At 38.5% G+C, this 210,838-nt stretch overlaps 6 protein-coding genes across 11 annotated transcripts; 3 read left to right on the top strand and 3 right to left on the bottom strand.

Annotated features, from left to right (window-relative positions):
* Positions 1-15,086: 15,086 nt before the first annotated feature.
* Positions 15,087-37,161, bottom strand: sars2 (seryl-tRNA synthetase 2, mitochondrial). Of its 2 annotated transcripts, XM_052110428.1 has the most exons (16): positions 36,895-37,161; positions 36,682-36,777; positions 35,105-35,134; positions 34,788-34,928; positions 33,770-33,824; positions 33,431-33,494; positions 33,238-33,343; positions 33,080-33,127; positions 31,764-31,872; positions 31,371-31,416; positions 31,157-31,244; positions 30,888-31,000; positions 16,959-17,052; positions 16,656-16,748; positions 16,002-16,067; positions 15,087-15,723 (listed from the first exon to the last, which is right to left on the bottom strand). In XM_052110428.1, exons 1-16 carry the CDS (start codon positions 37,159-37,161, stop codon positions 15,598-15,600), a joined length of 1,542 nt encoding a protein of 513 aa, XP_051966388.1. In that variant the 3' UTR covers positions 15,087-15,597. The 2 variants fall into 2 exon arrangements, 1 of the variants encoding a protein (XP_051966388.1); XR_007969034.1 differs by lacking the exons at positions 15,087-15,723; positions 16,002-16,067 and adding an exon at positions 17,246-17,377 and having other exon boundaries at positions 16,701-16,748; positions 36,895-37,153.
* Positions 37,162-37,930: 769 nt separating this feature from the next.
* Positions 37,931-48,693, top strand: LOC127631367 (kelch-like protein diablo). Of its 2 annotated transcripts, none has more exons than XM_052109467.1 (5): positions 37,931-38,083; positions 38,808-38,961; positions 39,737-39,815; positions 40,775-41,002; positions 42,557-48,693. In XM_052109467.1, exons 2-5 carry the CDS (start codon positions 38,808-38,810, stop codon positions 44,079-44,081), a joined length of 1,986 nt encoding a protein of 661 aa, XP_051965427.1. In that variant the 5' UTR covers positions 37,931-38,083; the 3' UTR covers positions 44,082-48,693. The 2 variants fall into 2 exon arrangements, with proteins under 2 accessions (XP_051965427.1, XP_051965426.1); XM_052109466.1 differs by having other exon boundaries at positions 37,931-38,365.
* Positions 48,694-54,573: 5,880 nt separating this feature from the next.
* On the bottom strand, positions 54,574-60,747 carry LOC127631651 (F-box only protein 46-like). Its single transcript, XM_052109931.1, has 2 exons — positions 60,354-60,747; positions 54,574-57,756 (listed from the first exon to the last, which is right to left on the bottom strand). Exon 2 carries the CDS (start codon positions 57,637-57,639, stop codon positions 55,627-55,629), a length of 2,013 nt encoding a protein of 670 aa, XP_051965891.1. The 5' UTR covers positions 57,640-57,756; positions 60,354-60,747; the 3' UTR covers positions 54,574-55,626.
* Positions 60,748-65,266: 4,519 nt separating this feature from the next.
* On the top strand, positions 65,267-91,817 carry coq8b (coenzyme Q8B). Its single transcript, XM_052109465.1, has 15 exons — positions 65,267-65,375; positions 66,573-66,751; positions 79,106-79,441; positions 80,775-80,841; positions 80,987-81,058; positions 81,169-81,288; positions 81,452-81,537; positions 82,919-83,059; positions 83,233-83,314; positions 83,395-83,488; positions 83,935-84,076; positions 84,595-84,702; positions 85,034-85,099; positions 88,157-88,243; positions 88,400-91,817. Coding segments are annotated over exons 1-15 (1,878 nt in total). The 5' UTR covers positions 65,267-65,374; the 3' UTR covers positions 88,697-91,817.
* A 6,738-nt stretch (positions 91,818-98,555) lies between these two features.
* On the top strand, positions 98,556-178,538 carry LOC127631781 (numb-like protein). 3 transcript variants are annotated; one of them, XM_052110120.1, is made up of 9 exons: positions 98,556-98,782; positions 158,312-158,462; positions 161,810-161,884; positions 166,182-166,256; positions 170,212-170,352; positions 170,837-171,041; positions 172,203-172,469; positions 174,772-174,948; positions 175,506-178,538. In XM_052110120.1, exons 2-9 carry the CDS (start codon positions 158,337-158,339, stop codon positions 176,330-176,332), a joined length of 1,893 nt encoding a protein of 630 aa, XP_051966080.1. In that variant the 5' UTR covers positions 98,556-98,782; positions 158,312-158,336; the 3' UTR covers positions 176,333-178,538. The 3 variants fall into 3 exon arrangements, with proteins under 3 accessions (XP_051966080.1, XP_051966078.1, XP_051966079.1); XM_052110118.1 differs by lacking the exon at positions 98,556-98,782 and adding an exon at positions 141,304-141,657; XM_052110119.1 differs by lacking the exon at positions 98,556-98,782 and adding an exon at positions 150,488-150,669.
* Positions 178,539-189,222: 10,684 nt separating this feature from the next.
* On the bottom strand, positions 189,223-208,413 carry si:ch211-11n16.2 (zinc finger FYVE domain-containing protein 1). Of its 2 annotated transcripts, none has more exons than XM_052110153.1 (11): positions 208,232-208,413; positions 205,747-206,251; positions 199,241-199,458; positions 198,777-198,883; positions 198,270-198,378; positions 195,768-195,865; positions 194,906-195,023; positions 194,656-194,826; positions 193,535-193,724; positions 192,685-192,783; positions 189,223-190,903 (listed from the first exon to the last, which is right to left on the bottom strand). In XM_052110153.1, the coding sequence occupies exons 1-11, from the start codon at positions 208,343-208,345 to the stop codon at positions 190,671-190,673; spliced, it is 1,962 nt and encodes a 653-aa protein (XP_051966113.1). In that variant the 5' UTR covers positions 208,346-208,413; the 3' UTR covers positions 189,223-190,670. The 2 variants fall into 2 exon arrangements, with proteins under 2 accessions (XP_051966113.1, XP_051966114.1); XM_052110154.1 differs by having other exon boundaries at positions 195,774-195,865.
* Between the last annotated feature and the right edge of the window lie 2,425 nt (positions 208,414-210,838).

Here is a 210,838-nt window from a genome sequence, read left to right as displayed (position 1 = left end):
GGACACAAAGTAGTGCTTTTTGTGGGTTCTGTAGTGCAATTGATAGAGCGCTAGACTTCTATTTTGCCAAATATGGCTATTCAAAGGTTTTGGATTCAGATTGCAGCTTTTGTCATTTTGCTAAGCACACTTGGCCTAAAAATAGCAAGGCTATCTGACAACCAAAACACTTTCCTCAAACAAACTCCTTCATGCTGTCAGTAGCACGACCTATTACTCGATACTATGACCTCTCTTCTGGATGTTTTGCTCCTCACAGTCACAATCCCTGAAAGTTCAGAGAAAGGTGCTGTGGTTTAGTTGGTTAAAGTGCCTGTCTAGTAAACAGGAGATCCTGGGTTCAAATCCCAGCCTTGTCTTTGCATTGTGTTGTTTAACTGAGTAATGAAAAAATTTGGTTTTTCTAAAAGCTGATAGAAAACGGCTACCCAAGACAATATGCAGCACTGATCAAGGGTAAAAGTTAATCCTGTTCTCAAATCTTTTCTTGGATTTTTTTTTAAATTTTACTCTGATATGCGAACACTCTTTTCTAACTGTGTCCTGTGGTTCAGCTGGTCAAGGTACCTTTCTTGCAAACAGGAGATCCTGCTTTCAAATCTTAGCATTGCTTATTTGGCAGTGACTGTTCTCTTTTTTTTTATTTATTTTTTATTATTAAAGAAATATCAGCATACAGAACATAAATTTTTACACATACATAACATACACGTTACTTTCTTAAACATAATTTCTAAAAATAGAAAAAAAACATTAACAAAGCATTAAAGCATTTTTTTTTTTTTTTAAAAAAAAGAGAAATAATTTTCTTTTATAAGGTTATCTCCATATTATATTTCATAAACATTTTCTCTACTTCAATTGTGTACATTCTAAAAAACACATCCTCCTTTCCCGCCAACCTCCAATAGTTACACAGTGTAAACAGGTAGTCCTTCAACATATTTTTATACAAGATCCACACATCTAAACACACATCTTTGGTTTTGGCTACATTTCTTCTTTTCCAGATAGCATTTTTCGCTAGTAAAATTAGTAGATTTATCACACTTTTGTTTTTGCACGTCTCCCCCATTCCTAACATTAAAATTTGTCGCCAGTCCACTTCTTCTGTTTTTTCTCTCAGCTCATTAACAGTTTCTTTTAAAACTTTTAAAAAAGGTCTCAAATTTTCACACAATAAAAACAAATGCAGCAAACCCTCATCTTGTTTTTTACACACCCTACACAGAGCAGTTTGTTCCTTTTTTATTACACACAGCCTAATTTCTGTAAAAATCACATTGTGTCTTGTAAAATAGTCTAAGCATTCCAAATTTGTGCTTAAAATTGGCCCTCTTAAATTTTGCCATATATCTTTCTCTTCCAAGTCTTTAAAATGCCTCAACCACATTTCATTTGAATGCGGCTTTTTAAAAACCTCCTCTCTAAAAACCTGATAAAACATTTTCACATTCCCTAAAATAAAATTCCATTCTTTTATTTTGACTCGTAAAAAACACTTAAACTTTTCCATCTTTCCTTTCACCCCTATTTATTTCATTCAACCACTCTTCTGGTATTGCACCCTTCATCTCCTCGTATTGTTTCCTCACACTCTTTATGTCATACTCCTCCTTGGCTATTTCTAATTCATCAATTATAACTTGCACCGGTAAAAATCCATCCCTTATCTCATATTAAATATCTCTCACTCTTGTAACCCCCAACCTCCCACCATTTTTTAAAAAACATTTCTTTCCTCTTACTCACAATATGTTTATTAAAAAACAGTGGTTGATTTAAATGGTTTCTCATGGTTTCTTTCCAATCTCCTTTCTCTTCTTTATCTATGTATTTTTTGATCACTTTAATTCTCATACTTTTCTACTTTATCTCCACATCAGCTAAACCCATACCTCCTTTATCTATTTGTCCTATCAAAGTATTATATGCAACTCTTGGGTTTTGTTTTTCCCATATAAAATCCAGAACACATCTTTTCAATCTTACTTCCACCCACCTTGGTATTGCATTAACAGATAAAACATACCACAGTTTAGATAGCTTTAGAGTAATTACAATTAAAATTCTCCCCTTCAAACTCAAAGCACTACCTCTCCAGAAAATTAACCTTTTCTCCATTTCCCCCACCAACATTTCCAACATTCTGTCTCTTGCCCCTTTTTCATCTTTTCCTAAAGTAACTCCTAAAATTTTAGTTTCCTGTACCTCTACGAAATTAAAAAACCCCACTAGATTGGGTACTCCACCAAATCTCATATAAACAGTCTTTTCTTCATTAACTTTCGCACCTGTGCCCTTGCTATACGTCTCCACATTCTTCATTGCCTCCTTCACACTTTCCAAATCTTTTACTACTAATGATGTGTCATCTGCATATTGAAAAATCTTTTTATCCTCATATCCTTCTTCTATTTTAATGCCTTGTATACCTTTGTCTTTCCTAATCATTAATCCTAATGGTTCCGCTACTAAAGTGTACAATTGCGCTGAAAGTGGACACCCTTGTCTTATTGACCTCGTGATTTTAAAAGGTTCCGTTAAAAAGCCATTGCACTTCACTCTTGTCATTCGTTAAAATTCTTCCCAAACCCAAATCGCTCTAAAATTGAAAATAAAAAACTGTGCTCTACTCTGTCAAATGCTTTTTCAAAATCTAAATTTATAACGTATCCATTCTTTTCCCCTTCATTTAGATAGATCATCATGTCCCTTATCCCGCTTGTTATATCCGCAATATCTCTCCCCTTTACACCATATGCTTGATTTGTCATTATAATAGAAGGTAAAACTTTTTTTAATCTATTTGCTAAATTCTTGGCTAAAATCTTCATATCTGAATTTAACATTGTTATGGGCCTAAAATTATTTAACATATTTTTACTTCCTTTTCTAAATCAACTTCATCAACCCCATACTCATCCGCTGGTTCAATTCCTTTTTCCTAAAAATTTCTCCATATACTTCCATTAAAATCTCACTTATTTTTTCCTTAAAAACTTGATAAAATTAATTTACTAATCCATCTATGCAGGACTTTTCTTTCCTTCTAACATAGTTATTGCTTGTATAATTTCCTCCTTATTCATTTCTCGATCACATTTTTCTTTATCCTCCTTACTTACTTTAGCTGTAACACAATCTAACAACTCCTTTTTCTCCTTTACATATATTCCTTTAGTTTCAAAAAGCTCCTCATAATACCTTCTCACTTCCTCTAAAATTCCATCTGTGTCCTTTACATTTCCCCCCTTTTGGTTTTTTAATTATTTTATTAACTCTGCTTTTCCTCTTTTTTTTTCCAAACCAAAGAAATATGTTGTACATTTTTCACCTTCAATAGAATTCTTCGGTCATCCACCACAGTTGTTTTCCGTGGTCTTCCGGGTCTTTTGGTGTTGCTGAGCTCATGGGTGCGTTCTTTCTTTTTAAGAATGTTCCAAACAGTTGATTTGGCCACACCTAATGTTTTTGCTATCTCTCTGATGGGTTTGTTTTGATTTTTCAGCCTAATGATGGCTTGCTTCACTGATAGTGACAGCTCTTTGGATCTCATATTGAGAGTTGACAGCAACAGATTCCAAATGCAAATAGCACACTTGAAATGAACTCTGGACCTTTTATCTTCTCCTTGTAAATGGGATAATGAGGGAATAACACACACCTGGCCATGGAACAGCTGAGCAGCCAATTGTCCCATTACTTTTGGTCCCTTAAAAAGTGGGAGGCACATATACAAACTGTTGTAATTCCTACACCATTCACCTGATTTGGATGTAAATACCCTCAAATTAAAGCTGAAAGTCTGCAGTTAAAGCACATCTTGTTCGTTTAATTTAAAATCCATTGTGGTGGTGTATAGAGCCAAAACGATTTGAATTGTGTCGATGTCCCAATATTTATGGTCCTGACTGTACATATTTTAAAATGGTCTTTTCTAAAAAGCTGACAGGATACGGATACTTAAGTAAAAATACTGCACTTCCCTGCTGAAAAATCCAGCTAAAACCAGCCTAAGCTGGTTGGCTTGTCTTAGCTGGTTTAAGCTGGAAGTAGCTGGTTTTAGTCGGTCTCCCAGCCTGGCTTAGCTGGTTTTAGCTGGTCTCCCAGCCTGGACAAGTTGGTGGTCAGCTGGACTCCCAGCCTGGTTTAGCTGGTTTTAGCTGGTCTCCCAGCCTGGCTTAGCTGGTCAAGCTGGTCTCCCAGCCTGGATTAGCTGGTTTTAGCTGGTCTCCCAGCTAACTAAGACCAGCTAAGACCAACACTGACCAGCTAAGATCAGCCTGACCAGCTAAAACCAGCCTGGCCAGCTGAGACCAGCCTGACCAACTAAGACCAGTTAAGCCAGCTAACACACAACGTACCAGTTACGTAATCTTTCTGTACTTTTTGGTAATTTCATGACTTACTAACTGGTAACGTAACTACAACGTAGTTGCCCGTAATATATTCGTAATTTTGTGTGCAATTGTATGACTTGGTGGCAATGAGACTGCAATGTCCCAGGCCCGTAATTTTACCACCTTTCACGTAATAACTCAAGACAAATTGCATTTGTTTGTTTGTTTTTGTTGCTGTAGCAGTTGCATAACACCAAGTGTTGTACATCTGGAAGACAGTTACATTTTACAAAAAGGGGTCATATGAAATAAAATGTTAATAGTAATGTATTCACGCATTCTTTGTTTTGTATCCGTTTGCTTTACAGTCTCAGACGATTAATTATTTGGACATTACATTTTTGAATCCTCCTGCAACAGAATACAAACCACAATTTGGGATCCTGACATGTCAAATTCCTATGCTACGTGGAGGTCCTCTGGATAAAGACAACACACACATATATATTAAACTTTATGAAGGCACTTTATTTAGACCAGGATACACAATTTCTGTATCAAACAGGCTTCTTAAAGGTTGCAATATATTTATCACTTGATATGATCCACATATTAATTTGCTACAGTTGTGTAATGCTTTGTAGTAACTTGTAAAAAAATGGCCAACTTAACCCCCTATTGTCTGACCTAAATTTAGGCAATGTATAGGATCTTCACACGTAAGAGTGCCCACTGACATTTTTTCCATTCCCCCACACATTAACTTTGTGCGGGGGAACAAAGTTGACTTTGACATTAACTGTCAGGGATACAGTAGGCAGTAAGTATACTGTATGATACGACATTTTGAAAAGGAACCACGATGCACAAAATTACTATGTACACTTACATTTTTGACATTAATTCATTAAGGGATACACTTTATGATTGCAGGATCCGTACGTTAATGCGCGCGCGCAGCACAGTCTGAAAAAATTCCCAGTTCTGCCCACTGAACATATTAGAAAATGTTATGAGGATGAATACACAGCGGGAATGGACGAAAATTACGTTTACTTGGTGGAGTTGCGCCAAGGCATCAAAGAGCTGAAAGGGGGGTGGGTGGCCGGCCTATGAGGCCTCCATCATCAAGATAGCAGGTGCCAATTTTTATTATGCTATTTCCAATATAATACTCTTATATTATCATCTATTATTCTGTATACCGCTTGTAGATTTATAACAAAACGTCAGTAAACTATTCATTTCTTTTTTCTTTTTTAGATAACATCAGTTAATAGGTAGTAGGCCTACATAGCGTTATTCTACCTCCTCAGAAAGGGAAAGAACTTTACAAATGAAACTTAAGGAAATTGAAGAACAGCTACCCAAGTCAGACACTGAAGAGAAAGAGTAAACCTTCAATGAATCTCATAGAGGCCGCAGAGATGAGAGAGGAACAGCAGCTAAGAAAAAGGTTAGTGTTGGTCAGAACGTGCGTGTGTGTGTGTGTGTGTACATATATATATTTACATAATTATAATTACATATAATTGTACTTGTTTACAGTCAATGATGTATGTTTAAGGTACACCTCACAGACCTACCAAATGATCTAAAGGTATGGAATGAAAGAACAATTCTACAGCGTGTGATAAATCAGCCGAGAGAAGAGAATACGAATCTAAATAAAGAGAATGAGAGGCTGAAAAATGAAATGCTTGAACGTAAGTACTGTACTAATAAAATTGTATATATATATATATATATATATATATATATATATATGTGTGTGTGTGTGTGTGTGTGTGTGTGTGTGTGTGCTTACACTAACCACAGTTTGGTCTTTCAACTGTTTTTTGTATTGTTTTGTTTGTTTTTTTATTTTATTCAAAATATATTCACATTTAATTTTACTTTCACAGCAATCCCATCTCTCCTTCTGGCTACAGACCACTTAGGGAGGTTAGAATTGTTTACATAATATAAAGCACAGACTAATGACAATGTTCCACATTTCCTTGCCTTTTTAAACTTAAGACCTTTAGAGTTTTTTGGTTGCTCAGTAGTAATATTTCTGCCTATGAAATCAAATGCAGATGTCCCTGAAATAAGATTTAAATCTAATTCATTAATTTGTTTGTCATTATCATTATTGTTGTTGTTGTTGTTGGTGCAGTTCACAATAGCTTGTGGAATCTGTTGCAGATGTTCATGATGTACATTTTACATGTTGTGCATATCTATGAACATATGATATAGATAAAAAACAAAACAAACTTGTGCATTGTACTCAGGACCACGATCACGAACGGATGGATGGGGCGGGGCGCTTGCACTGGGCCCTGCACCATGCTTGTGACGTCCCTGATTGTTCTTGCATCTGAACAAGGAATAGTCTGCTTTCTAAAGGTTTTTCTGATGTACAGTATTAAGTGACTTGTTTCTAATATATGAATTTCTCTCTTACAAATGTCAAAGATTCCATCTCATGTTCCCATCTCACATGCTCATAAAGTAAGTATTTGCTGCTTTTTATGTAATGTCTGCCACATGCTATTATGTCACATACGAAGCATAACTATTAAAATAATGACAGTTTTCTTGAGATCATTAGATAAACTTATATTGTAACAACAATTGTCCAGTACTATTGCTAACATATATCATTTACTGTATTAATTTTAGCCTTTGGAATCAAATGTAGATTTCCTTGATGTAAGTTATGCATTTTTAACTATTGTTTTTATTATAAATATACTTGTACAAGTTAGGAACATTATTCATATGTTTGTGATTTGAACATGACTGTGGTAGATAAAGATTAGTTCACCTAAAATAGATACTTTCATCATTTACTCACCCTTGTGTTGTTTCAAGTTTGTATGACTTTTTTTCTTCAGCATAACAGAAAGATATTTTCTGATGGAGATATGGTGAGTATATGCATATACAGTGCATCTGGAAAGTATTCACAGCGCTTCACTTAGTCCACATTTTGTTATGTTACAGCCTTATTCCAAAATTGATTAAATTAATTATTTTCCTCAAAATTCTACAAACAATACCCCATAGTGACAACGTGAAAGAAGTCTGTATGAAATCTTTGCACATTTACTAAAAATTAAAAATAACAAAATCACATGTATATAAGTATTCACAGCCTTTGCTCAATACTTTGTTGAAGCACCTTTGGCACCAATTACAGCCTCAAGTCTTTTTGAGTATGATACTACAAGCTTGGCACACCTATTTTTAGGCAGTTTCTCCCATTTTTCTTTGCAGGACCTCTCAAGCTCCATCAGGTTGGATGGGGTGCGTCGGTGCACAACCATTTTCAGATCTCTCCAGAGATGTTCAATCGGGATCAAGTCTGGGCTCTGGCTGGGCCACTCAAGGACATTCACAGAGTTGTCCTGTAGCCACTCCTTTGTTATCTTGGCTATGTGCTTAGCGTTGTTGTCCTGTTGGAAGATGAACCTTCACCCCAGTCTGAGGTCCAGAGCACTCTGCATCAAGGATGTATCTGTACATTGCGGCATTCATCTTTCCCTCGATCCTGATTAGTCTCCCAGTTCCTGTCACTGAAAAACATCCCCACAGCATGATGCTGCCACCACCATGCTTCACTGTAGGGATGGTATTGGCCAGATGATGAGCGGAGCCTGGTTTCCTCCAGACATGACCCTTGCCATTCAGGCCAAAGAGTTCAATCTTTGTTTCATCAGACCAGAGAATTTTGTTTGTCATGGTCTGAGAGTCTTTCAGGTGCCTTTTGGCAAACTCCAGGTGGGCTGTCATGTGCCTTTTTCAGAGGATTGGCTTCTGTCTGGCCACTCTACCATACAAGCCTGATTGGTGGAGTGCTGCAGAGATGGTTGTTCTTCTGGAAGGTTCTCCTCTCTCAACAGAGAAACGCTGGAGCTCTGTCAGAGTGACCATCGGGTTCTTGGTCACCTCCCTGACTAAAGCCCTTTTCCCCTGAACGCTCAGTTTGGCGGGGCGGCCATCTCTAGGAAGAGTCCTGGTGGTTCCAAACTTCTATCATTTACGGATGATGGAGGAAACTGTGCTCATTGGGACCTTCAATGCTGCAGAAATGTTTCTGTACCCTTCCCCAGAGCTGTGCCTCGATACAATCCTGTCTCGGATGTCTACAGACAATTCCTTGCACTTCATGGCTTGGTTTGTGCTCTGACATGCACTGTTAACTGTGGGACCTTATATAGACAGGTGTGTGCCTTTCCAAATCATGTCCAATCAACTGAATTTACCACAGGTGGACTCCAATCAAGTTGTAGAAACATCTCAAGGATGATCAGTGGAAACAGGATGCACCTGAGCTTTTGAGTGTCATGGCAAAGGCTGTGAATACTTACGTACATGTGATTTTTGTTTGTTTTCTTTTTTTTTTTTTTTTTTTTACATTTGCAAAGATTTCAAATAACCTTCTTTCATGTTGTCATTATGGGGTATTGTTTGCAGATTTTTAGGAAAATAATGAATTTAATCCATTTTGTAATAAGGTTGTAACATAACATAAAATGTGGAAAAATGAAGCGCTGTGAATACTTTCCGGATGCACTGTAGACATACAGTCCTAGTGCTTAACACATGCACAGAGCACTAGGTAGAACCAGGAAGTTATTTAATTAATCATGATCATTAAGTTGATTGCTGATGTCAAGATTTATAGTAGAGGCATATTTTGGAGGAATGTTTTGGTCTGTTCTCACCCAAAATCATGAAGACATTTGCTTCAGAACACATTTATTAAACTACTGGAGTCTTATGGTTACAATTAAGCTTTTTCTGTCTTTTTCAGAACTTGAAACTCTGATTCACTTGCACATCACATCATACATCCATCAAAATATAAGTCACATGACTTAAAAGCAGTAATGTTTAGATAGTTTGGCAAAGTTCTGATATTCTGATACTTCTACAAAGATTTTATGATGCTCAGTGTTATGTGTATTGTTTTTAATCTATCAATATTCTGCTTCACAGGAGCCAAAGGCTCCATCCAAGTCTTCTCTGTCTGGTTCTGCCAAAGTAAGTATTTTATTTTCACCTTGCAAAAATAAATTGTGCAGTTACATCAGTGTCATTGCTTTGTTAATTCTTAATAAAGTGTGTAAATGTTTGTAGGTAAGCTCTTCTGTCTGTAAACTGTCCGTCTGTAATAACATTTAATTTGATTATTTTTTTGTCATTTTTACTTTTATTAGTGTTGCAGTGATGCTAATTATGTAAGTACTTTAGGTCTGTACATACAGATTTGTTATGCATTTCTTTGATGGATGAAATGGCTGAATAAAAACTTAAGTTGAGTTTTAAATAATTTATTTGAAAATAATGTATATTGTAAATCTCTTTTTATGTGATCACAACCACAGGTGGAGTTAGCACATGGCACAGGTATAACCATTCTAAAGCATCAATGGACTTCTGCCGTGCAGACCCAAACAGCCACTTCAATGGTACATGTTCTTTTAATGGCCTCCTTCCCACTGCAGATTCTGATCCACAGCAATTTGAAAGGTAAACAGTTTCGAAGGCCAGGTCATAGTTTAAAAGTTGCTAAATCTAGCAAAATAATTGTGAAGTTTCCATCAATGCTTAAGCCTGCTCTACGCAGCTGCTTGTTGCCGAAGGTTCGCACACAAATTATGTCATTGCAGCGTTGCTGGGTAAAATCTACAGAGTAGTTTAAAAAAAGGCTAATTCTACCTCTCCTTCATTATTTTCTTTACTGTCCAAAACATACCTATAAAAATATCTTTCAAATCCAGCATATATAGTTATTTTTCTTCAGCTCCACTGTTAAGGTGAACAAAAATATTTGGAAATTTAAAACTAGTTTGAAGACAATGGTGCATGCCCTCTGTACCCTATTCAAATGTTCATGTATCGTGTATTGTCTTTTGTAGGAGGAATGAGTAAAACTGACTGTGGTGCAGAGAGAAGGAATGCCCTTGACAAGGACACCATGGCAGCAATATATGGTAAGTCAATAGTTGCTGTGCGTCATACTGTTTGAGTAGGTACTACATTTGTATTTGAATTTACTTCACAACCATTAAAAATGTATTTTCTACATGAATTAAATTTTGACTTTCAAAAAAAAAAAAAATGTTTAAATACTATGAATTCGGACATACTACCATGTTGGCATACTTTTTTAGAATACTGTATAGTAGATAAGTATTTGATTTTGGATACAGAGTTGGTGAAAGGAAAATTTACTAGAAAAATTCAGTTAAAGGATTAATTCAACCAAAAAATTAAAACTATTTCATAATTTACCCTCATGTTGTTCCAAACCTGTAAGACTTTAGTTCATCTTCAAAAACACAAATGAAGATTTTTTTTTTATTTTTATGAATTCACTTTTTGAAGCGTTAAATCGGTAGTTAAATTGGCGTGGGCTGTCAATGGAGGGACAGAAATCTCTCAAATTTCATTAAAATATCTTAATTTGTGTTTCGAAGATGAACGAAAGTTTTATGGGTTTGGAATAATACGAGGACGAGTAATTAATGACAGAATTTTCATTTTTGGGTGAACCATCCCTTTAAAATATAGCTGTGATTTTTGTCTCTTACAGTGGCAGTGAAGAAGTTTCCCAATGTGTCCAGAGGAGCTTTGGGGTTTGCAGTGAATTCTAAGATGGGGAACTGAGATGGCTTGAAAAAAGTTAATTTTTAGAAATTTAAAGTATGTTCGTTGCTTGATTTTTATTCAAATATGTTACATACATGTTCACATTTTAGACATCATATAAAGATTTTCTTCAAATCTTACATGTGTGTATTTTCTTGTATTGCAATATATGGAGGGCAAAATATATTTTTAAATGCTTTTAAAATATATTTAAAATATATTTTCAAAAATGCCCAAAAAATGTATTTGTAGAAAATGTATTAAGACAAATATTTTAGCAAATATATTTTTTGTATATTTTGAAAAAGACTACAATAGTTTTGGGCAAATGAAGACAGAAATTAGATTGGTACTGCAAGTCCTCCCATATAATATTAATTAAGATTAAAATTACCAACTGGTTACCAACACACAACTATTGATTCACGACATTGCCACAACGTTGCTACGACAAACAGGCATCGTCACAAAGTTACGCTGTGGCGACGAATCCAGGAATTTCACTTTTCCGGTTGTCACGACGTAACCACTTACGTTGCCACGACGAAAGATTCGTAATGTGATTACGTTGCCGTTACGTAATGGTCACATAATTTGGCTAGCTGGGAAAGCCAACACTGACCAGCTAAAACCAGCCTGACCAGCTAAGACCAGCCTGACCAGCTAAAACCAACACTGACCAGCTAAGACCAGCCTGACCAGCTAAAAAAAGTGTTCAAAACCCCTCTAAAACCAGCCTGATAAACCAGCTATGACCAGGCTGGGAGACCAGCCAAAACCAGCCTGACCATCTTAGGCTGGTTTAAGCTGGATTTTTCAGCAGGGTGATCAAGGGTAGAAGTCAATCCTGTTCACAAATCTTCCTCAGCTGCATGCTAAGGCTATTTTGACATGCTAACACTTTTTTCAATAGGTTGCTGTGGCTAAGCTGGTAAAGGTACCTGTCGTGTTCACAGGAGATCCTGGTTTCAAATCTTGGCAGTGCTTATCTGGCAGTGACTGCTCTCAGGCCTCTCCTGAGAACATGATGAGCTGACAGCTATTTTAAACTGCGTTAAATTCTAAAGAGACTCTGTTAAGTAGATTTCCTTGCCACAGACTTTGTAATCTCGCTATCCAATGCGCAATGGATAGTGCATTGGACTTCATGGTTGCAAAATGTGGCCATTCAAAGGTTGTGGGTTCAAGTCCCTCCAGAGTTTTAGCTTTTGTCATTTTGCTAAGCACACTTGGCCAAAAAAATGACAAGGCTATCTGAACACCAAAACACTTTCTCAAACAAACTCCTTCATGCTGTCAGTAGCAAGGCCTATTACTCGATCCTTTTGGTGGTTTTGCTCCTCGGAGTCACCCTCCCAAGAAGACTTAGTAGAGGAAAGTGATGCGGCTTAGTTGGTTGATGCACCTGTCTAGTAAACAGTAGCTCGTGGGTTCAAATCCCAGTTGGCCTTTACAGTGTGTTGTTTAAAAGTGTGCTTTTCTAAGATCAGACAATCGATTACCAAGGTAAAATGCTGCAATGATCAAGGGCGAAAGTTAATTCTGTTTACAAATCTTTCATTGGCTGCATGGTCCCAATGTGGCTGCATCCCTAAATAAAGATCTGGAGAATATTCGCAGGTGGGCAGATACTTGGAAGGTCACGTTCGAACCCAGCAAATGCAAGGCTATGGTTCTGTCGAGAAAGAGGCCTCCATCCCGCCCGGACCTGTTCTATGGGGCAATCAGAATTGACCTCTTTGAGCAGTTGAATATTCTGGGACTATGTATCGATAAGAAGTTGCTATGGACTAATCACCTGTCAAACATCGGCAAGCGTGCTGGACAGTGTCTTGGAGCTCTGCGCAGGTTGGCCAACAAGCTTGATGTCAAAGGTTGGGCCAATGTCTACAAGGCACAAGTCAGGAGTACCTTGGAGTACTCATGCCTTGCCTGGATGAACGCATCAGACCACCCTTGGGCAGCTTGACAACATCCAGAAAAAGGCACTGAAAATCATTGGGGAGGATGAGGTCACTGCCCTAAGGAAATATGCAATCAGTCAGCTCAGCCATCGCAGAACTGTTGCAGCAACAACTGTGCTTTTCAAAATGCACACGGAGAACTGTCCAGAGGATCTCAAAGTTTTGCTACCCCCACCAGATCTCGTTTGCCGAACCACTCGAAGAGCACGACCAAGTCACGCCCTAAAACTCCCCAAGTCTAACACCAAATGCTTGGGAAGGAGCTTTCTTCATTCGGCTGTAACAACTTGGAACTGCCTCCCCTCTACTGTAGTAGGTGAAATCACCTCAAAGAATGTTCAGGCCTTCAAGAAGAGACTAAACAAACATCTCCTTAGCAAAATTAAACTGTAATTTCTTGATGCTTAATGTCACTTATCCCATATTCTTAGTCCTGAGTAGCTGCAGATCACGATAGGCTTTCGGGCCACGAACTGCTAAAGCCTGTATCTGCTAAAGCACAAATAATAAAAAATAAATAAATAAATAAAAAATTCTAAGGGTACTTTGACATGCTAACACTTGTATACAAATAATAATATTAGACATTTTTGCTCTAAAATCCCTTTCGCCACTTGTCTATGATTATGCAAACGAGTCTCATGTGTGAGAAATGTAAGTTTTATTTACACATTTAAGGAATATTACACCTAAAAATGAAAAATCTCTCATTATTTACTCACCCTCATGCCACCGCAGATGTGCATGTATGACTTTCTTTCTTCTGCAGAAGCCAAATTAAGATTTTTTTTAAGAATATTTGTTTGTCTCCAAGTCCTTACAATACAAGTGAATGGGTGCTCCAAAACACACATAAATGCAGCATAAAAGTTATCCATAACCAGTGTTAATTAATATCTTCAGAAGTTATACGATAGGTGTGGGTGAGAAACAGATCAATATTTAAGTCCATTTTTGCTAGAAATATTTTCCCCTGCCCAGTAGGGGGCATATGCATGAAGAATGTGACTCACCAAAAATACAAGAGGAAGAATTAAAGTGAAAGTTAAAGTAAAAGTTGACTTCAATATTGATCTGTTTCTCACCCTCACCTACCAAACTGCTACTGGAGATATTAATTCAAACACTGGAGCAAAATGGATTACTTTTATGCTGACTTGTGTGATTTTTGGAGCTTAAAAATGTTGGCACCCATTCACTTGGATGGCTGTCGCTCAGGTGGTAGAGCAGGTCAGCCACTAATCGCAGGGTTGGTGGTTCCATTTCTGGCCCACATGACTCCTCTTGCCGAAGTGTCCTTGGGCAAGACACTGAACCCCAAGTTGCTCCAAACGGCAGGCTTTGCTTGGCTGCTCTGCCGTCATTAGTGTATGAATGTGAGTGTGAATGGACACAGTGTAAAGCGCTTTGGTAACCGCTAAGGTTAAAAAAGGTGCTATATAAGTGCAGACTACTTGCATTGTATGGCCCAAATGAATTGAGAAATTCTTTAAAAATCTTCACTTGTGTTCAACTGAAGAAAGGCACACACATATGGGATGGCAAAAGGGTGAGTAAATGATGAGAGAATTAAAAATGTTAATTCCCACGATAATAAGAGTCCCTACTGCGCTGGTAAGATTATCCAATCTGATGTTACAGTGGAGTCGCACTGTAACGGTCATAATTGTTACAGCACTTACAGTTATGAAAGTAAACCCTGAGGTTATTTAAAAGAAAATAGGTTTGGACTGACATTAAGGTGAGAAAATAATGAAAAATGTTGTCTGAACTATTTGCTTTAAGTAGTGAACATCATATGAACCATGTTTAAATGCACATGGACCGAATATCTGCACAGGACATATATCAGTGGCAGTTGATGCAGCTCTCAAGCAGAGAATCCCTAGTGTCTGTATTAGTACTGCTGATCCCAGCCTTCTCTTAAGACAAAGAAATGAAACGCCCTCAAATAATCTATCAAACCTAAGAATGGGGAAGATGATTTATACTTCATTTAGTAGCCCATTTTCACAAAAGGGAGTCCATTAAATGGTGTCTGACAAACATTTTAAGTAGTCTTTTACAGCTGGCCTGGTACTAAATGCTTACAATCATGCATATACGGAGAGGCATCTATAGAGGCATTTCAGCTTTGCACAAATTTAGTAAAGAGAGCAAATAGTCATCTTAAATACTTAGCCTTTTAGATAAAAAAATGTTTTCAACATAATTTACATTTATGCATTTGGCAGATGCTTTTATAAGTTTATTTAATGAGTTTGTGTATTCCCTGGGAATCAAACTCCTGACCTTACACTGCAACAGGAACAACATTATCATCATTAAATGTTTTATTATGATAAATACTACATAGAAATCCAGTTTTCTGGGTTTTTTTTTTTTTGTGGCAGCAGCAATGACAACACCTGGTTTTAAATTACACCCAGACAGGAAAAAAAGGCAGAAGTTTAGTCCGTGAAGTCACAGGAAATTCAGACTTGTCACTGACGACATTTTACTGAAAATTTCATACATTTAAATTAAATTAATCTTGATCATTTGGACTGAGAAACTTTATAACAAACACATATTTACATTGCACTCAGTGTTGAGAATACAGCTAAAATAGTACTTCACTTTAGTCTGATATACTATTTCAGAGTTTATTTTGAGGTATGCCGCTTGGGTTGGTTTGGTCCAATATATTTAAGAGGGGTGTATTTAGGTTTTTCTATCACTTCCAACCCGAGGTAGGTCTGCAGGACTTCAGGAACCCAAACTGTCCCCTCCTAGTGAAATAAAAAGAACAATGATCAAATTAATATGCCTGTGGAAAAAAATATGCAAGAATTGCAAAAAAAAGGTCTGCTCGAACTAATTAACACTATTGCAAGAGTAAATAAATACATTTCATTTTAAATAGATTGGTTTTATTTTAAAGGTTTCAGAAGTGTTTCATGCAAGCTTTGAATAAAACAAAGTTTTAATTACACTGTAATTTGACATTGAGTGAGTTGATTATACATTTTCATAATGCAAGCAGTGAGTAGTTCAGATTAAATTCTACCTTATTTTGGTGTGTCTCCAAAATGGCAATAATGGTACGGGGAATAGCACAAGCTGTTGCATTTACCTTAAATAAAAAAAAATGTGTTATAGATTTCTACACAACAATGCTTCTGCTGTTCTTCATTATCTTAAGTAGACTTTTTTTATAATTTAAAATACCAAATACTTTATTTGGTAAAAAATGTCAAAGAGCAGACACATTGCAGGTATCCTTTATAAACATGTGGATCACCATACAGTGGTAAAGATGCTGGCTACCAACCCTGGAGTTCGCTAGTTTTAATCCGAGGGCGTGCTGAGTGACTCCAGTGGAACCAAATTGGCCTGGTTGCTAGGGAGATTAGAGTCACATGGGGTAACCTCCTTGTGATCACTATAATGTGGTTTGTTCTTGGTGGCGAGTTGAGCGTGGATGCCGCAGTGGATGGTGTGAAGTCTCCACATGTGCCATGTCTCCGTGCAACACGCTCAACAAGCCACGTGATTTGCAAACTGACTGTCTCAGACATGGAGACAGTACGTTCTCCGCCACCCGGATTGAGGCGAATCATTACGCAACCATGAGGAATTAAAAAGCACATTGGGAAATGGACATGCCAAATTGGGAGAAAAGGGGGAGAAAAAAAATTAAACTAGCATGTTAGCCACTTACTGTATGTGCATATGTCAGGTTTCCATCATTTCCCTCATAGAGAATATTAAGGCGCCGGCTCTGGTAGTCTGTGCAGTTTGAGGCACTGGAAAGCTGACATAGAGCATATTCAACACATGGACTTAAACGTAGACCCTTATTTCCTTTGTTATCATTTAAAACAAATTAAAATAGTAAATTCATATAATATAGTATAAAGTACAAAGATAAATACAATTTATAACAATAAATACAATATACAATAATAATAATAAACAATTAATTATGCTGACTCTTGACTTTTTGTTTTAAAATAGTTCCAACCTCTCCAAAGCTGCCACGGCCTGGCATCCATGCCTCAATATCATACTTTCTAAAGGCAGGGGGCCCCAGTTCTTGAGTGGGCATATCCAAGACTCTATGGTGGAAATGCTTGTTTGAGTACAGTATTGCAACATTCATGATTCTCAAGACTACAGACCTTTTCACAACAAGAAATAAAAAAGCTCACAAATTGCTGTCCAAGGTCTATTCACATCAAGAACAAAAAAACAAGAACACTCAGTCATTCACAATCTTCAATGCAAGATACAACCTATCGGTCAATATACCTGTAGATTTCAGGGCTCAACAATAAGGATGGACTGCTGGCCCAGAGCTACTGTATGAGGGTTTCAGGCCATTTGATGGAACTGTCCCTTTCCCCATCATGCCAGTTCAGCACGGTCACTAAATGTAGAGCCCTATGATTTTCACAATGCAGATGTAATAAAAATAAATCCATAAATAGAATCCAGTCCTGAAAATAGAATTGACAATAAGTGTAATTCCACAGAATTGTAAGTATTTGGGATAAAATTAATGCAGCGTTTCCCCTGCCATTATATTAGGGGGGGCCTCCCTTGAAGGTCAAGTTAATTAAATTTTCTATATAGCGCCAGATCACAACAGAATTTAAGGTTACCTTTCCTATAGAACAGGTCTATACATTGTTCTTTTATTAAACAAATGAAATAGCCCTTATGTTATTTATCTTATTTACACAACGGCATGCAATTTCTGTCTCTACATGGTCGTGCATTTACAATTCTCCTCTGCTCTATGTATCGTGCACGGCGGAGGTCCACCCCACCTGAAAAGCAGACAAAAATATCTGCATTTTTTAAATGCTCCCAAGGTGGTGAAGATGGCAACACTCGCTCTCCTGCGAGTAGCAGACGGAGTAGCTCTCCTGCTCTGATTCAAAGTACAGAAGAGAGTCCAAGTGCTGCCGCCTTGCCCCTGAAAGCAGCAAAACTCCAGCAACCACTGGAAGACAGGTTTTGATCAAGCTTGGCTGTCAGAGCGGAAATACTCCCCCTGGCTGTACAAGACTGATCTTGGTAAGTAAGTAAATACATACATACATACCATACAATACCATACCTGCATACATACACAGACAGACAGGCCAGACATTTCTGTCCAATAATGGAAATACTGCTGATATTTTTGCAGATAAATTATGGTTTATTTGCTTGCGGCTAAGAATCTCTGAATGCCTGTGTCTTCTCTCTTCAGGCAGGGACTAGGGCAGTCTTAAGCTACAGTGCTTGTGCACACACAGCATGTCAGACAGTAAGAGCCAAGCTCATGTCGCTCTGGAAGGATTATTTAAACATCTCTGCCCCTAATGTTTTTTCGGGATGGTTTCAGTCGGGATTATCTGCTGTAAGTAACAACATGCCATTTCCCATATTGTGTTTGTTTCATGAAGCAATAAAGGAAATGTGGCAAAAAACGCATGTTATTTGAAGACCATAATTTTCGCTTAATTCATGAAACAAATAGAATATGGAAAATAGCACATCGTTATTTACTAGGGCTCGGAATTAACACAGAAATTCAGATTCGATATTGCAACTATATTTCGATATAACTATATTCAATTCGACATATATTGCGATATTGCAATTCTGTAAGTATTGCGATTTGATGTTTTGATACGATATCTTAAAAAGATACAAATAAACTTGAACTCCCTTTTTCTCAGATAGAAATGTCTTACAAGAACGGTTGTGTCTGAAATGACAATTGTATCACTCTGTAATATACAGTAGGCTATAACTTGCAGGTAAAAGGTAGGGATGTGCAAAACTCCAATGTCGTTGCATGTTATTTGCATATGCATCCTGAGAACGTCTGAGATCCTATGCAGTGTTCTCATAGTCAGCACTATTCTTACAAACTGCTCCCAGATGACTGACAGAAAAAAAAAGTGAGAACTCACAATTTGCGCGTGTTCCGCGAGACATGAACAAGCGTGTGTTAGTGCCAAAGAGCAAATTACATTCTGAACAAAAAAGCAAATCAAACATATACATCGATGGCAATTCTTTCATCTGTTCTTCAAAATATAATCAGGTGTGTTTCCTCAAGCATGCATCTTTGTGTCTAACAGAATTTCTTTTTGACAGTAGCAGGTAACTGTGCAAAATCACCCACCACTGTGCATGAATAATACCCTAGCTGTTAGATTAGAAATATTGCGGGGGCGCGACATGTGGTTTTCACCATCCAACAGTTTGATCATCTTTTTTACAGCTAAACTATTTATTAAACAATGTGTCAGATAGAATCTGCAGAGAGACTTCAATCAAAAACTTTTCACAACACCTCTCAAATAAACTTTAGGATTATGCATAATATGAACATTGATCACAGCAGAGGATTTTGACGTCCAACAGTGAGCAAACAGCGCTTTGATGGCTGTAGTAGCAGTTCATTAAAGGACTGGCTTGTTGAGCGCATGGCTTAAAAAGGACTGGCTTGTTGAGCGCATGGCTTGTTGAGCACGTTACCGTGGAGACCTAGCGCATGTGGAGGCTCATGCAATTCCCTGCGGCATCCACACACAACTCACCATGTACCCCACCAAGAGAAACAACCACATTATAGGATGAGACCTGTGACGCTACGTGAGGAGCAGATGTGTGAGCAACAGCTCTGCGCACTTCACAAGTTTAATTATTTTCATGTTATAATCCGGTGAGATTCAATACACCCAGTGTTACATACTTGCTCTTTGAGGTAAACATGGCAAAGAAGTCAATATCCTCAGACTCGATTAAAAGACACTTACGTGTTCATGCTGAGACCTCTGGAGGGCCTGCGGACCGGGGACTCGATTTGGAAGGCACGTCGAATCGATTATCTGGAGTCATCGGAAAGGGAGTTATTCGCTAATCTGCCCATGTCCAAAACAGACTTGGAACACATTTTGGAAAAACTGGAATTTAAAAACATTTTGAGTCAAAAGGAATAACATTCTGATTGTTGGAATTCCGGAGCATAAGGAGGGATGCGATATGGTGAAATTCCTTGACGAGCTCTTCCAGAGTCTGCTCGACATAACAGGCCACAAACTGGAAATTAAGCGAGCTCACAGAGTCCCGGCTCGCAGATCTGGTGATGGAGACAGGCCCTGATCAATTCTGGCCAAATTTCTAAGATAATCCGATAAAGATCATGTGTTGCGCAAGGCGAGGAGAAAAGGAAAGCTTTCTTGGAAGAATCACAATATTTTCTTGTTTTCGGACTTTGCAACAAGACAGAAATGCAATCGGTTCAAGGAATGTAAGAAACTCTTACATCAATGGAAGATCGGCGGAGGCTCTCGAAGGCATACCTTACATAAAGGTGGACCTTTTGAGTTTAGATGGAATGACGGCGGTTGCCGCTGTCGTGCGTGGGGTTAATGCGCAGGTTTGACTTTTATCCTGTTTTTGACACACTATTTTTTTTATTTTATTGATATGTCAAATATTAATAGGAGTAGGTCATCTCTCTCCACATGGAATGTGAATGGGTTTCTTCAAGAAACACATCTTTCCCCGCAGGAAGCTGAAAAATTTGGTAAGATATGGGGTGGATATGTTTTCTTTAGTGCTGGCTCGGATAGGAGTACGGGAGTCATTATATTGATAAATAAACATTTCAACAATTCAAATGTCTTAAATGGAGCAAAGATAAATAAGGAAGGGTCATTGCTGTTAGGAGAAATTCAGGGGCAAAGTCTGATTTTGGCCAATATTTACACACCTAATGCTGATGATCAGGGTTTTTTTTTATAGTTCTTGAAGGGATGTTGCAAGCCACTGGCACCCCTCATAATATAATATTGGGAGGAAACTTTAATCTATTGATGGACCCGGTCCTTGATCATAGTGAAGCAAAAGTGTGTAAGCCCCCAAGAGCAACAGTGACACTTCACAGGATGTGTAAAAATCTTGGTCTTACAGCTATTTGGAGACTTTTGAACCCATCTGGTAGGGATTATATATTTTTTTCATTAGTTCATAAGATTTATTCTAGAATAGATTGTTTTATTTTTATATCCAAGTCCCTCATTTCATCTGTTGTTGATTGCTCAATTGGAAACATCTTAGTTTCAGATAACACCCTGTTGAGATTACAGGTGTTGCAACATATTGAGAAAGGTCAGATATTTGGTGCTTTTGTGTATCTCTTTTAAAAAAATCCCAAATTCCAACAAATGTTAGAGACTGAAATCAATGTCTATATAGAGACCAACTGGTCCTCATTACCCTCTGTGAGCATGACTTGGGTGGTGGTGTAGTGGTCCAAGCACCATAACTGGTAATCAGAAGGATGCTGGTTCAAGCCCCACAGCCACCACCATTGTGTCCTTGAGTAAGGCACTTAACTCCAGTTTGCTCCAGGGGGTTTGTCCCTGTAATAAGTGCACTGTAAGTCGCTTTGGATAAAAGCGTCTGCCAAATGCATAAATGTTAAATGTTAATGTTGTCTCCTCAGAGAATTGATATGATTAATATACAGATATAATACTATTTTGTTGCAGAAGGTATAGTTTTGGCTATTCAGGGCAAGACAGTCATACTTTGAGCTGGGGGACAAAGCAGGGAAGCTTTTGACATGACACAAGCCCCGATCAGTCGGATTCTTTAAAAGGACAAAGATCCAAGCGAGTGCAAAAGTTACCATCCAATTTCAGTGATCCAGCTAGATGTAAAAATTGCCAAACATTTTGGCTAATCAATTAAGTTATGACATCTTATACATATAGATCAGGTGGGGTTTATTCAGGGCCATAGCTCATCTGATAACATTAGGCGTTTCATCAATATCATGTGGTCAGTAGCGAATGATATTGGTCAGTAGGCCAAAAAGGAGTTTGATAAGGTAGAATAGGATTATCTTTTTAAGATTTTGGAAATTAATAGGTTCAGGAGTACTATTATTGGATGAATTAAGTTACTTTATAGACACCCTGTAGCAGCAGTACAAACAAATTGATTAATTTCAGATTATTTTACTCTGGATAGGGGCACTCGGCAGGGTTGACCTCTTTCCCCGTTATTGTTCTGTCTTGCCATTACCATTAGCAGCCGCGATAAGTAGGATGATTTTCCAGGGGTGGTGGTGGGAGGTATGGCACATAAGCTTTTGCTTTAAGCAGATGATATTTTATTATTTGTCAAATAGCTAATTTGTCTGATTTAGTTAAGAGTTCATTTTGACCCTTTAAAAGATTTGAGCGATGTGGACAGATGGGCTTCATTACATTTATCAATGATTGGGAAGGTTAATGTCATTAAAATGAAAGATGGAAGGCTGGGGGACATGTTTTTCAGGAAGTGGGGTAGGTATTTGCGGTTTTGGGGGGGCTCTAGGGGAAGGGATGAGGAGAGACGTTTAGTTCAATTATGCATATTTATTATATATTTTATTGTTTGTGTGTGTGTGTTATTTTATGTGACCACGGGGGTGCTCTTTGGGGGTTAAAAGTTAAATGTTTATTCGGTGTGTATATGTTGCGTTTTTCACTGTTGTGTTATTTTCTTTGAATCAATAAAACATTTTAATTACAAAAAAGAACCACATTATAGCGACCACAAGGACGTTAACCCAACATGACTCTACCCACCCTAGCAACCAGGCCAATTGGTTGCTTAGGAAGCCTGACTGAAGTCACTCAGCACGCCCTGGATTCAAACTTGCGACTCCAGGTGTGGTAGTCAGTGTCTTCACTTGCTGAGCTACCCAGGCCCCCCCAAGAATAGCAATTTGTAACAATCCATTTTTCCCCCCAGCCCTAGTACTTACAGCACAGCAATTAAAAAAAAAGCCCAAACACAATGCATCACAATAAACAGATCTTGAAATAATCCTCACAGAGCAATGTGGCTAAAGATACTATAGTTTAAATGTGAAACGAATATTCTTTTCTATTTTACGAATGGAGATATTTAAAACGTTATAACTCATGACTACTCGATCTGTATGATGTAGGGGTGTTAATGATTAATCGAAAATGCATTCATTTTCATTAATAATTTAATTGATTAAGCTTATCGATTGTCGATTAATTAATTTAATGAAAACTGCATTCAGTAATCATGACAGCAGATATTGATAAGGCTATATAGAGGCTCTCTATACAGTCATCCGCAGCTAGAGGGCACCTGCACTCTGCATGTCATTATCCGGTTCACAGAAGTGCCAACGCACGGATCACAGAACCAGAGAAGCGGTAGCCTATGTTATGTACTGTGTTTACACAGTATGCAATAATTTGACTTAATGTCTAATAAAAAAGTCCAAAGATCCTAAATATCCCATGAACCACAATGTGAAGTTTTAATGAACTCAAACACAAATTACATATCTTTAGCAGGGTTCCCACTCTTTTCAAGCCACAATTTTCCAGGGCATTTCCAGGACATTTTATGCGCCCAACAAGTGTAATATTTAAGCAAAAACACAGTATGTAAGCAGTATGCTCCATGGCATAGTTTGATTATTAATCCCCGTAAAACAGTAATTTAATAAAATAAATACATAGTATGTATGTGCACATCAGAGTGTCTCTGTCATCTCACACACACGTACACATGATTTTCATGATGATTTGTTTTCAGTGTATGAGCGGCCGGCTCTACACATTCATTTTGAAGCGTGCATCACTTGCAGATTATTTATTTATTCAATTAAATCATACACTTTAGATTAATTATCAAACTAAGACAGATCACAATTTTAAACGTACATTCAAACATTAATTTTCATCTAAATACATTGTCATATTCCATGACATTCTGCAGTTTATTGCTAATGCCATTTTTATGACTATATTCCATGTTTTCTGCATACTACATGTTATAACTGCGGAATAAGCTGACTCGGTCAAATCATCATGCTACGAACCCAGTGTGAATTTTTTTTTATTTTTATAAAATCAGTGGTCCGACTGTCATCATTGCCTTAAGTTTATAACTCACAGAGATACAAACTCATGAGGGTCCAAACAGTTGAGACAATCACTAATCCACAGACATGTTTTCTGGGGTTATTTTTTTTATAGAATAAGTCTGTAATTTTAATGGTAGGTTAATTTGAACAGTGAGAGACAGAATAACAACAACAAAATCCAGAAAAACGCATGTCAAAAATGTTATAAATTGAATTGCATTTTAATGAGGGAAATAAGTATTCGACCCCTCTGCAAAACATGACTTAGTACTTGGTGGCAAAACCCATGTTGGCAATCACAGAGGTCAGAATTTTCTTGTAGTTGGCCACCAGGTTTGCACACATCTCAGGAGGGATTTTGTCCCACTCCTCTTTGCAGATCTTCTCCAAGTCATTAAGGTTTCGAGGCTGATGTTTGGCAAATCGAACCTTCAGCTCCCTCCACAGATTTTCTATGGGATTAAGGTCTGGAGACTGGCTAGGCCACTCCAGGACCTTAATGTGCTTCTTCTTGAGCCACTCTTTTGTTGACTTGGCTGTGTGTTTTAGGTCATTGTCATGCTGGAATACCCATCCACGACCCATTTTCAATGCCCTGGCTGAGGGAAGGAGGTTCTCACCCAAGATTTGACAGTACATGGCCCCGTCCATCATCCCTTTGATGCGGTGAAGTTGTCCTGTCCCCTTAGCAGAAAAACACCCCAAAAGCATAATGTTTCCACCTCCATGTTTGATGGTGGGGATGGTGTTCTTGGGGTCATAGGCAGCATTCATCCTCCTCCAAACATGGTGAGTTGAGTTGATGCCAAAGAGCTCGATTTTGTTCTCATCTGACCACAACTCTTTCACCCAGTTCTCCTCTTAATCATTCAGATGTTCATTGGCAAACTTCAGGCGGGCCTGTACATGTGCTTTCTTGAGCAGGGGGACCTTGCGGGCGCTGCAGGATTTCAGTCCTTCACGGCGTAGTGTGTTACCAATTGTTTTCTTGGTGACTATTGTCCCAGCTGCCTTGAGATCATTGACAAGATCCTCCCGTCTTGTAGCCAATTCCAGCCTTGTGTAGATCTACAATCTTGTCCCTGACATCCTTGGACAGCTCTTTGGTCTTGGCCATGGTGGAGAGTTTGGAATCTGATTGATTGATTGCTTCTGTGAACAGGTGACTTTTATATAGGTAACAAAATGAGATTAGGAGCACTCCCTTTAAGAGTGTGCTCCTAATCTCAGCTCGTTACCTGAGAATCTGGTGAAGAACTACGGCACAATGGGCTGTTGGATGTCCCTCAAAGTCCATATCCTTGATGCTCATCTTGATAAATTAAAGCAGAACATGGGAGCGTACTCGGGGGAGCAAGGTGAGCGCTTCCATCAGTATATACTGAACTTTGAACGCAGCTACCAAGTACAATATGTATAATGAGAACATGATGGGAGACTACATTTGGGGGCTGATTTGTGAAAGTGATTTACAGTATAATCGTAAATCTCGAAAAACTACTAACTTCTAAATCGTTTGTAGTCATTGTTGTATTACTTTATCACTTGGATTTGTGTGTTGTTTTTTTCTGACTTTGTGAACGAAAAGGAAATAGGTGAATTTCAAAATATCATTGTCCTGGTCACAAAAGCAAAGTTTGTGGGGAATAATAGCCATTTTCAATACTTTTGAGGCATAAGCAATCAGGAACAAAAATTGTGAAAATTTTCCCAGGAACAAAAATTGTGTTACATAGTGTAAATTGATTAGTTTAGTGACCCCTTCTGGAGATGCAACTAAGTGGCAATGAATGAGAGTCTTATGTGCTATGAGGGAATCATTGAATCATTTGAAATGTTCATGACAGAAATCTGCCAATAGACTTTATATTATTTAAGCATTATAAGAACAAAGCATATCTATAATTTCCATTCAGTTTGTGAACGGAAGCATGACTTTAGAGCCAAAAGACAACAATAATAGTCTAATAATAATGAGCATCAATAACATCCTTACCTTCTACATTATTAAAATTTGCATGTCAAATCTACTGACTTCAGTAGAATGTTTAAGCATTATAAAAACAAAGCAGATGCACTGTATCATTTTCCTACAGTATTGTAAACTGCTGAACACGACTTATCAGAAAAGACAACAATAATAGCATAATCATTTTTAGTTTCAATGATGTCCCTTCATCATTGTAAAGTGCATTTCACATGAGTTGAGTCGAGGCATCAAAGCTCCGCTAAACACCAGCATCAAGAGGCGTTTTGTCCTCCACATTAGGGGGCCTACACACTGACTAGAGTTTATGCTGCGTCAGAGAATGCTGCGAATGCACTGACTTCAAAGGGGATGGTACGTCGGAAGGACGAAGAGGGAAATTATGAGACGTTCAACATCTCCATTAATTTCAATCATTTTAAAATATTGAATGTAGCTTTGTACTCTCAAAGACATCATTTGTGAAGCAAAACGTGTGTGAAAAAACACTTCGTGTGAAGTTGGAGCCAAGGTTGTGCTGACGCATCACTTCATAGACTTCAATGTATTCGGCAGCACTGACACAAGTCATGTGATATCCCCTCAACGTGCAGAAACATCAGTCACTTTTACATATGAATAGCTCTTCTGTCCTTTTCTCTCCATGATGAACAAGGTAGACATGCCGATGCTGAAGTAAATGAACAACATCCCCTCTCGTTCAGTCGGTCGGTCATTCAGTTTGTTTATGAATGAGAAGTTTCACAAATGCCACTTCTTACTTTGCATTTGCCACTGAAGCAAAGCACGAGATTGTAACCAATCGTGAGGGTGTAAGTGCAATTAACTGCTGATGTTGTTTCACAATGCGCAGCCAACAGCAGTGAAAAAAAAAAAAAAACGGATACAAATGTGTATTTCACTCATATTTAGAATCAGATCATTACCATGTTTTTGTGCTTGTAACGGAAACTGTGCTAACAACAGTCAAATGTTATATTAATATTTTCCAGGACAAATAGGAATTTTTCTAATTTTCCATTACTTTTCCATGACTGGAAAACGGCATTGAAAAATTCCATGTTATCCAGGACTCGTGGGAACCCTGTTAAAATAGAAGTTACTACAAACAGTAATTCATTAACAGTATTTCAACAATTCCCAAATTCGAACTGAACATAGCCTAAATATATATAAATACACTGAACTAAGAATATTGCTGAGGAAAATGCCAATACTTGCATTTCTTAAGTGTATTAATTTCAATTATAATTAAACAATAGGCTACATGCACCTCTTATTTGGAGTCCTCCTTGTGCATTTTGCAATATTAATGTTAACAATTAATCAATTAATTATTAATTTCCACGACGATCGATTATGAAAGTGTACATTCATAAAACTGCCAAATCAGACTTCCACTGCGTGCACAATTATTAGGCAAGCGAGTATTCTCATCTTATCATTATTTCTATGAAAATTTTCCAACTCAAAACCACATAAACTTGAATGCTTATTGGCTTCAATCATTTTCAGGTGGTATCTATGAGTAATGAGGGAGGGTGTGGTGAAAGTGACACCTTATATCAAGGTGTGCATAATTATTAGGCAGCTTCATTACCTCAGGTAAAATGGGCCAAAAAAAAGGATTTAACTGACACCGAAAAGTTACAAATAGTAAAATTCCTTTCAGACGGATGCAACACTCTTGAAATAGCTAAACTATTGATGCGTGACCAGCGGACAATCATTTTGTTGCGAATAGTCAACTGTGGCACAAAAAAAATGCATGGAGAAGAAAAGGTACAAATCAACTGCAAAAGACTTGAGAATAATTAAACGTGAAGCTACCAGGAACACGTTATCCTCCAGTGGTTCCATATTCCAGAACTGCAACCTACCTGGAGAGTCCAGAAGTACAAGGTGTCAAGTGCTCAGAGACATGGCCAAGCTCAAAGAAGTCAAACACGACCACTACTGAATAAGATTCACAAGTTGAAGATTGAGCAAAGAAATACCTGAAGACGGATATTTCAAATGTTTTATGGACAGATGAAGAGAGTGACTCTTGATGGACCAGATGGATGGGCTGTGGCTGGATCACTAATGGTCACAGGGCACCACTTCAAGTTAGGCACCAGCAAGGTGTAGGACGGGTACTGGTATGGGCTGCTATCATTAAGGATGAGGTAGGTGGACCTTTTTGAGTTAAAGATGGACTAAAACTCCATACCCAAACCTACTGCCAATTTCTGGAAAGTACATTCTTCAAGCAGTGGTACAGGAAGAAGTCCTCAGCATTCAAGAAGGCCATGATCTTTATGCAGGACAATGCTCCATCACATGCATCCAAGTACTCCACTGCACAGCAAGGGCCTCAAAGATGCCCAAATAATGACTTGGCCCCTTTCCTCACCTGACTTAAATCCTATTGAGAACTCGTGAGCCCTTCTCAAATGTGAGATTTACAGTGAGTGAAGACAAAACACCTCTTTGAACAGCATTTGTGAGGCTGTGGTTGCTGCTTCAGTGAAAGCTGATTGAGAGCAAATCAAGAAACTGATTCCATGGATGGAAGGCTCATAGCACTTACTGAAAAGAAGAATTATTAAGAATCACCGAATATTTTTGAAAGGCCAAAAGTGTGTCTAATTGTCATTTTGTGTTACTTCTTTATTGCACAATTGAGTTGTGCGAAATAGTAGTTTTTGCACTTCAATTTTTGTAGTTTAGTTGCTTAATAATTGCGCACACTAATGGTTACCTAATAATTGTGCATACTTATATATTCCCCTGAGAAAGACCAAACTCACTTTTCCTTTGTTAAATATTCAGGTTTGAGGTTCAATAACATTTTGGATTTACTGAGAGCTTTGTGTTTGTTCAACAATAAAATAAATCCTGAGGAAAACAATTTGTCTATTAATTGTGCACGCAGTGCATGTTGAGTTTTCCTTGAAAAAGGAAAACGCCTGCACGCCACTAGAGGGCAGCACAACCGTTAAAATATAGGAAAACACAATAACAATTGAGAACACAACTGGGTACGTAACACCTTCCTTGTGGTTATTCGGAGTGGGGGTACACGTCAGTTCACTTGTGGCTGATCTGTTAAATTGGGTCAGTGCTAATTGTTCATGAGTTTGGCGTTTAAAGTCGCCCAAAGCCCCTAACGCCACTGAAGACTAGGGGGTTACAGTTCATTTTGAGTGGGGTTTTGGGTCACACAGCCATTGCTCTTTTAACACAGTCAATGGACCACACATGGAATCTAAATCCAAGCGACTCTTGTACCACAACAAGAGAAGCAAAAATGAACCAGGGAATTCCTTCTTCCCAATTGTCGTTCAAGTTCAAGGCAGTAAGCAATCCAGTGCTCGCTGTCTTTCAGGATGGTATGCTTAATGTTAAGATGCTGAAGCACTTGGGAGAAAAGGGAAACATCATAGATCAGCAAAAACCTATTTGTAAACGCTGCTTTCACAATTTTATGATGAAAGGAGGAAACACATCAAACTTAATAAAGCACCTGAAAGACAGACACCCGGATTTATTCAAGCAAATAAAAGCAGGGGAGTTTAAAAACATATTATCATTTGCATTAGGGCTGAAACGAATAGTCGACATTATCGGCAACGTTGAAAATAAAAAAATTGTCGAGAACGTTTTTGGTTGTCTAATAGTCGTTTGATCTCATTCTTGTTGTGGAATAAGTGGAGCCGGAGATCTTTAAAGGAAACATGCGTTACATCTTAAATGTGTAATAGCTTTATTAAAGTTCAAATAATACAGAAGCAGCTCATGTTAATAACTATAAACTCAGAAACTGGCATTTCTGTATGTGGTCGTTGCCTCTTGTAGGAGTTGCGCGAATGTCCCGATCTAAGGGGTAGAGATTGAAAGATTGCTGAGAGAGACTCTGCCTCATCCCACGAGCGCAGACGCTTAATGCAGCTAGATTAGAACGAGATTGAATCATTATATATTTCAATGTGCATTTGCTTATTGTGAATAAAATTTTTATTCATTCTATTGTGCGCTTGTTTATTTAGTTTTTTTTTAGTACTTGGCTAAAAACTTAGTAAAAGTTGAAGCAAATCTTATATAAGTGTTCAAAAATACTTAAGCATACATTGTTCAGTTTTGTTAAAATTAAAAAATTTGATATTTAACTTGAAGTGTTGCTCAATTGTAGTTTTGTTCTTAGTTCAGCTGTTAATTTGTTAACTTTGTTAATAAAAGAGTGTTGTTCAGTAACCTGTTTTTGTGTTTTGCTTTGGTACCGAAAATGGTATCGAGTACCATGTGATTTCACTGGTATTGGTACCGACTACTGCAATTTTGGTACCGTGACAACACTAGGCCAGACAAAACTATTTATAAAGAAAAACTGTAAAACAGTAGTTAATAAGAACCACCAATTAAAACTGCCAAAACAGCAGAAATGAAGCATGCTACAGAAAACAATGTAGCAGTGCAGAAAAAAACAGTAATAAAGATAAACATATGCAAAACTTAATCAAGGACAGATAAGCAAGAAAACTAAGAATAATCATTTTTCATCCCAAAAAGAGAAAGGGATGAGAAACAGAGAAACAAACACAGAAATAAAACTTCAGGGCCAGTTTTTATGCTTTCTCTGTCTATTGTAATCTGAAATGTCTTTTTTGAAGAAAAAAAAAGAAAGAAAGAAAAGAAAATGTATTAAACAGAACTCATTTTCACCCCAGTTGTAAATATGTCTATAGGAATGTATTGTTTCGATTCAAGGTATTGGTGTGAGTAGGCCTCAAAAACCAGTTAAATAAAACTGGATAATAATCTACTTAATTTCATTACAAAATTGTAAGTCTCTACTATTAAAAAAGTTTCTATTAAAATAAAAAAAAATACATTAACGTGACAAAATATAACACTATGTTTTCTGTTGAAAGACATACTTATACTGAGGTTTTAATGTTTTCAATATTACAAATGTGTCACATTGGTGCTTTAAAAAAAATGGCTAGTCATACCTGTAATGAAGCTTCAGGGAAGAGAAAATCTCCTTCTGTAATGTGACAAATTCATCCAACAACTTGGAACTCTCCTCTCCCGTCTCATTTGAAGTTACACCAAACATTTCGACCTGCACGAATGTGAACAAAGTAAATAAAAGTGTACAAGACATACATGTTCAAAGCACAATTATATTTATTACGGTGATTTTTATTCGTCATGCATTATTTTCATGTACTGTATGAATAAATATTTACACCGATGTTGCCACCCGTTTTCTGATTACCTTGTTAAAATGGTGAACTCTGTAAAGCCCCCAGGGCTCTCTACCAGTATCCGTTTCTGCTCGATAGCATGTGCTACTACACACTGTCCTAAAATGTTAAATAAAAAAAGTTTCTTACGTTGAATAACATTTTATGAATGCATCAATCATTCAAACAGTTAATCAACCAACCAACCAAACAACAAACAATCATTCATTTAGGGACTTTTCATACCTGACAGGTACATCTTTCAAATGTACAGCATGATCCATGAAATAACCTGGAGGGTAAAATTCAAAGAAAAAGTTATTTCCTCATCATCAATATATTGGTTATCATGAATTCTTTTTATTTTTTATTTTTGAAAAGCCCTAAATTTCCCATATTTACCTTGGACAGCATATGTTAGACTATAAGTATAATTTTTTGTACTAAATTTGAAATTAAACAGCATTAACTTATTACAATTGGATTATACTGCTCAATACAAGTATAAAAAGAATATGTTATATAATTTATAAGTACTACTTATTTTAAAATCAATGAAATAATATTTACAGTGCTTATGGCAGTATTATATACCTTTTTTTAGTTAACATAGCATCAGAAGTCAATGTCGTTTCTCACCTGCCACTCCCACTTCTCCTGTACCAGCAAGATTAAGGTCAGGAAAGCGAGTAGGGTCCAGAGAATACACCTGCGATTTATGAGCATGAGGCTGCATCCCACAACCCTCCTGAACGAAAGATAAAACAATACCACCATATCAAAGTTTCTTCACAGGGTACTACACAAGGTTTGCTATTCGGTTGTTAAACAGCTTATACCATCATTAAATAAGGTAGTTTTGTAAGATTTTAGAAGACATCTTTCGATTAAGGACAGTTCACCAAAAAATGAAAATGATGTCATGGTTTACTCGCTCTTATGTCAATTCCAAATACATATTACTTTTTATCTGTGAAACACAAAGAGGATGTCAGGCAGAATGTTACAGGATGTAACATTCTGTCACTATATACAATCACTATTCACTTTCCTTGCATTTTGTTTTTCATACATTTGAAGTGAATGGTGACGGTGGCTGTCAGTCTCTAACATTATGCCTTTGAAGTTCCGAAAAGCAAATAAAGTCAACATAGAAGTAATCCATATGACAACAGTGGTTTTATCCATGTCTTCAGAAGAGATATGTTAGGTGTGGGTGAGAAACAGATAAACATTTAAGTCCTTTTTTACTATAAATTTGGGTGCGCCAACAACTCCTTGGCTCCTTAAGTCTACAGCCCCTAACGTCAGTCACTAGTGCACCTCTTGAGGTCAGGAAAGTGAGTTTTATACACATTGCACAGCTATCTATCAGCTGGCTCCCATTACACTGACTTTGAGCTTTTGGAGCTTCAAATTTGCATTGAATAGACCAACAGAGCTGAGATAATTTTCTAAAAATCATAATTTGTGTTCAGCAGAAGAAAGTCATACACAATGGACATCTGGGATCGCATGAGCGTGAGTAAATGATAAGAGCATTTTCATTTTGATGTAACTATTCCTTTAAGAATCTTAATAAACTGCTGTATCAGCAACATCCAGAATAAATGATTTTAGATTACACAACTACAACCACTTTTTGACAGAGCATTGATGTTGATATAATGAGGATCATTAATAATTTGGTTGAATTATGCCCACTTTTAACCAGTTTTAAAAGTTTAACACTCTAAAGAAGAAAGCCATTCCAAATTAAAGGTAACAATAACAAATGAGCTACTAAAAAAATGAGCAATTGTGATAGAGAGCAAGAAAAGTTGTCAAAGTTCACTGAATGTAGATCTCGGTAAAAAGTGGAAGTAGCATTATATAAATATTTGTATACATATTGGAACTTAAAGTGCAAGTTACATGACATTATCAACATGTATAGCAGTTTTAAATGTACTCACAAAAACCACTCCTTTTAATATATCAGGGACAACCATGGGAATAAAGCCCTGTAGAATTATACAAATTCAGAATAAAGCATTAATGCACTGAACTTTCAGGAAGAAACAGTAAAAGTGATTTGTTTTAAGCAGATGGATGAATGGAAAAACATACAAACCCTTCTCTGAAGAAGATCCATTACAAAATTTTGCAAGGCTAACTGAAGTCTAGCCCCTTCCCCTCTCAAATAATATGATCTGTGCCCTGACACATGGGCAAGCCGTCTAAGAGGGAAAAGACAAAAACAAAAACACAAATATAATGAAATAGAGAATTTAATTAAGACAAAAGAGAGAAAGAAAACATCTTACCTTTGTCTTATGATGTCAAGACCCTCTCCAATTTCCAGGTGGCCTTTAGGTTTGAAATCAAATTCTATGGTGGACACATAAAACTATGACCATATTACAAAAAAATCTCAGGCAACACATCACTTCAATGGCAAATTTGCAATACATTTTCATAGTTTTAAAAGAAATAAGTTACACCACTTATTGAACAAAGTTGCTGCAAACTTTATTAAATGAGGACTCCTAAGGTAAAGAGCGAGTGGTGATTGCGGATTCTAACCAAGCTTCAAAATGTATTTTTAACAAACCAGATTAAAGGAGACTTTTAAATGACTTTTGGGTTTATTAGATTTAATTTACCTCGTTTCTCTCCAACCAATTCAACCATCTTTGCCTGGCTCTCATCTCCTATGGGCTTCGAGAAAAGAGAAAAAAATATTACATCCCTGTGTTATAAGCACATTTTGGTTTTCCTGATTTTACAAAGATTAAAACATTGAGAGTCTATTAAGATTTTAATAAGCCAATGCATTGCAGCATACACTTGGTGTACATTAATGAGTACATCTATCTCCCGATCCTGCATGTTTTCAGTACGCATTTTATGCTTTCTTGTTTTGGATTTAATGTCCAGTTAGAAGTAATGGATTGCCATTTCTTATGAGGTGATATTGTTCAATTATTTACTAGAAATACATAATATTATTGTGAATATTAAAGGGATAATTGCTGAAAAATCTCTCCTTTTCCTCACACTCATGCCATCCCAAATGAGTTACTTTTTTTTTCTGCTGAGTACAAAGATTTGAAAGATTTTTAGGTACATACAATGCAAGTAAATGGAGACCAAAACTTTTAAGCTCCAAAAAGCACAATGGCAGCATAATATTAATCCATACAACTCCAGTGGTTAAATACATATCTTCTGAAGTGATATGATGGTGTGGGTGAGAAACAGATCAACATTAAAGTCCTTTTTTACTATACATTTTCCTCCCTGCAATATGCAATGTGAATAGCCAAAAACAAAAGATGAAGAATGTGAAAGTGGAGATTTATAGTAAAAAAGGACTTAAATATTGATCTGTTTCTCACCTACACCTATCATATCACTTCTGAAGACATGGATTTAACCACTGGAGACATGTGGATTACTTTTATGTCCTTTTTGGAGCTTCAAAGTTCTGGTCACCATTCAATCGCATTGTATGAACCTGCAGATCTGAGAAATTCTACTAAAAATCTGCAGAAAACAGTCATAGACATCTGAGATGGCATGAGGGTGAGTAAATTATGAGAGAATTTTCATTTGTGGGTGAACTATCCCTTTTCCCATGATGAAATTTCAGTATATTTTCAAATGTGAGTGTTCACTTACCACACTTGGATGCGTTCTGTTGGGCAGTCTTAGAGCACGACAATAATGTTCTTTCTCCAGCTCACTCTCTTGCAAATACAACTGACTCAGCTTCTCTCTGAGTGCTCTACCTTCCTCTCTAGCAGTCTTGTATTCAACAAGCTGTCAAGCACCAAGCAGGGAAAGAAAGATCATCATATAAATATTCACAAAAAAATTTTAACTCTACATTTATACTTAAGATCGTTTCATTCATTGGAAAATTCATTTTAAATAACTAATTTCTTTAAAAAAAAACTAACAGATGATTCCTCAAATCGAAGAAAGCTAAAACTTACATTAGATAAAGTCGATTTGTCATGTTCATCCTGTAAGAAAAGAAGTGTGAAAAAAATATACACCACCAGAGTTTCATGCAGAAAACATGTGACAAAATCTAGCACAACTTTGTTAGGCACATGTGTAATTGTCAAATAACATCTTTACAGCTTTAACTTTTCCTTCTAACATCAAGGTTTACAATTTATATGTATATTGCATGTATAATTGAAGAGTATATTTCAGGTGCTGTTAGTGGTCACCAAGTTTTCATAGTTGTTACTAACCTTTAAGCTTTTAAATAATATTAGGACATAACTGTATGTATAATAATTAAGCAAGAAACAGAAAATGTTTAAAATTGTTTTAGATTAAGTGTAGCATGTAGCTGAAGGACAATTTTGTCAGTGGCACTGTCAACTATCCACATGTAGTCTTGACTCCAGTATTATTCCTCAATATGTAAATATGTGTTATGGGCCAATGATGGGATGCTACCACCCCTGGAGTTTGCAAGTTCGAATCCCAGAGTGTGCTGAGTGACTCCAGCCAGGTCTCCTAACCATCCAAATTGGCCTGGTTGCTAGGGAAGTTAGAGTCACATGGGGTAACCTCCTCCTGGTCGCTATAATGTGGTTCGCTCTCGCTGGGGCGGCTGGCGAGTTGTGTGTGGATGCTGTGGAAAATAGCTTGAAGCCTCCACACGTGCTATGTCTCCTCAGTAACGCACTCAACAAGCCACGTGATAAGATGTGCAGATTGACGGTCTCAGACGCGGAGGCAGCTGAGATTCGTCCTCCGCCACCTGGATTGAGGCGAGTCACTACGCCACCATGAGGACCAAATTTGGGGGAAAAAATCCGAAAAGAAAAATATTACGGGATGCTAATTTGTTTTCTGGATCTATTAAGTTACTAAAAATATATAAAAAATGCAATTCACACAAAACAACTACTTTAATACTCATCTTCTATGATTAACATGTTTTCAAATACTAAGTTCAAAGTCCTTTTGATATTTTTTTCTGGGCCTTAAAAGTAAAAAATATCACGTGGTGTAACCTTTCGGAGACGGTACAAAAAAAGTACTGAATAACAACCTTTTCTCAGTATGCATTTCTTTTTATTATCTTTATTATTACTACTTTGTCACATTTTTTTGTTTCAAAACATTTATAATAAATTTAATTTAAAATAATTATTTAATATTTGAAAAAAAAAAAATTATCCACCAACCCAAAGTCATTTGGTGCAACCAAAATTCTATCAATTTTGAAATTTTATGAAAAGGCATATTTTATTTAGGTCATATGGAGTAATCACCAACTTCTTGAAAATACAAATATATAATGCTTAAGTCTCATGCAAGGTGCAAGAAAGTATTGTAATGCCCTTTACTTGGCTTTCTATGGTTACATCATTAAACTTTTTAAGTAATTTTATAAATATCTATTACATTTTTATATTTATTCTGGACATTTCTGCAAATTTGACACTAGTGTTTGAAACTAGATTTGTTTTTCTCAGATTTCTCCTTTTTATTACCTCGGACAGCCTTATTTGTTATGTCAATTATCCTTTTCTTACAGTGCTCTTACCACAAGAGCGCGGACTTTGGCACTGATTACATCCTTTCTTTCTTCCAGTTCTGATATTTCTCTCTGCAGCTTCTGAAGTTTCTTCCAGGCGGAGACCTGCAAAGACATTGCATCACACAGATTGGCAGCGATATACAATCTCAATTCTCAATGCAATTAATATTGCCGCAAACTTTGCTGTCACATGGAATGTCATAACAAGTTGAATCTTACTATAATCCCGACGTCAGCTGCCCGCATATCTCCTTTCCGATTCTCCACCTCCGCAACCACTGTGTCCGTGTCCTCGCACACACGCTGCATGTCCAGCTCAGGTTTGTGGCTGTATCCTTCCCGTATATGTTCATAGAGACTACTCCTGATCGGTCGAGTAGAGCAGGATCGACAGGACCACTTAAATTCGCTGCTAATATTTTGTCTAATAGACGTCATCAGAAAAAAGGAGGAAAAGCGTGTAGCTGCCCTCATAGAGGACGCCATGTTGATACAGTTTAAATGTACGGAAGCCGAGAGGATGTATCCTTTATTTTTAAAATAAAAAAAATTCAGACTTGAAAATAAAAATATTTTAATACATTTTATACTTTAATATTTTATTTTTTTTATTATTATTATTATATACGAGTTTGATAGATGTTGATAATATATTCTTGAAAATTACGTTTTTTGTGCGTTTTTTCCTCACGAAGAATAAAAACAATTTGAGCTTGTTATTATTAGCATTAAAAAACAATAGTTTTTAAAATACAACATTTTCATAAGGAATTTGGTTGGCTATTAGCCACAACTGTCATACAAATAAAATAAAACAAAATATGCAACATCTCTGACAGCAGTGTTCGCAGGAGATTCCATATTAATTTATTGTGGTTTTACAGCAATCATTGTTGTAATATTTTGGCGAAACTAATTTACGATTTAATTTTGTGAAAGCCATCAATAGTATTGAAATGTTGGGTTTTGCTTATAAACATCAAATTGTCTGCCTAATATAACACGGAAACGCAAGTAATTCGTTTTTATATTTATTTTATTTGATCAATGTTCAAACTATGAAAAATAACAATACACAGAAAAAATACGTTAAAAATAACATAAATACATAAAATACAGACTTTTAAAATCAATTATTAAACGAGTCTTGTTTCCGAAGCAAATAATTAAGCGTCACATCCGGTAATTCGTGCGCAATGAACAAAGCGGAAGTAAAATGTGTTGTTCCGGCAAGTTAGAACCCCTCCGCTTGCTTGCCTCGCCTCCAGTGGAGCAATGCTTACAGCTATGAGCAATAGTTTATAATACTTACAAACAATAATTAATTTTTTCCCCACTAGTTCTACAGTTTCAACGGCATTCCGGATCACAACCCGTTAATAATGTACATGGAATCGAGGACAACAAGGTGGATATAGCAGGAGTGCATTTGTGTTTATGTGTGCTGATCTGCTAAAGATGGACAACAAACCGTGATGAGCCGGCCAGTTTGCGCTGAAACTACCTAGGAAGGTCAAGGCGCTCCGAGTGGGCCGAAGGGTGTCTGGCAATCTGTACTGTGGTTGCACACTGACAGCCTTGATGCACAAAGTAGAACTCAATAAGCAACAACAATTAAGAAAATATCCACCACTTAGACCTGTACTGCTGGGGTCAACTCAATCTCAGATTTAAATCTTCTCTCGTCATGGTAAAAAAAATCACACGGTGTCCGTTAAGAAAGGGTGTTTTATGCTCCGCCTGTGTTCGTATTATAATTGCGTAAACATTGATGTGTTGATAAAAAAAACTCATATATTGCATAGCTAGTGGTGTGCATTGTCATGTTAGCATTACTGATGTTTACCAAATTGACACTATTCGCTCACTGTCAACAAATATTTTAAGGCAGTATATTTTTTGTATCTTTGAGATCTTTAGTAAAGCAGTGAAAGGAAGCTAATAACAGATTGCAAGTTCAATCCCATAGGCTGGAAACCTGTTGAAATCTCTGTCCAGCTCTGTCATGAAAGTGCTTTAAAATGTAGTGCCTAACTCTGTTGTTCTTAAACTGACCCTGCAATTATTGTACTGTAAGATGCTTTGAAGAGCATCTGCTAAATATCAACTCTAAAGACGATCTGTTTTTACAGATGAATACAATCAGAGGTGGTACAGTTAGCTGGCGACCACAGCCGTGGCAGGATGCAGACAGAGGGGGTGGAGAGCCTCTCTCAGATAGCGACTCGGAAGAAGAGGATTTTCCAGATGACCACTCGACTCCTTTGGGGGAGTATGTGACTCAGGGTGAGAAAAAGTGCTGAATAGTTGTCATACAGATTCTAGAATATTATTTCTTGTTTCCTTTTTACTATTTTTTTATTTTAAAGAGCAGCACTTGACAATCTGTCTTCCATTTCTCCTGTATTTTTTGTTCTGCATACAGTATGTCTTACACTTCAATACAGTTTCCTTGTGCTTTAAAATTTACTGAGAAAGCAAGCAGGCACACATAAAAATCAAAACCCTAATTAATTGTGCTTGCAAAGGCAAGCATAACTATTACTTCTTAGTAATAGTATTAATACTAAGTATTAAACGTTAGTGTGTAGTCCCATACCATTTGTGCTACATTATTGTGCTGTATTATTCTAAATGGAGTGGGTTCCCTCGTGGGGCTGCCATGTTAGAATCACATGACCAGCCTAATGCTACACTCTTTAACTCACTAACCGCTCTGTTATTTGACACTTTCACTCATGGATTATTAATCATGGCTGATTGAGAATAGTGAATTCAGTCTACAAAGACACTTAAAACTGAAAACTATTGATTTTGAATGATGCTGCATCCACACCACTAGGTGTCACTGTAAATACAAGATAACGCAAACAAAAGAAGTTACTGAGTGCACCTTTAAATTCTCACATCCTGTTTTGTCATTATTGGTAAATAACATGTATCACCAAAGATGCAAATGTGTAATTTATAAGAGCATAGTGGAGGCCATATGAATAAAGGATTTTTATGCAACCATGAATCTAACTCCTTTTATTGCTTTCCTTTGTGGCAACTCATTCAGGGTTAAAGCAGCTACTTGATGCTCAGCAGCTGTGTGATGTCACACTATTGGTGGAGGGAAAGAAGTTCATGTGTCACAGGTAGGTTTTATGTTTTCAGCATTGAAAGTTGTCTGATTGTCATGTTTTGCATAAGTTAGCTTTTATTTCCATAGGTGAAATCATTTGAAGTATTTTTATAATGATTAGTGCTTTCACGATTACTTAAATTAAATTCCTGTATTACAAAATTGCTGAATAGACAAATAGAAAAATAAGACTGAAGTGAGACAGTCCACGGACGTGGGTCCGAACTCATAAGGACAAGATCTGTGCAAGAGCACTTCACTTTAGATTTTGAAAAACAATTTAGTTTTGTGTTGCCCTGAAAAACCATAAAATCAGTTCAGCAATGCAACAGCACTTGAAAGCAGACATCTAGTTTTCACAGACCTGCCAGACACAACACTGTAAGTTCACTAGGTAGACTCCATGCTATTTGCGGTGCCATGTGCAGATGCAGGAGAGTAGATGAGTCCTTTGTTGCTGTGCGGGAGTCTCGTGCCCCGCAGAAGCAAAATGAAACGGGCTAAACTGAGGGAGTAACGACTAGTCTTTGGCTTTGTATGTGAAATTATTAACAGTGTTTACTCAAAAAGGAACTGAATATCCAGATGCTTAAGAGCATTTAACATGGTACATGGCAAGTGACAAGCGGTCTGGGCTGTATGTAGCACAAGCACAACAATGCCCGCAACTGCTGCAGCTCAATACAAGAGAGTGAAACATCTTTAGATATTGGTTATAGTTTTGATGTTATTCAATCCTAGAGTACATCAAAACTTGGGCTAATGAACACATTTTAGCCAAACATGACTTTACCTCGACAACATAATGCAATCAGAGTTAAATAATTTTTCAGATTACATGATTAATCATCAGACTAATTGTTATATTACTCCTTTACAAAAATAATCTTTAGTGATAGTCCTAATAATTATGAAAATGTCAAACTGTACTTTGTTCTGTTCTGTCATGTGTGCACTGTTTTTCTTTTTCAGGGTTCTATTAGCAGCAGTCAGTCCATATTTTCGAGCCATGTTTACTAGCCCTCTTGTGGAGTCTCGTCTCGCTGAGATCCGACTGGAGGAAGTGACACCCTCTGTTATGGAGACCGTTATTCACTTTGTTTATACTGGGGAAGCAGATCTTAGTCTTGACACTGCAGAGGATTTATTTGTAGCAGCTAATCGTCTACAAGTGATGCCCTTGCAGGACCTTTGCTCCAGGTATTTAAATACAGCTTTATTGTGATCTTTGCAATGTACAAAATGGGTGGGTGGCATGGCCAAAATGTAACTATACCCCTCAATGTGTGCTTCCTTGTATTGACTTCTTTGGGACACATCCCACTCTGTACATTACTCAATATTTCTTTGTTACTTTCACATGTCAATAACGTGAAGTGGTCATGGCCACTGTAGGCACATGCTGTGGGCTTTGAGACTGGGCAAGCATCAAAGATTTTTAATACACATTATTAAACGCTGTGCCCAAAACACATTATGTGGGTGAGAGTAATGTCAGAGAAATTTTATTGATGTAAATTGTTGCATTAGAACCCATCAGTCAATGGAAACAATTATGTCACAGTGGCAAACTTCATGACCAAATTGTTTTAAATTCAGGACAGTGATGATGCTCATATCACACAAATAAAAGATTGTCATGTATTGAGCTGAGCATGTTCATGTCCATTAAATCATACAATGAACCATAGTGCCAGAAGAGCATGTTTTAACATACAACAAAAAAGACTGCAACTTACGAGTTTCACTACGTCACTCTTCCCACAGTTCAGAAACACTGGAATGGACAGCAGCAATTAATTAATCAGACCACCAAAGACAACAATCTTAAACTGAATGCACAAGGCAAATGTAATGTAAACACGACAGTCATCCCTTAATATACGTTATAACTATAAAACAGACAGAGCATAACACAAGAAGTACATGATTGCCAGGTCACCACTTCATAGCCTCAGACTAACCAGAAACGGTGACTTAGTATCTATGACTAGGATTTTTTATAAACATGTTAACTTGCCTCTACTGGAACACAAAATCAATAAGTCTCTCCATGCAAATTAATATCTAGTTATTTTGTTGTAAATGTCATCTGCTTGTTTAAGCTTCAATAGCCTCTCTTTCTAAATTTGTAATTTAATTTAACTTTGCCAAATCCTTGCTCGATGCTTACACAATATCCATTTTAGTGCTTAATAACACATTAGCTACGTCAACTTGAACCGGTTGACGTAAAACAAAAATCTGATATCGTGACTGAAGGAAGGAGCTTCTGATTGGCTAACTCGTTTAGGTAAGCATGCTTGCCTTAGTCATTTGTAGTAGCGGGCGGGATTCAGTTTGAATGAACATATAATGTTGAATGAAAGGGCAGTAAACAATGCTTTGAATCCAAGTCAGAGAAAGCATAACATAAAGTGCTTATACCTGAGGGTGGCGCCAAAGCGAATAAATGAATAACTGTCTATGCTGCTGAACTGAAATGAAAGATGATGAATTTGAACGAAAACAGTAGTTTATATTAACAATTGTATTTAAATAGTTCATGGTGTCATTTTTCTTTTCTCTTCTGTTAGGTAAGCACTGCTTACCCTGCTTATATGGAAGCCATGTACCTGGCCCACCTCCACATAAACCTGTCACGTTATTAACAGTATAGCAAGTTTATACCGTCATATCGCCCAACCCTATGTACCAACATATTTTTTAAAGCTTATTTGACCAATAATCATATCTTTTTCCCCTGTTTCTTAGGTTCCTTTTTGAACACCTCTCTGTGGAGAATTGCCTGGGTATGTACTCTCTGGCTCGTTCACATCATGATCAGCTTCTTCTTCGGGCTTCTTTGCGACTTGTGGGCCAGCATTTTCCTCGAGTGGCCCGGCAGAGGGATTTCCTCCTGTTGGACCCAGGCACCCTTGGCAGCTTGTTAGAGTCTGACCGATTAGGTGTGGAATCAGAGACGGAGGTTTACGATGCAGCGAGACGCTGGGCAGAATACCAGCCTGCTGATCGGTACAGTCACATGCCCAAATTGTTACGTCATTTACGTCCCGGTCTTTTGGGCCCTAAAGAAAGCCACCGTCTGAACCAAGAACTCGGTCCTCTGGCCAGTACTGAAGGCATGGGAGGACCATTGAGGCCACGAGAAGGCATGTTCGAGAAGAAAATTGTTTGTGTGGATCTTAAACCAAGGGAGGATGAGTCTTTACAGAAAAAAGACTTCACAGTAGATTGCTTTGACCCACGTACAGGAATGTGGGAGAAGTTGTCTGCCTTGGGCTCGTTGCTTTGCCCCGGCTGTACTGCTGTTGGAGGTCGCTTGTTTGTGGCAGGTGGAATTCTGCGGTCAGGTCAAGTATCATCATCGCTGCATGAGTACGATGTCGTGCTAAACCGCTGGATTGCACGGCCATTGCTGGCTGAACCACGTGCAATGTTGGGGCTGCTTGGCTGTGGAGGTTTCTTATACGCTCTGGGTGGATGTAACCGATCAGCATTTCTAGACACATGTGAAAGATTTGACCTTAATACACTCACCTGGGCATCAGGACCTCGTTTGCCATTGCCGCTGCGCTCTTTTGCTTGCGCTGCCCTCCGTGGTCGCCTGTACTTGCTTGGGGGTACCACTTTGGAGCAGAGTAGGGCTGTGGTGCATGCAGGCGTGCTTATATACCACACTGTTACACGGACCTGGAGCCGTGTTGCTCTAGACTCTGGCGCCACCTGCCTGGCTGGAGGAGTAGCAGTACGTGGTGGTGTTTGTGCTATCGGGGGTTACTTGCGTGATGCAGCCAAGTTCCTAGATGGCAACTACACCCAGGCTGAACCACTAGATGCTACAGGACGTGTGTTGTTCTTTCGAGAAGGACGAGGATCGGCAATGGAACGGGAGGTGCCTGTTCCAGCAGACCGAGGGGGTGGTGGTAGCGACCGTGCCCCTAGTCCTGTGGTTTTTCCAGGCTTGCCAAGGCGCATTGCTGCCGGAGGTGTTGCCAGATGGAAGCGCAGGATTTATGTATTGGGTGGCGAGAATGGATCAAGATTTTATGATAGTGTATACTGCTGGAAACCTGGCTGGCGTAGCTGGGTCCAAAGAAGGGAGAAATTACCAGGAGATACAGGAGGAGTTAGCCAGTTTGGATGCACCACTCTAAAGTTCCCCAAAAAACACATTTTGACGCGTCTTCGGGCTGCTCAACAGAAACAGGGAAAGGAAAAAAGACCGATCCGGTCATGCAGAATCATGCGTATCGATAGGACAGGTCAGGAAGTGTAATTTTTAGAAATTGGCATTTCTGTCACCGTGACATGTTTTTGCACCTGATTTTACATCTTCAATATTGGTTGATGTCTTGATGCTCTGTAATCCTTTATTTCATAACTGCAAGCTGAACATATGTTTTCGTTTCTAAATATTGACAAAGAAATGCATAACAAAAACATAGGATATTTGTATGATTTCAGAATGTTTATCTCGTAAAGATGCCAAGATATGTTGCAAGATTTTCAGTGCATTGCTGTGATTCAAAGACTTGCTGATGTTCAAGAGCATTGATAAAAATTCTACACATTTGCCCAAATGTCTGCTTGAAAATTTCACATCATTAAGAATTTGTTCTTGAACCACAACAAAAATCGTTCTCTCTCTCTCTCTCGCTCTCTGTCTGTCTGTAAACTAGCTTAAATTGTAAATTAAATATAGTAAGGAAGATTAATAGAAAAGGGGATTTTTTTTTTTTTTTTGTTTGTTTTTTAATCTCTGTTTTCACTGTGATGCTCAATATACAGTTGAAGTCAGAAGCTTACATACACCTTAGCCAAATACATTTCTCAATACTCAGTTTTTCATAATTACTGACATTTAATCATAGGCAACATTCCCTGTATTTGGGTTGCCTTCCACAAGCTTCTCACAATAAGTTGCTCCATTTCACCAGACAGAACTGGTGTAATTGAGTCCGGTTTTTAGACCTCCTTGCTTGCACATGCTTTTTCAGATCTGCCCACAAATTTTCTGATGGATTGAGGTCAGAGCTTTGTGATGGCCACTCCAATACCTTGACTTTGTTGTCCTTAAGCCAATTTGCCACAACTTTGAAGGTATGCTTGGGGTCATTGTCCATTTAGAAGACACATTTGCGACCAAGCTTTAACTTCCTGGCTGATGTCTTGAGATTTTGCTTCATTATATCCACGTAATTTTCCTTCCTAATGATGCCATCTATTTTGTGAAGTGCACCACTCCCCAACATGATGAACACCCCCACAACATGATGCTGCCACCCCTATGCTTCATGGTTTGGATGGTGATCTTCGGCTTGCAAGCCTCAGTCTTTTACCTCCAAAAAAATTTTTTCATTAGACCATAGGACATTTCTCCAAAAAGTAAGATCTTTGTCCCCACGTGCACTTGCAAACTGTAGTCTGGCTTTATTTTAGCGATTTTGGAGCAGTGGCTTCTTCCTTGCTACCCAGCCTTTCAGGTTATATCAATATAGGACTCGTTTACTGTGGATATAGATACTTGTCTACCTGTGTCCTTCAGTATCTTCACAAGGTCCTTTGCTGTTGTTCTGAGATTGATTTGCACTTTTTGCACCAAACTACGTTCATCTTTAGGAGACAGATTGCACCACTTTCCTGAGCCATATGATGGCTACGTGGTCCCATGATGTTTATACTTGTGTACTATTTTTGGTACAGATGAACGTGGTTCCTTCAAGCATTTGGAAATTGCAGAATCATGCGTATTGATAGGACAGGTCAGGAAGTGTGATTTTTAGAAATTGGCATTTCTGTCACCGTGACATGTTTTTGCACCTAATTTTACATCTTCAATATTGGTTGATGTCTTGATGCTCTGTAATCCTTTATTTCATAACTGCAAGCTGAACATATGTTTTCGTTTCTAAATATTGACAAAGAAATGCATAACAAAAACATAGGATATTTGTATGATTTCAGAATGTTTATCTCGTAAAGATGCCAACTTGCCAAGATAAATTGCGAGATTTTCAGTGCATTGCTGTGATTCAAAGACTTTCTGAGGTTCAAGAGCATTGATAAAAATTCTACACAGATGCCCAAATGTCTGCTTGAAAATTTCACATCATTAAGAATTTGTTCTTGAACCACAACAAAAATCGTTCGCTCTCTCTCGCTCTCTGTCTGTCTGTAAACTAGCTTAAATTGTAAATGAAATATAGTAAGGAAGATTAATAGAAAAGGGGATTTTTTGTTTTTTAATCTCTTTGTTTTCACTGTGATGCTCAATATACAGTTGAAGTCAGAAGCTTACATACACCTTAGCCAAATACATTTCTCAATACTCAGTTTTTCACAATTCCTGACATTTAATCATAGGAAACATTCCCTGTCTTAGGTCAGTTAGGATCACTACTTTTATTTTAAGAATGTGACGTCAGAATAATTGCAGAGAGAATGATATATTTCGGCATTTATTTCTTTCATCACATTCCCAGTGGGTCAGAGGTTTACATACACTGTGTTAATATTTGGTAGCATTGCCTTTAAATTGAAAAACTTGGGTGAAACCTTTTGGGTAGCCTTCCACAAGCTTCTCACAATAAGTTGCTCCATTTCACCAAACAGAACTGGTGTAATTGAGTCCGGTTTTTAGACCTCCTTGCTCGCACATGCCTTTTCAGTTCTGCCCACACATTTTCTGATGGATTGAGGTCAGAGCTTTGTGATGGCCACTCCAATACCTTGACTTTGTTGTCCTTAAGCCAATTTGCCACAACTTTGGAAGTACAACATTTTTGTTTCATCAGACCAGAGGACATTTCTCCAAAAAGTAAGATCTTTGTCCCCACGTGCACTTGCAAACTGTAGTCTGGCTTTATTTTAGCGATTTTGGAGCAGTGGCTTCTTCCTTGCTACCCAGCCTTTCAGGTTATATCAATATAGGACTCGTTTACTGTGGATATAGATACTTGTCTACCTGTGTCCTTCAGCATCTTCACAAGGTCCTTTGCTGTTGTTCTGGGCTTGATTTGCACTTTTTGCACCAAACTACGTTCATCTTTAGGAGACAGATTGCACCACTTTCCTGAGCCATATGATGGCTACGTGGTCCCATGATATTTATACTTGCGTACTATTGTTGGTACAGATGAACGTGGTTCCTTCAAGCATTTGGAAATTGCTCCCAAGATGAACCAGATTGTGGAGGTCCACAGTTTTATTTCTGTGGTCTTGGCTGATTTCTTTTTGCTTGGAATCATGGGGAAAAAATGGCACTGAGTTTGAAGGTTGGCCTTAAAATACTTTCTGGAATTTTCCAAGCTGCTTAAAGGCACAGTTAACTTATTGTATGTAAACTTCTGACCCACTGGAATTGTGATTTAGTCAATTAAAAGTGAAACGATCTGTCTGGAAACAGTTGTTGGAGAAATTACATATGTCATGCACAAAGTAGATGTCCTAAACGACTTGCCAAATCTATAGTTTGCTAATATTAAATATGTGGAGTGGTTAATAAAATTAGTTTTAATGACATCAACCTAAGTGTATGTAAATCTCTGACTTTAACTGTAGACATAGAATGCTACCTTACAAAAATGTACCATGGTAACCATAGTTCCCACCAAAATACCATAGTTACTACAGTGTTGCTGCTTTATTATCATAATAAATTACTATTCAGATTTCATAATCTCTGCTATTTTAATTAACAATGGAAATTACCACAGTATTATTGTAATAGCACTGTAAAGTTTTTGTTTTTTTATTTGTGGAAACCATGTTTACCTTGGTAACATCTTACCATGTTCTTATAATGTTGCTTAGCAGCAGTTATCATGTGGGTCATTTGGATGATTTTTAATCAGATATGCTATGTTGCAAACACTTCTGTAACCCGGAAAATCAGAACTTTTGTTAACAAGGTGAACTAATTATGAAACAATTACAATACCACCCTAATCCAACCTAATTTGATGCTGGAATCTCTCACTCGCACATTGTTTTTATAGATATAAATACTGATCAAAACAGGACTTGCAACACTTGCTCTTGGACTGAAATTTCAGCCTTTATTTCTGAACTAACAAAGAAAAAAACTAAATGAATACAAACAACAAAATGGCTACAAAAAACTTATGTTGCAATCCTTATTTTGTATGACTGCATTTTGTGGTGTCCATCGTTGGATGCTTTTGGAGCATCTATTAAAATTTTTGGCTCTGAATCTTTAGTTATGGGATGTTATTAATTCATGAAGAAGGGCCCAACAAAGTTGCTGGCCACTTGGAGACACAAGGTCACTAGATTGTGTGATCCATCATACCTCCAAAGTTACTCCAAGTGTGATGGTCAGAATATTACTTCTGCTCAACTCAAGGTCCACTGCAGACTTTTGTTGGCCATCGGACGGTGGCCATCCAGGAGCAAAGTTAAATAGCCTTGCCTTAAGGTAGTAGTGACCACAGCAGTATTGTGTGGCTTGCATTTAGCTGTTGTATAGGGTCAGGTTATGTTTCCTAACAGGGTTATTGATGATTTATCTGCAGTCATCCCTATAACACACCTTGTTCAGTCTGCCCTCAGTGATACTGATGAGTAAATATATGTGTAGTGGTTTAATGACATCTTTTGCTGGTCATCTCATCTGAAAGTTTTTAACAAATGATTATAAAAGAAACCAAATGACTGCTTTTTGTATGCTTTCATTGTTTTCTTTTCTCTAAATCATTGTATTTCTATCATATGGCAAAATGATTTTCACAGAGACAAATGGACTCTCAAATTTTCATCCGATGTCAAACAGGTCTGTTTGTTTTAAAAGACCTAAAATTGTCTAATATTGAAAGCTGTTTGAATGGAAAATGATCTGTGCTCTGGTTTGCATTACAATAAATTGCAAGCGGAAGTTTGATGTTTGTTTGTTTGTTTGTTTTTATAAGATACTTTTACATAAAAGTGGTGAGGAAGTGATACTGTTACATACCAAGGTGCTACATTATTACCCAGACTTTACGGACTCAACTGGCCTCTTTAATTAACTCTTGCATTCATGACCTGATCATCCATAGTAGAGTTTATTCCTCTTTTTAGTTTTTCCATTTCAGCAATAATTGTCACTTTTTATACAAGGTCACAACTGAACTACGTTGAACTTTTTTGTGCTACATGGATAAGTAAAAGCAAGCATTCTTTATGAATTATATATTTTGTTCCCGTAAATACTAAACATGCTTTTCAATTTTAAACATTGGTGGCAAACACAAACCTATCAAGCTCATTTATAGGGATGGGACAATTTTTTTTATCATGTACAGTATAACGGCACCCTCGTGTCATTACAAACCCATCTGATTTTCTGTCTTCTGTGGGGATGTTTGGCAAAATGTTGGCATATGTATCCATTAACTTTTATTGCATCTTTTTTTTCTCCTTAAAATGAATGTAAATGGTACATTCTGCCTAACATCTCATTTTGTAAAGTCAGTCATATACGGGTCAAAAATTACATGTACGGCTGATGAAAATTACCTTCATCAGCCTTTTTTCATGTTGGCAAAGATCATGGATTTTACCCTCAAATCCTGTAAAGAGAAAAATATCCTTCAGCCCTGGAGTTGCAAACAAGTCCTGTCATCTCATAAATGAAATCAGCGTTGTGTCTGCCTGTCTTGAAAAAGGGAAAACTGTACAGAGAGTCATGTAACCATCAACAATCCAGCTGACGTCAGTGTGATCATTTTCTATTTTGTGGTGATTATTGCAGTAGGAATGTGGGTTAGTGAAAATGTTTTCGTGTCTGTTGAAGTGATGTAGAATTGTTTATGAATGGTTCAATGAATGTACTTAGACATCTGTTACAAAATTTGGCCGTTGACAATGGTAAAACTGCTTTCAAATTCAATCGAAGCTTTTCACTTTGTCTTAGTCTACGTTTAGGACAAATCGTGGCACAGTAGGGGGTTAGTTACTTCCTTGCAGGTCAGACCATGGTGTGGTGGCCTATGAGCCTTGAATTTTTCATTCTGGTTTTTTTAGAGGTTTGTTTGTCATTTAAAGGGATAGTTCATTCCAAAATGGGAATTCTGCCAACATTAACTCATCATGTTGTTGCAACCTTTATTTCTCCTGTGGAACATGAAAAGTGATGTCAGGCACTTTTATTGTATGGAAAAAAGACACAATGACAATTAATGGTGACAAGGCTATCATTCTGCCAAATAACACTTTTGTTTTCCTCAGAAAGAGTAAGTAAATTACAGAATTTCCATTTTGGGTGAACTATCTCTTTAAATACTGTATACACTGTAAAAATTACCATAATGTTAATGGTAAAAGAATGTAAAAATGCTACAGAAATAAAAAACATTAATTGGTTAACGGGGAGTTACCTTAACATATACAGTAAAAAAAATAAATGGCAATATGTTTAACTAGACAATACATGTAATTTAACAGTAAAAATGTTGTTTAAAACATTTTTTTTAGAAATTCAATTTCATAGTTCCAGAAGGTTAGTATACATATTATTAAATAATATAAGCAGTAGTAAACTGTAAAATATACAGGCATCAAAATGTCATCCTGTAAAGCATGAAACAAAGTCACAATACCCTTTGTATATTTTGCTTGGTCATATTGGTTCCTTCCTTAAACTGGGAAAGAGTAAATTGTATCAACATGATCTAAAGATTTTAATGCTTTATAATACTAAAAATGCAGAGACTATTTAAATGTATTTCAGCTAGAACAACGTAATATGTGCTAACTCATATTTCACCCACACCACACACACAGGTGGGAACTTCTCTTTTTGCGAGCAACATTGGCAGTGGCCAGCTGCAAGTGGAATTGAATATTCGTATAAAATATCATATCCTTCATTATTGTGTCATTTCAGTGAGATCTTGATTCCAGTCATTTATGGATGAGGATGTTTTTAACGCTGTGCTCTGATTTACAGGCATTATTTATTGTTCTGCTGTTGGGCTGGGTGTTTGTCCCTGTTTATTTAACAGAAGGGGTACGTTCATGACCATTATGTTTGTTTGAATAGTAAGGCTTTTACTGTATGTGTTTGAAAGGAGAATTATTATTTATAATTCCCTATCTCTGTTTTTCCTGATAGGTGATTACAATGCAACAGTACCTCCAAAAAAGATTTGGAGGTACTAGAATTAGATTGTAAAGGAAAAGTGAAATGACAGAAAGGTACAAAGGTTTCTGTAAGCATAAATACATATCCATATCAAATACATCACTGTGAACCTTATTGAAGAATTGTAAGTTGCTGATTTTGTACTGTACAAATACCTACACACACCTTCTGTAAATGTTCTCCTTTTTACTGAATTTAAGTTAATATGTTCTCCGGAGCAGTTTTATACAGCAAGCTCTTAGATGGAACATCTGTGTTGCAGTGATTGCCTTCACTCAGCACTCAATCCTGTCACATGTATAAAAAATAAACACACACATTAGCCACCATATCTCCAACCGTCATCTAAGTTGAGAACATTGAAATTTTTTCTACATAGAATTGCCTTTAATAAGAGGTCATATTGTTATGTTGATAATCCATAAATTAAATTTAGCAGATACTGTCCAGACCCTTGTTATCATTGCTGGAGCCCATGTCCTCATGGGATTCTGTAAGTGATTAAATATTAATGTTTTACCAGAACATGTAATTACAATGTACAATTCATGTAAAGTCATACTCCTGTGGTGATATCTAAGTGATATCACTCATTGTGTTCCTTAAGAAACAGTTTAACTCATTCTATTAGTACCAACATAAATTGTACCTACATAAATTATATATAATGATAGATAGTATTCTTAACAACATAAAAACATACCCCAAAAGATGTAAAGCTGTAATAGGTGACTACAAAATATTTTAATATTTTAATTTTAACCAGATACACTAAACAAAACCTCTCATTTGTCAGATGAGGAGGGTTGTGTGGTACCAGCTGTCTGTAAGGAAGTGGTGTTGGTGTAGTGGGCTAAAGCACATAACTGGTAATCAGAAGGTTGCTGGTTCGACCCCCACAGCCACCACCATTGTGTTCTTGAGTAAGGCACTTAACTCCAGGTTGCTCCGGGGGGATTGTCCCTGTAATAAGGGCTCTGTAAGTCGCTTTGGATAAAAGCGTCTGCCAAATGCATAAATGTAAGTGTGTGTGGTACAGAGGTTGGCTACTCCAACATTGCCTAACCCAAACTGGTAGTTTCTGTCATGCCAGCAGGTGAATTACAAAAGATTTTTACTATACTTTTTAACTTTGCAAGTTTTTTTTTTTTTTATAAATGTACAAGTAAACTGAGTAACCCATTCATTTAAATAAGTAAAAGAATAAATACTAACTTTTTAATACTTAATCCATTCTCAACCTTTTTTCCACACTTTTTCAACTCAATCTCTAATTAGGTGTCAGGGATTTAATGGTGGCAGTCATGTTAGCAGCTCTCATGAGTTCCTTAGCATCCATCTTCAACACCAGCAGCAGCTTGTTCACCACGAACATTTTGACTCGTATTCGGCCTCGGGCTAGAGATAAAGAGCTCATGATTTTTGCAAAGTCTTTTCCTATTCATTCTATTTCTTTAATATGTCTTATATCCTGTGAAGCAATTATATACTGAATGACAACCAAGGTCTGCCTGTGAAATAGTGGCAGGTCAAACAGTTTAACTTATAGTGTGCAAATGGCATTATTACAGAAGGCCAGTAAAGCACGGTAAACAGAGCTGAGAGTACTACACTCTTTTTGGCAGCTTAAAGCATAATAAAACCAAAAATGAACATTCTCTCATTATTTACTCACCTAATGCTATCTCACACTCATAACTTTTTTCCTCTGCTTAACACAACAATATTTTTATCTAGATATGATGTGAATATATCCATCCAATGCAAGTCAAATTGAGGACCAACTCTTCCAAGCTCCAAGAAGGGCATAAAGGTGGCACAAAGGTAACCCATCTGACTCATCTGGTTTAGTCCATATCTTTTGAAGCGATATGTTGTGTAACCAGCTTCAAATCATCAAGGAGACAAGATGTTAAGATTTACAGTCAAAAAGGACTTTTTGGTTTGTTCTCAACAAAAACAGATCACATAACTTTAGAAGACATGGATTAAACCATATGAGCGATATGGTTTACCTATATGTCCTTTTTGGAGCTTGGAAGTGTTGGTTCCCATTTTTGCACAGGGGGCTTTCTGAGGCCTAATGGGAGGAATTACATTCACCTCATTCTCTTTGTCAAGCTTCATCGCCTTGTCTTCAGCTTAGGCTATTCAAAAGAAGAAAGGATCATTATGGACTGGAAAGAGTAAGAACGAGGAAGACAAGCACAAAGAAAAGGTTGTAATAGATGAGGATGAAAGTAAGATATAATGCTCAATTATCATTTATTGCAGGAAATCATCTTCTGTAAGAAAGTGTATTTTTGAGAGTAAAATTTCTGGATGCCAATAATATAATCAGTAATATAAAAAGGATATGTTTTGCAATTGTTTTGTTTTACCTGACACACTCATAAAAGGTACAGTTTAAGGTCATCACTGGGGTGGTGTCCTTGTTTTGGGTACATACAGTATTTGTGACCTGAGAATGTTCCTACTCCCTTAAAGATATAAATTAAATAAGTGTCCTGAAATATCTCACCGATCTCTGTGACGGATGTAGACTTTGTAGATAAAAATGTGACCAAAGACATTGACAATCATGTTGTATTTGAAGCAGATTATTGATGCTATGAATGCTTCAGAAAGCTAAAATCGCTTACAGCACCTTTAAGGATACAGAGGAACAAAACATACAAATGTAACTTTTAAGTACACAATAGATCTTTAAAGGTGCTGCTTTTTGCCATTCTGGATCTTTCACGAGCTGTGCCGTTGAATTAGCCGCGCTGCCTCTCTCCAAAACCCTTCACATCAAAGGCATCTTTGTCACTGACAGCAAGCAAAAAAGCGTCACCCCAGGATGGGAAACACAAGTGGCAAAATGGCACCCTCAACTGAAAACAGTTATGAAAAACATGGCATGAATCCTTAATATTTCACTACAACTAAAACACTATGAGAATGCGCAAAATGATTGACAGGCAGAAATCATCAGGACCCACGGACACATTTTTGTTTGCTGTGAGTCTAGAGCTGTCACAGAGAACGGTGAGATATCTCAGGATGCTTAATTCATAAATATCTCTCATAGTAGGAACAATTTTTGCATACCTTTCCATGAAAAAATCACTTACAGTACTTTGAAAGTTAAAATTATGTACCCAAAACAAGTTATACATTTTAACTAGAGGTACCACCATCGTGATGGCCCTTGTAATTTAAACAGTACTCTATGTTCTCAGTGTATTTTGAGATTACTCAAACTGATAAATAATTTGATACTTTGCTTTCTGCCCAAGATGAACATAACTATGAAGATTATTGGCTGGTTTTGTGGCATAAACGACACTCAGGCTCCAGAGCCTACAGAGGAGGAAGTGACATAAGCATCAAAATAATTGCCTGACATAAGTGAACACCCAGTGTGGAAGAATTTAGTCAATGCTAATGCTTTAGTAATGATGTCTGTAGCTGTTTATTGTTGGGGTTTCTATGCATGAGCGAATCCAGTGTCCGTATCAAATAATATCTTTGTAAACTCCTTGAAATCTTCAAATTCTGCCTACTACAGAATCAGTTTATCCAATCATATCCCTATTATGCACATGTGAGTGTTTAGTGGCTCACTGGAAATGCAATTTAGCTAAAAGCCAGGACATGTTACATTTCTATATACACAAAGTAGATTTTGTTCAATACAAAAATTTTAACAGGACTACTCATGAAAATAAATCAAATTCAAAATGTTTGACTGTTGATGTGAAATACTCTGAATACTTAAATGGGGAAGACACAGATGCCAGTTTTAAATAACTTTTATTTACTTTAGAGGCAAAGATTACCAATAGCAGATTGACAGTGAAACCTATAACGGTCTCCCAAATCAGAAGGATCAGCATCAAAGTTTTTGTTTGAAAGATTTCACAGACTGATGGAATGAGCAGAACAAACAGGGTTAAGGCTAGAATCAGGTGTTGAGTTGTCCTGTTCCTTGTTGTTCTCACAGCCATATGAAGCGAACTACTGCTTTGGCAAAGGCTGCCTCCACCAGCAAGCACACAGACAGACTGGCAGACGAAGAGATAGGTAAAAGAAAATGTTTGGTCAGGAAATAAAGGTTGATTTCATAAATAATTTTGAGGGAGAGGAAAAACTTTTGTCAAAGAAAAAATATATTATTCACTCACATTCACACACACACACACACACACACTAACAAGCAGTCAAACTGTTGATTACAAAGTGACATCAGGTATTTGTAAAGTGACATCATTTTGCGTGCTTTCAACCAAAGGGACAGCAAATTAAATGACAAGAACCTCTGAAATTATACTCAAAACAATTCCTGTCTAGCCTGCAGTTTCTTTGCAAGGTTGGGGTCAGCTTCAGAGCTGGTCTTGGAAGATTGCCAAGCCATACGAATTTCTACCCAATTCACAAGTATATGTAAAGATCAGTCCCATGCAGCAGACTACCTCATTTAACCAGCACATGTTTTCATATTTGATAACACTGGTCTGCACAAGGTTGTACTGAGAATTAAGGATGGTGCACTGATAAAAACTGATACTGACAATAATAGCAAGGTTAACAAGCTAAGATAGGAGAGGCGAGCTCAACCATAAATAGTACAGTGGCTTGAGGTTTCAGAAGAGTGAGAGCAGGGAGAGAAATGAGAATCCCCCGACTCAATCCTTTACCTCCCATCGTCTCTTTTGGCACGGGCTTGAACCAGCTCACATGGCTGTACCCAGTTGTTATCATGTAGTCCAACTCGACAGCCAGGCGTGTCCTTGTCTGTGCGCCGACAACACATCCAATAGGAGCGTCCATAAGGCAAGTCATGGTGGTAAGGTTTAGGGTGCCAGCGGCAAAGCGACACATCTCCCCTCTCATACTGCCGCTTGCACTGCTTGCAGGGGTCATCACGGTACAATGGGTCCTGGTTCCAGCGAGAGTCAGTAGCACGTACACCATAGGTCTCAATCAGGGTCTTGAAGTCATGGCAGGTGCATTTGAGGGCTGCTAGCGATCGGGTGGGCAAGTAGCTGAAGATATTAACCATTATGTGATCTGGAAGCAAAAGCATATATTGCCTTGGTTCCAGAAGACGCTGGATCTGAAAGCGAATCTCAAGGAAGTCATGGGAGACATGACGGTAGAGGCGGCACAATGGAGGATCAGAACGATCATCCACAATAGCCAGTGGAGAGTCCGGCCTCTCAACTGTGGCCCCCACAGGCCCGTTGTTGTTTGCACAGTCTAAAGACCGCATCCCACTATTTACCCCTGAGCAACTTTCATCTTCATTAGCTGGTGACTGTATAAAGAACAGCTGGCCAGGTGGCGGGTCCTCTGAGGCATCGGTTGAATTGGCCCCACTGGGCAAAGCAAAACATACAGTCTCTTCTTGAACATTCTCTGTGCTGTCCTTCCCATAGAAGACACATTGGTCCACAGCACCAGTGACCACAACCTCGACATGGAAGCCGGTCACCCGTTCTCGAGCCCCTGCTGCCTTCTCTCCTAAGGCAGGGTCTTGGTTGGGATCTGACATTGTGGTGGGAGACCTGTCGCTGATGCCTTCCCCAAGGGGATCAGCCTTTGATGAGCCAGTCATCAGGGCACCTGGATCTCGAGATGAAGGACTAACCAGCTGGTAGAGGTCACAAGTGATCTTTTCTTTTCCCCTGGCTCCTGCTTGCCCCCCTCCGACCCCACAACTCATAAACATGCATTTGGGGCGGCCAACAGGCTCAGATTGGGTGCGAGGGTCCAGACTCGACACCCGAAAAGCAATCCGTACTTCCCCTCGTCCATGGCTTGGAGCACCACCCACAGACTCTCCAGTGTGAATGTATTCTCTTTCTGAATCATTAAGCTCAGGCTGCAGAGCTGTACTGTCGAGATTTTGCTGCCGCGACTCAAACTGTGCTACAGCCTGAGCAACCCGTCTGGATTCCTGCTGCTGTTGCTGCTGCTGCTGATTAAAGTCACTTTGAGAAGTTGGTGCAGCTGAATGGGGTTCTGAGAGTATTACCACTGGTTTTTGATGGACTGTGTAAGGACTTAAGGTCTGTCCTTGAGCTACCATACCTTGTAGAGCCAAAGCTGTACGCTGTTCTACAAGGGCCACCATTTCAGCCACAGAGAGCAGATCTGTTTCACTAACTCCAACACCATCTTCTGCCAAGTTGGGTTCTAAAGGTACATCAATAGCAACATTTTGAGCTCTATTGGGAGGGTCATATGACGAACAGCGACGACGGCGCTTGGCCTTGGTACAATCGGTAGCCCAGTTTCCCTTCACTTTCATGGCATTCGGCCTGGGAATTCCAGCCCCATTACACTGGTGAGCTACAAAGAAGGCAATTTTTTCCTTGGTGTTGCCTGGTTTGATGACATACCAGGTATCAAGCAGTACCCTGCCATCCTCCATCTGTGCACTGGGAGATGGGGATGCAGGTAGTGGTGGAGCCAGCAGAGTAGAAGATGAAGCTGGTGGGGTGTTTTCAGTGCCAACATCCTCATCTTGCTCATAACTGACTCCATTGGCCTCTATGGTTGTGAGCTCAGCATCATCTGCCTTGCAGTGAGTGGTAGTTGTTCCGCAGTGTATTGTACCATTGCTGTATGGCTTATTCTGGGAGTAGGTGCCAAAGGGGCGTGGGCACCACAGCCGGATGTGGGAAAATGTGTCACGGTTCATTGTAAGCCCATAGGGAGCATACCTGCCTTTATGCTGGGCAGCTACTTTGCACTTCACCACTCATTCTCCCCATTTTGGTCTGCAGGTTCCAGCCAGACATATCACTCCATCTGAGGACTAAAAAAAAAAAAAAAAGAGAGAGAGAATTCAGAATAAATAATTCATATTATACCTGTTCAACTTGATATTTGTTTTTGAAAAGTTTAATTAAATTAAGATACAAGAGTCTGTCAATGAAAAGGATGTCTCTTAGTAACATATATTTAGCTTTCTCTTGTATGTAGTGTTTCTGTGATACATATTTTTACAACCAGAACATTGCTTCATATTAGAATATGTTAATGAAAACAATAATTAAAATGTTTAAATTAAATGTAAAAATTAAAAAAAAGAGAATTTAAGAGGGTAAAAAACACCAACTTCAGATTTCAAATGTTGTTGAAATAGTTTATATAGCATGCCAGCTCCAACACACAGTCAACAAAGTATTGTACAGAATTGTTTGCAAACTTAAAAATATGTGCATACATTTCATGTACAGAACTGCTACTTGAAGATTCAAGCCATTTTTTACAGATCTGAAGACTCATCAGAAACAATATTGCCATTCTAATGCACTTTGGCACAGGGCCAGATATACAAAGTATAAGGTTGCGCTGACAGGCTACAATCAATTATATTAATGAAATGTCAATGGATTTTAATAGTCCACTAAATTGACTAATTATTCCAGCTAATATGAACAGACGTGAGTATGTAACTAGGTGCTGGCTGTAATCTTCTCCACAAGTGTTATCTTAGCCTTTTGTTGAATGTGGTTATGTAAAACACCACATCTGGCAAATCTCACTGCATGCAACACATATGGTACATACAGTTGACTTTATTTCACATCTGAAGCAAATGAGCATTCAAGCCTTTACCATAATCAAATAACACCTGCACACTGCTCTTTCCTTTCTACTGATAACCAGAGGTAAAAAATATAAACTAGCTTCTTACATCAAGTGTTTCAATGTTCCATTGTTTCCAATGTGCATTGCTTTTTAAAATTCAAGTTGCTATTTTAAGCCTGCAACATTTAAAAATCTTTTTTTGAAAGATGACAACATATATTACTGATGCATAGAGAAACAACTTATTTGATAAAACAAGGGAAAAAACAAAACAAAAAACAGCAATAACATTAAACTTCTGGAATAATACAATCATGGACGTGAGTGGTTTTCAATAAATTTCCTTTAATTGATGACACATTCAACTGGTTCAATATAAGTACTATGGGGGGGGGTAACATAAGTACTATGTTATTTTCATAGCAATGGGCAAAAATGTATTTCGTATACAAAGATTTGATGATTGGACCAGTGTCAGAAATGAACTTTTCCATAAAGGGGCAACTGTTGCCCCCTGGATTAAATTTTCAGGGGGATTGTTTACATGTACAAGGGCATTTCTTTCAAAAGATATTAAATCATATTCTGTCGTTCTTTCATTCAAATACTTTAAATTAATCAATTTATTTCATTCATACATACATACATACATACATAAATTCTCAATCTGAAGTACCTCATACCCATAAAACTGGATAAATCAACATCAAATCATATTTTATATGATAATGTGTAGAACTAGGCTTAGAATAGTATAACAATGAGATCTTATTAATAAAATAAAAAAAATTTGCCCCCACATTTTGAATTTCTGGGGCATTCATGCCACAAGCACCCCTTAATTTCTGGCCCTGGACTGCACTACACTACACCTAAAGCTAATCAGAACAAGCAAGTCGATGAGATGATTCACTCGTGTTTATATCCAATATTTTCGGAATAACAATTGTATTAATTGACTAAACAGATAAATTATTAGTTTGGAAATAAAAAAATGGTGCAATTAAAACGGGATCAAACGTTCAGAAACCGCAAATACCAGAATAAAAGTGCACATCTTCACACTATGGGTGATACAGGTCTCACTAACCCTACTGCAGCAAATATCCAGAAAGTCAGATTCTATAAATGGTTCTACTTTTACAATCCAAAACCTTAAAAGAAAAGAGAGGGGGGAAAAACATAAAAAGTGAATAATTTTGAAATGTATTGCATCTGTTAAAATAGTTTTATTTATTTTTTCCAGCTCTCGTCCGGTTCATTTGGCCTGCTGCTCGTCAAGTTGAACCATGACCTGTCTACTTGCAAAAACAAAGACATCATTAGTGTTTTACTTTGATGACTTAAAATTAAAACGTTATCTTAAAACACCAAAGAGCCACAAAAAAAGCGCCTTTAGGTTCGTTTGACTTGGTACAATTAAGCTGACAGAACATTAGCAGCTAGCTACTAGTCAGCTTTAACATCTGAAAACTAACTTCTCTGCTTCAATTTCAATTAACAATCCTGTCAGCCCTAATGATCGGTAGTGAGATAATTTATGCTGTTAGATTTTGCACTAAAGTTACCGTATTGGACGCTAATGTTGTTATATATCTATGCAAATGAGTGATTAGCAACGGTTTAGCTAAATGTAGGTCTACATTTAATGTAAAACCCAGCTTGCTGACGTTCATATGATTTTAAATCACACACTGCAAGTTTCCAGTAACTCGACTGTATTAAATGTTTTCAAACCTTCAACTTGTGATCATCACCAATAACTAATTAGCCAAGCTACAACACTAACAGGTCTGCTAGATTTATGTCTTCTCTTACCTCCTTTTGGGACGAGAACTCCGTTGATTTCGTTCCGACAGCTTTACTGTTATATCCAATATGTGGTTGTATAGTTGAATTTAAACAAACAATCCTCCAGATGTCTTTGTGGGTCTTTAAAAACAGAAATGAAAGCGGAGGTCGCAGAGGTTTTGCAGGTAGTAGGCTGCTAGCATTTGTCAGCTAACTCGATATAGGAGCAATAAATCCCAATATTCGTCTTGCTTTATCAACACTGGTATACGTCGTCTGTGAGCACACTAGTGCGTTGATAAACACTATGCTAAAATTCTCGTCCCTATTCTTTAACTTTAATTTCAATGCCATCTAATCACAATAAAAAATAGTTGGTAGTTCCTCGAATAGCAATTGAGGAAGGCCATTTTGTTGACAAGCAGCTGCAAAACGCTTGTAGCCAATGGGGAGCAAAAGTTGATGGTATGCCCATATATGGATGTTCAGACTCCCCCTCTGTCTCTACACCCATAAAAGTCAAATCTGAGCAACAGACATAAATATAAACCCAATGCATGTTGATGCAGTGTTATTTTAAATGCAGAATTAGGTCCTGTTCACTCTTATGCACAGAAAATATACCCTGCTTACATTATCATTTTTAAGTCTAATAATGTACATAGCCTACTTGTAAAGAGATTTACATAAAACAGTTAATGCACTTACAGCAAGTAATTTCTGCTATACACCGATCAGCCACAACATTCAAATTACCGGCCTAATATTGTGTAGGTCCCCCTCATGCCGATAACCCCGTATCTTGGAATAGCTACTTTCTTTCTTCTCACTGCAATTTTCATCCGAGATGACGATGAGTCTGCATACAGAAAGAAGGTTGAACTGCTGGCTGTCTGGTGCAGTCAAAACAACCTGGAGCTGAACATGCTCAAAACGGTGGAGATGATTGTGGACTTTATGAGGAACACCCCAACATTGTCCCCCCTCACCATTCTAAACAGCACTGTGACAGCAGTGGAGTCATTCAGGTTCCTGGGCACTACCATCTCACAGGACCTGAAGTGGGAGACCCACATTGACTCCATTGTGAAAAAGGCCCAGCAGACGTCGTACTTCCTTCGCCACCTGCCACAGGTGCTGCTGAAACAGTTCTACACAGCAGTCATTGAGTCTGTCCTCTGCACTTCAATAACTGTCTGGTTTGGTGCTGCTACGAAATCAGACATCAGAAGACTACAGAGGACAGTTCAGACTGCTGATAGGATTATACTCTCATCTGACAGTTTTCCCAGGAAAATATAGACTCCTCACATGCACAGGCGTGGTGTGAAAGTTGTGAGGCACTGTGGAAAGGCAAGGTGAAAGTGTGAGCGCGAAGCGTCTGTGTTCCGCAAAAGCCACCGTGTCCTTGAATAATGAATAACTTGCGAATAAGGGCAGCCGGTGGATTTCTGGTGCCCCCTATAGGGTGAGAGGTTTCACAGTTTAAAATGTAATTTGTATTTTAGGTTAGATGAATAGGGAGTTTTGATACTGATGGTACAAGTTCAAAAGCATTTATGACAGGTGTCAAACATTCAGCAGCACCAAATCATTTTCCATATTCATAAGCAGTTTGTAAGTTTCAATCACATTTGCTCGCAGGGTAGAGACCTGTTCTTACATTGTTGCATGATGTTTTTTCAGCAAATGAGCTCAACCTTGCTAACAGTGTCAAATGTGACTTTAAAAAGTGTTCACCGTCCTTTTCTGCATATCGAGGAGCCGTTTTGTGGTCCGTTCTGCATAACACAGCGGCTCATTTTAGCTTATTGCGGCACATTCGGCATGTTTCGTGGCCGATCCACCAGCCCGCTCGTTATACCGATGGCCAGTCTGTCTCTGATCGCCCCGATTAGTGCGTCGGCCCACCAGAAAAATGCCTGGTATGCCAGATTACCAGTCCAGCCCTGTGTTTAATATAAGGGAATTGTTTTACAAAGATAATTGTGTTAAACAGATATATTTTCAAATTATCTTGTGTGAATTTTATTTATGCGTTAGAGAGGGGGTACGCGAAAGGATGTTGAATGTTTGAAGGGGGTACGCCACTGTAAAAAGTTTGGGAACCACTGGGTTAGGGGGTGTCAAATATTATATATGATTGTATAATGTAAAATCACACTTATATATTTTTAATTATTATAAAATATTGAGGTTAAGCACACAAAATAATATTCAAAGATTGATAAATGACGACAAAATTTTCTCGTTGAAAACAATGGATTTTCTAACCGCTTCAATGAGAAGACATCAGGGGGCACATTTGGTGTCATTATGCAGACGTGGATGGCTTCTGCAGGGACTGAGAATGGGTTGGCATAGAGGGAGCGGCTGTAGGCTACTGTACACACATTTTCATTTAAAATTACACAACTGGTTAAGTGCAGTTAGTATTGTGTAATTCTAAACACATTTTTTCAATGTTACATTGTGTGAAAATGATGGTAAAAGTTATTTCTTTTTAATCATTTTGATTTTCTATACTTTGCACACTAAATGTGTTTAACTCTAAACTGTGTTGTCCATATTTGCTGTAAAATGTGACATTTCCTTCAACTTTGAACCTAAATTCTCTGCACTAAAACTGTGTGGTCCATTAATATTAAAACAATTACAATTAATACTAATACACCATTAAAATTATTTACCAAAACATGTGAAAGCCTTACAATATACACTTCAAATTTCCATAAACACATCGGACAGAAACGGTTCTACGCATATCTTCCTCTTGACATGAATCGAACAGCACAATGAGTCATAATCAGTTTGGATCTAGGCTACTCTTAAATAAATGCTGATTAATGTTGATGCATCACAATGTGAAATCAGGCACTCAAGTTTATATTATCATTTTTAATATTTTTTTATTGTTGTACCTGGCTGTCACTGATGTTTGAACATCTATTCACTTTTGAACATAGCACTGGCCCAATTTTGTTTACACTGATTTTGTGGCACTAAATAAACATTTTCACATATAGTAGTTGACATAAAATGTTCTAACTTTAAGCAGCATGTTGCAAAATGAAGAGTTTCTTTTATGTGTCCCGATTTTTTGTCATGGGTGTTATGGCATTCTACTTAGTACTCGAGAGAGAAAGGGGGGCTTTTAGACATTGTATTCAATTAAATTCCATTAAAATGTATTTATAAAGCACTTTAAAAACTACAGTAGACCAAAGTGTTGTACATAAAAGCAAACTTACAAGACATTTACATGAACACAAAAGATAAACTCATAGGGTCTGTTCAGCACACAGTGACCGTTATGACGTTGCAAAGGCTACAGAGAACAAGTGCATCTTTAGACAAGTTTTAAACATATTTATAAGGGTAGAGTAAAAATACATTAGAAGGAAAGAATAATAGTAAAAGGAAAAATAGAAGGAATGTTTAAAATGGTTTAAAATGCAAAGCCCATATATGAAATTAAGCAGTATTGTCTTATTGTAAGGTTCCATTTAGATTATGTGCTGTGCAATTGATTGACAAATACTGAAAGAGGTGTGAAAGCTTGTTCTTTCCAGAGAATGTTTAATGCATCACAACTTGTTTAGGTACAGGAACATTTTTGTTGCTGTTGTCATCTTAAGTAACCAACACACATTTGGTTGTTGGTACTCTTAAATTACATTGTAATTAAATTGTAATAACCACTCAAATATTTATTAGAGTAAAATGTGTAGGATTAATATAATACAGTACAAGCCATCTAATGTTGACATTGGCTGTTTGTATGTGTATGAAAAATGTCATAGGTGAAGAGGGGAACTATGAAATAAAATTGATTAAAAGACAGTGTGAGTTAATGAACACCACAATGGGTAAAATGTTTATTAAAAACTGCCATTAACAACATTAATAAACATTGTTGCATTATTTAATGAATTGTGAATCGATTAATGTACATAATTTGATCCATATATTTTCCATCATCTTCAGTCATATAGCCAATATAGGACACAAAATTACTGATCTTTGTTAATTACGAAGTTATCTCTTTAACTAAAGATACTTCAGTGTATGTGTATGATTCTTCAAATAGAGGAACAACTTGACAACTTCCAAATGACCTGAAATCAAGTTCTGATCTGGACCTTTATTAACCTTTAGTAGGATTTCAGTATATGGTAACATTAAAGGCTACCAAACACATTGAAAATATAATTTCTTAGTTTCTAAAGAAAAAAGTGCAGAGTAAAAATTTCTTTGTGATTTTTAAATTGTATAAATGTATAATGGATGATAATAAATGAATTAATTAAATTGGCTAAATTATACTTTACAAGTAAAATAAATAAACACAGTTAATTAAAAGTTATTATAATCAATAATTTAAGACTAGGATTTTTGCTTTATTATAGAGGGTAATACAAAATACTTCCTAAATAAATAAAAAAAAATCTGAATTAGACAAAAGCACAAAATCTATTCAAGACAAAAAAAAAATCAAGAAAGAAACAAATTATCTTTAAAATCACAAGGAACAGAAAAGTTAATTGATAAAGTATCATCCATATACTTTGAGGTCTTTTGATACTAGGCTACTAATCTATCTGTAATGTCAAATAAAAGTCACTTTGTTCTGCCTGTAGCATTAGCTGCGCTTCGGTCAAAACACACAGCATTCTTGTTTCATAACCTTGCGTAAGTAAGCATGTGGTTTTAAAACCATGCCAGTACAACGCTAACTTCCTCTTGCTGATTGGCTACTGAGCTACATCAGACACGCCTCTTGACAGATCTGATTGGAAAAGATTCTGTGTCTGTCAAACTGATACTATGGCTACCAGATTAAACGTGTTTGGTATCCGTTCATGATTGGTTGTAAGCAGATGCAGCCCACCTGGTTTTGTTATTTGGGAATTTGGTTGGCTGTGGTGGTTGTCAATCATCGGAGCCTTTCCGTGTCCGGTAGTGGTTGTAAAACATTTAGTAGCGTTGTGTAGAGTGGAAAGGACAGGAACGAACAAACGCTCAGAAGGATCAGATCTCTCAACACGAGTAAGTATTTTGCTATTAGATACACCGAGGATGAAAAACTGCTGAACGCATTCTTAAAGACAAGCCTGAAGCTAGCTGTTTTTTTTATTAACAGTGCAGTTGAATGAAACGTCGATATGCTTATGTCATGTCATCATAAATGTATTATCATAATGAGTTATATCATGTCGATCTGACCAACATGATATCATTTTTAATACGAGAATGGTCCATTAATACACATCATGTCAATAAACTGGGACTGAGGGAAACACTAAGGAATATTTCACTCAAACATGAAAATTCTCTCATAATTTACTCACCCTCATGCGATCCCAGATATGATTGACTTTCTTTGTTTTGCTGAACACAAAGGTTTTTAGAAGAATGTGTCGGCTCTGTTGTTCCATACAATGTAAGTGAATGGTGACTAAAATTTTGAAGCTCCAAAAGCACATACAAGGAGCATAAAAGTGTTTTGAAGTGTTACTGAAGCAATCTAATCAGTTTTGGGTGAGAACAGACCAAAATGTAACTCCTTTTTGACTGTACATCTTGCCTTTGCAGTCTCTATGCAGGATCTTGATTTCAAGCTTGATTACTACGTAGTGCATGATGCCTGCACAGAGCACTAGATGTCGCTAGGAAGTGTAAACAAGCTTGAAATCACGATTGCCAAGGAGAATGCTGATGTCAAGATTTATACTGAAAAAGAGGTATATTTTGGTCTGTTCCCACCCAAAAACGATCAGATCGCTTCATAGGAAATGGTTTAAAATGACTGGATTTGTATGGATTATTTAATGCTCCTTTTATGTGCTTTTTGGAGCTTCACATTTTTGGTCACCATTCAGTTGCATTATGTGGATCTACAGAGCTGAGATACTCTTCTAAAAATCTTCATTTGTGTTCTGCAAAGAAAGAAAGTCATATATATCTGGGATGGCACGAGGATGAGTAAATGATGAGAGGATTTACATTTTCGAGTGATCTGTTCCTTTAACTGTGTTTACACTGAAACTAATTGGAGATCATGTCCTAGCAAAATTGTAATGTAAAGTGTAAACTCATGGGAAGCAAAATGAAAATGAGATAAATGTCTAAATCCAGTTATGTCATTGAAATTTGTCAGTTGAGCTGGCTATGTTAGCTGTCATTTTATTTCTGTAATGTAATGATATGATGGTTTGTATTGACCTCTGCTCCTGTGATTTTCAGTGACATTGGCAGAAGTACTCCAGGTGTTGAGGGGGGCTGGCAAAGTGGGCACTGCTTTTGCCACCACTCAGGGTGAACAGCTCAGATTGATGGCCTGCAACTCGACCTTTGGTGCAGGGGTCAAAGCCGCCCAGCAAACAGTCGAGGGTGTGATGGGCACTGTGATGGGAGGAGACGTGGTAAGTAAACCCTGAAAGATTTACTACACTGTACATTTATACTGACCTGCTAAAGTACAATGCAGTAATTATACTTTTTGTTAAAACTGAGGGCCAAACAAGGCCTCAGCCTCATCTTTCCCTGTATGCTGTGTCTCATGAGCGTGCAGGAATACGCATTTGTGTCTCATTCAGTTGGATTCCGTGCGTCTCGTGGAACCACACCACGGATGACACAAGAGCAGCTCTCTCTTGAGAGCACTTAAAGATGAACCGCTTCTCAAGCAATCTGACACGTGCGTCATCTACAGATGCTCGTGCCAAACTCCTGCGAAAATGTTAACGTGGTATAAATGTATTCATTTAATTTTCACTTCAGTATAATGACCGTGTAATGGCAAATATTCCTTGTCATTGTGGGTTCAGTCATGCAGTGTTAATGACACACAGTGACACAGAGGAAGATGCCCACTACTCTATTTCTGTGAAGATGATAAAATGCAAGAAAAATAATCTTAAAGTCCTCCATATAGGGCTTCTGGTTTAATAAGAGAGCCTGAAAATAATGTGTAAAAATATAGCTGCAAGCAGCAATGCGGATTCCTCCTCAAAATGGCAAATCATTTAAAATTGATCAGTAGATGGTTGGGGATAAACCCTCCCAATTAAGGAATTCAAAAAAACATGTCTTTGTCTGAATCCTAAACGAAACATTTTCAATGTACAGGAAAATCCATACCGGACCTTATGGATCCTTGAGGCTTTTTTGTTCCCAATGAGAAATGAGGCATGTACACCAAGTTTCAGAAGAATTGGACAAATGGCGTGGAAATGGTATCACTTTGAAAATATTTTTTGGGGCGTGGCCTGTAGCACCACCTATGGTCGAATGTGGGCCATTCTTGGTTTGTGGGTTCCTGTTGGCCTGTAGTATCAATGTACAAAATTAGAAAATATTTGACCAGAAAATGGGAATTTTGGAGTGGCCTGTAGCGCCCCCTAGGGGCGAATGTGGGCCATTCTTGGTTTGTGGGTTCCTTTTGGCCTGTAGAATCAATGTACCAAATTAGAAAATGTTTGACCAGAAAATGGGACTTTTGGGAATTACCTGTAGCGCCCCCTAATGGCGAATGTTGGCCATTCTTGGTTTGTGGGTTCCTGTTGGCCTGTAGTACCATTGTACCAAATTAGAACATTTTAGACCAGAAAATGGGAATTTCGGCATGGCCTGTAGCGCCCCCTAGGGGTGAATGTTGGCCATTCTTGGTTTGTGGGTTCCTGTTGGCCTGTAGTATCAATGTACCAAATTAGAACATTTTTGACCAGAAAACGGGAATTTCGGCATGGCCTTTAGCGCCCCCTAGTGGCGAATGTCGGCCATTCTTGGTTTGTGGGTTCCTGTTGGCCTGTAGTACCATTGTACCAAATTAGAACATTTTAGACCAGAAAATGGGAATTTCGGCATGGCCTGTAGCGCCCCCTAGGGGCGAATGTTGGCCATTCTTTGCGCAGTACTTCAGAGTGATGTCATCTTGAAGCATGTTAGGTTTGAAAAACCATCAGTCAAAATTACATTTGATTTATTGACACGTATATATTGTTAAAATTTGGACATTTACATAAACACGCCCCTTTCAGCCATTTTGTATCGTATTCATTTTTCCTAAGTAACGTTTTCAAAGACTTCAATTCTACACATGTGTACCAAATTTCAAGTCAATTGGAGCTACGGTTCAGGAGAAGAAGAGTTTTGTAGGTTTTCGCAAATTTTCAACGTACGGAAAAATCCATCATGGCGGAAGTTATGGGTTCTTGAGGCTTTTTTGTTCCCCATGAGAAATGAGGCATGTACACCAAGTTTCAGGAGATTTGGACAAATGGCGTGGAAATGGTATCACTTTGAAAATATTTTTTTTGGGCGTGGCCTGTAGCGCCACCTATGGGCGAATGTTGACCATTCTTGGTTTGGGGGTACCCGTTGGCATGGACTATCAATGTGCCAATTTAGAAAACTTTTGACCAGTGACTTTTTGAGCTATTTGGGCTCAAGGAGAATAATAATAATAATAATAATAATAATAATAAATATAGCTGCAAGCAGCAATGCGGATTCCTCCTCAAAATGGCAAATCATTTCAAATTGATCAGTAGAGGGTTGGGGTTAAACCCTCTCAATGGATGAATCCAAAAAACATGTATTTCTGTCTGAATCCTAAACAAAACATTTTCAGTCTACATGAAAATCCATCATACCTTATGGATCCTTGAGGCGTTTTTGTTCCCAATGAGAAATGAGGCATGTACACCAAGATTCAAAAGAATTGGTTAAATGGCGTGGAAATGGTATCACTTTGAAAATATTTTTTGGGGGCGTGGCCTGTAGCGCCTCCTATGGGCAAATGTGGGTCATTCTTGGTTTGTGGGTTCCTGTTGGCCTGTAGTATCAATGTACAAAATTAGAAAATATTTGACCAGAAAATGGGACTTTTGGGAATTACCTGTAGCGCCCCCTAGGGGTGAATGTTGGCCATTCTTGGTTTGAGGGTTCCTGTTGACCTGTAGTATCAATGTACCAAATTAGAACATTTTTGACCATAAAATGGGAATTTCGGCGTGGCCTCTAGTGCCCCCTAGGGGCGAATGTTGGCCATTCTTTGTTTGTGGGTTCCTGTTGGCCAGTAGTATCAATGTAACATATTAGAAAATTTTTGACCAGAAAACGAAATTTTGGGAGTGGCCTGTAGCGCCCCCTAATGGCGAATGTGGGCCATACTTGGTTTGTGGGTTCCTGTTGGCCTGTAGTATCAATGTACCAAATTATAACTTTTTTGACCAGAAAATGGGAATTTCGGCTTGGCCTCTAGCGCCACCTAGTGGTGAATGTCGGTCATTCTTGGTTTGTGGATTCCTTTTGGCCTGTACTATTAATGTACCAAATTAGAACATTTTTGACCAGAAAATGGGAATTTCGGCATGGCCTGTAGTGCCCCCTAGGGGCGAATGTTGTCCATTCTTGGTTTGAGGGTTCCTGTTGACCTGCAGTATCAATGTACCAAATTAGAACGTTTTTGACCAGAAAACGAAATTTTGGAGTAGCCTGTAGCGCCCCCTAAGGGCGAATGTGGGCCACACTTGGTATGTGGGTTCCTGTTGGCCTGTAGTATCAAAGTACCAAATTAGAAAATTTTTGACCAGAAAATGGGAATTTTGGCTTGTCCTGTAGTGCCCCCTAGTGGCGAATGTCGGTCATTCTTGGTTTGTGGATTCCTGTTGGCCTGTACTATTCTTGTACCGAATTAGAACATTTTTGACCAGAAAATGGGAATTTTGGCTTGTCCTGTAGTGCCCCCTAGTGGCGTATGTCGGTCATTCTTGGTTTGTGGGTTCCTGTTGGCCTGTAGTACCATTGTACCAAATTAGAACATTTTAGACCAGAAAATGGGAATTTCGGAATGGCCTGTAGCCCCTAGGGCGAATGTTGGCCATTCTTTGCACAGTACTTCAGAGTGATGTCATCTTGAAGCATGTTAGGTTTGAAAAACCATCAGTCAAAATTACATTTGATTTATTGACACGTATATATTGTTAAAATTTGGACATTTACATAAACACGCCCCTTTCAGCCATTTTGTATCGTATTCATTTTTCCTAAGTAACGTTTTCAAGGATGTCCATTCTACACATGTGTACCAAATTTCAAGTCAATTGGAGCTACGGTTCAGGAGAAGAAGAGTTTTGTAGGTTTTCGCAAATTTTCAACGTACGGGAAAATCCATCATGGCGGAAGTTATGGGTTCTTGAGGCTTTTTGTTCCCCATGAGGAATGAGGCATGTACACCAAATTTCAGAAGATTTGGACAAATGGCGTGGAAATTGTATCACTTTGAATTTTGTTTTTTTGGGCGTGGCCTGTAGCGCCACCTATGGGCGAATGTGGGCCATTCTTGGTTTGGGGGTACCCGTTGGCATGGAGTATCAATGTGCCAATTTAGAAAATTTTTGACCAGTGACTTTTTGAGCTATTGGGGCTCAAGGAGAAGAAGAATAATAATAATAATAATAATAATAATAATAATAATAATAATAATAAAACCATCAATTACAATAGATTCCCTCCTACGGAGGAATCTAATAATAATAATAATAATAATAAATATAGCTGCAAGCAGCAATGCGGATTCCTCCTCAAAATGGCAAATCATTTAAAATTGATCAGTAGAGGGTTGGGGTTAAACCCTCTCAATGGATGAATCCAAAAACCACGTATTTCTGTCTGAATCCTAAACGAAACATTTTCAGTGTACAGAAAAATCCATCAATACAGACCTTATGGATCCTTGAGGCTTTTTTGTTCCCAATGAGAAATGAGGCATGTACACCAAGTTTCAGAAGAATTCGTTAAATGGCGTGGAAATGGTATCACTTTGAAAATATTTTTTGGGGACGTGGCCTGTAGCGCCTCCTATGGGCAAATGTGGGTCATTCTTGGTTTGTGGGTTCCTGTTGGCCTGTAGTATCAATGTACATAATTAGAAAATATTTGACCAGAAAATGGGACTTTTGGGAATTACCTGTAGCGCCCCCTAGGGGTGAATGTTGGCCATTCTTGGTTTGAGGGTTCCTGTTGACCTGTAGTATCAATGTACCAAATTAGAACATTTTTGACCATAAAATGGGAATTTCGGCGTGGCCTCTAGTGCCCCCTAGGGGCGAATGTTGGCCATTCTTTGTTTGTGGGTTCCTGTTGGCCAGTAGTATCAATGTACCATATTAGAAAATTTTTGACCAGAAAACGAAATTTTGGGAGTGGCCTGTAGCGCCCCCTAATGGCGAATGTGGGCCATACTTGGTTTGTGGGTTCCTGTTGGCCTGTAGTATCAATGTACCAAATTATAACTTTTTTGACCAGAAAATGGGAATTTCGGCTTGGCCTCTAGCGCCACCTAGTGGTGAATGTCGGTCATTCTTGGTTTGTGGATTCCTTTTGGCCTGTACTATTAATGTACCAAATTAGAACATTTTTGACCAGAAAATGGGAATTTCGGCATGGCCTGTAGTGCTCCCTAGGGGCGAATGTTGGCCATTCTTGGTTTGAGGGTTCCTGTTGACCTGCAGTATCAATGTACCAAATTAGAACGTTTTTGACCAGAAAACGAAATTTTGGAGTAGCCTGTAGCGCCCCCTAAGGGCGAATGTGGGCCACACTTGGTATGTGGGTTCCTGTTGGCCTGTAGTATCAAAGTACCAAATTAGAAAATTTTTGACCAGAAAATGGGAATTTTGGCTTGTCCTGTAGTGCCCCCTAGTGGCGAATGTCGGTCATTCTTGGTTTGTGGATTCCTGTTGGCCTGTACTATTCTTGTACCGAATTAGAACATTTTTGACCAGAAAATGGGAATTTTGGCTTGTCCTGTAGTGCCCCCTAGTGGCGTATGTCGGTCATTCTTGGTTTGTGGATTCCTGTTGGCCTGTACTATTAATTTACCAAATTAGAACATTTTTGACCAGAAAATGGGAATTTTGGCATGGCCATTCTTTGCACAGTACTTCAGAGTGATGTCATCTTTAAGCATGTTAGGTTTGAAAAACCATCAGTCAAAATTACATTTGATTTATTGACACGTATATATTGTTAAAATTTGGACATTTACATAAACACGCCCCTTTCAGCCATTTTGTATCGTATTCATTTTTCCTAAGTAACGTTTTCAAGGATGTCCATTCTACACATGTGTACCAAATTTCAAGTCAATTGGAGCTACGGTTCAGGAGAAGAAGAGTTTTGTAGGTTTTCGCAAATTTTCAACGTACGGGAAAATCCATCATGGCGGAAGTTATGGGTTCTTGAGGCTTTTTTGTTCCCCATGAGGAATGAGGCATGTACACCAAATTTCAGAAGATTTGGACAAATGGCGTGGAAATTGTATCACTTTGAATTTTGTTTTTTTGGGCGTGGCCTGTAGCGCCACCTATGGGCGAATGTGGGCCATTCTTGGTTTGGGGGTACCCGTTGGCATGGAGTATCAATGTGCCAATTTAGAAAATTTTTGACCAGTGACTTTTTGAGCTATTGGGGCTCAAGGAGAAGAATAATAATAATAATAATAATAAATATAGCTGCAAGCAGCAATGCGGATTCCTCCTCAAAATGGCAAATCATTTCAAATTGATCAGTAGAGGGTTGGGGTTAAACCCTCTCAATGGATGAATCCAAAAAACATGTATTTCTGTCTGAATCCTAAACGAAACATTTTCAGTCTACAGGAAAATCCATCATACCTTATGGATCCTTGAGGCGTTTTTGTTCCCAATGAGAAATGAGGCATGTACACCAAGATTCAAAAGAATTGGTTAAATGGCGTGGAAATGGTATCACTTTGAAAATATTTTTTGGGGCGTGGCCTGTAGCGCCTCCTATGGGCAAATGTGGGTCATTCTTGGTTTGTGGGTTCCTGTTGGCCTGTAGTATCAATGTACATAATTAGAAAATATTTGACCAGAAAATGGGACTTTTGGGAATTACCTGTAGCGCCCCCTAGGGGTGAATGTTGGCCATTCTTGGTTTGAGGGTTCCTGTTGACCTGTAGTATCAATGTACCAAATTAGAACATTTTTGACCATAAAATGGGAATTTCGGCGTGGCCTCTAGTGCCCCCTAGGGGCGAATGTTGGCCATTCTTTGTTTGTGGGTTCCTGTTGGCCAGTAGTATCAATGTACCATATTAGAAAATTTTTGACCAGAAAACGAAATTTTGGGAGTGGCCTGTAGCGCCCCCTAATGGCGAATGTGGGCCATACTTGGTTTGTGGGTTCCTGTTGGCCTGTAGTATCAATGTACCAAATTATAACTTTTTTGACCAGAAAATGGGAATTTCGGCTTGGCCTCTAGCGCCACCTAGTGGTGAATGTCGGTCATTCTTGGTTTGTGGATTCCTTTTGGCCTGTACTATTAATGTACCAAATTAGAACATTTTTGACCAGAAAATGGGAATTTCGGCATGGCCTGTAGTGCCCCCTAGGGGCGAATGTTGGCCATTCTTGGTTTGAGGGTTCCTGTTGACCTGCAGTATCAATGTACCAAATTAGAACGTTTTTGACCAGAAAACGAAATTTTGGAGTAGCCTGTAGCGCCCCCTAAGGGCGAATGTGGGCCACACTTGGTATGTGGGTTCCTGTTGGCCTGTAGTATCAAAGTACCAAATTAGAAAATTTTTGACCAGAAAATGGGAATTTTGGCTTGTCCTGTAGTGCCCCCTAGTGGCGAATGTCGGTCATTCTTGGTTTGTGGATTCCTGTTGGCCTGTACTATTCTTGTACCGAATTAGAACATTTTTGACCAGAAAATGGGAATTTTGGCTTGTCCTGTAGTGCCCCCTAGTGGCGTATGTCGGTCATTCTTGGTTTGTGGATTCCTGTTGGCCTGTACTATTAATTTACCAAATTAGAACATTTTTGACCAGAAAATGGGAATTTTGGCATGGCCATTCTTTGCACAGTACTTCAGAGTGATGTCATCTTTAAGCATGTTAGGTTTGAAAAACCATCAGTCAAAATTACATTTGATTTATTGACACGTATATATTGTTAAAATTTGGACATTTACATAAACACGCCCCTTTCAGCCATTTTGTATCGTATTCATTTTTCCTAAGTAACGTTTTCAAGGATGTCCATTCTACACATGTGTACCAAATTTCAAGTCAATTGGAGCTACGGTTCAGGAGAAGAAGAGTTTTGTAGGTTTTCGCAAATTTTCAACGTACGGGAAAATCCATCATGGCGGAAGTTATGGGTTCTTGAGGCTTTTTTGTTCCCCATGAGGAATGAGGCATGTACACCAAATTTCAGAAGATTTGGACAAATGGCGTGGAAATTGTATCACTTTGAATTTTGTTTTTTTGGGCGTGGCCTGTAGCGCCACCTATGGGCGAATGTGGGCCATTCTTGGTTTGGGGGTACCCGTTGGCATGGAGTATCAATGTGCCAATTTAGAAAATTTTTGACCAGTGACTTTTTGAGCTATTGGGGCTCAAGGAGAAGAAGAATAATAATAATAATAAATATAGCTGCAAGCAGCAATGTGGATTCCTCCTCAAAATGGCAAATCATTTCAAATTGATCAGTAGAGGGTTGGGGTTAAACCCTCTCAATGGATGAATCCAAAAAACATGTATTTCTGTCTGAATCCTAAACGAAACATTTTCAGTCTACAGGAAAATCCATCATACCTTATGGATCCTTGAGGCGTTTTTGTTCCCAATGAGAAATGAGGCATGTACACCAAGATTCAAAAGAATTGGTTAAATGGCGTGGAAATGGTATCACTTTGAAAATATTTTTTGGGGCGTGGCCTGTAGCGCCTCCTATGGGCAAATGTGGGTCATTCTTGGTTTGTGGGTTCCTGTTGGCCTGTAGTATCAATGTACATAATTAGAAAATATTTGACCAGAAAATGGGACTTTTGGGAATTACCTGTAGCGCCCCCTAGGGGTGAATGTTGGCCATTCTTGGTTTGAGGGTTCCTGTTGACCTGTAGTATCAATGTACCAAATTAGAACATTTTTGACCATAAAATGGGAATTTCGGCGTGGCCTCTAGTGCCCCCTAGGGGCGAATGTTGGCCATTCTTTGTTTGTGGGTTCCTGTTGGCCAGTAGTATCAATGTACCATATTAGAAAATTTTTGACCAGAAAACGAAATTTTGGGAGTGGCCTGTAGCGCCCCTAATGGCGAATGTGGGCCATACTTGGTTTGTGGGTTCCTGTTGGCCTGTAGTATCAATGTACCAAATTATAACTTTTTTGACCAGAAAATGGGAATTTCGGCTTGGCCTCTAGCGCCACCTAGTGGTGAATGTCGGTCATTCTTGGTTTGTGGATTCCTTTTGGCCTGTACTATTAATGTACCAAATTAGAACATTTTTGACCAGAAAATGGGAATTTCGGCATGGCCTGTAGTGCCCCCTAGGGGCGAATGTTGGCCATTCTTGGTTTGAGGGTTCCTGTTGACCTGCAGTATCAATGTACCAAATTAGAACGTTTTTGACCAGAAAACGAAATTTTGGAGTAGCCTGTAGCGCCCCTAAGGGCGAATGTGGGCCACACTTGGTATGTGGGTTCCTGTTGGCCTGTAGTATCAAAGTACCAAATTAGAAAATTTTTGACCAGAAAATGGGAATTTTGGCTTGTCCTGTAGTGCCCCCTAGTGGCGAATGTCGGTCATTCTTGGTTTGTGGATTCCTGTTGGCCTGTACTATTCTTGTACCGAATTAGAACATTTTTGACCAGAAAATGGGAATTTTGGCTTGTCCTGTAGTGCCCCCTAGTGGCGTATGTCGGTCATTCTTGGTTTGTGGATTCCTGTTGGCCTGTACTATTAATTTACCAAATTAGAACATTTTTGACCAGAAAATGGGAATTTTGGCATGGCCATTCTTTGCACAGTACTTCAGAGTGATGTCATCTTTAAGCATGTTAGGTTTGAAAAACCATCAGTCAAAATTACATTTGATTTATTGACACGTATATATTGTTAAAATTTGGACATTTACATAAACACGCCCCTTTCAGCCATTTTGTATCGTATTCATTTTTCCTAAGTAACGTTTTCAAGGATGTCCATTCTACACATGTGTACCAAATTTCAAGTCAATTGGAGCTACGGTTCAGGAGAAGAAGAGTTTTGTAGGTTTTCGCAAATTTTCAACGTACGGGAAAATCCATCATGGCGGAAGTTATGGGTTCTTGAGGCTTTTTTGTTCCCCATGAGGAATGAGGCATGTACACCAAATTTCAGAAGATTTGGACAAATGGCGTGGAAATTGTATCACTTTGAATTTTGTTTTTTGGGCGTGGCCTGTAGCGCCACCTATGGGCGAATGTGGGCCATTCTTGGTTTGGGGGTACCCGTTGGCATGGAGTATCAATGTGCCAATTTAGAAAATTTTTGACCAGTGACTTTTTGAGCTATTGGGGCTCAAGGAGAAGAATAATAATAATAATAATAATAATAATAATAATAATAATAATAATAATAATAAAACCATCAATTACAATAGATTCCCTCCTACGGAGGAATCTAATAATAATAATAATAATAATAATAATAATAATAAAACCATCAATTACAATAGATTCCCTCCTACGGAGGAATCTAATAATAATAATAATAATAATAATAAAACCATCAATTACAATAGATTCCCTCCTACGGAGGAATCTAATAATAAAACCATCAAATACAATAGATTCCCTCCTTACGGAGGAATCTAATTATGAAGAATTTAAGGCAGAAATACTGTATTTTACTGTTGCACAATATAATATAATTTAATATGATAGCTATACAGTTTGGCTGGATTCCAAAAAAAAAAAGGTGTGAAAAAAAAAAATGGATGAAGACTAAATCTGATAAAAAAAAAAAAAAAAAATATATATATATATATATGAGTTATTAAGAAATATTTTGATACTTAAAATGTCATTCATTTTAAAATTTATATTTTATATTTGATTGTCATTCATACATTTTTGAAGCCTGAAAAAGAGATCTTATACCCTTATTTTATCATATGACACAAGCTAAATTTGTATAAATGGCTTGGTTGTGTGCATGAAGTACACGTAGTGACAGTTTGTATGACAATTATTCGTCATAGCCCTAAAACAGGCATTTAATAGTCATTATGGGAATTATTTGTTTGACAGCTAAATCGTCTGCCAAAGTTTATAATCATGACAGCACTAATTTTCATTATTAGGTTCAAACCTTGTGAATATTTATTTAGAAATGTGTTCTCAGTTCCTTCCTGAGCCTAAAAAAATTCTCTCTGTTCAAAAAATGTTATTTTTTTTTTTCTCTTCATAATTTAGATAAAAGTCATTGTCCCTTTCACAAGGCACTTCATTGTAAATAACAATGTATGCATTTATTATTTATGTGTTTTGCGCTTATAGCCTAATGGTTATTTGAAAGGTTTTTTGTTTATTGTGTAGTCTGATTTATATTATCAATAAATTCTTCTATTCGCACTTTGAACATGGATCCAATCTTTATACGTTCTGTAACAAAACTATACACGCATAAATCAAATTATGAAACAAATACGGTACATTCGTGAGTAGTGAAGGGTTTCTTACACAATTATATGGTTTTGAAAAGAAGAATATGTTTAAAACTAATACCACTGTTTAGTATGTTCTCATTATGTAATAATGATAATAAAATGATTCCTTACATTTTCACCAATGAATGGATGATCATGAAAGAGTGCACACATCCCTTACTGTTACTATAGTAAAGGACGTAACCTCTATGCGTGATCATAGGTGTCAGGTTTTAATTATTAGTAGTTTAGCAACTTGATTCATTCACACAAGAAATGACCTCATTACAATATTTAAACATCTTAATTATTTAATCTTAAACATTTGATTTTGATAAACTGGGTGGAAAATGTATTATTGTGATACAATTATATTTAAAAACATATTTTCATAAAAGTCTCTTTCAATCTCATAAAGTATCTCCTGTTATATCTCCATTGCAGTCATAGACAACTTGTTATATTAAAATATATTATTATAATTCAATTTCAACATGAAAGTCTGCACATGACACACAGCAACAAAGCATTTAAAGCATGAGATTACATGTTTACTGATAGTTGCACCTGGTGGCCAATGTTGGTACCACATTCCTTTTTTTGAAGAGAGAAAAAAACATTTTTGAAAAGAGAAAAAAAATTAAGACTTAGGCTCAGGAAGGAACTGAGACACAATTTATTTTTATTTTTTTCACCATGTGGTTCAGGGCTTCCATATTATTCAATAAAATGCTTGCTGTGCTTAAATTCTTTGCCACTTCACAACTCAATATCTGATGAGATAAATCTAGATATTTACAAGCCTGTGACTAATAACAGACATCGATTTGATTTATATGTCACAGACTAATGGTGATTTACTCGCTATGTAGAGGGCTGTATTTGTGAAGTGAAATGTGTGAATCTTGCTTGGGACAATACATCAGGGGTTTAAAGGTACCCCTTTCAATGCCCTTGGCCAAACCAAAATATGGTCTCTTAGACTTTGACAGACCAGGTTTGGTTCAACAATGCTTGGGTTCAGAGAAAAAAGAGTGAGAATATTTTAGAATCCAAAACAATTTTAGTGTTTGTGTAGCGCCCGTGAGAAAAGGGCCTTCCCCAAACTGTTGCCACAAAGTTGGGAGCATGCAAATCTCTAGAATTGGATTGTGACTGTGCATAGCATTAAGATTTGGCTTCACTGTCCTAACCAAAGAAAGGGGTGTCCACTTTGTATTGGCCATGTAGTCTATTTACTTTACTAATTGTGTTTTATTTGACATTATCAGTTACCCAAGACTGAGGAGTTTCCTGACATTGAGAAATGGGAGGAGATGGAACTGGAGGAAGCAGCAAAGTGGGCAGTGGGCTCTGAACTTCCCCCAGACTTTTCCAGCATCGATGAAAGTAATGTTGCAGGGATGTCAGAGATGCCTGCTGGTGCATCAAATGGCACGGTCAAAAGAGCGGTATGGCCTGGTCAGAGCACTCGGTTTTTGCATGTATCAGTCCCTTTTCAACACAATAGGCTTGTTCACGATTCTGTGGTGGCCAGGCTAAGTCCCGAGGACATTAAAAAGGCAAGGGAGGCGAAACGGATCATTGCCAGACCTGTTCGACAGAAGGTGAGGTGAACTAAAATTGAAATATTTTGTCCAGTATGTTAATGATGGAGAGACTTAGTTCAGCAGATAATTTTGTTTGTGTGTTATAGCAATTTTGACAGATAATATATGTTCAGAAAATCTGTACTGGCATTATGAAATGTATTTGACAATTTAAATGTGTAACTGTTAATCTGCTTGTATTAAGCCAGAAAATGAGTAAATATTTTAACATAAAATAATTACACAAATAACAATTTATAAGATGTAGGCCTATAGGACAAACTATTCCCTCACGAGTCACGTAAAAAATAGAATTTTTTCCGTGGGTAAAAATGTTCAGATTCATCGCGATCTTCATTTGAACGAGCTTGATATCCCAAGATTAATATTTTAATCTATGCGCAATCATCCACTACAATGACAGGAAATCACTCGCATTTCCACCAAATTTTACGCTATGTGACAAAAATGTATGTATTTGGCAATTGGCTGGTAATTGTTCAGATTTCAGTCATCAGTGTTTGTGTAGTTTAGTGGTGAAGTGTTCAGCAGCGAGATCCCTTCACTGCAGTTAGCAATTAGCTAGGAGATCATTTCTTTCATATGTAAGCAAAAGGGACATTATAACTGAAATATATCCATATGAATAAATTTTGAATAGAATTAAATCAGATTCGAATCGAGAGCTTGTTAATCAGAATCGAATCGAATTGGGAAATCTGTATCAGTATCATCCCTATTCCCTCGCAATTAGTTTTGCCTTACCTCGCAATGCCTTTATCCATCCCGTACGAAAATTAACCATGGTTTTACTACAGTAACCAAACTTTAACCATGATATTGTTGTAAAAGCATAGCAATCATAATAATAGTAACCAAAAAAAAATCATAATCATTCTGCCTAAAAAACATGGTAATTTAAGTATTACGATAGTAACACCTTGGCTAATTTGTGGTACATGAACCATGTTTTCACTATAGTAAACCTACAGTAACCATGTAAAAAAACTTTTTTACATTAAACATGTGTATTATTTATTTATTTTATTTTTTTTTGGGGGGTGATTTAATTCATTATTTAGTAAAAAAATGTTTTGCATAGTTTTGGTTTCCTGTATTATTACTTTGGTTTTACTATAGTAGCCATAGTTCAACTATGGTTATAGTAGGGTAACCATGGTTAATTTTAGTAAAGGATGAATAAAGGTATTGCAAGGGAACCTATAACTTATTTCAAGGGAATGTAAAACATTTTGTGAGAGAATGCAAACAATAAATTCCCTACCTGTCCTGTAGAAATAGAATCTGAGCTGTCTTTTTTATGATGAGTATGATATTGATTTTTTTGCAGCTTAGTGAGAGAGCCAAAGAACAGAAGGTTCCCGCTACACGGATTAGTCGCCTTGTCAATTTTGGAGGTCAGTGATTTTCAGCTTGAATTTTAGGTCAGTTTTTGAATTGCATTGTTTCTTTTTATTGCAAATGTATTAGGACTGCTGTTGCACAGCATGATAATGTTTTGAATTTCCCTAACTGTAATAACACTGCTGTGTTCTCTTGTAGGATTAGCTGTTGGACTTGGCATGGGAGCCATTGCTGAAGTGGCAAAACAGTCTTTTGGAGGAAAACGCTCAGGTAATGTGTTACGTCTGAACCCACTTTGTGTCATACCCAAAATGAATAGCGATTAGGCCGTTCTCTGAGCATACTCTATTAGTCAAAGTTCTGCTCTTTTTCTCTTTCAGATATGGGGGCTCTTTTAGACTCTCCATTTCTGTCTGAGGCTAATGCAGAGAGAATAGTGAACACCTTGTGTAAGGTTAGAGGAGCGGCTCTCAAGATTGGACAGATGCTAAGTATTCAGGGTATAGAATTCCATTTTGTTTTTAATAATAATTCATTCAGGGCTAGCCAGATGTTTCCTGCCTTTCTGTATGTGACACACACTATTATTTAGAATATTTTCAAGGTTGAGTAGAAAAATCTGTAATGTTGCTAATTACGTAATGTGTCTTATGTCCATTAAAGATAATGCATTCATTAGCCCACAACTGCAGAAAATATTTGAGAGGGTTCGACAAAGTGCAGACTTCATGCCAGCCTGGCAAATGCATGTAAGTTACTATCCTTACTTCTTTTTACTCAAGTCATAATGTTTGTCTTTTGACAATTAAGTCAATATTTCATCATGTCATATTCATTCATTTTAATCAGTTTTACTTTGACTAAAATGGCCTATCATTTTAGTTGACAGAAATAACATATTTAGTTCATAATAATGTGCAAAATGTCAATGTAACAGATAAAGGATGGGCAAGGAGGCGGCAGGAACTGGCAGAACAGTCAACATAAACTTGAATGATATAAATGAACTCAAAACAAACACAGACACACATGCAAAGCGGCCGCGTGCGTCTCTGTCTTGAACTGGCGTCTCCGGCTGCCCCTTATCCCGCTGATCAGCTGATTCAGCGCCGGCCGTACCCCCGTCACGGCCGCCCACGCCCTCCTCCTCGTCACAGTCAAAACCCCCCAAAAAAGCCCAAACTTTAACTAAATATTCCAATATTTTTAAATTATATAAACATGTTTCAAACATGAAATATTATTATGTAAGTCTAAACAACATAAGAAAACTGTCCTGAAAACCTGTAGTAATGAATATACACTGAAGTATTGGCTACTTTTTAGAACTTCCTCTGTTGTGAATTCCTCATATTTAGACAGTTTAGGATACTGCATTACTTGTAGGGAGTTATTAAGAACAAGGCGTGTTGCATATTCTGACTAGTGCATAACTTAGTTCAAGCTCACCTGTTTATTCGTTTCATTTTCTGTGAAGATTTAAGTTGCAATTTTATGTTTATGTTGTGGATGTAGCTGATTAATCTCATTTATGGGATATGTTTGAATTGGGTAATTAACCCTGTAGTAAAGTCCATTGTACAGGCGTTCAACTGGATTCATTTAATAATTTGTTTCTTGATTTTTCTTTCTTAAAAATTAAAGAAAGTAAGAAAGAAATAAGAATGTTAGTGCATTGTCAATATCTTGCAGTATTATTTTTACTCGCCATATTTTTGGCAACTGTATGTTTTACTTAAAACCTTTTCATTTTTGTCATGATGCGTATTTATATTCTTGTCCTCGTTATCTTTGACAAGTTTAACACTGATTGTTGTCTGTGATGAGCATTTTCTTGATTGCTGAACTAATAAAATGGCCTTAACTATCTTGACAAATGAGCACCATGCTGAAAGATTCTTTTTGATAACAAGCTGTTTCAATTTTTTTAAGAGCCATTATGCAGTGAGCTTGAAAGAGAAAAGTGAGAAATGATCATAGACTGTTTCGTCTATGAGCCACAATGGGGCACCAGTGTGCTGCATACAGCTGCTAAATTGTCAGACAGCCGCACTATAACTGAATAATTACCAGATGGTGTTCACTTTGGTATCTCAGTGGCTGATATCTCTCTTGATGGCTCTTGTGCAGAAAGTCCTTCAGGAGGAGTTAGGATCTGGATGGAAAGAGAAGCTGTCATCATTTGAGGAGAAGCCTTTTGCTGCTGCCTCCATTGGCCAAGTGCATCACGGAGTTCTGCTGGATGGACGGGAAGTTGCTATGAAGATACAGGTATTCAAGTGATCTTTTTAATTAAAGAAGAGATTATTTAATGTTAAAATAAATCTTGGTTCAGGAAATGGCACCTGCTTTGCCAGCAGCTAATTAATGACTTTTTGATGCGTTTCAACATAATTACAAAAATTACAATTATTTAGTCTTTTTTTGGTTATTGTCTCACATAGTATCCTGGTGTTGCTGAAAGCATCCATAGTGACATCAACAATCTCATTTCTGTTCTGAAGATGAGTGTGATGCTACCTGATGGTGAGCATTTTGATATTGGAGTTTATATATTCATTACAAGCATGCACATTGATTGGGATATTATTTGTTTTGTTTTTCAGGTTTATTTGCTGACAGTAGTCTCGAGGTTCTGCAGAGGGAGCTTGCATGGGAGTGTGACTACAAGAGAGAGGCAGAGTGTGCAAAACGCTTTAGGTACATACAGTTAGTGAAAGTTTTGTCTGGTGTGTTATTTGAACGTATCAAATTTAATCTAGTCAGTTTTATTGGTTGACTGTTCAAATGTAAATACTGTGTGTTTATATGACAGCATGTTTTAATATTAAAAATTTATTAAACTGAAATTAAAAGGAGATATTGCCAATATTTCCCCTAAATTAAAATTCTGTCATTTACTGACACTCGTGTCGTTACACAAGAGATGTGAGGCTGAATGTTAGCCTCATTCACTTTTGTCACACCATGTTATGTATTATTATATTATTATGTAATATTCTACCTAAAGACTCCTTTTGTTTACCACAGAAAAAAAGTCATTTGGGTTTGAATCAACATAAATTATGACAGAATATTCATTTTTGGGTGAACTGTCCTGTTAACTTTGAAATTGTTCACCATAAGGTATGGATTGTCTTTTATAGGTCCATGCTTAAAGGAGATCCAGTCTTTGAAGTCCCTGAGGTCTTTGATGAGCTGTCATGTCGTCGGGTGATTTCCATGGAACTAGTTAATGGAGTTCCATTGGACCGATGTGTTGATTTGGATGAGGAAACTAGAAATGAGGTGGGATGAACAGTCAAGTGTTAGACATGTTTGTTTTGACTGTTTTGTGTAGTTATTTTGCATCTAGAATGTGAAATATTACTTTTATATATACACATCACATTATTTTGTTGTAGGGATACTGTGGTACCTAATAGTTGACTTTTTAAAGGGATAGTTCACCCAAAATGAAAACGCTCTCATCATTTACCTCATGCCATCCCAGATGTGTTTGACTTACTTTCTTTTGCAGAACACAAAGATTTTTTTAGAAACATTCAAAGCAAAAGATTAACTTATTTATTTATATGATGCAAGAGACGTCATTTTGTTGTTTACAAAAAGTCGCCAAAAACGAGGCAAACGCTTTTATGCATTTTTAAGATTCTTTTAAGATTTCTTTTTTTTTTTTTTTTTGGGCCACCCTCTATAGAATTTTTCCTGGCTTGGAAGTTTATAGGCATTTATTTATCTTTCATTTTGGTTACAGGACAATTACAGTTCTCAATAATTTGTTCTTCCTCCCCTTCATTCTTTAGATATGTTATAACATCCTGCAGTTGTGCCTGAGAGAGCTGTTTGAATTCCGCTTCATGCAGACAGATCCTAACTGGGCCAACTTCTTCTATAATAGTGAACAGAACAAGGTGACCGACCACCAAGACAATGATAACAGAAGTTTCTTTCAAAATATTTTAGCCTTTTATTAAGATTTACACATTTCAATTTCCTTACAAAATTCCATCAAATTGAATTGTGTATTTTATAAGATTACTCAATTGACTGTGATGGAATTTTGTTATGAAATTGAAATACGTGAATCTTATACTTTTTTGTGTGTTGCAAATGTAGATTCTGATAACATATTTTTTCACCTTTCCTTATCGGAGTGGCTATTTGAACCCAGGTACAAATATCTGTAGTCTGGTGGATCAAGACAAATTACACACTTTTATCATTTGTTCTTCATTATACCAGATATTTCTGTTGGACTTTGGAGCCTGTCGAGATTATGCAGAATCATTCACTGATGACTATATAGAGGTGCGTAATATTTTTTTTTGCATTACACGTTATAGTAGTGGGTAGTAAAGCGAGGAAAGGAGAAAATGGCTTTTAAAAGAAAACCCTAATGTTATACTCTCTATTCCTATCCGTAAAGGAAAATTTGATTGGCAAATATAGTATATGGGTATATGAGTACAGTATAACTACAGTGCTGTGAAAAACCTAATTTCTTCTGTTTTTATTTATATCTCATACTAAATCGCTTCAATTAAAATAAAATCTAACATAAAACAAAGGCAGTCTGAGTATTCACAAAATACAGTTTTTAATTAATTAATTAATTATTAATTTTTATTTTTTATTTAATTGTTATTTATTGAGGCAAAAAATGTATCCAGTACCAACTGGGCCTGTTTGAAAAAGTATTTGCCCCCTTAGTTACTAAATCCCTAAATCTATGAAACACCCAGGCCTGATTACTGACAGCCCTGTTCAATCAAAACAACACCTAAATAGAACTTTTGCAGCAGCATGAAGTTGGCTAAAAGGTCTCAGCCCTTAACGCACTATGACAAGGTTGAAAGAAATTCCAGATATGATGAGTGTGGCAGGGCGGAGGGCGGGCCAGGTCATGATTCTACACACCCGGTCCCTTATCAGGCTAATCAAGCCTCCAAGCGGGATAAAGGCCGACTGCGGAGGATTGTGCAGGAGAGAGAGATAGTTAATTGACTAGTCCGTCATGTGTGTGTTTTGTATTTTTGTTTAAGTTTATTATTTATATTATCAAGCCGGTTCTCGCCGCCTCCTTTCCATCGAACTACGTTACAATGAGGAAAAAGGTGATTGAAATACATCAGTTTGGGAAGGGTTACAAAGCTATTTCAAATGCTCTGGGACTCAAAAAAACCAGTGAGAGCCGTTATCTCCAAATTGAGAAAACTTGGCACAGTAGTGAACCTTCCCAGAAGTGGCAGACCTTCCAAAATTCCTCAAGAGCACAGCGACAACTCATCCAGAAGTCACAAAAAAGCCAAGGACAACATCAGTGGAACTGCTGGCCTCTCTCGCATCAGTAAAGGCTCGGTTCATGACTCCACTATCAGAAAGACACTGGCCAAAAATGCCACCCATGGAAGTGTGGCTAGAGGAAAACCACTGCTAACCCAGAAGAACATAAAGGCTTGTATGAATTTAGCAAAAACCCCTTGATGATCCTCAAATCTTTTGTGAGAATGTTCTGTGGACTGATGAATCGAATTGGAACTGTTTGGAAGATGGGTCCTGTTATATCTGGTGTAAATCAAACACAGAATTCAACAAAAAGAACATTATACCTACGGTCAAGCATGGTGGTAGTAGTGTGATGGTGTGGGGATGCTTTGCTGCTTTAGGGCCGGGGTGACTTGCAATAAATGAGGGAAACATGAATTCTGCTGTTTACCAGAAAATCCTAGAGGAGAACATCCGGTCATCAGTCCGTTAGTTGAAGCTCAAGTGCAACTGGATTATGCAGCAAGACAATGATCCAAAGCATAGGAGTAAGTCCACCGCAGAATGGCACTAAAGAAGGTAAATTTAAAGTTTTGGAGTGGCCTAGTCAAAGTTCTGACTTGAACAAGATTGAGATGCTGTGGCAGGACCTTAATGGGCAATTTATGCTCAAACCCTCCAGTGTGGCTGAACTAAAGCAGCTCTGCCAAAATCCCACCACAGCATTGGGAGAGATTTATCTCTGGTTATCGGAAGCGTTTGGTTAAATTTGTTTCTGCTAAAGGTGGCACAACCAGCTATTAAGTTTAAGGGGGCAGTTAGTTTTTCACATGGATGATATAGGTGTTGGATAACTTTTGCTTTAATAAAAAAAAATTATAATAATATATATATATATATATATATATATATATATATATATATATATATATATATATATATATATATATTTATTTTATGTTTACTCAAGTTGCCTTTGTTTTATTTGATATCTCTTTGAAGATCTAAACAATTTAGTAGTGGTGTGAATCTACACTGGCCTCACGCTTCGATTCGATTATGATTCAAATGGTAACGAATCGATTATAAAATGATGCACTATGCATCACGATGCATCTTGTCCTTCAATATCTTTCTTTTTTCAGTTTCTTCAAAATGTATTTTTGACTCTATCCCTTTAAGCTTTTTATTTAACAGCTGTTTTAAAAATCAGAACAAGTCACATTACATAAACTGGCCATTTACATTCGGTATGAGCTGTGAACAAAACATGGAATATCCACAATATTAAATAAATGGTTCTATAGTTTAAACGAATATCTCAGTTTTTCAGTTTCTTATTAAATTAAAACATCACCTACATCTCCTGAACCGCTGCCTCATCATTATTTTCTTCTGTGTTTTCCACCGTTGTGTGCAAATCAGTGCAGTTATGTGTGCGAGCTCGTCTTTCATGTTGTTTGTTGGCTTCTTATCATGAATAAACTCTCCCGTTGCTATGTGCGTGGGTTTGTGAAAGAATTTTGTGATCGTAGTTTCATTCGGGCACAAATGGTCATGTGTTTGATACAGCTGGTATGCAAATAGTTGTGTTTGTGCACATGACTTCAGTGTGTGCACTTAACTCACGTCTTTGTTTTCACATCTGTCTTGGGTGCGCACCACTGCTCTGCCGTGATTTAAACTGAACTGAACTTGAAAATGGATTCAGAATCATTGGAGTATGAATCGTGATGCCTCGCTGAAACAATGTTTTCCAAAAGCTCTACTATTTAGTATGAAAAATACGCAAAAATAGAAGAAATTAGGATGGGCAAATACATTTTCACAGCACTGTATATAGATAGTTTAGTAAAATTCAGGATGGAACCATAAACTTCAGGTGTGGACTCTCTTCCATCACGAATGGCACTTACTATCTATTATTTTATTTAATAAAAATAAAACTTTCTTTGTCTCTTTCTTCTGTGCTAGCTTCTATACTACTCTAGCTAGAAACTTGGCAGTGCGATACTTTACTTTTTTTTTTACTATAGTTGGACAAATGTCTGTTTCTGTAAATAAAACCGTGTAATGAAATGCGTTTTATTGTCATTTAAGGTGGTTCATGCAGCCTCAGTTGGAGACAGAGCTACTGTCCTGCAGAAATCTAAGGACCTGAAGTTCCTTACTGGTTTTGAAGCCAAGGTTTGAGGCTTTGCATGGTGTACTGTTTAAAATGTATCCCCCACAGTTTTCATGTCTGCACACTTTCTATCCACTATTTGTGATTTCCCTCAAGAATAAAAGCTTTTTATTTTCTTCATCACGCTTCCCCTTTAACAAGTGTTATATTCTCTTCAGGCGTTCGAAGATGCACATGTGGAGGCGGTTATGATCCTTGGCGAGGCATTTGCTTCAGACGAGGTGTTTGACTTTGGCACTCAGAGTACCACGCAGCGCATCCAGAACCTGATCCCCGTCATGCTTCAACACCGTCTCACCCCCCCTCCAGAGGAGTCTTACTCTTTACACCGCAAAATGGCTGGCTCATTCCTCATATGTTCCAAGCTAAAGGCCCGCATTTCTTGCCGAAACATGTTTCTTGATATTTACAATGCTTACAAACAACGGCGACAGGAAAAGGGCATTCAGGCCTAAGACTTACAAAAATGCATGTTGAGTTTGGACTATAAAGTGCCATGTTAAAGTGGAAGGCAACTCGATAGTACCATGTCTTGGTGCGTACGTTAATGGGACTGCTCTCGGGAACTCTGTAGTGGTGCGGTGTACTGAATGGTCTTCACTGCTTTACCTCCAAGGACTCGCATACTTTGTGTGTATTATTACAGTGATATTATTGTGCGGTTTATGTGTGAAAATATATTCACTGAAGAAGTTTAAATTAAGATGTTGGATTATAAACGACTGGTTGCCAGAGGTTTATATGTATACCTTTGGTATGCCCTGAAATGTTTCATACTACAGTTGTGCTGGACTGTCTAATGTGCCCATCAATTAAAAAGAAATTATTTCGGTCATTTGGTTTGTCAAACAGGAAACACTTAGAACACACAAACTATTTACATATTCTGAAGCCAGTCACTACAGTGATCGGTGCCCAGCTTTTAAAATTGTGACATTGCTTACAGCGAATACAGCAATTTTGCTCCAGTGGAGAATTGCATCTCAAAATTTGTCCTTGTGATTGTGTGATACAAATCTAACAAGAGAATTAAATGGGATATTAGAATTAGCAAAGTGTCATTTTCAAGGCATATGTCATTGCTGCTTACTGCATTAGCAGTTAGCTTATACTGGTATAAGCATTATACATTCGTAATAACTACATTTATTCATGAATTTGTAATAAATAAAGCTTAGAAAATTTGAAGCTGTTGAAGGTATAAAATTTGGTGTACATATACTGCATTAAAAGCAAAACATGTATGACTTTATCATAACAATAAACAAGACATAAGCTTTTATTCTAACAGCAGCTATACAAACAATAACATCCCAAGTTTTTGGGGATATGTATGTATATGTATAGCATAATGGACGGTATTCTTTAAAGTATCTTGGAGTTCCACATAAATGTCATGATATAAAATATATTACATTCCAAAATACCATGTTATACCTTCTGTTATCATAACTACGGTGTTACTGCCACAATATATTTTGTAAAGATGATAGCACCTGCTTAAAGTGGTCATGACATGCCTTTTTTTTATTATTTTAATATGTTCCTTGAGGTTCACTTATAATCTTAGTTAAGTTTTTTTTTCCTCCACAAAAACAGTCATGCTGTTAATTTGTAAAACATGATGATTGTCCACCCTCATTCTGACCCTTTGTCAGAAACGCTTCACCGCATCTGCTTTATAACGTGTGAGTAAGAGCAGCCGGTGGACTTTCTGGTGCCCCCCTAGGGAGTTGGTGCCCTACGCAGACTGCGTAGTCTGCTTATTGGGAGCGGCGGTACTGCTCATTAAAGCTGCGTTCACACTGCTAGCTACATTGTCTCTGCATGTTGCCAGTGGCTGCAGGTTAGGCCGCTAGTGGTGTGTATGGAGAGTCTAAACAGCACTGTTTCTTTACAATTTAAAATATTAGGATCACGTGAGCTCTAACATCTCTCATATTGGCTGTCGCTCCCAAAAGTCGCTCTTCATTTGCATAAAGTAAAAAAATTCTCAACTTTGTCGCATCGCTGGACACGCCCACATCCGGTCGCCAAATGTCACTGTTGCTCGTGTTGCTGGAAGTCGGCAGCTCTCATTGAAAATGAATGAGATGAGGTCGTTTTGTCGCTGCTTGTAGCTGGCTATGTGAACGCAGCTTATCAGCTACTTTGTTGCTGTATGTCGCTAGTGGTGTGTATAGAGAGTCTAAACAGCACTATTTCTTTACAATTAATTATATTAATAAAGTCACTCTACATTTGCATAAAGTTAAACATTTCTCAACTTTGTCCTATCGCTAGACACGCCCACATCTGGTCGGTAACGGTCACCGTCGCTCGTGTTGCCGGAAGTCGCCAGCTCTCATTAATAATTAATGAGATTGAGGTAGTTTTTTCGCTGCATGTAGCTGGCAGTGTGAATGCAGCTTAACATCTCACTGCTCAACACTACTGGGCAGGCTATGGTAGGTGATAATGTAAAGTAGGCAGATGTGTTGTGGATGAGGTCAGATGCAAGTGTGTACCTCAGTGTGACATCACAATGTGGAGGAAGTAATGAACGAGTAGTTTTTGGCAGCTTGATTTCAACAAATGCTCTTTTTTTCCAGTGAGAAGTTTTGAGTTCTGAAACCTCTTATATGTTAAAAGATTAAAAAAAAAAAAAAAAAAAAAAAATGGATTGGATTGGATTGGATGGATGGCCCATTTAAAGTATTCATGTTTCCTGAACAAATACTTTTTTTAATTTACTGTTTTCAGTTGTTGACCATATATTTATTTGCGAAATTACAATTTGTTTGTAGTCCAATCCTCAACACATTACCTGACTGTGAGCACCATCTCGTTAAATAAATAAATTATATTTTAAAGGTGCACTCAGTATTTTGTTCCTTATTAAAAAATAAAATAAATAAATTGTCATTTTGAAACATGTATAAAATCATGAGCACTCACATGAGATGAAGACTCAAGTCATATCAGTAACCTTAAATGCTGATCTATTTTACAGGGTCCCCACATGGGGGCTGCCATGTTATGATCACATGACCAGCCGAATACTACTTGCTTAATATCAGTAACCGCCTTATTATTAGATGCTTTTATAATCAATCATTGCTGAATATGTATAGTGAATTTCTTCAATCAGTGTAATGGAATTGGTTACTGAAAACCTTTGCATTTAAATGATGTTGCATGAACACCCTTAAGTCCAAGATGACATGGGAAAAATATTACTGAGTGCATCTTTAATAGCAGTAATACTATCTTTGAAAATGCAAGAAAAATACAAGAAACACGCGTTTTCACCTCTAGGTATTTTGTGGTTTCTGTATGGGATGAAATTAGACTCAAAATGTTAAACAAATGCATGCATACTTCAATTTAATAAATGTTGCAAATGTATCTTACAATCCACAGACAAATGCCTTTCAATTTTTGTCTGTGAAAAATGAATGAAAATCAATGTGCATTTGTTGATAAAGTGATGCATGCATTCATTGATATCTACCTGTTTGGTTCATTTGAATTTTGAGACTTTTGTTTAGCTGTTTTTACCATGATTGAATCACACACAAATGACTACCAATTGATAAGTCCTATATTTATTCATAAATGTGTGCATAACTACCTATTAATAAAAAAATTTGTTATGTGTATTTCAACCATCAAAAAAAATGCATTTCAACTTGTATCTGTGAAATGTATCATTAAATAAGTGTGTTGGAATTTGTACAAATGTGAATACAAGTGTTCCTTTTTGTACAAACACATCACAATTTGTGTGTGCAAAAAGGGAGTTGTTCCAAATCAAACACAAATTGTTCTTGTGAAGCATTGGATGTGTATTTGTGGAACAAGCGATACAAACACATTAATTGACATCTATTTGTGTTGATTCATTTGAATTTTGAGACTTCCTTGCCACTGGTTTTGCATTGCACGATCCACACATAACGTTGCATGAGCAAAGCAGCTACCACTAGATGGCAGTCTCATTTTAAAGAAATACCACAAGGTCGGATATGGTTTATTCACACGATCAGTGAGCAAGCAGAGGCTGACATCAGCAGAAATGATCAAAGGTTTGTCTTAATTTCTCTCATATATTACTATGGATAATATCATATTATGTTTAAAAAAATCACGGTTACATTTACTAGTATGATGGCTCATCTTGTTGGCAGCGCGATTACCTGGTTCCCCATTGTTAAGATGTGGAAACATGGGACAGACGGATCTTTTGAACAGAAGGGGAGCGTTAATTAACATATGTCTTTTACATAATTTCATTGTGTAACTAAGGAATGTGGTACATCTCTAGGGGAAAAATAGGGGGCAATAATCTAGGTTTCAAATTGTGATTTATGTTACTACTAAACATCCAAATTTGGGTACAATATTATTGAAAAAATAAAACACTTAAGGATAGTTTACACACAAATTAAAATCCATAAAAAAGGGAGAAAAATACATGCACACTGATCATTTTACAGTTTAATGACAACATTTCGGCTCCGAATGGGTCTTCATCAGGTCAAACGAAATGAAACATTTTCTTTGTTCTGTTTGGGTCAAAACTATTTAATTAAATTGGAATGTGAGCAGTGTGTCATTATTTTTTTCTACACATTTTATATACACACAAACAATGGAATAGAACATCACAGCTTTATGGCATTTTGCTTGAGGTTGCACTATATTTGCTACTGCATGGTGTCGTGTCACTTGTCTGGGACCGATAAATACTTCTAGCCAGGGCAAGAGCAATCTGGACAAATACATTTAAAATAATAAATAACTACACAATATCTGTTTAAAATGTTACACAATGAAACAAGTTTGTTGCCACGAATCCTTGATATGCATTACCAGTTGCACAAAGGTCCTATAACAGTGTCAATCTACAACAAACGGACAGAGGTCAAAGAACTATCACAAAAATAAAACATGACTGATCAGTTAATTATGGACACCCTATAACACTCACAGGTCACTTATATGAACACCAAATAAGATGCGAGTTGACACGTTGGACGGCTTGTATTTAAATCCCTTCCTGCTAAATAATATAAGACTCTTTTAGAAACATTTTCAGTGTGAAGACCTTCTCTTACTATACTGTTACATCATTTCTCAGGGTTCAGTGTCAGATGCTTTTCTTGGACTCATATAAGGCATCAATGCAGAAGAACAGCAGCACAGCTACAAATGCATGCATTAAACATGAATCATGATTAAAGATGATTAGCTAAAGAGAGCACATACTTTATATTAAGATTTATACAACATCTGCTGTTGTAAAAATTGTTTTTCATGTTATGTAAATGTATTTCATAAAATGATTTTACAAATCTATAAATATGAATTTAAAAAACATTTCTTAAAAGTTATAGTGCACCCAAAAATGAAAATTCTCTCATGATTTACTCACCCTCCTGGCATCCCAGATGTGTATGACTTTCTTCTCTTTAACACTTTTGTGTTGTTACAGTCCAGTTCAATGTTATTCATAAGAAATACAAATATTCTGTTAACCTTTCAAATGGTGGGCTTCATTCATGAAACACGAGCAGAACACATTTTTGTATACATTTTCTGATGAAAATTCTCGGATTCATGAACGTTTTAGTATTTTTAAAACATTAGTTTGTCACGATGAAATTTACACCTGCTCCCGACCATGTATAAATCATGTGTAAGACATCCAAATGTGTTGTATTCTTTCAGGTAACCTGCCATGAGTACATTTTCATTGAAGTTAAATTAAATAAGTAATGAAAAAGAATTACTAAAAAAAAAGAAGAAAAAAAGCTTTGTTTACTTTTTAAACCACAACCTATAGGCCTATTTATTTAGAAATGTTTCTTTACTGCTTGAATGTATTTTTTCAAAGTATAACTCTGTTTATCATTTTTCCAGCAGAAGTGAATGATTTTTCTCCAAGAAATTAATACCTTCTAACATGACTGGTTGGACCGTATTTTGTTTTTGTACTCCAGATAATCGATCCATCTCTCGACATCCGACAATCTTGTAACCAACTCAGAGAATTTAGTTTCCATCGCCATAATCATTCGACGTATTACAGCGAGATCCTCCAAGTCTGCAACAAGCTTCGTCAGCTTGCCAGTTGACGCTGGATTTCTCCCACCGCACCATCCAAACTGAGTCCCTAGTCTGCAGGCCCATTAGAGATTTCAGCTTGAGCACATGTCTTTTAATATCTCCAGAGCGCAAGGATTTTGACTTCTTTGCCATATTGACTTCAAAGAACAAATATGTAGCAGGGTGTATCGAATTTCACTGGATTATAACACAAAATAATTAAAAACTAGCAAAGTGTGCAGAGCTCGTCATATACACGTCCGCTCCTCGCATGGCGTCCATGAAAACCCTAAATAATACAATTACAATTTAATTACTTTAATTTGAAATTTAAGATTTGGAACATGGTAGCTGGTTTAAGCTGGTCATAAGCTGGTCCAAGCTGGTCATGAGCTGGTCATGAGCTGGTCAATAGTGTTTGGATTCTACAACATTAAGAACCGTACTCATGCTTTGATGATTATGTCAAAAGTTTCAGTGTGGGTTGCACCAATAAGGATTCAATTAAGCTTGAATTTAGAGCCAATCCAGGGTTTGTTGATCCAAATTGTATTTAAATTTTTGTTGTGTTGCACCACTTAATTTTAAATACGGATTAACAAATCAGAGATTAAGCATTTAACACACGATTAAACATTTAACCCATAATTAAAACCTTCATCTGTGATCAATTTTCCATCCTGATGAATTCTGAACCTATCTGTAGATCGTTAGTACACAGGGCCGATCAAGCAAGTTAAGAAAATATCTCAACAACATGTGCAATGTCACAAGCCTTCAATATGGCAGCATAATTTAAGAAAAAAGGACCACACAGGTCTCGGATCGACCACCTCCCCTCGCATTACGTTGTCGTCAGAAATAAAGAACACATCTCGGCTGCCAACTGAAGCGAGTATGAGAGAGGAGGGAAGGAATAACGAACACTAGTCACTTGTAAGCGCTCTCATTAAATGCCTAATTAACACTCTCCTTCTGTTTTAGATATCAATCTGTCCCATGTCTCTGCATGTAAACAACGGGGAAGCGGGTAATCCCGCTGCCAACAAGATAAGCCGTCCTACTCGCAAATGTAACCGTGATTATTTTTAAACAAGTTTTAAAGTTTAGTGCAACAGAAATATCAGATTCCTTGTTGGCGCAACCAACTGTCAGTCTATAACATTTGTTAAGACAGCAGATTTAAACACTGACTGGTACCAGAAACAATGGCGCAGTCAGTCGGGTGTTGGAATCCTATTAACTAGAATCTACTGACATGTAACACAAACGCACTGTCACTAGGACTTGCACTCTAATATGAGGTTTTTTTTCTCCTTTTAAAATATATTATCCAAGGTTATGAGAGAAATTGAGACAAACCTTTAATCCTATCTGCTGATGTCAGCCTCTGTTTGCTTGAAGTGTGGAGCGCTTGTTTATTGACCGTATGAGTAAACTACAGGACTTTTTCATGGCATTTGTCAATCTCTCCAAAGCCTTGAACACTGTGAATCAAGAGCTACTCTAGGACATCCTAATAAAATTTGGCTGCCCAAAAAATTTGTTTAAACAATCATAGTTCCATGATGGGATGGTGACCCGTGTGGAGGGTTGCACCAATCGATCAGCCACTACGGCGTATCCCTCCTCCTTCCCGGACTTCAGCACCAGTGTAAAGCAGTCAATGGAAAGGAGGAGGCGAGAACCGGCTTTTCAACATAAATAATAGTTTAATAATAAACTGAAACAGAAGACACAAACACACACATGATGGACATGTCCATAAACTATATCTCTCTCCCGCACAATCCTCCGCAGTCAGCCTCTATCCGTCTCGGAGGCTTGATTAGCCTGATAAGGGACCAGGTGTGTATAATCACGACCCGGCCCCGCCCTCTGCCCTGCCACAAACAGATATAACTGTTTAACCTTCAATAACGGCACCACATCTTCACACATTTGCTTAATAATTCGTGATTTGGGTTCTCATTTTGGGTTCTCACTGGAGAAATTTTAGAGTTTATAATTTATATATTTTTCTTATTTTTGAAAGTATCTCTGCTGTGTGTGATGCCATTATGTTTATTGGTTGCCAGTATGTCACAATGACCATTTGATATTGACAACAGTACTATTAATAACTGTTTTTAATTCAAATAAATGTTAACAATTCACAATTAATGTAATTTTAATGTAATTTTGGTAGAAGGTGTAATTTTTTTACATTAGTTAGTGCATTAGGTATCATGAACAATGAACAATATATTTTTACAGCATTTATTAATCATAATGTTAGTTAATACAAATACAATTGTTCATTGTTAGTTCATGTTAGATCATAGTGCATTAATGTGTATTAACTAATACACATAATTATGTGTCCCCAGTGTGTGTAGTCAACCACCAAATATGGTAAAAGACCATCCCCTCATTTCTTTCCTTTGCCCTTCAATAAAAAACAGTGTCTCCGAACAAGCTGCTCAGGATTGCAGCCCCTTATGACATCAAAAGGAGAAAGGTGCTGCCCACGGCTGGCGAAGAGATTCACCCAATTAGCTTAGGTTCACCGTCATTAAAACCTGAGCAAGCATCGCACAGTCCACCATATTCATCTCCTCGCAAGAGCTGTTTGTGCTAACTCGGAATGCTTCATCAATGATGGTCAACACAAGGTTGGATTTGCTTCACAGCTAAGGATCAATGATGGATTGATACAAACTCTCCGTGACCCAACTTCAGATTTGCAAGTCGTAATTTTTGCACTTTTTTTAATGTTTGCAATTTGGCTTTATGAATTTGCTTGTTTGCACGTTGCAAGAAAAAAGGTTGTTGTAAAACACTGTGCTATGTGTGATGGGCATAATCATATAACTGAAGCATATAACTTGCTAAAGTGTGGCAAAGGGCACGTCGGTATTGGCTGATCTTAGTGTTAAAAAATTGGTGATCTGTATTGGCTTCAAATTTCTAGATCGGTGCACCACTACCCGTGTGACCATAGGGGGACAGGAATCAGGGCCCTTTAATATATGCACCAGGGCAAAACAAGGTTGTGTGTTGGTGCCGTTACTCTTCAACATCTTCTTCCTATGTGTCATGAAACTTCTCTGTGATGAGCTGGAAAGCAGTAGTGGGATCACTCTAGACCACGAGGTCATTGAGCTACAGTATGCTGATAACTGTGTGCTTATGGCTCACACCCCAGAAGACCTGCAAACCACCCTTTCTGCTGCTGTAAAGGCCTACAGCAGACTGGGCTTGTCAGTCAACACCACCAAAACTGAGGTGATATTCCAATGGAGGACCAGCCCCTCATCCACTATGCCTGTTTTCACCATAGAACATCGACTTGTTTCACAAATGCACATCCAATGCTTCACAAGAACAATTTGTGTTGGATTTGGAACATCTCCCTTTGGTTGCACACACAAATTGTGATGTGTTTGTACAAAAAGGAACACTTGTATTCACAAATCTGTCTCTATTTGTACAAATTCCAACACATATATTTAATGATAAATTTCACAGATGCAAGTTATAATGCATTTTTTATGGTTGAAATACACATTTGTTATTTTTTTAAATTTTTTTTTTTTTTAAATGAATGGGTAGATATGCAAACATTAATTAATAAATGTAGGTCTTATCCATTGGTAGTTGTTTGTGTGTGAGTCGGCCATGGTAAAAACAGCTAAACAAAAGTCTCAAAATTCAAAAGAATCAAACAGAATCAACACAATTAGACATCTATGAATGAATGCGTCTCTCTTTATCCACAAACGCACATTCAATATTTCACAAGACCATTTTGTGTTTGATTTGGAACATCTTCTTTGGGTTGCACACACAAATTGAATTGTGATACATTTATACAAAAGGGAACATGTGTGCTCACAAATATGTCTCTATTTGTACAAATCCCAGCACATTCGTTTAATTTTTAATTTCACAGACACAAGTTGAAAGGCATTGTAAGTCTATGGATTGTAAGATACATTTGCAATGTTTATCAAATTGGCGGATATGTATGCACGCATTTGTTAATCATTTTGAGTCTAATTTAATCCCATATTGCTGCGGCTTTTGATGCGTCTTCTTCAGACTCTTGAACTTCAGCGGGAAGAGAATATTTGCATAAAGGCTTGTTTGCGCCAATGGGCTCGCTTTGAGGGCGGGGCTAGCGGGTGGAGCCGCGGGAGGAGCGCAGTCTATGCGCCAGTGGCTGCTGCTCAGTGAATAACATACGCAGAGATTATCCAAAATCCATCCATTTCTAACGATTGTTTTCAAAATTTACGACTATAGGAAGCACTTTACTCCACGTGCATTTTAGCGAGCGTGATTGTCGCGAGCCGACCGAACCAGTGCGCGAGATATTCTGATGTAGAATAATCTGAAATTATTTTTCCCACTACATTTTCTGTGGATTACACAAAAGGAGGCACGGGTACTCAGTATCGTTCCATTCGGTAAGTCTCAGTGGCCATCTGTGCTCGCAAAATGCATTTAACTTGAATTATTTATAGTTTTATGTTGTCACTGGAAAGAGCTGAAGTGGTTGAAGATTGCTTGTACATAGATATCTGATACCTGGTTTTATCATGTCTTTTTGACATGCAGATATTTGATCAGTTATACAATAATTAAGTTATTCTATTAGCATCCCTATTAGATACATGTTTTTAGATGACTGTTATTGATCCATAATGGTTAAACTATTTGGTGTTTGTCACTGTCCTTGATCATTTTCAGCAAAATCGTAATCAGCAGATAATGAATAGAATGGAGAAATCATATAATTTATTTTTCTGGGCTCTTATTTGGCTGATATTGACCTTAAATTGTATTGTAAACTCAAAGATTTTGATTTAAAGAAGTGTTTGATCACTGTTATTATGGTAGTACAATATTCATTGAAACTGATCACTTAAAATAGTTAAATCTGCTGGTTGATGGTACTTTAAAGGTGCTAAACCCTAAATCTGTGTGTTTGCAGAACACATTGAGTTAAAGAATTCACATTCAAGAAAGTGCTTATCATTTTATTCTGATTTGATCCCCCGAGGGGTACAGTCATTTTGGGCTGGTGTGAAAGTAATACTTACTTCTGGGGATTGCTGTGAACAACTTTTCTGTGCTGCACTATTTAATCACCTGCCACACTGACTGTTGGGGTTGGTCTGAATGTGTCCATAACAGCTGAATGTTTTTTTTTTGGCTGTCCAGAGTGGGCATACCGTCTGTTCTTGTGTCTGTCTTCTGTGATGCAAGTCTGCAATTGTAATCCAGATAGACACAGCAGCTGAAACTTCAATAGTATGAGGGCAAAGAGCAATCTGGCGGCTGCCAGCCAAGATATGGCACTGAAGAAAGATGTCATTTCCGTTGTAATGATCAGGGTGTGTCTTCTAAACAATGGACTACAATCCCACTCATACAGAGAGTGGTGCTTTAAAAAGACCTTTCCGGTCTTCCTGAGCAATTATTTAATTGAAATGAGTGAACGTGTCTTTTTCCGGAAAGTATGCTTGTAGTCATGTCAGTGTAGAGGGATTTGCGCCTTTTTGCTTCTGTTTGTTTTCAGTATTACAAATATAAAACATTCTTTATACCTTGAGGCCATTTCCTAAATATTCTATGTTGATTAGTGGTGATAATAATGCTTCCTGAGCTTCCTGTTTGACATAAGATGATATATAAAGCAAACTGTTATTCTTGAAGTTGTGACATGCTCATGAAGCATAATGGAAAGTAAGCCTGGCAATGCCACTCTATTAACACTCTATTAATGTGTTGAATTTGAGAAGGAGCATTTAACAATCTGTTTTCCTTTAGAGGCAATATTATTTAGTTTCCCTAATCACCAGTGCTTTTTCCATATATAATGATGTGTGATGTGTGACTTTTGTATATCAAAAATCTCTCTTCAGGTATGTTTATGGAAATTTGTGCATCCAATTTACAATCATTTTTTAGCATCATTTTGTAATATATTTGAGATTTTTATTTTTATTTTATCTAAACCTCTCAAATTGTACAGGATATTGTGACACAAAAAGTACCAAAAAGTAACATGATACTGTATTATCATGGCTTTTTGGACATGATAATGTGGTAAAAATATGCTGGACAAATAACATGATGTTTTGTATAATACCATGTATTTGTGGGCATGTACCATGGTAAAACCAGAGTATTCTTTGAAGTACATTGGAGTACCATGTAATTACAACTGTATATGAATATAGGTGTCATTCAGTACCATGAAATTACCATCTGACCACTTTGAAAACATTTTCAGCCAGAAAAAGGGACTTTGGAAAATGACTCTTTCAGTTTGCTCTGGTACATCTGTGTGGGAAATCATGGGGTAATTTATTGTAATCAAATGAAAGAGTGAATGGCATTCAGCTGTGAAAATCAAAGTAGTTTCACTCAATTTCTAAAGGTCAGCCTTTACAAGCCATGCTCACCTCACATTTGATTCTGCATGAAGAATATCATACCAAATGCACTTGCACATGACTGTTTATAGTATGCATGACCACACTTTAAATGGACTTTACAGTGAAATCCCTAGTGACAGAATGATACAGCTTTTCCCTCTTCTAGTGGTTATAATGGGTGATTTAATGATGCTTTGGCAGTGCATCAGAATTCCTCAAAGTCTTGGATCAAAACTTTTTTTTATTAAATTAAGGACTGTAAAATGGAGATCTAGACTTAAATGCTCCGTCTCAGTTAGATCAGTTCTAAAGCTTACTTAACATTCTGTTATTGACGTAAACCATTTCACAAAGTTTTTTTGGGAGGGGATTTTTTGTTTAAATATTTTGTGGGAAAATATTATGAAAGTATTATTAAAAACCAAAAAGGTATTGATGCAAAAAGCTACATAGGCATTGTTTGAACTCACATTCAGGTCTGGCTCCATAGAATGGAATGCTCACTTTCCAAGATCCATTCAGTTCCTGAACATTACATGATTTTCACTCTGAATTATGTCACATTTCAGATGTAAAATAGATGGCAAATGCTATTTCATGTTTATCTTAAGCACTATGGTACCATCTGAAAAGCCTTTTATTTATGGAAAGTTGTGAGTTGTGTAATAAGAGTGTGTGGACTTGATTCTGGGGGAAAATATGTGGAATGGATTTAAATATGGTAAAATGTGTTGAACTGAAAGTAATACACTCATATTTATTGCTGAAAGCTTTATCAAATTATCCAAAATACTTAATTTAATTGAGCTTTTCATGGAGTTCTGTATACACAGATTCCATGTGGACCTGGTAGTTTAAGAACTGGCTTTCCTTTATGCTGATATCTAAAAAGCAATACATGATGCTGGAGTGTTAAGGCAGGGGCTACAGGGTGGGTGAAAGAATAGGGCAGCTTTTCAGTTATAATCTGAACAGCAGACGATGCTTTACAAGAGCTCACACCCTTTGTATGAGTGCGTCTGTGTGTTTATGTAAGAGAAACGAAGTGAGAGGGCAAGAGAAACATGTATAAATGTGCATCTCTGTTTGTGCCTCAGAGTGCTCCCTTTTATGCACAGCTTCAAAGCCAGCGAGACAGCAATTACAAAATGAAATGAAATTCCCTACTGATTGCAGTTCCTCCATACACTTCAGGAATGAAGTAGCATCTCCTGTTTTCTGCCTTTGTTCTTTGTAGCATCCACATTTAGCATCTACAACCTGAAATGGCAGGGAAACTGCACAGCTCGATTTTTAGCAGATGCATTGCTGTTCAGCCTTCGAGTCTGTCCTAAACACTCTGAAAATACAAGCAAAGCACTTTTCACACACACAAACTGTACAGATTCATGCTGTTTCTCATTCTTGAATGAAAACCTTAGAGGCTGTTTACACCGAACATGCCTTTGCGTCCATCTGCACTTTTTGAAAATGTGTTCTTCAATTAAACCTGTGTTCGCCTGTGTTCTGTTAAATTCGTTCCCCGAGCTTTTTTAGTGTAAAAACAGATTAGTCTGAACTCACCAAACGGAATCAAAAATAATGATTGTACATGACTTCCATGTGGCAACATGTAAATACAATTTTATTCTGCTTTAGTTAAGTCAAAAATGTTATAACATTATCATAATATATTTTTTCACATCATTCAATATCAATATTTTCCACAATATATATTTCATGTTGGACCTTAAGAATGAATGTAAACACAACTTAACTTTATTTAGTCCTGTTTATTTAGAATGTAGGATGTAAACCTACATATAGTGTGTGACATCTTTTCGCCACAATTTCATTGTCTTCAGCGGACATTTGACTGTCCTCATGGACAATCCTTTTGAAGTTTCCAAGAATTCCAACAATGTTCTTCTTCCTGGATTTGGCCCCTCGCGTGTCAGCTACGTAACCCGACATGAAGCAATTGCTGTAGCCCATAATTAGATGTAGCCCATTACATCCACTGAAAGACTTATGTCAAAACATTTGCACACTTGACAGTGATCTTTCTATGGATCATGAAACACGTTTAACTAAATAGTAAATAAATATACAGCAATGGAGATGCTGATGTATTCAGTCAATAGCTGTACTGCATTTTCAGCGCTTGTTCTGTACACAACAATATATTAGCTGGATAACAAGCTAGCTGCCAGCTAGCGGCAACCGAGCCTCATTACTGGTTTGCATGACAGCAGGGCTAGGTAGCTGCTAGCATGATAATACTTCCCAACCGGTTGACTTCATGTGATTCAGTTAGTTAGTTGTGTGTGTATAACTTCAGAACTGCATTTTCTAATTGTAAAACATTGGCTAAATATTAGGGATGGGCATTTTGGCCATTTTGTCTGCTTAAGTACATGTTCCATTCAACTCAGAGAATCATAATAAAATGTGCAAAGGAATGACTTTATATCGGATATCTAACTTAGAAACTCGATCGGAAATCTTCATTAATTTCGTCGAGATGCAGGTGTGTGTGTTATGTCACACAGGGCAGGGAGGTTTAGTCAGATACAATCATTCACTTTCATTAAATAATATCCATTAACGAGTCAACGTTCTTACATTAAATGATAATAAAGCGTGTTTAGCAAACGTTTTACAGAGACAGGTTTTCAAAACGTGGTTAATGACAATCTTTTTGTTTTTATTATTTTAACGATAGCATTGCAGCGTCTTCAACAAACATATCAGTTTGTTTGCCATGAGAATTCTCTGATAATCAATGTAGGCCTACCCCTCAAAGTCACAATGTAATCAATCTCAAAATGTTAAATAAGCTCCGTCTTTGACACATTTGTGTTTAGTTGTGAGGTAATTGTCACTGGATTTATAATTAAGTGAAAAGTCACATCATGCGTGATCACTATCGATCATTGTTTTCATGATCGATCATTGCTGCCGCATCCGAGTACCCCAGTCCTCAAGTACTCGTGCCCATCCCATAGTAAATATGGAAAATTACTTAAAAGTTTATCATCTATATCATTGTAATGTATCTCCCAGCCCTACATTTGACTCAATCAACCTGACTACTTTAGGTTCCGAAAGTAATTTACTTATGTCAAGTAAAAATGTGTGCTGATACTGATTTCCGATTATTTAGAACAGGGGTTCTCAACCTTTTGCAAGCTGGGCCCCCCCAAAGCTGGTTCATTGCAGTTGGGGCCCCAGTGCCCCCCGCCCCGCCCCATGCTTTATTGTTGTTATTATTATTATTATTATTATTATTATTATTATTATTATAATTGGCAGTAGCACCAGACTTCTAATGTGAGCTTGCAGGCATTATTATTATTATTATTATTATGAGTAGTTGTAGGCCTATCATCATTACTAGGCTATTGCTATATAATTATATGAGGTTACATGCTTTATTGTTATTATTATTATTATTATTATTATCATCATCATCAGTAGGCCTATTATCATTACTAGGCTATTGCTATAATTGGGAATTGGCACCAGACCTCAGATATTAATGTATGCTTTATTATTGTTATTATTACTAGGCCTAATAGTAGGCATCCTCTGCATTTTTTACAGAAGCTTGCTGGTAGGTGATGTTAATGTGAGACCTGAGCCTGCTTTGCCTTGCAAAGATCCTCAATTCTTGGCTCAATGTTTGATAAACATAGCCTCAAATCATCCTCGATTTGTGCACAATTGCGGTATTTCGTTTTGAGTGCAGTCATTTTTGAGAATACTGCCTCACACAAATATGTCGAAGCGAAAGGAAGGAGAATCTTCAAGGCGACGTCACAGAGTTCAGGGTATTCCTGCATCAATGCTGCCCAGAATGACGAAAGAGGGCAGGAGCTAAAGATTTCCTTCAGTCTACTGTCACTCTTCAGCTCAATAAGCTGTTCCTGCATATCAACTGATAGCTCGTTTGCTGTGCACACAAACGGATCTCGAACCCACGCAAAAGAGCGATAATCCTCTTTAAAGTACGTCGCAAATTGTTTTCTCATTGCTGACAGGTGCTCAGATGCTGATTGAAATAGGGAGGAGAAATCGTGTGACGTGCCTGCATCAATGATAAAGTCTGCAAGGCTGGGGAACATGTCGCAGTTCCCTCGACTGATGCGGCCATGCCAGAGGTCTAGTTTTTGTGTGAAGGCGTGCACTTTGTCTGCAAGGAGCAAAATATGAGTTTCGCGGCCTTGCAAAGACAGGTTGAAATCAAACAAATGAGCGCCGTTTTCTAAAGTCTATGAGCGCAGCACACACAAATAAACTTAATTGACATACTGCAGTTAAATTTCAAAATGTGGCGTTTTTATATTTATAACATTTGAATACAGTTCAGCAACATACATCACACGACCTGACGACCAAGAGAGCTGACAAGTGACCATCACTTAATTTACCATCCCCTCACGATTGAAAATGTGACACTGATTTCATATGACAGTTCAACAAACAAGTTAATAATATTAAGTCACTTACATTTTAGACGAAATAATGACTGTTTTGGTCTATTTTAGCAGCGAAAATAGATCCGATGAATCCAAACTAAGATCACAGCATAGCCATAGCGCATCTCACACCAATACTCAATCGTGTTTTGAATGATTCAGTGTTGTGAACGAATCGGTTGAGTCAAAGATTCAATGACCCATTCACAAACATCTGTCTCATTCTTGATGAATCGGCCGTTTGAATGAATCGTTTGAATGAACGACTCAATGACTCGCTTAATGAAACCGCTTATCACCTGCATTTGCACTCACTATCGACAAACCAATCAAATTTGTTCAAAACTTTTTTTTTTTAATCAGTCCAAACACATTTACATTTTTATTCAGGAGTTATGTATATACAAAACTATAACTTTTTATGACAGTAGTTTAGTGATAAAAAAAAAATGTGCCCAAAAAAATTTATTTTCCAGTTTTTTTTCCCTTCCATCGTAGCCTACTCGCTCCCCCCCGGGAGAGTGGGGGGCGCGCCGCACCGGTTGAGAACCACTGATTTAGAACAACATCTGCCAATAGGAATGGGCTTTTTTCGATTAATTTTGTATTCGAGTACTCTAACCCACCAAAAACTGGTTCTCAATTACTCGTAAATTAAAGTGCACGTTTTTTTTTTTCATGAACTTTACCAAGAATGGTTTCTAAATAAGCTTTAACAAATTATTCTTTTTGGAAAAAAAATTATTTTAACGAACAATATGTATTATTAAAAATGGAAAACAAAAAGATTAAAAAGTAACAGCAACAATTAACTAAAAGAGTAACTGTAAGCACATTCTTAACTCACATTAACCAAATTCTGAATAGAGCTGTTCAGCCTTGATGACAATTTGTTCGAAGGCTAATTCGCCATGGGTTTCCTCAGGATTTTCCTATGGGGTTTTATAATGGTAGTTTTGGATTAATGAGTAAAATAAGGTCTGTGGTAAACATTACTTAACAAAACATGATTCTTGTGTTTGCCAAGACATTTAGATTTACCTTTAGACTCCCCACAAATACACGTCTAAAAAAGTTTAAGCTATCACATGTCTGTGACTCGGTTAAAGGTGGGCGTGGTTTGTGCTGCTCAATGCCCTTCAGTGTAATGAAACATCTGTGACTCATACCTGATGCTAACATAGACAAATGATGTAGGGTGTGGAAGCTTTTCCCTCTTTGCATTTCCTGGCATTTCCCAGTTTCTATTCCTCCCCTTTCTAAACATTTGTCTGAAGCCTTCAGCTGTTGAGCAGATGTTACAGCTCCTCTCATCTGTGACGGAGGATCCTGCTGGAATGAGGTGAAGGAGGAAAAGTCGGAGGAAACAAGTTTGTAGGATATAAGACCCTAAGCTAATCTCCCAGTTGTAGATGCTGTACACCAATTTTACCTCATTGTAAAAACTGGTAACCTGAAATTGTTACCATTAATCTGTAGTATGTCTTTTAAAATACTCCTGTCCCAGCTTTATAAGCACAACTACAAGTAAGCCATTTGTGGGTTGATTTCCTCGAAAACTAAACACTGTTCTCTGTGGTGCTATGAAAATATTGCTCTGTTTATTTCAGCATCCCGACCGCTGTCACAGCAACATTGACTCATTCAATGGTATGAGTTTAAGGCTGAGAGTACTTTTTGTTTGTTAGATCAATGGCATAAGTGGGGAGTATTCTGGAAAACTGTTAGAAAGCAATGTTTATTTTTACAGTTCCGTTTGGTGATGGTAGTGGTGCAGAAATTTCAGTGCTTTGTGTGTTATCTGAATTAACTGGCATACAATATGAATAAATCAATCTGACTAAATGTCATTTTTAAGTGTTATGGTCCAGTCACTCTAGTTTGTGTTCAATTCATACACATCTGAACATTGGAGAGTGAGAATGCAAACATTTGCATAGACGTTTTGTATTTCACTGCTTACCAAAGTTCAAGTTAGGTGAACTCTAGTCTCAGCTTCAGACAGCACACTCTTACTAGACTGGCCAACTGAAACACAATCGTGTGAAACAAAATCATTTTTAAAAGGTTGGATGATTCGATGAGAGCTTCTGAGAAAGGACAACGTTTTTGGATGTGGATTTGCCACATTTGACCAGATTTGTGATTTCTAATTTTCTAAAGATTCAGAATTTTGTTTGACACTTAGTAGCAAGCAAACAAGACAAGCAGAACTGCATATTCTGCTTTGTAAGGAAGGGATAATGTACAGTCAGCTGGTTGTTATCTAAGGACCTTGATGCGAAGTGAAGGGGACTTGTATCACCCTGAATGGGTTTATTTTGCAATAGCAACCAGCTGACTGTACATTATACCGCTTATTACATGGTTTATAACCAAATAAATGAATACATGGACATATAACATTGATTTGCATTGAAATTATGTCATTTGAAAAGAAAGAAATAGTTGAAAATCTGAAATCAACCTCCGGTTTGCGTCAGAGTTCTGTTGGTGTTTATGTTGTGAAAATGAATCCTCAGGATTCAGCCTATTACAAGACTATTGCCAAATAAACAAATAAATGGACATGAAACCTTATTTTATTAGCTTACTTGTAGAGATCACATAGTGATCTTAGAAGCAGGAGAGACGGCTCGCAGAACCCAGATGAGCGGTCTGATACGTGGATGTGCGGCAAGCAAAATCAGACCACTGGATGGCACCATTGACCAGTCAGAATCAAGTATTCTAGAGAGCTGTGGAATAATAAGTACTAATTACTTTTGAATGGACAGTTTGATAACGAAGTCTACACGCAATTTCTGTAAATGTTCTTCCGAATGTTTATGTATCCTGAAATGTACCCCATTCTGCTAAATTACTGACAAGCGCAATCCCAATCTCATGAATTGCTGACCATTTCCTAATATGTAAGAGTCATGTTCACATTTCCCTGCATTGCGTGAGCAGTCTTATAAATAATGGTTCTGGTCCCATGGAAACCAGGAAGTAATCTCACTCACATAAACAATTGTGAGTGCTATTCGGAGGTTGCATTTTGCTCTAAAATTAAACTTTTACTCCAATGACAGTTAGGTTTAGGGTTGGGATTCAGGATATGGGGTAGAGTTAACAAAATATGCATTCCTGTTTACTGTTCTAAAACATTTACGACTAAATGCAACTGACTAACTCACTTTTGATGCCACCCTGTGGCCATTTACCCTCAACCACAGTTCCAGTTCTCAGTAAACACAGACCAATTTTAGCAGCAGAACTTTTGACCTACTTTCTTCAAATTCTGATATCGACCAGCCTTTATTAGGTATGCGGTATCGGCTCCAATACTGAAGCTTTTAGATGGATCGGTGTCAGTCTGATCCAAAATCCGATATTATGTGTTAGTCATGTTCGTTACTGTCAAGCTCAAAAAATGACATAAAAGCACCATAAAACACAAAGTAGTTTATATGACTTGTGCATTTTATTCAAAGGCACTGAAGAGGTGCGATAGCTCTGGGAATCACAAAATGCTGTGTTTAATTAGTAAATATATAAAATGCACACGCAGCTCCAGCGCGTCAGTGAAGGGTGCTGCTCTGTTGACACACACACACATTCTATTTTTAGCCTTCACAGCGGTACACAATATCTGAGCGATATTCTAAATAGGGGTGCACCGATGTATCGGCCAAACATCGGTATCGGCCGATTTTCACCTTGTTGACTGACATCGGCCTATCGGCAAATATGATGTCCTTCACCGATGGCAGTGACCGATGTTTATCTGTTTATATGTCTTGGTTATTTGCGGATGACTTGGACAACAGTTGCCTACCCAGCTGCAGTTTTGGAGAAGATCCAACAGGTGGTGCTATAATACCACCCACAGCCACTGGCTGGACACGACTCTGGCATGACGTATGAGGGCAATGGATGCGGTGCGCACCTGTGGTTTGTTTTCAAGTGCAAGAACATGTCGGTGGTGATTTTACTGTCTGGCCTGTGATTGAATCTAGTTTAATATGATTTAGCTGTATAGCAGGTGAATATCAGGCTAAAAAGGCTCTTGAAAGTCATTTTTTATTTGTTATTTGTTATTTGAAAGAAGGTTTCATAAATTTGTGTGAGTGTGATGCAGGGCTGAAAGATTTAAAAACAGCTCATTTATTTTTTATAATGAAGATTTCTTTGTTTCACTGGCACAAAAGGGAGATTAAATAACAGCAAAAACAAAATAAACAAACTGTATCACATCGGCCATCGGCCAAATTGTTATTTTAAACATCGGTATCGGTATCGGCCCAGAATCACACAATCGGTGCATCCCTAATTCTAAACTGATATTCAAAAACAACAACACTGGTATTGGATCGGGATCGTTATCAGCCTATACTGAGATTTCTGATATCAGAATCGGATCGGAAGAGAAAAGGTGGTATTGGTGCATCCCTAGCCTTTATTAAGCTAATAGTCAAATTCTGGTTACATGAGAGTGGTTCGACTCTGACCTGCAAATTCGTTTAGCTAAAACAATGTTTGAACAATAGAGGATCTAAACGTCACAAATTGGCCTCTTAGCTCAATACAAATAATACAAACTACAAAGCTGCATGGTTTTCTGTGTATGAAAGTGGAGTATATAGTATTTTTTATTTTTTTTACATTTTGCATTTATTTGTAATTTATTATTTATTAAAAACCCTGGACTGTGACATCATATCCTGTTTCCCATATCGGTTGCAAAGTTCTAAAATCTGTGTGACTACGCTTTCGATAGATAAATAAAAATAGCAATGTATCAACTGCTCATTTTCATTTTTACAGAGTAATTAAGCCCCTATATGAAAACAAAATGTCAAATTGACAAGAAATGAGAATTGTGTGCCCTGGAGCATGCATGCTTCCAGTAATACTAACCATTTGACATTTAGCTGGAACTCACAATGGCTTTCTGGTGCTTTAATGACCACTGATAGCTTCTTGAACTGGAATGACATTCATGCTTTCTGTAGGCTATTATGTGTAATCATTGCCAGGCTGGCTGCATGTTGCCTAGACCAAGATTTTGATTAGCCAATGGACCCATCTATAGAACATGTCTGTCTTGCAGGCCTGGGTTCATCTTACCTGTTTAATGACAGTATGTAGATACACTTTGAGTCTTTTACTTAAGCAATAAAGTTTACAAAATCATCAGAATACATTTCAGGCTCGGTTTAATTTTGTCTTTAGATAGTTTGGTGCATGCTATTTGTACTCGCTTTATTTTTTGCAACTTTTAGATGGAAAGGCACCACTCAAACAATCTAGTTACAATTATAAATAGCAAGAATTCTGTGTAATTCCCAGCAGCTACACAAAATAATTATTTATTATTTTATTCACTACATGACCATTTGTGTTATTCAGTACTTGCGTAAGTAGTTACACTAACACAAACACTACAATATCAATACCTGTTTTAAGATCCTTTTTCTTGTCACCAGTAGACATACCCCACAAACCATTGTCCAGTGTCATTTACAGAGGAAGGAGTTTGTTGATCTGAGAGCCATTTGTTTGATTTTATTTAAACTCAGAACATGTTAACCTCTCAAAGAAGAATTGTGTTCTTCTGCACTTAAAGAAATTTTCAACTCAGAAATCTTGAAATTCAAACATAAAAAGACATTAAAGGTAGAAATTGTACATATGCCATCACCATCTCAAAATTCACTTAATAAATCCCAGTTAGCAGAAGATTTGATTTATTCTCCACCCCTTCTCCACCCCAAAATAACAATATATGGAGCGTAAAAAGCCTGTTTTTACTATGCAAAACCTAATCTGCATGTAATTTACACATGCATGTTGCTGACACGTGATGCTACCGCATTTAACTGTATAAGAAACTAGGAGAATAGACGATAATACAGACTAGGGATGCACAGATCCGATATTGATACGGGTATCAGACCGACGAGACTGATCCAAATACTGCGTGTTAGTCATGTTAGTTACTGTCAAGCTCAAAAAATGTAATAAAAGAACCATTAAAACACAATTAAAGTCATTCATATGACACTGAATTTTATTCAAAGCCACTTGAAGACGTGCAATAGCTCTGTGAATCACAAAAGGCTGTGTTTAATAACGTTAATAATAATTATTCGGAATTATTAATCGGAAGAGATAAAGTGGTATCGGTGCATCCCAAATACAGACTGTAAATGTCACATGTGCCTTGAAGATAGACACTGCTGCCAAAAATCATTTTTTAATCTTTAAAATGTGTAATGAGGTTTTCAGAGAATCTTGACTAGGCTATCGGCAAAGTGAATTCTCACCCCAATGGGAAATTATTTTTGATTTTTGTAAGCATATCTAACCTGCGTTAAATTTAACCTTAAGCAGTTTTGATGCTCAGATCATTTTTAAACTTTTGAATATTCTTTTATAGATCCTTAAGTGTAAGATACCTTTTACTGAACACCAAAAAATATATATTTTGGCAGTGAAAACACTGTTGTCTGACATCGGATCACTCAAAAATAAAACAAGCAAGCTTCCCCCCCCCCCCCATATTCCACTTATAAACCAAAAATACTGTTGGATTTCAATGGATTTTTTTGGAATGGAAACTGTTTTTCCAAGCGATTCGAGACAGGATGAAGTGTGACAGGCAACACATCATTCACAAATATTGTGTAGCTGTGTGCGGCTTTGGTACAGTGTTTCTTCTGACCTATCCAGGCATATCCAGACACCCCACTCACTACCAGTCTCTCCAGTGGTCTGTTTGACTTCTGAATGTGTTTGGCAGTGTCCTGCATTATAAAGTTTGTTATAACAGGCCATTCCACGTCAGTCAGACTCAAGTGTGCATGACAGATTTATCTTTATTCAAATGCCCTCAAAACAGGATGTCTGTATTGTACAACACAATTTGAAGAGAATGGTCTATAGGATCGAAAAATATCATGAGCCAAGTGATCCTGGCTGTCATTAAAAGTACATTTCATACTTATGATGGCACAGAAAAGTCTTTCACTTCCAATATTTATTTTTACAGTTTATATTTTAAAGTATTTTTAATTATGAAAGATTAATGTAGCCTAATATTGGCTAGATAACAATTACTTATTATTTAAGTGCTTAATTTAAGTTTCTATTATGATTTTTATTTTATTAAATGAAAAGCAGAATTTAGAATCAGTCTGTTCAGTTGCCAATTTACAAAAACCAGTAAAACAGACAGTCAAGTGTTTGTGGACAGTTTGCACATATTTAGGCCAAGTTTATTTATTATCAATCCCAGTGGGCATGGGAAAGTTGCTTATGCAAATTTCAATGACCATTTTGTGCATACTCAACATTTATAAATCAGGCCCCTGGTATTAAGATGCATTTCTGGCGATGCGAGCACAATTGTTCAGAGCAAAATACAGGTGTAAATGGGGTCTAAAACATTTTGTGATCGAATAAAAAACCCACAGGAGGTAGTCAAAAACACATGTGACCACATCGCATTTTAGGTGTAAATATCACGTACGTAAATGCGTCCCAGCTGGCAGCGAAGCGCCATACATAACCTGTCAATCAACCGCTGCGCTAAAACAAAAGTTTAAACTTTGCAAGTTACGGTCAGCTTTAAAAGGAAAAAACATCCAAATGGAAAATTTGAAAAAGCAAATACATACACAAGTGCGAGATGTTCACAGATCCTCTTCAGTGTGTCTGATATCAACATGCAGGGACACAGATGAGAAGCACACACATCTGAAGCTCAGCAGGTACTCCACTAAAACAACATTCTGCTCGAAATGTTGCATTTGTGCTTAGATTGAATTTCAACTGCATTTTGGAGAAACAGCACCCTTTTTATGTTGCTTATGACTTTTTGTATGGTTTTATTATGATGGAGTAAAGAACACGGACGAGATGTTAGGCATAAGATTGTCCTCAGTCATCACCACCATTCACTTCCATTGCATCTTTTTTCCATGCACACAATGAATGAATGGTAAATGAGGCTTACATTTTCCTTTTGGCAGAATTTTGGGATCCATCGAGATGCTAATGTCCAGACTATGAGATGAAAGAGAGGGTATAGATAGAGAAGGATAGCATAGCCCTTGGGAGAATGTTGGATTCCTTTTTTTCTTCAATGGTATGCTAAATCACATCTGTCTATGCCTTGCTCTGTTTAGCCTCATGCCCTCAATCAATACATCTTGCGTAGAGCCCATCTCATCTATTATTGCACCGCTTTCTTTCTATCTTGGTCTAGTGGTCTGACTCACTCTCACTTTTTTATCAGTCTGAGTGAGGCTAGAAAATGAAGGTATTAAATTCCAGGAAACTTGACAGGAAAACCTATTGACAAACTTTACTTATTAAGGTTTTTGAAAGTGGAATATCTGTGAATACCTCTTCATCTCTACCAATATCTGAATGCATATGGACATATAAATTACTTTTATCTCACATAATCTAATTATATGGATTTGCAGAATCTAGAAAGTATTTGAATATAGTTTGAACTTGAAGTATGATATTAGTGGTGCACCGATCAGGAAATTTAAGGCAGATACGATCTCCGATTTTTAACAATTACATCGGCCAATACCGATTTTGTCTTAAAGTGCCCTTTGCCACACTTTTGCAAGTTATATGCAGCAGTTATGTTTATGCCCCACACAGTAAAATGACTCATTTTTTAACATTATTTAACAAAATTGCAGTAGTTAACATGAACTAATGAACTTAATGTTAGTTACAAATAGGGATGGGCATCCATCAATAATTTGGTATTCGAATATTTAACCTCATAAAAAACGAATATTCAGAAATTACACCTTTTTATTAAGTGTTACCAAAATTACATGAAAATGACCTTAATTGTGAATTGCTAACATTTATTTGTTTTGAAACCGTTATTAATAGTTCTATTGTCAATATCAAAAGGTCATTGTGACATACTGGTAAGCAGTAAAAACCATGAGAGCATCACACCCAGCAGAGATACTTTCAAAAATAAGGAAACTATATCCATTACAAGCTCTAAAACTGCTACAGTGAGAAATAATTAATATCTATGATTTGTTTACTGTCTTTGGCATCTTGCAACACAAATCACTAATTATTAAGCAAATGGGTTAAGGTGCGGTGCCATTATTGAAGGTTAAACTGTTATATCTTTTATTAGCGGTATTGTGACCAACATTAATCTGATTTAAATTGGGATCCTCACAGAGTAGCGCTGAGATGAGTAACTGATGATGAGAGATTTAGAGCACCTGGAGAGACGCATGTTTGATTGACACGGTGAGCTCTCATGTTAAAGAGAGTTAAGCTAAAAGCGCTCATGATGGCTCAAATAGTCTCTATCGCTCCACACAGCATCTGATTGTCACAACTCACAGTTACATAACTTGTACGCAGATTTGTATTTGCATGTTTATTTGTTGTTTAATTAATTTTTATACCCGCTAGCAGCCTCTTTATCCTCTTCCTGCTCACCGTGCAACAAGTCAGAATAACTACCGTAACGACTCTAGAAAATGGGCAACTTAATATTCATACACATGTAATAACAAAACGGCATATTCATGTGAATTACATCATGTCTGAAAGTTTAAATTTGTAACTGCTTAGAATTGTCAACAATTCACCCTCCAAAGGGGATCAACGATGGTTAGAGTGATTGCTAATAGCTGAATCCTTTGACGATGTGCATTCTGTTATAACTGCCAATTTTAGTTAGAGTACTTAATAGTTTAGAAAAATATTGAAGCTCTGTAGGTCCTTATAATGTAAGTAAATGCGTGCCATCATCCTGTTGGCTGTTTTACGGTCCAAAAGGCATATTTAGACAGCATATAAGTAATCCACTTCAGTTGATCAATTAATGTCTTCTAAAGCAAATCGACAGGTAGTTGTAAGAAATAAAACTTTATTAACTTAAAAAAAATTGCTTCCAGCCAGCAGTCAACACATCAGTGATGTAAGCGCAATGGCGCAAAAGTCAAAAATGTGCGCTTTGTATACAACAGAGGAACGAACACCACGCGAGAGTTAGTTCATTTCAAACATCAATACGGCACTGGGCGGAAGCAACGACTTAAAGTTAATAATGTTTTAATTATCAATTTGTTTCTTACACCAACCTATCGATTTGCTTCAGAAGATATGTTAATATCTTCGACGTTTACTTACATTATAAGGACCTACAGAGTTTCAATATTTTTCTATAACTCTTAATTTGTGTTCTGCTGAAGACAGACAGTCAAACACAACTGGGATGGCATCAGGGTGAGTGAATAATGAGAGAATGTTCATTTTTGGGTGAACTATTACATTAAGTTCAATCCTACCACTGTGTGCCTTGTCTGTGGACTGAAGGACATTTCATAGACAGAAACACACACTGAAATGCACTCACAGTATCAAATCTAAGGTCTAAATGCAAATATTCCAAAGAGAGTTTTCTCTTCAATTTGTTCATATCATAGATGTACATCAAGCTCAAGTACTTTGGCAATCTGCAGAATGTACTCTACTTAATTTCCAAACATTACCATTGTAAAATGGTGCCACACACTTGTATTGTAGTAGACTGAAAACATAATGTAAGGAAATGCCATTTATATATTTAAACGATGCAATGCCAGTCCACCGTTTCCTGCTGTTTTACAGGAAACAGAATAAGAAGATTTGTAATAGGTTAGATGTCTTTCTGGGCCTGTATAGAATATTTCTGTTACTGTGAGTATTTACCTTCTATTATGCAATTATTTGAATCCATAAGAAGAATCATATGGACACTTACTGGTTACGTGTGATGTGGCTTTTAATAGAACCCAGCCTTTCCTGAAAATATACAGCCTTTGCAAGCAGTGAGTGTAGCTGTTGGCTTACGAGCAGACTGCTAGAGCATAGATACTGGGATCAATAGTTTCTCTTTGTAAATATTTCAACAGCTTTTAATGCTGAAATAAAAAGAAGCATCTTTCTGGCTAATCCAGTGACGTACATTATGGATTCAAGGCAGATGCTTTCGGAGTGGGCAAATGCAGAGAATGGACTCAACACAATAGAAATATTTTACTCGCTTTCATTTATTACATGCTCTGAGTGCTTTTGACGTGCCATATACCAAACTTGTTCTCTCTCCATATTGTAATGTATTGAGATTTCTTAATTTCCATCTGTACATGGCATTTAGGGTGGGCCAGAATCTTTGGACTTGTGGTTGCCGATATGGGTTTCTTAGTGGAGAAAGCCGATATCTGGATAGCAGGGTGTTTATTGGCCAAGGATGCATGTTTAATGACTGATGCAGATAATCGTGAAATGCCAGATATTGGGTGTTAATATTAATTAAAAATTATATGAATTTTTCTGGTCAGTTTATTGGTATATTAACAGTGTTTGACTGATATAATTTATTAATGGTCGGTTCAGGGATGATACTTGAACAGCAGGGTGACCAGTAGTCGATATAAGGCTGAATTAACACTTTTACACATTAGCTGCATCCCAATTGCAAACTTCAGTGACATTCTTGGCCATTTTGTTATGTAAGTAGTGTGTTCGCAAGGAGAAGTAGAGTACTATGAGTACTCGGATAATGTACAATCTTCAATCAAAATAACGGAGTTTGGAGTGTTGGACACATCATGCACACAGTGGTCACGACTTAGCGGAAGGGGTGGCGTTACCTGGCCGTGATGCTGGCCTGATAAGACATGTGTAATTAATGGTGAATGTGGAAGCTAGTGAATCTTCTGTGAAGACAACAACTTGCAAAATGCAAGTTGAATGCTTTGCCATCACCCCACGCTTTGTGAATTTGTGTATTATTTGAGATACATGTGTAAGACTGATTTCTGGTTGTGGCGAGCAGGGCGGAGCCGAGCTTCTGGGCATCTGGGCAGAGCGAGGCCAGGAAGATAAGTGGCGAATGACTTTCACCTGCGTGCCACACCGTTCTCGCATTCCAGCGAGGGGCAGCAGGAGTACGTAAGTAGAAGAGATAGCGGCAGACGGGAGAGTGAGATGCGTGAAGCTGTTTGTGTGTAGTGTGTTGAGCTGAAAAGCCAACTGAATTTATGTGTAATGAAGCTGAATAGCAAACCTTTTGTGTACTGCTGAAAAGCGGCCTTATTGTGTGTGACTGAAAGGTGCAACAATATATGTCTACGTGTTTTGTCTGCTAACTGTTCCTTTCTGCTAACTGTTACACCGGTAATGTGCTAAAGCTAGTGGCACATCATGTGCTTCAGCTGAAGTATGGCAAATGCTTACATGTAGTAAAAAAAAAAAATTGTGTTACATTTGAGATGATACTGTACTTAAAAAAATACATTAGATGGCTGAGTGCATAGTGTATTGCTTTAGAGCTAAATGTATAGTGTATTTAGATGTGAAATGTGTTAGGGTAAGAAGACATAGGTACTGTATGGACCCCTCCCCCAAACTCATTGAACCCTACCAACTCCTCCCTTATACAGCTGGCTGTGTTTGGTCAGGGAGTAGACAAACTACAGGGGTGGGGGAGTTAGGGGTTCAGTGGAAGCACAGCTGGTCTGACCTCCGTGCAACCAGCTGCCGTAACAAAGGACCCCTGTCAGGGTTCTAGAAAGGTGGCCTGTCTACCCATCTCTTTTTTGCCTGTCCCATTTCTCTTCTGCCACTCCCCTCCCCCACTCCGACTCCATTGTATCCCTGTAGATCTGTCTCAGCTGTTAGGATCTTTTTATGTTCCTTTCTTTTTGAGTGACCTCCCTTCCACTGAATTAACCCCGCTTAAATCATCCTCATTCACTTTTATTATATGGAAAAGAGGGCCCAGGATATTCTTCAAAAATTCACTTTTTGTGCTCAACAGAAGAAAGGAAGTTATACAGGTTTCAAAGGACATGATGATGAGTAAAGGATGGAGTTGACATTTTTTGATGAACTATCCCTTTAAGGCCAGGTTGTGACATAATGTGGGTATTGAAGCTTTTTGACAAGCTACCTTGAGGGTGGGCCTTGTGTCGGCCTGATGCCACCCAGTACCCATCCCCTGATCCCTATTGTTCCAGCCGTGACAAGTTGCGCATGCCTTGCAATTCACAGCAGTTGTGGTGGTGGCGGGGAGTCTGGGCCGTGGGCCTTTGTAGTTCTGCCATTGTTCCTGACACACGCTTCTGTTTGACAGACGCACGTGCTAACAAAGGCAGCACAGCAAACTTCTGCTGGTTATTTGCTGGGGCCCACTGAAAGATGAGACGCACTGGCCATCTGTGATTCAGAAATTAAAGGCTTGTGTGCCCATTTTGAGCTTAAGTTGTATTTTGACCTGGAATATTCCTTTAAATAGACCCAAAAGATTCTGGGCTTTGTCTTTTTCATACATTCATCAGGAACTAAATCACAAAGGACTTTTTGACATCCCAATTGTTTCTCCTATACACCAATGATTTAAAAAAATATAGCGACTGGAGATTTCCCTTCTGAAGATAAAAAAAATAAATAGAAAAACTGCTTAAATGGTCTTAAGTTTGCTGGTTTTAGCTGGTTTAAGTTGGTCTTTGCTGGTTTATGCTGCTCTCCTAGCCTAACCAGATGAAAAGTGTCTAAAACGCCCCCTATAACCAGCTAACAGACCAGCCTGACCAGCCTAAGAGACCAGGTAACCAACCAGTGCTGGTTTTATCTGTTTGTTTATTTGTTTTTCTGCAGTGTTTGCTTAAATATCCTGCTTCTCAAATTTTGTCTCCTGAAAAGACCAGGAAATCTCACATGTCTCAAACATTTTTCAAAACAGATTTGCCAAGAGACCAAAGTTTGCCATCAAAAGCCAGACATTTCAGTATTATGAACTCAAACATTTATTATCAAATTCTTCCAAGAACAAATTATCTGAGCTATGCTATACAGGTTAATTGATTGCTTTGTAATCTTACTGAAAGTATGTCATTTCCTCAATTTATTTTAAATCATCCAAAGGTATTTTTTGGAGAAACACCTGAGACAAAATTGATACTTCAATGAAACATAACTGATAACGCCACAAAGTCTCCTGAGCTATGAAAGAGCAACCTCTGAACATTAAACATTTTTCTGGGACATCCTGATAGCATTTAACCACAAACCATTTGTGCTTTTATCAAACAGAGAAGATTTACAGGAAGCATCTCTGCCTGGGTTGAATGGGATTTTGTCAGAGGGTCCCTTTTTTTCTAACGAGGCTTTGTTTCCTAACAACCAGACTAAACGCTCATGGTAAGATGCACTTCCATGGCTTAAATGATACAAGTCTTTCACCACTGGGCTGAATGGTGGAAATAAATGTTGTCTCATTTTAGCATGGAAAGCTAACTTCATTCTGTCTGCTTCACTATTCCTCCATTTTAGATTGAATCAATACATTGTATCTGCTTAGTGAAGGCTATCCAATACACTGGGCAAGGCCTGCAAATTAAAGCTAAGCCACTTAAAACTAAGCCACTAAAATACAATCAATTCAGGCCACAAATAACAGCCTTCTTTTACTTTTTATGTAGTGCTAAAGGACACAGCAGGTTTGCAAACAGATTTTACTGGAATATATTTTAGGTGGTTTATTTTGAGATAATGTATCGAAGCATTGCCTGATAGGATAATGGTTTCTGCTTGTAGGCTGCTGGGAGCCAACAGCTGTATCATAAAACGTCTAGGTTACGTATGTAACCTCCGTTCCCTGATGGAGGGAACGAGACGTTGTGTCAGAGAAGCGACACTAGGGGTCTCTCTTGAGCGCCGATATTCACCTCTGGACTATGAAAACAGGCCAATGAGAGTTGGCAACCAATATTTGCATGTCCCGCCCCCGGACATACGGGTATTTAAGCGGCGCAAATACGGGAGTTCATTCAGGATTTTTCCGAGGAGCCGGAAATGGTCCGGCCACAACAGTGGCTCGGCTCAGCGACGTGGCAGGGAGACACAAAGTCTCGTTCCCTCCATCAGGGAATGGAGGTTACATACGTAACCTAGACGTTCCCCTTCTGTCGCTCTCTCCACGTTGTGTCAGAGAAGCGACACTAGGGGTCCACTTATAAAAGTGCCATGCGCTGAGCCGTGTACGTGAACTGCTGATATAGGAGCGAGCAGGTATTCTTACGTGCAGGACGACCAACTGTATCAGGCTGCACGTACCCTTCCCCAATACCCCATTTAAGCCATCAGGATTCCTTATCGTTACCCTGGAGGGGAACAAGGTGCTGGCCGCCAACCTGGGAACGGGCCAAGCCTGGCCGGGCCTCTTTTCTCTCTATGTTTCTCGCATAGAGCAACTAAGGCCGGGGCCCTTACACGCATTGAGGGAAAGGGGTCTTAGCCCTTATTCAGGGCGGGGAAGACCCTGCGGAGGCGATGCCTACCGAGAGAGGAGGCAAGTTTAAGTGGCAAAACCATCAGGGGCCTGCTTAGGGCCTATGTGGAAAAGTCGGTGCGGTGGTGGATCCAGCCTCATAGAGGGGGGAACATACAGCACGGCAGCCGAGGCAGCCATGACTGCCTAAGGGAAACACGGGAGTCAGCTCGCCAGAGGGGACAGAACCCTGGTGTTACACACAGGGGGAGTCCGAAGGAGGCCTTACCTGTGGAGCACCTATACCAGTACAGGGTAGCTTGTGGTACCCGCAGTGGTTTGGGTCAGCGAGTTCCTCCGCTGAACTGCGACCCACGAGGGCTAGGGAGGAATCGACCAGTGTCCCAACCCTGAGATCTCCTGGGAATGAAGGCGCACTGTTTCCCCTGGTTAAGGGGAAGGGCGCTAGGTGCAAGCGATTCACCCGGTCAGATCGTGTGCGTGCCACCGAGTTCTACGGGCTCGGTACCTGAGAAAACACGGGACGATACTGACTCAACTCGGAGATTGTAGAATCTCGCAAAAGTGTTAGGTGTTTCCAAGCCCGCTGCTCTACAAATGTCTGCTAGGGCAGTGCCCCTAGCCAGTGCCCATGAGGACGCAACACTCCTGGTGGAGTGAGCTCGGACCCGCAAGGGAGGGGGCACGGCCTGGGTGTGATAAGCCAGGGAAATGGTGTCGACAACCCAGTGGGCGAGTCTCAGCTTGGAGACAGCTTTCCCTTTCTGCTGTCCCCCAAAGCAGACGAAGAGCTGCTCAGAGCATCTGGTGCTCTGTGTGCGGTCCAGATAAATACGTAAAGCAGCAGTGAAAGGGCTGGGTCTGCCTCCTCCCGGGGCAGCGCTTGCAGGTTCACCACCTGATCCCTGAAGGGGGTGGTAGGAACCTTGGGCACATAGCCCGGTTGCGGTCTTAGGATCACGAGAGTATCTGCTGGACCGAACTCCAGGCAAGCGTCGCTAACAGAGAACGCATGCAGGTCCCCGAGCCTCTTGATAGAAGCGAGCGCGATGAGCAGGGCAGTCTTGAGAGAGAGGGCCCTGAGTCCAGCTGAGTCAAGTGGCTCGAAGGGGGGTTTCTGGAGTCCCATAAGGACGACCGAGAGATCCCAGGAGGGGAACAGGTTAGGCCGGGAGGGAGTTATCCTCCGGGCACCTTTTAGGAACCTGACGATTAAGTCGTGCTTACCAAGAGACTTGTCGCTCTACCGTGTCAGTGGTGGGCGCGATGAGCGGCGACATACACCTTGAGGGTGGAGGGGACAGCCTCCTCTCCAGCCTCTCCTGAAGAAACATGAGCACTGACGTAACTGCGCACTTCTGTGGGTCTTCGGCTCGGAAGAACACCAGTCCGCGAACAGACGCCACTTTAGAGCGTAGAGATGCCTGGTAGAGGGGCTCTGGCTTGATTGATTGTATCTATGACGGTCGGTGGTAGGCCGGTTAGATCTTCCGCGATCCCGGCCCAAGGGCCAGACGTGGAGGTTCCAGAGGTCTGGGTGCGGGTGCCAGAGCTTGCCCCGGCCCCTGAGAAAGAAGGTCCTTCCTCAGGGAATTCGCCAGGGAGGGGCTGTCGTGAGGAGCGTGAGGTCCGAAAACCAAGTCCGGGTAAGCCAGTAAGGGGCTACCAGAATGACTTGCTCCTCGTCCTCCCTGACCTTGCATAGCACCTGTGCAAGAAGGCTCACTGGGGGGAATGCGTACTTGCGCAGCCCCGCAGGCCAGCTGTGTGCCAACGCCTCTGCCCCGAGGGGAGCCTCTGTCCGGGCATACCAGAGCGGGCAGTGGGAGGTTTCTTGGGAGGCAAACAGGTCTACCTGAGCCTTGCCGAACCGGTCCCAAATCAGCTGGACTGACTGGGGTTGGAGCCTCCACTCTCCACCAGGCAAGCTTTGTCTTGACAGCGCGTCCGAAATCACATTGAGGTTGCCGGGGATGTGAGTGGCGCGCAGTGACTCCAGTCGCTGCTGACTCCAAAGGAGGAGACGACGGGCGAGCTGTGACATGTGGAGGGATCGTACTCCGCCTTGGCGGTTTATGTAGGCTACGACCGTAGTGCTGTCTGTCCTGACTAGGACGTGTTTGTTCCGAATTAACGGAAGAAACTTCTGCAGGGCCAGAAAAACAGCCAACAGCTCTAGGCAGTTGATGTGCCAGCGCAGTGGGCCTCGGTTCCACCAGCCTGCGGCTGCGCGCCCGTTGCATACGGTGCCCCAACCCAATTTGGAGGCATCGGTTGTGACCAGAACGCGTCGGGACACCTGCTGCAAGGGTACTCCTGCCCTTAGGAAGCAGAGGTCTGTCCAGGGTTTGAAGGTTTGGCAGCAGGCAGAGGTAACTTTTATGTTGTGCGTGCCGCGGCGCCATGCTCGTCTCGGGACTCGAGTCCGGAGCCAGTGCTGAAGTGGTCTCATATGCATCAACCCCAGTGGCGCGGCCGCCGCGGAGGATGCCATATGCCCCAGGAGCTGTTGGAAACGTTTTAGCGGGACCATGGCGCCTGGCTTGAAGGAAGTGAGGCATTTCAGCACTAACTGAGCACGCTCGTTGGAGAGACGTGCTGTCATTGGGACTGAGTCTAACTCCAGACCGAGAAAAGAGATGCTCTGGACCGGGGAGAGCTTGCTCTTTTCCCAGTTGACCTGAAACCCCAAACGGCTGAGGTGGCTGAGCACCTGGTCTCTGTGTGCGCATAGTAACTCTCGGGAGTGGGCCAGTATGAGCCAGTCGTCGAGGTAATTGAGTATGTGTATGCCGGCTTCTCGGAGCTGGGCAAGAGCTGCCTCTGCGACTTTCGTGAAGACGCGAGGGGACTTTGTACTGATACGCCTGGCCGTCGAACGCGAACCTTAGGAAGGGGCGGTGTCGAGGGTGAATTGAGACGTGGAAGTACGCGTCCTTCAGGTCTGCCGCTGTGAACCAATCTAGATGCCGGACGCCAGATAGAATTTGTTTCTGGGTGAGCATTTTGAACGGGAGTTTGGACAAGGTCCGATTGAAAACTCGCAGGTCCAAGATCGGTCGTAAGCCGCCGCCTTTCTTGGGTACAACGAAGTAAAGGCTGTAGAAACCCTTCTTCGTTTCGGTTGGAGGGACAGGCTCTATCGTGTCCTTTAATAGAAGGGAGGCGATTTCTTCGCGCAGGGAGAGGGCATGTTGGGCGTGTACTGCGGAAAAATTTACGCCCACGAAGGGGGGCGGAGACCTGGCAAACTGAATTGCGTGAACCGAAGTCGAATGGTCCGTGCAGCCAGCGTGACGGGTTGGGCAGTGAAAGCCACGCCTCTAAACTCAGTGCTAGGGGCACCAAGGGGACGGGTTTTTGGACGTACTCGGCGGGCTTCGCAGCGGTGCGGAACAGGTAACGCGGCGCCGGGAGGCAACGTGGCGTCCCGAGGCTCTGGTGCTGAGAATAAACTCAAAGCACTTACCTTGCTCGCGCACCGGGCGGGGCGGGTTCGTGACTGAGGAGGAGGTCTGATGTTGGCGTCCTCTGGACTCGTCTGAACCGGCCAGCCGGGGAACAGTCGTGGGGCTGGAGGCGGGGACACCGCGTCCATGGAGCTGGGACTGTTGAGGCCTGAAAGCAGAGTGCCATGAGAATGGCATTTGCGGGCCAGGTGACCACAGAGACAACAAGGAAATAGCTCTATAGAGTGTAAAGAATTTAACAAAAAAATTCCCTCCACCAGGGAACGGAGTGGTCTTACCAGCTCCGGAGCTAACGGCTCGGTCTCTGGGTCTGTCATCTCAGGAGCGCCTGGGAGCCTTCTGGGTCCTCAAGGGCGTCCGTGAGACGATGGGCGTCCAACTTCTGCGGGGAGCTCAACGCTGGGGCTGAGAGCTGGGCCCACTCACTTGTTAGTTGAGGCGGAGCACCACTTTCTTTCTTTCTTGAAAGCCGCAGGAGGACGCCCTCGGCGAGCAGACAGGGCATGGCCCCTGGTGGCAGGTTTGCGGCAGGGCGGGATGCTTTTTTGCTTGAAAATAGCCTTGGTCTGTTTCTTCACCACTGAGGACTGCTGGGTGAAGTCGTCAAGTGGTGTCGCCGAATGGATGGAGCTGGGAGACGGGGCGTTTGAGAAAGCGTGCTTTGTCTGCCTCCCGCACTGCCTGTCCATCGTTGGCGCTTCTGGACCACGGAGTGGCCATCGCCTGTTTGAGTGCAGTTCCTGCAGCACGCCAAGAACAGGACTACCCAAGTGCAGATTTGAAGTGCCCTGGCCCGGTGGACTTGCAGGAGGGGGCCATGGCGCAGGGGGAGCGGTCTGGGACCGTTCTACCACCGAGGGTAGCGAGAGCGAGGAGCGAGGAAGCTTGGCTTGCTCAGCTCGTCAAGCACATCCGGGAAGGAATCCGGGGCGCGGCTGTGAGCGGCGCACATGCCTGCGGAACCAATTAAGCCCGGGAAGCATAGCGGACCTTCTTAGCGCCAGGCTCAGACTGGGCGGAGACCGAAGGTGGCGGCCCAGGCGAAGTTATCCGCGATTCGGCGCCGCTGTTACGCTCTCCGATGCAGCGGTGATGTCATCATCCAATGCCGGGAGCTCGAGGACCGGGCGGTAGGCTGTTAGCGGACCGCACTAATCCCGAGCTCGGGGAAGCAGGCAAGCGTGCCGGGAGGTGGGAGGTTTTCGAGGGATTTACCCGCAAAGCGCACCGTTATTCTCCCCAGATCATTCTCCATCGCCACGGCGCCTGCCTCAATCCCGTAGGAAGGAGGCGAGGCGCGGGGCGGCTTAAATGGCTCTCTCTCACTACAAGAGAAAGCAGAGATCGCAACGCTGCCGCGGTTATGTTCTCACTCTGAAAACATAACCCATTGGAGAGCATGCTCATCCCGAGCTCGGACGGAAACAAGCAAGCGTGCCGGGAGGCGGGGGTTTCGAGGGGTTCACCCGGCTAAACGGAGCCCGTCACTGTCCCCAGATCGTTTTCATCGCCCGCGGCGCCTGCCTCAATCCCGTAGGAAGGAGACGAGGCGCGGGGGCCGGCTGAAGCGGCTTTTTCTCACTACAAGAAAAAGCCTACGACCGCAATGCTGTCATGGCTATGTTCTCGTACTGAAAACATAGACCATTCATAAAAATGCTGCCTGCGTGTGATCGCAACCCAGGAATGCAAGGCAGTTTTTATGGCCATCAGAGGTGGGGAGAATCAACGCATCCAGAAACTACACAGAGGCGGAAAATCGTCTTTAAAAAGACGCGTCCTGAGAAGGACGTTCAACGCCGCTGTGTTTTGCTCTTTTAGAGCGAAATTCACTCTTTTAGAATAACCCTTTCGAGTTGTCTGCGCTGTCGAGCGCCAGGGCAAGAATGCACAGCCGTGCACGAATGAGAAAGCCGCTGTTGTGCGCCGTCAGATCCAACAGCATGCAGAGCGTCAGAGGATTAAACAGGAACTTGGTGTGTAACTGCATGCACGACCATCGGCTCCGAAGAAATTTTCTGAATGAACTCCCGTATTTGCGCCGATTAAATACCCGTATGTCCGGGGGCGGGACATGCAAATACTGGTTGCCAACTCTCATTGGCCTTTTTTCATAGTCCAGAGGTGAATATCGGCACTCAAGAGAGACGCCTAGTGTCGCTTCTCTGACACAACGTGGAGAGAGCGACAGAAGGGGAAGGACAGTTCCCCCCAAAAATATAAATATACTTCATTTACCCTCATGTTGTCCCAAACCTGTTTAAAAGGAGGCACTGATCACAATGAGAAATGCTAGTTTCAGATTTTTGTACTTTGACAACTTGCTGCTTCATTATTTAAATTCTAGGAAATAATATGAATGTACTAATGAATAAAAATATATTGATACAACATCAAATCAAATCAAATCCCTTTATTGTCACTCAACCATATACACAAGTGCAACAGTGGGTGAAAGTCTTTGGTGCGGTTCCAAGCTACATAGCAGTATGACAATTACAATAAACATCTGATTTACACATAACACAATTTACACATCTTGTTACACCACACAATATACAATATACACCTAACAATATACAACATACATTATACACAAAATAAGAAGACTATACAAAACAAATAATATACAGTATACACAAAATCAGAAGACTGTATACAATGAAAATACTCTGTAATCAGTGGAAATAAATATGAAGTGTTGTGTTGACATTCAGCTGTCGGTTGATAGTTAGTTTTCAGTGTGTCAATAAGTGAAGTATAAAATGTAGGGCTGCCTCCTGATAGTCGACCAAGCGTTACCGTGCGTTCACACCAGAAACGGCAAGAGCGTCAAAATTCGCTCTGGCTGCCCTGCCTTCAATGCTCGTGGACGCTCTGACGTAGTTGAAATAGGCGGCAACGTTTGTTCAGAATGCTTTGTTTTGTGAACTATATTTAAAGGGGCCGCATTTTAAACATCCAGACATGTCAACCATTTACTTTTTGCCGACCTATCACAAGTAGTGTATATCCTCATGAACTCTTAAAATGTGAAAATAAGAAATCGATTATAAAAACAAACCACTATAAAATTATAGTTGTTTGTTATCAAAATAAAATACATTTGTAATAATATCTGTGGTCTTGGTTGTTTTATATCCCTGTAAGCAAACAGGGACAGATCATATATTACTGGGAAACCGGCCACGGCAATAATTATTTTCTCCATTTTATCTTCGGAACTAATGTTTGGTGGGAACCAAAGTTTACACTGTTGTGTTCTCTAGAGCGGAGCACTTCTATATTCCAATAGGTTGCCGCCAAAGCTCATTACCATAATGTTGACTGCACTTGAACTTTCACCTGACGCCCACACCGGCCAAGACTCGCCGCGCCGCTTCTCGCCGCCGAGAGATGCTGGCTGTCATTGAAAATGAATGACTTCCGGTCGATTTGGCGCTCTCGCCGCTTCTGGTGTGAATGCACGGTTACTCGATGAGAAGAGACTTGGTCGACCAAACCACTTTTCCATTTACCATGAGGCAAGTCTCTGTCTAAACATGCAGGTGGAAAATTACTTACATAAATGAATACATAAAAACAATTATAAATGTAAAAATAATAATTATAATGATGATAGTAATCACGGTTCGAGGTGAATGTGTTTTTGTATTATTTTATATATTTTGTATTATTTTACAGGCTGCAGATTTGTGGTCCCAATGAACTGTTCTGTGGAAAAAAAATTAACTGAACTCAAAATACCTCCTGAGCTGAGATGTCTGAGGTCATTTTTACAGCAGTCTCAATGACGATACTGTTCTTGCTAAAAAAAGATTCAGAAGACAGAAACAAAGAGTGAGAACATTTTACATGCGCGTGTTCCATGAGACTGCACGCCTCCGTATCAGCACGTCATTTATGTGCATAGGCGGCTTTTCTGCCATCTGTTCTTAATAATATAAGAACAGTGTTAGCGATGTTACTTACATTCTGTAGCAGACCTGGAACTCAAAAATGTTCTGATGCCCCCATATGTATATATATGTATATATATATATATATATATATATATATATATTTAATTAAATTAATATCATAAACGTACGATAAGTCGACTAATGGCTCAAATTGGCAGTGCTAATGTATGTGTCGTGAGTGATCAAGAGTTCAAAAGTCTGATTGCTTGGGGGAAGAAGCTGTCATGAAGTTGGTTGGTGCAGGTCCTGATGCTGCGATACCGCCTGCCTGTTGAGAGCAGCCCATGGTTCGAGTGGCTGGAGTCTCTGATGATCCTTTTTCACTGCCTAGTATAGATGTCCTGGAGGGTGGGAAGCTCATCTCCGATGATGTGTCTGGCAGTTCGCACCACCCTTTGCAGGGCTTTGCGATTGAGAGCGGTGCTGTTGCCGTACCAGGCGGTGATGCAGCCAGTCAGGATGCTCTCTGCATTGCTGCTGTAGAACCGTGTGAGGATGTGGTGCTTCATTTCAAACATCCTCAGCCATCTCATGAAGAAGAGGCGCAAGTGAGCCTTCTTCACAATGGCCTCAGTGTGGACAGACCATGTGAGTTCCTCATTGATGTGGACACCGAGGAACTTGAAACTGCTGACTCTCTCCATCAGTGCTTCATTGATGGTGATGGGGCTGTGTTCTCTGTCTTTTCTCCTGAAGTCCAGCACAAGATCCTTGGTCTTACTGACATTGAAGGAGAGGTTGTGCTCCTGACACCAGTGTGTCAGAGTGTGCACCTCCTCTCTGTAGTTTCATCATTGTCAGTGTTCAAACATACCACCATCATATCATCAGCAAACTTAATGATGGCATTGGAGCTGTGTGTTGCCTCATAGTCATGTCAGTATAGGCAATACCGGAGCGGGCTGAGAACACAGCCATGCAGGGCTCCAGTGTTGAGGGTCAGTGATGAGGAGATGTTGCTGCCCATTCTAACCACCTGGCGTCTGCTTGACAGGAAGTCCAGGATCCAGCTGCATAGCGAGCTGTTTAAGCCCAGAGTTTCACTTCAAGCTTGGAGGGCACTATGGTGTTGAATGCTGAGCTGTAGTCAACAAACAGCATTCTCACATATGTGTTCCTTTTTTCCAGATGGGAGAGAGCATTGTGTAGTGTAGATGCAGTGGCATCATCAGTGGATCAGTTGTTGCGGTATGCAAACTGCAGTGAGTTCCATGAGGCATGCAGCACAGAGCAGAAATAATCTCTGATTAGTCTCTCAAAGCATTTGCTGATGATGGGGGACAGAGCAACAGGATGCCAGTCATTTAAGCAAGTGATTTTGGATTGCTTTGATACAGGCACAATGGTGGACATTTTAAAGCATGTGGGGACCACAGACAAGGAGAGGGAAAGGTTAAAAATATCTGTATAAACACCAGCCAGTTGGTTCGCGCACACTCTGATGGCCCAGAATGCCATCTGGACCTGCTACTTTACGGGTTGCATCCTCTACAGAAATGGAGGTTGAACAAACCTCTGTAGCTTCAGCCGCGAATGCTCTCTCCACAAGGGCGGTGTTATTTCCCTCAAAACGATCATAAATAGTATTAAGCTCATCTGGGAGAGAGGCAGTGGTGTTCACGGCAGAGTTTTTATTCCCTTTGAAGTCTGTGATGATATTAATTCCCTGCCACATGCTTGTAGAGTTGGTGGTGTTGAACTGTCCTTCAATATTGTTCCTGTACTGGCATTTGGTAGAGGGCATAACTGGCTTGTTTATGTTCCTTCATGTTCCTGGAATTAAAAGTGGAGGTCCGCGCATTAAGTGCCACATGAACATCGCAATTAATCCACTTTTGCTGGTTAGGGTAGATCCATATTGTTTTGGTCAACAATACATCATCACTGGGAACATCTCCCAGTCCGCGTGATCCAAACAGTCTTGTAGCGTAGAGTCTGATTGGTCTAACCAGCACCGGATCATTCCTGTTTCAGTTTCTGCCTGTAATCTGGCAGAAATAGAATGGAAGAGTGGTCCGATTTGCTAAATGGTGGGTGGGGGAGGGATTTTTACCATCCCGGAAGGGAGAGTGGTCCAATGGTCCAAAACCCGGTCCCCTCGTGTGTTGAAACTGATGTGATGGTAGTATTTTGGTTCTATTGACTTGAAGTTGGCTTTGTTAAATTCCCCGGTCACAATGAATGTGGCATCAGGGTGTGGAGCTTCCTGCTTGCTTATACTTTCATACTGTTCCTTGAGTACCCGATCTGTGTCGGCTTGTGGGGGGGATGTGCACAGCTGTGAATTCCCTCGGTAGCCAGAATGGCCAACACAGAAGCATGAGAAATTCCAGATCAGGAGAGCAGAAAGACTTGATAGAATGTACGTTCCTCTGATCACACCAGGAATTGTTGATCATAAAACATACACCACTGCCTCTGCTTTTACCTGAGAGGTCTTTCACTCTGTCCGCCAGGTGCACAGAGAACCCCAGAACACAGAGTCTGGAATGTCTGCATACTTCCAAGTTTCTGTAAGGCAGATAATGCAGCAGTCCCTCGTCTCTCGTTGGAAAGGGATCCATACTCTCAGCTTGCAGAGCTTGATGTCTAGAGACTGAACATTTGCCAGTAGAATGCTGGATAGCGGGGGTCGATTTGCGTGACGTCTTAGTCTGACAAGAACGCCGGCTCTCCTTCCCCTTTTCCAGCTGCGTTTCCACATTGGGTTGGCATTGAGGTATTTAAAGAAGAACCAATGTCCAAAATCTTTTGTCTATCGTAGACAATAAGGCAGACAACATTCAAGACAAAAAAAACATAAGGAATTGTAGACAAAAAACTGCAATATTGGGTCAGAGCTCACGGCGCAGCAGCCATACTCTGCACCATCTTGGAGTTCTATGGGATCAAGGATCTTGGTGCAATATTTTGAGAAAAAGAATAGCAATATATTGGTATTTGATTGTACAGCGCTAGTGAAAAATGTTGGACTGTGTTTACGTTTTCAATGGATTTGTGACTTATGCCCTCTTACTACAACAAAGAGCTGATCTTCACCTCTATCTCATTACGAGAAGACATAAGGATTGCAGTTTGCAGTGTGGATTGGAACTGTGGTTGGCTTTAATCATAGTTCATCAGAATTTTTCAATCCACTCGTGCTGTGACGTTTTCAATTCGCCCCATGGCCCCAGACAGCTGTCCCCCCTACATTACCATAACAAAGTTGTCTACTTATGCTCCCTGTGTAGGATGCCACTAGTTGTCAAGGAGCAGCCATTTGGCATGTCCCAGCCCTGCTGTGGCCCATCTGTGGGTCTGTCCTCCTTTTCACTCACTATTCCTGACTCACTCTTACCAGTGCGGTGGAAACCTCGAAAGAACTTGCTTGAGTCATTGCACCAATAAAGGCTACATCTGCAGTGATTGTGCAAGTCTGATGATAATTACAGTTGGTATTCAAGAAAAGGTTTAATACAAGTTACATTCTATTGGCAATCTTTTTTGTTTGCACTCACTGTCTGTGCTCGTTTAGCAACTGAATCACTAAAATAATTATCAGGCATTGGTGCAAATACAGCCACAAAATCTCTGCTGAATGCAACTTGCATGCCGCAATTCCAATCTTGTGTGATGGTTCTAAATGCTGTAAAGCGGAGAATGCAGCAGACCACCACAATCTGGAACACTGTGCCAGGACTGTACAGCATAATTTCAGCTGAATGACACCTGAATCATCCCTTTAACATGCCGAAATTGCCTTGACTACATTGTGGATCATATAGCCTATGGTGCTCTTCTCCATCATTTGTTCGGTATTTAATTTAATTCTGTTGCCAAAATCGATAGGAAATGTAGACAAACATCTCTGTTGAATAAGATTACATTTTCCGCCTGTTTTTCCTCGAGCGGTAGTAGTGTGAATTAAAGTGAACCAAACAAATAGCTAAGTTTTGTGGATAAAGCATGATCTATAATGAGCCTAATTTACAAAGGAGACATGTTTGTGCAGAAAGGAGTGACAATGACTTGAAGGAATATTCCGGTTTCAATACAAATTTAGCTCAATCAACAGCATTTGTGGCATAATGTTGATTACCACAAAAATGTATTTCGAGACGACTGGGTTACAGTGAAGCACTTAAAATGGAAGTGAATGGGGCCAATCTGTTAATGTTAAAATACTCACTATTTTAAACATATAGCCACAAGACATAAATAATATGCATGTTAACATGGTTTTAGTGTGATAAAATCACTTACTAACCTTTTCTGTATAAAGTTATAGCCAATTTTGCAACATTGTTGCCATGATGATGTAATGTAACCCTAAAACCATATAATGACTGTAAAAAGGACAATTTAATCAAATTTATAGCTCAAATAATAAATGTGTTAACTTAACAATGAATGCAAGTACTTTTATAAAATGATAAGTTTAAGTGTCTCATTTTTACTTTTTTTTAAAGACTATTTTAGTGCTTATTGCACTTGTTTTAGCACAATTCTAGTGTAATAAAATTGTTTACTAATATTAACCTTGTCTGTGCAAAGTTATATCCATTCTTTCAACTGCTGTTATGGCTATTTAAAGCCAGTAAATCTGACAACTTTCAAAAGATACCTGCAAGTATACCAGATAGGGAATACAAGAGGTTTAACAAAAAAAAAAAAGAAATTTTTGTGCAGAAGTATTGATATAACTGCTTTGACAAAAATACAAGCCTCACATTTCTGCTTTTAGAACCTCCGGCATGCCTTGCCCCATTGAATTTCATTGTAAGTGTATTACTGTACTCACAATTTTTATCTTTTTGTACAAACTGAGGGACGAGTCAAAACTGTTGTCTATGGGAATTGACTGCATGTTAAAGAAAATGTTGATTTGGTTTGAACTTGGTACCATCATTTATTGCACATAAATAAAATGTGTTTATTTAACAAATGAACTCTGGAGATAGTTGGAGTTCTTGTCATGCTGACCTTTGTCAGTTACTGGCCTTTCTCTTCCTGTACCACTGTGGCATATTTATTTTCTGGATTATGCATACTGTGAATTGTGCACCCTGAAGCATCTAATTAAAAACATTTCCAGGCAAATGCAAACTTGGTTGGGAGAAATTTGGATTCAATATGAAGTGTTGTTCTCTTTATGAATATTAGCATTAGGTTTGTTCCTGACTTGTATGAACAGTTAAAACGTATATGTTCACCATCAAGTGCCAGGAGTAGTGTTCTGTGCTGACTAAATAGCCTAAGCTGGTTTGCTGGTATAAAGGCTAGTCTCCTAGTTAAATTGGTTTGTTGGCTGGTTTTAGAGGACTAAGGGGAAGAATTAAGTGTAACAGTTTGATTTTCATGCTGCTCTTCTCTCACAGTCTCTTTCCATCAGGCATTGGCACTCACCCCAAACACCCCTTGTAGGAGTGGTTGCCATGGGAGCTGGTTGCCATGCAGCCAAAGGAGGTGGTGGTTGGGGTAGTGTTGATGTAGATTGGAGTGAGGTATGTATAACACAGAATTGGTAGTGTGACAGACCTCTGGGTGATACTGTGATTACGCTGTGGGTCTTTTGTCAAACACAACTGGGACCATAATCATGACTAGAGCGAAAATAACAGCAAGGGAGGGAAACAGGCAGCAAAAGAGTGAGGAAGAAAGAAGATGTAACGATAAGGGCAGGGAGAAACAGCATTAGGATAATGAGTTGTTTGAGGCAAAGATTAGTAATTGACATATAAAGTCAAACTAGACAGAGAGAACAAACAACAAATGTGGCATCGCTATTACCAATAAGAAAATGTTATTGCTTGGAGGTTGCTCTTTATAGCTCTGGAGACTTACTGGAGTTCTCAGTTATGTTTCATTGTAGTATCAACTTTTTCTCAGATGTTTCTCCTAATGTTTCATTTAAAGCAATATTCTAAAGAGAGGAATAGAAATAGACACAGTCAAGACAATTGATCATATACTGTACGATAGAGGTAGACCGATATATCGGTTTTACAGATTAATCGGTGCGGATAGTCGGTTTTTATAACTTTTTTTAGAATCGGTTATCGGCAAGAAGATATACCTATATTTGAAGACTATCTGAGTTTTTTTTTTTTTATATTCCTCTTTATGTATTCCTCATCAATAAACATCATCTGGTGAAATTTATATATAAAACACTATATATATATAAAAACTAGACATTGACATTTAGCAGACGCTTTTATCCAAAGCAACTTACAGTGCACTTATTACAGGGACAATCCGGGGGGGAGCAACCTTATTTATCATTCCCTGATTGTTTCCCCAGGTGGTCCTCGTTCCCTTGTTTGTTCCCTTGTGTATTTAAACCCTTGGTTTCCTTGTTTTCTGTGGAAGTTCTTGCATGTTTAGCTTTCATGTTCTGTGATTGGGCCTCAGTGTTTTGCAGTTCCTTTTGCGCCAAGTTAACATGTTTGTTTTTCAGTTTAATAAAGCTGCGTTTAGATCCTTATTCCTTGCCTGCCTCGTCACACGTTAGATCTCCTCTGAAACGTTAAAGAAGATTATGGGTCTTTTTCTTAGGAGTAACATCTGAGCATGAGATGGACACAAAAGTGTCTCATTTACTCTCCATTTAATCTTAATGCTATCTAGGAAAAATATTTAAAATATTAAAAAGATCTCATTTGAGAGATGAAACTGTAAAACTTTGGAATGCTGCGTCTTTAAATTAACCCACTTTAAAGCACTGCCACTACAGCCATTCACATCCACACAGAGGTCTTTAGCCATTGTGTCATGTGTTGTGCCATTTTTGGATTATCCGGTCTATAATATGTTTCCAGATCTTTGTGCTGCATTTAGCTGTTTTAAAATGCAAGAACATCCCTTACAAACAATCTACAATTCTGGTAAATTAGCTGCAATCTTTCCACACATTATTTTCACATGCTTATTATTCGCCGCAGATGTTTGCCAGAAGTTTGCAGCTTTTCACCGGTGGTGGTGAACATGCTGCAAACCTTGGCAACAATGTACCATTGCTGCAAGTTTGCTGTGAAGCTCATATGCATGTGAAAATGATCAGCTGCAAATTTGCCATGAACTCTCTATTTTTTTTTATTTTAACGATATTTTTATGTCTCGATTTTGTCTTATGTTAACACCTCCCATAAAAAACACACCCAACTGGGCTGAGGTGTGTCCCAAAATAAGCCTAATTACACAGATTAAACTAGTTCCACATGTAACCTACTGACAAGTCAATTTTGAAAATTTTTAGTTTTGCACATCCCTAATTTCTACTGGTCCTAGTACCCCTCAGCTCACTGAAGGCTCAAGGATGTGTGATGTCAGTTCTTGAGCGTCAGATAGGCGGCTTGATCTGGCTTCAGGCACTGAAAACAGGCAGGCATGGCCAGCATGTTCGCATGAGTCTGGGGCTCCCCTACATGGTAATTGGACTGAATGCAGGGCAGCATAGAAAATTTGCGGCCTGCCCCTCTGTTGAGATTACTTCATGCACTGCTATGGATGTGGCTCTTGACATGGAAAATATTAACAGGAGGTTTTATTAGATAGTCTAAGAATATGGCTCCATACACACACTAGCACTGGTTCAGTCAGCATGGTTTTAGAAGGCTAAAGAATAGAGCTGGGTATCACCAACTCTGACACAATATGATATAAAATATCACAATACATGCGTCATGATTCAATCATCAGGAAATACATTGCACTGGAAAAAGTCCGCTTATTAAGCAGTCTTTATACTGTAGATAGTGGCTTTTTTGCAACATTTGAAGCAGCATATGTTGTACAGTATTCCACAAAAAAGGTAACAAGACCAAAATTGAATGCAGACATTTTAAAGGTGTTTTCAATATTTATTGTATTTGTTATGCTGTCCGATATGTCAGTATCATGTTAGCTTAACTTGTATTGAACCCAGAGCAACAATAAAAACAATCTATTCAGCATTGTGAGATCACAATATATCAATTAATAATTGTATCAGCTTCAGCAGAACCCTACTAAATAAGTTCTCTAATGAAATTGCAAATGAAATGTGTACACCTAAAGAAAGTTTCACACAAAATTGATTGGTTAATATGCATAGTTTCTGTTGTGGTACATATGAAACTCCACTGAAAGAGGAGCTTGTGTTGTGTATCCTTAGATGACTCAGTAAATATGTGCAGACCTTTTTCATATTGCCTCTCAGTGCAGGTAGAGGGCAATGTGTCACTGAATCATTGTAGCTCTGGGTCACTCTCTAGTCCCATACAGTCGAATCACATAAATCTGACCCCACTTTCCAAACACTGACCGACTCTGTTTAAACTGAGAGGCAATAGGACAGAACAGACAGCTAAGGCCTGTTTATTAGTTGGAAATACCTTGGAAAACAATGTAAACCCAGTTTATGTCTGTACTATGGTATAGGCCTATATCACGTTACTATGACATTAGCATCTGAGACCATCACCATAATACCACCAAAGTATTTTTTATAAGTGTAGTGCTTTTATAAGGTCATGGGTTTGATTCAAATGGAATGCAAGGACTGGTAAAAATGTATTCCCCAAATGCACCATAAGTTGCGTAAGATAAACGATAAAATGCATACATTTATATGTAGCAATAAATATGTATAGGGGAGAAAAATGTACTCATGAGGTAAGTTCTTGTGTTTATCACCATTGTGTTGTTGACCAAGTTGCTCCATTGGGAGTACCAGTAAGTGTACTCAAAGATGGGTTGAATAAGCAACTATGTGCTAAATGACTAATAAATAAAATGCAACATTTGTAATTCATAACATTCAGAGAATTTTCAAGGGCCTAAATCATTTTGCAAGACTTTTTATGTATGCAATGCTTCTGTCAAGTTCAAGACCCCTTCTTTTTATTGACTTTGCAAAATAGCAATACTGAATGCAGGACATGGTTATTTGGTTAAATGTTTGTGCGAGTATATTGATCCAGCTCTGCTGGTGGACTCTTATTTGGGTCATCAGAATTTAGGACAAGTTCAATCAACAGAGCATGATCAATTCAGCACCAGAGGGAAGTTCAACCAGTCAGCCCAGCCAAAAGACTCCCCTATTCCAGACTAGAAAAAGCTAGAATGATTTGAAAGATAAGTGATGTTATTATGCAGTCAGCATAAGACAGCTGCATTTAACAGAGTTGCAGTTGAATTAAGGAACAGGAGTTATGCTGCCTTCAAGTCGATAGAACGTGCTAAGATTGGTCTGAGTTAAGTGGCTGTTATCTGACTGGCTTGAGTAGACGATGAGTGGAGTCCACCTATTTGCAGATTTGTGTGCTCATCTTGTATATTGCAAAATATATTTGTAAGTATTTTTATTACTAATTTAATTTATTTGTGAATTCACTTTATTTTTGTGAAACCCCTTACATTTATTTTTGGATCTGATTCAATTTATTTGTGAACCAACTTTCTATTTGTGAATCGCTTTCCATTTGTAGGTTAATATGCAACAATTCTATCTCCATAGTGAACTGCTCTAAAAGCGCTAAAACACGAGCCAATGTACCCGTGCATGCAAAGAACAGCGCTTCGCCTGTTTATTCTGAATTGCACACAGACCATGTTTATCTGTCTTTAATCCAATTCTTTTTCAGTTTATTTATCACATATTTCCATATCGCAAACATTTTTGAACATTTGTTATCACTGTTAGAGTCTGTGCCACTATCAAAACGCATGCCAACCAACCCAACATAGCAACATTGGCTCAACCAATAGCATGCGTTTGGGTGGGAAATATATGTCAGAAAAATGTTAGACAGGGGAGCGTTTGGGAAACATGTCTGGAAACATACATTATTTTTTGCAATTTAGTTTGGTGCCCATTGTGGCTCAAAAATGAAACACCTCAATGACCAATACTAGTTTGCTTCCACAATGATTCTTCAAATTACATGAATTGCATTACAGATTCATTACAGTAATTTTCTTTACAGTATTAGCATACAGAAAAAGGCAAATTGTATCTATTACATGCAACAACAATGGCCCGGTACTCCCCTCTAGAGCCTGTAGGACAACATCATCACTGACCGGACAAGCCGCCTCCGCCTTGCATGCCATGGCTCTCCCGCAGGTCCATCAAGCCAAGGCGCTTAAAGATCGGGACCCGATCCCGATGTGCTGCAGGAACTGCGCTCTGCCACCGACCTTGCTCTCAGAGCCACGAAGGTCACAGCGCAGGCACTCGGGCGGGCGATGGCCACCCTCGTGGTCCAGGAGCGCCATCTTTGGCTGAACATGGTCGAGATGCATGACGTTGACAAGGCTAAGTTTCTCAACGCCCCCGTCTCCCAGCTTGGCCTCTTCGGCGACACCGCCCAGCAGTTCTCGGCGGTGAAGAAGCAGACGGAGGCAATCTCTCATATCATGTTGCGGCGCCGCCCAACCAGCGTGCCCCGCACCCCGCCTGCTCGCCGATGGCGTCCCCCTGCGACCAAACAAAGGCAGGCAGCTCGCAGCCTCAGCGTTGAGCACCTCGCAGGCGGCGTATGCCCCCCGTCTCCAGGCCCCCTTCCCAGACCAGGAAAGCTTTGAAGCGCTTCTGAGACGGACAACCCAGGCAGTCGGATGTTCACTCCGGAGGTACCAAGACCACTCTGTCCCCCGGTGGAGGGCCGGGAGGAGAATCCTTGTTTTCCTTATTTTCATTTGCCGCACCCTCTCCGGGTTGCGGTACATGTTCAATAAAAGAGCGATTTCTCCACTCCCTTGGTCATCCAGCCGGTGCGCGGCATTTTCACGACACCCCGGCCCTAGAACTCTACAGTCCTGGTCCCCCGGACGCAGCTCCTTCCCTTGGTAAGTCCCTTGGTAAGCACGACTTGATTATCAGGTTCCTGAAAGGCGTCCAGAGATGAATCCTCCCCGGCCTAGCCTGTTCCCCTCTTGGGATCTCTCAGTGGTCCTCTCGGGCCTTCAGAGACCCCCCTTCGAGCCGCTTGATTCAGTCGAGCTGAAGGCCCTCTCCTTGAAGACGGCCCTCCTGATCGTGTTAGCCTCAATCAAGAGGGTTGGAGACCTGCAAGCGTTCTCTGTCAGTGACACCTGCCTGGAGTTTGGTCCGGCGCTTTCTCACGTTATCCTGAGACCCCGACCGGGCTACATGCCCAAGATTCCTACGACCCCTTTCAAGGACCAGGTCGTGAACCTGCAAGCGCTGCCCTTTCGTGGCTGTGTCCGGTGCGTGTTTTGCGTACCTATGCGCACGCAGAGCTTTAGATGTTCTGAGCAGCTCTTTGTCTGCTTTGGCGGACGGCGGAAAGGAACGCCATCTCCAAACAGAGGTTAGCCCACTGGGTCGTTGATGCTATTGCCTTAGCATATCACAACCAGGCCATGCCCGCCCCCTTGCGGGTTTGAGCACACTCTGCTAGAAGTGTGGCATCCTCGTGGGCACTGAGCCATGGCACCTCCCTAGCAGACATCAGGTCTGAGCCGGTAGAACTCGTAATGCGGCACAACCAACCGGGTGTTCTGCTTGAATCTTGCGCCCTTCAACCAAGTTGATCCAGTGCGCCTTCTGTCTCAGGTCAGCCACTGAGCGTCGTTGCCTGGATGTTTCTCCTCCCTAGCCCTCTGGCCCGCAAATTCAGCGGAGCAATTTGTGGCCAGACCCACTACAAGTCTCAATGCTCTGTACTGGGGTCGGGCTCCACGGGCATAGTTCCCTCTTCAGGCTAAATCTCCGTGATGTGTTTTCCGTGGTACGGTCCGCGGTACGTGCTTGTAGAGTCCCCCCTCATTAGGCTGGACCTACCACCACCCAAAACTGGGTAGGGCGTGGCCTCCACTGGGTCTTTCCCTCCTGAAAGAATAGGAAATTTGCAGACCGGACAGCTACCTTGCCTCCAGCCTCGCCTACAGCCCTGGCACGCCAGTGCTGACGTGTTCTGAAGACTCCCCCATAGGCCTCTTCCTCAGTCTCTAAATCTGCCCCCTGCCGGGTGCGTGGAGCAGGGTAAGGGCTTCGAGTCTTCTCTCAGCACCCTAGCCTCGGGACATCCTAAAAGATCCTGACATGCTATCTCCTGCTCCCCCCATGGGGAAAGACCACCTTCCCCGACTTAAGATAGGCCCCGGCGGCTTTACGTCCTATGTGAGAGACATAGTGAGAGAGAAGGCCACGGCTGCTGGGCTTGCTCTCATGCTAGGCATGTAACACCTTTTCCCCCCTCTGTGGTGTGGGAAACCTAAGGTTTGAATGCAAAAAAAAAGAGTTGGGGTGTTGGGGAGGGCTACGTGCAGCTGGCACAGGCGCCTCCAGCACGCAATAGCTTGCTGTGCACCTGTTTCGACAGTCACACAACATGGTCAGTGCGTGGTGCTTTTTTGTGGACCCCTTGTGTCACTTCATTCGACACAACGTCGAGTGAGTGACAGAAGGGGAACATCATGGTTACTGTCGTAACCTCCGTTCCCCGAGGGAGGGAATGAGACGTTGTGTCCCTCCTGCCACAGCACTAGACCTAGCACTGTAAATGGCCGTGCTTAATTTTCGGCTCCTCAGTGCAAAATCCTGACTGGCATTCACTGACCCGCTTCCGTTTATACTCGCATGTCCGGGGCGGGGCATGCAAATTCTGTCTGCCAACTGGACATTGGCCTTTTCTCAGGTTCAGAGGTATGATTCGGCATCCAAGGAAGACTCCTTGTGTCACTTCCTTCGACACAACGTCTTGTTCCCTCCCTCGGGAAAGGGAGGTTACGACAGTAACCATGACGTTTTACATTTTGGAAGGCATTCTGCTATAAAAGAAGCAGTCTTGAGCAGTATCTTACCCACTAATATCTTTTTATAACTATATTATTAATAGGTTTGTAATCGCCATGATTAATACAAGTGTATGTGCATTATTTAGACCAGCCTGAAAACTATTTATTTACTTATATATTTTGCACCATTTGAGTGAAAGAAGCACAATTTCTGATACCATTGTTGTCAGATATTATTCCTGACTTCAAATACATTATTGGAATGTAATCTGAAACTATTGTTTTAGAAATTTCTGTCTTTCATCATTCAAGTAGACAGGTGCTGCATGCAGGACTGGAAGTAACATTATTAAAATGGCCACAGAGCAAACTGACTTGACTCTAAGAGACTTGGGGACATCTAAAGAACTTAGCAAGAGTACAAACACAACAACACAGACACTGGCACTGCAGATGGCTGACTGAAAGTGTGTCATCACCATCTTTAGTCTAATCACCTCCGCCCGCGCTCCTCTGTTACTCTCTCCCCTCCCCTCCGTGTCTCTCTTTCTCTCTTCATCCTCCCCTCACTGTCTATGCTATGGAGAGACAAAAAGTCGAATTGTTCCTCAGGGGCTGTAGCTCTGCATATCTAGCCAAATGTTTGCGTCTCTGTGCGTCAGCGCGTTTCTGTGGGCGAGGACACATATGGTGATGAGACTATGCACATGTGTTGTTGTCGCCTCCTTCAAGTTAATCGCTGAAGGGGAGGTGCGGTTGCCTTTTCCTTCTTTTGGATTTATGTACTGAGTATTCAGCACCGTTTTGCCTCAAGTGACAGATTGAACGACAGATTTGAATGTGAAACATCATCTGGTGATTCGATTTCTGATCTTTCTCTGGTCTCTGTCTTTGGACATCTTACTAAAATGAGTTTTAGCAGTGAGATGGATGAGACAGAAGATGGGAGGTGAGTTTTTTTGTATTTATGACAAAACAGTACTTACAGGCAGAGGTTTAGGGATGTTTTGCTTTTTTTCGAGGCCTTGCATGTAATAAACTAAAATGTTTAATTAGTTTAACCCTCATGTTTGGTTGAGATTGACTACACATTCTTTATGTTATTGCTGTGTCTGTAAAGTTATGTTTATTTTATCTTTAAATTATTTTAATAGGTTCCTGTGGCTTAATCAAAACAGGTTTTGATTTATTACATATTAGTAATTTATTTACAATATATATTATACAATATATACATACATTTATATCTTTATATGTGTTGTGTCACAAAGTAGGTGTATGCATAAAATATAACTCCATGTTACATATACTATAGCTTATGTAATAGGGCTGAAACGATTATTCGATGTTATCGACAACAAAAAATTGTCTACAAAAATTTTCGTTGTCGAATAGTCATTGGATCTAATTTCATGTAACATAAGATCACTTTAAACTCTAACGATGAGAGCAGCACTGCAGCTCGCGCCTGACTTAGGAGAGGAAGAATTACACAGCTCACAGTCCAGATGTCTAAACTTTAGTCTAAACTTTCCAAACAGCTTCAGGTGATATAGATCGCAAATTATCAGGGAACTGTATGCAGAAATACAAAGTAAGTAAATACAGAAGCACTCTCATTGTGGAGTAAGTGGAGCCGGAGCTGCCACTCCGCTGAAGCAAAACTTACGTGACGAGCGTCTTTAAAGGAAACACCCCGATGTTACATCTTACATACAGTTATATTTAATGCATTATAGCTTTATTATAGTTCAAACAATATGGAAGCAGATCATGTAAATAACTACAAACTCCAAAACTGGCATTTCTCTGTGCGGTCAGCACCTCTTCTATGAGTTGCACAAATGTCCCGATCTGAGGGGGAGAAATTGAAACTGCACCCGGCTGATGAACACTGTGTTGCGGGGATTCTCCACACTTGCTGCAGCTAGATTATAACATGATGGCTCATGACTTATTGAATCATAATATATATGTCACTGTGCATTTCTTAATGTGAAGAAAATTGGCAATATTCAGCTTTATTAATACGAGAGAGTTTGTTTTTTGTGAGTTAAAGATGGATTGAAGTGAACAGAAATGTGAGAGAGGAAGTCTTCACCCCATTATTCACTGCAACAAAATACATTTTTGATTTGTTTTGGTTTTGGCTTGTTTTCCAATATAAATATGTAAAACTCTTTTAAAACAACATACTTTTTAAGCAGCTATACTGCAGAAGAAAAAAATGTTATCTGAGAATGTTGAATATAATATTAAAAATACAAATATTTTAAAATATAAACAAAAAAAAAAAGATGCATTCACCTGAGAAGCAGCATATAAGATATTTAGACTTGCTTTTAGAGAAAAGATCTGGAATATAATTATATTTTGTCTTTACTGCACTTGAATTTCTTTACTGAATTAAACTTATAAAAAGTATTTCCCCCCCTTTAATTCATTGAATGTCATTTAGAGGTTTTTAAAAAAGATGATTTTGTCCTCTTTGTTGTTAGTAAGCACATTTAATACAACCTTTTAAGTCGGGACACAAGCTGAATAATCGGTATAAAGCTAATGATTAATCGTTGCAATAATCGCCGAATAGTCTAATAATCGGTCTAATAATCGTTAGATTAATCGATTATCATAATGATCGTTAGTTGCATCCCTATTATGTAATGTAAAATTTTTCATCATGGAGGATGTTTGATGTGTGTTATAATGTTACAATTTTGTTTATAATCAGTTTTCATAAGATGAGGAAAATATATTATATTTTTAAGCTATTAAAATGGCCTTTGAACATTTAAATGTTTTCCCAGTAAATAGGTCTTTAAATCAGTACTTATCTCAGATCAGGAACCAAGCTTATTCTGAAGGATTGTGTTAGGCTAATAGCCTTACAGGTAGCAGCTGTGTGAGCCTTCAAGCCCACATGCCTCAGATTAATAGCTAAATTGATACATCAACAGAACAGATTAGTTTAGACGTATCTGTCTGTTTTTTATTAGATTCAATTTTTTATTTAGTTATTTTTTATAATTTCTTTTGCTGTTTTCAAATATATTTGAGAGATGCTTTTGATTATACAAAAGCAAATGAATAGCTGATTAAATTGGATTTTCTTCTTCCAGAAGGGCATCTTTACAGAGATTCAGTGGACTGAGAGGATTGTTGTCTCTTTACCTATCAGTTTCTCTTACTGGTGGTCTTAAAGGGCCACAGTCCTGCTATGCAGAAAGCAAAATAGGTCACTCGTATTCACGTCGTATTCACTGAGATTCTCTTTTCCGGTGACTGATATTGCCAAGTAGAACGTGTTCTAGTGGTGGGAAACAGTGGGAACCTGGCAATATGATATGCTGAAAGAGAGAGACGCACAACTATTTATTTGGAATTATCACTGCTGAAGACACTGTACAAAATGTTATTGAAAAATGTTTAAATGTCCAGCCATGAAGACAAAAATTAAGGCTTTCTTAAGAACAGCCACAATAGATCAGAGTTTGCTTCACATAATTCTTATTCGTCACTCTTACAGACTGTGCAATATTTTATACTGTGTTTATGTTGCGTCATTCCTTTGTATGGAAGTAGTGTTTTAGTCTCTTTTTGCGTTTTTTTGCATCAAAGTGTGCCTTTTCTCACAGTCACTTGGATGATATGTAACCGCGTAAAGATGTTGAAAATGATAACAGATGTGCTAGGTTTAAATGGTATTCTTTCTTGTTTTTTTATCTGTCAAAAATTTTGACAAAAAGCAATTATAATTGACCATCAATGTATTCAAATGTTGGATTTCACTAAATGACGTCTAGAGCAGGTTTTGGGTACACACTGGGCCATGTTGGTATCAAAACAAATATGTGAGGCATTAGCACACCTTGGTGCCTGAGTGTTTATCTTTACACAAAAAACACTTGCAGTCTAGCTGAAGGATCTGTAAGGACATCCTTACAAATAAAACAACTTAAAGAAGTTTGCATTATTGTCTAATATAATAACTGAGCATTTGTCAACCTAATGCAACATTACGTTTACATTTCTCACACACACGTGACACTTGTTATGATTTGTGGTCATTTTTACCCCAGAAATATGTATGAGAAAAACGTACCTGAAAATATTGATCCTTTGTGTTCGAATGTTGTTACAGTATTGTGAGAATAAATATTGCAATACTTTGAAATATAGAATTTTTCCATTCTTGGATCAAAATTATTTGTCAAACATTCCTCTTCAACAAACATAGGCCTAACCCTATCACTAACTCCAACCATACCCCTAAAAGAGAAATGATAGCTAATTAGCTGATGCTACCAGGTTTTACATAGTTTCTCGCTGGTCTTTTATATTTATTAGCTAGTTCAATCTGGTTAGGGCAGTTAGACCACCTTGGCCTTATTATTTCAAGAGGAGAACTAAAGCTGCAACATGCAGCTCAATGTTTTATGAAAACTCAAAATAAACTGTTAGAAATTCTGTGCAATTTAGTAAGGCAAGGCCTTAAATTTGATTTCAAGGTTGAATGATCGTATAAAGGCACCACATGCCTTTGCGTGAACGTGCTGTTACATTAGAACGCTTTCAGCTCTATTAACCTTCTGGATGTCAACCAACAAGCTCTAGGTGGAGTAATTGATAAGGGTAAACTGAACCCCTCACAATTTACTTGTTAATCACTTGGAGGGAAATGGGTCTTATGCTAGACTTCCTCTGCTTTTAACACAATTCAACCCCATATTTTATCCAGTAGGCGTTTAGAACAATTTGAGATGAGTAACAATCTTGTGGATTCTTGACTTTTTAACTAATAGGACACAAAGAGCGAAGGTAAATGGAACTTTGTCTGACCAATTTTGCTCCTCTTCTGGCTCCCCAAAAGGATTTGTGCTTTTACCCCTATGATTTATTCTCTACGCTAATATGTGTCAGAGTAGGTGGGAAAATAGGACCATCTTAAACTACGCAGATGACACTGTTATTGTCAGTCGGGTTCAGGACACTTAGACCAGTCCATCGATGACTTTAAGTGGTGTGAGGAATCCTTTCTTTAATTAAACTTATTTAAGACAAAAGACATGATCATTTATTTTATGCATTACACATCCATTATGGGTCAGACAGTAGACTTCTACAAATATCTTGGGACAATTATTTACTCAAAACTGAACTTTGAAGCAAATTGTGAAGCCGTGTGTAAAAAGGGGCACCAGTGTTTGTTTAATGTAACTGTCCCATTTTCATATTGACAGAACTATTATTCTATTGTTCTTTTATTGAATCAATTCTATCCTTTTCTTTAGTGTCCTGGTTCAGAAATCTACCTTTTAAGAACAGAAATCTGAGTCAAATTGTCAAATGGTCTAGTAGGCTGATTGAGGAGTCACAGCTTAACCCAGCACCCCTGTATACCACACAGTTACAGCGGTTAGCTGAGCAAGGTAGCTTGCAATTCGTCAGCGTTAGCAGGCATGATCAAGTTAGCTAAAACTACACAGATCATTTATGGCACTCTATTTCACATGCTTTGCATTTATGTAAGTTTACCTGTCCAATAAGAAGAACACCAATTCAGGGTCGGGTTTAATCCCCAAAACCGAACTAAGGTCCCTCCAGGAATCAAATGCCCTGCCGATGTTCACTCTAGTTTTCGCTCGACCACAATCATGTTACCGTTTAGCCAGACAGGATTCAGTAGATACATTTATTTATTTATTATTATTATTGTTTTTTTTTGGCTTACTCTGAGTTTGTGTAGGAGTCGGTGTTGTGCTGGGAGCCGGCCGTTTGCTGGATTCCATCTCTAAAATAACCTACCTAGGTAACACGTTACCTAGTGTTGCAGTTTGTTGACACTGTTGAATAGAGGAAGCACTGAGGCAAGGCTCTCGGTAGCGCGCATAAACATTCTTTGGATTTTCCCAGCAAAAGCGACCCTCTCCCTTCGCATGAAAGCAGTCTACAGGCTTTAATAGGCAACTGAGGAAGTCTGGGAATGGCACATTTTTAAAGTTGTGTTACAAGCCTTTCACATATTGGCAAAAAAAGGTTATATGTTACATATTGCACCTTTTACTATTTATATATTGTATTTAAATGTTGATTTGGATGTCGGTTGAACGTGGAGCACTTGTTATCATGTCGTACACTGTTTGTGCTGTTTGTAAAAAAATTCAAAATGTATGAACTCACCCACTGCAAACCAAATTTACCTACGGGTATAAATAAAGTAACCTGAACCTGAACCTGATACTGCACCAAATAGAAGGTTCTGAATGTACTGTATTCTTGGTTGCCATTTTGTAGAAAAGGAACCTCAGAGCTGTATTTTTAATGCCCTGCCCTTCACCCAAATCAAACAAAATCAATTATTCAAGTACAAGCTAATGAGCAAAAGGAGACTTTTACCATTCTTACCTTGCAATACAAGTCTCTGCCTGCAATTAAAACTCACTGTATCATTGTTTTGTTTTTTTTCAACATTAAATTACATTTTATAATTTAATTGTTTGTTTGAGTCTGTTAGAGTTCTGACTCTACCCATTGCTTGAGTTTTGGGCGGGACTACCTGTTTGCCTGACGAATGGCAGATGGGTATATTATTTTTGGAAATGTACTTGGAAACATTTATTATTTTGGCTATTCCGTTTGGTACTTCTAGTGTTGTTGAAATTACACCCTGCAGCTTTAATTTACAAGGAATAGAAGTAGATTTTGGACTCCATGGGAGAAAATAATCTTTTGGCTATTTACACTTAATAAACCTTGAACCATGAACAGCACAGCAGTGGTCCAGACTTCAAATTATTTGTAAAAAGGTCATTACAACAAATAATGCCTGGTAGGCCAATTGTGATAATGTACAGTAACATAGAGCTCACATGGGAAACATCACTGAGAAATATCCTTGTGTTTCACATAAGCAAATAATAATCATGCATCCTAAAGTGAGTTTGATTTAGCTTGGCCTGTGATGGTTTAAGCGAGAATCAGGGTTGGGAAAAGCCACAAAAGCCCTCATTGGTGAGTCAGTGTCAGTCTAGAGCGGAAGACTCCTTTGGCAGCCTGTGATTCAGCTGTCTCACTGCATTAGAGCTCACTGCTGTCTAAAGCTAATATTTTATTGGTCAGGGCATTTCATCTCCCAGCGAAGAAGAAAAAACTTGACATACTTGGAAAAAAGCCTTGTTTTGTCAGAACACGATTTGATGCAAATTCACACCTGGAGTGAACATGGCTCATTAGGAAAATGTTGATCGTGGCATGTTGCTATAAAACTCTATAGCAACAAGCACACACAGACATACATTTTTATAAGGAGATGGTTTACATGGGAAAGTCATCGTTCAGGACATTTGTTTAGTCTGAAACTTTGAATACACTTTGTGTTGTATTCCAGTAAAATACTAATTGAGGTAAAAAAAAAATAAACTTAATGAGAATAATTAAGTATAAACTTATGAGGAATGTTTAGTATTTACAGGCATTCATCCTTCATGCGTGTTATATTCTGATCAAAAACTTGTGATTGAATCAACAGTATGTAATGTACACCAAATTACCCATATTCACTCTGGCTGTCTATGTAAAATGGTCACTGTGTCAGTGTCTTTTTGTATTGATAATATTAGCAAAAGCGGCTTCCTCATAGAATAAACCTTTCGAGTAACCCCATTTCCCCCATGTCATCTTCTGTCCAAACAAGCATAAATCATGGCTACTCAAGTGTATCTATAATATGCGAGTGTCATGTTTACGTATGAGTGTGTAACCTCACTCTGAACAGGTGTGATATGGTGTAGTTTGTTTAGACCTGCAAAGGCAGATGACAAGAGCAACAAGTCGCCTTCGCTCCCTTTGTCAAACAATATTTATAAATGGGATCTATAAGGAACGGAAAAGTGGGTCACAGTCAGTTGGCTTTATTTATCTGAGGCTCCCTCCTCAAACCTGTGTACACCCCTCACTTCACGGGGGTCTTATTTGATTCATTTGAAAAATTACAGATGCAGAACATTACATTATAGCAAATAGTGGCTTTCAATCAATGCCTGTTTATAAAAAGCATTGCCCTGTCTATATCATGATAACATCACTTTGGGATCCAACTGTAGGTCTTAAAGGATAGTTCACCAAAAAAAAGTGTTATCATTTACTCACCCTCATGTTGATACAAACTTGTCTGACTTTCTTTTTTCCTGTGAAAAAAAACAAGATATTTTGAAGAATCTCCAAGCTGCTGTTTTCCATACAGTGAAAGCATACTGTGACCAGGGGCTGTCAAGCTCCTAAAAGGAAATGCGTAGCTGACAAATCTAATTTGCACATTCACATTTTCAAACTTGATGTGTCAAGATGTGCTGTACCAATTTTAACTTCAATTAAACCAAAAACAGTATCATTAGTTCTGAACATGATGCACCAAATTAGAATATGCGCATACACAAATTAGATTTAGGAGTTGGTGGAGGGTGAGATTCTCAATGAATATCAACTCACACTTTGGTCTGGTCTTCACTCAAAGCTATCATGTGTCTTCAAAAAACTTGGAATATAGCGTGTCATGTAGACTACGTTTATGGCACTTCAAGGTACTTTTTGGTCACTTTTTAGAGCTTGACAGCCCCATGTCACAATATGATGTCATTGTAAAGAAGAAATCAGCTTGGAGAAGGTTCAAAATATCGTCTTTTGTGTTCCACAGCTTTGGAATGACATGAGGGTGAGTATTTTCTAAAATGTTCTATTGTGGAAGAGCTATTCATTTAATACCTGTTGAAACATATCATGAGTGATCTCCCTACCTCTTCCCCTTAATGCCAATTTAGAGATTTGAGCAAATGTTACCACCAGAGACTTGAGCGCCATGCTACAATTACTCCCTCTGGATGCATCCAAAAAGTCTAGAATATGTCCTATCCTAAATACTTACAATTTAATTTATATATTAGATTTTTATAATTTGACCAAATTTAGGCTTTGGACTTAGAAATTCCACCTGCCTGCTCTTCACTGACAATGAGCATGTTTATCCTTACACCAATTATGCTTAATAAGCCAACAATGTGTGTATCTTAATCTGGATGGATTCATATCTGACGGGGTCTATGGTTGAGCCACCAGACAGTTTACTGAGATGACATAAAATAAGTAATCTCCCAAATGTTGGAATATTGTCTTTAAGTGCTGTTTTCCCTTTGTCTTATTTCACAAATTTCGGGAAATTTCGGTCCAGCTGGTTTTAATTTTGGTGATTAAATAATTTCCGTGGAATGGCTTGGTTGGCTCTTATGGTTGTTGTGTGACTTTCACATGCATGTATTGGAAATTTCCCATGCGAGTGTCCCCAAAATCTCATTTATGGGAGGTTTTGTTGGTCTCATGTTTTCTTTGCGGTATGTGTTGGTGATTAATGGTGCTGTAGTGGGTCTGTTCATCAGTCTGGGCTCCAGAATTAGTGACTGGCACCTCAGTGAGTGCGGCGTACACATATCAAATGTGACCTCAATCAGATTCGGTGAGGGTCTTTAATACCCCCCTCCTTTCTACATCTCTCTCAAGTTTCCTCTTTCTTCTCCTTATAAAGTCTGTTCTCTCTCTCTCTGGCTTTTGGCCTTTCTTCTCCTCCCTCTCTGCTGCGTAGCTTTGGCAGGGGTTCAGCCATTAGATCAGCCCTGAAAGTGGAGCAGAGTCTCGTAAGCACCTCCCATTCCTCTTCCTGCAAAAGTATTGGCTTTTGTTGTGGAATGGTGTGGCATTCTGAGATTGTAACTAGGAATGGGTCACACTGGTTGAGTTGTCCAACAACCAACTAGTCTATTAGTGAGATCTAGATTTTTATTTTTGTTATATTTTTAGCAGCTTTGTTTGACTTAAGCCAGCATCACACTAGCAGACTCAAAACATCTCGATTTTGCCGAGGGTGTCACACATGCAGACTGTTTTGCTGAGATCTTGCTCTCTTCAATCGGAGGTATGACACACTTGCAGATACAACATGGTGGAGGGGTAACAAACATACCAACTAACCGCAACTATCTCTCTCTGACTATGGTTACATGGACACCAGAAAGTGGCTTATTGCGAGAAAACAGCGTTCCTGTTTACATGCACTGTATAAGCGGCATACTCTTTACTCCTGTGTACATGCGGCTAGTTCAGTAAGCAGCTTTCCCCACAGCAATGTAATTTTCCTCTGACACTTGTGTAAATATCACACAACACATGTTGATTTGAGTTGTTGTGTTTTTTTCCTTAACTTACTATCGCGACCTGCAGCTGAATTGCAACACAGTAATGGGGGTTACCCTCTTACATAAAACTCTGGGATTCCCCAAATGTACAAGCACATATGTGCAGATGTTAGAAACAGTCAATATTTTACATTTGTGTTTATAAATGGATATAGTTTATAGTATATGTGATTTTCCCACTGTACTCCCAGAAATGTTAAATTCCTTCTGCTGTGTTGACATGTTGTTGGGCTCCATTCTGTTACGTTTGTTATCCCGGTCTGTTCACGCACATGCGCTCCCTTCGAACACCCATCAGAACACTGCTTATGTGTTTACATGAGCACATTAAGCCGTGTTCTCCAAGAGAAACGGAGGTGTTTTAAACTGCTTTCTCTTAATCTCTTAAACAATGTAAGGAAATCAGTGTTCTTCTTGTTTACATGACGTTTCAGAATGGCGCATTCTGCTAAATACCTTGGAATAAACCGTTTACTTAAGTGCATGTAAAAATGGTTTCTGATTCACTGTCACATGGAGCTGACCAAAATAACAACAGGAGTACAGCGGAAGCATAAATAATTGCAATAGATTAATATAGGGCGATTTTTGTACCAGTAGCTTGCTTGATTTGTTACGAAACAGGGGCTTAAATTGTGGCAATTTTGCATGTTCAGTAAGGTAATATTTCAAAACCAAAACTTATGGGCGAATAATTTACATTCCATTAAAACAGACTGAAAACGCTTTGAAAGAATGGAAAGAATCACTATGGATTACTATTGTGTTTGTGATGAAATGCAGCTGAGTGCTGTGAAAACGTTCAGATAAACGTCTTGTCAGTTCTTCAGTAAAAGAAGAAGCTCATTGGTCCCTTAAAGAAAACACAAGAGCCCGCCCTGGAGACAGAACGATTTTTTCAAGCAAGCATGATGTACTTTTTCAGTTTTTGAAGCCACTTACTCAGCAGGGATCTCGATGCTATATTGATTAACGACCTCTAGCTGGCAGACACTTATGCACACTTCATCTCCTCTGCCTGGCTGGCAATTATGTTAATGAAGCTCACACATGAAAATCACTGGAAAATTGGCTAGTGTGGCCGCCGGCTTTAGTGTTCTGGCAGCATGCTGTGCTTTAGCTGTAAGACAGTTTACATGCTAAAACCCTCACAGAAACATTGCATCCCCTTAAAAATAATGTTTTCAATCAGATTCCCAAAAAATCCCCCAATTTTCCATTGGTTGTACAAACAGATAGTTCTGCCCCAAACTTACATCATTAATCAAGTCAATACTGCTTTGTCGGCTGCATGGATTGCTCAAACAAATGAGAGTGTTTTGAGAATGCCACAGAGACACAGTTACACCTTAAGGTAAAAACAACATACTTAGGGCACTGCATCGCATCTCGCTCTGTTTTTTGAGCATTTCACCATGAAATGTTTCTCCTGTAGTTGTGCTATTTTTTTACGCAAAAACATGTCTTTTACAATTCCTTCTAAGAAACAGTCAAAGTCAAAACAAGCCTAATTCCTTGAGCCTGTTTCCTATTGACGCACTAAAGCTGAAGATATAAATAACCATCTTAAGACAAATGCTTTTGTGAAACATCTTATGTGGCTAAGACTTTTGCACAGTTCTGTATATATATTTATTTAAATTGTTTTAAAATATTGCCTTAGACTTTCTTTACGGTTACCGGATGGCCCAGACACAGAGACTGCAAGGGTGCAAATTGAATTAAATCCCAGATGCAGTTTATTGTGCTGCTACAATCCCAATCAATAATTTACCAGAAGAAAATAAAGTGGTACACAATAAAGGACTTTTAATTATAAAAAAGCCCGAAATACACATGGGACTCTTATTTTGAAATGGATGCGTTCCCAGTTGTGAGTTCACTGATGGCTGATTCGCTGGGAAAGTGACTCAAACTGCTAACCTGAGCCCCTGAGTTCAAACCCTCAGTTATTTTTGGGTGATTCATGAAAAAGATCCGTTTCAATAGAGTAATTTGTTCTCAACTCTCTCACGCTAGGTTTGTTGTTGTGTGCGATTCAGCAAGCTCTTCGGAAACAGAATGGGTGAAAAGCGGTGCGAGACACAAAAGTGCACGTTCTAAAGATGGATTCAATAACTAACCAGATGATATCTGATGTCAAATCAAAATCAAATCAAATCAAATCACTTTATTTTCACACTACCATGTACACAAGTGCAACAGGTGAAATTCTTGTGTGCAGTTCCAAGCAACATAGCAGTCATGACAGTGAGGAGACATATACCAGTTACAATAAACAACATACTTACACAACACAATTTACATATCAAATGTACACATACTTACACAACACAATAATTATGTACAATACACACAATATAGAATACACAATATCCAATACAATAAGTAAGGAGTATATGATACCGCCTGCCTGATGGTATCAGTGAGAACAGACCATGACTCGGGTGGCTGGAGTCTCTGATGATCCTCCGAGCTTTTTTCACACACCGCCTAGTGTATATGTCCTGGAGGGAGGGAAGCTGACGTCCGATGATGTTCCTGGCAGTTCGCACCACCCTTTGCAGGGCTTTGCAGTTGTACGCGGTGCTATTGCCGTACCAGGCGGTGATGCAGCCAGTCAGGATACTCTCTACAGTGCTGGTGTAGAACCGTGTGAGGATGTGGTGGTTCATTCCAAACTTCCTCAGCCGTCTCAGGAAGAAGAGGCGCTGGTGAGCCTTCTTCACAACGGCCTCAGTGTGGACGGACCATGTGAGTTCCTCAGTAATGTGGACACAGAGGAACTTGAAGCTGCTGACTCTCTCCACCGGTGCTCCATTGATGGTGATGGGGCTGTGTTCTCCGTCTTTCTTCCTGAAGTCCACAACAAGCTCCTTGGTTTTACTGACATTGAGGGAGAGGTTGTGCTCTTGACACCAGCGTGTCAGAGTGTGCACCTCCTCTCTGTAGGCTCTTTCATCATTGTCAGTGATCAGACCTACCACCGTCGTGATCGTCAGCAAACTTAATGATGGTATTGGAGCTATGTGTTGCCACACAGTCATGTGTGTACAGGGAATACAGGAGTGGGCTGAGAACACAGCCCTGCGGGGCTCCAGTGTTGAGGGTCAGTGATGAGGAGATGTTGCTGCCCATTCTAACCACCTGACGTCTGCCTGACAGGAAATCCAGGATCCAGCTGCACAGTGAGCTGTTTAAGCCCAGAGCCCGGAGTTTCTCATCAAGCTTGGAGGGCACTATGGTGTTGAATGCTGAGCTGTAGTCTACAAACAGCATTCTCACATATGTGTTCCTTTTTTCCAGATGGGAGAGAGTAGTGTGTATTGTAGATGCAATGGCATCATCGGTGGAGCGGTTGTTGCGGTAGGCAAACTGCAATGGGTCCAAAGAGGGGGGCAGAACAGAGCAGATGTAATCTCTGATTAGTCTCTCAAAGCATTTGCTGATGATGGGAGTCAGAGCAACAGGACGCCAGTCATTTAAGCAAGTGATTGTGGCTTGCTTCGGTACAGGCACAATGGTTGATGTTTTGAAGCATGTGGGGACTACAGACAGGGAGAGGGACAGATTGAAAATGTCCGTAAAAACACCAGCCAGTTGATTCGCGCACGCTCTGATGACGCGGCCCGGAATGCCGTCTGGACCCGCGGCTTTACGGATGTTCACCCGTCGGAAAGATCGGGTTACATCCACAACAGAGACGGAGAGTGAACCAACCTCTGTAGCATCAGCCGTGAATACTCTCTCCGCGAGGGGGGTGTTAATGTCCTCAAAACGAGCATACAATTTATTAAGTTCGTCCGGGAGAGATGCAGCGGTGTTCATGGCGGAAACTTTATTCCGTTTGTAGTCCGTGATTGTGTTAATTCCCTACCACATATTTCTAGAGTCAGTGGTGTTGAACTGACCTTCAAGCTTGTGCCTGTACTGGCGTTTGGCTGTACTGATAGAGTTACGGAGGGCATAACTGGCTTGTTTACGCTCCTCCGTGTTAGAAGAATTAAAAGCGGAGGTCCACGCAGTAAGTGCCGCGCGAACATCGCCGTTAACCCATGGTTTCTGGTTGGGGTATATCCGTATAGTTTTGGTCGGAACAACGTCCTCTATGCACTTCCCGATGAAACACGTTACGCTGTCAGCGTAAACCTCGATGTCGTCATCAGAGGCGGACCGGAACATCTCCCAGTCCGCGTGATCAAAACAGTCTTGTAGCGCAGAGTCTGATTGGTCCGACCAGCACTGGATCGTTCTGAGGGTGGGTGCTTCCCGTTTTAGTTTCTGCCTGTAAGCAGGTAGAAGTAGAATGGAAGAATGGTCCGATTTGCCAAATGGGGGGCGGGGGAGGGATTTGTAGCCTTCCCGGAATGGAGAGTAACAATGATCCAAAACCCGGTCCCCTCGTGTGTTGAACTTTATGTGTTGGTGGTATTTTGGAGCGATTGTTTTGAAGTTGGCTTTGTTAAAGTCCCCGGCAATAATGAACGCAGCCTCAGGGTGCGCGGTTTCCTGCTCACTTATACTCCCATACAGTTCCCTGAGTGCCCGGTCTGTGTCGGCTTGTGGGGGGATGTACACAGCTGTGATGATGACTGCTGTGAATTCCCTCGGCAGCCAGAATGGTTGACACAGAAGCATGAGAAATTCCAGATCAGGAGAGCAGAAAGACTTGATTAAATGTACGTTCCTCTGATCACACCATGATTTGTTGATCATAAAACATACACCACCACCTCTGCTTTTACCGGAGAGGTCTTTCGCGCTGTCCGCTTGGTGCACGGAGAAGCCCGTGATTTCGATGGCCAAGTCTGGAATCTCCGTAGACATCCAGGTTTCTGTAAGGCAGATAACACAGCAATCTCTCGTCTCTCGTTGGAAAGAGATCCGCGCTCTCAGCTCGCAGAGCTTGTTGTCCAGAGACTGAACATTTGCCAGTAGTATACTGGGTAGCGGGGGTCGATTTGCACGACGTCTTACTCTGATGAGAACGCCGGCTCGTTTTCCTCTTTTCCTTCTGCGTTTCCGCGGCCGAGCAGCCCAGACAAAGGGCTTCGCCGGCGTGTTTGTAAACAGCGGGTCGGCATTAAGGAATTTGAAGTCTGGTTTCCGATGTGTAATTGTAGAACCTGTGTCCAAAAGCGTTTGTCTGTCGTAAACAATAAGGCAGACAACATCCAAGACAAAAAAACAAAGAACTGTAAACAAAACAAACAATAAACCGCAGTGTTGTAACGGAGCTCGCAACGCAGCAGCCATACTCGGCGCCATCTTGAGGAAGATGTAATCGCATATGAACGTACACAACCCGACTGTCGCCAATGGCGACAAGATTTTAAATGATTGTCGCAATAATTTATTTTTGGTCACATTTGCGACGATTTTAGTTGCAGTCTGGAGCCCTGATAAGTGCACTGCAAATCAGGTTCTTTCAATGAACCTGATTTGCAGTGCTCCAAAACTCCCAAACATCCAGAACCTGCTTATAAGTATATACTGACATTACTGTTACCTCATTATAAAATATCATGTGGTTTATTCAGCTGCCTATTCTGCTCCTGCCCCACTATCCAGGGGAATCCAGGCATGCACCAGGTGCCCGTCTCAATGAGTGATTCTGGTGTCACCCATTTTAGCAACAGGTGTGTGCCAGAGCTGAATAAAGCCTCCGGAGAGACCCAGACGCTAGGGCTATTTAAAAAACACACTTACATAAACTCAGCAGCATGTGGTCGTTTGAAAGTGTGGGTGTGGGCATGTTATGGGTGCATGCTTGAGCTGCAGGCCAGACATGCATAGTGCTACTTCCACCTCTCCATGTCTGGCACCTGTTACCTGTAAAGCTTCAGGGCTTTGCTAAACGTACACTTTTGGCCACTGACGTAAAGCTTCAAAAGCAAAATATAAGAGAGGTTGTGTGGCATGAGGTCTGCTCGTATTGGGGAAATGCTTTGTCTTAAATTATACAAAACCGTCTTAACATTTCAAGAGAAGAAATGTCACACCATGTGAAAAAGTAATGGTAACATTAAACTTTCTTGAAGCTTGCATTTCTTTTTTTTTAACAGTGACATGCTTATAACTGTATGACTGTATTACCATGTCTTTCCATGATGAAAAATTATTGGGCTAAAACTGTCAAGAATCAGCAGAGGCAGGATCCAAACAAAGAGTAAAAACAAAAAGGATTTATTAACTAAAAATAAACACAAACTACCCATAGGGGAAAATCACAGTCCAGCGCAGGGAATCCACTGAAGCTGGGCTGGGGCAGACAAACTGAATCCACCGGACCGACCGGAACAGACAGTAACAAGAGCACAATATCGAGCGGGACATCTCTAGTTTTAAAGGTTCTTTTATATCATTTTTTGAGCTTGACAGTAACGATCATGACTAACACACAGTATCGGATTTGGATCAGGCTCGTCGGACCGATACCCGATCCGTTTAAAAATATCAGTATCGGAGCCGATACCAATCCAGGTATAGAATCGGTGCATCCCTTATAAAAACATGACTTTAAATCTATGCCTCATATAAAGCTATCATCTTACTTAAGGCAACTTATACTGTGTATGTAGTGCACAAGTCATATGGACAAGTTTTGTCGTGGCATTTTTGGAGCTCAACAGCCTCAGCACCCTTCACTTTTATTGTATTGAAAAGAGCAGCTAGGAAAACTTCTACATAATATATATTTTTGTGGTCCATGGAGGGTAAATAGTCATGAGGGGTAATAAATGATGGCAGAATGTCCATTTTTGAGTGAACTTACTTTTTAAGTGTTTAATTGTAATGCCTCAGAATGTATTCTATTAACGTATATATTATATTATTGGGAAATGAATTATGTATATATTTAAACATAACTTCAGCTAAATGGTTCAGATATTGCATTGTTCAGAGTAGCCTGATTTTGTGATATTGTGCATCAGTATTTGAAATTATCAATGCAAATTAAGGGTAGAATGAATGGTCTAATTATGTTGTATAAATAGGACTCTAGAGAGCAAAGCTTTTGATTTAAAGATAAAGGCTTTCCCTGTAATCTGCATTTAATTCATGCCCTTTTAAACAAGGAATACCTTTAACACCGATGTTGAAATGATTTAATTGCCGGTGGCATTTTGAATTCCAAATCAAATCAGACTGAGTACATCCCGCCTTTCCAGCATTACCAGAAATATCAGAGTCTATATAATATGTTACATATTATCAGGTTACACCTGACTAGTGTGTGTCATGAAGAATGTGACTATATGGTCAGAAGCACTTTATCTATGACCTCACGTTTAAACAAGAGATAGTTAGTTGACTACTAATGGTACATTGCTAACGTAAATTTGTTTCTGGTATCCTCAGCAATAGAGAGTTTGAGAGTGTGGAGATGAATAAGCTGCGTCAGAGCCTGCGCAGAAAGAAGCCCACCTACATGCCGGAGGCCAGCCGACCACACCAGTGGCAGGCAGATGAGGAGGCTGTACGAAAGGGCAAATGCAACTTCCCCGTCCGGGTGAGAGACACTCACTTAAATGGCCATTTATTGGAGTCAGAGTAAAAGTTGTACTCAGTAATGTTTCTAAAGAAATAAGGAGTACGTTTGTAAAATAGGTTTAAAATCAATTACACTCACATAAGATGAAGACTCCAATCATATCAGTAGCCTGATACAAGCAGTTTTATTTTATATGGAGCTATGTACATATTTTATTATATTTTACAGCCTCACACCTACATGTACAGTTGAAAAGGTTAATAGATTCCAGAGTGCATGTTAGGCTGTATGCACAAAGGTACTGTATATGATGATAAAGAGAATTTACTGTATTTCATCCATGCACATCGGTATATTAAGTGCATAAGCAAGTCAGACTTTTGCAAAAATGTGCTACTGTCGGAACCCTTTGAAAAGACAGCAGAGGAGATGTTTAGTGGGAACTCTGATGTGGGACATTTTGTCCAGTCTAAACTAATCAAAATGTCATTTTGGCACAATTGATAGTGATCAGCTCAGGCTTGTGTTATGTGATTATGGTGGCTGTGAGGACAGAGGCCATTGCAGGATTACATCTTTGACTCTCAGAGACAGAGACTCCTGATGCCTCGGGCTGGAGAGCAAAATTAGGTTGAATTTAATTATGCAATCACCACTGAAATTATGCAAGTCCTCCACTTTACTTAATGACATATCTTCTTTAGTCTTAGAAGAGCCTTTTTTAATTTCAGAATCAATTAAATATTCACATGCAGTAATTAGAATGTATTTCTTTACATATTATAAGAAATATAAAATAGATACTAAGGGCACTACACCGTAGTGTATTATTTCATCTATTAGCTTGGTTTTGTTACTGTTTGTTATGTATGTGTGTGTGTGTATATATATATATATATTTTAGGGCTGTCGATTTAACGTGTTAATTCAGTGCGATTAATTGTATTAAAAATAACGTGTTAAGAAAATTAACGCAATTAATCGCAATGCCCCCGGACTGTAATAAGGAAGATTCCTGAGAAATGCAAGCTTGTAGTACTACCTGTTTACTCCAGAGGGCAGTAAGTGAAACTTCAGCTGTGTGAGCAACACACAGATTATACAGTGAAGAAAAAAACCATCCGGCAGACACACAACACAAACATGTGTTACGTTCTTGCGTTCAAAACACTTGATGGAGCGCAAATCTGAACTAAGGGATCTCAAGATGTGTTTTAAGTATTAAACTGTTTTTAACTTGACACAGTGAATATAAATGTTATGTTTATGACGCAATGCACCCGAGACGCTACACAAGCATGTCTGACGCAGGTGTACATTGACGGGTTCTTAAACAAGCCCTCATAATAAATCTCCAACTGATTGACAAATTCACTTGTGAAATGGATTGCTGTGAACTGTGTGCCAATGATTGACTTATGATCAATAATATGATAGTAAACAATACATTGTGTTCTAAAGCCACTTTTTGTGTTGTCTTATCAATGATGAACTCTTCTGTCACAAGAATGTAATACATTTTAATTATCTGAATATTATTTATTTTATATATATATATATATATATATATATATATATATATATATATATATATACATATATATATATATATATAATATTTTTAAATATTTAAAGATAACTATGCATAATTATTTCATCATTATATATTGAATTACTGTTATATGAGGGGTGATTAAGCGTGATTAATTAATCGGGACACCATGTATGTGTCACACCATGACACCCTAATACAGTATATATATATATATATATATATATATATATATATATTAGGGCTGTCAATCGATGAAAAATTTGAATCGAATTAATAATTAATTACATGGTATGCCGATTCATTAATTGAATTAATTGTAATTGATTGCATATATAAATATTTTCCCCTCAAATAACAATAATAATTAATGATTAAATGCTTAGAAATAGTTATATTTAAATAATTATAAATAAAATATATATTATAAAAAAATAAAATATAGATAATTCAAATGCATTTCATCATTGTGGCACATGAGTAAAGAAAAAAAAAGATGGTAACACTTTACAATAAGGTTCTATTTGTTAACATTAGTTAACATGAACTAACAATGCGCAATACTTTTACAGTTTTTATTAATCTCAGTTAATGTTAATTTCAACATATACTAACACATTTCTCAAATCAAAAGTTGTGCTTGTTAACATTAGTAAATACACAAACGCAACTAACATGAACTTACAATCAACAATTGTATTTTTATTAACTAATATTAACAAAGATTAATAAATACTGTAAACAATATATTATTAGTTGTTTATTCATGATACCTAATGCATTAACTAATATTAACAAATAGAATCTTATTGTAAAGTGTTAACAAAAAGACAATTCAAAAAGTGGCTTTAGTATGCAATATTTTGTTTATTTCCATATTATTGAATTTATGTCATCTGTCTATCGTTTAAAGTACAGTTCACACAATCCATTTTGCAATTGAATTCGTCAGTCAGTCCGAGACTGATTTATTATAAGGGCTTTTCTAAGCATGTGTCAATGCACACCTGCGTCAGACGCTTTTGGAGTGTCTCAGTTGAGTCGTGTCATAAACAGAACGTTTTTAGGTCACTGTGTCAATTTACACATAGTTTGAAGCTTAGAAAAACCCGCCTTGAGATCCCTGCGTTCATATTTGCACTCCATCAAGCTGTGTTTGGATGCAAGAAAGTGTTCTCATCTTGTTTTGTCTGCTGTCGGTGAGTGTGGAGAAAGCAGGTGGTACTTTAATCTTGGATTACTCAGATGGAAGGAATATTCCTTATCACGGTCCAGGGTCATGATTACTTGTGCTTTTTATTTTATTTAATTAATCGCACTGAATTAGTGCATTAAGTCGACAGCTCTGATATATATATTAGTTTTATAATGTAACATTTTTACACAAATTACACATTGAAAATGATAAAAACAGGCTAAAATAGGTGGGTGAGTTTGGTTTATGTTTCACATTAGTCAACATAAAATTGAAAGGGCCCTATTTACTTTCTTAATGCACATAAGTATATGTTCTTATTGTGAAAAATGTATTTTTGGGGCAAGACTGTCTGTTTGTTCAACCAATGTCAGTTCCATTTGGTGATGCTTTACAAACTTCAGCTAATTTGATCATTATAATGCGTAAAACAAACAAAAAGTACACCAGGGAAAACCAAGACATACTATTACAGTGGTTTGTCTCTTTAAATGCTTGACAGAGTTGTAGCAGTGCCAGCGTCAAATATACTGTACAGAAAATGTAGGTTTCTTTAGGATTGGCCTCTCTTTTACCATCTCTCTTTTATCTCCTTTCTCTCTTTTTTTCTTCCTGCAGTATCTCGGCCTGGTGGAGGTAGAGGAGTCCAGAGGGATGCATGTGTGTGAGGAAGCAGTGAAAAAACTGAAAGTGGTGTGTATTTTTGGGCTTTCCATCTATGCAATATAATAATTTGCAATAAAATGCAAACAAAAACTAAATGGTTTAGACCTATTTGGAGTAAGTAAGGGATGATGCAGTCAGCCAGTTATTATCGCTGAATAAACCCTGACAATGTGATCAGACCTCCTTTTATCACCCTGAAGGACTTTATTTCCTGACTCTACATTATCCCACTCATTACACTGGTTCTTACCAAACAAATAAATATATGGACATGAAATATTGATTGCATTTCTTCATTATGTTAGAAGAACGAGACCAGAGTGATACGAGAGACATGAAACTAGCACATATGAAATAGGTTGCCTGGGACAACTGTAAATTCTAGTTTAGTGGTCAATATGTTGGATACAAATATTGGACCTCTGACTTCCGCGATTAACCCGTCAGAATTAAAAGTTCCAGAGGATTGTGTAATAATGTGCTCTTAAGAGTTATGGCTAATCGCATGTCATTTGTAAGGTTGCTAGTCTTGAGTTAAGGCATTTATAAGCTTTATTGACCAGTCTTTGTTTAGGTCAGAGATTAAATATCATATGCCCATGCATAGAAAACCCAGAACAAAAAGGCTTTCCTCATTGTGAGAGTCCATATGCACTCTTTGTGAGGACTGAGAATTTAATGTACTGTTAACCTATGTTTCTCATTTGTTTTAAAAATCATCTTTTATTGAGCATGGCTGCTCTGTCAATGGATTTTATATTTCACATGTCTGCTCAGTCGATAGTTATTTTCTTAAGAACAACTGCTCTGTCAATAGTTATATCCTAACCCTTCAAATCAAAATACTGAATATCATTATAGAGCAGAAATGTTGGATATGTAAGGGGTAATGTATAGTCAGTCATTATCGCAAAATAAACCCCAAAAGGGTGATCAGGACCTCTACGCAATCCAGATGGATCTTCTATCAAAAGGGGTTTATTTTGCAGTAATGACCAACTGTCTATTATCCCACTTATTACATGGGTACTTAAAAAATAAATAAATGTGCCTGCAATATTGTTTTGAGTTGAAGTTGCCACGTGGAAAATTGGTGGTCAGGGACAGCTGTTAAATATTTAGTTTAATGGTCATTATTCAATAGCATTTGACTGTAGAATGCCACGATTGACGAAACAGAATTTAGTAAAGATGGCGCCGCGTTAGCAGAATCCAAACAATTCGATTTTGGTCGAGGGTGTCACACATGCAGACTATTTTTGCAGAGATCTCACTTTCTTTAATCGGAGATAAGAATTAAGAATGCTGCAACTAAATGCTGATTCCGTCACATGGAACTCACCAAAATAACAACAGTAATACCATGTAATCATGAACAATTGTAAAAGAGTGATTAAGGATGCCATACCTGGAGTAACTTTACATTGTGAAAGTGTGTGATTGTGTATTTATCCACTTGAGGCTTGCTGTAGGACGTGTATAGAGATATGCAGCTTTCTGATTTCATCAGTAAATTTAGTGTCTGAGAAAAATGCCGGAGAATCGCTTGGTGACAGAATCACTATGGATTACAATCAGCATTTGTGATAATATGTAGCTGAGTGCAATGAAAATTTTCAGATCGGCTTGACGTCTTGTCAGTTCTTCAGTAAAAACAATAAGCTCATTGGTCACTTGACAAGAACACAAGGCCCCACCCCGGCAACAGAACAATTTGTTTATGCATGTCATTATCTCAGAAGGGAGTCCCGACGGTCAAGTGATTAACGACCTCCTGTTGGCAGACGCTAATGAGTGCTCCATCTCTCACTTACTGGTCGACGATTATGTTAATGAAGCTCACAACTGAAAATCAATGGAAAAATCGACTAGTGTGGTGCGGTTTATTCCAGAGAGATGTGGGTATAAGGAAAAACTCTGGCTAATGTAATTCATATGGTTACTAGTGGAGAGTTAGATGTTTATAAGCTACCTGTATTTGTTTTATTTTTTTAATAAATAAATAAATCTTTATTAAGTTATTGAGCATGACTTATTGTCTTTAGTTGGGCTGCTCAGTTAATGGTCATATTCTAAACCTACAAATCAAAATATTCAATATTATTGTCAGAACAGAAACCAGATATAATGTAGATATTTATGTAGTGAAACTTTCACATATGTAAGCTCTCTCTCTCTCTCTCTCTCTCTCTCTATATATATATATATATATACAATATACATATATATATATATATTGTATATACTGTATACTTATTAATGCTAATTAACGTTATTAATCTGTAGCTCTGACTGTGTGTGTGGGCCTGGTGTTTGGTCACTCCATCTTTTCAAATGTGCTCTGCTTTTTCATCTTCATGTTAGTCATATACAGCTATGTCTGTCTACACAATCCTCACTTACACTCTCTTCTTCCCTAAACCCCCAAAGCCTTTATCTCATTCTCTTCTGAGCTTGAATTTGTTCCTTAGTCCCCCAGCCATTTCTCCACTCTATGTCCAGTCACTGTAATTTCCTCAGTGTACCGCTGTCTTGGCAAATTTGGAAAGTGTCTTCTGGGCTGCTAGTAATGTCAGTTGAATTGCTAAAGCTCTTCTTGATTTAGCTGTATCCTTCACTTTTACTTATTCTTTAGATTTTCTTTCCAGCCCCAATGTGTTTTGCAGTATCCTATCTCTTACTCCGTCTGACATACATGCACACACCACATATTCACTGAAAGATTTAAGCTCTATTCCAAAACCTTGAGAGCTGCCTTGCTGTCTTTGTCTCACAATTGATTCCAGTAGATTCTGGTCAAAATCCCTTTAGGGCAAGTCAGGTTACTTGATGGCCATATTCAAAACACCTCCATGCAGCTATTTTCTATTCATGCAAGTACAGTTCCTGTCCATTTGAATGGGGAAAGACCATTTCTGTCAGGAAGGCTATCAGGAGTGAAATAAGATGACATTTATTTGATGAATATAAAACAGAAAAGTAATGTCTCTCTTTGGCGTAAGTAATGTCGCCCCGTCTGGCGGTCCGAAGTTGTAGTACTCGTCCTTGTACTCGTTGTAGTATATCCTGCCAGAGATAGGAGGCAGAGGCGAGGAACCTAAACCCGTACAGGATGGGACTCAACTGGTGGTGGTGGGGTGGTGGAGGTTGCCTTGTTAGCACACTGATACAGCAATGTGATAGATTGTGAGCAGACTTGTAAAGCAATGGCTTACATGTGATTGGCTAGGGGTTACCTAGCTAATGGTGTAATGATATACTCCTGCTAGTCTTCCCGCTTGAACTAAACTGCGCTTACATTTCCAGAACTGTTGGTCAAGATTGCGATCAGGTATCATATTTCAAATCAGCAATAAAATCTGACAACAGTGGAATCATAAATTGTGATTAATGTCCAAGTCTGGCACTGCTTTATTCCAGATTACATTTGGATGATCATTTGGTTAATCAATCAGTTAATCGGACAGAACCTGTGAACACCTTGATATTTGGGACCCTTATTATAAAAAAATTTAAATGATATATTATTAAAATACAATCATATTTACTAATTATATTTTTATTTAATTATTAATAATATATTATTAAAAAAGTACTTAGTAAAATATTTTTATTGTAACTGTATACTTAACTGTAGTCACCCTCAGTTAATATAAATAAAAAAAAGTTAGTTTATGTTAAAACGGTAGTAAAAAGTGTAGCAAGTCAAATAAAACGTTTTTGTGCAAAAAGAGTCTTCAAAAATATGTGCGCGCTATAAAATGCGTGCAAAATACAAATGTTTTGTGTGCAAAATATCTTTTGTCAAAAAGTTTGCTTTGTTTTTGCAATAAATTAATTAATAATTACATTAAATTGCGGAAATAAATATACACTTAATAAATATAAATACAAATAAAATATAGATTTGGGTAAGTACATGACAGCTCAAATCACGCCAAAAAAGGCTGGTCTAGCTAATGCTCATGCACATGCTCGAGTAAACAGACATGCATTGTCTCTATCAAACAGCTGATTGGCTCTTCAACTGTGAGGTGGGACTTGCATTTAGACAGCCGCCATATTCATCCTTACAATTTGTCCCATTCATAAGTATACCAGGGACGCACCTCATTCCATAATTAGGTAGTTCAATAGAAGAATGCTAATAAGCTTAAAACAGGACAAATTGAGCTGACAAAAGTTTTAATTGTCACAGAAATGTGTTATGGGCAACAATTCTGGCGCTGCAGTGGAACAAATAAAAAACTGTGCAGCAATGCTCGTATCCTATTGTGCCAAAAGACACAACTGAGACTGAAGTTGTTTCAATGTTTATTCACAGAGTGGGAAGAAAACTGTGAAGGCTGTGCTCTGGGTGTCTGCCGATGGCCTGAGAGTTGTGGATGAAAAAACCAAGGTAAGTCTGTTTGTGTGAGACATTTAATAGTATATTGATTGAAATACATTAAGATACCCAAAACAAGACATGCAATGTGTAAAAAAGTTTTTGTTTATTTCGCACTGCGCATAAATGTTTCTCAAATCTGATCTTTAAGACTGACTGTCTGCACTGTCATTTTGCTAGTTATAAAATCTGACTGGTTTTGTCAGACAGCACAGTCAATATCCAGTGCATTAAAATGGCAAAAGATATAGGGGCCATATTTTAAGAGTGCTAGCGCTAAGCGCAGCTCTATGAGATAATTCATACGTGCAAAGTGAGTGGGCATGGCCATTAAGTTTTGGTAATTTTGTGTAATGTGTAAAGTGTAACGGTAGTCAGCTGGATATGATAGCTGTGCAGTTTGTAAACCTCACACTCCTAGCCTTAAGAAACGCGCTAGAGGCCATGGCTTTTCTAGCCTCCTTGCTAAAGCGTCTGCGTCCCATGCCGGGAATTGCTGGTTCGAATCCCACTCGGGGTGGGTCGATTAGGACCGGTGACATAAGCATGCCCTAATTCTAGGCACAAGTGGGTTTGGCAAATGGCATGCACAAAGTGCTAATGGGCTGGATTAAGTGCAGTTTAATTAGGAGGTTCTTTTACAGTTATTGCACTGTCTGCGTCCTATTAAATAGTAAATTCCCTGTCATGCACCATCGATAAAAACAAAGACAGAACATTCATTCATGAGAAGTTGTTAGAGTAAAATGGGCTGTATCCAATGAATTAGAAGAATAAAAAGATGGACTTACGTTCTTTTGTGCTTTAACTATATCTGAAACATAATAAGCAGGAAGACAGGAGCAGACGACGATAATGTGAGAACCCAAGTGCAGTTTATTTTAAATAAAACAAAAGATACAAAACAAAAGACTAGACTATAAATATAACTAGACTACGACTAGACTAAGACAATGAACAGACCAAGAAACAATGTTAAAATAACAATACTCGACAATGGACAAGAGAACAGTGATAACCAGACTAGCGTTAACAAAATAACAAGATGACCAATGAGAAGACTGAACTGATAAAAAGATAACAGACAATGAAACAAGAATGCAATGACAAGACTTGATGAAACACATGATTATAAGAAGGTCACATGACACGTTAAGAATTAGGACTACAACATGACAAGGAACCCCATAAGAGGGTAGCTATCATTGTGCAAATAGAGGACAGAAAATGATGCCTCTGATCATGTCCATAATGACATTTGGCAGGCTTATTTCCCCCAAAATATTCATGTGAAAAATGTAACTAAAAGGACATTTTCTTGACATTAGTATATCAATATACTGTAGTATTGTGAGGTAAAATATCACAAGACTTAAAAAAAAACCAACTAAACAGATTTGAATTGGATTTGCAAAAAAATCGTATTTTTACTGCCCGTCTGAACAACCCTTTGAAGCCCTGAAAGTCTCCTATGCCATCAATTCGCCTGCACAAAAGCAAGTCCATCAGCGAGAGATTAGGTATGAAGGAAACTACAAGAACTATGCGGTAGGAGGTTTGCAGGCCCCTAAAAGACCTATCACATGACCACCCTACTTCATGAGACATCACTTGGACTGCCTCAAACAAGGAGAAAACTTTTGATGCCAAGGGTTCTATACAACGTGTTTGCTTACAGATATTCTTTTGGAAGTTTAGAGAGTAACGTGTCCTTCCCACACACATACATTCACAAAATCCGGCGACTTAACCAGAAAAGGTCAGAGGCCTCACATAATGTGTTCAATTATCCACTGTTCCTTTTCAACTCACTAAATAGAAGCACTGAAAGCCACAAAGCTTCCTCTTTTTGTTTCCTAGAGGGGCCTCATACAGTCAGCCATCCATTGCCTCACTATGCCCTTCTTGTAATCCTCCCGTATGCATATGAGTCAGCACAGCCACATAATCCTTCCTGCTACTGTCTAGTCCTTGCCTAGCTATTTTACACAGCTTAAAGGGATAGTTCACCCAAAAATGAAAATTCTGTCATCAGTTACTAATTCTCATGTTGATATAATGATGCTTTTATTTTGTGGAACACAAAAGAAAGCATATAAAATCTAATCTAAGGCACAGTTTACACTGATTACAGTTTTGTCTCTGTCTGCAATGTTTTTTTAATCACTTTTCTATGTAAGCATGCGCTAGTTGGACGTCCTGAATGTTGTACCGCCTCTCACTATTTTTTTAGGATCTTACACAGGAGCGTCGCGTTTTTAAAACGTCATATCAAGTTAAATTAACTTTAACTTTTGAAAACATGTCATTTCGATTTTTAGAGACCTCGTTTTTTACGCATGAGCACATCCGGTCTGAATGGCCTCTATGTCATTATCACCTAAAAATCGTTCTCTCTGCCATTGCATGCATATCTCAATCGCATCTTCACATATTACATTTTGCTACGCGACTGGTTTCATTACATGCTGGCATTAATAATGTCAAATCTGGAGCATTTTAATGTGGGACAATTGTCTGTTTCTGTTATTGTAAAATCTATTGAATGGCTTCAGAAGACTTGGAATATACCACACAAGCCTTCTTGAATAATTTGCTGGTGCTTTTTGTCCTTTTTGGAGCTTGGCAGTAAAAGAACCAGCATTCTTGAGCATTCTTCAGAATATTTGAATGTTCAACAAAAGAAAGACAATCATATAGGTTTGATTATATAACATGAGTGTGAGTAAATAATGGCAGAATTTAAATTTAAGATGAGTTTTTGTGCTTAGTTTGTCAATATTCATTATCTAGAGAAAGGGTTATTGATTAAAAGACCAGACTGCCCCATTCCTGACAAGTGTGAGATGAGTCAGCAGCAGTCTGGGTCTGTGTTCTTCCCGAACATAATAACCTTCCCCCCCCCGGAAAACATTAATCCGTTACAAACCTTTAAGAGCTGTAACAGGGCCCCTTTAGCCAGTAATTGGCTGACAATGAATGGGCCCCTCACCTCTTTCAGTTCCTCTTCTGCCTCTTACTCTTTTAGAGAGAGCTTCACTTGAACGTGTGACCCCTCACCTACCACTTCTGCATTCTTCAGCTCATGTATTATGTATTAACTGTGGCCCCCTGACAGGGAAACAGTAGTCACTGTTACAGTGGGAGGCCAAGGCTACAGAGAGGCTTTAGTCATGTTTGAATATCAGAGAGATGGGTAGAATGACAGTAAAGGCTGAACTGGTATCGGTACAATGTAGTTGGGTCAGTGACAGATAAGGATGTCCTAAATAATTAAAAGAATAAATCTAGTTTTGAAACTCATGCGCCTAGTTCTTTGAAATGTCATCTTTGTAATTATGTTGGTATTAAAAAATTACATTATTTATGTGTTGGAAAAACATGGAAACCACTTTCAACAAAAGCTTTGATTTAATGATTTAATGATAATCATCAAGTGAAAAGTGATAACATATTTTCCTAGCACCTTAAATACAGTATGGTCCATATGATCATAATAATTATTTTCTAAACCATTTGCAAACATATTTTCAATGTAAAAACATAATCTTAAATCAACATAACTCAATATATGACTCAATATTTGTATTTTAAAAAAAAAATAGTAATAGTAGTATGGCAGTATGAAAAATTCATTATAAAAATTTCATTGCTTTTTCTTTTTTAGAAATAATAAAGGATTATTCTTTGCATTGCTTTAATGACACTTTATTTTCAAAATAAGATGAGGATGGTTATAGCCCATAATTAATAAATTCATATCAAAGAATTGTATTTCAGAAATAAAAAAGTGCATTCATCATTGAAGAGGTGTATTTAAGTCATTAAATATTTTTGTATAAATTAGCATATACAAGAACACAGCACTTACATTTCGAAATGCTTTTGTTTACTTTCTTTGTAATTGTATTTTAAAATGTTTTATAGGTTACGTCACAAACAGTAACCTTAGTTGTTTTATGTGTAGGACCTCATTGTTGACCAGACCATTGAGAAGGTGTCCTTCTGTGCACCTGACCGCAATTACGATAAGGCGTTCTCCTACATCTGCCGTGATGGAACGACTCGCCGCTGGATGTGCCACTGCTTCATGGCCCTAAAGGACTCGGTGAGGAGAACCAAACAGGGATTAATTCTTCAGCAAAGTTGGATTAAGATAAGGATTATGGCAGGGTTATCTCAACCAGAATAACCGCTTAGGGTCTGTTATCTGCTCTTGAGGCAAAGGGAAAAACACATTATTAAATGGAATGTGATTTTATGATTAGGAATCAAACATTAGACTAGACAAAAAAATATATAATTTGTAGCCCATGTAATGTCCTTGCAACAGTATTATTAACACTTGGCTAATGACGTATCACAAACGCCAGTGTTAGAGAGCAACTAACTAAAATGTATCTTCATTTTTCTATAGTGTCAGTTGTTGATTTTGCCATATTTTCCAAGAAGTAGCAGTGTTGCTTAACAAAAACATGCTTAAATCATGAGTAGCTTGTAGCTTGGCAAGCTACAGTTAACAGTAGGTTCCCCAACACTGGTAAACAAAACAGTTAGCCATGTTGCTAACGTAAGATCATGCACACCACTAGGGGGAACGTCTGAGTCACGCAGTTGGATGCGCCTTTGCCGCTTGCCTTGAGCGTAAGCAGCGCAGAGAGAAGGAGTGTGGAGTCACGGCTTCCTTTGATGCAAGCCGCACATCGTTTGTTAGGGAAGGTTCCTTTCGCATCTCCTCCGCAGGACAGCAGAGTGACCATGAGGACATCATGAAACAGCTACAGGACAAAAAGAAAGGTCAGTGCTGTTGACACCAACCAGGGGTTTAGGTTTTTTTGGTTTACTCTAATAGTGTGTTGAAACTCAGATTATATTTTTTTATAATTTCTTTGGCTTTTGTACAATGACAATATAAAATCTAAATAGTCAGTTGTTTATTTTTGCAGACAACATAATATGCTTTATCATGTCACACAATTTTTCTCACACAGCATACAGTTATTGGGTCTTTACACCTGAAAATATACCACTGCCTATGTATTTTTTGGAAGGGGGTCCTCAAAAGGGGATCATAATTTTTGGGGGTCCTTGGCATAAAAAAATAAATAAAAAAAAACCCTGCCTTAGACAAGGGATGCATCAATCTGATACCTGAATTGGTATTAGCACCGATAATGAGCTTTATAACAAATTGTGCATCTTTAGACGTCACTTATCCAAATTCAACACTCTTTTAGTCAGGGTTGTTACTGTCATGTCTATGAATAGGACAAAAACGTTATAAAAGAATCATTAAAGGTAGCCTGTAAAACTTGTGAGCTATATTCAAAGTCTGCTGAGTTTGGAATGATAGCTTTATGTAAGAAACAGGCCATATTTGAGTCGTTCTTGGTGGAAAATCATCTCTGTTTCTGCACTTTAATGTCATTCTCAGTTACATATATTCAAATTGGTGTTTCACATTTGGTTATGACAACTAAGTACCTAAGACCCTGTTTACACCTTGTATTAAGATGTGATTTTTGGTGATACAGGTCTAAACATGGTCAAAAACCTTTTGTGATCGGATCTTAAAAACCACAAATGAACCTAGTCAATGTCACTTTTCTTAGCGTTTTGACTGGTGGACAATAAAATGGGCAAGGAAATCCCATAGACTTACTTTGAAGGAGGGCCCTGAGCCAGATATAGAGACCAGAATATCCATCATAATAATTTGGGACTGGGTTCATTGACGTGCCAAGAAGGTACCAACTAGCAATCACCCAGAAAACCATATCAACTGCATAACAAAGCACTGGCAATCTAGCATTGTGCCAATGAGTTTTGCTTGGGCAATCACTGCTGACAATTTCTTCATAAAATGTATGAATTTTGTTATATAATCTTTTGGATTGGAATACTATTGATTCAATAGTGTCTTGAAATGGCCTGAAAATTCGCTTTGCCTTTGTGTAGAAGCATGCGGGATTGCTGCTATGCTACCTGGAAATGCTTCTCCACCAGAGGGAGCGGCATCACCTGTGGATAAGGCGGAACCAGGTGGGCCTCATGCCATCCCACGCCGCCATGCCCCCATTGAGCAGCTGGTGCGGCAGGGCTCTTTCCGAGGCTTCCCTCACCTTAGCCAGAAGAACTCGCCATTCAAACGGCAGCTCTCTCTACGGCTGAACGATCTCCCTTCTACCCTTCAGCGTAAGACGGATTTCCAGACTAAGAACCCTGGTCAGTTGTTTGTCGTTTCCGTAATATCTTTGTTTGTTACTATTTCTGTTAACTTTACTTTAATGTACTGTTACATTAGCTGTAGTTTTGACTCAGTTGGGTTTACCCAGTGGGAGCACTAACCTCCTTAATTCACACCATTTACCAATTGCAGTTTCTGTTTTTATTTGTGTACTGTGTATCATCAACCAGATGACTTTGGCCTGAAAGTACACAATGACTGCATGGAACACAAAGTACATTTCAGATCTGTTTAATTGGATTGTTCCATATATTAACTTACCATCAGATTTCAGAATACATCAGGGTCATTGGATGATTGCAGTGGAATATGCATCTGAATATCACAATGATTTTTAGAAATGAATCAGTTAAACATTAAATTCACTATTTTGTATTTCTTTAGTTCAGTCATGACAACTCTAGGAATGATTTAGCATGTTAATGTGGGTATGACATATGGATAGGATATTGGTCTTGGCAGACCAGATATGCTACGCTGCTGCAGCAGCTGCAAAGTAAGTATGAAGACTTACTAATGCTAGAACATACACAGACATACTAAGTTGAGCTTGTAGACATATTTCTGCTGCTGCACAAGTAGACATAAATACAATCCCCAGGTAGCATATCTAGACATGTTGAGGTGGAGGGTTTCAGAGAAAGCTCTTGCAGCACTCTGCAGTGAAACCAGTTCCTCAAACTGAGCAAATTTAAATGTAAGGCAAAGAGAGATTATGCAATTTGATTGGCTAATCGATTACACAAAGGACCTATCAGCTTATACCATGTTAGCCAATTGACATATTGCATGTGATCGAAACTGATTGGCTAGCAGATGGGTTCTTTGAACTTATCAAGCTTGCGCCATTCAGTTTCATTTTTGAAATAAGATTAATTTTACCATGGGCTCATATGGCCTTTTGCCTGTGGTGTCACACCTAATTAAAAGTAATAGGAACCAGTTACACCACTGATTGTAACTGTAATGTAGGATGAGGGAAGCAGGAGAAGGCAGACGGGTGGTTAGGATCCAAAAGCGGCTTTATTATAAATAACAAACAATTAAAAATAAAGAAAAGTCCACGATGGGAAAAAACTAACACTAACACAAAAAAGGAACACACAGCTGAAGAACATAAACGAAGGGCAGGAAACAGGGGCATAGGAACGACATGTAACCATACAACGAACGACAAAGGAAAAGGAAAACAACAAGGTTTAAATACACAGACACAATGAAGACTAAACGAGACACAGGTGAGAACAATGATGAGTGCAGGCAGTGAGGGAGGCCGGGAATTGTGGGAATTGTAGTTTTTTTAGACAAAGACAAGTGAAACACGGAGCGGACAACAAGGAAAATGTGACATGGAACGGGATAAGTGATATGTGAAACAGAAAACACGGGGCAGACAACACGGAAACGTGACAGTAACGCTACTGAAAAAGTTCCTTATTAAATAATTACTTAAGATGTAGGCAGAACAACAAATTGCAAAAACAACAAAGTGAGCATTGATCTTAATATCACTTAAAAAAAATCCTAAATGCCAAATCATAACACCACTAACGATTTAAAAGTTAACAATTTCCATAAATGTTGTCTGTTTTGTATAGCTATAATGGCAATTACATTAAAATTAGAGTTTATTTCTTAATATGTCTAGTAGAGGTTGTTTTCAATTAACACGGCAATTGTTGAATGCCCCATCAGTGTTAAGCCCAAATATATCCAAATATGTTGAGCCCACATATAAATATATCCACTGAAACTTTGAAGCTGTACCCATAAAATCCATTGAGCGTAAATACCAGACAATGAATCATTACATTTACCTGTAATACTGTAATTTATACAGGGTACCCATCCAATGATCCTTTATAGTGGACTATGCTGTAAATAACACGTTTTGCACATGTGGTCTCTGATCTCTAACTTAAGCCCCTAGACTAGTTACTAAAATGGGAATTATGTGCGTTGTTTTTATTAATGCCTTATGACGGGGTTTGCCCTGGAAATTCTTTAAATATTTTTCTTTCTATGAATTGTTGTTTTGTAGGTATGCAAGCTTTTGGTAATGAAGAGGTTTGTTGTAGCAGATAGCAGTTTAGAATTTTACAGTTTCTAAACAGCAACTGTTGTGCTTCTAATTTTTATGTTGTCAAGATCAATCCAATCACCCTATGTCTAAGATCCAGGTTGTTTAATAAAGCATAAGCCCATAAACTGCATGCATGCCCGTCAAAATGAGCCTCACAGGTGTGATTGACCTTCTCTCTTTTGCTTGATTTGTTTCAGTTCCAGAGATGGACCTGTCAGTGGTGGGTGAGGCAGACAGCATAAATGCACTCTGCAGCCAAATCAACAGCTCTTTCACCAAACCTTCTGAGGACCTGTGCGCCAAAGCCACCAATAATTGCTTACCAGTGTGCAGTGCACCACCTGCCATCCCCCCTCCACCTGCTCCCATGCAAGGTAACACAGGCAGTATGATCTGAAATAATTAGACACAGGGCTGCACAATTATGACATAACCATTATTGTTGAATATTTCCTTTGATATTGTAATTGCGATTACTAATTTTGATTATTAGAACTTCTTATTCTCTGTGGGGCAAATGCATGCCATAGCCTTTATTTAGGCTACACATCCAAAACAAGCTGAAAACTGCTCATGCCCCATACAGAATTGTGTGAGGCATGAGAATACTTTTCTGCTTCAAATCGAACTTTGTAATATTGTGACTAATCTTGTAGCTGGTTGGTTTGGTTCATGTCTTAAAACTCGTTTATGATGAATTTTTTGAAACCCATATTTAAAAAATTAATGGGGAAAATTACTTACAGAACCAAGACTCCTGAAAAAGTGGGTGGGCATTGTTGAAATCTAATGCGGCAACTGTAATCTTGACTTTTTTCCCCGATATATTGTGCAGCCTTAATTAGACATAAAATTGACTTGGGAATGTAGTGGACATATTTGAATATTTTGGCTAATTAAAGCACTCTATTATTCCCTACCGCCCCCCCAGCTACCAGCTCATGGGTTGAGATAGAGCCTGCAGTCCAGTCTCCTCCACCCATCCCACAGGGCGGCCACAAACGAACCCCATCCGAGGCAGAACGCTGGCTAGAAGAAGTAGCTAAAGCGTTGAAAGTCCAGCAGCAGACTCCACCCAATCTGCCTCCACCTACTCTACCCCCACCACCCACACAGCATCATCCACCAGTTCCCTCCATTCCCATTGCACCGGGTTCCCTACCCACCTCTATACAGCCATTCCCCATGGCCTTTGATGCCACCCCTGCACCAGTTGGCATGTTCGCCCAGCAACCTCTTCAGCCGGCATTTGTACCTATGCAGTCGTACATGCCTAACCTGGCAAACAGCATGACTTATCCCAATGCCAGCGTGCCCGTTGTAGGCATCACACCGTCACAGATGGTGGCTAATGTATTCTGCTCTGCAGCTGGTACAGGGGGTGGAGCAATATTGGGGGTGGGGATGGGGCCTAAGACTGGTACACTTGGGGGTAGTCAACACTCAGCGTTCCCCAACCTACCTGGAGGCTTCCTCAACACCACATTTGCGTCGCCTCCAACTGTCAATGGCCATCTGCACAACTCCTTTGCCTCGACTAATATGACCACCAGTGTCATGCAAAATGGCACTGGTAGCATCGTGAAAGGAGATAGCAGTTGGCCAATGGAGAGTCTAAAACAGGCCAATCTCACATCCAGCTCGCAGGAAGTGGAGCATTTTGAGGCTAAATGGGCAGCTTTGGAAACTAAATCGCAACCGAAGGCAGCCAACCCTTTTTCCAATGACTTACAAAATACTTTCAAGATTGAGCTATAATTGTAAACATGGAACAATCCTTGAAGACTCTGAGATGAGGAGGAATTATTTCGTACCCCATTCCCCATCTTCATTGTTTTGTCTCTTTGATGGTTTTCTCATGCTTCTGGTCTGTTTGAGGGCATTGGTTGTTGTAAGAGATCATCTGGTTGTATTTCATGTCATTTGGAGGACTGCCAAACAGACTCCAGATTTGGAGAACGTAAATGTCACAGAACTCAAGAAGATGACAGTCACAACTTGTTAGGCACTTATTGGACAGCTAAAACGAGAGACCTGCACATTACTCTCACAAGTAATGACCCTTGCTTGGAAAGTGAATGGTTTTACCTAGAGCAAATACCCTAACGGGGGTAAATACGTAACTAAATAGTGGATGGTCAAAATAGGTATTTATTGTTTTTATTTGATTATGTTGGTTATTTTTATCAGTAACCTTTATCAGATTTGAATTGTTGTTCTGAACAATTATTCTTAGTTGGTTTTATCTTATTTATTTTAATTGGACAGGATAAAGGATTACAGGTGGAATAAATTGGCTACTTGAAAAAATGTGTCACCAAATAAGAGGTTGAAAATTTTAGATATATCTAAAGTTTGAGTTTGTTCTGTTCAGGAAGGATTGTAAATAGCATGCTTTCAGTTTACTTTTATTTATTGCCCTTTGTGTGGCTGTAAATTTTCAGTTATTCCAAAAAAAGTATATGCTGAATCATTGACATGACCACTCTACACCAAGCGGAGACCAAAAGTACTAACAACAGGCACATTCTAGCCCTGATTATACTGTTAAAATACATAATGCAAAGAGAAACAGAGACATATTGCATTGAAACCAAGTACTTTGAGGAATTGCTAAACATTTCAAAGGGTTGTAGTATTATGAAGTACTTAGCCAGACATGATGAGATGTGTGAATTCGGTCGACTCTGTAACTTTTAAAACACATTTGGATTAGATTTACCCAGAATGAGCACCATTAGGAGAAATTTAAAATCCTACCAGAAGCATTTGAAAATGACTCAACCATTCAAGACACAGATTGCTGAGGAAACTGGGCAAACCTGTTTGGGTTCTCCATTATTATGAATGTACTAAACGGAAATGTGACCATTCTAGTGCAGACAAAAAGAACATTTGAGGAAAATGTAGCTGTATGAAGGGGAAAAAAAGAGGAAAACAAGATGAAACGTGTTCAATTGGGTACTAGGAGAGTTGACAAGTGGAGTAGCAAGTCTTGACTAGCAAGTCTTCAAAATGTAAGGTGTTTGTTTGACTACCTGGAAGCTTAAAGGGACAGATCATTTGATCCAGTTCATGCATGTTTAAAAGTTTAATGTTAAAACATTGAATATGCATATTAGTTTTGGCTCTCATTTCTTATCACTGCTGTTTTCACTCACTCTGGTCTAACTAGGAAAAAAAAATATATCGGAATAATACTATTACAAACTCTTAATGATAAAATCTCATTCACTTGTTCTAAAAATCTATTTGAATCCTAAGGGAAACTCATTTCAGTTCATTTTTTTCATGGCATGTTGAAGCACAAACACTTTTAATGTTTAGTAATGCTCAATGGTTCTATATTTTTATTTTGTTCCTAAATTTAAAGGCTTGAGTATTTATCAAGCTCAATCATTGCTTCCAAGAGTGCAAATAAGATGTGTTGAATGATCTTACTGGAGTGTGTGGAGCCCTGCAAGTGTCAAACGCTAGATGATCAAAGCCAGACTGCACACTGTGCTCAGTGAGGTGTACTTCATACACTGGACAAAAGCATTCTACCTACAGACTCTTCAATATGACATACACGACAGCCACAATGTTTCTAACTCCTGGTTTAAAAGACCATTTTGAATATAATGTGTTATAAATTGACTTGGCCACTTCCCGTGTTCTTATCAACTGTTTATTACAGGGTCAAGCAGGTGTGTTGTGGGAAAAAATAATCTAAAAATGGTCCTTTTCCCAAAGACAATGCATTTGTAGTTTGGCCAAGCTAAACTGTATGTTGTGAGGAGAAACCCTATTTCATGAATGCATTTATAATATATTTTGTCCACATTCATTTCCCAATCAAAATATATGTTTTTCAAAACAAGGGAACTAAATTACCTCATAAACTTGATTGTAAACTTTACTGTAGTGATAACAAACCATTGGAGATTATTTTTAATCTTTATTTACTGAATTTTGTATTTAAACCTACATATTTCTATTGTAATTACAATGTATAAAAGATAAATAAATAATATAATGTAATCAAAGACACATTTGTTGGTGGGTTGATTTATGTGCATGTGCATGCCGTTGAGAAGATCATGATAAAAAATGCCAAAGAAAAAAATAATTATATTATTACCAAAATGCAAAAAAATACAAAATATTTCTCATTACTGTATGTGGAAATATATAAGGTGTGTATAGATAGATAGATAGATAGATAGATAGATAGATAGATAGATATACTATAGTTAGTTCCGGTCCTCGAATCTGATTGGACGAGAGACATTCCATGAGCACTGATGGTCTAGCACCATCAGCACTGGGACGCTTCACTGTGTGTGTATCACTCCGCTTGTGTTCGTGCTGTTCTAAACTAAAGTATAAGAGCTGTGCATATCTGTTAGGAGTTACTGTCTTTATTTTTGTAATTACATATTTTAGCCAGCAGGTGGTTGTAAAATAATTTTTTTTGTGTGTAATATGAGCCAGTTGATGACGTAAAGTGAATCTGTTAGTCATTGTTTACATAGAACAGCGCTCTGTGATCGCTGGTATTACTAATACATTACCAAAACTAGGAAATAGCTTTAAACAGCTTTAAACTGAAAACTTCAGGATTAAGGCTCATCACAGCTGAGAGACACAACTGATTTAATGCAGAGCTCAAGTGCTTACCTTTTATCGGAATTTCCACATTGGAAACGTACTGTTTAAATGGCGGAGTACATTGCTGTTTCTATAGTGAATGACTCTTGTGCACCGGCTACTGTGAAATAGAGAGGAATACCCCTGCTTGGACATCTATTTTCCACTGAGAAAGCTGACGGCATCTCTGCTTGGGTGTGGCAACAGGTGATCGCTCTCTCTCTCTCTCTCTCTCTCTCACACACACACACAGACACACATCCATCCATCTATCTATCCTTGTTTATCCAATGACTTGTTAGAAACCTCATAAGTCGTGATACTATTTCTGAAGTGACATTTTTGAATTACTAACGGAGGCTTGGACACTTCAGTTGTTTTGAACCAGCAACGGCAGATTCTGATCCACCATGTAATAAAGTAGTTCCATGCACAAATGCGTTTTTATGAATGTACTTTTTTTATTTTATAAACAAAATAACAAAATATTTTTATGCAAAATTAAGAATCTAAAGGGAATTATAGCAATGGAATAATGAGAATGCAAAAGTAAAATGTCAAGACGCATTATGGTAATGAGAATGTACTTAATTTAAATTGCAGAAATCTTAATGATGTAAATATACACTTCATTTTCTTCATGCAAAATCACATTTTAATTCATTTAAAAATAAAGCCTAATTTAGGACCATTAAGAATTTATTTTTCATGACAAATAAGCACATTTCTCGTACAATTCTTACTACTGTAATGCAAATATATAAATAAATAAAGTAATATAAAACCTTTCTCATTTCTGTAAAGTGAAAACATATTTATATTATGGCAGTATTTGTTGTAATTTCTTTTAATGTTGACTTACATAAATAGTCGTTATTACACTACATTTGTTTATTCTTATACAGTAAAAATCTATTAAAGTAATAATGGAATTACCATATTAATAGAATAATAGATATTAAAAAAATCAAACATCCAGATGCATTATGGTAATGAGAAATTCTGTGTAGAATGTACTTTATTGCAAATATAAAACAATTGTCATCATGCAAAAATTTGATCTGTGTAAATATTAGCTTCATTTACTTTTTGCAAAATATATATATTTTTCATTCTTTTTCTATTGTAACCTGGATATGTTATTGTGAAATGCGCACCCAAAAACCATTTCTAAAAGAAATATGTAGAACTAAAAACATGGCAACATTAATGTCTTTAATTTGGTCCAATACTATAGGTTGTACATACAAGAGTTGCACACATAACGTGCTAAATGGTTCCTCTTGTTCATAACAATCTGATAAAACCTCTTTAATAAGATGAATGGACTTTTTGAAATGAAAAAATCACAGACCGTCAACCACACGGACTGACAGAGCTCGCCATTAGTGCCTCTTTGCTCTCAGTAAAGGCTGAGGATCGGAATTGTTCAACGGAACCAAGCAAGGCTCCATGTCTTCCCTGGGGAAGCGTGAGAAAATTAGAGAATTGCTTCCACACCGGTGATCCGCCCCTTATTGCCCTACACCCACTGAGTGACTGTGTGGATGAGAGAGAAACGGGACAGTGCAGAATGAGTTGCCATAGAAACCAAGAAAAACAGCCATTAACAAACATCCTTAAAGAACCACAGTATGCAGAAACACTGGGCTCGGTTATAAATTAAGCATACAAAGGCTTACTGTATAAGAGAAGGCACTGATGGATGAAAAATATTCCTCATTGATGCATCTGTAAGTGATTTATTGTGGTACCAAACATGTGCTTTTTTTTATATGTATGCAGACCAAATGTGCTATGTGATATTGTTCTATAAGTAGAACAATGGCCCAGATTAAGTTTAAACCAAACCGACAGAGGCATTTAAAACAAAGGTCTGCTTGTCAATGCAGTTTCAATTAAAATGATGTGTGTGAAATAAGGATTAATGAATTACAATAATGCTTTCTGCTGAAATGGCACATGGTATTCATTTTATTGCATGCTGCATTTCACAATCCAGACATGTGCATCTGCAAGAAGAGATAAACACAAATTGCATGACAGCGTCCTGCAGTGGACTAATCTCTCCATGCAAATTGTGTAATGCAATTAAAGGGGAGACTGATGAACATGTGGTCTTATAGTGTGTGCAGAAGTGGCCCTAAAAACTCAATTATAAATGCATGACTGCTCTTGTATTGAATAACAAAATGCACTGGCCAAAAAAATTATTATAAAAAAGTCACAGTTTGGATAAGCAAATGAAGTCAGCTGACTACCTGACGGCACAGGTATATTCCAGGATGGCAATGCCAAGATTCATCGGGCTCAAAATGTGAAAGAGTGGTTCAGGGAGCATGAGGAATCATTTTCACGCATGAATTGGCCACCACAGATTCCTGACCTTAACCCCATTGAAAGTCTATGGAATGTGCTGTAAAATACTTTATGGAGAGGTTTGACTCTCCCGTCGGCAATACAAGATTTGTTTGTTCAGGCAGTGTATTACAAACCCAACTCCCAAAAGGTTGGGACAGTATGGAAAATGCTAATAAAAACAAAAAGGAGTGAGCTGTAAATTCGATTCACTCTGTGCTATTTTGATTACATTTGATGTTTTACCTCATTTTTTATACACCAATTTCAAATCAGATGATTGCAACATGCTCCAAAATTGTTGGGACAGGGCCAATTTAGGACAAATAACAATCTGACGAGTTGAAATAACAAGGTAAGGTGAAATAGGAGACGTTAAACATGCGAGGCAATCAAGTTATAGTATATAAAGAGCCTAAAAAAAAAAGCCTAGTGTTTCAAGACCACGGATGGGCCGAGGCTCGCCACTTTGCCAACAGACATAGGCGGAAATGGGGGTCAGGACCCCCCCTATCTGAGGGTTGCCCCCTAAAATATCATTAAAATATGTGTATTGTAAATAATATAATGATATATTCTTAAAATAATTGTTTAAGAAATAAAATAATACAAATGCAGGGGCAACAACAAAAAACCCCTTCAAAAATTGCTCTTGAGAATTGTTATGTTTATTGTCCCCCCCAACATTTTGATGACATTTTCACCCCTGCCAACAGATAAGAGATTGAGAAAAATTTTCCCCAAAGACAAATTGGAAGGATTTTGTGTGTTTCACCCTTTATAGTGCACAATATAGTTGGAATCCGGTCAAATCTTGGTGCGTAAAGGGAAAGACTCAAAAACAGGATTTAGAAAATAAATAATAATAATAATAATAATAATTTTTTTTTTTTTTTTTTTTTTAACCTTTGTTTAACCAGGAAGTCCCTTGAGACTAAAGTCTCAAAATACAACATGGTCAACAAACAAACAAGCATCACACATAGAAAAGAACAGGTCACATATGGCAGTTACATTTTTGAGTTATATGGCATTTTAACATGGTCTTAAAATCATTTAATGGGACTAGATCAGTTAGATGTAGCAAATTTTGCAAGTTATTCCAAGACCATGGCGCAAATTAAGAGAAGGCTTTTTTCCCCAGCTCAGTAAAAACCCTTGGAACCTGGTAAGAAAGCCACCTCGTGGATCGGAGATGAAAACTGCTGGAATTTTTCATCAGGAGATTACATAGATATGCCGGCAATTTACCCAACACAAGGTATAACATCAAATAATGTGTTGTTGTAGTGCTTTCAAAATAGCACATATTATCCTTTTTTTATTAGCATTTTCCATATTGTTTTTCAAAGTTGGTGTTGTACACCAGGTGGCATTTATTTTAAAGATAGCACAAGCACACTTTTCAAGCAAAGCATTTTAGAAAAAGATGGTCAGGGCAATATAACAATATACTGTTCAGAAGATATACTGGTTGTCAAACTCATTTCATTTCATTGACCTGTATATTCTCTGCTAGGACACCTGTGTTTACTTGAGGATAACTGACTTCATACACCCTTTAAATATGACCATGCCTCCAGGTGGTTAAAAGTAATTGCAAAGAAAAGGCAAAGAAAGGTGAACTTAGTTCTGAGAAAGCATAATTTACTAGTAACAATTTGCATAATAAACTAGCCTAATTTGTTTGCAGATACCTTTTGGTATTGTGTACCTTGTATTCATTCAATATAAATCTGGTTTACAGTAAGTGTCCAAAAATTTGGTGAATACAGGTTAGCTGGAATACCAGTTTATGCTTTAATATATATAATTTTTTTCCCCTCTGTATTATTTATTGGAGATCTTTAGCTATTTTAAATGATGTGTAAGAGGCTAAGTCATTTGGCTTCATATTATTAAAACAATGGCAAAAAAAAGGAAGAAGGAAAGAAGCATCCCACTCTACTTATATTCACTTCTCAGTTTTTGGGCTTAGCAATAAACTTCTTATTCAAGTCTCACCTTTTCAATTTATTGATATTAAAGGTCAGTTTATAGACATTCATTTTGACAGTAGTAGTTTCCTAAACTCAAAGTGCTTATAAAAAGCATGAGGAAAAATACACCGATCAGCCACAACATAAAAACCACCTGCCAAATATTGTGTAGGTCCCCCTTGTGCCACCAACCCGCATCTGAGAATAGCATTCTGGGATGTTATTCTCCTCACTACAATTGTACAGAGCAGTTATCTGAGTTACCATAGACTTTCTGTCAGCTTGATCCAATCCAGCCATTCTCTGTTGACCTCTCTCATCAACAAGGAGTTTCCATCCGCAGAACTGCTGCTCACTGGATGTTTTTTTTTTTTTGAGTAAATTCTAGAGACTGTTTTGTGTGAAAATCAAAGGAGATCAGCAGTTACAGAAATACTGGATTATTTTATCAGCCAATTGTGTGGTGTAGTGGTCTAAGCACATAACTGGTAATCTGGTAATCAGAAGGATGCTGGTTCGAGCCCCACAGCCGCCACCATTGTGTCCTTGAGCAAGGCACTTAACTCCAGGTTGCTCCGGGGGGATTGTCCCTGTAATAAGGGCTCTGTAAGTCGCTTTGGATAAAAGTGTCTGCCAAAATGTAAATGTAACAAATACTCAAACCAGCCCGTCTGGCACCAACAATCATCCATGTGATTATCTTATCAGCCAATCGTGTGGCACAAAATCATGCAGATTTGGGTCAGGAGCTTCAGTTAATGTTCACATCAACCATCAGAATGGGTAAAAAATGTGGACTCAGTGATTTAGACCATGGCATGATGGACAGGCTGGTTTGAGTATTTCTGTAACTGATGATCTCCTGGGATTTTCACACAAAACAGTCTCTAATATTTAGATTTACAAAAAACATCCAGTGAGCTGCAGTTCTGTGAATAGAAACACCTTGTTGATGAAAGAGGTCAACAGAGAATGGGCAGACTGGTTAAAACTGAAGTCTACAGTAACTCAGATAACCCCTCTGTACAATTGTGGTGAGAAGAATAGCATCTATTCTGAGATGTGGGTTGGTGCCGTTTTGGTGGTACAAGGGGGACCTACACAATATTAGGCAGGTGGTTTTAATGTTGTGGCTGATCGGTGTATGATAAAATAGCTTTTTTATTGAAATGATAAAGGGTGAATACGTGGAATTTACAGCATTACATTCTTTAAAATGATTTGACAGTGGTGTTCAGCCCTCAGATGAAAATCTGAAATGATGACATATTACATATTGCTAATCTTTCATTATAAAATAATTTACTAAAGCTTTTATTTAAAATCAGTTTGCTTGCTAATCTGTCTCTCCCTGTTTGAGAACAATATACTATTTAAAAATCCTTTATACATGCACAGAAAATTCAATTATGTCTATTCCATAAGATTTACAAACACCCAATAAGAATCCATTTTACTCTGTAATCAAAAATATATTAAATTTGAATACAATGAACCTTGGATTAAACTGTGAAGTTGGGTTTGAAGCAGGACTATTTAATTATCCTTTTTTTCCTGGGGTGAACCACAGACATGAAATTGCAGTATGTTTTTGAATTATGTACTACAGTGGACTACACTAGTAGATGCATCTTTTTTGGCGATTCTTCATCAGTCCTGAACTGTAGCCATGCTTTCATTCTTTTTATTTTGCAAACTATTCTTCTCCACCTGTTTTCAGTATATGAACTACAGGTCAACTCCACAAATACATTAAAAATCCTGTTTAAGAACTAAGTGTACAGGTCCACAACCTAAGAAGATGCTTTTAACAACACAATCCTAAAATGAGGGAAATGTTGAATCATCATGACTGGTTCTGGGTGACACAATTGGCTCTTGATAGGTTGGCGTGATGTTGCCTCCCTCTGGTGGTTCCATTGTGGAAATGATATTGAATGGAAAACATTTTTACTTTTAATATTGAATGTTTCTGAGAGTTTGTTTTTGGATAAAATGACTGAAGGAAATGTGCGATGAATAAAAATGTTAAATCATAGAAGGGTACAATGTAACTTACTAGAAGGAATTACTCATAGGTCAAAATATTAGCCTTACTGATTAATCAGCCAATATGGCTATTTTGAGATTATCAGCTTTGAGTACCATAAGTGATTGTTCCCCTTTGTTTCAGTCCCAACATGGGATTAGTCATGTCAAAGGATTATAATTTGTTTTTAAAAAGATTCAGTGAATGTTGAGCAAATGTCATACAAAATGTGTTTATTCAACTTGTTGAGATCTAGATATCAGAATCGGTCAACGAACCATTAATATCAGTTGACTACAGAAGCAATGACTTAAGAAAACCAGTCATGAAATACTGTCGCTGACCACATTATTGGGAATGGCTGTACATCTACTTATTCATGCGATTATCTAATCAGCCAATCGTGCGGCAGCAGTGCCATGCATATAATAATGCATATATGGTTCAGGAGTTTCAGTTAATATTCACATCAACCATCAGAATGGGGAAAAATGTGATCTCAGTTATTTTGACCGTGGCATGATTGTTGGTGTCAGATGGGCTGGTTTGAATATTTCTGTAACTGCTGATCTCCTGATTTTCACACACAACAGTCTCTAGTTTCCTCAGAATGGTGCCAAAAACAAAAAACATCCAGTGAGCGGCAGTTCTGAGGACAGAAATGCCTTGTTGATGAGAGAGGTCAGTGGAGAATGGCCAGATTGGTTCGAGCTGACAGAAAGGCTACAGTAACTCAGTTAAATTGTAGAGGAGAATAGCATCTCAGAATGCACAACATGTCGAACCTTGAGGCGGATGGGCTACAACAGCAGAAGACCACGTAGGGTTCCACTACTGTCAGCCACAGAAAGCTTGTTGGTTGATGGGAACATGAATAAGTTGGTGTATAGGTGTACCTAATAACGTGGTCAGTGTATAAGAAGAGTATTAAGCCACTCTTTCTGTAATACTGTGGTCACAATGGTTCCCTTTTCGAATGTTTGTGGTGTAACTGTAACCTGTGTAGCAGCCTTGTGTAATCATACAAGTGCTAACATTATTATTGTACAAACAATATATTGAACAAGACAGTCTCCTGTATATGTGAAGAACCAGGACTTTTTTACCAGACAGTAATGGTATAAATGGGAGGAAATGGGAGCACAACCTCCATTTTTTAAATCAGATTTCGAGTCAGTTTCATCTATTTAAGGCTCTTTGAGCAGGAAATTTGGTTCACCACCTCCACATGACCTCTGATATGTTCACTTACAGAGTTACAGCCTTTATTTTTCATATAATGTAGGTCTATAATCTTGTATTATCAAGAAGACTCAAGGAGCAACAAAAGGGTTGACTGTTTTAAAATAGCTTTAATGTTCTGAAAAGCCTGAGCAGTACTGACCAATCAAAACAAGATTACAGGATTGTCAAATGCGGATTCAGTTACAAGCAATTAAAAAGATTGCTTTCGTTACATCCCTTCATAGAAGTCTGAAATGTACTATTCCAGATAAAAATAGAGAGAGAGAGATTAGAAGCAGAATTGTAAAAAAACAACAAACTTGTAAATAAGAAATTCCTGGTGGATTCTCTCAAACCAAATATGAATAAAGTGCGTTATGTAAGCCATTTAATGAGCATTGAACATTAGGAAACCACAGTATAATCCTGTTCTGATCACTCAACATAAAATCATCAACATTTAGAGTTTAGCATGTTTAGTCTGCATTAAATGTTTACACGCCCAGTGAAATCATGTTTCTCATGTTTCACCATAATATGTGAGATGGTGGTTGGGATCCTATAAGCACCCTAAATGCTGTTTAATAATAACATTTTCATACACATTTATATACAGCTGCAATAAATGTACAGCTTTCTGTTTTAGATGATATATCTCTAAAATTAAGAAAATAAAGCCTAACAGTAAAGATTAGATAAAGTGCAATTGTAATTTCAAAAAAAGTACTCAGTACTGAAGTACTGTTGAGATAATAAAATGCAATGTGATATGGGCTCACAAGATTAATCACATAATAAACTGCAATTACTTTAACTGGAATGCGAATTCTAGGCTTCCATATGCAAACGTCAGTGGAACAGACCTGGCTAGTCCTGCCGCTCTACATGAAATAAATGATGTTCCTTTCCTGAAATCAAGTATGCAACAGTACCAATTAAAGGTAAGTTTTTAATCACATATTCAAAAGCTGTATTGTTAGATAGTGAAATTTCTCCTATGTGTTATATATGTGAATATAAATATATGGGTAGTATTTATATTCAGTGCTCTTACTATCTGACTTGTTGTGTGTTTAGGAGTTATTAGTGGATAAATCCTGTCTTTGGGATAAAAACATTAAAATGTTTAATACATTTATCACATACGGTTATGCACGTTTAGTGTGGGATTTGTTTCTCAAGTGCCAGCACAAGTGAATAGCTACTAAAATTGTCAAAACCCAATTCTTAATGTCTCTTTATTCTAATTTCCGATTCCACAGTAAATTTTGGCGAAATCGGGTCACGTCCCAGCGCAATGGGTCACGTCCCAGCGCAAAGTTTTAAAAGTATATGGAAAATGTATACGTTCCATACAGAAATAAAGCCTATTTAAAAGAATATTCCTGGTTCAATACAAGTTAAGATCAATCAACAGTACTTGTGGCATCATGTTTATTTACAAAAATATTATATTTTTAGAGCAAAAATCAAGGTTACAGTGAGGCACCTACAATGGAAGTGAACTGGGCCAATTTTTGGAAGGTTTGCAGGCAGAAATATGAAGGTTATAATGTATAAAATCACTTAAATAATTAAGTTTTAACAGAAGAATTAACAAAATGTAAATGTTTAAATCATTAAACATTATAGGATTATAGGGTTGACATGGTTACGTCATTATGGCAACGGAGCTATAAAATTGGATATAACATAAAGAAAAGGTTAGAAAGTGATTTTATCACATCAAACATATGAATGTTTTTATGTTTACGGAGTGGCCTCATTCACTTCCATTGTAAGTGCCTCACTATAACCTTGATTTTTGCTTTTCTTTAAGTAAAACGAAGGACAAGTAAAATTAGTTTTGTGGTAATCAACATTGTCACAAATGCTGTCGACTGAGATTAACTTGTATTGAACCCGGAATGTTTCTTTAAGGACCAACAAGATTTTTTAGCATTTTGACATATTCATGAAATTAAGCACATTCCCTGTCCACAATACTCAGTAGCCTACTGTAATGTGAAAAATCTAATTCTCATTACTGTAAGGGGGGAAAAAAAGGAAATATTATTTAAATTGTAAAGTACAAGTATACAAAATGGTAGAATTAGTGGTGTAAAAAAAAATGTATCCTGTCCAGACAGGATCATTTCCATTACTGTATTACAGCAATAGGAATTAGATTGTTTTTGCATTACAGTAATGCCAATTTGTTATGCCAATTGTTATGAAAATAATGTAAAAAAATTATAATAATAATTCAATGAAGGTAAAAATTTTCTAATATGGGCTTCATTTTCTTTGAGCAATTATAATATATACTGTATATATATATATATATATATATATATATATATATATATATATATATATATATATATATATATATATGCTGTATATACCGTTATATACGCTCACCGGCCACTTTATTAGGTACACCTATACATCATCTTATTCATATGATTATCTAATTAGCAAATCGTGTGGCAGCAGTGCAGTGCATAAAATCATACAGATATGGGTCAGGAGTTTCAATTGATGTTCACATCAACCATCAGAATGGAGAAAAAAAATGTGACCTCAGTGATTTAGACCATGGCATGATGGACAGGCTGGTTTGAGTATATCTGTAACTGATGATCTTCTGGGATTTTCACACACAACAGTCTCTAGTATTTACTCTGAATGGTGCCAAAAACCAAAAAAACATCCAGTGAGTGATAATTCTATGGGAAAAAACAGCTTGTTAATGACAGAGATCAAAGGAGAATGGCCAGAGTGGTGCAAGCTGACAGGAAGGTGACAGTAACCCAAATAACTACACATTACAACAGTTCTATGCAGAAAAGCATTTCTGAAAGTACAACACATCGAACATTGAGGCGGATGGGCTACAGCAGTAGAAGACCCCTCCGGATACCTTTACTGTCAGCTAAGAACAGGAAACTGAGGCTGCAGTAGGCACAGGCTCACCAAAACTGGACAGTAGACAATTGGAAAAACGTTGTCTTGTCTGACAAATCTGGATTCCTGTTGAGGTACACAAATTGTTGGCCCACTGCAGCCTCAGCTTTCAGTTCTTGGCTGACTAAAGCGGAACCCGACATGGTCTTCAGCTGTTGTAGCCCATCTGCCTCAAGTTTCAATGAGTTGTGTATTCTGAGATGCTATTCTCCTCACTACAATTGTACAGAGAAGTTATCTGAGTTACTGTAGCCTTTCTGTCAGCTCGAACCAATCTGGCCATTCTCTGTTGACCTCTCTCATCAACAAGGCATTTTTGTCCACAGAACTGCAGCTCACTGGAAGCTTTTTGTTTTTCGCACCATTCTATATATACTATAGAGACCGTTGTTTGTGAAAATCCCAGGAGAACAGCAGTTACAGAAATACTCAAACCAGCCCGTCTGGCACCAACAATCATCCCACTGTCTAAATCACCGAGATCACATTTTCCCCCATTCTGATGGTTGATGTGAAAATTAACTGAAGATTCGGACTCATATCTGCATACACTGTTGCCACACGATTGGCCAATTAGATAATCACATGAATAAGTAGATGTACAGGTGTACCTAATAAAGTGTCCGGTGAGTGTATATATATATATATATATATATATATATATATATAAACATTTCATGAGATTCACACTCTAATTCTGCAGCCTAATGCTTTGAAGAGTCTGAGTGTTTATCTATACCACTGCATTAGGTTTCATATTTCCTATAGCCTCCAATTACGCTGTTTAAGACCAAGAAACAAACTGGTTCTGAACCAAGCACTACTAGCTTTATGAGGACAGAAATGTATAAAAAGGGCTAATCGTGCAGCACGCATTTAGAGCAGCACTGCAGAGGCACAACAAGGTCTCCAGCATGCAGACGAGTCAAAGGGAATCCCTCCGGTCAGCACAGCTGTCACACACTCGCACTGGGTGGTCCCAGCCACGGGAGGGCACGGGTCTGGTCTTAGTTGAGCAGTTCCTGCACACTCCCTGCCCACATGCCCGGCAGTGGTGCTTGGACATGCTGGGGGTGAAGGGCTTAGTACAGCAGTGACACTGGGTGATCTCATGATCCGGGACCCAATAGTCTGGTCTTGCAACTTTCTTTACAAAACCTGTATAGAGTACAAAATAAGTCAAAAATTGAATACACGAGTGTATAAAAACTTGTGTTACACTAGTTGATTTTTCTTGTAAGCTTCATTTAAATTATCGCTGGTCAGTTACTGCCTCTAGCAACTGAAAAAAACACTTTTTTTCCCTCCAAATTTTTTAGTTGCTGGGGTGGGCTTTAGGTGACCAATGAGACCACAACTGAAGAACTGACAAGATGACATAGCAGAAGATGACGCAGATTGTACAGCATCACTGTAATCCAGACGCCAGAATCATCTCTTAAACATGCTGAAAGTGTGCTTAACTACACCATGTATCTGGATGTATGCCAGGTTATAACGCTCTTCTGTATCATTTAACCATTATTTGAGGAAATATTGGTGATATGATCGATAAAAATGTACACAAACATCTAGTTTAAATAAAATAAATTTTACCACCTGCTTTTATGTGGCGGTAATGACGCTTTGTAAATTGGGCCGGGCAAACAGCACAGAGTTTTCTGAATGAAGACACTTTCTTCTTTATAGAGCTGCGTATTGCCAATTTTATTCACCGTGACACTCGTATTATAATTCACTATGTCGTGAGCAATCACCATATACAAAATCTAGTGTGCGCCAATGATGAGCATCTCCGCGCGAGACAATGTATCAGCCGGGAGAAGTTTGAAAAGCTCTGTTTTTCATGCAACTCATATAAGCGGCGAAAAGTTTCGGAGTTTGTGCTTATTTATACAGCCCGCTTCCTTATTATTTGAACTTTAATAAAGGATACATTAAATACAGTATATAACGGCACAGTGTTTCCTTTATAGATGCTCTGACAGGCAAGTTTTGCTCGAGCGGAACACCAGGTACGGCTCCTCTTTATTTCATGACGACACTGCCTCTGTATTTACTTATTTTGCATGTTTGTATTAAAATACTCTGCAGTCTACATCACCTTAATCTGTTTGGAAAGTTTGGAGTGCGTCTTGACTGTGAGCTGTTCTTTCTTCCTCTCCTCAATCAAGTGCGAGCTGAAGTGCTGCTCTCCCGCGTTATTATCATCTTGTGTTAAATTAAATGGACTGTTCGACAACGAAAATTTGTCGACAACTTTTTATTGTTGACGTTGTCGATAATGTCGACTAATCGTTTCAGTCGTAGTTTGCACTAAAGATTGACAATCACTTAAATACCCAAGATGCATCGCAATTTCAGCACTGATTGCGCCTGCTTAAGCAAGATTGTGGGGCTGAAATACCTCATGCAAAGTTGGCGCAATTGTTTCGTGAATTCGCCCCACATTCATGAATTCGTTTATTGAAAGTAAATTCTTGTATCACTGAAAGCTGCATATGGACTTCGAGAATTCCTGAATGGTTACGTACACAATCACGCACATTCACAGGGTAAGGTTACTCTTTGAATCGCTCCCTAATTCAGCCTATTACGAGTGTTGTTTATGCGGCACTCCTGTTGTTACTTCGGCGAGCTTGACATGCCAGTGAATCAGAGAGTAAGTCGGAGGCAGTCAGTATATCGGTCACTTCAGCTCCTTACTGAATCAGAGAGTGTGACAGAAAAAGTGAAAATAGTCAGCATTTGTGACAGTTGTTTGGAGTTGCCAAGTGAGACGTCGGCATAATGAGCTGTATTCTACCCAGCAATACTGCGTTTTTACTGTTCAGCAAAGTCACTGTGCATAAATGAGAATATTCAAAAGTGTGAGCAATCATGTAAATTCAGACACTTGGTGTTCAATGTTTGCTTCTACTGTGTGGAGTAACACTCACAGAGGGGGTAGTCCACTGCAGTGGAGACCATATTGAGAGTGGACTGAGCTACTTCCGTCACTCTCCGGGCGACTAGTGTTTGAGGTTCCATCTGGGCAACTGCAGGCAAGAGAATGCATCATCTCAGCTCAGCAAACCAGTCAACATCTCACACTGGGACCATTAAACATTGTTTTTGAAAAATGCATTACTCAGTCAACTGAGTGAACTGAACAATCCTGGGAGACTTTTTAAAACCCTTTTGACATAATGAATATTTCAAGAATGCACAATCCATTGACATGGCAACAAACAGACAAATAAGCAAATTTCGAGTCAAGATAATGTAAAAAAAAAAAAATGCAATCAAAATTTCTCAAAATTATAAATGTGACTACTATGAATAAATGAGTAGACAGCATTTTCATTATTTAAATGTATACATGTCAAACACCCCCTCTAGAGACACATGAGTAATTACAAGATCTGTATCTGTGTTTACTTCTGCATGTAAAATACTATTTCTGCAACATTATAATTTCTTAGTGAATGTGTATGTACAGTAATTACACTATATTTAGGAACCTCATTAAAATTACACAAACTGTAGTTACGTTACATTAAATGTAACAATTCAGTGAGTAATAAATTAATTGAATGACTGACTCATTAAAAGAACTAGCTCATAAGAATCATTATTTCATAAATTGGACTACACTAGATTTTTTTTTTTTTTACAAAAATACAACCTTTTGTGTACCACGGACAAAGAAAAATCATATGAATGACATGAGTGAATATATAATGACAAGATACATTTTTAGGGTGACCTATCCTTTCAAAGCCTTTTAGAACAGCACCATCTTCTCACCCTGTCCAGCGTGCTGTGCTCCTCCCTGCCGATAACACGCATCACAAACTCGCACAGGGGTGCCACCCCAGCCCCTCTCAGGTACGGGCATGCTGTGGGTAGAGCAGGCCTGGCAGAAACCCTCCCCACACGCCCGACAGTGGTGTTTCCTTTCTGCCTCCTCAAATGCTCGCTTACAGCCTTGACATTCCTGAACAGACCAAGTTTTAAGATGCGGTCACATTTACCTTTGCACAGCGAAATTCCGCAAGGGAAGATGGTGTGGCGAATGTCGAGCGCGTGTGAAACCAGCAAAAAATTAATTGCCAAGTAGCCTCTTTTTAATTCTACACTTTATACTAAAGTTAAAGAAACTCGCCGCTAAAGTGATATCCTTGTCCATTGTGAACATTCAGTGCAGCGGTGTACGAAGCACCGCCCACCCAGGTCACTAGCAAACCAAGCAGCTTCCTATTGGTCAACATAGTGAATTTGCCTGTCAAAGTTCACCAAACTTGTACTCGGCAAAATCCACGAAGGGAAATTCTTCGCCACCAGAAGTTCATTGGGTGAAATTCACGACTGCGCGGATTCCCATTGAGATGTCTGAATTTCGCCCATGGAATTTCACTGTTCAAAGGTAAATGTCATTGCACCTTTTGCAGTAAGGTTTTCCCCACTCCAAACCATTTGCAATTTATCCTTTACCAAACATGTATCTTACACATTTACAGACATTGGTTATGTTTTTATGGTGACTGCATTAAGTATTTGGAAACTTAAGCCACACTTAAAAACACAGCATTCCATTGAATGAAAACATATCAAACCCAAGTCTTATTTATTTTAAGGAAAGCACACTTTTTATGCAAAACATTTCACAAAAATATGTTTATAAGTACTAAAAATGGGCTTAGGACCAGTTGGTTAAAAGTCATTTCAAACATGGCTAAGAAAATTGAAGTTAGCTATGAGAAAAGTACTATTTATATGTTTTGAGATGACACTTTTTTATATTTTCTTTCTAATGCAATGAAATGCATACACTTTTAATGAGCCATAAGGATCCTAATTCATTTTGGGGCCATTGTATGTGTATTTTGACATGTTCAATATATCATTTTATAAGACATATCACTCACAATGATTTCAGCATTGAGTTTCCAGTAGGTTGGAGCCACCTGGTCAGTGAGCCAGGCAGTGACAGCTTTGGTAGGGCCTGAGCTGTATTCCGTCACTGACTGGATTATATAATTCATTCCATCCAAAACCCGCTGAGCAGCATTCTGATGGTCTGTCTGGAAGGCATCAGTCTAGAAGCGTAAACAGAACATCAGCATCAAAGTAGCAAAAACATTTGAACCAGAGTGAGAGAACAAAGAAACAGCTCACCCCCTGCCATACGTGCTTAACCTCGGGTCGTACCACACTGCTCTCTGGATCCTGGTTTCCCATCCAGTACTGTCTACTCCGGTAGATAATGCCACAGCTGGCACACTCTAAAACATAGCTGCATTGAAAGGCCAAGTTTGAGTATATGGAAAGACGTGGCCTAAGAATATAATTTCAAGTTAGGAATTCACCAATCCAATACCTAGATCGATCGGTCCGACAAGCCCGATCAAAATCCGATACAGAGGGTTAATTATGGTCATTACTGTCAAGCTCCAAAAATAAGAACCATACAATGAAAGCACCATTACAGTAGTCCATATGACTAGTGCATTTTATTCAAAGTCTCTTAATGAAGTGAATCGCAAAAGTCTGCATTTAATAAGCAAATTTAGTCTGCATGCGCACGTGTTTCAATGAATGCGTGCTGCTGCTGACACACACCCATAGTCCGTGAGGGGTTATGATGATACCCTGAGCGGCATGCAATTTGTGAGCACTACACACAAACCACATCTCAGATGTAGATGCTCAATAGTTCAGTTCACTTATAACATGCATCAAGAATGGCACCAGAGGAGCAGATTTTGAATAAGGAGCGTATTAAACGACTGCAAACTAGACTACATACACACTCAATGGACCTCCTGAAGTGTTTCCACCAAAACAAAAGCCTGAGGGTTTAAAAGTTAAGGCACGACTGAATATACATTACTACTCCATATTAAAAATTGAAAAGTTCATAAATAATAATAATAATAATAATTCAGCCAATACCGAGAGGTCAGTTATAGGAATAGAATGGAGAGAGAAAGTGGTATTGGTGCACCCCTAGTTTAAGAATTGAAAACAATGAACTCACCCTGACCATGCATACTTTGCCAGACCAAGCCATTGATTATCTGAAGAGGCAGACGTTTTTGGGATGACAATCACTTCCCTTCCACTCTCATAGCACCTCTGCATGGGAAACATTAATGGTTTATCTGGGTTATACTTTGTCATTGGTTTTCAACTGAGAAACAAATCTATACTGGGCAACTTTTGCAGATAGATTAATTTGAAACCTCAATTAACAAAGACTATCAAAGGTTGTTCTCCTTTAAAAACGTACATCTAGGGACTAGACAAATCAATTTCAATTTATTTTCAATTTAGTGTGATTTAATAGCAATGAAAAAAAGGGTGCATTTGTATTGCCAAAGCATTTGCAGCATAACTACAGACGATGAGATATTGTGTAAAATTAGTACAATAAAGTAATCCATACAGTAATCCAAATGGAGTAACCAAGTACTGGTTATACTAAAAATATTTCAATAAAACCAACACTGCAAGAAATTATTTTCAAGTACGGTTGAAACGATTTGTCTACGCTATTGACAACATCGACAATAAAAAATTGCTGAAAATGTTTTGTCTAATTGTCGTTTGATCTAATTCAACGTAACATGATATCAAATTTAACTAATGATGGCGTGCAAGAGGAGCACTTCTGCTCGTGCCAGACTGAGGATACGAAGAAGACACAGCTCACAGTCCAGATGCACTCCAAACCTTCCAAACAGCTTAAGGTGATGTAGAACGGAAAGTATGAGGAAATTATATAAAATGACAAATTAAATACAGAAACACTCTTATTGTGCAATAAAGCGGAGCCGGAGCTGCCATCCCACACGCACGCTTGCTGCAGCTAGATTATTACATGATAGCACGCAATGTACAGAATCATAACACGTGTTGTGGTGTTTATCATATCTTTTAAGAAGAGAGTTTGTTTGTTGTGAGTTAAAGATGGATCCAAATCAAGTGAACAGAAAGGTGAGAGGGAGTAGTCTTCACCCATTATACACGGCAACAAAATACGTTTTTTATTTGTTTTCCCATATAAATATCCTTTAAAACAACATACATTTATTTTAGCAACTATACTGCAGAAGAAAAATGCATCAGAGAATGATGAATTTAATATATCTAAAAAATCCTTAAAAATATACATTTACCTAAGAAGCAACATACACAGTGCATCCAGAAAGTATTCACAGCGCTTCAATTTTTCCACATTTTGTTATGTTACAGACTTACTCCAAAATTGATTAAATTCATTATTTTCCACAAAATTCTACAAATAATACCCTATAATGACAATATGAAAGAAGTTTGTTTGAAATCTTTGCAAATGTATTAAAAAACTGAAAAATCACATGTACATAAGTATTCACAGCCTTTGCTCAATACTTTGTTGAAGCACCTTTGGCACCAATTACTTCTTTCACGTTGTCATTATGGGGTATTGTTTGTAGAATTGTGAGGAAAATAATGAAAAAGTGAAGCGCTGTGAATACTTTCCGGATGCACTGTAAGATATTTAGAATTGCTTTCAGAGAATATATCTTGAATAAAAGTATATTTTGACTTTACTGCACTTGCAGAATTATAACCAAGTGAAAAAATACACTTAATGTATATTTAAGATACATTCTCTGTCTAAATATCTTATATGTTGCTTCTCAAGTAAATGTATCTTGTTGTAAGGATTTTTAGACAATTTTAAATGGAAAACAAGACAAAACCACTTGATAACTATAGGATTTTTTCACAGTGAATTTTTTATTGAACTAAACAATAAAATGTATGTATAACATTTATTATAATAAAAAAAATGTTTTCCCCTTTAATTAAGTAAATGCCATTTAGAGGTATTTTTAAAAGATGATTTTGTCCTATTTATTGTTAGTAAGCACGTTTAATATAAACTTGTTTGAGTCGGGGTACAAGCTGAATAGTCGGTTAAGAGCTAATGATTAATCGTTGCAATAATCGTTCTAATAATCGTTAGATTGTTCAATTATCAAAATAATCCTTAGTTGCAGCCCTATTTTCAAGAAAAGTGTTTTTGTCTTGTTTTCCCCAAAAAAATATATACATATATCCAAACGTCCTTAAAACAAGATTAATTTAATTGAGAAGCAAAACTGCGTAAGACATAAAGTGTTATTTTCAGAGAATCTATCTTGAAGTACGATTATACATGCTTGAAACAAGAAAAAAACTGTTTACCAATGGGGTAAGAAACCAATGCTTACATCGATCTTGAATTAAAATTATTTTTCTTACCCCATTATTTTCTTGTTTCTAACATGTACAAGCTTACTTCAAGATACATTCTCTGACAACAAGTCTTAATAACTTACACCAAATACTTGTCTTCATAATCAGCTTTAGCAAAGAATAGAACAAAACAAAAGACAAACAAAGAAAAGAAAAAAGCAATGAAACAAAACAAACAAACAAACAAATAAAACTGCAAGGGAGTACACAAAAACTATTTTGAAACCATGCCATGTCAATTAGCAGTTGTTACCTTGCAGATGAGAACTTTATTGTTGTATTGGTGGGCATACTGGCATAGTCCATCAGCCATGTGAGGAGCCCCATCTTTCTGGTGGTTCATGCCATTTTTACATCGAACACTAAAACAAACATATTTTGGAGTAGCAATGATTTTACACTACTCTAGTTCACAAGCATTATTCAACTGCGCTGTTTTAAGTCACAATCAAGCAAACAGAGAAACAACTTGAGAGACCTAATCATATTCAAGTGCATCGAGCACTTCTGTGTGACTCATTTCCACATATTAGTTTTGCATCCTGAATAGAATTCCAGTTATTTATATCTGTGAATCATGAAATTATGAAGCAGCTCAGTGTTGAGGAAATTCAAGCCTGATGTGACACACTGCAGCAATTTTCTTGACTTATTATTCAGCAAACACGCTGCATCAGTGTGGTGCGTTAAACACAACTTCCAAATAAAAAAAAAACACATTCAATCATTTTTTCAGAGCATAAATTTGGTGTGAACTTACTTGCAGCTGAGACAGACAGAGGGGCAAGTGAAATATTCATCAGGAAAGAAGGAGCATATGCTGATTTTGTCATCTGAGATCTCTCCACAGAACCTGTCGCTCAAGGCCTGAGAGAGGACAGAGTAGTGAGGTCCAACCAGCGAAGCATACATGCCATATACATGCTCAGTGGACAATCGTGAATACACACATGCACATACACTGGCACAAAATAATATTTTTGGACACTTAAAGACACACCGACATATAATTTTACTGCATTATTTCTATTCATTAGATACAAAATTAAGATTGGGCCATCTTGGGCTACCTTTTTTTTTATAAATTGCACATTGTTTGATATTTTGTAACAAGTAAATTATCTAATACAATGACATTCATAAATTGTTTTGTGTGCCTTAAGTGTCTAACTACATTTGGGGCCACTGTACATACACACAAGGAATCAATACACAAAGAGCAACCTGCAATGCACTGAACACAATAGCAGGCTGGCGCGGGGCTCGCGTGGCTGTGTTGTTCACTTGCTGATGGACTATCTGCAGTAACTGTGAGTAGTCTGTGGGGGGAGTGATGGTCTGAGTGCCCACATAATGAACAGAGCTGAAGGCGTCTGTGCTCTGACCCAAGTCATGGAAACGCTTCTGCAGCATCGTGTCTGCTTTCCCCGGGACAGCACCATCTGTAAAACAACATAGACCCATATTTCTTTCACTGAGACAATCATCTGAACAGTTGGCTTCAATTCAGCCACGTAAACACAACAGTTCTCAATTAAAGATTTTTAAGACATATAGCAGTGTATGCAACTTGTAATTGAGTAGACTAATTTCCTTAACCATTACTCTACCCTCAATATCAGCTTATATTCTTTTGCATAAATGACAATATAATCTGCTATTTATTTTATTTTTTTTTATCCCCTTTTCTCCCAATTTGGAATGCACAATTACTCTAAAGCAACCGTCGACATCGAATAATCTATATACCCCCAAGGATATTGTGACCTTGCGATCACAAGAATTAACCCGGCAAAGCTGTTCTCTCTTCCCTTTGCTGTTCTGTCTTGTCTGTCTGTCTCACCATTTGCAGCCACAATAAGAAGGGAGGATGATTTTCTTGGTATTGCAGCAGGAGGAGTGGTGGTCATAAACTTTTACTCTTGTCTCCGACCCTAGTAGATCTATGCCTAGCCTCCACAGAATGATTAATTCTTTCTCTAAATTTTCCAGATACAGGGTGACCTGGCCTAAATCGGAAGCTCTTACTCTGACAGCATATTGCCCTGCCATGGCTTTCCAACCTGGTGCCTTTCAATGGCCCAAGCAAGGCATTAGGTATTTAAGCGTTTTATTTCCTGCACATTTGAGAGATTTAGTTTAATTTAGACCCATTAATGAAAAAGATCTCATGTGAGGTAGATAGGTGGGCTTCATAACACTAGTCTATGTCTGGGAAGGTCAATGTTATAGAAATTAATTGTATCTCCCAATTCAATTATTTACTGCAGTCTCTCCCTCTAGACGTTCCTCTTTCTTATTTTAAACAATTTAATAGGATATCTAAGTTTTATATTTGGAATGGTAAATGACTTTGGTTACATTTCAGTAAGTTACATAGACCAATTGACAGAGGAGGTTTAGGCCTCTCCAAAATGTTGTTTTATACTATGCTTTTAATCATAGACACTTGGCCCATTGGTCTCTTCCACCCGAGAGAGACCCTCCCTGGTACAACATAGAACAAGCGGTCCTTGCCCCAATTTCATCATTGCAAAGTCTTTCTATTAAACTGCCTAGAGAAGTAAAAATGCATCCCATTACTTCACATGTACATTCAGCATGGACAAAGGTTTACCGTATGTTACATTTTTAACTTACCTAAATGTTTCCTCAACTATATGGCTGAACCACAAATTATGTATAAAAATAAATCCCCCTTTTGCTGGAAAGAATGGATGAGAGGGGTGATGCTGCACATGGTGACCTTTATGAAAACAGATCTTGGAGATCATTTTAAAATATAGCTAACAGCAATTTGGGATACTATGTCTAAATCTTTCAGGTATTTACAGTTGCGCCATTTACTTTGTACTGTTTTTGGTGGTAGTACACAACCCCCTAATGCTGCAGACACTCTTTTTATGGTGCTCACAGACTTTGGAAAGGGGCATGATGCTTCAGTGTATTATTCCTCATTTATCCAGAGTCTTGGCGACTGGACCTTAACAGCTCTTAAGAGGTTATGGGAAAGAGATTTGAACTTGGTATTGGAGGATGGGGAGTGGGAAAGAATTAAAAAAAATTAAAACTATGTCTAGGGATGCAAGGGTATGCTTTATTCAGTTTAAGATTTTGTATTGTTTCTATTGAACTTCCTCTAGATTGTTTAGGCTTGGTTTAAAAGACCTACATGCTGATGACATCAGTTGGAGGATCTAGACATAGCCAATGCTCTGTGGTTCTGCATTAAGATTCGAGAATTCTGGGTACGAGTCCAGAATTTTATCTGTGAGGTTTAGATACTCAAATTGCATTATGCCACAGACTATGTGTATATTGGGTGATGGAGTGGTTATTAAAGTAGGTGACAAATATACAAAAAGCTGGGTCCTAACTAGTGTAATGATTGGCATACAAATAATTCTTAGAGGGTGGAAGTCAACTGTTCCCTCATTTCAAGAATGGTTCGCCGAATTGGGCAGGGTGGCGGCATTCGAAAAGATGTCAAACAAACAGCTTGGCAGATTAGATGCATATGGTAAGAAATTGGACAAATACATGACCTTTCTGGAATGTGGAGAGAAACACTTTTTTTTTCTCTTTGTGTTTATGTGTATACTCAGGCTTGGACCATAGGAAGGTTTGTTGGATTGGGGGATGGGAAATTAATGGGGGTTAAGGGGGACAATGGTTGACTCTTTGCATGTATAGTTTGCTTTATTCTGTGTTATTTTTGAGAATCAACCAATAAAAATGTTAATCTGAAAATTAACATATTGCAAACCCATCATAACTGAATTCTCATTTTCTTTATTTTTTTTTAGTTTACAGCCGAGGCATTTTTGGTCTACTATTTTAACCTTACCAACGTTTACTTGAATGGTCCACTAAGGCTGAAAGGGTTTAATATAAAAATGATTAGTCTAAGGGTATTCCGTTGAATTAACATGAGCCATTTCATGGGTTTCACCTCTTAAATGTAGCCTATTGTATGCCAGTCACACCAAGATTTAACCAAGATAAAGAGCCCAAAATGGCTGAATTTGCTGCGGTTTAAAAAAACAATTGTGATACCATTTGCAGGGCTCCACATTACACATTGGATGTTCTTGTCCTCCGGACAAGTAAATTGGTTATTCACATAAAAAAGTAACTTGTCCGGAGAGAAAAAAGGACATTTAAGTTACATGCTCAAGTAACAATTTATGTTGTAGCCTATATTTTTCTAAAAGCATGACAGATGGCCAACCAAATAATCTATGCAATCAACTCAGTTCTGACAGAAATGTAAACTGCACTGGGTAGGGGAGGAGGCCATTGTCATATGGCAGTCAAATAAAGAAAAGCCTCCATCGCCATCATTAACAGCAGGGATGCTCATAGTTCTATGGAATGAGATCTACTTTTTCATCTTGTTATTACAGCAAGTTCTACCATGTACAATAAAGTCTACACATGATCACAATAACAACATTTCAGTAGTCTGTAGTGAAATTTAACAATTCTCAACATCAGCTTCAAAACCACAACAAATAAAAACACTAATATGTTAATTATGGAAGAATGGTTTCAAGTTCTTAAGTAATTATTCAAGACTATTAAACAGTCAGTAATAAAATAACATGAAAAAAACAGCAATGAATAGATATAGATAAAAAACAATAGAACAAAAAAATACAAGTTAAGAAAATTCTGTGCTTTTTTTTTAACAGCTTTAAAAAAAAAAATGTAACAGCAGTAGGCTATCAAGTATTTAAGTAAACATTCAGAATTAAATGCAACATAAAACTACTACTGGGACTGGTTGCACCAACTATACGTACGTTACAACTTAGCCTAATTGTGGCGTAAATGGGCACTAAGTCACAACTTACGCACTACTAAATATTTGAGCATTGCACCATTAAATTTAGATAGGACGTAACCCTATGTATAAACTAGCATAATAAAAAAAGCAAACTCTCTTAATGTCATCAATAATCTCATGTTTTGGTTGACAGGCTTCAGCCCTTTCAACATATATGATGTTGGCACTCGTTAACATTTACGAGAGAAAACATTATGTAAAAAAACGTATGTGGCAGGGCGGAGGGTTTGGCCGGGTTAATCAGGCTAATTAGCCCTCGAGAGGGAGAAAGGTCGACCGAAGACGGCAATGCGACAGAGAGAGAGATTTACGGACAGTTGTCCGACACCAGTGTGTGTTTGTATTTTTGGTTGAGTTTTATATTAAACTATTATTTATATTGTCAAGCAGTTTTAATATAAATCTACTTTTTACTCCGCTGTTTGCGTTCACTTTAGACATCACTCTCTGTGTTTATATGAATACCTCACCAAGACGGGCATTTTGGCAGAAGTTGAAATGTATTTGACCATTCAGGTGCGCATTACGTGAGCATTTTCAGAACACATGCGCATGTCAGCACACACACATACGCATCCTGTCAATGAAACAGAGAGCAGCTGTTACTAGATCGCTCGAGAATTATACAATTAAAAATAAGAATATGAACTTTCTAATAAGTGACAAAGACTAGGCGATCACAAATATAGCCAGTTATTTTTGTTATTGACATCTTAATCAGTCTGATTGTCCGGTCGGGCAAGTAAATTTATCTTTCACTTGCCCCTTCAAAAATCCACTTGTCCTGGACAAGCGTTAATGTCAAGCCCCGATTTTGCAGGGAAAACTCATAAATAATCATAGTATACTTTGATAATATTTATTTTTGTCAATGACTGTATAAGTACAGTTGCCTGTAAATATTTTAGTGCATAACTAAATAGGCAGTTAGCAAGCAAAAAATTCTAAATACAAACTGTAATACCCCATACATTTAACAGGAGAAACCCCTGATTCAATGAAAGAGACAATGAAATAGTAGACAACATAAATAAAAAACAAATGAGGATTAAATAGATAGGCTTGTTGCAATTATGACATCACCTGAACATGATAATTTTATCTAACCAAGATTATTTCAGACAACTGTGATTATTTCTCATCACATTTTAGCATGTAATGATTAAACACTAGCTGTGATGTACATGCGCTGTCTACAGTCTCGCGAAAGTTTAGACAAGAATTTTCATAGTAAATGAAGCAGGATCCCCCCATGAGCTTTTTGGCCCTAAAGTATAGATGGAGTCGGATGTCATAATTTCAACCAAAATATGGGAAGTTGTAGCTAATACCGGACAGCTGGCAACCCTATGTGGAGATGAAACAATGGAGGTAGTGCAGTTGGACATGCCACGACTGTGTAAAGCTTTCAGAGCTTTTGATAAGCCTCTGTTAATAATGGAGAAATGCGATTGGATTACCTCTGATTCATGGTAAACAGAAAATTTGTTTAACAATTCAGAAATTTTTTAAAATCACAAGCTATTGCAAATAATGCTGGAAGTGGTTGAATATGCATAAATTCTTGTGACAGCAAAATCCTGGAGGGACTGGTATGCAATGTTGGGGTGGATCATATTTGCTTGCTTACTGCATATTCAGATATTATACTTTTTCATATTTGAAAGGTATTTGTACTTCTACTATCAATTACCCAAATTAGTGAGAATACTTGTGCTGCATCTGAAAATCCATACTTCTCTACTTTATGCAGTTGTAATGTTAATTAATGCAATAGATTATTACAAAATGTTAAATTCTGTTCATTTGTATGTGATGTTTGTAAAGTAAAAATGACGGTTATATAACTAAGCCACAAGACATGTTCAATGCATATTAAGGATAATTACATGTCATTTGATTGATTTGATGCACATGTAGAGTTCATAGATTATAGCTTTGTTTATATTTACATTTATGCATTTGGCAGACGCTTTTATCCAAAGCGACTTACAGTGCACTTATTACAGGAACAATCCCCCTGGAGCAACCTGGAGTTAAGTGCCTTGCTCAAGGACACAATGGTGGTGGCTGTGGGGATCGAACCAGTGACCTTCTTATTACCAGTTATATCAAGAGATTCACTGTATTGATTCACTGTTGTCATCAAATGGAACAATTTAATTAAGAATTCAAAGACAGAATATAGTAAATGATTTAATGTAAAGGGTGTTTTTTGTTGTTAATGACAGCAAACATGTTTTTAATCTGATGACTGATGTGTTCCAAACAAAAAGATGGTGGCGGTTTGCTTGAAAAGGTTTGGCTCAACATATTTCTATTCATAAATTAACCTTGTGTTTTCCAATTTATGATTCAGTAGACCCAAACTCTACATAAAGGTTATCCTATCAACAAGATAAACATACAGTATTTTGATGTCTCCATATTGTGATTTGTTCATGTTTGTACCTCATAATTTGCCATGTTGAAATGGTTTCTGTTTTCTGTGTGCATTACTGATTCAAATAAACAAAAAACAATGGATTGAAACTACATATTAAAGCAAGTTGAATGTCCCATTTCCAAGAATAGAAAAATCAAGGCAAGGATGATAAACAACAGCTTGAAATGCTGTTTTATGTTTCACTGGTAACTTGCATGAGCAAGTTTCCCTGCAATATTTTTTACCAGTTTAAAACCCCCCAAATTTTCAAAGACCCCCTGGCAATATGTATGGGCCCCATGAGAGCCTGCAGAGCCATGTTTAAGGAATAATGCCTTTCCCTTCGGCTAGTCATACAATAGCCTTTAGCATCAACATGTATCAGAAAAATGCTGCCTTCACGCTGAAGGCTCTGTAAACAGTGCATCTGCACACACACAACTGTTGTTCACTCACCCTGGCCCAGCAGCTGAGTACGCAACGTCTCCTGGAAAACTATAACAGCCGGCCCAAGGCTGGACAGAGGCACATCCAGACCACAGCGGCTGGAGAGAGCTCGAAGCTCAGGGGTGAAGTGCTTCAGGTAAGCAGCCGATGCACTGCCGAGGAACTGAAACATGTCGTTGTGCAGCCTCTCTGCCCTTGTGCGGTACACGACCACGTCTGATACAGCCAGAACTTTCAGCAGCAGACGCATCCGCCGGTTCTGTTGAGTGGCAGCGCCAAGCAGACCTTCCGTATCCAGAACTATCAGCTTCAGGTGTGGGTCGTAAGCGGCCCATATGCCCACTGTGCAGGACGTCGGAGAAGGAGACGTAGCAAATACCTCCTCGCCATCAAACAGCACGTGATTGAGAGTGTGGGACTTTCCGTCACCCGTATTGCCAAAGATGGAGAGCACTTTGACTCCTTGGGCAGCGCTGCAGCTTAGCCTCTGCAAAAAATGGGCCTCATTCTTTACCTGGGAGAGAGAAAGAGTATGAGAGACCAAGATCAAAGTAAACATGGCTCAACAATAAGGTTGGCAAGTGTAGGAGAGTTTCAGCTGATAGAACTGTCACTATGTCTTAAAGGGATAGTTCACCCAAAAATAAAAACTCTCTCATCATTTACTCACCTTCATGCCATCTCAAATGTGTGACTGAAATATTTTTATATGAATATTTCAGCTCTGTAGGCCCATACAATGCAAGAGAATGGTGGCCAGAACTTTGAAACAATATGATAGGTATGGGTGAGAAACAGTTTTTTTATTATAATCTCCACTTTCAAACTCCCCTCATGTACGCTGTTCTCTCCTAAGAGAGAACTTCTCTCCTCTCTTTTTTTGGTGATTCGCATTTGTTGTGCATATCGCCCCCTACTGGACAGGGATTGGAATTTATAGTAAATCAATACCTTCAGAGAAGATCTGATAGGCATGGGTGAGAAACAGATCAAAATTGAAAGGTGCACTTAAGTGCCTTGACGAGCCCTGTTCGATAAGCTGTTTTCACCTTTTACCTACTGAAACAGGAATTGGGGGTGGGATGTGTCAAACGATTCATCCAATTATTAAAAATATCCAATAGGCTTTCGTTTACAGCCACACGAACGCATGCACATCCCTTTCCACCATGCACATTCACTTACTGGGAAAACTTAAGAAGCTATCTAAATACCGTACATCTTTTCAAAGGCTTTTTGATTAACTATTTTTTTTTTTTTAAACGTGCATGGATAAATCATTTATAACAAAAGCAGCAACATCCAATTAATTAAATAAGAATTGTTCATTTTGTATTCATGGTGACATTAAGTCCTTTTTACTATAAATTCTCCCCCCTGCCCAGTAGGGGGCGATATACACAAAGAACGCGAATCACCAAAAACAAAAGAACACTTAGGAAAGAACAACACTTAGGGGGCTTTTTGAAAGTGGAGGCTGATAGTAAAAAATTACTTAAATTCTGAGCTGTTTCTCACCCACACCTATCATATCGCTTCTGAAGTCATGGATTTAACCACTGGAGTCTTATGGATTACTTTCATGCTGCCTTTATGCTTTTTGGAGCTTCTAAGTTCAGGCCACCATTCACTTGCATTGTATGGACCTACAGAGCTGAAATAGTCTTCTAAAAAACTTTGTGTTCTGCAGGAGAAAGAAAGTCAAACACATCTGGAATGGCATGAGGATGAGTAAATGATGAAAATTTCATTATGGGGTGATTTTTCCTTCATGTATGAAGGCCATGTTTGTTTTTTATGCTTTCCAAATGTAAGGATTTGGTTTTCAGTGTTGTTGTTTATCCTGCAGATTTACAAGAATGTTCTAGCTGGTTAACATAGATGACGTTTTGCCGAAATTGAAAAAAAATAAATAAATTGTAACAGTTCTAGAAGCATCAGTTGGGAGTTTAAAAAATATGAAAACCGTTTGTAACCATAGCATGCCAAATACGTTTTACTGAACGTAGTCGCATTATAACAGCATCCTTTCAAGCTAATTAATGAAGAATAGAGAATCACATTTGTAAATCAGACTAGGCCACACTGTTGACAGGCGTACCATTATCTACTGCAGCACATGGACCCACAGCCACACAACCCATACATTATTAATTCAATGCAAGTGACAAAAAGACATATCAAGTGGATTTGACTAATAATCGATGATGATGATCGATCAGTAAATGTCTGACGAGGTCAAAGGTGAGATGACATGTTGTTGACAAAGCTTTTGAAAACTTCGTAGTGATTCAGTCACATTGACAGCTGAGGGTAAATTTGTCTGCATACTATTTATATTACAAGTGTTACATTAGCAGCCACTGGGATTGACAAGGACGCTTTCTTACTGAACGAACAATCACCCAAAGAGCATAAAGCAACAAAGAAACTATATGTGATGACTGTATACTTGATAGCTTGATGGCTAACACTCAAGCTAACACAAACAAACCTGCAAGCTTTCGTTTTCGTCCACCAGCAGAAAACTCCGTCCGTTTTCCGTCTCCTCTGTTTTAACCGGCCCGAGAGAAATTTCCTCCATCTCTTTCAGTAGCATTTCGGACATAGTTACAGATTTAACACCATCACAACTATCTTGGATAGATGGTTTACTCTGCTGCTGTCATGACCCGGGAGCTGGTTGATTTTCTGAATGAACACAAGAGGGCGCTGTTGCTGCTCATTCAGTTTCATCTTTGTTTCTAGAGCGCAACAGTCTGGTTCCGGAAGTAAAAATCCCATTCACTTATCCCATAGACGAATTGATTTTCAACGATAACTTATAAACCTTTAAATACAGACCTACCATGAGTTCCGAGGTTGTTCATTGATGGTATAAATGCTTCCATTTAAGCCATCTATCTGCGTTATCTCAACTTCATTGATTAAAAATTGTGTTTGATAACGGAATTCATGGTAAACAACTACATTACCCATGATACAACAGAGAAAGAGCCACCAATCAGAGATCTGTGGCTAACGAAACCCGCGCTACCTGCCTTGGAGCCACCGCTCACGCCTATGACATTATCACTCCTATTGACAGTTTATTCAGTACAGTGAAGCATCTCCCCCAATAGACATCCACCAAAAAAATGGCCACTGGCCTCCTCGCCAGTGCACTGCCCATAGAATGTCTATGGGAACACCATGTTATTATACATTTTGTTGCTAACCTTGTAGGCTCAACTTGGTAGAAGGGCTATTTCTTCATCTGCCATATTAGGTGTTCCAATTCCTCCAAGTGCTCCATATCAGGCTAAATAGTCTCTTGTTGAGTGTGCGAAATGCATAGGTTTAAATTCTGTCATCATTTGCTCAACCCTCATGTTATTATGAACCCTTATGATTTGTTTCTTCTTCAGTGGAACACAAAAAAAGATGTTAGGCAGAAGGCCATTCACTTTCATCGTAGAGAAAAATATGCTTTGAAAGTGAATAGTGACTGAGACAAACATGCTCAACAGAAGGACATCACACAGGTTTGGAACAACATGAGGTAGAGAACATGATGACATTAATTATTTATTTATTTTGGGGGGGTATTCCTTTAACACTAGCAATCAGGTCAATAAATACAGTCTCTATAAAATCAGCCTTCACTTGAGCTCATCATTATATAATTTGGATATAACTGGATTATGTATAATGCTGTAGCTTGAAACTCCACACAGAGAGTGCTGTTTACCTGTTTGTAGGTGCATAATATAAGCAGTACTGATGTGAACATTTTGTTGCAGGATATTATGCAAATTTAAGGTTAGATAAACGTTATCCCTTTAAAAAAAATGCACATGTAGTGATCCCATAGAAATCAACAGGACATTCACTGTACAGAGTCATTCCATAAAGCTTGCTAAGGTTCATTAAATATTTGTTAGCAACGATCTATAAATATCACATGTCACAGAATGGGTTCAAAGTGGCGCCATTGCAGTTAACTGGACTGGAGAGCCCTTTATAGTGACTTCCTTTTCTTTAGAGGTCAGACTGGCCTCTTGTCATAGTATTTGAATTAATTCTCAATGCATAAGAAGAACATAAGTGTATCATGCTCTTTTCCTCTGCGCTTTCATGTTTTAAGGGCAGATTGTATGTTTTTAATTGGTGAAAAGCTACAAATGAAAGCACAGCTGTCTTCTCAATCAGATGTTTGCTTCAGGTGCTGCCACAGAATCCAACTACTTAAAGGATAAGTTAACCCAAAATTAATATTCACACCATCCCAGATGTGTATGACTTTCTGTCTTCTGCAGAACACAAACAAAGATTTTTAGAAGAATATTTCAGTTCTGTTGGTCTATACAATGCAAATAAATGTTGAAACTTTGAAGCTCCAAAATGTACATTGAGGCAGAATAAAAGTAATACAAATGACTCCAGTGGTTAAATCCATGACTTAATCAATATGAAAGGTGTCAAATATTAGGAAAATTTATATTATCAATATCAATATTAATATCAATATCAATATTGAAGTCTTTTTTAACTAGGTGGCTGAGTTCGGAATTGCATACTAGCATCCTATTCTTTCTATATCTGCCATAGACAGATGAGGCAGAAGCACAAATAATATATGTCATATGCAATTCCGAACTCAGCCTACATCTCCAATTTCACTTCCATATTCATTATCTTTTTTTTTTCACGAATCACATTATTTGTGCAGAACACCACCTACTGGATGGGGAGGAGAATTTATAGTAAAAAATGACTGACATATTGATCGGTTTCTCACCCACACCCATTATATTGCTTCTGAATATATTAATTTAAATTCTGGAGTTGTATGGATTACTTTTATGTTGCATTTATGTGCTTTTTGGATCTTCACATTTTTAACACCATTAACTTGCATTATATTGACTGACAGAGCTGAAATATTCTTGTAAAAATCTTCCTTTTGTGCTCTGCAGAAGAAAGAAAGTCTTACATATCTGGAATGGCATTGTGATTGTCATTTCATCACTTCATCAAAAGCAAAGTATTCCACATAATGAATGCTGTGTATGTGTGAAGTGCAAAGCTGCTTTGTATACTGAGCAATGCCTACGTTTGT

Source organism: Xyrauchen texanus, chromosome 38, assembly GCF_025860055.1.
Source record: "Xyrauchen texanus isolate HMW12.3.18 chromosome 38, RBS_HiC_50CHRs, whole genome shotgun sequence".
NCBI classification, from domain to species: Eukaryota; Metazoa; Chordata; class Actinopteri; order Cypriniformes; family Catostomidae; genus Xyrauchen; species Xyrauchen texanus.
The sequence above is the reverse complement of the archived record's forward strand: the minus strand, read 5'-3'. Positions and strand labels throughout refer to the sequence as shown.

Excerpts from the sequence above, each read along its gene's own strand:
- LOC127631651 (XM_052109931.1), bottom strand. The coding sequence starts at position 57,639 with ATGAACCGTGACACATTTTCCCACATCCGGCTGTGGTGCCCACGCCCC.
- LOC127631781 (XM_052110118.1), top strand. The coding sequence starts at position 141,617 with ATGAGTTTTAGCAGTGAGATGGATGAGACAGAAGATGGGAG. Across the intron at positions 158,463-161,809 it reads AATGCAACTTCCCCGTCCGG|TATCTCGGCCTGGTGGAGGT; the intron begins GTGAGAGACACT and ends TTCTTCCTGCAG. Across the intron at positions 174,949-175,505 it reads TCCACCTGCTCCCATGCAAG|CTACCAGCTCATGGGTTGAG; the intron begins GTAACACAGGCA and ends CCGCCCCCCCAG.
- sars2 (XM_052110428.1), bottom strand. The coding sequence starts at position 37,161 with ATGGCGTCCTCTATGAGGGCAGCTACACGCTTTTCCTCCTTTTTTCTG. Across the intron at positions 33,128-33,237 it reads TGGATCTTCTTCAGAGAAGG|GGCTTTATTCCCATGGTTGT; the intron begins GTTTGTATGTTT and ends ATAATTCTACAG. Across the intron at positions 31,001-31,156 it reads GAGTTCACCATTTTAACAAG|GTCGAAATGTTTGGTGTAAC; the intron begins GTAATCAGAAAA and ends ACATTCGTGCAG.
- LOC127631367 (XM_052109466.1), top strand. Across the intron at positions 39,816-40,774 it reads AAGAAGTTCATGTGTCACAG|GGTTCTATTAGCAGCAGTCA; the intron begins GTAGGTTTTATG and ends TTTCTTTTTCAG. Across the intron at positions 41,003-42,556 it reads TTGCAGGACCTTTGCTCCAG|GTTCCTTTTTGAACACCTCT; the intron begins GTATTTAAATAC and ends CCTGTTTCTTAG.
- si:ch211-11n16.2 (XM_052110153.1), bottom strand. The coding sequence starts at position 208,345 with ATGTCCGAAATGCTACTGAAAGAGATGGAGGAAATTTCTCTCGGGCCG. Across the intron at positions 206,252-208,231 it reads ACGAAAACGAAAGCTTGCAG|GTAAAGAATGAGGCCCATTT; the intron begins GTTTGTTTGTGT and ends TCTCTCTCCCAG. Across the intron at positions 195,866-198,269 it reads ATAAAGTTCTCATCTGCAAG|AGGTGCTATGAGAGTGGAAG; the intron begins GTAACAACTGCT and ends TTTCCCATGCAG.
- coq8b (XM_052109465.1), top strand. Across the intron at positions 81,059-81,168 it reads TTTTGGAGGAAAACGCTCAG|ATATGGGGGCTCTTTTAGAC; the intron begins GTAATGTGTTAC and ends TTTCTCTTTCAG. Across the intron at positions 83,489-83,934 it reads GAGTGTGCAAAACGCTTTAG|GTCCATGCTTAAAGGAGATC; the intron begins GTACATACAGTT and ends TGTCTTTTATAG.